General features: G+C 43.5%; 5 protein-coding genes across 15 annotated transcripts; 2 read left to right on the forward strand and 3 right to left on the reverse strand.

Moving 5' to 3' along the window:
• Positions 1-18,534: 18,534 nt before the first annotated feature.
• On the reverse strand, positions 18,535-41,086 carry LOC133380382 (fatty acid hydroxylase domain-containing protein 2-like). 2 transcript variants are annotated; one of them, XM_061617535.1, is made up of 9 exons: positions 40,964-41,086; positions 31,137-31,199; positions 29,139-29,230; positions 28,946-29,049; positions 27,846-27,967; positions 25,500-25,705; positions 25,052-25,157; positions 22,168-22,334; positions 18,535-20,769 (listed from the first exon to the last, which is right to left on the reverse strand). In XM_061617535.1, exons 2-9 carry the CDS (start codon positions 31,197-31,199, stop codon positions 20,613-20,615), a joined length of 1,017 nt encoding a protein of 338 aa, XP_061473519.1. In that variant the 5' UTR covers positions 40,964-41,086; the 3' UTR covers positions 18,535-20,612. The 2 variants fall into 2 exon arrangements, with proteins under 2 accessions (XP_061473519.1, XP_061473520.1); XM_061617536.1 differs by lacking the exon at positions 31,137-31,199 and having other exon boundaries at positions 40,964-41,085.
• Positions 41,087-48,022: 6,936 nt separating this feature from the next.
• Positions 48,023-76,530, forward strand: FAF2 (Fas associated factor family member 2). The gene is made up of 11 exons (XM_061617537.1): positions 48,023-48,148; positions 61,985-62,053; positions 64,726-64,860; positions 65,608-65,684; positions 66,156-66,294; positions 66,851-66,936; positions 67,027-67,118; positions 69,391-69,568; positions 72,007-72,178; positions 74,692-74,835; positions 75,751-76,530. Exons 1-11 carry the CDS (start codon positions 48,086-48,088, stop codon positions 75,931-75,933), a joined length of 1,338 nt encoding a protein of 445 aa, XP_061473521.1. The 5' UTR covers positions 48,023-48,085; the 3' UTR covers positions 75,934-76,530.
• Positions 76,531-82,525: 5,995 nt separating this feature from the next.
• On the reverse strand, positions 82,526-195,617 carry RNF44 (ring finger protein 44). Of its 7 annotated transcripts, XR_009761429.1 has the most exons (12): positions 143,127-143,433; positions 111,564-111,745; positions 110,165-110,387; positions 99,006-99,173; positions 98,223-98,396; positions 94,372-94,539; positions 92,737-92,855; positions 92,453-92,540; positions 91,961-92,082; positions 90,000-90,099; positions 87,208-87,377; positions 82,526-86,300 (listed from the first exon to the last, which is right to left on the reverse strand). XR_009761429.1 is itself a non-coding variant. In XM_061617546.1 (11 exons), the coding sequence occupies exons 2-11, from the start codon at positions 111,668-111,670 to the stop codon at positions 87,315-87,317; spliced, it is 1,332 nt and encodes a 443-aa protein (XP_061473530.1). In that variant the 5' UTR covers positions 111,671-111,745; positions 195,580-195,617; the 3' UTR covers positions 82,526-87,314. The 7 variants fall into 7 exon arrangements, 6 of the variants coding, with proteins under 6 accessions (XP_061473530.1, XP_061473531.1, XP_061473528.1 ...); XM_061617546.1 differs by lacking the exon at positions 143,127-143,433 and adding an exon at positions 195,580-195,617 and having other exon boundaries at positions 82,526-87,377; XM_061617547.1 differs by lacking the exon at positions 143,127-143,433 and adding an exon at positions 172,269-172,289 and having other exon boundaries at positions 82,526-87,377.
• On the forward strand, positions 187,550-229,837 carry CDHR2 (cadherin related family member 2). Of its 4 annotated transcripts, XM_061617539.1 has the most exons (32): positions 187,550-187,671; positions 193,481-193,545; positions 194,077-194,145; positions 196,817-196,956; positions 200,339-200,392; positions 200,923-201,012; positions 202,799-202,888; positions 203,852-203,977; positions 207,483-207,626; positions 208,600-208,675; positions 209,119-209,225; positions 209,318-209,548; positions 210,771-210,926; positions 211,408-211,575; positions 211,797-211,858; positions 211,968-212,208; positions 214,513-214,752; positions 215,090-215,159; positions 217,423-218,037; positions 219,108-219,179; positions 219,664-219,713; positions 220,577-220,728; positions 221,333-221,435; positions 221,528-221,616; positions 223,291-223,374; positions 223,852-223,929; positions 224,585-224,645; positions 224,929-225,053; positions 225,568-225,681; positions 226,374-226,448; positions 226,804-226,870; positions 228,638-229,837. In XM_061617539.1, the coding sequence occupies exons 1-32, from the start codon at positions 187,565-187,567 to the stop codon at positions 228,791-228,793; spliced, it is 4,077 nt and encodes a 1,358-aa protein (XP_061473523.1). In that variant the 5' UTR covers positions 187,550-187,564; the 3' UTR covers positions 228,794-229,837. The 4 variants fall into 4 exon arrangements, with proteins under 4 accessions (XP_061473523.1, XP_061473526.1, XP_061473524.1 ...); XM_061617542.1 differs by lacking the exon at positions 217,423-218,037; XM_061617540.1 differs by lacking the exon at positions 194,077-194,145.
• Positions 229,838-235,797: 5,960 nt separating this feature from the next.
• GPRIN1 (G protein regulated inducer of neurite outgrowth 1) lies at positions 235,798-237,589 on the reverse strand. Its single transcript, XM_061621961.1, has one exon. It carries the CDS (start codon positions 237,550-237,552, stop codon positions 235,798-235,800), a length of 1,755 nt encoding a protein of 584 aa, XP_061477945.1. The 5' UTR covers positions 237,553-237,589.
• Between the last annotated feature and the right edge of the window lie 50,769 nt (positions 237,590-288,358).

The raw sequence follows: 288,358 nt of genomic DNA on the forward strand, positions 1-288,358 counted from the left end.
CACCCTTGCCCTAGTGGATAACCTACATCAAGACAGAGGGTAAAATGTAAATGTACTGCTTTCAAGTCAATTCCGACTTATGGCGACCCTATGAATAGGGTTTTCATGAGGCTGAGAGGCAGTGACTGGCCCAAGGTCACCCAGTGAGCTTCATGGCTATGTGGGGATTCGAACCCTGGTCTCCCACACCTTAACCACTACACCACACTGGCTCTAAGAAAGAGGGAGTGTGGCCCTATTGATTTTTCTGGATCTTTAAGATGCTTGCTGTATTATTGCCCATGGTATCCGTTGGGATTGCCTGTCAGGAATTGGAGCTGAAGGGTACCACATTGTGGTAGTTTGCTCGTACCTGCCAGGTAAGGCTCAGAAAGTGGTGCTGGGGGCTGCTGCTGTGCCCCATGGGAGCTGTCATAGGAGTTTCCATCTCATTCCCTAAGCATTTAAGTTTATAACATTTACATAATATTGTCCAGTGGGAAGTATGCTGATGATACCCACCTCTAATTCTCCTTTTCAACAAAATGGTGGATGTACTAAACAAGACTGGGGTGACTGATAGGCTGGATGAGAATGAGTGAACCCATGCTAAATTCAGAGAGGACAGAGATTTTGATTTTGAAAAATCCATGTTAGGGATCATTAGGAAAGGAGTTGAAAAGAAAACTGCTAATGTTTCAACAGCCCTTATACTAATCTATAGTGTGACAATGCTTGGAATACTATGTGCAGTTCTGGTTACTACACCTCAGAAAATATATTGTAGAGTTGAAAAGCTGCAGGCAGGAAAAGAATAGACTAAAATGGAAAAGGCGCAGAAAAGGACAATCCAAACAACCCTATGAGGAAAGGTTACATACATTTGGCACTTAAGGAAAGTTAAGAAAATGGCACTAAGGAAACATAAAGAAATGGTGGGAGAGCAAAATAGAACAGAGGTGTGTAAAGTTATGCATGGTGTGGAGACAGCGGACAGGGAAACGTTTTTCTCCTTCTTGCCTCAGATGACAGCTTCCTTGATTGTGCTCATTAACCACACTGGTATCCTTCTGGACTTTGTGATACCTTTTCTGATCTGTGATTTTCATTCTTTCTGAGCTTCTGTTATCTATAGGTTGCATCCAGCTAAGTTCTACTCACAGCAGACAGCAAAATGATTACCTAGCCTCCATAGATCTCCAGGAGGCTTACTTACATGTGCCAATTCACCCACAGCACAAACAATACCTCCGTTTTGCCTACGACCGGCAGCACTACCAGTACCGCGCAATGCCTTTCGATCTCTCCTTGGCCCCCCTGGTGTTCAGAAAGATTATGGTTACTCTGGTGGCTTTTCTTCGCTGCCAGGGAGTTCACATCTATCTGTACATAGATGACTTATTGAGCCGCACGGAAACCCATCTTCAAGCAGAACCAGGGGTTCGCCTCACTCTAGAAACCACAGCTTCCTCATAAACTACACCAAGAGTCATCTGCTTCCCACATGTTGTCTACAGCACCTGGGGGCGATTCTAGACACCCAAGAGGCCACAATCCATCTGTCCCCAGAACGGGTACAGGCCTTACAGTCCACTGCAGTGTCTCTGATCGCCTTGTCCACGGTAGATCTTATCGTTCTGGCCAAGACCCTGGGCCTTTTCATCTCCGTGATTCAGAAAGTGCCTTGGGCAAGGTTCCACACTCGCCCATTGCAGTGGTTCCTGCTTCCTTTTCAGCAGGTCATCATGACCTGCAGACATCGTCAGCTGCGTATTCCCACTCATCTCCATAACTCATTCATATGGTTGGCAATCTCTTCCAACCTCAGGAGGGGTATACCCTTCCAGGATCCACCACGGGTCATCATCACAACCGATGCCAGCCTATCTGGGTGGGGCGCATACTGTTGCTCTCTTTGCATCCAGGGGCAGTGGTTGTCAGAGGAGTTCCGTCACAGCATCAATTAGCTGGAGCTCCGGGTGGCTCGGCTCTCCATTCAGTACTTCACTCCCAGACTCAACCTCTGTCACATCCTCCTTTGTACCGACAACATCGGTACAAAGGCTCATGTCAACAAACAAGGAGGAATGCACTCACAAACTCTTCACTGGGAAGCCACCCTTCTCCTCTCATGGGCCGTGTCACAGCTGGAGTCCATGCGCGCAGAACATCTCAGCAGAGACGCCAACGTGGAAGCGGACTGGCTCAGTCGTCATCGACTTCGGGAGGGGGAGTGGAGACTCCATCCAAGAGCATTTGCTCAGTTACAACGTCACTTTGGCAACATGGTGGTGGATCTCTTCACTTCTCCCAGCAACCATCACCTGCCTCGGTTCTTTGCTCAGTATCTGTCTCCTCAAGCAGAGAGAGTGGATGCACTGACAACCACCTGGCCTTGGGGTCTCCTCTACTCTTTCCCTCCAACTCCATTGTTAGCTCACACTCTACAGAAGCTGAGGAAGGAACATGCGGAAATAGTCCTGAGAGCGCCCTTCTGGCCTCGCCATCCGTGGTTTTCGGAGATCGTGCGTCTCTCAATCGAACCACCTCTGAGTCTTCTGCCCTACCAGAATCTTCTAACACAGGGACCAATCCAGCACCCAGACCCATCCTGGCTGCGTCTGACTGCTTGGAGACTGAGCACAGCTATCTAGGAAAAGCAGGTTTATCGCAGGAGGTCATAGCCACCATCTTGGCATCATGCTGTTCATCTACAATCAGAATCTATGGTTCAACATGGTGCAACTTCACTACTTGGAGTGCAGCCATAGACATATCCCTGACCCACGTGTCGGTCTCGGAGATTCTGGCCTTCCTTCAAGAAGGATTCAATAGGGGGCTTACGGCTAACACCTTGCAGCACCAGGTCTCCCCCCTGTCATCGGTTTTATCCCTCTGCCCTTCTGGGGTTACTTGTTGCAGTCCTCTCGTACAGAGTTTTCTCAGGGGGGCTACCACCCTTTGCCCACCTGTGGTTCATCGCTACCCTTCTTGGAGTCTCCAAACAGTTCTCACAGCACTCCAGAGACCACCTTTCGAACCCCTCAACAATGCTACTCTTCGCCTACTGTCGTTCAAGGTGCTTTTTCTTGTGGCCGTCACCTCCGCCAGACGCATCTCAGAGCTAAATGTGCTGTCTGTGGCTAAACATCTTTGCACTTTTCGTAAAGACTGTGTTGTTCTGCGACTAGATCCCTCTTTTGTGCCTAAGGTGAACTCGCTCTTTCATCAAAAACAGGAGATCTCTCTTCCTTTGTTCTGTCCAAATCCTACTGGGCCGTGTGAGAAATCCTGGCACTCTCTAGATGTTCGGAGGGCATTGAAGGTGTATCTCAACCGGACTAACGAGTTTAGACTGTCAGACTCAATCTTTATGTCTTTTCACACCACCTGCTTGGGGAAAACAGTTTCTACTTCAACCTTGTCATGTTGGCTACGAGCCTGTATTAAATTAGCATATGAGGTCCAAAAAGTGCCAGTTCCTAACAATATAACGGCACATTCTACTCGTTCAGCTTCTGCTTCAGCGGGCTTCTCGGTTAATGTTCCCCTAGAAGAAATCTACCGTGCGGCCACCTGGTCATCTACTTTTGCAGCACATTACAAAATGGAATCTCAGGCTTCAACCGAGGCTACCTTTGGCCAAAAGGTCCTGCAGCACGCTCTTAAACTTTGAGCCACATCACCCTCCCTAACTTAGGTGAGAACTGCTTTGGTATATCCCACTTGATGGACTATCATCCAGGGAGAAGAGGACTTTGGTCCTTACCTGAAATAAATTTATCCTGGATGATAGTCCATCAAGGCCCACCTCTATGTGGCTCTGCATGCCGTAGCTTTCAAGCTCCTTGGTTTTGTCTACTGCAAATCTAGAAGTCAAACTAAAGAATTTTACAATGAACAGGCACCAGCACATGCATGTTTCGTTTTCTTTTCTCCTTTACTGTATTGCTTATTACAAGTAACATAGTTTTCTACATATCGAGTTAGTCATGACAACTTATTGGTTTTTACTTCGCTGCATGTTTTGTAATGACTCCATGTTCGATGGCAGTTTTCTCCATTGTTCTGGTTCTTCTTCAATAATTCATTTGTTTTTTGAAGTCTTTTCTGTATTCTTTATTTATGGTTTATGTTTTTTCCATTTCAAGGGAGTAAGTCATCGCCGGTTACACTTCAGTTTTAGCTGGCAACCTGGTGTTTGTCTCATCATGAAAAGACTGGAGAGGTCAAGCGCTAGCTGACCTACTCCCAGCAATTCTGCTGTAATTTCCTGCCTACGGTCGCTAGGTGGAGCCAGAGCCCACTTGATGGACTATCATCCAGGAGAAATTTATTTCAGGTAAGGATCAAAGTCCTCATCTCAAAAAGTGCACATGCTTTTAATCAAGCATATGATCATAAAGTGCAAGTGCTTCCTGTTGATTGTTCAGTTAAGATAATATAAAATTAATACTATTTTCATAAATTCATTAGTCTTTAAAACAGAAAAAGTCTGTCAACAAACTTCACAAGATTTTAAAATATGCTTTCTGTTTCTTACTGATCGGAGATCAAATCCATCTTCTCAATAATAAATGATTATTCTGGATTTCTGAAAGCCTTTAAGTGTAATCAAATGCTAAAGTGCCAGTGTTAACAAGATTTTTAATGGAGCACTTCTTTTGTAGCCTTGACAAACTTCTCATAGGATCTTAAAGTGCAAATGTTTTTAATTTTTATATTTTTAATAGTTTTCCACCTATCTCTTATATTGATATAATCACCACCAATAGTTTATTGCAAGGAGGGAAGATAAGAAAAATCAAAAGATGCATGTCACTTATTTCCAGCACTTACTCCACTTTAAATTGTCCTCAGTCTGTTACTGCTCAATTATTCTATAGTTCATTCTCTTCATCTTCCATAAACACAAAAGTCGAACGTCACTCAGCTCCTGGTCTCTCACCATCTGGTGTGCCTTGTGCCCATGGTTTGGTTATAAGGAGCTGCTTGGTCCCACCCCTGGGCTGCGACCAGCAGGAGGCTAATCCTCACCAGCCAGCAACCCTCCTCACACATAAAAACAAAAAATGCAACCTTGTGAGCCCAAACACTTTTTTAAGAGCAGGATATTTCACTCTTGCTGCCCCTCCATGGAAAAATGTACATCTCTTTTGGTGACTGTCAGCTGAAATGTGAGCAGTAGAGATTTTTGACAGATCTTTCTGTTTTCAGTTTGTGTTAAATTCACATGTGTTATAAGGCTGCTCTGTCCCATTTTTGCATCATTCTGTAATTCCTCCCCAATCGTATTTTATCACAGAACAAGTAATAATGTTCACATTTCTAAACTTATTTTATCATAAAATATGGAGAAGTTAAAAATTTGAACAATAATTACATTCTGATCTGTGATTTGACTCAGTAGGTGTGAATTAGACGAGTTCTCTTTAAAATGGAACAGAATTCTCCATTTTGCTCCATCCCTTGTGAGCAGACAATTAAAAACATTGTGTTTGATATCTGTGATAGCTCATTCATACATGAAAGTTGTCACTTGATATTGTGGTCTTCAAGTGATTGTGCATCAATGAACAGTATTCAAGCTCTTCCATGTGGTGTTGCCTCAGAGGATATCTTTATATTGAAGGGGGACAAAGTACTGCTATTTCCTATCAGCCATTTCCTAGTTGCTATGTTGTCTTTACTGAGTCTCAGTTCAGAAGTTTTGCTTGGGACTTTTGCATCTGCTCCTCTCCCCTCGCATTCTCCACTTTCCTCTCTAGTCCACAATAGTAATAGTTTGCCCAGTTTGAACATCATGACAATCCTATGATTTGGACATAGTTCATCTCCAAACCAGAACTGAAAGCGGGTTAACGATTTTGGCTTGGAGGCAAACTAGTTTGTGCAGTTCAGACATCATAACAAAATATTTTTTAGTGCAAACTAATAAGTGAGGTAGAAAATCAGAGTGTGGAGACAGTGCACAAGTCCACAACACCATTCCCAAGGGTCAAACCATGACAGCTGAACCAGACCTAAATCTAGCCTGTGGTTGAAGTAGTTTGTCATAATACAGATCAACCGAAGTAAAATAAAGATGAAGTATCAGCAGCACCCTATATTAAGAGGCACAGTCCAATGCATTTAGGCCATCTTTCACTCATTCATAGACACATGTATATCTTCCTTCCTATAGCATCTTCACCTTTTCAATTGTGTATTCAACTGCTTTAACATCTCCAAAAAGGCTTCATCAGTAAAACAGGCAGGCCATCCTACAATCATACCCCAAAAGGAGTTTTTCAACTGACACAACTGGAGCTAATTGTATCTGGTGTTTTCCCTTGCTTATCTTTTCTTTGCCTTCCCTTTTATACCCTCCTTTCTCTCCTTATGCTAGAATCTTCCATCTCCTGTGCTTGCAAAAAAATGTCAGATGACTTTATGGTACTCCTGAATCATTTCTTTAGCTGCTACCTACATGATGTGATTGCTGCATAACATTTATTTGTAAGCATCTGGGATGAAAAAGGAAGTCTCCCCAAAAGATGGAATAATGCCATGGTCCTTACCCTACTTTCCTACTACTCTTGACCATCCTGTTTGAATATCTGCCCATTGTTTTCTTGACCTTTTCCCCCATCATACAGTGTACTTTTCTTTAGTCCTTCCAAATTCTGCCAACTCTGTATGGCCTTTCCTAATTTAGTTCAGATTCCTCCTTGCCACTTATCTCATCTTATGTTCTAGACTTTGTTATATATTCCACACATCTCTATATTTTTGCTAATTACTAGCAGAAGCATTAAATTTTCCATAGATTTAGAGCAAATGCTTTGCTCCAGTCAGGCCAGTTTGACCAGGCTGTCATGACAGTAATAGAGGGACTATCAATAACAGAACAGCTGCAGGAATCTGTTTCCTTTTAATAAAATCTCATCTGGGACCTTAAACTGTAGACTTTGAGGGAGGATAAAGAGTGGTTTTACAGGGCCATAGGGTTCCAGTTTGGAAGCATGGAAAGAGCTACAGGTACTGAAGGAAACTAGTTGATGCTAGGACACGTAGAACTCAGCACTGGTGTGTCCAGCTTCAGTTCTGTTGCTTCTATGCCAGCTATTTCCCCCAGCCTTTTCTAGACTCCTCCTCTGCTTGATCTGACAAAGAAACACAACGAGTTAGCTGCTACAGTAAACGCTAGTGTCTATGAGGCATAATTGCTGGTCTTTCTAGCAACTCAAAGGCATCCTTTGTGAACAAGCACGATTTGGAAAATTGGGGAAGCTTTACTTTAAATGAAGCATGCTTGAGAGGGATGCCCAAGTGCTACATAATTCAATATTTTTGTTTTCTGTTTCAGCCCCCTATCAGGGAAGAAGTGGTCACAAGAGGTACCCAGCGGCATTGGGTGTAGATGGAAGGAAGTGATACTCATCTCAGTCTTCCAGCAAACCAGTCAGCCAGACCACTTCCAGTCAAGTCTCTGTCTCATCCAGTCAAGTCCCCACCTCATCTAGCCAGACTGTGCAGGAGGATGCCAAAAACCTGAGCCAGCCACATGCAGTTTCTACAGCAACTGTGGAAACTCAAACAATGGGGAAGTAGACACACCAAAACTTCCAATGGAAAGGGGGCAGGGACACGCAAGGGAGTTAGAAGGTTGGTGTCGAAGACCAGGCTGCTTGCAGAAGGTGGGGACTACAACGCACACGATTTCTCTTGGTGGCTGGATGTCAGGCCCAGGATGTGACTCAGGAACCAGACCAACGGCTGTAGTTAATTCGTGTTTTATTAGGGTAATGTCCAAACAAAGACTGCGTTTTCTCATGAAGCAATACAGGGATACAGGTCCTGCGGCATTGGGAGAAAGTTGACAGAGGAAGGGACTTCTTCCCGCCTGTTCTTTAAGAAGGGGCCAAACAGGCGCGCAATCTTTCGATCCTCCTTAACTGCCCCTCAGGTACTGCCCGCCTTCCCCCCCTTCTCTCCTGTCTTTTCAGCTGTCTGCGTGTGCGTGGTGAGGGGGGAAGCATCACCCCCTCCTCTTCTGAAGTTTCCGATTCCAGGATGGGGGATAGGGGAGGGGCTGATGGTAAACTGCCTCCTCGCTTTTCGGCTGTGAGCAGCCCTCCCTCTTTCCCCTCTTGCTCTGAGCCTGAAAGAGGGGGAGGCGTGAGAATGTCCAGGGAGGGCTCAGGCTCCCCGTTGCTAAGCGACCTTATCACTGGCAGTTCCTCTGTTTCGTCTTCGCTCCAAAGGGGGGAAGTTCCTCCCCCTTCCCTCTGCCATCCATCCGAATACTCTTCTCCCAACTCTCCGGAATCCAGCTCCCCGGGATTGGGACCCCAGCTCTGCCTTCCGACACCATCCCCCTCCCAGGCTGTGCCCCCCTCCCCTTGTCTGGCTTGGGACGGTGGGGAAAACGTTGATGGAAAAGTTTTACCAATTCTGGAGCATGCACATCAGCTGCATCTTCCCATGATCTGTCAGCCACCCCATAGCCTTTCCAGTGAATCAAGTACTGCAGCTTGTGGCGTCTGATCCTGGAATCTAAGATCTCCTCAACTTCAAACTCAAGCTGCTCATTTACCAGGAGTGGAGCTCCGGGAGGTTCCTCCGGCCGTAACTCACTGGGAGGGGCGGCTTTCGTTAAGAGGGATCGATGGAACACAGGATGTATTTTAAATGTGTCAGGCAGCTTCAGTCAGTATGCCACGGGATTGATTTGAGTTTCTATTTCGAAAGGACCCACCCTCTTGTCTTGTAATTTTCTACATTTGCCCGGCATCTGGAGGAAGCGGGTGGACAGCCATACCTGGTCTCCCGGTTGAAGGGGGGGGCCCTCCTTCCTGTGCAGGTCAGCAACTCGCTTGTACTCCGTTTTGGCTTCGTTTAACTGCTGTTTCAGTGTCTGTTGCGCCGCTTGCAATTCCTTAAGGAAGTTCTCAGCTGCCGGTACCAGCATTCCTTCTGAGCTGCTTGGAAAGACTTTAGGATGGAATCCATAATTAGCGAAGAACGGGGTTTGTTGAGTGCTGGAGTGCAGAGAATTTTTGTAGGCGAACTCTGCAAAATGCAAATATGATACCCAGTCAGTCTGTTGATAGGACACATAACTTCGTAAATATCTTTCCAAAATGGCGTTCAAGCGTTCCGTCTGCCCATCTGTCTGGGGGTGATGGGCAGAGGAGAGTTTTAATTCCGTCTGCAACTGTTTCCACATTGCTCTCCAAAATTTGGCTGTGAACTGAGTTCTTCGGTCTGAGACTACGCTGTTTGGCAATCCATGCAGCCGGTAGACTTCTTTTATGAATAACTTGGCCGTTTCTTTAGCCTCTAAGGCCCCTGCACAAGGAAGAAAGTGTGCCATTTTGGTAAGTAGATCCACCACTACTAAGATGGCTGTCATTCCTTGGGACTTGGGTAGATCAGTTATAAAATCCATGGAGAGGTCCTTCCAGGGTTTGTGTGGGACAGGCAACGGTTGTAACAGTCCTGCTGGTGTCCCTGTTTGTGTTTTTGTCCGCAGACAGACAGAGCAGGACTTTACATAACTCTCAATATCCCGACGCATTTTAGGCCACCAGAAGTCCTTGGCCACGTTCTGAATGGTCTTGTAAATCCCAAAGTGTCCCGCTGTGATGGAATCATGACACTGGCGTAGGATTCTGAGCCTTAATTCCCCTTCTGGCACATATCTGGCAGTTTTGAACCATAACAGTCCATTTCTCCAGTGAAAGGTTACTTCTGAGTCTTGACCTTGTCCCGTCTCCTGCTGATATTTTAGCATGTCTGCATCTTCTTGTTGTGCCTTTTTGAGTTCCTCTTCCCATGAAGGCTGGCATACTCCCAACGTTAATTTCTCTGGCGGGATTACGTACTGAGGCTGGTCCTCGGATTCACTTTCTTTGTATTGTGGCTGTCTGGATAAGGCATCCGCTCTCTGGTTTTTGGCTTGGGCATGGTAAGTAATCTGGAAGTTAAACCTAGTGAAGAACTGGGGCCATCTTATCTGTCTCTGGTTCAGCTTTCTGGCTGTTTGGAGGCTTTCAAGATTCTTGTGGTCGGAGCGCACTTCAATTCGATGAGAGGTCCCCTCTAGGTATTGTCTCCAGTTTTCAAAAGAGTCCTTGATGGCCAGCAGCTCCTTCTCCCAAACTGTGTAGTTCTTCTCTGCAGGCTTTAACTTCCGAGAGAAGTACGCACAGGGGTGCAGCTCCTTCCCTTCTTGGTCTAATTGTAGCAGGACCCCCCCCCGATGGCAAAATCTGAAGCATCTGCTTCCACTACGAAAGGGCAGTTCGGATCAGCAAAGCGCAGAATGGGCTCAGTAGCAAACCTTCTCTTCAGCTCCTCAAAGGCCTCGGTGGCGTTCTCTGTCCATTGAAACTTCTTCTTCCCCCTTAAACAGTCAGTCAGAGCTGTTAATTTGGAAAACCCTGGAATGAACTTTCTGTAATAATTGGCAAACCCCAAAAACCGTTGTACATCCTTTTTGGTGACAGGTTGGCCCCAGTCCAATATGCAGCTTACTTTCCCTGGGTCCATCTCCACGCCTTCCGCTGAGATTCGATATCCAAGGAAGTCTAGAGACTTGAGGTCAAATCCACATTTCTCTAATTTAGCATGCAGGTGATTTTCTCTCAGGCTCTTCAACACCGTCTTCACATGCTGGTCGTGGTCTTCCTGGTTCTTTGAGAACACCAGGATATCATCTAAGTAACAGATTACATACGTGTCCAACAAGTCTCTAAACACGTCGTTCATGAATTTTTGAAAAATTCCTGGACTTCCACAAAGCCCGAACGGCATGACCAGGTATTCATACTGTCCGTAAGCGGTCAAGAATCCTGTTTTCCATTCATCTCCCTCCTTCATTCTGATCAGATTGTACGCTCCTCTCAAATCCAACTTCGTGAAGATTTTTGCAGAGCGCAGTCGGTCCAGCAACTCTGAGATCAGGGGCAGCGGGTAGCTGTTGGGGATGGTGATCTGGTTCAATGCGCGATAGTCGTTACAGGGTCTGAGTTCCCCCCCTTCTTTTTCACAAACAATAGTGGCGCTCCAGCAGGGGATTGTGAGGGGCGTATGAATCCTCGCCTCAGGTTTTTATCCAGGAATTCCTTCAGGGCCTCCCTCTCATTCTCTGTGAGAGAGTAGATTCTCCCTGATGGGATGCTGGCTCCTGGCACTAGGTCAATCGCACAGTCGTAAGGGCGGTGGGGGGGTAAAGTCTCTGCCTCTTTTTCATCAAACACATCTTTGAATTCTTCATACTTTGGCGGCAGGGTCACTTGCTCGATCTCTTGCACTGCCCCCGCTAAGGTGTTCTTGATTCCTTCAGGTTGACAGTTCTCCTGGCAATACTGTGAGGTGAACCACACCACCGCCTCCTTCCAACTTATTTTGGGTTCATGCTTTGCTAGCCAGGGCATTCCCAGAATCACCTCAAAGTTCGAGAGATCTGACACGTATAGCGAAATGAACTCTTCGTGCCCAGGGATTTGAAGTTTCACTTCCTCCGTGGCTTGTGTCACCCCTCCTGACTTCAGGGGTCTCCCATCGATAGTCTCCACAGCTAGGGGAGCATCCAGTTTCCACCGGGAAATTCCATGATGCTTGACTAACTTTGCATCAATAAAATTTGTGGAGGCTCCACTGTCAATTAAGGCAGTGGAATTAAACACCACTCCTCTGGAAGTTGTAATCCGAATAGGCAAGACCAACACCCCCTTTGAGGGAGGTTGGATCGTTGGGGGGCCTTTATACAACGCTGCCCCCAGTCCACCGGCCTGCACGTGGACTGGGTGTTCTAGTTTCCCGACGGCTCGGCTTTCCCCCCTTTCAGTCCACAGTCTCTGGCCACATGGCCCGGCTTTGAACAATAAAAGCATAAACGTTCCCGGCGTCGTCTTTCCTTTTCTTCTTCCGACAGTCTTGGCCTAGCCCCTCCCTGTCCCTCAGTTGCATTACCTGCCATCCCTGCAGTGGGAAGGGTCTTGTTGCGGGATGCCGAGGCTGAGTATCTCGGGACCTCCTGCTTCCTTTCCAGGCACCTTCCTTCCATCCGGTGATCTATCTGTAGGCATAGCCGGATGAGCCCTGGTAGGTCAGCGGGGGGGGAGGTCCTGGCCAACTCATCCAGGATTTCAGCATTTAATCCACTCCAGTACATAAACATCAGGGCGGCGTCATTGTAACCAGTTTCCTGGGACAGAATTTTAAAAGCGTTAGTGTACTCGGAAACAGTCCCTTTAGCTTGCTTCAGAGCGCCTAGTTGCCGCGCTACTGTTTCAGCCCTTTGCGGGTCTTGAAACATCTCGGTCATCTCCTGTATAAATCCTCTGTACCTTCCTAAGACAGTATCCTTTCTCACGAGATACGGAGTCACCCATTTTGCAGCTTCTCCCTCCAGGAGGCTAATCACGAAAGCTACTTTAGCCCCATCGTCTGGAAATTCCGTGTGCCTGACATCCAGATATAACTCACATTGAGCCACGAAGGTTGCCAACTGATCACTTTGTCCCGCATATTTTGGGGGCAATCCAATGGGAACCTTTACTACGGCAGCTGGAGGGGCTGTTCGCATCTGGTCTATCGTGGCCTTCAAGGTTTGATTATCCGTCTTCAGCTCCTTGACTGCTGCTAGCAGGGCTTGAACATCCGTCTGCAAATCAGCTACCTTAGTCCTCAGGAGTTCCACTTCTTCCGTCTCAGAAGTGGGGTTCGTCCCCCCCGCTGCTCCCTTTGACATCTTGTCCCAGTCAAGTGAAGAGAGCGTTGAGGGTGATTTAGGTGGCTCTGTCAAGCTGTCAGGCCCAGGATGTGACTCAGGAACCAGACCAACAGCTGTAGTTAATTCGTGTTTTATTAGGGTAATGTCCAAACAAAGACTGCGTTTTCTCATGAAGCAATACAGGGATACAGGTCCTGCGGCATTGGGAGAAGGTTGACAGAGCAAGGGACTTCTTCCCGCCTGTTCTTTAAGAAGGGGCCAAACGGGCGCGCAATCTTTCGCTCCTCCTTAACTGCCCCTCAGGTACTGCCGGCCTTCCCCCCCTTCTCTCCTGTCTTTTCAGCTGTCTGCGTGTGCGCGGTGAGGGGGGAAGCATCACCCCCTCCTCTTCTGAAGTTTCCGATTCCAGGATGGGGGATAGGGGAGGGGCTGATGGTAAACTGCCTCCCCGCTTTTCGGCTGTGAGCAGCCCTCCCACTTTCCCCTCTTGCTCTGAGCCTGAAAGAGGGGGAGGCGTGAGAATGTCCAGGGAGGGCTCAGGCTCCCCGTTGCTAAGCGACCTTATCACTGGCAGTTCCTCTGTTTCGTCTTCGCTCCAAAGGGGGGAAGTTCCTCCCCCTTCCCTCTGCCATCCATCCGAATACTCTTCTCCCAACTCTCCGGGATCCAGCTCCCCGGGATTGGGACCCCAGCTTTGCCTTCCAACACTGGAAAAACAAGATGATCCAAGCTAGAAGCATCTTTTTCTTTGGTGTGATTAAGTCACTGATTGGAGCCAGATCCTCACGTTTTTGTGTCTTAGCGCCTTTCTGGGGTAGGGTTGGGAAGGGGGAGATTTTTTTATATCTATATCTATATCAAGTTTTAAATTATTGATAGAAGTTTGTTTGGATAAACCAAAACAGTTCTGCATCATGCAGCCACTCGATCCAGCTCCCTTCCATCCCACTGATCAACTATGCAGCCCACTTGAAAAGCTGGAGGTGGTGGGCTGAACAATGTGGCTCCATTTGGAATTGGCATTTGGCTTTCCAAGCCCACTAAGCACCTCTTGTTCAGGATATGACAATGCACAAGGAGTCCCTTTGTCACCTTCGCAAGTATCACTTCTGTTATGGCTTCCTTCCATGCTGCTCACCTTCCAATGCTCCATCACTGACTGACTACTGGAAGTCAACCAAAGGACCCTAACTGAACGTGGGCCCACTTAGCATTGGGCTCGCCCAGTTCCTTTTGTGTGATGGGTAGAACATAAACTCGCACAGTGTCTCCCCTCACATAGGAATGCTATTCTCATGAGATGAGACTTTGCTAAAATAGGTTTCTTGTACAAAACAAAACAAAAATCACAAAAAACTTGTTTTAAAAAAAGTCTTTGTTGTTGTTTTGCTTCCTTCCTTGAAAATAATAAGTTGCCTTATTGTGGAGTTGGGAAATTGGAGGCATCCCTGACTTCTCTGAGCAAATTTGGAGCATGGCATCTGCTTGGGACTCAGCCAGACTATGATCATCTCTGCTGTTCCCTGTCCAGTGACTCTTGTCTGTAGTGGTTGGTGAACTCCCTGTGATTGGCATCAACTGGAACAGTACTGTTGATATGTAGGTGAATGTTGGTTGAAACCTCCTAGACAGTTTACCTCTGAAGCAAGGGGGTACTGGAGCACTTCAGCCTAAGACTTCTGCTATTGTGTAGTTGATGCTGATGTAAATGTGTCAACTTTTCCAGTGTCCTTCCTGCTACACCAACTACACATGCTATTGCCTCACTCAGACCTCCAGGTGCGCTGCCATTTTCCTCCCTCTCCCACCAGGGCATGCCAGGACAAGAACTGGCCTGTTGATCTCACAAATTCTTCCTATCCCAGGGTAGGCAGGCAGATGTGCCAGGAATAGGTAATGCACAGAGAAGATCTACAGGGACACTTCCTTACTCTTTAATATATTTGATTGAAGAATGTGTGTACAGAGAAATGAGCTTTAACGCAAACAAGGTGGGATTTGTGTGTGTGTGTGTTGGTTTCCAAATCTGAGGTGGCTTGCTAAGTGTTAACTTTCCTATGCAGACCTTCCCTTTCTGTAGACTCTTGATTACTGGTATGCTTGCCTGCCTGCCTGCCTTCCCTGGGTTGACCATGTAGCCACGGAGGACCCAGCTGTGTTTAGACTCTACTCTAGCTGCCGACACCTTGACTGTCTTGCATCATGAAATCACTTCATGTATTGGAACCATGTCCACTCATCCTGTGTCACACAACTTTATACAAAGCACCATGATTGACTTAGCTGCTCTTGGGTTAACTGCTGGAACTAAGTCTGAGACTATTCAGTGTATGCCGTCATGGTTCTTGATATCTAAAAGCAGCTGATACTGGAGCTATAGAAGTGAACTTCAGTGAAGATGGAAGCATATGCGTACAGAGAACTTGTTTCTGACAACATGCTTTGCTGCATTTTGTTATATCCCTAATGTACTATCCCTGTTCTGCAAGCCAGAGATTTTAATAGGGGAGATCTGAGATTACTTGGTCATTGTGCCACTCCATCTTCTCCTGTGACTCTGAAGAGAGATAAACGGTGGTGGCAGAAAAGGTACAAACCTTATTTTATGTGGTCTTCCACACCATGGCTTGGCTCCAAACAGCCCTCTCCCTCCCTCCCTGATAATGTATGAGCAGAAGGCGCTTCCATGATGCTGGAGGCTGATTCCTTCCCAACTGCAGCCCCCCAGATACCTAGCAAAATTGCTCTGGAGGATCCTGTTATCATTTTTTTGAGGTGTGAAGACTGCTGCCAGAAAGATGAGGAGGAGTAACCTTATACCACTTTGGATCCTAGACCGTTGCTGGGTGTGGGACAAGAAGAGTTGTCTTCAATACTCATGTTTTAGAGTTTATGTTCCAGACCTGTTTCTCACATACTTAACATGCTGCAAACAGTGTGGCCAAGAGGCTTGTGTTGGGGGGGGGATACTGTATCCCCTGCAGTACGGAGCAAATATTTATTTCTTTAAGGATGCAGGGGATGTGATGATAGGCAGTTGGTTGATTTTTATCACTCCTCTTCTAGGGTACTACAGGAGGAGACAGGGCTTACTATGTAAAAGAGCCTGTTTTGTCTAGCTAATGTTAATTCCTTTTAGCTGTGTCAAGCGTGCTAGTAATGAGCATGGAGCAGTCTTGGGTGACCATGCAGCTAACTCATGGCCTGCGGTTCTAGTTTTTGCTGCATCAGTTGTGATGCTGTATTATATCAAACCCTCAGCCTGTCATTGCGCTTACCATAAAAAGGCATGAGCATTGCACTGCTCCACTGGGTGTAGCAGAGTCTCCTCTGTGAGCTTTGCTAGGTGCATTGCAACAGCAGAAACATGCTAACATGGAATTGACAGAACTTCTGCAGTTGGCTTTCAATTCCTCTTGTACTACATGGTGAATTTGGGCTCCTTATGTTTGGCAGGATTTCAATTTGTAAGGACAGGAAAATGGATTGAGACCCTAACCTTGTTTCATCACCATTCAGTTATGAATAAGGCAAAAACATGTATTGAGGAACTGCTGCTTATGATACAGGAGTATGTGTTCAGGCTTAAGAAATAGTGAGATTAACCAGCATGTTTAAAGGCTTCCTCTTAGAAAGGAAATAGTCTTTGTACTTTTAACCCAGTGGTGGTTGGTGCTGAAGTATTGGGCTAGCAATAGTTTGTATTTCACCTGAGTGATAACAATGCTTTTCTCTGCTGATGAAGAACTGTAGGTGAACAAAACAGTTGATGGTGGTGCAGAAAAGCCTTTAATAAGTGGTTTAGGAGATCAGTTAAGGAAACGGTTAGCTTATGGGAATGAAAGGAGGTTGGCACAGGCATATAAGGATAGCATATTGATTCTTTTTTGGATGTCCCTGGATGTGCCATGAGCTTGAACCACAAAGTCCTTTTCTACTTTCAAGAGAAAAGTCAAAGATACTTGTTACCTGAAGGAAGTATAGCCTCTTGTAGGCTTGATTGGTCACTTTCCTGCATCACTTTGAGATGACGATGGCAGCATGTCTTTGTAGGCACTTAGCTGTTAATACATGCATACTGCCTAGGCTGCCCAGTGCTAGAAGGTCACTGGATCCTATAAAGATGGCATTCATTACCTTGCACTGTGAACAGGGAGTAATTCTGTAGCCGATGCTTTCTGCGTGGCTATTAGTACAGTCAGTTTTCTCTCATCCTGGCTCAAGTATTCCCAACGCTTTGGGGAAAGAACAGATGTTATAGGGATTCCCTACATAGTAACAATTGTTTCAATTTATGTCTTGGTTTTTAAAATGGACTGAGTTCAATGAATTTTGGTATCCTGTTCTGATATATGGAGTGGCAGGTTCCTCCTGAAAGAGTTTCAGTTGCATTGTGTTTGGGAAGCCACCGTTTCCCAGTGTATGAGGCTTCTGTTAAAGCAGAGATACTGGCTGTTTTCCACTGGGAACTGAGCCAGCATTCTTATTATAGGTAAGAGGTATCTAAAAAAAAAAGTTTTGTGTCATCTGGGGTCGCTGATGCCCTGACCTACTTTGGACAGGTCTTAATGGGGTGAGGGTCTGAAATCTGGTTTAGGATTAGCAGTGAAAGTAATCCTTTTTAAGTGTTGGTGCTCTGTCTGTCCTATCCCTCTTTGTCCCTTTCTGCTCCTTATCCCACCTTTGCAGCTGTTGTGTTGCTTTGGTTCTGTACTTGCTCATTTTGCTTCTGGTTGGCTAGTTGAATGTACTGTTAACACATGAGACAGTAACCTCAGTACTCTGCCATATATTTTTTTAATAGAGTAATGGGATGGGAACCATCATTCACACTTTCCTCATTATTTTTATTATTATTATTGATTCCACAAAAACAATCAAATCCGTTAATGCAGCAAACTCTGCCGTGCTATGTTATCTCTCCATGTGAATCCTCTTCTAAAACTTGGATTTGTCAATAACTTTTTAAAAATCAGCTAGGTTTTTTAAAGGGATGGGTAGCTACATTGTTAAATGCCTCCGTTGCTTTTTTTAAATCAAATTTCATATACGAGTGGTTTTATGGGGGTGGGTGGGAAATTTCATCTCAACAACACGGGTTTGGACAAAGTGGTTTTTAAAAAAATAAATTCTAACATTTCTTAGTTTACATTTTAACTTTCTGAAGACACTTGAACATAGGACCGATGTATCTGTGATGAGGACACCCTATGGTTGGAAACATTGAAAAGCTATGGGCTTAACCATTTCTGTGTGGTTTGACAGACTTTGTTCTTCCAAGTCTGGCCTTCTATTGCCCTCGTTTTTGTTAATTTCCTCAATTATATTGTTCCTGTATCTATTTGTCCTCCCTCCCAGAATATAGATCTTCGTACAACAGAGTGGTCTAGATCACTGATATCCTTTCGATAAGGGATATCAATGCCCTTGGCAGAAGCTCTTGCCCACCAAAGCCTTCCTGCTGTAGTATCATTGTGTGGCTGTGGAACAGGAATGGCTGAATCCTCCTCTCATCATTGGATTTGTCCCTGCAGTAGTGCACTATCATTATGGTTGAGATTTCCAGCCTGTGAAACTGTGACTCAGAAAACACTGAGCTTTAAATTATGAGGGTTGGAGTTTCATTAGTGTGAAGTCTGTATTAAGCTGCTAAAAAATTTAGGATGAGCAATCTGCAAAAGATGCAATGATTGTTTCGTGTAGATGTCTGATAACTTGATCACAGTAGAAAGCAACATCTGTTTGTTTGGTTTGCGTGCTCTCCCTGAGCAGGTTTGTGTGTATACGTACTCCAACCTTGCCCCTTCTGCTAAAGCAAAATCCCAGAAGTGTTTATAATCACTTTCAGCTGTATTTATTCATAAGAAAATTTTAAACCAACTGTTACCATATATCACCTTAGAGGAAAAGATCTTGTTAATATGGCCCACCATACACAATCCCATCTCCTGTTAATAGTATGTATATCTTAACCCATGTGCTAGGATCATCATCACATGGGGGGGGGAAAGAGGGGGGAAATGGTAAAATACTTGAATGAGAGCCTGTACTATAAACAGTAATATTATTCAGAGTATCTGCTTTCTAGGCTGATGTGACTCATTATTCTAGTAGTGCTTTAGTCCTTTGTAATTTGTGGTAATTACACTTTTTCCTTTTTAATACAAAAAATGTATAAAAATAAAAACCTCAAATGACCTTGTAGTTTGCATACTCTTTGTTTCTGTCATCAGACCATTTCTACTAATGGCACATGTGGACCAGAGGACTAGGAAATGTGATATGATGATGTAAAGACAGGGTAAGCATCCCTAAAATGTTATCAGCAAGATGGGGCTTGACATGCAGCAGACATTTTTTATGGAGCTCCCAAGTTGAATGTCCATTTATACCCTCAGCAAGATTTCCTCAGTTATTTCAACTGTTCTCCAAAAATGAAAAATTAGCCTAATAGGCAATCTATATCTGTGCTACTTCTAGTTGTAGAGTCACATAGCTAAATGGTCCTCCATACAAAAAATATTAACTTGCACATAGAAAACTAAATGTTGGAGAGAAAGGGTTATAGCCTGGCTTTGTCCTAGAATTAATAGTTGCTAGCTGTGCTTAGGAATATTTTATCATAGGGTGAGCCTTTTGTGTATGTTCTGCTTGGAGTAGTGCTTATATTTATCACCTCATCTATTGTTTTTTGACAACAAGGCAAGAATGGTTTCATGTTGCATTTGCCTCCTATTCCAAACAGCTACTTATACTAATTACAAGTTTACCTAGCATAAGATCATCATCATGCTCTTTGGCTATGCTAATTAGTTCTACTTTCTCAGAAATCTTCAGCAGTTACTTGGAGAGGCATGGCTTTCTAATGACTTCTCCCTTTTCCCATTTTTACCATTATGTTTTGCAACACAAGACAGTGAACAATATGATGCCTTGCAGCGTAGGACTTATCTTTCAGCTTGGTACTCTGAGTGATTTCAGTCCTCAGGAGTCACTGTGGGTTGTCCAAAGGCTAAAAGATGCCAACTAGTTGCTTTTCTCCAAGATTAGGGATACATTTATTTATTACATTTCTACCCCGCCTTTCTTTTCATGACTGAAACCCAAGGCGGCTTACATATGGTTCCCAGGCAGTCTCCCATCCAGGCACTGACCAGACCTGACCCTGCTTAGCTTCAGCTCCCAAATGCTCCCAGAGCACCTGCTCTTGGTTGTTTGTTGGGTCAGGCTGAATTTCTGGCTCATCATAACCTGGAATTCTGTGACAGTAACTGGTTTTTGGTATGCTTGAAAGTATATCCTGTCCTCTCCAGCAAATAATGTTATTATGCTTCCAGCTGTTTTGTTTCCATGATCAACCACAGCCATTTCTGCAGCAGTTGGCATCATTCCTCTTCTACCATGGAGCACTCCAAACATGAGTGTCATCCTTTGAGTGTTATCAAAGGCCACATTATATGTTGAGGGTTGTTGCAGAAACATTCCTCGTGGTAGAAAGGGGTTAACAATGTAAGGCCACACAGCTGCAGCTAATCAGTTGGCCGGGCATAAAGCCCACAAGCACTGAACACTTTGTGTGGGGGGTAATAGGAGATAAGCAATGTTTGTTGGAGCGTTGGATAAAGGTTTTGTGTTTAGCAAACAACTCTGGGTTCGTGTTTCTTTTGCTGAAGGGCTTGTAATTCTGCACTGTGTCCTGGGCAACAAAGGGCAGCTGGCTAGTTGGTCCAGGGCACCAGAACACAACATTATAGGCTTAGTTCTGTCTCTTACCAAAGGATACTTGAAACCTGCTACAATATTATCTTGGCAATTGTGTACCTCATTAGAAAATCTGATATAACCCATCTCCTGATTCTTGTGATTATCTGGATGATGGTGAAGAAACTAAGCTGCAATAAAGGATGGGTCATTCTAATTTTTTACAGGAATCGGGGATGCTTTCTGTAAGGGGCGTGAGGCTCAACAGGACAGTGTGTCTCTCGTAGGCCTTCGTTTGCTTGAACAATGTGTCTGTTCCATGTAGGTGGTCCAGCACCCCCAAGACTCCATAGCACTGATTGAATCTGATGAAAAATAAAGGAAAAGAATTATATACATTAATGGTAAACATGCTGTAATAGTGTAGACATTTCCCTTCGGTTAGCTATCTCCCCATCCCACCATGACCTAATCATTAAATTTTGATCCTCCATATTGTTCCATACCACTGATGCTTTGAAGCCCTCAGTCTGTCATCCAACAGAGGGATGTGACTTTGGGCAAAACTACACATTTAAGTGCATAGTCTGTACTTGCATGATTAATTTTTCTAGAAAGAGAGCCAGTGTGGTGTAGTGGTTAGTGTTAGACTACGACCTGGGAGACCAGGGTTTGAATCCCCACACAGCCATGAAGCTCACTGGGTGACCCTGGGCCTCTCAGCCTCAGAGGAAGGCAACGGTAAAACCACCTCTGAATACCATTTACCATGAAAACCCTATTCATAGGGTCGCCATAAGTCAGGATTGACTTGAAGGCAGTCCATGTTTGAGAAAGAGCGACTGTCAGGTTTGTGAATGTAGTGCAGGGAAGGTTTTTTTAAAAAAACACAACCTTGATAATTGACCCCCATCCCCCCACCAAACAAACAAAAGCTGCTATTTGCATTGGGAGAGAAGCTGCCAATTGCTGCTTTCCTGCCAACACAAATAACAAGATCACATTGTGGGACTGAAACATGGCTGCTATTTAATATAGATATTTTTGGCACGTAAGGCCAAATGATACATGTTCATTGTAATGTGTTCCACAGAGCAGGGATAGGAAATCACTGACCCGCTAGATGTTGTTGGACTACAACTCTCATCATCCCTGGCCATTGGCCATGCTGGCTGGGGGATGATGGGAACTGGGAGTCCCACATATGCAGGGCCACAGGTTGCACAAACAAACCTTAGAGATTATTTACATGAGTGCCTGTTGGGAACATTATCCCAAGGGTAACAGCATAGCTTGCCTATACCAAATTCATTTCTGGCAGCATGAGACCAGTAATGTAAAACTGCTTTGTATCTAAAGGTGCTCACTTAAAATCTTTTTTAAAAACCTTGATTATTGTTATTCACCCCACCTCTCCAAAGAGTACTTTTCCAGAAAATAGTATGCCTGAACATTTCGAGTACTTTCATCTGTTAGTATAATGGTGGGTTGGTGTGTGCGTGTTGAAAGCATGAGAATAGGTGTAATTGAGAGGTTGCATAGCTGTGGTTAAAAGTTAGAATTTGGTTGATGTGTTTTGCACTGAAAGTTTTAATCCTTCAGTTGAATTTTGTGGAATCCTGCAATTGAGTTTTATGAAATGATTTTAAGAATGATGGCTAATTAAGGGAAGTCTGTTCCAGAGCTGTATGTATCTCACACACACACCCCAATTTGTGAGCAAGTAAGAAGAAATGTAGCTTTTAAGAACACAGTAGAATTACTTGAGATGATGGAAGTCATGGAATTCTGGTGAAGGCAGGAAAGGTAAATGGTAGCCGCAGTGAGAGATTGAGGTAATCAGAAGGGCAAGAGAGAGCCACATCATGATTGATATAACATGCGATCCCATGAGGATTGGGCCAGTGATCACAGGCAGTGTATTGGAAACCTGGAATATAAACACAGACTCATAATGGTGAACATGTGTAAATCCCTAAGGGAGTCTCCGCCAAGGAAGACAGAGATGTTGGTGAGCTTCAAAGACTGACTGAAGTTCCACTGTTGAGAAGCTAACTGATGTTTTAAGCGCCTGGGAATAATATTATGTAAAACACAGCTTACACACAGTAGGCCTACTACTCTCCTGTTCTCACTTATTCAGGGAGCAGATAATGGGGATTTTTTAATTGCTCCACAGGATGTGTTAACAGCAAGTAACTATACTGCATATTGTATATAGGTTCAAATCTCCTTTCACCTGCTGCCCAACTTCAAAAATGCTTTAATGTTATCCCAGTTCTACCCTTCCTTTGCTGAAATGGCTGGACTCTCCTTGCTAACTGTCCACCACAATGCACTATTCTAGGTCCAGGTGAGGCTAGCTTTGGTGTAGTTTGGGAGGAGGCAAAGAAGCAATTTTGGAAAGAGGAAGCAGTGTGAAATTGATGAAGACCAGTAGGTCCAGTCTCCCTCACGCTTTGTTGATAAACTTTTTTTCTGGGGGGGGAGGAGGCAACCGAAGTCTATAAGTGGGAACAGGAGAGTAGTAGGCCTACTGTGTGTAAGCCGTGTTTTACATAACCTTATTCCCAGGACCGTTATTGGCTTATTTCCGTCTTCAAAAAGTTTAATACAAGTACAGAGAATCTCAGTGATATAGCCCTTGGGGTCATTCCCACAATGAATTACAAATTCCACTTTCTATATGGTATTGGCATACAATCTTGCCTTGAGATAACTTGCAGAAGCTGTGGAGAACAGACCTATTGATTTGTTTTGGTCTGAAATCTTGTGTGTCTATTTGTTAATACATCTCCAGGCATTCTCCCCATAGAAACGAGGTTGGTCTGTTGGGAGAGGTCCTTTCTGAGGAGCCTCATACTTTTTCACAGCCTACTGAAGAGAGAGACAGGCTCTTACAGAATTGTCTAAACTGCTCCCAACCCAACTAGTGTGAGATCAGTCATTTTAGAACACCTGACTCAATAGGGAAGGCTGTTTCAACTCAAATGGGCAGACCAGTACATTCACCTACTCCCTTCTTCACTATTGATACAGCCAGCAGTGGGGTGAGAGAGGTCCTTAAGAATACTCTTACCCCCAGGAAGCTATCACTTCAGCTCTCCCAACCCTCTTTTCATTATCCTTCCTCTGTTCCCCTCAAGGCCATTTGAGTTGGCTCTCCACGGGTCTTTGGCCCATCAGGTCCAGCCCTCCATTTCCCACCAACTTTGCTGAGATGCTCAAGCCCAGCTTCTAGTTTCTTGGCAGCCACTGTCAGATATGTGCTGCAGAGGGTTTTTATAAGATTAAGACTACTATTTTTGCTTGACTAAGCAGGGCCAGCTCCAGGAATGCCGGGCCCTTGGGCATCAGCTTGCCCTGGGCCCCAGTGTGTGTGTACGCGCACAAAGATGAAGGCCGCAGTTTCCCTAAGGGGATGACGCCTCCACCACCATATTTGTTGATGGCACACATGCATGCTACACACGCGCATCTCTGCCATCAACTAAGATGGCAGCAGGAGCTTCAGTACCTTAGGGAAACCGCGGCAATGGTAAAAGACAGCAGACAGGTAGGTAGGGGGATGTGGGGGGGCCACGGATCATGGAAGGGGAGTGGAGGGGCAGCTGAGGGGCCCCCTGTAGCTCCAGGCCATCGGGCCAGTGCCCCACCTGGCTGACCTTTAGAACCGGCCCTGACTAAGGGGTCCAGTTCCCCTCCCTGCAATTAACTGCCTTTTTAACATTCCCAAGCAGTCAACCATTGTCTCCAAGAGGAGGACTGGAACTGCAGTACTTAACCTCTTGGTATCTTTTCAGAAGCTAAATCATTCAGTCTGATTCAGCCTGTCTTAAAGTAGGGTCCTACGCCTAAAGGCTCTATTTCAGTTATAACGCAGAGAAGGCTTGACAGTCCATCTTCTGCTCTTTTCTGTGGACGCTTAGCTTCTGCACATCTCTCATTTAATTGTGGTCAGTGAATGGGAATTGTCTGACCTCCGCCTCGTAGGAACCTTCCTCAAGTATTGGAGGAGAGATTTACAGGAAAGGACAACATTCTTTGTGGTCTGTGCAGTCGCACAAATGGATTTTATGCCTGTGTAGGGCTACATTTGAACTTTGTAGAGCTAGGCTAGGGTTTGTCAGGAAGCACACCCACAGAGATTCGCAGAGAAGGGCAGCATTTTATTTTGTCAAGGCAACAACTGTAACAACTGATGTGCTCATTTATCTCTTTCTCCGTACTCCTTGAATTCCCCCACCCCAGAAAGAGACTACAATGAACCAGATCTACACAGGTAGATCTGCACAGGTTCAGAACTGTATAGGTTCGCAGTAGGGATGGCTAACTACAGGCCCTCCAGATTTTGTTGGGACTACAACTCCCATAATCTCTGACCATTGGTCATGCTGGCTGGAGCTGATGGGAGTTACATTCCAGCAACATCTGGAAGGCCACAGAGAGCCATCCCTGGGTCCTTTCTGCTCTAGCTGGACCAAATATTTCACAATTAGAAAATCTCCAATATTAAACTGCTACGGTTCTTTCCATTTCATGAGCTCCAGCTTTTTCAGTCTGAAGGGTGGAGGGTATTCCCCTGCCAGCAGAAAGGAGGAACAGAGTCTCCTCAAATGTCAGCTGGACCTTTTGCATACCACTTACCACATGCTCTACTGGATGAGCATAGACTGAGACTATGCCAACTGGAGCAGTCCATTCATGATGTTTTTTATGTATGTGTTTATAGAGGAGAGGGTGATGAACAAGCCTTCATGGGAAGAAGCAGAAACAAAAGGTAAGATGTGTCATATTTACAAGTGGGTAGAACTGTGGGTGTTGAGGCTCCATGGTATGAGGCCAAAATACAAGGTATGGAAAGGAACAGCAGCATTATAGGTACTTTGCACTGCTTGTGCATTTGTGGCAACTACGCTTCAGTCAAAAAATTACCACTGAGCATGCTATCATGTCTTGTTAGTTATATTTAGCTAGGGATGGGAATTGCAGGTTAAAAAGTGTGAATTTTAAACTAGCCAGTAAGCTGCAGAATATTATGAAGCCAATGCAGGAAAGAGCCCAATTTGTTACATTGGTGTAATGTGCACCTTACCGATGAGAGTAATAGAAGAGAATTTCCTCTAGCAGGGTAAAGGTGGCCAGCTCAAGAAGAAACCAGTGGAAGGTGGGCAGGTGCAAACTGCATGGCTCCCCACTCCATTTCATGATAGGCAACATGAGGATCAACATGGGCAGAGAAATGAAAAAATGATTGAACAAGGCTGTATGGATGGCACTGCGCAGTTTTTCTGTGTCAACCTGGGGGGAGAGGCAACATGAACCTGTGTCAAAATGTGCAACAGTATTTCCTATGCCTGAAAAGGGACCTATGCAAGACCCTTGACTACTCAGTAAGAGGCTCAAAATGGCCCCTCCCCTCTACCAGCCAAATAAAAAGGCATTTCGTTCTAAACATTTAGTCAAAGTCTCATCGGCCTTGGGCAACACTTCAGATATAAAGTCACCATAACCAACATTTATGCACTTCCTAGTTGAAGCAGTTGCCATATCCCTACTCAATGGAAATTTCTGCACTTTGGGTGGGTAGTGGGAGAGATTGGACCAAAACAAAGCTTCCCCCTCCCCAGCAGTTCTTCCAGCACTTCCCTTCTTCATAGTTGTAGGGTAGATCTATCATGCTGCTTGGCCTCTAGAACAGGAAGAACAGGCACTTTGAATGAAAGAAGGGAACTGTCTGTTTCCCAGTCCCACAGCTCTTAAAAGGAAGCTATGTGTTGGTTCTTTCTTATTTCCTCATCATATTTAAGAATATTAACATTTACACACACATGAACATAGGAAGCTGCCTTATACCAAATCAGACCATTGGTCAATCTAGCTCAGTATTGCCAACAGCGACTGGCAGGGTTTCAGGCAGAGATCTTTCCCAGCTCTAGCTGGAGATGTCAGGGACTGAACTTTCTGTGAGCAAAGCGTGTTGTGTACCACTGAGAGATAGCTCCTTCCCCTATTGAGCACACACTCCTGGTCTCCATGTAAAGAAGGCTACAACTAGTAAGAGACTGACATTCTTACAACACTGCAGCCAGGCAAAAAAGGCAGAGGGGAGCGAGTGAGAGAGAGAGAATTGTAAGCAATGGTTAACCCATAAACTTCGAGGTAAGTCTCCCTCATTGACTGTCCTAGAACTCTCCTGTCTTCCACCAAGCCCCTCAGAATCTCCATCCTTTTGGTTACAGGAACGGAGCAGAGGGGAGAGAACCCCAGCTGCTTTTTACCCTTGTTGGGTTCCAGGAATTCCTTTCAAAGCTTAGGAGACTTGAAAGGCCTGTGGTGACCCTGCATTTGTGGTCTGCTGCTCAACAATAAAACAATTAAAATCCCACTACCTACCATAACTCCTTGGATCCTGTACTGCCATTTTGTTTTTTAAAAGCCCTTTTAAACTAGTTTCATGGGCTCTGTGGGCTGGATAGCGAGTCATTTCATGAAGAAATGAATCCCGCCCTGGGCTCCTGCTGGGAGGAAGGGCAGGATATAAATCAAATAATAAATAAATAAATTAGAAATACTTGGGTTAAAATGGCTGCAAGGACTCAGGACAATGATTAGTACATGTTTCAATGAGAAATAAAATTTCTAGCCTCCATCTAGGGCTCAGTTATGAATTACTTGAGGACTACTGCATAACAGTTGCAATTCATCTCACCAGCAAGCATAGATGTGCTGATTGCTGAATCATGATTGCTCTGCCTCTACCAGCAAAAGGCAATTCTTGTTTCATTTATACTCTTTGGGAGTTGGCTCCCTCCACATCTTTTCTAAGAAAAGCTAACATCTAATTTCTACTTCATCTGTAGTAGTTTCACTGTTGGAGGTACAGAGACTAAACCGTGTTTCAATCACAACCACCTCCATTGCTGTGAATGGTGGGAAAATGCAGTTGCCATCACGGAAATGGTTGTCAGTTCTCTGTATGTACGGCCTCAGCCCCATTAGCTCCACAAAGTACATGACTGCTCGTATCTGGCAACAGGGCTCGCTCGAGTTCTACACACTTCTTTATTCCCATGAGATGGTTAAGTTGTGGATAGTGTGTCAGATCAGGAATAGGGCAACCTATGTTCATGACGAAGCAGAGAGTTGGAAGCTCACTGAGTCACCTTAGGCCAGTCACTGTCTCCTCAATCTAACCTACTTCACAGAGCTGAGGAAGGGAAGATGGATCTTCTATACCTCCCTGGAGGCATGTGAAACAGAAATAAAATAAAGAGAAGAATGAAGACAATCCAAATTCAATCTTTTTAAACTATCAAATGCATCCCCTGACAGTGGTGGAAATGCTATTTCTCGGGTGGGGAGGAATCACCACCTCCCTCTCAAAACAAACAAACAAAAACTGGGCTATATTCAATCCAACTGTGGAAAAAATACCTACAGGGTCATTCTTCCCCAACTGAATGCGGTATCGTGTAATGAAGCTTGGCTTCCCAGTCACATCGGCTACCATCAAGATTCCATTGAAGCTCCAGAAAACAAGGCCAGGGACTACAGCAGTGCCTGTGTTACAATATGAGTGGGTTAGTGAATGGATACAGGAGAAAGAGAAACCCCTGTGATTAGGTGAGATTTTGGCTCAGAGAGAGTTATGGTAACAGATAAGCAGAAGGGACTTACTATTGCCACCTATAGGGCAGATACTTCAGGTAGGTTTTGAGGACATTGAACTTGTCAAGGATTAACAATACCTTGGCACAGTCAATAACCAAAATGGAGACAATAGTCAAGAAATTAGAAGAAGGCTAGGACGGGGGAGGGCAGCTATGAGAGAACTAGAAAAGGTCCTCAAATGCAAAGATGTATCACTGAACACTAAAGTCAGGATCATTCAGACATGGTATTCCCGATCTCTATGTATGGATGTGAAAGTTGGACAGTGACAAAAGTGGGTAAGAGAAAAATCAACTCATTTGAAATGTGGTGTTGGAGGAGAGCTTTGTGGATATCATGGACTGCGAAAAAGACAAATAATTGGGTGTTAGAACAAATTAAACCAGAACTATCACTAGAAGCTAAAATGATGAAACTGAGGTTATCCTACTTAGGTAACAGAACCTGTCCCTACTGCTGGTGCGGGTGAGGGGCTTTAATTACTGTTCATCCTCTTCCCCCTTTTGCAACATATCTGGACTGTTATTGTCATTTAGTAATTGTGAAAATGCTGCAAGGCGACTAGGTACTCTACATACTGTAAATACAAATACAGAGGTCTTTGGCCACAGCCTCACACTCGTAAAAAAATAGTCACTTAACACAGCTCTGGATGTTGTGGGTGAGAGGAGGAATAGGGCAGCACATATTTGTCATTTAGGCAAGCTGGCCTAATTTTGTGCCCACCTTATATTAGCAGTAAACTGGGGTTTAATGGAGCAAATCCCCAACCTTTGGACTGAGATAATGCTTTTCTATTCTATTCACCTTCACAGATAGCGTAGAATTTTGCCTTATAGGATCTGACTTCATTTCACAGCAACTCACCTAATAAAAAAATCAGCCATTCATTTCCCCCTAGTAGGTGGTGCAGATTCTCCCACTGGGTCTGCCAGAAGAAGCCAGAGGCTCCCCAGAATTTCTGCAGGTGCCTGAAACACAAAGTGATCCAATGGCAATGTTGGTTGCCACTTTCCTAGAATCATTTGTTCAAACCATGATTAAGCTCCAGTGACCTTACCACGTGACTGAGTTCTTGAATGCAACAAACATGAGCAGGCCAGGGCCCAGTATAAAGGCAGCGATCTTGATTGAGTCCCAGAACTTCCATGCCTGAGAATAACAAATGGTAAACAAGAACATCTCCACCATCAATAAAAAAAATAGAGGGAATAAGCAGCACAGAATATAGGGATATAATAATACTCCTCAAAAGTTACATACTATTTTGAAAATGTTGACATAATTGACATTCTTCACTGGGAGGCCAGAGCACCTTGTTCTGTCAAAGCTGCAGTTTCATGCTCTGGAAAGAACAGCCTGAATTTCAGCACTATCTGTTTTCTTCCAAATGGCTTATGGGATGTACAGAGCTGCAACTAGGGCTGCTTCCTTTTTATTGGTCCTATTTGGGATGTTTTTATTTCAGCAGACACAAAGCTTTTCCTGGCATGGTAACAGTGATAAAAAAAACACTAGTATTGCTGGGATGAAGGGAAGTGATGCCTTGATTATTATTCAAGAGTATGCCTAGAATTCAGCATCTAATAAAGCAGGTGTGGGGAATTTTGTGATACAGTTTTCCAACCAACCAATGTTTACAAACATGCATGTATTAGGGGAAAGTGCGCATAAAATTAATATATTGGTGAAAATAATATAAAATACAAAAATGCATTATATTAACAAAAAAGGTCATAAAGGGATAAATTGAATTAAAATCCTCCAGCCCTACTTAACCCTTTCCTCCCTCTATGTGAGAGTTTTTACTTAGCTTTTTAAAAACATCATCCCCCCCCCTTGGAGGTGGGTAGGAAATGCTCTAGGTATGATGTGTTGTGATTGGCTGTGAAGTGCAGAAAGCAGATTGGCCACCACAGGAGACAAACAGAAACAACTGCAGGAAGTTTCTCAGACTTCAGTAAGTAGAAATGTAAGCATATGAACATGGGGCGCATGAGAGAGGTTCAGCTATGGCTTGGAGGTGATTTTAATCATTTTGGAGAACAGACACCTGGGAAGGTTGTACCCCCCAGCCCTAATTGAGAATCCGTTGCTGACTCCTATACGTACACACCTGGGAATAAATACCACGGAACTCAACGGAACTTACTTCTAAGCTGACCCGTACAGCTTAGTCACAGAAATTCAATTGGTGCCAAACAACATACAATATTAGATATGTGAATTTTGGAGAGGAAAACAAATTAAACCCTCATGTCTCCCCACTGCTGCATTTTAATTATGTGTGTCAATACGTAATGCAAGCAGTTTAACACCCATACCGCATGCTATGGCCATTTGACTAGCACTATCAATGACCTACAAACTTCCTTCTGAACTAAGCAGTAAACATCTGCTTTAACCATTATACTATTAACTTTGTGTTAGCTCGTCTCCCACTCAAGGCCAGGTTGTTCTTGTTGTATTATCAAGGACTTTATCCAGGTCAAAGGCAAATTTATTTATTTATTATTTGATTTATATTCCATCCTTCCTCCCAGCAGGAACCCAGGGTGACAAATAAATGTGCTAAAAACACTTTAAAACAGACCTTAAAATACATTAAAACAAAACAACTTTAAAAACATTTAAAAAAAAAGCTTTGAAAACATCTTTTAAAAAGGGTTAAAAACATATTGTTAAAAAAAATTAAAAAGCAATTCCAACACAGACTGGGATAGGTCTCAACTTAAAGGGCTTGTTGAAAGATAAAATTAACCAAGTAATATTGTAGATGCTCCTTGTCTTTAGTCTGGAATTTCACAAGCATCTGGGTGGGAACCTTTGGCCCACTAGACCTCCCCATTTGGTTTGTGAGGCTGTTTAGCCAAGCCATGCCCACCTGTCCATCACCTGATGTCATGTGACATCAGATGTGGGGCAGGTAAAGCACTGAATTCAAAAGGAAACAACAAATCTTCCTTTGCAGCTGTGGCTTGAATTCTGTGCTTTTTAAAATTTGGCACCTTTTTTGTGAACTGCAAAATTGTACCACGGGAGGTTGTGGGAGAGGTACCTTTATCTGTGTCTGGTGTCTGCTAGGATCAGGTTCACTGCATTTAGGATCTTCTTTCATCATCTGAAATGCAAACCAATTGCATATGCAAATTAAAGCTAAACAGAGATTGAAGGTGAAGATTCATGACATGTCATGTTTACTAGATTACATTAAAACTAGTAAACGCCTGGAAATAGCCTATACTCATTGAAACAGCCTCATCCTTTAAAAGGTACACAATATCATCATCATAAATAGAAAATTGTTAGAATTGCTTGTTAATATGTTTTCAACCCTTTTTAAAAGATGTTTTTAAAGCTTTTTTAAAAATCTTTTTAACGCTGTTTTGTTTTAATGTATTTTAAGGTCTGTTTTTATGATGTTTTAAAGTGTTTTTAGCACTTCTGTTTGCCACCCTGGGCTCCTGCTGGGAGGAAGGGCGGGATATAAATCAAATAATAAATAAATAAAAATGTCTTGAGGAAGTTCCCCTTCAAAGTCCCTTGTGATTAAGGAGTTAAGTTGTCCTTATATTTTAAAGTTAACATTTCTTACATAATACTGCATGGAGTCTGGTAATATTAGAAGTGAGCCTTTCCTGCTCCATTGCTACCATTCACATCCACTTTGTGTCAGTGAACCTGATGACTGAAAAGCTAACATCTGACAGCTTGCAATAGTCAACCATCCCTTACCTACCATTACCTTCTAGGCAAAACTATGGCAGCTTTCACAAAGAACACATTCATATCCATATTTATCCATTTCTATTACTAGACTCCATCTCAAACATTCATTATCAATTGATAGCCCCCCTTCCATCTCCCAAGGTTCCCCTTGGACATGGCTTTTCCTATACTAGAAGCTGATATAAATATAGAACATAGATTAGACAACACTGACACTTTGCAGAGCTTGGAAAAGTTACTTTTTTGAACTACAACTCCCATCAGTCCAATCCAGTGGCCATGCTGACTGGGGCTGATGGGAGTTGTAGTTCAAAAAAGTAACTTTTCCAAGCTCTGCATTTGAGCATATATGATGAGCACCAATGTCATGTCACTGCAGAGACATGAGAAATGTAAAGAACAATTTAAGGGTTAAGTAGTTGATTTTGTGGAAGTGCTTTATTCCATCTGTGAATCCTGAACATTTGGAGTCTCTTCTGTGTCAATGGAAAAGTAAGGATGGAGCAAATAACAAAATCAGGCATATTTTCAAAGAATCAAAGATATCATATTACTTTCAGAATTACTATTTCAGTGCATAACTGAAATACATTATTCTGTTCCTCCAGTCTTGAGTTTGGCAAATATCACCACAGAGATTGTGCAAGAGGTTATTTTCTTGGGATAAGATGCTGATTATTATCAAGGCTGTAGGAAAGCACTATAATATTTTGCCTTTGTTGTTCATGCATCCAGACTGAAACCTGACTAATGACTTGTACAATACTATCCAGAGATTCCCCCACCACCCAATAAACACCACTTCAAAGTAATCCAAGAAAGCTTTTAGGTTAGGCTTGTAGAAAACAGCAACCATTCATTAGACCTGTAGTCTTTAAACTTTTCAAACCCAAGAAGACCGACTTCCGGGAAGGGTTGCTTTGCCTGTGCTGCTCTGAGTCGAGCTCTCGTCTCAGAAGAAGCTTTTTCAGCTTAAAAATCAGTCACAACGCTCTTTTTGACTGGTAAAGATTTTCTCCCGGTCAGGGAGAAACGTAGAGATTAACCACAAAGCCTGTTTTTGTGGGGAGGACTGGATTTCATTTATTTATGAGAGAAGGTTCAAACTGCAATGCCGGACGGACTTCCATCAAGCTCTAGCTGATTACAGCGACACGTTTATCTTTTCTTTAAAGAAAAACGGACTTTAACAGGCAGATAAGCATCCTTCTTTCTATTTTCTTTTTTCACTTGGTTTAAACTGGTGCAGCAAAAAAGAGATTTGTCAATGAATCAGCTGTGAAGAACTTCTAGGTGAGTTATGGCTTTTCTCTTTCACTAACGAAATTAAGAAGAAATCGAAAAAGCTTATCTTTGTTTTTATCGCAAAAAGCTGTCCTGGAGGTGCATTCTAAAGATACCAACGGAAGAGGGATTTCTATTTCGAGGAGGGGGAAAAAAATTTTTTTTTTGGTCTATTTCATTTTGACGAATATGCTTGTTCAGGATGCCACTAATTGTTTTGATGTTGGGAACTAAGTTTGTTTTGTATTCCTGAACACATAGAGATAAGGCAGGCTGTACTGTCTACACTGATAAAAGCAAGCCTGGAATATTAACCCAATTGTGGCTGAAATAATTTTTGTTTTTGTGGTTTTAAGAATGACAACCAGAAAAGTGATTGAGACCATGGAAGAAATTATGTTTCAGAAAATAATGGGTGAAATTGAGATAACGAAACAAACCCTGAGACAGGGTAGACAGGAGATGAAAATTGAATTTAACAAAATGATGCAGGAGCTTAAAGAAATAGTGGATTCTGTGAGAGAGGAGTTTGATGGGATAGGGAAGCTACAAGCCCTGGAGATTGGAACAAATGTGAAACTGGAAAAAGATTTGGAGTTTATGGATGATAGAAATAAAGTTTACTGTTTGGAATTCAACGTTGTCTCTGAAGAAATTAATGAAGATTTTGGTGGTAAAGTTATCAATGTCTTGGATAATTTTCTGGACTGGAATGATGTGATGGAGCTTGACATAGAAAAAATCTATGGAGTTGGCTACAGATATGTGACAGTGGAGAAATTTAAGAGATGAGCCAGTGCATTTTGTAAAAAAGAAGAACAGAGATATGACTTTGCAGCAATATTTCAGCAACATATTCAGAATTCTTGACTGGAATGAATCTATGTAATTAACTACAAATATGTGACAGAGCAGAGATGCACCCAGAGCAGAGATGTGACTTTACAACAATATTTCAACAACATATTCAGAATTGATGGCAAGGACATATTTGTGATGGGGGAAATTCCCATCAGACTCTTGTTATATGACTATGGCTATGACAGCAAGATCATCATGGGATACTGATAATGGATGAATGGATACTGAAACCACTGGATTTAACAGGACTATTGAAGATGGAAGATGGAATTAATATTGATAATGGAAGAATGGTTATGGAAATTATTGGACTTAACAGATTTGACGAGAAGGATTAATTGATATGTTTACTTGGACTATAGCTATGACAACAAGATTATTATGGGATACTGATAACGGAAGAATGGCTACTGAAATTACTGGACTTAACAGGATTATTGAAGATGGAAGATGGAATTAATATAGATAATGGAAGAATGGTTATTGAAATTATTGGGCCTAACAGATTTGAATCAGATGGATTAAGCGATATGTTTATTTGGAGAAAAATTGAAAGATATATCTCTCAAGGAATTGAAACCTCTCTTTGACTTTTTGTGGAAAGAATAAAATAATGTTTATGAGATTTGATGATTAATTAAGATAACTACTGGAGGAAAGTGATTTTATAATATAATTTTAGAGATAGGATTGTTATATATTGTAGACCTATAACTGATCTGCGACAAATCGGAAGTCAACATCTTATTTTATTGTTTAATTGTTTTTGTTTTGTTTTGTTTCTTGTCTTTGAAAATTTGAATAAAAATTAATGATAAAAAAACAAACAAACCCAAGAAGACCAAGCTGCAGCTCAAACAACTGTTTGGGAAACCCACTTCTTAATTTTTACCATTTATATGCATAGTGACAATGCAACCACCTTGGGTCAATTTGCAGCCTACTAGTGGGTCCTGCTCCACCTATTGAAGGCTTAGCACTTTATAATACAACACTTTAGAACTGGGATTGCCATAGTTTGCTGTATCTTAATACTGAAGGAAATGAAGATTCTGTACTTTTCTGCAGTTTATCAGAGTAGCAGATCGAATTGCTTGGATTCCTAAGCTATCTGTCGGACACTTCTTCTTAGCTGATTGATGTCATTCATCTCTTCAGAAGTAGCAAATATCCTCACATCCACATGCTAGATGTCAGCTACCCAGCAACACAGCAGGCAGCACCAAGAAGCTTTGCTATCAGGAGGTAGAAAGTGCCCTGACATTAATTTTTGAAGAGAGTTATTGTTACCCTTGTGCTAATATCCTTCGCTAGTAGGGATTATTCTGCTCATGTGATAACTCCTGCCAGAGGAGGGGCAAGTGAGGTGATTCTGGCCAACTTCCCCTTCTCCCTGGTGTCCCCTGTAAATCTGCTCTGGAGAACTGAGAGACCCTCCAGAGCAGCACAAGAAGTAGCAGCGAGAGCTAGAAAAGGAAATTGGTGAAAGTTGCCTTCCGTTCTGCTGGCAGGACCCTTCACTGAATTTGTCTCATCTATGAACAGAAGGAGCCCTTTTATTAGAAATCGAATATGTTCTATATGTTCCCAATTTTAATCTCTAATTCAGAATTTCACCCAATCTGGACAACACGGGGTTAGTAGAGAAGCCATAGTTTTCTGATCTTTAATATAGTTTCAGATTACAGAACAGGGATTTTCAAAGTACTTCATCTGACATATCCCTAAATCAGGAAAAAGGCGTTGGCAAGCCTGACAGACATACAAGGTCAGGGAAAACTGCAACCGGCTTGGCCTATCTGCTGGACCAAAAACTATCTGAAAGAACCCTGAAGACACAGGAAGTGGCAATGTTAGGTTCTCCTGAGCAATGCTCTCTGCCTGCTGATAGTTCTTTTCTCAGCTGCAGGGTTTCTCACTTGCCTTCATCTTCTAGAACATAAACTTCAAAAAAAGAAAAGGGAAAACTAACCTGCTGTGGAAACATCTGCTAAAACATGCTAAATTAGGTGGATGAGGACCTAATCCTGTTGAACTCTTTTTCTTGATTAAAAAAAAGACCTATTTCCCAAAGTCCCTTTGCCCACTATGCTGCTTTTATCAATGCCAATTGCATAGTGTTGCTCCATGTTAACATACAGGCTGGATGTTAACATACAGTGGAGGATGGAGGTCCCACTTCATGAACTGCGCCAGGATTGGATCTTGGGGGCCAGCAACCCGATGCTGGCACAGATCGTGGAGCGGGACCTCTACCCTCCCAGGAAACATTCCCTCCTGCAGCCAGTGGCAGACTTAAATAGTCTGACAGCCATACCTACCTCCCACGTCACTGTGTCACCGCACTAGCTTGCTGTGTGTACATGTCCATCATCACTCAAGATGGCAGTGGGGGCATCCCTAAGTGGTTGACAACTGCTGTCGCCATCTTGTGTGCTGACACAATGACATAGGAGGTAGGTGGGGCAGGCAGGCCTATTTAAGCTTGTGCCGCCTGCATCAGGAAGGGGTGGAAGGGGAGCATGACAATGTGGCCCCAGGGCAGTTTAATGCCCAAGACTCCAGTCATGCCTGATGCTGGCCCTGTTAACATAGCCATGTTTCTCAGAAATACTAGCTACTCAGTTTGCTTCCAGAAAAGCAACATGCTTACTAAGCAAACAATAAAATAAACTTGGGAATGTTCATTCTTTGGACCCTTCACCTTGTCCCTTCATACATTTCTCTAAAAGTCAAGGATTGAAATCCTATTTTGGGATTATTCAAGTCAGGGGTAACTTGGCTGGCTCCTTTCAACCTATAACAGGAATATGAAACTATCCCATGCTAGCACACAGTAACAGATTAGACATATTACAAACTCTTCTTTATCAATTCCTCTGTCCAATACAGCTACTTGTTCTGCTGTTTTAATGTCATTTAACAAATGTATAAACCACTTCATTGCATGAAGCCGTAAAAGCAGTGTAAAAGATAAAATAAAACATAAAAATATATACACTAAAAATCATTTCAATAAACTCCAAATAAAACCATATCCACAAATTCTCAAAAAGAAAACCATTTCTGGAGATGTGCAATTCATCTACAAATGATTGGGTCACACCTCAGGGAAAGCCTTCTTAAACAAAAATGCATTAGTAGGTGCCTAACCATTATGATACTATAGGTGCCTGTCTTAATTTTGGCTGGTAATTCTCAATACATCTTCAGCCAGTATTGGCCTTCCCATTATTAGCTGCTTCCCTCCCCAAATCCCTGCCAACATCTGAAAGACCTTTCCAGTTGTCCCTGCACTTAAAATAATGCTTGTTGTTAGTCCTTTCTTACAGGAAATCCTTGCAACTTTCCTCAGGGAACTATTTCTGGGCTCTCGCATTTCCTCAAATTCAAACTGCAATATGTTGTTGCTTACAGTTTCCCCCATCCCTCTCTACCTGACACTTCCATTGTAATTGCTGTGCGGAATGTGATTGCAACTGAGTCAAGGGCATAGACTGAATGGTGCTTGACTCATCAACAATGATTAGAGGCAATTCCTCTCCTCCCTCTCCAGTAGGGTTGTGAACTGGATTTGTACAAATCACAAACCAAATCGAGCTAATATCTACCCCATCCTACAAAACTCTACAGAGCACACTGGCTAATCCCAAATCAATTTGTAGAGATCTGTACAGATCTGTAACGCAAAACAGCCTATAATGAATCCAGATAGAATGTGTCTGAAATGGAACAATCACAACATCATATCAGGAGAACACCAGGGTGGGAAGAGAGGGAGGAAAGCTAGAGTGCTATTAGCCCACCCAGCGTTCTCCAATTACAATGCTTGGAAGGGCTAACGTCTTAAAATGCAGAAATCTTGTGTAAGTTCTGTCTCTTAGAAATGTTTGATGGAAGTTGGCTGGCATTTGTTCAGCTTGTGTATATTTTCTATTCTTTCCCAATCAATTCCAGACCCATCCTTATTTACATTTTCTAAAAAGAAGTTTGTTGTCTGTATTCTTTATTTTATTCTATTCTTATTGCTAAGAATGTGGGCATATGTAGCCACAGCTTTCTGAATTTATTATCATTATTATCATTATTATTATCCAATTGCTACACACAAACAATAAACAGCCAGCTTGTGTGGTTACACATTTTTATTATTAGCCACCTAGCCAAACCTTGTGATATTAGCCAGCATTCTGGGTCAAGACTTATTATTTCCAATGGCTAATTACAGTGAATATTATTAATATTGAATACTATTTTTATTTTTCCCTCACTCACAACTGCTGTTGGCAGTCTGCCCCCTCTATAGGGTTTTTTAAAGCAACCTTTAAAGGTGGTTAATATGAAATCCCCTAGAGCTACCCACCTGAAAATTTGCAGTTAATCGCCTCTATAGGTGCTTTGTTGTTGTTATGTGCCTTCAAATTTCAAAGCCTTTTTATTGGTCAATGTCATATGATGGTGAAGACGGCCTTTTGTGTTTCAAATTGGAGGTTATGTTCTATTTCTATTTTGGGTGCATCAACAGTTGCTGGGAGACTCCTATTTTCCCTCACAGACCTTCAATCAGAGTGGCTGACTGTTAAACCAGTCTGGCCACTGGAGCTCTGTCAGTGGAATATGAGTCTCCTCTCAGCACCCTTCACAAATTACACTTCCCAGGATTCTTTGGGGGAAGCCATGACTGTCTGAAGTGAAATCAAAGTCTGGTGTGGGTGTGGCCCCTTGATTAGCCAAGCCCAGCAGCTGTGAGTCTGACTTTTAGAACACTGACAGTTGGTTCTTACTGAGCATGCCTGACACTATCATTAGGTCCAATGCAAAATTTCTTAAATTAATTAAAAATCAGCCAGTCATTTTTTTTAACTTTTAAACTACAAAAGATGAAGGTCAGAGTATGGGGAAAGGTCAGTAATAGGATTACAAGTCCGCTGTGAACATGGATAATTTTTAATGAATTTCAACAGATTATGAGAACTCTGTCAAAAAAGTCCAAAAGGGCTCTGAGGTTTTTCTCTCTTTTTAGACTTTGAACTCTCGATTCTCTCTGACTGTTTTGTGTATCGCCATGAAAATTTAGAGGGTTGTTAAGCAAGCATTTCTGAGTTCAGGAGTATAAGTTTTGTAAGGTTTTGTTTTGAAATGAGTTTATGGGAAGCATCAGAATGACATGGGGGTATTTTCAATTTAACATTGCAGAATGTGAAAAATCCATGCTGGCTATAGTATACAGTCACACTTCTGGCTGTATAATTATGTATAAATAAATTAAATATAAATAAATCAAGGGATAGAATTCCAGAAATGTGGTGCCACCACTGAAAATACACTTTCTAGTGTCTGCCTTTGGACATATATTGAGAAGATTCACTAGAAAAAACAATAATGCTGGGGAAAACAGAATGGAATAGAAAAAGAGGAAGGCTGGACAAGAGATGGATTGATTCCATAAAGGAAGCCACAGACCTGAATTTACAAGATCTGAACAGGGTGGCTTATAACAGATGCTATTGGAAATCTCTGATTTATAGGGTCGCCATAAATCGAAATCGACTTGAAGGCACATAACAACAGGTGTCTGCCAACCTAATGAACCTTGATGTGGGCTAAAAAGGAAATCTGAGACAATTTCTCAGGGACCAGGCAGATTTGTATGGGTGCAGCTTTGTCCTTAATGTAACACAATCAAAACTATTTGAGGCTTTAAAAGTGAAAATGAGGGTTTTAAATTGATCCCAGAAACAAGCTGGCAGCCAATGTAGCATGCACAGTATTGGGCATAGTATTATCAAAATGTTTGGCCCCTACAATAATCATGGCATGCTGATCCTAGAGGTAATATAAAGCTATCACAAATAGTAGCCATTGATATTCTTAACCCCCATGCATTTGTCTAATGACCTTTTAAAATATAAGTTGCGGCTGCCACCACATAATGTAGAAATTAATTCCACAGATTGCCAATCTGTGCATAGCAATCTTTCCAACCAACAACACTCCTTTCTTATCCAGATTATGCTTCAGATGTTTTAACCTCATTCATCTCAAAGTGCCTCCAGACACCTGTTCATGATTTCCACAACTTCCCTGGGACTAGCAGGTAGAAACGAGAGGGAGAGTTCTGTATCATCTGCATGCTAACATCAACTCAGCCCAAACCTCCTGATGACCTCTACCAGGGTGTCACATTGGTATTGGAAAGCATAGATGACAAGATTGAACCTGAAGGAAGTCTTCCAACACCACTTTCTGGGTTCATTCCTCTAGGAAGTACCAGAACAACCATATTACTTTGATAGTGACTGAATCGTTTTCGTTCGTCAAGCTTGGAGTAAATATTCTAACTTTCAAATTACAAATAAATATGCCAAACTGAGATTAAAAATATCCATTCGAACCTATGCCTCCTTTTTCTTCTGACTGGAACAGATCACCCACAGCTTAGCTATTAGAAGTTCTGAGAACATATTGATTTATAGGGAACTACCATGAGGATAACAGTTGCTCTTTGATACATTACACACTGTGGTTATTGACCATAATTCTGTCTTGTCTCCTGATACTGAAGAGAAAAAAATCAAAGCTATATGAATAATTGGGGAGAAAATACTTACATCCCAATCCCATAGGTTTTCTTGGAAGTGTCACTAAGGCTGCAGTCCTATACCTGTTTATCTGGGAGGATGCCCCACTGAAATTAATGGGGTTCTGAGTAGGCGTGTATGGGATTTGTACTATAAACCTAGGCAGGTTCACTCAAAAGCAACTCCAACTGGGTTCAATCTACTTACTTCCAAGTAAATGTGCATAGGACTGTAGCCGTAACATCAAAAACTATTTACAAATCTGTAGTAATATAACCACTATTTCACTGCAAAAGTTGGATAACCTAGCTTCTGTCTCAACACAATACAGCTACCTTTCTTCTTAAAATTAATGTAGGAAATCCAGAGTAAACAGCAGCTTTAATTGTTCTCTCCTTTCCAATTTCTTGCTCGCTAGTTCTTTACCTACCCAATCTTTTCTTGTCGACGGCACTGGCAAGTATTCTGTGTTCCCAGCGAGAGTAGTTTGCGTCTCCTCCGTCTTCTGTCGTTATCACGGCTGCTTTCTGTAAATTTATCACAACTGCCAGCAAAGTACGAAGGGCGAGTCTGTAAGCCATCAGCTGACTTGCGTAATTCCTCAAACAGCACGCATGAAGCAATAGTCAAGGCCATTATTAGTGCTGGCAAATATGTTGTGAGGGGAGGGGACTAGCCTCAGAGGAAGGCAATGGTAAACCCCCTCTGAATACCACTTACCATGAAATCCCTACTCATAGGGTAGCCATAAGTCGGGATCAACTTGAAGGCAGTCCATTTCCATTTTATATAAGTAAACAATGTAAGGGAAATATATGCAATTGTCTTTATATTTGTACAAGTGTTCCAATGAAAGTGTTGACATGATAGTATATAAACCATATTAAATGTGCTTTAATTTTTCCATCAAGTATTTCAGGTCAAATACTTGGGACAAAAAAAAAATAACATGGGGTACTTTTTAAAACCTTGTTTACTAAATGCAAGTAAAATAAACATGCTAAATTAGATCCCTTTCTAGGGAACATTTTCTGATGCAAATTACCCAATTTACCCCCCCCCAAAATGCCAATTTCATCTTCATCACGAGCTTTAGCTATGTGCAGGGGTGTAGTCGTCCAGGGTCTTGGGGAGTCTTAGAACCCTTACTTTTTTGGGAGCAGGGTCCCAATGTCTCCAGCATCCTACAAGCCCATCAACATGAAAGGGGAATGTGTTAGGCATTGAGAAGAGTCTTGTAACTTGCTTCCTTGTTCATTCCTGCTGATTGGGGCCAATCAGAATGAAAGAAGATGAATTAGCCAGTGAGAGGACTCTTCTCAGTAGCTAACACTCTCCTTTTTCATGCTTATTGGCTCCTAGGAATGTCTGTTGTTGTGGAAGAAGGCATTAACAAGGATCTCATTCTCAATCCCACAGCAAAAAAGGGGGAGAGGGTGTGGCCATGACTAACATGAAGGGACCCAGGACTTCTGAATTTGCCAGTACATTACTGGCTGTGTGCAAAGAGATATACATCTCATTTCTATCACAGGTAACAATGGCATAATTGAGCATAACAACTGATATTTCTCCAGCTGTGCTTAGAGAGCCTTGTGTGTTTGCACAGGAATTTCACAAAGGCTCCTGCATTTATCTCTAATCTGCTTCCTTTTTCAATCCCTCCTTCATGTCTTCTAGAGATTGTGAGCTGCACTGCCTGCCTATTTGTTTCGAAAAACAATTCAAGGAGCTGCTTGACAGGCTTTCACAATGAAATACAATTCCTTCTGATGCAGCTGAATGGGGGGAGAGGTAAATGGAAAGGGATAGTGTTGCTAAGGGGGTACTGTTACGATTGCATTATGCACCATATCACAGAGACATTGGTCAGGCAGGGCACAGATCTTCAAGGCTGATGAAGTGGAACTTTAATTGTGGACTTTGCTGTTTGCTTAGAAAAAGACCTTCACTGTTTTCTTCTGTTCTTTTAATTTTAATCTTGTGAACCAATCAGAAAGGTGTGGCAGATGACCACAAGTTCAGAATCATTGTCCTAATCTAGGGCACAGAGTAAGATGAGCTGGACTTGGGGAAAAAGATGAGAAATGTTTGAGATCTGCCTCCCTACGGACTCTGTGCCACATGCAGGCAACAGGTTGACATTAGTATCCCTTCTTCATCCCATCTCTTTGTTATTAATTTCATATATTTCTTAGCAACTCTGACAGTGCCTCAGTCTCAGATGCCAAATATTATAAGGAAATTTGACAGACATTACTACAGTTCTAGAAAGGAATGGAACAAACAGTGGCCCAAAGAAACACTGGAGACAGAGAAGGGCTTGATTTTGGTTCTTTAAAAATGGAAACGGACTGCCTTCAAGTCAATCCAGACCTATGGTGACCCTATGAATAGGGTTTTCATGGTAAGCAGTATTCAGAGAGGGTTTACCATTGCCTCCCTCTGAGGCTGAGAGGCAGTGACTGGCCCAAGGTCACCCAGTGAGCTTCATGACTGTGAGGGCATTCGAACCCTGGTCTCCCAGGTCGTAGTACAACACTCTAACCACATTTTATTTACTTTCATAAGGGAGTCAGTTCTCTCAAAGGTTTGGGGAAATAGATCTTTAACTGGTACTGAAAACTCATATAAGAATCGGCAACAGCCTTTTTGGGGAGGGAAGAAATTAGGAACATAAGAGCTCTGCTCATTCGGGCTAATGGCCATCTAGTCCAGCATGCTGTTTTCACCTTAGCCAACCAGATATCTTTGCAAACAGGACCTTCCACAATCAGGATGCCTGTACTGAGAATGTACTCTGCTGAGTTGCCACTTACTGAATTTCAGGATGATGCAGTACCACTAAAACAGCATTTCCCACAGATCTTAAAATACAGGCAGATCTATATGGGAGGCGGCACTCTGCCAGGTATCTAGGTCCTAAGGGCTTTGTGTGTCAATACAAATAGCTCGAACTTGGCTTGTTAGCATAGAGGTAGACAGTGCAGTTCTTTCTGTACAGGTGTAATGTGCTCTCGGCAGGCTTTCCCACACAACAGCCATGCCAAAGCATTCTGCACCAGCTGTAGCTTCCAGACCAACTTCCAAGGCAGCTCTGCATATAATGCATTGTATTAGTTCAGCTTTGAGGTTACCAACACATGAAATACTGTGGCCTAGCTATTGCTGTGCAGGAATAGTTGTAGGTAGCACACAAAATTAAGTTGTCAAAAGGTCCTCTTTGCCATGGAGGCCACTTGCCACCTCCAATGAAAACTCCCCAAACAAAACAATTGCTCCTTTAGAGAGAATTTGACCCTGTCCAGGATAGGCAGTTTGCCCACCCACACACAGTGCCTGCATCTCATTAAGTCTCAGCTTACTCACTCTCATCCAGCTCACCACCGTATTCTGTATTCCACTGTTACCTTTATAGAAGAAGAGTAGATTATAAATATTTTTATAAATAAATAATAGCAATCCCTTGGGAATGATTTATATTGACAGCTTCCCCACACCCAGAGCATCTTATCATGGAGCTGAGGAGTCAAAATGATAAATAATCCTGGAAAACTCTTCGTATTTGATGTCCCGACTTCCTGTATCACATATAACCACTAATGATTAACTTATCAATGTTAAACAAGTCAAGGGCATCGCAAGGGATCAACATAATAACAAATAATTTTTTTAATTAAAGAAGGAATTTTAATGTTGGTGAAGTAAGGCACAGGTGGGGATGTCAGCAGTAACTATTTCCCCCCATAAAATAATAATCTACACCTTCATTTATTGTCCAGTCCATCGGTCAAGAGACCTTGGATTTAAACCAGTAATTCCATGGAAACGTACACCTTGTTACCGCCTTATCTGTGTAGGGCTGTAATGAGTTAATTAGATAGAATGATTAAAACCTTTTGCTCTTTGAACATGACGGAGCCCCAGCCAATGAAGCATCCCAGAGAGAAAAATGTTTCACAGGGGCATTTAAAGATTTGTGATTAGATGAAGGAAGAAAGAGGTAAAGGTAAGTATCAGCTTAAAGGTTATACTGAAAGCCATGAAATGTTTCACCCAGGGACCAAGGATATTATCAACAATTTTGGAATACAATTGTGAGGGCAGAAGCTATATTGGAGGGAGTCAAATGCATAGTCAGAGAAGGAAAAAGTAAAAACAAGAGCAAGTTTCATACTCTGGGTCTTGGAGATAAAGGACAGAAGGGGAAATTGAGTGGAGCGAGGCAAAAACTTAAGGTGAGAGAAGACAATCCTCTCAGACAGAGAATTCCCCTGGCTCAATGGACTAACATAGTGGAAAGACCAGGAGGCAAAACATGAGGAGGGAGGACAAATAAGCATTGTTGAAGGGAGAGAAGATAATGATCTGTTGGCAGCGGTGTAATGAACTGCGTGTACCCAGAGGTCCAGTCCAACCCGGAGAGAGATCGCCCAAGAGAAGAGACCACACACTAGCCTTTAGTCTTAAGAGTCTTTTACTGACATTAACGGTAATACAGATGAGAATACTTTCCTGACACTACTAACACCCCCCGACACCAAGCAGTTTCGGTTTCAAGGTTTTATGGACGACAGAAGCTCTGTGCCAGCTGCACATCTGTCCTTGAGCTTTCTGAACACCTTAACCCTTGGCTTTCCTTGCTGTCTTTGTGGAAAACCAGACCACTAGTCTCTCCAGCAGCCTACATGATCAGACAGAGAAATTCCACAACACAAGAAGAGACAGAGCGGTTCTTGGTGAAGATGACATCAAGGAAGTGCTCAAGGCAGCATGTCGTGTGGAAGGAGGCGGTATGGGTGACCATCTTCCATCTGGAAACCTATATCCTCACTGTGGGAGGCTGTGTGGATCCAGAATTGGCCTCTACAGTCATTTACAGACCCACTGTTAAAGACTTTATCTTGGAAGACAATCTTACTCGGCCACGAGTGATCGCCAATGAATGAATAAACATGAAATACAATAAAGGTGAACTGTTCTGTCACATTTTAAATCCAGTATTTCCTTCTAAGCCTTTTCCTCTCTCAGCCCCATTTTCTTTCTTCAGCTTTTGCCTGGTCCCCCATCTCTATATGTATCTGCTGAGTTGAAAATCAACAGAACATAAGGCTTTCACTCTCCCAGAAAGTGACAGCGAGGGAGTTGACTCTCTCAGGTGGGCCATGTAGGGAATGGGTTGGCTGTAACAGGCTGGAAAAACTGGTACCAACTCCCCCACATGGCACTGAATCCAGGCAGAGGAACAATGCCATCCATACCCCTTGGTGGGACAGAGTATGTGGAATTCTACCAGAGGCCTATCGTTCAAACTCCTGAGCTCACATTTTGTAAGTAGTGACTTAGGACTCCAGAAACTGTTCCCAAGACTGAGACAAGTAAACTACTGTTCATATCACAGAACATGTGCTTGCAATAGCACATTGCAAGTGTTTGTGCCTTTTGGTATAGTGTGCCTTTCACTATAGTGTTTGGGAAAGCCCAGCTAAGGCAGAGAAGGGCAAGTCCTGGGGAGGTGGAAGCCTTCTATCTGTCTCTCTTTCTCTGTGTGTGTCATAGAAATAGCATTGTATCCAGTTGTATGAGTGGGACCACATATTGTCATTGTACAAGTGGACCAGACCTTTGCTCACACAAGAGGACTTCCGCTTACATGAGTGGAACTCAAATAATTTGCGTATTTCAGGGATCGGGAACCTGTGACCTTCCAGAGATGTTGCTGCACTACAACTCTCATTGTCCTTGAGATTTTGACCATTGTCCCTAATGGCCGAGGTTCATGGGAGTCCAGCAACATCTGGAAGGCCACAGGTTTCTCATCTCTGGCATAGTTTCTCTGCCATCACAAGTTAGATGAATAGCTACCAGTCCAGAAAGAGGGTGTTTTCTATTGTGGCACCCAGCCTGGAAACTCCTGCCGTTGGGTAGTTCTCCTAGCACCTGCATTCCTAGCACTGCTGACTTCCACATACCAGGCTAAGGATGTCTTTCCCCCTTCAAGCTTTTAACAGACATCATAGCTTTTATATCCTTTTATAAGTTGCTTGTTTTTATTTTTGTGTTGCCATTTTATCTGTTTATTAACTATGTTGTGTTGTTTTATTGTGGTTGTGCATTGTTATAACCTTATTATATGCCTCCTTGCAGATTCTAAGAATGGATACCCCCTACTTAAATTTAGCTAACAGTTCCCATGCTTACGTTATTTGAAATAAACATAGTGCCCCATTGAAAGCAGGCAGCATTGCATGATCCTTCTTTGCTGTTTCGTCTTTGAAAGGCATTTATGTTGCGTGCATGGCTTGGACTTACTCTTGGCTGAGGTTGAGCTCTTTGTGCTTGCCTTGTAATTCTTAGTGGTTGTTGAAATTAGAACAAGAAGATAATACTAATTAGAGATCACTCCATGATGTTTGGCATAGGAGGAGAAATATGAGGCTCACATGGAGAACTGCGGCCTCAGTGTAGAGCAGGTGCGGTGGCTCTGGGAGAAGTACAGAGCCAACGGAAAGAAACACCTGCAAAAGCCATATTGAAGCAAGCATTTCTTCTCCACCCCCACGCCTTTAACAGGAGGGTTGAGGTTGCAATTTTATCAACATGGCAAGTTCTCTGGAAGATGATGGGACTTGTCTGAGCTACCGTGCATAAAATGATGAATGTGGTGTATCGAGCTACCCCACTACCTCCGGCCTTTGGAGGGCTTGCAAGAAGTGGCTGCAGGAGTGAGAGACTGCGAGTAACATAATGGGTGGGTTATTTCTATGAGCAAAGCTGAAACTGTCTTAACTTCCTTTTATTTTTGCCATATTGCCAAGAGGTGTAACATGGCCTGCTAAAGAATGTAATGTTATATAGTATTGAAAAGGGTTTTGGGTTTGCTGTGACATTTGTTATTGTTTTATTAATGCAGTTGGATTTTATTATGAAATTGTTTTTGTAATTGTTGTTTGCTTTTGTTGTAAGCTACTTTGAGCACAATTTTTTTTGTAAATCGCTTTGAGTTCCATTTTGGAAAAAAGCGACTAATAATAATAATAATAATTTTCCATTAAAAACATTCCTCAAGTTGCATCAAAACATGGCTGCAATCCTATCCGTGGATCCCTCTTTGAACTCAGTGGGACTTATTTCTGAGTACAGTAGAGCCATATAAGATTGCGCTATCACCCTTCCCACGGAACGCAGATACCCCTCGTGTCCCGCTGATTCGTGTACAGCCACGTGGTACTTTTTCTTCTATAGTGTAAAATGGAGATTCCAAACTAAACCAGGCTAGCTAAGGGCGTGTGCAAAATGACGTATGAGTGCGATCATAGACTTGTAGAATTTGTTTTATTTTGCAACTATCCGTTCCGTCTCGGAAAAAAAGCATCAAGAGGAACATTAAGTTCCGTATTATAACTGAATTCTTTCCTATCTCTATAACTGGTTACTGTAACCGTGTTTTTACTTCTATGGTGGCATGCGCGTGTAGAACGTAGCCGGAAGTTTCGAGCTGTTATGTCATTTCCGTGGAGTGACGCACCTGCGGGTCAGAGGCAGCAGCAAAATGGCGGCTCCAGAGGAGCGGGAGTTGTCGGCGGAGCAGACCGAGAAGCTGCTTCAGTTCCAGGTGCTGACCTCGGGCATGGCGGGTGGGTGGAACTTGGTGGACTCAACCAGGACGGCCGCCCCGAGGGGAGCTTGAGCCCATTCATCCTGCAGGGTTTCTAGCGCGCAGGATGGCCAAGAAGAGCGGGGGCAGCCTGGCCCGAGGTTTCTGCTGGACGTGGGATGGCGGTGGGGATATATAGGGGGAGGATGTATTTCGAGGAAGCATTAAGAGTACAGCGGCAACGCCCGGACCTTAGGTGAGCTCATGACTACCAGCCTAGGGAAGTCGCCGTCTGGACCTGGATCCCATTATTGTGAGCCCCCTGTAACGTGGGTAGCCGCGGACTGGTGCGTTTCCGAGGGGAATTTAGGGGAAACCAGCAACGTATAGTCTGCGAGACCGATCTGTGGGCTGTTAAGCTCCTTGGAATATTGTCCTTCGTTGCATTGTGCCATCTAAATTCACTAACAGCTATATACGTTGTAATGGTTAAGGACAACAACAGGAAATGAATCGGTATACCTGTATGAGGGAGGGACTTCCTGATCCTTTCCAAGGTGATTATTAAGAGGGTGGTTTAAAAAAGGTTCCTCACCTGTTCTAGGAGAGGTAGAGAATCCAACTTAGTAGTTCATGTAGTGCCCAATCTTCTGCATGTATTCTTAGATGAAAGTTCCTGAGTTCAGCAGTTCCCTACTCCCAGGTACAAGCTCATCTTTATATTCTGCCCTGTCTTTAGAACATTGAGCAATATATACATATAATTTTAATGGTTTTGAAAAGAGTAAAAAAATCAAAAACCACAGTGCATTTTCCCCTATTCCATAAAAAGCCTTAAACCAGCACAATTTGGGAGTACCTGGCAGAGTGTTTGGCAATTGTGAGAGTCTATTTGGGGCTTTCCTAAAAGTGGAAAGCAACTTGTTGATGATACATTCCCATCATGTTTAATAACTTCCACTAGAATGAATGTTCTGATTGACATTTTGACCCCTCTTAAGTCATGGGCAAAGCTCCCTTCTGTACCCTTCAATTACTTCCTGCTCTTCTATACTTGACTGCAGTGGTGAACACCAGCACAGTTTTTGCATTTTTAGCATAGTTGCAACTTTAGTTCTCTTGTTGCTGACTGCTCTTCAGGAACAGAACTCAAGAGGAACACTTGGAAGTTGCAGTAAGAATTCTTGAGTAGGTGTTGAGCACTACATGAAAAATACATACTATTGCAAAGTACTGTGATAGAACTTGGGGAGTGGGGGGAAAGGACATCAGTATTCCTAAGGCCTCCAAAAGATGAACAACATAAAGTGCTGAAGAAATAGTACTGCTTACAAATTACTTTTCTCTTATTATCCGTAATACTTGACACAACATTTCTTTGTCAGTGTTTGTAGTCACCAGTGATGTGCTTTATTTTTTCAAGGAAGAAATCTGTTATGAAACAGTTACTACGTCAATTAGTAATAATGAATGGATGTCAGTTGCAAATGCAATATTAGGCAAGCTTGGCAGTTTCAATGTTTCTAGCTTTGTTTACTAATACAAGTAAAATACATGCTAAGTCAATATAGGAAACATACCTTTAGTGTGGCAGCATCTACCCTGTGGAATTCCCTCCCTTTGAATATTAGGCAGGCGCCATCTCTGCTATCTTTTTGGCGCCTTTTGAAGACTTTCCTCTTTCAACAAGCCTTTTAGGTTGAGACCTATCCCAGTCTGCGTCTGTATTAGAATTGCTTAATATGTTTTTTAATAATGTTTTTAACCCTTTTTTAAAGTTGTGTTTCTTTAAAATGTTTTTAATGCTGTTTTGTTTTAATGTATTTTAAGATCTGTTTTTATGATGTTTTAAAGTGTTTTTAGCGCTTTGTTTGCTGCCCTGGGCTCCTGCTGGGAGGAAGGGCGGGATACAAATTAAATAATAAATAAATAATAATAAATAAATAAATAAAATAACTCTGTGGAGGGGAACAGGCCTGGGGGCCAAGTGCAACCCCCAAGCCTCTCTTTCAGGCCCTCGGGATTGTCCCCAAGACTATGCTCCTCACCAGCCCTGCTTCCCACTGCCCTTGAATGTTTTTGCCTGGCTGCATATGCCCTTGAACTTCAGTAATGCCCTTTGTGTGCTTAGATGGAGTATAGAGAGGTGAGTGTGTGTAGAAACTAGCCTACTGTACAAAGGTAAGTTAACATTTGTTGCTCTGACCACTTTTTCCTCTGGCCCCATCCACCACTGGCATGTGGCCCCCAGAAGGGAATGTAGTTGTTGGGCTGAAAAAGCTTCCAATGTAAAGTGGAAAATTTCTCATGCAAATTACCCTAATTTTCCAATTCAAATTTCCAATTCAACTCACATCACTGCACTTCACTGTTTCAAGGAAACACAGCATGGCAGTTTGGAGTGATATAATAATGGGCTAGCTGCAATTACAGCTCTATTTGTTCTGGTCTGAAATAGTTAAAGGTCAGAAGATGGAGGGAGAACTGAAAGCATGGCTATTATATTACCGCTGTGTCCTTAGCCTAGAAAAAAAGATACTATGTCGTTATGATCGGAGATGGATAATAGACAAGCAGGTAAAATCTGCAGTTCAGCTGTTCACACAAGACAAGTGCTGAGTAGGCAATTATATTGCTGGCCTGGGCAGAAAGTGATTTGTGAATTACTATGCATTCCTTGTTTTGATAATGTATAATATCGCGGTGGTAACCCTCAGGCTTCTCCCTTTAGGCCACACACCACCACTCCCATGCCATACTCCTCACTAGTTCTGCTCTTTCCCTTCTCAAGTGTCTTTTACTGGCTAGACTGCATCCTTGAACTGTGATAATGCCTCTTGCTAGCCTGGGGGAGGTATGTGCGTATATTTTTACTTGGTTGCAATGCAACCTATTGTCCCAAGGTAAGAGTTGCATCCATTGCCCAACACATCTTTGTCTTTGGCCCTGCCCATCACTGGTATGCAGCCCCTAGAAGGCCCACAATGGGCTGAAAAAGATTGCTGTATTACACAATCTGTATAATCATTTTTATAAGATACAGTTTCATGCATAGCCACACTGTTCCAAATAAATGGAATTTCAGCAGGTACTACTCATGTTTCTGTGTATTGCCCCCATTGTTTAGAGTTGTATGATCAACACTAAACCAAGCAAGTGGCCAGGTTCATTCTGGTGGCTTGGAAAACATATAAGCCAGTAATTGAGTAAATACTTTTTAATGTAGAATTTGGGGGAGAATGCTGGCGGTTTTTTCTTCCGTTTTAGAGAAATCTTGGATTTTTAAAGTAATTTCTGAGAGCTGTTGGTGTTAGACTGCATTTGAATTAAAGGGCTGGAAATATTTTCTGTCAGCTTCCATTGTCCCACAGAAAAAAATTAACTGTGGGCCATATCTGTGCCTTCAAAGGTGAAATGCAGATTTGGGTCAGCTGCAAGACAGTCAGAACTGCATCTTTGAAAGTGTCCCTTCTCCGGTAGCATATTGCTTGGCACTGGACTGTCTCCCACCTGTAGAGAGCTTTGAAATGGTTGACAATCCAACTCAGTATGTGCTTTTTCACCTTTGAACACATGGAGCCCACCTATCCATACTTTCAAAAGCACCCCTCAGGCAGGAGCCAGCTCAGTACCGGGCGGTCTCCTGTCTCAGGAGAGCTTTGTAGATAAGGACAGCTTCACATTGAAAGATGTGGGCTGGATGAAATTAAGCAGTGGGTCAGATTTAGCCTCTGTTCTGTAGGTTCACCACCACCGAATTAAAAGATTTGGTGTCCCATAATAATTACTCCCATATTTCTTGGTAACTGAATATAGAAACTAGGAACTCTATTGATTTCACCATTTTATATCTATCCCATCTATAACTTCAACTGAATCTACTGCTAGTATCCAGAAAAGTTTATTTTCCTAACTTACTTTTTAATATTCATTTAAGTAATTAATTTATATCCCGTCCTTCCTCCACTTGGAGCCCAGGGCGGTAAACAAAAACACTAAAATATCATAAAAACAGACTTTAAAATATATTAGAACAAAACATCTTTAAAAACATATTTTTTTAAAAAAAGCTTTAAAAACATATTTTTTTAAAAAAAGCTTTAAATACATCTTAAATAGCAATTCCAACACAGACACAGACTGGGATAAGGGCTTTAATGAAAAGGTTTGTTGAAAGAGGAAGGTCTTCAGTAGGCACCGAAAAGATAACAGAGATGGCACCTGTCTAATATTTAAGAGAGACCTAACTATCCTTTATAATAAACAATGGTTTTGTGTGAGAAACCTACTCAAAATTTGTGCACTAACAGATGTCTTGGGGAAAAAGTTAAAGAGCATACAACACTGGATATTATGCTCTGTTCAAAAGACATAGAAGCATAGTAACTTATTTGTTTACAGACTTACAAGACACTTAAAACATAAACAAAACAAAACATGGGATAACAGTTGGGAATGTGCGAGGACTGATAAGAGGGAAAGTGTCTAGAAAATGAGCACCTACAGACTGTTCCAGGCACTCAGGAATTATAAAATAATGCCCAGAGACGAGAGACCTGCAGGAGCCTCATAGTGGAATAAAGAGTATTTCTAAGTGCTTAGAGTTACGGCTAGATAGAGAGAAAGCACTGAGAAAAATAACGTGCCTTTTCGTACTATTCATGCGCTCTTGCAGCAGCAAACATGCATCTAAAATTTATATTCTCTCAGGCCTGTCCTTAGTGTGAAGAAACTGGCGGTTAAACTTTGATAAGAATCGTTGTGAGCACTTGAACAACTGCAGTGCTGTTGCAGAATTTGTCAGTTTACATTCTGTATGTGTTTTCTAGCTGATTTTTGCATCTTTGTGTAAACCTTTGGTGGGTATGTGTAGAAGAGAGAGAAAGTAATGTTGATTAATACAGTTTTGGAGACAAAGCTTCAAGAGTGAGCATTGTCTTGCTACTCCTGTAGTCAGAAACTTTTAAGCTACTATAGGGAGAAATCTGGAACGTATCTTGACCAAAGTTGAGTACTTTCATTTCTCATTTATTTCAATGGACAGTTCAAGCATGTGTTTTAGTATCTTCCACTTAAACTATAACCATCTTCTTAACTTTGGTTGGATTTGGTTGGATTTCAGGGAGCAGTGGGGTTAAAAGAGGCATGGGATGCCATCCCTCCTTCCTCTCCTGTTTCTCTTTTCCCCGTCATATGCTGCCTGTCTGTTGGATTCATCTGTTCAAGTTGCTACAGCTGGGGTAGCCAACATGTTGCACTCCATATGATGTTGGGCTGTAACTCCTGTCATCCCTGACTATTGGCCATAATGGCTGGGGCTGATGGGAGGGGGCACCATGTTGACTGCAGGTTATGTCAGCACAACAGCAGAGGGAGCCCAGTTTACTCCAAAAGGAGCTTGGAAGCACCCCTGTCTGTTCCTGGCAAATTGCTTGTGCCTTTTTTCAGATGGCAAAACGTTCTGCCTTTATGCATTAAAATTTGTTATGTGGAGACAGCAATCTACTTTTTCAAACTATTGAAATGTCAAAAGAAAGCTTAACTTTCAGCGTAAGATGTGTGATCCTATGAGAAATATTACCAAATTATATCTGGCATCTATAGCATGTTCAGTCTTTGATCACTGCACGTGAGAGAGAACAAATTCCCAAACTTGGCAAAGGCTTTTGTTCTGCTAGAAGTCAGGTGCTTTTCACCTTGGAAACATAATTCTCTGGAATTTGGCAGTGGTTTGGGAATTAACAGCAGAGTTAGTCACAGGCTACATGGAAATGTATCTGTTGTATGACATAAGAGCAAAATTAGATCGGGCTGCAAACAGCAGTTTGGAAAAAACTTACTCGTTAAATGCATTCATGCACATGCTGAATACATTTAACGTGTATGAATGCATTTAGCATGTGTATGTTTTTTCTAATGTGCTGTTTGCAGCTCGATCAGCTTTGGGACAACGGCATGTGGGGAAGGGAGAATTCTACCAGGGAGGGGAAAAGGCACGTGGGGTTTTTTGCCTCTAACGCCAAAATAAATTGACTGTCCTTTCCTTTGCACCTTGGCTGGGGAGGGTGATTCAGTGCCATGTGCTGCTTTGTGTTAGGGATTCTCCTTTCTCTTTGGCTCAGTGGAATGTTGTGGGACAGCCACTGCACCCCTGGGCTTGAACCAGATAATGCCAAGCTGGGATAGAGGGGCTATGATAGAGATCTACCATGGGGATGGGATGGGGGAATTGATCTTGGAAGATATTCACCACAGGCATGCATCCTCTGTGGCCATTTCTCTCCCCTAGGATCTCTTCACCAGTGAGTGGAATGCCCTTTACGATGAAAAGAACCTGGATTGAAGGGAGAATTTGGTCTGGGAAGAGGCTAATTCCTTTATCACTTCCATTCTTTCTCCTCAGCATTCAGGCTGAATGGGATGAGCCAATTCTCTCATGGTGTTTGTGCTCCAAGGCTGCCAGGAAAGTAGCAGGCCATTGCTTCCCGTCAGCATAATGCCAAGCAAGAGCACTCTTCCCGCCTGTGCCTCCAGCAACTGGTATTCAGAAGCATACTACCTCCGTCTGTGGAGGGAGAGCATAGCCATCATGGTCAGTAGCCATTGATAGCTCTGCCCTCCATGAATTTGTCTAATCCTCTTGTAAAGCCATCCAGATTGGTGTCTATCACTTCCTCCTGTGGGAGGGAATTTAACTATGTGCTGCATTCTGCTGTAGAATGAACCCAGTGTGTGCATGCATGCTTCAGCTCTGAATGTTTTAGGGGAGAGGGGATTTGCCGCCCTGGGCACCTGCTGGGAGGAAGGGCGGAATATAAATAAAATAATAAATAAATAAAAAACAGGTTTTTGAAAACAACCCTGTGGCATACTCCCTCGGTCAGTTGACAGAGTGAAAGCAAACTGATGACCAGGTCCAGATGATAGCCATCCACGTTCTTAAAGAACTCAAACGTAAAAGACTGCTGGTCTTTTCAACAAAAATATGTAATGTGTTGCTAAAATCAGGCTCCATACTTGAGCCAATATAACAATCTTTAAAAAGGGATCCAGAAAATTACAGGGCGATTAGCTAAATGCCTGTTCCAGGTAAATTGGTGGAAAGCATTACAACTATGATGCATATAGAAAGACTGGTCTTGCTGAAAAAGAATGTGGTTTCTGCAAAAGTAAGTCCTGTCTGTCTAACTTTTTAGAATTCTTTGGGAGCGCTAATGAACATGTTTATCACCAAAGACTCCTGAGCAAATTTAGTAATCATGGGATAAGCAGGGAAGTTCTCTTTTAAACAGTTATCAAACCATAAGATTCTTTAATCAAAGAACAGAAAACAGAAATTATTTTAAGCATTATTTTAAGCATTTAAAATGCCTTTTTTCAGTCCTTAGAAAATATCTAATGAGATGACAGTAATTTTCCATGCTTGCTGTCTTGCAAGAGGCCCTTTAAGTCACTGGGGGAGGGGATGACAACAAGTGGAATCCCAGATGAGAATGCATCCATCAGATTGAGTGATCTGATTTTTATGGACATCTTTAAGCTGTGGAATATGTTAGCAGGCGTTAGCTAATAACAACACTCTGTGTTCTAGACTGCATCTTCACAAGCAGTTATGTGGGAAATGGTGCAGTGCTGCACAAACGCTGTGCAATTGCATGGTTGAAACACTAATGAGAACAGCATTAGCCAACAATTATGCGACTCTTCTTTCTGACCTTGATTAAAGCAGTTAGAGATAACTGTGAAAAATGTTACAGGCACAGAGATATCGACACAAAAGCTGAGATTCTCAGCATGCCAAATTCTGTAGAAGATATACCAGGTCTGGACTTGCATGGCAATCCAGTAGACATGGAATCGTGTAGGTTGTTGTTCTCATCTGTTATAATAGTAATTCTGAGAAATAAAGCTTGTAAGACCATGACTACTGCATTACATTATGCTGATTGGGAGAAAAGCATTTCAAAGTGTGATTCTTGATAGTATGTATTGTTTGAAGTGCCCAACTCCCCTGTAACCATTGAGCACTATATGAAAACACTGGTATATAATATTTGTTTTCTCACATAAAGCTGCTACAGTCTCTTCTTATTATGTGCCATTAAGTCGATTATGACTTATGGCAACCCTGTGAATGGGCAACCTCCAATAGCATCTGTCATAAACGACCCTGTTCAGATCTTGTAAGTTCAGGTCTGTGGCTTCTTTTATGCAATCAAGCCATCTCTTGTTTGGTCTTCCACTTTTTATATTCCCTTGTGTTTTCCCCAGCATTATTGTCTTTTCTAATGAATCATGTTCTGTCCAAGTTATGATAACCTCAGTTTCATCATTTTAGCTTCTAGTGATAGTTCTGGTTTAATTTGTTCTAACACCTAATTATTTGTCTTTTTCGCAGTCCATGGTACCCGCAAAGCTCTCCTCCAACACTATATTTCAAATGAGTTGATTTTTTTCTTATCCACTTTTTTCACTGTCCAACTTTCACATCCATACATAGAGACTGGGAATACCATGGTCTGAATGATCCTGACTTTAGTGTTCAGTGATACATCTTTGCATTTGAGGACCTTTTCTAGTTCTCTCAAGCTGCCCTCCCTAGTCCTAGCCTGGAAATTCCTGTTAAATCTCATTGATATAACTCGGTCAGGCCTTGTGTTATAGCTCCTACTTGTTTTTGCTACATCAATTCTTACTATTTAAGAATTTAAATACTTTATTTAAATTGTATTTTGGCATTTTCAATATTGCCAGTTCATGATCTGTACTGCAGTCTGCTCCTGGTCTAGTTTTTGTAGAAAGTATGGAACGTCTCCCATCTTCTGCTACCAATTATGTAATCAATTTGATTCCTATATTGACCATTTGGTGATGTCCATGTGTACAGTTGTCTTTTTGGTTGCTCAAAAAATGTGTTTGCTAGAAACAAATTATTGGCTTCACAGAATTCAATAAGTTTTTCTCTTGCTTCATTTCTATCTTGTAAGCCCCATTTCCCCACAGTTTCTAGTTCTTCTGTGTTCCCTGCTTTTGCATTCCAGTCCCCCATGATTATCAGCACATCTTGTTTTGGTGTGTGATCATTTTCTTCCTGTACTTCTGCATAAAATCTCTCCAATTCCTCCTCTTCTGCGTTTGCTGTTGAAGCATAGACTTGGGTGATGGTTATGTTAATAGGTTTCCTATTAAATCTCATTGATATAACTCACTCAGACCTTGCATTATAGCTCCTAATTGCTTTGCTACATCAATTCTTACTATTAAACCAACCCCGTTTCTTCTTAATTTCTCATTTCCTGCATAAAATATTTTGTAGTTGCCTTTTTGAAAATGTCCCATTCCTGTCCATTTTAATTCATTCATGCCAAGAATTGTAATGTTGATGCGTTCCATTTCATGCTTAACAATTTCTAACTTTTCCTGCTTCTCACATTCCATGTTCCTAGCATGTACGTTGTATAACTCCGGATTCTCCTTTCACATCTGTGTGCATCAGCCTCTGGGCTTCCATTCAGCTTTGACCCAGTAGTGTCATTAGTCACAGTGCTACTCGTACTTGTCTGTTGTTCTTCCCCAGTAGCTAGCTGAGTGGCATCTGACCTAGTGGTCTCATCTTCCAGCACTATCTCGTGTTGCATTTTGGATACTCTGTTCATAGGGTTTTCATGGTAAGAGATATTCAGAGATGGTTTACCATTGCCTTCCTCTGAGTTTGTATGCCTCTTAGTCTGGTGTTTCAGCTTTGACCATTTCACCATGGGTGCCCCTGCTAGGAGTCTAGCCTCTTGGTCTAGACTCCTGACGGCATTGATCTCAGCTTCTTCAACACTCTCAAACACTCTCAGACACTTCCCCTACCACATTAAGGTGTGCATCCTCGAGGAGGTACAGTCTCTTACATACATTAATATAGAGAACATTCTGAGAGCCAAGTTTACTGCACATTGCAGTAGTTCTAGATGTATGTCAGTACAAAATAAGCATTTGGACATAGTTAATTGGCAAACAGCAGCACCATTTTAAGTCTTAATCTAGAAATAGGAAGAAACAATAGGTGTACATGTCCATTCAAGCACATGATTCAGAAAGGCATCTAAATTTTGTTGATCTTATAGGGACTGAGTAGTTTAAATCCTATTTCAGGGTTTATTTGTAAGACTCACTCGGTCAGTGCTGCAGGGGAAAGATTTGGATTAAGCATTTAACTATGAGTGTTATAAGAAATTATCTTTAAAGAAATAATTGGGTGATTTCACCGGGTTGCAGAGCAAAGTGTGTTTCCTGGCATGTCCAGCATTATTGAATTGTTGAATAAACATGCAACAAGGCCAGGAATACCAGCTGAACTAGCCGAGTGGAATGCTAGAGCCTGAGGGCTTCTGTTGAATTATTTCTGTATGCCTGCATGTTTTCTGTCAGTGCACTGTGGCATTACATATAGTGGCAATATATCCTTGTAGAAAGCATACCTACTACTGTTGTTGTGTTCATGTGAACTCATGGCTGCAAAAAGCATATCGGAGATGATTCACAATTTGAGCAGAGAATGCTAAGACATGAAAAGCTGAAAACTAGAAAAAGAAGTGCTAATGAAAAAGCAGTAAAGGCATCTTAATCATAGTGCTGTAACTCAAGTGGGGATGCTCTTTATAAATAGGAGAGCTCACATAAGTGAAGGAAAATCCAAATAAATTTTTATTTTATTTATTTGAAATATTTCTATCCCGCCCTTCTACCCTTTAATAGAGTACTCAGGGCGACTTACAAAAATAAAATCAAAATGTATTGTGGAAAGAGAATCTCAAGACTGAACACCTGATGTGATTGCTATCCAGGGTATAGACGGGAACCCTGATTTTGGTGCAGTCTTAGGGTTGTAACACACGTCAGGCCAAAATCACGCTCATAATTTTATACAAATGTTCATGTCTCATATGAAAGATACAACATATAAAATATTTGCTTGCATGCCATATGGTGGCTTGTCCCCCATCCCCACCTCCGCTTACTTGTGTTGTTAAGCTTGGATTCCGTGCTCATGTCATGTTTCTCTAGTCTATTGTGTTGCTCTGCCTGGGGTAAAATCCAGTTCTTCTCTGGTCTGCAGTACATCTATTATATAGCTCCTCTTTGTCATACACTGTTCTGCTTGTCCAGTTCCCAAACTTCATCATGTGGTGTCATTTTTTATTTTTTATTTCATTTATATCCCACCCTTCCTCCCAGCAGGAGTCCAATTCCTTTCTGAATGAATTGCTTGCATCTGTAGATTTATACGTCATGCCTTCCATAGAGACAGATATATCTATTAGGCAGTCCTCTTTGCAATGATCAGGCTTTTCATCAGCCCAAACAACTCTCACCCTGAACTGAAGAAGGAACTTCTGTTTTCACATAAATGTTGGGTGTTTGATACCATTTAAAAGGTTCTTCCTTCTGATTGCTACAACATCTCTTCATTTTAATGTCTCTTTGAGGAGATGCAAGCTTCTAGCTACAGAACAATGCAATGAAAAAGCCAAGGTCTGGCAGTAAGGTTGATAGAAACAGCAGATGTGAACACAGGTGGTGTGCACAGCCCCACAACAGAATCTCATTGTTCTGTCGGTGACAAGGTCAAATGTATTGCCAACATCATGAAAACTCTCTATCACAAGGAAATGGTTTTTTAAAAAATATATATTTTATACTTACATTCTTGTTACTAATTTATTGCTGCTTTATGATTTGCACTTTGGCACATTTGGAAGTGTAATGATTGCTATGCTGCCATTAAAGCAAATAAGAAAAATTTGCCCTATACGTGAATGTTCCTCACACACACTGGAAGTGCAGGGTTGGAGTGAATTCCAGAGGTCACTGTGCAGCTGTGGGATTTCCTGGGAGGCAGAAGTAATCCCTAGCTCTTCCATGCTGTACAGCGATGATCAAATAGTACTTTGAAATAATGTGGGATCTGTTAAATAAGTGAGCATAAAACTGTAGGATTACAGGGTTAGGGTGGGGGAGTGGATTTAGATGGAACCATCCCAGCAAAGCATCAAATACAGTAGGGCCCTGCTTTATGGTGCTTCGCTAATGCAGCTGTCTCAGTTAGACGCAATTACACTAAAGCCCCACTCATATGGCACTTGTTCTGCTTTTATGGCAGTTTTCGGGTGTTGCGTGCCATTCTATTCAATGAGTTCCGCTTTTTGGCGGGTTTTGCTTTTGGGCGGGGGTCCAGAATGTAACCTGCCGTATGAGTGGGGCCCTACTGTAATGAAGTTTTATAAATACCTTCAAATACTGCAGGGGGTGGTATATGTGGGGGCAGAAGGGATAGCTAACTAATGCTTCATGCTGCATAACACTGATTTGCTATTGCTGTGCTGTCGCGAAACAGAATTATGCAAACACTTTTTTTTTCACTAAATGAAAATGTAAAGCCATTTACCATACATCTTACATGGGAGTCGTTGTGATCTCCCGTCTAGTTTGCTGATCAGGTCTGTGCAAGTAGCTTCAAGAAACTCATCATCAGATCCTCCCAGACAGATCCTTGGGCCCAGCATGAAATTATAGGTGAAAGTTGTATGAAGGGACTACTGGGAGGAAAACTGAATGAAGTAGGTGGCAACTGTGTACTGACACCACTGGCGTCACTATAGTGAAATTGTGCAGGGTGAGGGATATTAAGCATATGTTCTAACTCCCCCTCAAACTTATAAATAAAACCACTATTGGCATATGAATGGAACAACTGTAGTAAAACAATGCAAAGGCCATTTGTGCACACTTTTCCAATTCCTGAGATAAAGAATGAAACACCATTTTGAAGTCTGGTGATGGTTATTAAAACATTTTGATAAATGGGTATGTGGAATCATGTATTATGATTACATGCATGCATATTGCAGTGGCAAAGGAAGGGGATATGTTGGTAGTACATATGGGGAAGAACAGTTTTGGTAAGATTTTTTCCAGCTCATTGAAGTCATAATTTAACAAAAAAATGAATAAGTAGTGGAAAACATCGGTAATACAAATGTTGGGTCAGTACAAGACTTATGACCTGCAAAAGTAAAATATAAATATTGCGTTAATGCCTCTTCATGAAAGTTACTTTTTTTTTTTATAGAAAAGTAGTGGATGCCAATTCAGTTATGCCATTTACCATTATTTTGGTAGTAGAAGTAGGAAATGATGGGAAACCACCAAATGAGGAAATACCCCTGGAAAAAGAGGTTAATATTGGTATGGGTTCATATGACAAAGGAGGAAAAAACCCCAAAGTGTCACTGGGGAAGAGGAATTACCCTGAAGTATTTTGACCATTAGGGCACTTAGCCTCCTTCCAGAAAAGCTAAGCATCTCTCACCTAGTAATGTTAAAAGTAAAGTTCTCCCGGCCTTCACCAAGGTTTTGCAAAGTTCAAAGCAAAAATCTAGGGAAGTATTAAGTGTAAAATAAACTTATGCCATGTATTCAGATCCCTGAGAGCCAGTGTGGCATAGTGGTTAGAGTGTTGGACTACGACCTGGGAGACCAGGGTTCGAATCCCCACACAGCCATGAAGCTCACTGGGTGGCCTTGGGCCAGTCACTGCCTCTCAGCCTCGGAGGAAGGCAATGGTAAACCACCTCTGAATACCGCTCACCATGAAACCCTGTTCATAGGGTTGCCATTTCATTCAGGTTCCTGGATTATTTTAACTCTTTATTCCTTTTATGAGGTAATTTATTTACTAATGTCTTGTTGAAGTCTGATTTCTGAATGGAAGTGGCCTAAATGAAAAACAAAACGTTAGTTTTGATTCAAGGAAAGTCTTGTGTATTGTATTTTCTTAAGTTTCCCCACCCTTTTTCTGCGTAGGACCTGACTGGCATAGAGTCCATGGACCAATGCCGTCATACACTGGAACAGCACAACTGGAACATAGAGGTACTGTATCACTTGGGACTTGCTTTCTTATTGCACTGATTAAAATAGTGGGTTGTATCCAGAACTGTTCCTACCCCTCTTGAAAAAAGGCTCTTTAATCCAGCAGCCTCCTGTGCCACTTCCTCCATTCCTCTGGAGCAGGTATGTGTATGTGTTGGAGGCTGCGAGGGGAAAGGTGGATATGCAGAAATTGCCTTACTTCCCCATTCCACTGATGGAAGCCTCCACTGGATCAAAGATTCTGCCATTCAAGGGACACCAGTGGATACAGGACAGTGACTATGTGCATCTCCGAAGTCAGACCTTGTCCTGTGGAAGATATTGGCATGAAATCCTTCTCAAGGCAACATTAGTTATTATCAGGGCAAGGTATACCCTGTGCTAAAAAAGAAAATCAAGTTTTGTACCATGATACTAATATTAGTCAGAGTTTTGCACTAAGGTGTCTCAAATTGACATAGACAATGCAAACAAATAACAAAGGCATTAAAATCAGATTTCAAAAAAAGCAACAAACAAACTGAAATACTCATGTGAAAATATATTTAAAAAGAATAGTTCCTCTCTACACCATTTAAAGGGAAGAGAACAAAAAGGCCACTGACACAGTTAACTATCCTGCCAATTAAAAATGGACGGTCTGGGTTAAAAAAATGCTTTTCCTAGTGCCTAAAAATGCAGCAGTGGTACCAGGCATGCTTCCCTAGGGAGAGCATTCCACAAATGGGGACCCATCACTGAAAAAGCCTGTTCTTGTGTCTCCACCCTACACACCTCCCTCAGAGAGGGCACATGAACAAGGGCCTCTGATGAACGCAGATAATCTAAATTCTGCATGCAGAAAAACAGAATTCTGCAACCTCTATTTATATTGATTATACAAAATTAGCCTTTTCCCTTAACTAAATAATTCTGCAGTTTTGTGCTCTGCAGAATTCTGATGATCAGGGGAAGAGGCAAGGAGCTCAGCAAAGCACTAGTTCTGCTCTATTCCTGATCATTAGAAATCTTAATCATCCCTTTGGTTTCTGCCCATATACCTGCAATCATGCCTTCTCAGTTAGAAGAGTTAGAAATATGCATTGTTTAAATGAACCCTGATAGGATTCTTAGCATTTCATGCACTTTCTGCCATAATTGTTTTCATTTCTTTAAATTCAATGTTCAAGCTGTTTTATTGATGTTTTAAAAGTGCAGTGTTTTCTCATCCAGCAGATGTTGACAACTGTGGTGATTTCACTTTTTATTTCTCTTTTTTCTAAGAGTAAAAGAAACCTGTCTGGTTGCACTCTCCCCACCACAACCAGCGTACAGCCCAAAAGTGCCCTTGGCACTTCCTGTAAAGCTCGTGGTTTCTTGAATCATAAGAACCATCTCCACAGCCTGAACTTTTATCCTTGTTAGTTGTACTTTAAAATGTGCTAATCAAAAAAGAAACCCACAAGTAAGTAGAAAGCCCAAAGGATTTTTTGCAAGTTCTCACAATTAGTCCCCTGGCAATGATTCCATCATTTTAAGAAATTTAAATAAAAACATTGATTAAATTCAGTACGTTCAGCTGAAGTATCCAACGTTGACACTGAGCAGGCAGTGAGGCTCAGTGGAATTGGGAAGAAAGCCATTTTTGGTGATTTCCCTTCCTCTGCGCAACTTCCTCTGTCAGGTCCCCTGGCCCCCTGGAGGAGATTTAGGAGAGTGCGAGGGGCTGCAGTGGAAAGGGGAGCATATGAAGCTGCCTTATACCAACTCAGGCCATTGGTCTATCTAGTTCTACACTGACTGGCAACAGCTCTCCGGGTTTTCAGGCAGGAGTCTCTTCAGGGAAAAAACTGAAAATTGCTTTCCTCCTCATTCTGCTAGTCGAACCCTTGCCGTCAGCTTAACAGCACCGTTGGATACAACCCTGTAATAATAATTAATACAGAATTTCCCAGGATTTGTGTGGCTACTGAAATATTTCTAAAGTAGATCTCTGCATTGCATCAAATTGGCATACTGTACAGGTTTTGGAAGAATATTTGATTGAACTGAATTTATCCTGCATAACATAAGAACGTAGGAAGAGCCTGTTGGACTAGGCCAATGGCTCATCTAGTCTAGCATTCTGTTCTCACAGTGGCCAACTAGTTGTCCATGGGAAGCCCACATGCAGGACCTGAGTGCAAAGAGCACTCTCCTTCGTTTTCTAGGAACTGGTATTTGGAAGCATACTGCCTAAAGTTGCACACTGAGAAATTTTATTTATTTATTGACTGAATTTATTTAACAGCCCATAACATTACTTCTTTGGATGGTTCATACAACAAACAATTTTTCTCCAGTCTGTTTGTTGGTGTGTTTTCTAACAGAAGAGCCTATCTGAGGCACTCTGTTACTTGTATTGCTTATCTCTCCAAATCCAAACTATATTGTCTCTGGAGCTTTTTAACTATGCCACTTGCTTCAAAATTGCCTGAGTTTTCAAATTCTGCTGTAACTGCTTCTAGTCATGCCTTAGTCTTTTTACTTCCCGGAAGATATTAAGCAGAAACCTATTGTCACTTAAACTTTTGGAACTGTATCTTCTAGACTGCAGACTGGTAGCATGCCTGTGCCCTCTAGGTGTTCCAAGCTCCTCCTGACGTTCAGAGTAGTACAGGATATGTTGACCAGTCTTTTTTGTTCCTCAATAGGCAGCTGTTCAGGACCGATTGAATGAACAAGAGGGTGTCCCAAGTGTCTTCAATCCACCACCTTCTCGACCATTACAGGTCAACACTGCTGACCACAGGATCTACAGCTATGTTGTTTCAAGGCCACAACCAAGGGCAAGTTTTATCACTGAGACTGGCTGAAATATGGAAGAATGTGTTCTCTGTCATCAGTTCTATGAACCAATAAAGCACCTACAAGTTAAATATTTTCCTGCAAGTTTTTTAGATCATGGACAACTCAAATGTAAACTTTAATGGCATTTCTTAAGAGGTTGGGCTTGTGTAAAAGTCCTTTATCCTGTCCCCAACTTGTGAATCGTTTTGTTGTGCTATTTGTAAAAAGCAAAAGCAGGAACAGTTTCCCAATCTTTGCACTTGTTATAAAATAACCTATTGCACTGTACTTGAGAAGTGATGGTGTTCATGATTTTTCCTGCATAGTTTATCTATGTGTAAGTTGTTAAAACCTCTTTGGTTAACCAATAAACTGTATTTATTTCTGTGTAGGAAGGAAAAATGGTGTATGAAGTAGCCCTCAATTAACTTGCACTTCTCAGTGCATATAGGCAGAGAAAGTGGTCTCGCTTTCATTTTTAAATTATGGAAAGATGGTAATATACTTAAAAGCCAAACTTTTGGTAATTATTATAATGTTACAAGCTGAAAATTAGAGAAAAGCAGTTGTTACTCAACAGAACCAACATCTAGGAATTCTCTCTCAGGTTAAATGACAAGTCAGTAGCTTCCAGGTTTATGCTAAAATCTTGCACTAACATACCTACTTCTAGCTTAAAAAATATTTAAGCTGATACTTTAAAGAAATAGAGTGATAAGGACATCTTTCTCTCTCTGTCATTTCAGGGCTTGTTAGGTTGGGGTTACTATTTGATAATGCTTCCATTCCGATTTACATATTACACATTACTTGATATATTTAGGTAAGTCCACGTTTAGTTTGTATATGTTGAGTTTACTGCTTTATTCTGATGTTTGCCACCATTCTTTAGCTAAGGTAACAGTTCTGCAGTAGAGGTGGGTAGGAGGGTAGATACTGGTTCATTGGTAGATTAATGGTCAATTTCTGATGGCCAGTTAGATTTCCAGTGCCTGCTAACTACTTGCAGAAATTTTGGGCTGTGTAAACCTTTGTCTGATCTAAGCAAGGCATATCTTACGTTTTTAAGCAAAAATGTTTACTTGGGATATCGCAACACATAAGATATGACCAATCTGTCTGAAGAGGTCTCAAATATGGATTTTGCCTTTGTAAACTTCATCACAACAGTGGCCATAGTGACACTTCTTAAATACATAAATAAATAAACGTAAGACTGAAGTAATCCCAGTCACATTTTCAAGGTGCTAGAGTATCGAGTAAGCTGATACTTCAATTTTATATGCTTTTCTAGGTTTGCTTTGCGCTTCATACGCCCTGATCCTCGTAGTCGGGTCACTGATCCTGTGGGTGACATTGTTTCATTTATTCATATGTTTGAAGAAAAATATGGAAGAATACATCCTGTCTTCTACCAGGGAACATACAGCCAGGTTGGTACAAGAGGATGGCGCAGAGCTTTGTGATATTGTCCTGTTGGTGTTACCTGTCTTGAAGTGGAGATTCTTGAAAAAATAATTGTGAGTTTTCCCTTGAAGCAAAATGTCACAGGACTATATTGTAGGCATCTAACTTAAAAGATTCAACTGAAAGGTCTGTCATGTTACTTTTGCCTGTTTTAATAATGTATGGGAAATGGAAGCATTTAGCTAATAATTTCACATTTTCAAAGTGTGGTTCTGGTGGTATCTTGTAAAACAGCAGTCAGCCTTGGGTGACCATGGGGCACCTGAGTGAAAGCCATATCCTAGACATACTATTTGGTCTAGCTCAGCACTGCTGGAGAAGGACAGCAAGAGGAAAGCACTGCCTTAGCACTCCTTGCCCAAATGAGGAGGGTTTGCTATGCACGATGATGTGGCAAAATCTTTAGTGCAGTCTGTATGTATATGTTATAATCTTCTGATAACCTGACACTACTTTTTTCACTTGGGCATAAAATATCTGGATTTGGTCTCTCTAAAACATCCTTATATTTCTTCTCTCAAGGCACTGAATGATGCAAAGAGGGAGCTACGTTTCCTCCTCGTTTACCTCCATGGTGATGACCATCAAGACACTGATGAATTCTGTCGGTTGGTTACATTAGATTTTTCTTCATAAATAGTGGTGTATGAGAGTTTTGGATATGGTTTCAAGTGAATTCTCTTTTATCCTCCAAACAGCAACACACTTTGTGCACCTGAAGTGGTTACCCTCATAAATACAAGAATGCTTTTCTGGGCTTGTTCCACAAATAAACCAGAAGGATACAGAGGTACATGTTTTTGATGACAGCTTTGCTTAATGTAACATTTTATGGACAGTTACAGCCCAGTCCTAAGCACATTTACTCTATAATGTTTATGTGTTATTTGCATGTCGTTCACGTGTTGAAGCAGGAGCAGGGTCACGTTGCTGGACCTGCCCCCAATGTCTGCGCACACATTGGAGAAGGAGCTCTTTCTTTGGACAAGGTGAAAGTGCTGTTTTGTTATTAGGAGGTTGATTCGGGAGCAGAGAGACAACCTGCCTTTGGGGTTGCACTCCCTTTGAAGAATCGGGTTTGCAGTCTACAATTGTTCCCAAACGCTCAACTTGCAGCTGTGGCCAGGCATGCGTTATTCAGATCAGCTTGATGTGCCATCTGTGCTTATTCCTGGAGAAAGCTGATCTGGCCAGTTTTCACACATGATTTGTTTGGGTTACTCCAACGTGCCCTACTTGGAGCTGCCTTTGAGGAGTGCTTAGAAACATCAGCTGGTGCAGAATGTTTCAGTTAAAGTTCTGACGGGGGCAAATATCGGAGACCATGAACTCCACTGTTACTGCATTAGCTGCCAGTTTGTTTTCAAGCTCATTTCAAAGCGATGGTTGTTACCTTTTAAAGTCCTGCTGATCCTGCCTACTTGAATCTTCTGGGTTGGCCCTGCTCAGTGTTCCTCCACTGGTTGAAGTATAACTGGTTAGCATGAGGTACAGGGCCTTATCTGTCATGGCACCCAAACTCTGGAATTCCCTATTTGGGGAGACTTGTATGGCCCCTTGATATCTCAGCATTGATAAAGATCATACTGTTTTGTAGAGCTCTTGCATTATGACTGAATTACTTCCCTCCTAAAGTATCACGGCTGTGTTGTGTTTATTTTTGTACTGATTTTAATTATCATTGTTCTCATTGGAAAGGTTAGCAACCCTGAGCATTCCTTAAATGGAAGAGAAAGTATAGAATATACATACCTTAATTTGTATCCTCTTAGCAGTATACTGGATGCCTTCATTTGCTTTCTTATAGTGATGGGTGGGGAATAGAATCCTGCCAGCAGGACGAATCCTGAGCTTCCCCACCCCGGTGGGCCACCTGGTGATGTCAGGTGACCGATTTTTCCTATGCAGCATGGCTTGAGTTCAAGCCGTGCTGCAAAGAAAGATTCCAGCCATTCCCGTGGGCCTTGTAGCCTCCACTGATCAGCTGCAGGCCCTGCTTTTGCCAGGTATCAGCTCCACTTGGGAACTCTGTTTGGGAGTACCTGAGTGGAACCAATCCCAGCGGGGCTTGTGTTTGGCACCAAATTTAAAAGGCAACAAATACAACCCCCACTTGCCAAGGAACAGTCAGGAATGCATTTTAAGGTCCGTGATTGTTCCTTTGCAACTGTGTCTTTACCTGTCCCATATCTGATGTCAGGTACCCCATAAATGACATCAGGTGGGCATGGCTTGGAGAAAATGGCCTCATGGGCCAAATTAGGAGCCCTGCCAGGCCTAATTATGCCTATGGGCTGGAAGCTCTCTACTCCTGTTATCATGACTTTGAGTGTTAGCTTTATGAGGAACTGGACAGGGGCCCTGCTGTGGTGTGTGGTGTTTCATGGATTGAAAGCTGCTGAATTCTAGCTGTCCGCAGCCTGATTTCCCTAATTTCTCATTGGGATGATTCTCTACTACCTATTAGTGAATGCCTTTTCAGTTATTAAAGTCTCAAAACTGTTGACACCATTGCCTTAAAGTTCTGAAGGCTGTCTTAAATGATGGTCTCTTTGTCTAGTGTTTTCTCTAGTGCCTCCTCCCTGATCTTTAAAATTGGCTTTCCTTTTGTCTAATACTGCTGATCCTTTAAAACACCAGTTTCCTTGGACAGTTATTTATATGCCTTTAGATCTTTAATGTGAATTTACCATTGGATTGGAATCCAAGTATCAAGAACTGAAATCCACCTCATCTTAAATTGGCAAAACTGTGGAAGCTGAGAACTGGAAAAGTAGCCTTCATGTTTCATTAGGAAGGGGACTGTTGCTCAGTGGCAGAGCATGCGATTTCTATATGGCAGGCCCCAAATTGAATCCCTCACATCTTGAGTTACATAGATCTGACAGAAGGGATGGTAAGGACACTTCTACAAAACCATGGAAAATCATCCCAGTCAGGTTAGAAAGTAGTGAACTAGATAGATAAATGGTCTGACTTGGTTTAATTCAGCTTCATATGTTCATAAAAACCTTAGCACACAAGATTGCAAATGGTAACAGTATTTTCTGTATTTATCTTAGTGTCTCAGGCTCTGCGTGAGAACACCTACCCATTCCTGGCAATGATCATGCTGAAAGATCGTAGAATGACTGTAGTTGGAAGGTTAGAAGGCCTCATCCAACCTGATGACCTCAGTAATCAATTGACATTCATCATGGATGCCAACCAGACATACCTGGTATCTGAGCGCCTGGAAAGGTACCAGATCAAAAACAGAGATGCCATTTCTCATCACCCTCCACCTCAAAATACTTAATGTGTTTTTGTTATGTCAGCCTAAATTTACAAAATACAGTCTTCGTTTTTCGTTTATGACGTCTCTGGTGAGTTACCTCTTCTGTGGGAAGACTATCAAGCCTTAAGACAATGCTCAACCTGACCTAGTTATTTGGCATAAAGTAAAATATTCCAGATATGGAAAAAACACTCTGTTAAACTTCAGCTGTTTCATTACATGACTGATATTCATGTATGCTGCTGACAAATTGTGTTGCTATGGCAGAAGTTGTTAGTGTAGGAAATAACAGGTTGAGAGGTATTGCATGCTTTCAACATTATTTAGTGTTACTCTTGTATGGAGAGTGCCTCTAGTTTTTAACTCTAGCTGGCATGCTGCTGATCTCTAACACCAGGTTGTATTGTCACTAAGAAGAAATGGACAACTGATGATTGCCCTAGGGAAAGAGGACTGTATGCAAGGTGTTGGGAGCCATGGTTTTTTTCAGGTTCTTGCTTGGTTCTCCAAGCACCATATAATTCAAGCATCGTAGGTCAGCTCCAGTTAGGCTCCAGTAGAAGTCCAAGTGGAGTCCCCTGCTGCTGTTCTTTACTGTTGCCACCTACTTACTCATATGAGCTGCTCTTCACTTGCCTGCCCTCTGTGGAAGAGGGCAAGCAAAGAGCTCCTAGCAGTTGGTGCTACTACTCAGTATCAAGAAGGAAGAGGTGGAGCAAGCACTGCCCGCACCTTAATCCCTTTCCTCTAATCCAGGTGTGGGGATCAGGATCTGGCTTGTGGACATGATCCTTGGCTCCCTCACCCTCTATGGGCCACTTTTGACAGAAGGACATGGCTGCCTACTGTCATCACCTGTCACGTGATTCAACTTTGAAGGGAAAAAATTGGAGTGCACTGTAAATGTGAATGAATTCAAGCTAGGCTGCAAAGGAAGATCCTTACCAAAAGAGGCTTGCAGTCAGTGCCGACCAGCTGATGGGCACAAACTGCAGCCCCTGCTTTCACCACGGATTGGCTTCACTTGGGAACTCCCAAATGGAACCATTCCCAGCCAGGCTTGCATTTAGAACCAAATTTTAAAAGCACCAGATGCAAACCCTGCATGTCAAGTAACAGCTGGGAGCACATTTTAAGGCTCCCTGTTGTTCCTTTTCAGCTGCATCTTTGCCTGTCCAACATACGAGGTCAGGTATGGGGCAAGTGGCTATGGTTTGGGGAAAACAGCCTCATAGGCCATATTAAGTTCCCTGCCGGACCTAATTTGGCCCATAGGCCAGAGAGTTCCCGTGCTTGCTGTAGGCCACAGGTTGTTACACTTTGAGAGGGCCCAGCCCTCTTAAGGGGGCTTTCTTAAAGTCTCTTGGTACCCTGGAGCTAGCACTGATAAAATGTTACCTAGGTGACATTCATACCTATGTGGATTAATTGGTGTTAGTTAAAAGATCAGAATTTCAAGTAGATGGTGCACCATGGCTCAAATTTCATGTAAGCTGGCATGTCACCTTCTGTGCTGTAGCCATTTGCAGTCCAAGGAGAAGGCTTTATAGCCAAAATGCCTAAGCGTCAGGATTTGGACCCTAGGGATCACAAGACCCCTGTCATGAATGCCTAGATACTTCTACATTCTTCTTCTACCCATCCCCACTAATTCTGAAAGCAGAAAAAGTTAAAGGAAGGGGTTACTCAGCTCCTTCCATTCAGCGTGACCATTTGCCTGTGTGAAGGGGTTCCTTTACCTTCCCATCCACCACCCCAGAAAGTGGCCAGTGCCAACTCCTTCCCTTGCATTAATGTTGGTCCTGGCCCAGTTTCTCTCTTTATGTGGCTCCTAAACATGATCTCTTATCCAGCCCTTCACTGCAATGCTTGTTCAGCTGTCTACTAGTCTCTCTGTCCATACCTCAGAGAGACACCAAGCAGAGACACAGGGACAACCTCCATCCCTTAGAGAGACTTCTACAGGAAGCAGCCCTTAATCCCATCATCTGCTCCAAATGATGGATTCCAGAAACCAGGGCCAGTGAGATATTGGACTCTGCAATACCATCCAGTTCTAGGCTCAGTGAGTGAAAAACTGAGTGGGGTTGGATTTGAACAAGAACAGTTGAGGGGAAGGGGAAAACACCCTCCTGAAAGATTCTTCAGTAATCCTATTCCACAGCTATGTGGAATGAGCACGTAGGGTTTTCTTCACACACACCTACGGGGCAGATGGTTGGCACCAGGTGGGAGATGCTAATTAGAAAATGCAGCTGTGCTACAAGCTAGTCATAATCCAGAACAAGTTGGAAAACCTCTCCCCTGTTAAAAACCCTGACATTTCTGTTCTTCATCCTTCAGGCATTGTCATAACAGCCCTTATTTAATTGTCAATAATACATTTCCCCTTTTATATTAGAGAAGAGAGAAACCAAACTCAGGTCCTCAGACAGCAACAAGATGAGGCATACTTGGCTTCCTTACGGGCAGATCAGGAGAAAGACCGCAAGAAAAAGGAAGAGCGGGAGAAGAAGAAGAGAAAGGAGGAGGAGGTGCAGCAGCAGAAGCTGGCAGAGGAGAGGCGGCGACGGGTGAGAAGTGAATGTGTCAATAGCAGTGAATCACAGGCCCCACTTGCAGTTTTCATAATAAGAATAGATGCCACAGATAAGAGTGCAGGAGGGACTGACTGGCTCCTATAGACAGCCTTACATTACTGCCAATTAGGTACAAGGCATTTTGGAAATGGGGGCAGTTACTAATTTGTACAAGAACACTTCTAGTTGATCAGTTTACATTTCACAGTATAATATAAAATAATAAACATTTCCTTGTGCCTTGGGACAACAAACAATTCCCGTTCTTTAATCTAGATCTCAACTAAATACAAATGTGCACAATCTGAAGAGTTTTGCTGAGAAATTAAGAATAATTCTTAAAAATACTTGTTCATTCAGTGGTTCTAGGTAGTATGAGCCAGAATTCAGAGCTTGTAAATCAATCCATAAAAACCACAGCTAGCAGCAGCATATTATAGAAAATTCAAACCATGTTAGTTTCATATGTTTTATATTTAAACAATGAAAGCTGTAAACCTTTGCCTAGAACAGTGGTTCCCAACCTTTATGAGCACGGGACCCCCTTTATAAGCTGAAATGTTTTTGTGACCCCCTCCCCGCAGGGAGGCAGGCTGGCTGCCAGGAAGGAAGGGGGAAAGCAGCCTTTCTTTGCAGGCTTGCTTCTTTTTGCTTCACAAAAAGCCCTCTCCTCTCATTCTAAGCAAGGGCGTTACCAGTAGCGGCAGTGCAAGGAGACAGGAATCAGTGATAGTAATCCCCTCTTCTTCCTGGTAGCTCCACCCTCAGCCTCCTTTGGCATCTGCCATGTATTTTATAGGCAGATGTCTGCCCTTAGTGTGCCTGAAAGATGCTGTGGAGCTTCAGAAAAGGCCTCCGCTCTTGTTTGGAGCAAGGGGGAGGTGTCATCTGCAGCAGCAATGGAAAGCAGACAGTGTACAGGGAGTGAAGACTTTTTTAAAAAAATTAATAAACAATTCATTTCTTTACTTTCACAGCCCCCTCTGGATTACTTCGCGGCCCCCCTGGGGGTCCCGGCCCCCAGGTTGGGAACCACTGGCCTAGAAAGCATTCCTCTCTCTTCCCATTCATACAGTTGATGTATATTACAAGTAGCACAGCTACTTGCAGTATGAAGCAACAATGTTTTGTTGCCAGATCCATTTACTAGTTTCTATTCTCATGGTGGTTATAATCCAAATAACCTTTTCACTCTTATTGATAACTGTTAGAGCGTCTACATTACAATCTGAGATTTCAAGCAAGCCTCTTTCTCCTAGGAGTTACCAGCACTGCTTAATGTTGTCCGGAACACTGTATGGGGCTTGATTCATGGATGTATTATTACAGAGTTCTGTATGTGTCTTTTAGCATATCACTTTGGGATGAAGTGGAAGGGCCGGAAGGTGAAAGTGAGGCCCTTAAATTGTTGCAGGGGATGAAAGGGTGGTGACTAAACAGGACCCAAGAGGCTAAAATCTGATGGAAAGATTTATTTTAAATACTTAAGCAGGACCTCACTTTCAGAAGGCTTCACATGAAAGCTTGCTTTAAGTTTCTTAACTCTGCCACTGGTATATTAGATCATGGTATGGGTAATAGTTTCCCATTAACTTCTGTCATTTCATCTGAAGGACAGATTATCTTTTAGATTATATGCAAACATCTGTGCTTTAATTGGAATAATTAAATATGGGGCTGTCATTACCAATCCAAGGTAATTACAACTAACATTTGGCAGGAGCTCATCCTTTCTGTATATGCATTTAGTCCTAGGATCACATTCTTCAGAATTCCCTTCCTTTAGGCCAAAGAAGCAGAGACGAATGTACACGTTACACTTTCTGCTGGAAGACTGATAAAGCACTGGTACAGTCCAGTAATCCTTACAGAGAGCATAACCCAGCCAAAGTCCCAGTGAAAACCGTATGAGATATTTGAGTAAAGGTTTTTGACTCCCATTGTATTCAGTAGGGTGTATAAGAGCTGAACTCTGGCTGAGTTGTGCTTATAGGTTAGCACTCCTCACCTTCCTGCAACCTTACAGGGCTCTTGCTGGAATTCTGCGTTTTGTCTCTATAGGGAATGACTTGATAATATAATCTTGAGGCACATTTGAGATGAGGTGACTAACTTGTGATAAGCTTTCAACCAGCCTTTTCAGTTGAGACCTATCCCAGTCTACGTCTGTGTTAGAATTCCTTGTTAATGTTTTTAATTAATGTTTTTAACCCTTTTTTAAAGATGTTTTAGAGCTTTTTAAAAAAAATGTTTTTAACGTTTTGTTTTAATGTATTTTAAGATCTGTTTTCATGATGTTTTAAAGTGTTTTTAGCACTTCTGTTTGCTGCCCTGGGCTCCTGCTGGGAGGAAGGGCGGGATATAAATCTAATAATAATAATAATAATAATAATAATCTTAGTTCAATTGACTACTGCTGTGTTGACTTAATGGCTACAATTATATTTAGTTTTGTCAAAGTATTGGAGCTGCTGCCTGTTGTTCATTTTTCCATTTTATCCTTGCAGACTTTGCAGGAGGAAAAGGAACGGAAATCTGAATGCCTTCCACCAGAGCCACATCCTGATGACCCAGAAAGTGTCAAGATCATCTTCAAAATGCCCAATGACTCCAGGGTGGAGAGGCGATTCCATTTTACACAGTCTTTAACAGTAAGGAGAGGACAAAGACCCCTGATTTTGTGGTTGGGAGTTGTTTGGGTGATCAAAGAAGTTCCAGGACCACCTTACCAGCAGGATATTCATGCAGGGGAGAAAAGGGAGACCCAATATGCAGAGGTGAAGAAATGGTGGAGCTGAACAAAGCAGAATAACATCCTTACCATTTTTAATGCCTCTTGTTGTACAGGTCTTACTCTAACAAATAGGTTACATTTAGAAGAGATACATCCTGGGCTACTCACTTCACATTGTAACTTACTAGGGATTCAGATCTAGATCTCCCATGTAGCCCACCTCTCTCAATTGCATCATGCAGGCCCTTAGGAAGCAATAGGTTGGATCCAGAGGGTCCCTGTCACAAATGGAAGGACTCCTTCCATTTACGGACGACACTGAGATCTATCGGAGGCTCCCGCTGGAGGAAGTGGAATGGTAGAGATTTTTTATGATTCGTCCTTCCCCCTGCAGTCTGCAGTGCCATTTCCCAGTGAGGGGCCCCCAAACTCTCAAGACCAACTTTTCAGGCGGCATAAGAGCTGCCAGGGAAGAACGAGTAAAATTTTATCTGCCCCCACTTTTCCTCCAGTGACAATGTCCCATGAGAGGGAGTTCTGCTCATGGGAACAATGGATCGAAAGCAATGGAAAAATGAGAGAACTTAAGTGCTCATACAAAAGTTTTGCACACAGTGGGCATGTTGTGATTTGTGAAGGTTTCCACCTTGACTGTTAAGGTTTCTTGATCATTAAAAAATAGGCATCTTGCTGGATATTCTTTCTATAAACACAGAAGAGAGGCTTGTAATGTGAGGAGCTATGCCTTAATCTGCTTTCTGCCCACAGTTGCAAGGTATTCCTCTTAACAGGACAAATACTTTGGCGAATAATTGTCTTACTACTTCCCTAGGTGATCCATGACTTCCTGTTCTCTTTGAAAGAGAGCCCAGAAAAGTTCCAGATTGAGGCCAACTTCCCTCGCCGTGTCCTGCCCTGCCTTCCCACAGAGGAGTGGCCTAATCCACCTACACTGCAAGAAGCTGGACTCAGCCACACGGAAGTTCTCTTTGTGCAGGACCTCACGGACGATTGACATTTTTCCAAAATACAGAGATGGAAAGAGAAATTTGTATGATAATACAATATTTTTTTTAAAAGACTGCTGCATACAAATGAGGGATCAGAGACTTGTGTGGCCTGGGCCAGCCATGTCATATATCTGCACTGGCAGGAGAAACTGAACACTCACGCACACTCAATCCCTTTTACATTCAAAGGGCAGATGGGAGGAGCCACAGTTTGCCTTCCCAAGAGAGGGTCAGAAACTGCAGCTCTTGGTAAATATTGCTTTTATTGAAAATAATATACCCCAATATTCTGACATTGGAAAATCTGACATTTTGCCGCTTGTGACAGCTAGAGGACACCATACCTGTGGGCCAGGTTGAGATCTTCTGCCCAGTGGGGGGGGGGGGACGGGCAGAGGGTTTTTTCTTCCAGCTTCTCACTCTGTATGAATCTCTTAAATGTTTCTTTTGCTTTGTAATGACCAAAGGAGAATGGGGATAACAATGGTATTTTTTTTTTATAAGGAGCTGGTTGACATTCTTAAGTACAGGGGTTCTTCTCCTCCAGGGTTGTTAGCCTGCATAGTGTAATAAACTCTGCCTCTAGTGTGCCTGTGCTAACACCTCTGACTGTCAGTGTCTTACTGCCTACACAGACTGCACCTGGCCAGAAGTACTAAGTAGTTTGAAATGATGGCCTGACAACCTGTTGACGCGCAGCTGAAGTGGCTATAAATTCCCTTAGGTCACTACAGCAGCAATCTGGGCCCAGCCCTTCCTTCAGTGCAGCCTCTTCGGCTTGCCTTGGCTCACTCTGAAGGAGTATTTGACTATGTCCATGAATAATATTTCTATTCTAGCTAACTGAGGTATCTGCAGTAGTGACTGAAAGAAAAGCAAACAGGTTAAACTAACATAAGCAAGGATTTCAGGTGGGTTTTTTTTGCAGAGTCATTTTGTCAGTGTCAATGGGTATGCTGCCTGCCTAGAAAAGGCTACAAGTGTAAAATATGAGCTGTGTGTTATAGCCAGAGACCACAGAACTCTAGAAGGCAATCTTCAGCTTTCACAGATCATACAGCCCTCTCTAATAACTGCAGCTGTTGTCTGTGCTGGAGCAAATTCAGTCTTACTACCCTACCTTACAATGGGATGTTCATGAGGTCAGGAAGTCTGCCTTTTGATGTCTTTCCAGCTAAAAAGGACAGTCACTCAGTTGTATAATTTCTTTAGGCTTATGGAAGTTTAGAGCACAAACATGCTCTGCCAGTGGAACTCACTGGGTTCTTTTCTGTCTCCTTGAGGTAGAGGAGCCTCCACCCACTTGCTACTGTATATATTGGAGAAAAACTGACCTCCTGCGAATCAGCAACACTTGGAATCTGAGCTGGACTCAAGAAATACAGTATTACTATTATTTGCCAGACTTAGCTTCCCTTCTCTTCTTTGTTTGACTGGATCCAACGCACAAGAATACTAGTTTTTCTGTATGAATCAATACAAATTCTGAGCTAAGGATTATGAAGGGGAGGGGGAGAACACTATCTTCCTGTGAGAAAGGGTACAGACTCAAGGTGATCCTTGTGTATGTGCTTTCTCTTTCTCTGGGTCTTCATATTGTTCTGTATGTTTTGATTTATCTGATAGCGTTCAGTCTAAAGAAGTCTTCTAGCTATTCTCCAAAACTCAAATACTCAGTTTCTCAGCTGTTGTTTTTATGCCTTCAAGAGGTAAGCATATGGAGTTCTTGCATGAAACAGACTGAAGCATTGCACTGTGGGGTCCTCTTCTGTAGAATGTCCCTTCAGGCCTTTCCTTTATCATAAAGAGACAGCACAACAGGATACGTATATTGATGCCATTTTCTGTAGAAAGCAAAACTTGGGAATACTTTCACCCCATGATGAATAATGTGCATAACTCGGACTGCTGCAGTTGTGCAAGTTGCGTTATTTGGTAGAATAACATTAATTGGCAGAACTAAATGTCAAACTAGAAGTGATAGCAGACAGGCTATTTGATCCTGAGTATACTCTGTTCACGCACACTGTGTGTGTGTATGGAAAGTGTCTGTTTACTTTTTAACATCAAAAAGGGGTACAGGTGAGTAGCTCAGCCTTCCTCTTACCTCCCTGTACTCCAGGCACTTGACTCCCAACCTGGCTGTGATACTAGAAGTGAGCTGGGAGTATGCAAAGTGGACTAGATAAGGCTGGGGAGGGCCCACCCCCTCTCATTCTGTTGCCCCTAAAAAATAGACTCTCACCCACCCCCTACTTTATAGGTGAATGGGGCAGACGCATGAAAAAATGTCTGCTTCATTACATCCTAGTTAATAACAAAAAAAGGCTAAGTTGGTGAGCTGATTCACAAGCTGCTGCTGCTGTAAACAGCCACGTTTTCATCCAGCCTGCAAAGCATTAATGTTGCCTGTTTTTGAGATTGCCACAAAGTATTGTCTGCCAGTCTTTGTAGAAAGCAGTGATTCCCTGTGATCCAATCTTGTAGTTTGTTCCATTTTAAACATGCTGTGTTGTATATCTTAATACTTATTAGTTATCTAATTAGTGAAATTAGAGAATGAGCAAAAGTGATTGGGGGAAAAGGTAAGTCATCTGCCACGTCTTAGTCTTTATTTAAAGTGAGCACTAGATGCAGTTTACATTATGAAAACTATCGCTTTTAAAACTCTCACTATGGATTCTTTTTTAAGAGGTCATTGTTGGCCCAAAGGGTTCATGACCAAATCCTACCATAAAATACTGAAATTGGGCTTCCATTATTTCCAATAGGACTTTTGTCATAACTGACTATTGCTGGATTCTGCAAATAAGGGCCACAAGAATTTTTCAAAATGTTGTACCTATGGAGCTTAGTTATCCTATTTGGGTATTGTCCCTGGCTTGAGTATAAGGCAATTAAAAAAAAAAAAAGGTGGCTTTGGCCAGCTCCATTCTGCTGAAGCCAAGTGGCTATAAACTGAATGTTAGTGGCTTTGGAAGCTCTCCTCACCAGCCATTCTGTTAGTAAGGAGAGATTGCAAAAGATTGCAGTATCAGCACCTTGCAAGTGAGAGCAGTTGTCTTACTGCATTGTGATTGGTTGTTGCTGAAACTCAGGCTTACCTTGGCAGGAACATTTTTATTTCTGTACTCTTTTCACAAGGGAGAATTTGCACCTACCACCTACTCTCAAGAAGCAGTGAGTTACTTCACCTCTCACTGAAAATATTTTACTGCTGTTTTGAGAGTGTAGATGTGAATGCATCCCTAGTCTGTCTGGTGTGTTGCCTTTGGTGGCAGAATTCTATCTAACAAGCTCTGCTGATCTGTTCAACTATAAAAGCCTACATGATCTTCTCTAGCATGACAAGCAAAGGTAATAACCTCTGCTGTCCCTCCTCTCCTCAACTGGCTACTGGACTGCCCTCCCTTGAGGGGGGCAGCATCAGAATACAGCTAGAGCTCAGGTGCAGCAAGGCCACTACTACTCAGGAAAGGCATGCAGATGATTTCAACATCTAGGATTCTCTCCTTAAACATGGTAATTCTTCAGGAGGCTTGCACACAAACTTCCCCATTACAAGAGCCTCCTGTATCCTTGAAAACCTGGCCTTCTTGGAGCTAGTTAGAGAACTGAACTCAGGCATAAGTGTAGTTTGGTTCCTTAGGGAGCAGGGGGCTCAAACAGACATTAAGCATTTCAGTTCCTCTTCTAGTGATGATTGAGTATTGAGAGGAAAGCTTATAAGATTGGCTGGCTAAATTTACTGAATGTTTTCTGACCCTCTGTTCTTGGTTCAGGTCTTAGGGGAGAACAAGCTCTTAGACTACAACAGGTTCTTGAGAAGGACTCTCAAGGCATTTACTTTCCACATATTGATTGGGAGGGTGCAGGGTAGAGTAAGACAGACCTTGGTGCTAGAGTTACCAGATCATGGCCCAAGTTTCTAGCCTTCTAGCAATCCTTTGGTAGCCTCCACAACTGGTTAGAGCCAAACTTGGGGTGGTAGGAGGAAGGATTCAAGGTGTTGATAGCATCTGGCACACACTGGCACCTGATCCAGTGTTAAACATTCTAAAGGGGAAGTTAGTAATGTCTTCTTCCTAGGCATCCATGCTGAAAAGCAATACTGTGCCACTGGGGGTTATAAGGGGCTATACAGGTAATGAACATCACTGACCGTTCAGAATGGAGAGATGTTGCCCTCCATATTAGTCATACCAGGCTAAATAGCTTTTTAAAATGTCTAGTGCTTGAAGATGAGCTGTAAGGCTGTTTCACATTTTTTTACTTTGACAGACACCAATTTCACAACAAACTTGACTTTTTGCCACTCCTCATCCACCAGGCCCCTTGGTGGTTTTTGTAGCCTGAGCCAGAAGAGCATATATCTAATTAGCCTTCAATAATTTCCTGGTAAGGGAACCATTAAGCTAAACTATAAGAACATACAGCATCCTACTGAAATCATGGGTGCTTTGCTCCTCTCTCTTCCTCTGCCAGGAGTTAAGCTATGGTCTGGTTTAGCTCATGGTTTGCTTCCCCTAAACAGCCCTGAAGCTAAGAACAAACCTTCATTACAGCTTGTGGTTTGGAAAAAAACCCAACCATAAGCTTGGGTTTTGACATACATGACGCTAAGCCAAATCATAGTTTAGCTCAAGGCACCACAGTAGAAGTGGAGCAAAGTGGCTGTGATTTTAGTAATGTGTACCAGCATGCTGCATATTTACCTTGGTTTAAAATGATGTGTAAATGAGGTCACTGAGAGACTGGTAAATGCCCTACACTAGAATTGCTCTTTGCTGAACTAGAATGAGTTAATAGAATCAAGGCAGCACCGTTCAATTTGGAGTGACATAATCACTGGCTATTTCCTAATATGAAGGTAAAACTTCTAGCCCATATACACCAGACAAGGGAAGGAAATCAAATTGCAGATCAATAAAGACTCCAGTGCTATAGACCTTTTAGATTTCTTGTGTGTGTCAATAAGCAAGTGGATTGGAGTGATCCTGTAGACATTATTATTATTTGGGCTTCCAGAAAGATACAAGCAAGTGTAAAGCAATGCACATTGGAGCAAATCCTGCTGAACTATAGCAGTGACTGGTCAGGAAAAAGATATTGGGGTTATAGTGCATTGCTCAATGAAAATGTTGACCCAGCATGTGGCAGTTGTGAAAAAGGCAAATTCTGTGCTAGGGATCATTAGGAAAGGGACTGATATCAACCATGAGTGGTTTTCAGTTGGTCCAGGCAAAAAGATTGGGAACCACCGGCATAGCCCTTAACAGCTGTAATTTCCCAGCATTTTGGAGCATAAGAGAACATGGAAAGTCCTTAACACATGTTTTAAGGGGGGAGGGTTCCACCCCCCCCCCTCAATTGAATAGCAGCAGCAGATCATAAGGAACACTGCAGTCTGAGGTCAAAGGTCAATTTAGTTGCATCCTGTTTCCCAAAATGGCTAAGCAGATGTCTCCAGAAAGTCCACAAGCAGGAAATGAATGCAGCAGCCATTCCCGACTGTTGCTCTGAATGCAGAGGTCTATAACAGTCATCACAGCTAATAGCCACACATAGACCTATCCTACATGAATTTGTCCAAACTTCTAAAAAATGCTGGTTTATATCTATTACCAATTAAATTTATATCCAGCCCCGTCTCCCAGTAAGAGCCCTTATTCTTCATTTAGGCTACAGCCACTTTCTTTTAACTTTACACATCCCATCCTTGATATTGGACAAACCATTGATACATCACACGCAAATCTGCACTTTACCATGGGCTCTAGAAAAAGTTTTATTTGGTTTGTTTTTTTGAGAGCAAGTTGCTTCAGGCATGACTGGTGGCAGCAAACATGGCATATAAAGATGCTAAAATTCCACATCTTAGCTTGTGCTTGGGTTTTTTGTGCCATGGAGCTACAGCAAAACAGTTAGCAGATGCTATAACGTTACTTGAAAGCAAAAGGTGACACCGCCCCATTAATCACCCAGTGGCTGCTGGGATGCCCAAAGTGCTGTAACCTACAAGGTTGCTCCAGCGTTCCATAACCACAATGAAGGGTGAGGGTGCGATTAATGTTTCCTGGGCACTGTTATCTCCCTGAAGCCTGCAAAGGAAGATGCTAGCCTTCGTGGCACCCTATTTAAATAATATTTTGATGTAGGAGCAATAATAAAAGCAGCATAAAGTAAATTAACTCTAAGCACTTATTATTGTGACTACCTTTCAAGAATTTGGTTCTACTCAGAGTAGACCCACTGAAATTAATAAACCTAAGTAAGTCATGCTTATTAACTTCAATGGGTCTACTCTGAATAGCAATAGCATTGGATACGACCCATTGTGAACCAGTGTCACACCACAGCTATCTTGAATGTGGGAAATCCCATTTGAAACCATTAAGTCTGCCTCTCGTCCTAACAACTCAAGAGTTGGGAGTGAGCAAAAGTGCCATTCGTAGCTCCTTGGAGGAGGGCCAGGGATACATCTAATAATAAAATTTAGAAAAGCCCCTTCCTGAGAGCAATGCCTCCAGCAAGAGAAGAGACTGGCCTGTCCTCGTAGGTATACATCACAAGTTTATTAGTGAATATCCCTCTCAAAATCAGCCACAACATTAAAAAAAATAATGATTGCACTACTTGGTCAAGCAGAACTAGCAACTTTCATTTTAAAAAAAGTACAAATCTGTTAAAAATTTCAATCAGTATAATACACATATATATAATACAACATACTAGTTATGTTAAATGCTACAAACCAATATGATTCCAATGGAATGGAAAAAACAAACACTTTTTTTAGAGATTTAAGAACCTTTTTTCCTTCTCTATATATTAGCCTTTTTTTCAAATACATACATGGGAAAAATGAGGTAACTGTAAAATGTGCAAGTAACAGAGCAAAAAAAATTATATATATATATTTATAATATATATATAATATATATATATATATATATATAAACTTTCTAACACAGAACAAATGCCCTGGTGCCCTACAGGGAGGCCCCTCTCCTTGTAGGGGTGAAGCTGAGCTATCCCTCTGGAGGGCCCGGGACTGGTAAAACAGAACAGTAAACAGTCCACTATCCCATCACAGGAAATCAATGGTAAACAGGGGCATCTACAGCGCAATCAGCAATCACAAACATCCTAAATAAATGTCTTCGTCATTTTTTTTCGTTTTTTCTTTTTAAATGATCATTTTAGCTGCTCATTGGAATAAATTCTGCAGCACACGAGCTTGTGAGCCTTCAAGTCACCACCAGAAGAACCGTAAGGCTTTTCTACCCTCCCCAGCCCCAAATAATCTTTCTGGGCAGAAAAAAAAGATGGCAGGGAAGGAGAAGAGAGTGTTTGAAACAGATGGGCATCGGCACTACTCTTATTGGCTATAAATATACAGACACCTCCTTGGTGGTTTTTATATACAGTAAAGACCTTTGGTTATTTGTGTCATGTGAAATAAGTTATTATTAATCACTTTCATTTAAAAAGCTGGGAAACAAGGAGAAAGGCTGGGGAAGGAGGTGGGTCTGACAAGGCACTGGCTCAACATGTGAGGGAGAGGGGAGAACTGACTGGTCACAAGAGGACTGGAAAAAGAAGGGTTGCTGGTGTCTGTGCAGTTTTTATATGGCAAATGGCCCATTCCTCTGTGTGTGTGTGTGTGTGTGTGTGTGTGTGCGTGTGCATGGGCCAGGACCTGGCTTAGGTGTCCAACTGCAGCTATTCCAACCCTCTGAAAAATGGGCTGAGAAGGAAATGATTTAATTATTTAACCTTATCCAAATGACTGCACCATTTAACTAACCTACATCAGCCTAACCGCAAACAAAGGGGCAGGGGAGACTTTAAAAATGTCTTCATTCATCACAAATTCAGGCAATTTATTTATTTTAAGAAAGCAAGCTGGGGCCTGCCCAGAGTTCAACAGGTTCGGTTCCTAATTTGCTGGTCTGGCAGCTGGCTAGCCGCTTCTCGAAGAAGAAGGATTGCTATTCCGTTGTAATAAAACCTACCTTGCTGCTTCCTGCCTGCCCATCTGGATCTCTGACTAACCTAGCTCCAGAGCTAAAGGACTGAAGATCATTCCTGGACTATGACTGAAGAGAAGGGGGAAGGAAAAAAGTAATTTAAAAATTCCCAAACTCCACCCTCCTAGCACCTCTAAGGACTTCCTGACCTCAAGCAGATCAAGAACTCCAGCAAATACCAGGGGAAAATGGCTGTGAGCACCAGTGGCAAAAGGCCTGGCAGCTCCAGCCACACCCAAAAAGACTTTCCCCTGCTTCAGAGGTAAGTATTGCTGAGAGCCGGTGTGCTCAGAAGAAGAAAACGGGCGGTGGGGGGGAGAAATGCCGGCAGCTATGCTGCACTTGCCCACTGTTTTAAGAGAGGCCCCTTCCCCTCCCCAGCCACCATCAGAACTCGGAACACCCGACAGCAAAGAGCCACGTTGGAGGAAGCTCTCCTTTACAAGCCCCACTCCTAGGCAGACACAGACCAATCCAAATAAACAGCCCATTTATTTGTTCGTTCCACCAGCTCCACTCATCAGTGCCTCTTCTGCAGTCGCATGGTTCCTTTGAGTCTCAGAGCAAGCACCAGAGAATGGGTTGAGGAGCCAGAAGAGTGCACACGGCTGCTCCTAGCCCATCCATTCATCTGACCTGCTTGTCCTTCTAGAGTAGGTTTGTGGAGGAGCAGGAGGAAGATACCCCAATTTATCTGGAAAGGCCCAGGAATGGTTTCTGCTGCTGGGTGAGCAGGGAAGGCATGGCCCCATCAAAGGCTCTTGTGCTTTCATTTGCTGCCATCCATTTCAAAAGGTGAGGGGGAAAGAGAACTAGAAAGCCAGGTTGTGACTGCCAATTAAAGCTGCAGGAATCACTGAATCCATGGGGTGGGGAGGGAAAGAAGATAAGAGAATGGACAAAAAGAGAGCAGGGCTCCACCTTGTGGCTGGTGGAGGAATTTTGACGAGAGCCACACCACCAGACTTGCCCTGTCGAGTTAAGGCTCCCAATGCTGGTAATAGCTGTAAAGAGGCAAGGAGGAGGGGGTTTGGGGAGAGAGCAGAGCATGTCAGCAGGTGCAACTTCTCTCATCTCTGCAGCACCGTAAAACGGAAGCTGCACCTGACAACCGCCTCCCTCCTTTCAAGGTTGCTAATCACCTCTCCCCCCCCCCACGATTAATATACTGAACCTTGCAAGCCTACCTCAAGATTAAGTCCACCCATTGCCGCCTCCTGACCCAACCAGGTTTCAAACCCATCTCTAATTTGGAGGAGGGTGGCAGGGAGAGAAGGGGAGACAGAAATGCCCCGAAAAGCGTTAACGGTCCTTGTGAGGCGTTGCGGACATGTGCAGTACAGTGCATGGCAGTAATCAGCTGAGCACAAAGAACTCCCTCTTCCCACCACCCCCCATCACCCCACAGCTGGCTAGAGACTTAGCCAATACCAAGTTCCAAGCTGGTCATAACATGCATGCATAATTTGTGAACATTTACATTAGGTTTTTGTCGTCCTCTCAAGAGTCCTCCTGCCAGGCTTCAGAACACAAACCAACTACACAGCGAGGGCTTCTCTCTTGCTCCATGGTATAATCATGCAAAACAACTTTTTTTTTTTTTTTTTTTTAAACAGGTTTCTGTAAAACGGTGGCAGGTTGGTTGCTTTCTTGCTTCAAATCAGCAGGTGTTCTAGGTAGGATCATGTGTGCACACATGCACATATGTGCACAGAGAGACAGGAAGTCACACAACTCGTTGTATGCTCGTCATGGCAAAAAAAACCCCCACCCATGGCACCTGACCCAGAGCACAAGCATCAGGCCATGCAGAAAAAACTCACTGGGGTGGTAGTGGCAGGCCAAACTTGATATATATTTTTGGAGGGGGGGAGGGAGAGACAGAAGGGCAGGCACATGAGAAAGGAATGAAAATGTCTGCCTGGTCCCATCCAGAAGAGAAAGCTGATGCAGCACTGCATCGTGGAGGGAGGAGAGGTCGCCAGATGGGCTTTCCCCATGGCAGCTAGTGCAAGGGCAGACAACAAGAAGATTAATAAATAACTCCCCATCTGCTCTGTGCCCAGGATCCTGCTGCGAAGAGCCTCACAGCTGCCCAACAGCTTTCAGGGGCTTAGCCACAAAAGAGTGGGTGGGATCTACAGTAGGAGTGCTAAAAGCTTCGGCTTCAGTCTGCTGAGCATCTCCCCCTTCCCTGTAGGAGGAAGGGAAATAAACACAGGCACTCTTCCATGAATATTGAGGGAAACACCGGCACAAACCTGATTTTTGGGGGGAGGGGCGGCGTGGAGGTTTCATGGAGATGGGTGCCAAGATAGAAGAGGGATCCAAGGAAAAAACTGGGATGTAGGAAAAGGGAAAGGAAGAATCATCAGCTATAGGTATAACATGGTTGTCAATCCCAAAAGAAAGGCCTCAGAAAGATAGCCACCATCTCTATGCATGTATATATGCATGTTTGAAACAGAGCCAGCTGCTTCATTGCAAGGATTCTCACACACACACTGTCCCCCGCTCCAGCTTTTAAGGGAAATGGGTCTTCCCTTCCCCCCCAAATCATTGCTTCACAGCACAGAAGGAGAGCGAGGTGGGGTGGAATATTGGCGGACCCGCTCAGCCCTGTTTTGTTCCTCCACCACCTTGCTAAGTTTGTGAGAACAGACCTGGACTCCACTCAACATCTCCAGCATGCAGGAAGGGGAAGATGGTGCGTGCTTCTGAGTGCACGTAAGGAAAAAAAAAAGGGGGCAGTAGGTCATGATTTGTGTGGGGGCAACTCCCACCCCCAAAGGTTTTTGGGAAGGCCTCAGGCTGCTCACATCAGCGCTGCAACCAAGCACTCCCTGCTGCCTGCGGCGCAACACTGCTCTGGGCAAGCGGCTGGTGAGAATGAAGTGGGTGCTTCCTCACCCGTCTCCTCACGCACCCCCTCACCCTGATCATCACCACCTTTCAGCTGCTCTGCTTTGAAGGGCCTGATCTGGTGATGCCAGAAGGGGAAGAGTTCAGACTAAACATCTGGGTCAGACAGCCACAAAACCAAACAAGAAAGGAAAACAAACAAAAGGAATGCAAAAACACCTGGAGAGTAATGGCGCGAGGATGGAAAGTCTTTGGAGTGCGGAGCACACAGGGATGCCTCCCCCTAACAAAGCGTGACACTGCAGAGCTGGCTCTACCACCAGGCCCAGTCCATGCCACGGGGGGGGGAGGGGTAGGGGTGTCATACATTGCTTATATTCTCACCACATCCCAGGAGAGGCCCCAGAGGCTAAGCACAACAGGCTGGCCCGAGCCCCTGGTCCAAGGTCCGTATCCTGGAGTGAAGTTGTGCAGCAGTGTGTCGACGAGCCTCACTCGGCCTCCCGGTGCACTTCTGAGGCATCTGCCCGGCAGATGGGGCACGTGCGGTTTGCCTGCAATGACCAATGAGAATAAAACTCTGGGATGTGGCTGTCTGGCCAACCTCACCCACTAGACAACTGTGCTGCTTTCAGAGCTGCCTATTCTCAGTGGAACTACAGATTAAGATACAGCTACATTCAGTCAAATGAGCCCTGTTCTTTCCTGCTCACCCCACATAGATGAAGAAGCCACAGAATACTACATAAGTATCCTTCAAAGCCAACACGCTACCAGGATGCACATCTGCATATGTATCTCTGCAGCCAAGGACATAACGTAGCTTAAGAATGAGGCCTAAATGTGCTGACTGGAGATCTTTGAGAGTCAACAGGACCTACTGCCAGTTGACCCGAGACTCTCACTCATGGCAGGCTTGGTATTCTCTCCTGGCTACAGGATACAGAAATAACAAATCCATAAAGAGGTAGAAGGAATGGAACTCTCCAAAGATCAACCAGTGCTAAATAAGAACAGGGGACTGGGATCTTTTTCAGCCTGAGGGCCACATTCCCTCATGGGCAACCAGGGGCCACATGCCAGTGGTGGGCGGGGCCAAAGACAAACGTGGGCAGAGTAACAGATGCAACTGTTACTTTTGTACAGTTGGGTACATTCTAACCTCCCAAAAGTCAGAAGTCTCCACACATTTCTCACCATCCAGGTAAGCAAGAGGCATTATCACAATGCAAGGACATACTCCAGCCAGGCAAAGGCACTCAAGGAGAGTGAAAGGTGGCTTGGGGGCAGACGGTGTGGCCAAGAGGGAATCATGATGGCTGGACAGGCAGAGAGGCCTGGTGGGCTGAATTTTGTGTCGTTGCCCCCGCTGTATGGAACAAGGTAGTTAGGACTGAACTTCCTCCTCCAGACACCCTCAAACCTTTCCTTTCAACACCATTTCCTTTGGACCAAAAGCTAGGTAAGAAGCAGGGGGCAGAGAGAGGTGAGGAATAAACAAGTAGTTTTTACAGTAGAGAGAAGCCAGGGAGAGCTCTTAAGATTTGTACTGAGACCAATGTTATTCAACTTGTTCATAAATAATCTGGAATCAGGAAAAATAAGGTGGCCAAGTTTTTTATTATGATTAAATTAATATCCTGCCCTAGAAGCAGCCTAGAAGCAGCCCAGGACAGCAAACAGGCAATAGAACACTAAAAAGATCTATAAAACATCTTGAAAAACAAAATATCTTTAAAAACATCTTTAACATATTTTTAAAGACTTTATAAAAATATTTTCAAAAGATTTTATAAAAAACATTTTTAAAGATTCTATTAAAATATTTTTAAAATCTTAAAAAACAATTCCAACACTGATACAGAATGGGACAAGGTCTCTACTAAAAAGGCTTGTAGATGACACCTGATTATTCAAAGTGGTGGAAACCCAAATACTCCCCCCCCCAAAAAAATGACAATTGAGATTCGGTATAAACAGGGAAGTGCAGTGTGATGCATGCTGGGGCAAAACCCCCAGGGGTTCACAGACACACACCCACAATCAGAAAACCATTCTCAGAATGCAGCTGCAATACAAAAAGGCAAACTCACAGTTAGAAATTATTGGGAAAGAGATTGAAAATTGCCAGCATCATAATGTTTTTAAAAAATAAATCCACGGTGTGGCCACATTTGGAATACTCTGTACCATTTTGGTCACCTTATCTCAAAAGGGGTATCATAGAGCTGGGAAAAAGTGTGCCGTTAACACATGAAATTTACAGCATTTTACAGCTATGTGGCAACGGCCTAGATGACTTCAAAAGGGCATTAGAGAATATTAATGGAGAAGAGGCATATCAGTGGCTAATTAGGTGTGACAGTTAAATGGAGCTTCTAGGCATGCCTCTGAATACTAGCTCCTGGGGCTCAAAAAAACGGGGCAGAGCCTATTCTTACCTATACCCTCTTTGTCGGCTTCCTAGGGGTATCTGGCTGGCCCGTTGGGAACAGGACACTGAACTATATGGCCCAGACCAGTAGGGCTCCTCTTCAGTTCTTTTAAATAAGGATTTTCCTCACCCAACCATTTAAACTAAGATTCCAAATCACCTTATAGATGCTCCACCATCATTTAACAGCAACTGTATTTGCACAGAATCCTTGGTGTCCCTGTTTAGAAGGATGTACCAGTATTGCATCCACAACGTTGAATAGAGACCAGAGTTAATCCCAGACTTCACTCCTGCTGGCAAAAGGTGGAAGTGACCTTTTCCAAGTCCTCTTTCCCTTTGCTGACCCTTTTGCCCTCCAAAAATGTGCTCTGGAGGATTGGGAGACTCCTCTAGAACTGTGCAATGGATGGTGCCGAGGGCTGCATGGGCAAAGGGAAATCTGAAAACATGCCTCCCCTCATTCCACCAGCTGGATCCAACTCATACCCAGTCTCCTCACCCACATGATGCAGTTGCAGCCACCAGCCAGTAGAAGGAAATGTCAAGGCTGGTTCTAAAACTTTGGCTCAATCAAATTGTTTCCATGTGGCCCCTTCCCCCCCCTTCCCCCTCTCATTTCACAATTATGCACTTCCTAAGGCGCTTCTCGCTGATCAAGCCATAGCATTCAGCACAGGATAACTGTTTAATGCAATGGTTCCCTGACGACAGAGCCCTTGGTCAGAGCAGCAGATGTTACCTTTAACCATTTGTCGATGCACTTAGCATGGAACTCGTGGTTGCAGGGCAGAACTCGCAGCAGCTGCCTTACTTCGAAGTCACTGAAGCACACAACACACCTGGGGGAATGGGGGGGAAGGACCCCAGTCAGTAAGGTTGCAGGAGAGAAGGTACAGCTACACACATGCATCTGTAGTCATTAAGCGTCTTCCAAACATCAGATGGTCCAGTCTCTCCACAGTGACAGGATTCTCTCAAGGAACACAGGAAGTTGAATCATACAGAGTCAGACCATTGGTCCCTCTCGCTCAGCATTCCGTACACTGACTGGCAGCAGAGGCTCTCCAGGGTTTCAGGCAGTCCTACCTGGAGACACTGAGGAAAGGATCTAGGACGTTCAGCATGCAAAGCAGATGATCTTCCACTGAGCTATGGCCCTTCCCTCTTTGGTTGGTTTCCACTATATGCCTAATTCATACTCTCAGGTGACATTGTACAGCCTTTCTAAGAAAATTATTTTACTGCTCAGCTGGACTGTAAAAAGTAAAGGTGTCCCTGCACGTATAGTGTGAGTCATTTCCGACTCTTAGGGTGACGTCTTGCGACGTTTACTAGGCAGACCGTATATATGGGGTGGGATTGCCAGTTCCTTCCCCGGCCTTTCTTTACCCCCCAGCTTATGCCGGGTACTCATTTTACCAACCACGGATGGATGGAAGGCTGAGTGGACTTCAACCCCTTTTACCAGAGATTCAACTTCCTCCTTCCGTTGGAAGTACTGGACTGTACAGTATGTTTAAAAAACAACAATTGACTATCCACAAATCTGTTCAGCTACCATTTGTAGACACGCCCCAAGGAGCCCTTCTACTAAAGATGAAGAGAGATGCACCGCACTTCAGAAATGGATCTTTTTAATTATTTTCATTTTTGCTGGGTGGCAGTTCAGTTTTTCCACACCCTTAGTCAAATGTACCTGTTTCCATCATAAGATTTTTGCCAAACAACGCCCCCCTCCACCCCCTGCTTTAAGCAGGCCTTATCTCTCATGGTTATCCATTTAAATATTAATTTGGCACCTTGGGGGAAAAAATCTATTATTTTTTTCAAACTTCAAACACTACTGTTAATAAAATGGGGTGGGCTCTGTGATTGACAGAAGGGCAAATCAACGCTCAGCCAGACTGGAAAGTCACAAGGACCAGCCAATCAACACTCTGCACAGCTGGAAACAGGAAGAACCAACTGTTTATGAGTTCGATTCACTTTACAAGTCTGTACATATGTAAAGAAAGAAAATAAAAAGTGATGAGTGAAAAAAATAATCAATCTATACCATTGAAGTAAATAATAATTTAAAAAGGGGTAAATGCAGATAAACAGCAAGCTCACAACTCAAGCTATTTATTTCTAGCTTCACTGTATGTTCTGTAAGAGAGCCAAAATGAATTATTTTATCGATTATGATAATCTCCAACTCAGTCATACTCAGAGAAGACTAACTGAAATTAGTGGACTTAAGTCCTTTTATTTCAGTAGATCTCAGTAGTATGACTGAGTTGGAGATCGCCTGATATTTATGTATATCCCTCCTATCCGCTGCATTTGCAACACTCAGAGAAGCTTACAACAGTTCAAGAAAGGAAATCTGAGTGTGTGACAAATGCTGCATCCCCAATTGCTAGGAAATGGACCACTAACTATTCTGTGCCCCCCCCCCAAATCCTACCAGTCTCCATTTCAGAAGATAGCCAGGCCTTCGCAATGCCATTCACATGAAGTGGCACTGACCTATCTGTGTTCTAATCCTGTGCACCCAGTGCTAGTTGCAGCATCAAACACACACACCATCAGCAAACTGCAAGACCACACTCTTGGGAGATGGCCCAATTAATCCCTTCCAAAACCAACAGCACCGCCTTCTCTTCTCCATATGGGGATTCTACAGAAGTCATATGCGGACTTTCTTCCAACACTTACAAGGTTTGCTCTGACTGATGGCTTTCTGGGTTGAAGCGGTAAGATGGAAGGTGTTCGATGTCTGCTTTGGTGAGTCCCCGGGGCTTGGCCTCTCCTAGCCTCTCAGCCAGATTCAACAATGCCTAGAATGGGAGATGTGTTTAAAAGGGGGGGGGGAGATACAGCTCACTTAGGGGAATACCAGCTCCATCCACTGTGATCAACGTGGTCTATTAACATCATTCATGACAAGCATGGGCTGCACTGGGCTCTCACCTGTCTTATCCATACACTTTGAAGTTCTCTCTGTTGGTGTTAGATTCACACAGGATGGTCTCAGAAACATATTTTCACCCCCTCCTGTGGCAACTCATTCCCATCTTACAGCAGCCCAAAGCTCATTCTGAGAGAGCCATCTCAACCAAATTCAAACACAACCAAGAGTGGCCCCTGCTGCTTTAGAGCCTTTCCCCCATTCTGACACCCCATAACAAGGGGGGGCGATCAACCCACCTCGTAGTTTTCCATCTCTACATCATCCACATCCAAGTCCAAACTTATTGTGGGCCCCACCGCTGTTGGTGACACGGGAAGCATCGATCTGCGGTTAAAGCAGGGGGAGTGGTTAACAAGAGCAGAAAAATCACACATGCATACAAGCAAATGTGATGTTTTGAACAATGGGAAAAGAAGGTAGCCCATATTTCCACTGAGGGACCACTTTGAAACAAAGGCAAAGCCCTTGATCCTAGCCCCCTGGATCACTTCTCTCCTTCGCTTGACCAATAGATACTCACAGGAAGTATGGCAGGAAGCTTGGGTAGTATGGAGGTGGTGGGGGCGGTGGGGGTGGCAGTGGCTGCTGCAATCTGTATCGCTGGGTGTTCAGTCGCCGGGGCATCATGTGTGCATATGGCTGTTGGGAACACCAGGAGATGAGTCAATGCAGCCCACTGAGATGGTATTGCCTAATGCTGAGGCAGTATAAACCCCATGGCAAACTGGGGCGGAGGGGATTCTGCATCTAGGAAAATAAAAAGCTCCAAGCCAAGAAAAACTGAATTCTGCAACATAATCTGTAATGCAAACCAGGCAAGTTCGCATAGTCTAGCCTGCTTTTTGCTATGCTACATAACTTAGGCCCCATCTGCGTTACACATTTAAAGGAGACCCCTATTCCGCTCCCAGAGCTACAATTCCCAGAGTACCTGGGAAGAGGTGTTGATTGTTCAGCCACTCTGGGAGGGAAATAGGGGTCTCCTAACAATGCTCAGCAGCAGGGCCGGCTCCAGGAATGTCGGGGCCCTTGGGCATCAGCTTGCCCTGGGCCCCGGTGTGTGTGTGTGCGTGCGCGTACACACACACACGCACATGGCACCCCTGCCCCCCCACCTACTTGTCTGCTGTCTTTTACCATTGCCCTTAACGAAGATGGCGGCCGCGGTTTCCCTAAGGCGATGATGCCTCCGCCACCATCTTTGTTGATGGCACGCACATCTCTGCCATCAACTAAGATGGCGGCAGGGGCTTCAGTACCTTAGGGAAACCGTGGCCACCACCTTCGTTAACGGCAACAGTAAAAGACAGCAGACATGTAAGTGGGGAGAAGTGGGGGACCACAGATCATGGAAGGGGAGTGGAGGGGCAGCTGAGGGGCCCCCTGTAGCTCCAGGGGCCGTCAGGCCAGTGCCCAACCAGGCCGCCCTTTAGAACTGGCCCTGCTCAGCAGCCTTCACAAACTAGTTCCCAGGATTCTTTGGGAGAAACCACGGCTGTTTTAAGCGGTATAATTGTGCTTCAAATGAATAGTGCAGATGGGGCCTTATTCTGGCTGTGCTAGTAGTAGGGAAGGAGTTACACAGGGCACTGGCACGGCACTCTCAATCACTGCAAATCTTATTCAACCACCCCTCTGTCTTTTAAGATTTCAGCAGACACTGCCTGCATGCTTTCATATATATTTTTGCAGTCACAAGGTTAAAAAAAGGTGAAGAAAGTTGACAACATCCTACGTGCCGAAATACCCTCTTCTGCAAGTTGTCTGTATTCCCAATTCAGAGCATCCCCACACAGAAGCATTTCCCACATTTCTCAGAGTGGCAACACTAGTGGAGGAGTTAGAGCAGCAAGAGCAAAAGGACAGATCCCAAAACCAACCCAGCAGTTTGGCTCATCATTTCATAAAAGGGCATCTGTCTATCCACAGAGGCTGTCGAAAAGCAGCAGCACACTCTGGAAAAAGACCCTGCACCATAGCCGCTCATTCTCTCTTGCATGGTGTGCAATGGTCTCCAGACTGTCAACCCTACCAAGGTATAGAGACCATTTCTGAGCAGACAAAGGACCCTCTGGATGCCCTCTTCCATCAGGGCTCAGAGCCCCAAGACAGTACACTGCTTGAAGCCTTATCTTTTTGAACTCAGAATTCTTACCACGCCAAAGGGCAGTTCCTGGTGCAGCGGGTCATGGGTATGCGGAAGGTAATGTAGTGGCACAGAGGGAGACAGTGCAGGAGTATGGTGAGAAGCAGAGTATGAGAAGCCTCCAATAGAGTGCTGTTCACCCCGAAGCTCTACCTCATTTTCTATCCTTTGTAGTGGCTGTGGAGAGAGCAGACAACACACAATGCTAGCTAGCAACAGCTCCCAAGTACTTCACAGAGTTTGAAATGGTTCAGACATGCTGCACTGAACGGTACTGCAAGGCCACTGGAGCAGAAGGAGAATCCTAGCATTCCCTGAAGGGAGCCAATGGCACAGCTATGCTAACTCTGACATCACCATGCAGGATAGCCTGGTAGGTACCTTCCAGGCTTAACCTGATGGGAAACCACTTCCTTCCATTCCTCTTCCCAGCAATCTTTCCACAGACACAAGTGCACGTGACAACGGCAGGCCCATGTTTGCAGATGTTAAACAGCAATGGCGTGTGTGCACGCTCACAATGATTTCCAGAGAGAAAGCAGTAAGTGGGAGGGTGCTGAACCCTTCCCCTGCCCACTGCTGCTCTTTTTCTCTCAGACACACTCCAATATTGGAAAAACACACCCAGTGGGGGAGAAAAATGACAGGCAGAATAAGAGTCCAGCATCCCCTCTCACTTTGCTGTTGGAAATCCTCTGGCTTTACTGCTGTTTCATGGCAAGCTATGTTGAAAAGACACAAGCCTGCAGTCATCATCTGCAGCTCTTCCCTATAACTCTTACATGACGCACTGAAGACATACAAGTCCCCAGTCTCTGCCCTTCTTACGAGAAATCCCAAATTTATGGTATCATCTACCCATGCAACAGGGATTTTGCATTAAGCAGAACAAAAAGGACATTTCCCTGGCCACGATCCAGAAACGTGGTGGAGGACGGGGAGGGCATAGAATTAAGTTATAGCTCTTAGTTACAGATCTGAAGCAAGGCAGAAATCCATCTCTGGACTGATGGGTGCTTAAACACCATTCTTTTACAGGATGAACTGCATTAAACTATAACACATACACAAATGATGCTGATTACCTAACAATGACATCAAACGCCCCTCAATAGCTGGATGTTAAAACCGTCAGCCTCTGTGTAGAAGTGTTCCTTTCATTCTACAAGTCCCCTTTTTTCCACCTCTTCCTGATGTCCCGCCCCTGCTTCCCTCCCCGCTTTGGCTCTTCTCACCACAACTGCCCCAAATTGACTTCCACCTCCCCTTGACTTTCCCCACACCTTCCAGCCCCCTTCCTTGCCCCACATTCCATATTCGAACCGGAGTAAGTGTGAGACTGGCTGCTTTGCATCAGCCAGCTTAGCCATTCGTCTTACAGAGGAAACACTCGGTGATAGACAGTAAGATCCAACATTTGACAAGAGGATTCCACAAGCTGCAGGGACGCCACTGAACTGCTTTTCCCCCCAGTTTCAATCCTGATCTTTAAGGCTCCTCTTTACTGCTCCACCTATGCACAGATACCAAAGTATTATTGATGGCTTTTCCTCAGTTAATGAATCTCAAGGGGAAGGAGGCTTGACAAAGTTCAAAGGCATGTCAGATATTCCTTTTGGGACTGGGATTAGTTTATAACAACACTAACTCTGGCCTAGTATACTTCAGAGCATCCATTTATTTCAACAAGACTTCATTGGGTATGCTGTATCTCGAATGGCCATTGGGAGAAGGTCCATGGCTCAGGCAGAGCACATGCTTTGCATGCATAATGCAATCCCTAGCAGCTCCAGGCAGTGTGGGGGGAACAGCCCCGTCTGAAACCTGGGACATCTGTTGACAGTGATGAGTGTAGTCGACAACACTGAACTAAGAGGACCAATGGTCTGACTTGGTATAAGGCAGCATACCGTGGTATTTTTAAGAGGACTGTTGCCCCATCCCAAACCCTAAATAAAATCCATGCTTTTGTACTATACAACAAGCACACTGAAACCACTCAACCTTACCATTACTGCCACAGACACTCTTTCATAATGTTGGCTGCTCTTTTTGATGAACACTAAATCCTTGGCAACAGCTGGTATAGCACAGTGGGGAGGAGAACCTGGCTGGGAGTCCAGAGTCTGTGAGTTCAAATCCCCGCTCGTGTCTCCTGTGTGTTAAGGGCCAGCTAAAGATCACCCCCACAGTGAGTGGCTCAGGGGGTTACGTGCCCTACCACCTGTGCAGCCGTGGGCAAGCTGCATAGTCCCAAGGAGCCCAGTTGCCCCCCCAGCTGGCAGTTGCGGACAAGGAAGGGGCTGGCTTGTGCAGCTGTGGCAAGCTGAGCAGGCCCTAGCCAGCTGGGGAGGACTAGTCTCAGAGGGAGGCAATGGTAACCCCCCTCTGGATACCGCTTACCATGAAAACCCTATTCATAGCCATAAGTCGGGATCGACTTGAAGGCAGTCCATTTCCGTTTCATTTCCAAATCCTTGGCATCACTCCCTCTGACAGCAAGTCATTAATGGTGAACACAGTGCATGGGAATAAAACCCACTGCACAACATAGTAACACTCTTACTAACTAGTAGCATCACTGGGAACTGTTGCTCCAAATCTGTCATGTCCATTTCATTTAGTCACCCTTTACTCACTTCCCCTTCAAAGAGAAACCACTAAGGGTGGAACCTAAATTATACAAGCAGAAAATATAGGAAGGCTAGAGGAGGCACTGGAGGCCACAACGGGATAGATTTTTGCAGGCTATAGTAACACAAATCTATCCTAATACACATAAGCCTCATATAAGCTTGTCCAGACGAATCTGATCTGTGGAAAAATGCTAAACCTTTCAGAAGGCCAGACAGGCAATGGACCTTAAACTCCCATTGTCCTGAGGCACTTCTGCCCAGGCCAGATCATCTATGGGCTCACTGGTTAGTCCTGGGTATTACTGCTTCAGCTGCAGTTACCCACTTACAAAATGGGAACACTGATGGCCAACCTTACAGGACCATTGCCTTGCATGCTGGAGGAGGGAATCATGATGATGTCATCTTGGGTTCCTTCAGGAGGAAGGGCAGGATAGAAATAAAATTAACAGCAACAGTAAGTACTTTGGACACTGAATGTTCTATAGCAATGTATTATGTACATCATCTCAAGCACTCTTTTTTTAATAAAGTGGAAAAGCAATTCAAAAATACTGTAAGTAAGTAACATGTGCATACAAACAAGTTGCAGTGCCAAGATCCAAGCTGCCACAGGTGATCAATGGCAACAAGAGACTATGCCTTCCCCCAATCTCTCTCGTGTAGAAACTTGCCCCATTCCACCTAGGCACACCAGATGCGACACATGGATGGGACTGCTACCACAGAGGCATTTACCACAACGGGGATATTGATTCTCACTCCACATGGTGCTGCAGGGTACAGTGTACTTGCTGGGTCAGGTCACATCTTGTCTGCTGATGGTGTGTACATGGTCCAGGCCTGGCTTTGGATGTAGCCTGAGCCAGACAGGATTCTAGGGGGCAACTGATTATGGTATGCAGGACACCATGAAAAAATGGCCTATCTGTCATATGGATGACCTGCCTTTCTCATGACCATTAGAAACCTTACCTGGGTAGAGTTATGTTTTGACTCTTCGGCAGAGCCATGTGCAAACTTCTCTCTGGACCCCAGCAAAAAACTTCCTTTGACAACTAAAACCCAAGATTTCAAGGAGCTAGCAAACAATATGCTACACTAGAGGATCGTGACTATACCAGCTTCGAAACCCCTCACAACAGCGTGGGGGGGGCAGCGAGAAAAACAAGGCCCAGACATCCCTTCCAATCGAGCCACTCCATGCCACCCCAATAAACTTACCATGCGAGGATGCTGGGGCTGGAGCGGGACAAACTGGCTGAGGGGAGCCATGTGTGGAGGCTGGTGTGGTGGCACAGGCGGTGGAGGGTGCAGGATGTAATGGTCGCTGGAAATGAGCGGTGGGAACGTTTGGTAGGAGACAGGGAGCTGCTGCATGGCACAGGCCTGGATCAGCTACAAGAGTGGGGGAGGGGGAAGAGAGTCATCATGAGAAGGTTACATGCTTACAACCAGGGCACCCTGCCTGGCTGCAGAATTTTTTTGGGTGGGGGAAAATCCCACAAGCAGCAGGCTATCCTCTCCCAAGACTGGTAGGGGACCCAATGGCCATTAAACCAAATGGCCATAAACCCTAGCCTCCTTAAAAAGGTAAAGGTGTCCCCGCACTTGTAGTGCAAGTCGTTTCCGACTCTTAGGGTGACATCTTGCGACGTTTACTAGGCAGACCGTATGTATGGGGTGGGATTGCCAGTTCCTTCCCTGGCCTTTCTTTACCCCCCAGCATATGCCGGGTACTCATTTTACCAACCACAGATGGGTGGAAGGCTGAGTGGACCTCGACCCCTTTTACCGGAGATTCAACTTCCTCCTTCCGTTGGAATCGAACTCCGGCCGTGAGCAGAGCATTGGCTGCGTTACCGCCGCTTACCACTCCTCCTTAGGTATATGGAAAACAAAATGGACCCAGCTGATCTGGTGTCAAGCCCAAACAGTAAAGTGGTGCGCTACTCTCCTCGTCCCCAGTTCAGACTTCTGCTCTTCTCCCCACACCAATGGACTCACGGGGGGGGGGAGGCAACAGAGTGGGTAGTGCTGTCCGCTGAACATCACTGAGCATGCTGGGAGCTGCTGTGCACTGCAACCTGGGATGTGCTGGCCGGTGTGAATGGGGAAGCCTTGTGTTGTTACCGTGGTCACCGTGTAGGAGAGAGGGATGGCTCCCTGATGCACCTTGAGGAAAGATACATAGAAGAATCAAAGTCATACCTCCTCACTCACTCTCTCTCTCACTCTCTCTCTCTCTCTGCAAGCCCACCCCCCAAGCTGAGCCCCATAGAACAGACTTGAAGGTAAGCAGCATTTCAAAGAAGAGCACTCGTCTCAGGTCTGAGGCCAATGGCATTACAGGGAACATCTCAGATGCAAATACCTGATGGAACGCCTCTCCCGATACGAACCCACCCGTACACTACAGTCAAGATCAAAGGCCCTCCTCTGGGTGCCTACTCCAAGGGAAGCTCGGAGAGTGGCAACAAGGGAGAGGGCCTTCTCAGTGGTGGCCTCCAAATTATGGAATGATTTTGTTGACGAGGTGCGCCTGGCGCCAACACAGTTATCTTTTCAGCACCAGGTCAAGACTTTCCTCTTCTCCCAGGCATTTTAGCATGTGTTTTAAATTGCTTTTATATTGTTTTAAATTTTAAAATTGTGTTTTAAATTTTTAAAATATGTGTTTTAAATTGTATATTTGTTTTAATGTTTCTGATTGCTGTAAACCGCCCAGAAAGCTTCGGCTATGGGGCGGTATACAAGTGCAATAAATAAATAAATAAAAACACAAAAGGAGGTTATCCAAATATACCAACCAAAGATGTGAACCAGTAGCCACAGAGTACAGACAGTGCTTTTTAAATCATGCAAAGACCGAACGATAATAGTTTCAGATATGTACAAAGAACAAGCTGATGGAACACAATTCAAATATGAGCACTCAAAAGCTAAAAGCAAGTCCTAGAACTGAGAGCTCTAATGAAAAGGTCTCTGACAGAACACTCTTCCCAGACTGTCATGTAGAAGTTTCAGAGACTGAGGGTAATCAATAGCACTCGGCTTTCTCTAGGAACCAGCACTCTGGCCCACAGTCACAGTTCCAGGTGTGAAGAGGGTCCCTTGAAGAAGCTTTCCTCTTATAGCTCTTAGGGTGTGCTTGGTGGGGGGTTTTGCTTTTTTTTAAAGGCAAAACTTTTAAGTCACAGAATACATCTCTGAACTTCTGAATAATTCATTTTAGCTACCACTGGGAAGCTGCAGGACTTCATACAGCATATGAATTGCTGAAACTTTCCATCCAAATTGGTTTGTGCTGAAGACCTCCCAAAGCTAATCAAGTATACTTTGAAGTGTATTTCACTAACTATTGTCTTGTGCTTTGAAATGTGTACATCCTATTTATGATGTCACCCAAGTGGTTTATTTCTCCTGATTCCAGGTCTTTCGCTTTGGAGTATATGGTTTGTCCAGAAAATGGTTGCTCTGACATTTTTGACCCTCTGCTCAAAGGCTGTGGGAGTTCCCAAATCATATATAACTCCTGAACACCAGAGGACAGGTGTATCATTTGGTTTATTGCTTTAATAAAAAAGATATTCTTGAGTTTGATTTTCATTATATTTTGTATAGATGGTTAACAATGCAGTTTTATTTTATGCATGTATATTGCATAATCCTTCTCTAGGATGCATACTTTAACATGCAGGTCGGTCAGTCTGACTTCAATACCGGGAAAGATATTAGAACGGATAATAAAAGAGTCCATTGGCAACTATCTAGATGACAATGCTGTGATTAGTAGGAGACAGCATGGGTTTGTCAAGAAAAAATCCTGTCAAACTAATCTCATCTCTTTTTTTGCTCGGGTCACTAGCCTAGTAGATGGTGGAAATGCTGTAGATATCATCTATCTAGATTTCAGCAAAGCGTTTGACAAAGTCCCCCACGACCTTTCGATTAGCAAACTCGTCAAATGCGGACTACATGGAAATACTGTCAGGTGGATTCACAACTGGTTGGAAAACCATACTCAAAGAGTGGTCGTCGGTGGCTCTGCTTCGGACTGGAAGGAGGTTTCGAGTGGAGTGCCACAGGGTTCTGTCCTGGGGCCGATACTCTTCAACATTTTTATCAATGACTTAGATGATGGGGTGGAGGGAACCCTTATGAAGTTTGCGGATGATACGAAACTGGGATAGCTAACACAATGGAAGACAGGAATAAAATCCAAAAGGACCTGGATAGACTAGAAAATTGGGCTGAAATTAATAAAATGACATTCAATAAAGACAAATGCAGGATTCTGCATTTAGGCCACAAAAAAAAAATGCACGGGTACAGGATGGGAAATACCCGGCTTAGCAGTAGTACGTGTGAGAAGGACCTTGGAATTGTAGTGGATCGCAAGCTGAACATGACCCAGCAGTGTGATGCTGCGGCAAAAAAGGCAAATGCGGTTTTGGGATGCATAAACAGAGCTATAGTTTCCAGGTTGAGGGAAGTAATAGTCCCACTATATTCTGCATTAGTCAGGCCTCATCTGGAATACTGCGTTCAGTTCTGGGCGCCTCATTTTAAGAAAGATATAGACAAGTTACAGCGGGTTCAGAAGAGGGCGACAAGGATGATAGCCGGTATGGAGAACAAGTCTTATGAGGAAAGGTTGAAGAAACATGTTCAGTCTGGTGAAGAGAAGGCTGAGGGGTGACATGATTACACTCTTTAAGTACCTGAAGGGCTGTCACATAGAGGAGGGTACAGATTTGTTCACTGCTGCCCCAGAGGGTAGGACTAGGTCTAATGGTTTTAAGTTGCAGGAGCGTAGATTCAGATTGGACATTAGAAGGAACTTCTTGACAGTAAGGGCAGTTCGGCAATGGAACCAACTGCCTAGGGAGGTGGTGGGATCCCCTTCGCTGGATGTCTTCAAGCAGAGGCTGGACAGCTATCTGTGGGAGATGCTCTAGCTGTGGATTTCCAGCTGTGAGCAGGGGGTTGGACTCGATGGCCTACAAGGCCCCTTCCAACTCTATGATTCTATGATTCTATGGTGAGGGGGTTTGAGAGTGTTGAAGAAGCTGAGAGCAAACCCGTCAGGAGTGTAGACCAACGGGCTAGATTCCTAGCAGGGTCACCCAAGGTGGAATGGTCAAAGCTGAGACACAACACTAAGATGCATCCAAACTCAGTGGAAGGCAATGGTAAACCACCTCTGAATGCCTCTTCCCATGAAAACGCTATGAACAGAGTATCCAAAATGCAACACGAGATAGTGCTGGAAGATGAGACCACTAGGTCAGATGCCACTCAGCAAGCTACTGGGGAAGAACAACAGACAAGTATGAGTAGCGCTGTGACTAATGACGCAGCTGGGTCAAAGCCGAAAGGAAGCCCAGAGGCTGATGCGCACAGATGCGAAAGGAGAGTCCAGAGTTGTACGACGCACACAATAGGAACATGGAATGTGAGAAGCAGGAACCAGGAAAAGTTAGAAATTATCAAGCAAGAAATGAAACATATCAACATTACAATACTTGGCGTGAGTGAATTAAAATGGAAGGGAATGGAACATTTTCAATCAGGCAACTACAAAATATTTTATGCATGAAATGAGAAATTAAGAAGAAATGGGTTTGCTTTAATAGTGAGAAGTGATGTAGCAAAAGCAATGAGGAGCTACAACGCAAGGTCTGAGCAAGTAATATCAATAAGATTAAATGGGAAACCTATTAACATAACCATCATCCAAGTCTACGCTCCAACAACAAATGCAGAAGAGGAGGAATTGGAGAGATTTTTTGCAGAAGTACAGGAGGAAATTGATCACACACCAAAACAAGATGTGCTGATAATCATGGGGGACTGGAATGCAAAAGTAGGGAACAGAGAAGAACAAGAAATTGTGGGGAAATGGGGCTTAGGAGACAGAAATGAAGCACGAGAAAGACATTGAATTCTGTGAAGCCAATAATTTGTTTCTGGCAAACACACTTTTTGAGCAACTGAAAAGATAACTGTACACGTGGACATCACCAAAAGGTCAGTATAGAAATCAAATTGATTATATCATTGGTAGCAGAAGATGAAGAAGTTCCATACTTTCTGCAAAAACAAGACCAGGAGCAGACTGCGGTACTGATCAGGAACTGGTAATACTGAATATCACAGTAAAGCTAAAGAAGAACAACAAAGCAGTCATAGTGCCAAAATACAATTTAAATAACATTGCAGAAGAATATAAAGATCAAATAAGGAACAGATTTGAGACTTTAAACTTAGTTGATAGAAAACCAGAAGTACTATGGATTGAAGTCAGAGACATTATCAGAGAAGAATGCAAAAAGACAATACCTCTAGTTAAAGAGAGAGAAAGACCTCAATGGGTGACTGAAGAAACTCTTAAAATGGTTAAAGAAAGAAGGAAAGCTAAAGCAAAAGGAGATAGAAACAAGGTCAGAACCCTAAATGCAATAATACAGTGACAAAGAGAACTATTACAACAGTTATTGTATAGAAATAGAAGAGGACAACAAAGAAGTTAAGTTAGAACAAGAGCCCTATTCCAAAAGATTAGAGAAATGAAAGGGAAATTCAAACCAAGAGTAGGGATACTAAATAATCAACAGGGTAACACACTGACTGACCAAGATGAAATAAAAGGAAGATGGAAGCAATACACTGAAGAATGATATAAAAGAGATGACAGGATGACAGATTCATTCCAGAGGAACTGTATGATGAAGAACCAGAAATTTTAGAAAGTGAGGTGAAAGCTGCTCTTAAAATACTGGGAAGAAACAAATCACCAGGAACATATGGCATACCAATAGACTTCCTACAAGTCACTGAGAAAAAAAATTGTCAAGAAATATGGAAAACTAAACAATGGCCCACAGACTGGAAGCGTTCAATATATATTCCAATTCCAAAGAAAGGGGATCCCAGGGAATGCAGCAATTATCGAACTATTGCCTTAATATCCCATGCAAGTAAACTAACGCTCAAGATTCTACAAAGGCTCTTACCATATGTGGAGTGAGAAATGCCAATGCCAGATGTCCAAGCTGGATTTAGAAAAGGATGAGGTACCAGAGATCATATTGCAAACATACGTTGGATAATGGAACGGACCAAGGAATTTCAGAAGAAAATCACCTTGTGCTTTATAGATTACAGCAAAGCCTTTGATTGTGTAGATAATGAAAAACTATGGAATGCTTTAAAAGAAATGGGGGTGCCACAGCATCTGATTGTCCTGATGCACAACCTATACTCTGGACAAGATGCTACTGTAAGGACAGAATATGGAGAAACCGATTGGTTCCCAGTCGGAAAGGGTGTGAGACGGGCGTATTTTATCACCCTATTTGTTTAATCTATATGCAGAACATATCATATAGAAAGTGGGATTGGACCAAGATGAAGGAGGTATGAAAATTGGAGGGAGAAATATCAAAAATTTTAGATATTGGGTTTTAGACCAAATTAAACCAGAACTATCATTAGAAGTTAAAATGACAAAACTGAAGTTATTATAATTTGGACACTTAATGAGAAGACATAATTCACTAGAAAAGACAGTGCTGGGAAAAACAGAAGGGAGTAGAAAAAGAGGAAGGCCAAACAAGAGATGGATTGATTCCATAAAGGAAGCCACAGACATGAACTTACAAGATCTGAACAGGATGGTTTATAACAGATACTATTGGAGGTTGCTGATTCATAGGGTTGCCATAAGTTGTAATCAACCTGAAGGCACATAACAACAATATTGCATAGTGCCTTTGAAGGAGGATTCTCATTTGAAACGCACTGGGTTCAGTCAGCCTACTTCTGTGTACCCGGAGGTTTCCTTCCTTCTTCAACTAGAGCAGCCTTTCCCAACCTTTGGGTCCCCAGATGTTGCTGGACTACAGTTCCCAGAATTCCTGATCATTGGCCTGACTAGGGCTGATGGGGGCTGTAGTCCAGCAATATCTGAGGACCCAAAGGTTGGCAAAGGCTGGATTGCAAGACATGCCATCACATTATTTCACCCGTCTAAAAGGGTTCCAAGTGAGGGCATTAAATCCTTAGTCTAGAGATAGTGCTTGCGGTGGGTGGTTTTAGATATATAATAAGATATACAGATAGAGAGAGGGAGAAGGGGAGAACAACGCTATGGCACTTCCCCCCTCCCCTTGTGTAAATAGCCTGTAACAGTACTGCACAGCCACTGAAAGTGTGCTTTTCAGCAGCAGAAATCCCATTGCAGACACTCACCATCAATACTCACAAGACACCAACCCTACCTAAACTTTGGACCTTGCAGCCAAAGGAAGTACACGCTATAAAAACTGCCTCCATATAATATTCTGATACAATTTTCATGTCCTTGGGTTTGGATTACTTTATTAGACAGAAAATGGAACGTCTGTTGGAGAGCAAGTGGACATGTAAAGAAAGAGCAGCTAATCTGTGGCCCTCCCAACTCCCACCAGCTCTAGCCAGCATGGCCAATGATCAGGGATGATGGGAGTTTTAGTCCACCAATATACCTGGAAGGCCACAGGTAAGCCACCCGATGCAGAAAGATGCTGTCCTGTGCACAAGCTAACAAGGGAAGCTGCCAACCTTTTGTTGCTACTTGTGGCTGGAATGGGCACCTCCACTAGGCACTCTGCTGGCCTGGATACAAGGTCTCTAGCTGGGTTTAACTTTTGCTCAAGGCTGCTTGGAACACAGCTGAGCTAAACCAACACAGGTCACGAAGTGATGGGATGCCAGCTCTCTGGGGAACAATGCATGACACCAGAGTGGCAAAACCAATACTGCCAAGAGTCATTTCTGGCTGAGAGGCCAGAAGCAGTGCAGTGTGTATGGGCACACAAACGTGTGTGTGTTTTGTGTGAGTGTGCGTGAGAGAGAAGAATTAAGATGTCATGTCTCCTGACTTCCGGGAAGGGTGACTTAGCCTGTGCCTGCTTTTGAGACGGGCTCCTGCCTCAAAAGAAGCTTATTCAGATATATCAGTCAGTTTTTTCTTTTTTTTTTGACTGATTAAACTTCTCCCGGGTAGGGAGAAACGAAGAGATTAACCTCAAAGCCTATTTTTGTTGGGACGACCAGATCTCATTAATTTATGGGACGAGGTCCAGCCGACGAAGGTGGGACGGATTTTCAACAGCAAGCTCTATCTGATAAAGCGAACGTTCACCTTATCTTCTAAGAGAGAACGCACTAACAGGCAAGCACCCTTCTTTCTATATTTTTCTTTTACTTGACTTAAATTGTTGCTGTTTAAAAGAGATTTGCCAGATTGATCGGTTTTTGACATCTCACTGGGGAGCCATAACTTCTCTCTGCTACGCACTAATTAATAGCTTATCTCTGTTTTTGTTGCAAAAAGCTGTCCTGGATTTGCATTCTAAAGATATACACAGAAGAGGGATTTCTATTCCAGATTTTTATTTTGAAGAATATTATATTGTCTGAGACTACTCTCTTTTTGGTCTATTTTATTTTGACGAATCTGTTTTCTGACGACTGCCATTAATTGTTTCGATCCTGGGAACTGCATTTTGTTTACTTAACTATGGAGAGATAAGGCTGTCTGCTCTGTTTATACTGTGATGTCACCAAGTTTGGAGTATTAACCCAATTGTTGCTGAAATAAGAAGTGGTTTTCCTATATTTTTCTTTTAAAATGGCAATTAAGAAAGTGGCTGAGAATCTGGAAATAACTATGTTTCAGAAAATAATGGATGAGATTGAGATAACGAAACAAAACCTGCGACAGGGTTGTAAGGAGTTGAAAATTGAATTGAGTAAAATGACGCAGGAGATTAAAGATATAGGGGTCCCTGTGAGAGAGGTGACCCTGGAAGGGGTCCCTGTGAGAGAGGAGACCCCGGAGATTGGAACAAACGTGGAACAGGAAAAAGATTTGGAGTCTATGGACTTTAGAAATAAAACCTATTGTTTGGAGACACAGGAGATTAAAGACATAGGGGTCCTTGTGAGAGAGGAGACCCTGGAGACTGGAACAGGGGTCCCTGTGAGAGAGGAGACCCTGGAGACTGGAACAGGGGTCCCTGTGAGAGAGGAGACCCCGGAGATTGGAACAAACGTGGAACAGGAAAAAGATTTGGAGTCTATGGACTTTAGAAATAAAATCTATTGTTTGGAACTCAATGTTATCTCTGAAGAAATTAATGAAGATTCTAGAGATAAAGTTATCAATGGCATGGATAATCTTCTGGACTGGAATGACGTGATGGAGCCCAATATAGAGAAAATCTATGGAATTAACTGCAGCCATGTGACAATGGAAAAACTTTCAAGAGATGACCCAGTGTATTTTGAAAAAAAGAACAGAGATATGATTTTACAGCAGTATCTCAGCAACCTATTCAGAATGGATGGCAAGAAAATATTTGGGATAGAGGTAATTCCCATCAGACTCTTACTATATGACTATGGCTTTGACAGCAAGATTATTATGGAATACTGATAATGGAAGATTGGATATTACTGGACTTAACAAGACTACTGAAGATGGAAGATGGAAAATGGAACTAATAGGGATAATAGAACAATGGCTACTGAAATTACTGAACCTAACAGATTCTGATGTGATGGATTAATTGAAATGTTTATTTTGACTATGGTTATGACAATAAGATTATCATAATTAGTAATGAGATGGATTAATCGATATGCTTATCTGGAAAAAAAAATTGATAGATATATTTCTTAAAGAATTGAAACCTCTCTTTGACTTTTTGTGGAAAGAATAAAGTAATGTTTATGAGATTTGATGATTAAGTAGGATAACTATTGGAGGAAAGTGATTTTATAATATGACTTAAGAGACAGGATTGTTATATATTATAGATTTATAACTGATCTGATCTTTGACAAATGGGAAGTCAATATTTTACTCTTTATTTTTTATTTTTATTTTTATTTTTTTTTTTTTTTTTTTGTTTAACTATTTTTGATTTTGTTTTTTGTCTTTGAATGTTTTATGATTTCGTCTTGTATGTTTTATGAAAATTTGAATAAAAATTATTGAAAAAAAAAAAAAAAAAAAAAGATGTCATGTCTCCTAAAGTGTTAGATGCCTTCTTGGGAGGGAGGGAGGGAGGGAGGGAGAGGGAGATTGAGTGAGTGAGTGAGTGAGATTGAGTGAGTGAGTGAGTGAGTGAGTGAGTGAGAGAGAGAGTGAGAGAGAGAGAGAAAGTGTGTGTGTGTGTCTGTCTGTCTGTCTGTGTGTGTGTCTGTGTGTGTGTGTGTGTGTGTGTGTGTGTAAGGGGATCACCTTACTCAGAGTTTTCCGTCTGCCATGGAAGGACAAGTAAGGTTACCAAGACAGAGGCCCACCCTATGGGGAGTTAAATCCCATGCTGCTTGACCTCAAGAGAATTGTCCTTCAGAATCCCAGCTATTGCAATAGCTGTCTAAATGTTGCCATGGGAACAGAGCTCCCGCAACTATAGGGCCTGCGCAAGTATATGAGCTAATCAGAAGGGCTATGGGAAGGTTCTTCATACATTCTGTACACCATGACATTGGCAGGCTGGTGCATAGCTTGGTTTTCTGAGAATCTATGCTTTTGTTTTAAGAAATGCTTCTAGGCCTTGCAGTTATGAGAAAAAAGAATTTAAGATTCTTGAGCAGGTTCTCTTATATAAGGCTTACAGACCAGACACATATTATGCTGAACATCATGTCATCCACTGGACTTGGTCCCACCCTGTGTTCAGCAATAACCTGTGAAAGCAACCACGCATATTGATCTATACAAGCAACTGTGTACAACCGGTGTGCATATTGACTGTGTACAAGAAGTGGGGTTCAGTGGACACTCCCTTCTACACATGTTCAACATAACAGGCAATCAAGTCCTCAACATGTTGGGGTTCTAGTGGTCAGAGCTTGCTCTAAGCACAGTTTCCTGCTTCCTAAGCCACATTTCTTTCCCCTGGAGTCTGCAAAATCTCCAGTACTGCAAGCTAATCAAATATATGTGAACTGCATAAGTTATAGCCACTGGAAAGTGGGACAAGAATATAACCCTTTCTATAGGGGTGCCATAGACTTCTCACCGATGAATTCCCCATGACAATTCTGACTGCTGTAGTTGTTTCCACCCCACCCCGTCCCCAAATCCACTGTAAGAGCAAGTGGGGAGGGAGCCAGGCTTGGGCTTGTCACGTTCACCTCAGCTCTGACCAGAATCCTGTTCAGAAAGTACAGAGGCCTTTCTTTAGGGTTGCAGAGTGGGGAAGAGAGAGAAGAGATATGAGCAAGGTCTTGCCTTCTTGCTCCAGGGTTGCCTTTGGAACTACATCCATGCGAGGGGATGTGGTTCCACACCAGACAAAAGAGAAGGTTCTAGGTAAAGTAGGGAGAAAGCAGAAAGTGCTTCTTAGGGTTCTGTCCCCAAATCCAGGGAACACAGCCTGATCCTAACAAACAAGAACATGTGAAAGAGATTTATATTGTTAAACCATTGGCTGTTCTAGCCCCACATTATCCACCCTGACTGGCTATGGCCATCCAGGGCCTCAGACAGAGGTCTTTCCCTTGCTGGGTAACACCTTGCTACCCAAGAATCTCAATCCTACAACTGGAGATCCTAAGGACTAGAACTTAGACCTTGCACACGCACAAAAGTATGTGCTCTACCCACTGAGCTACAGGCCCCCTGATGCCTTGCAAACAGCACAGCCAGCCAACTGAACAGCCAGCATGCACTAACAGAATGACATTAGCAGATCAGCAACTATTTCAGCAAGTGCCAGTAGTTATATGTCCCCAGATGGGACTGAACTGCCATCCTTTTGGTCAACAGACAAATATGCTGGCTGATTGTACCACAGAGATGAGGCTTCAGGAAGGATTTCCATTTATAGCGGTACAGACCTCTGTTGACAAAAAAATATATATCTCTGGAGTGCCCAACACTAGGCACATCCAACATGGAACATCCTTCCATCATTTCAGTGGAGGAAATAGAGAGAACATGGAGGTGTTTATCCTGACTTGGTCTAGGGTTCTTGGCCAGCTCAGACCCTAAGCAAATCCCAGCCAGAGTGTCTTCATTGGTGGGACAAGATTCCAGCCTTTGGAATTCACTAAGTTCTGAACACATCGACCATACCCCCCCACCCAAACACAGTCCTTACCTGCTCATGGAGATCCACCATGAATGGATGCTGGTGGGGTGGATGTGCAGCCGGGTGAAGCATTCGTGGCGACGTATTAGCCAGAACGTATGCCGGGTGCTCATCTACAGGGACTTGTGGCTGTGGCTGCTGGAAAAAAGCCGGGTGCAAGGAGTTCTCATCCTGGACTAGGAGACTTTGCAGAGGTCGCTCGCGTCGGCCCCAGTGGTGCCGGGAAGAAGGGCTGTGGAGCCAGTTATGAGGAGAGAAATATAGAGGGGTGACCCCACGGGCCAGCCAGTTATCTGTGCTGAGCTCTCAGCTACAAATTCACCAATTTTTACAGCAGGGCTAGACCAGAAGAGCAACACAAGGGACCAACTGTCAATGCAACAAAAACTAGGGCCCAAGTTCAGTTCATAACATTAAATACACAGGCTATGGGGGGGCACTCTTTTGGAGGGAAAGGCAAGATATAAATGTAATAATGATGTAATAGTGAGGCGGCAGCATTGCCAAGACTTTGGTTCTGATCAAACCCGTCAGCATGCAAAGTGATTATGTTTTTCCCTATGTTTAGAGAGACTAGATGAAGAGCTTTGCCAACCTCTTCCAGAATCTCAGAGGGACTGAGAATCTGTGACCCTCCATGTGGTGTCCTTGACTATTGCTGAGGCTGATGGGAACTGAAGTTCAACAACATCTGGAGGGCCACAGGTTCCCCAGTCCTGATCTAAAGATGTCAAGTCTCACATATCCTTCCAGACTTGGTAGATTTCCAGCATCTGGAGCAATGCTCTAATATAACGCATATGAACAAATCCTAAGGTCGTTAAAACACAAGCTTGCTGTGCATGCCTTTCAACCCAGCCATCTGAGTAAGCACTTTTCCTCTGGTAATCATGCCCACTCCACACCTTTCCTTCTGCATCGTCTAGCCTGTACCTCGAACTTGCAGTGCAGCACAAAAGACTACCTGGACTCTGGGTGGGGGCACAGCTTTACTTTCCTCAGGCAGTGTCTGTATTAATTTTGTTCAGATACCTGTACAAACACATTGCTGCATATGTCAATGGCATAGCTCAGATGGACATTACAAAAAGTTTCTTCTCATGAAACTTCATATGAGAAGAAGATGGGAGCCAGTGTGTAAAGCATTACACCAGAAACTGGAAGTTTATTTTAATATGGATTACAGTTTTGTTGTTAACACTACATATGGGGCCTTTTGGAAACTACAGATGTTACCTTTGCTATCGGCATCATGCAGCACCACTCAATGCTGCAAGAGGCATTTTCTGTAGCACTGCACACATAACATTTATTTTAAGAAAGTATAGGGAGCCTCTAGATTTCCCGGTGCTTACCCAGATCTACCTTTGCACAGGTGATCTGCACAGTTAAAGAGGAAAGGTTGTACCTTCTCCTGAGGTGTGCTGGATTATCACAACTTCCCCCTGAGAATCGTCGCTGGTCAAAGTGGACAGAAGGAGGCCACCTATTCACTGCCAGTTCCCATGGTCGCATTGGGGATGTTGGCAAGGCAAAAGGGGACGCTGGATCTCAGACTTCAAACACGACAGTGCCCCAGTTCTTTGGGATCTATAGAAAGTGAAGAAACAACCATACTGAACCAGAGCGCCTTGAGGCAAAGAGGGGTGTCAAGCAGTTTCAGTTCATGGCAACAGTATCCAGATTAGTCATGCCGACACTAGCAGGCCACAGCACAGCAGCAGATGGTAGGGAAAAAAATGCTTCAAGTATTCAGTCATAGACCAAGCCCCTTCCCATATCACATCTCCTCTCGCCATGCAGATAAATTGCTCTCCCTGCACATCTAGTTCCTCTTTTCATTTCCATCATCCTTTTCCACCGCTATTTTCCTTCTACCTGTATCTACCCATTTATCATATTTCATCCTTGCCCTTCCTCCAGATCAATCCCCACAATAACTCTGTGTAGGTTAGTCTGAGAAAATAGTGAGTGGTCCATGGTCACCTAGTGAGCTTGTGGCTGAGTGGGGAAGGAGTCTGAACCACTATACTCCTCCTCCAGGAGCCAATAATTTGCAAATCACACTCTGACAGAGACATGAAAATGTATGGCAGCTAGAAGGGGTAATGCACAGAGGTTGCTTTCTTCCCCTCTGTGAGCAGAGGCCACTTCTGCCACCGAAGTGCCAATCTCTGCCTGTTTAATGGCTAAAAGCAGTCTCAGAAACCAACCTGCTCATGGCAAAGCCTGTTCCCAGAAGGTGGGAAAAGAGAGCAAGACAGAGCTGAGTACAAAGGCAGAGTGAGTACACTGACAAAACAGTGGTGCATGCACGCAGATAGCTGTGATAAAAGACTAACCCTCTCCTTCCAAGGGATCTGTTCCTCAGGGCAAGCTTTGTACTCTCCTGCTCCTATCTCATCAACAGTATCAATTTCATCACTATTAGCAGAAGGGCTGCAGGTCCTATTAAGCGCACAGGTGGCAAATGACCCAAACAGAGCAAGTAGATGCCCCCGACTGCAATGCTCCTGCAACCAGATGATTTGATAGCATGTCACTGGGATTAAACACAGTGGTGATTCTTTTTCACAGGATCTAGTCTTTGGCAAGGATGGACAGGGCAATAGAGTGTCTAGGGCGTCGTTGTAGCATTTGCCAGTCACCTTCTAAGTAGCTCCTAGTCTCTTCAGAGAAATAATGAAACAGGGGAGAGGTCTGCTCCCACAGCATCATTGATATTTAATTCATTCCCATGAAACACATGAGTAGAGAAGAGCAGGCCAGAACAATGGACAGTGGGAAACCAATCTTATTCTGAACTGTTGGCAGAAGTCAGTGATGGGCTGGATATGAGTGAGGAAGTTGGAACTCAGTCTGGATAATGAGACCTAGAGGCCCTGGGTTATAGTGTCAACTTTTTCTAGACAAGGCTGAACTCCCCTTGAAAAACTAGGTTTGCTGTTTGAGAGTGCTTCAGTCTCCAGCTTTGCTCCTGGATGGTCCAGGTGATGGCTTTGACCAGAACTTTTGCTCAGATTCAGCGGCTGCACCAACTGCACCCACCCCTGGAAAGGTGAGACTTGTCCACAGTCAAGCAGGCATTAGTAACATCAAGACTGGATTACTGTACATGCTGCATGTGGATCTGTCTTTGAAGGCCACTCAAAAACATTCCACTAGTACAGAATGCTGCTGCAAGAATCTTGAACAATGTCATGTTTCAGAGTCAGAGTATTCCGTTGTTGTATCAGCTGTACTAACCAACAGCCTGTTTTAGGGTGCAATTTAACTCTGCTGTTTAACACGAGCATGCACACCCCATTAGCACTGGGGGGGGGGAGAAAGGATCTTACAACTTTTGTGTCAGTCTTACTTAACTCCTCGTTCCAGACAACCCTTAAGCATGACAAGATGTGAACTGCCTGGTTTCAGGACACCCACTCCTTAATGTGGTGAAAAATCTATGTTTTTACTTTTGAGGTCAATTCTAACCCTATCAGAATGACTGAGAAATCTAAAACACACACACAAACACACAGGTTCTAGGGGTCAAGGTGACCTCACAAAGTTACTCATCATTTTATTTAGCCCAGAATCTGTTATGTCTGTTTCATGCAAGAAAGGAGCACAAAGGGTAAAAAAACAAGGGGCAATATGCAACTAAAGAGATCCGCTAGCACAAGAATTTTGACTTGCACAACTTCTCCCTCTCGTCTCCCCCCCCCCTCTAAATTTGTTCTGGGGGTTCCTCCAGGCCTCTGCAGCAGATATGGGGAGAGCATAGGGAGAGGGAGCAGATGTTCCACTATGCAAGCAGAAATCTTTGCATTAGCAGATCTGATTCATTGGATACAGCCCAATATTTTGTCCATTTTTATAATAGATAAATTATGACATAATAGACAGTTTATGTCATAAAAAGTATGACAGACAAGATCACTCCCTTCCCTTATCATCATCACAAACGGTAGCAGGGGTTAATAGTACCCTGAAGAAGGTGGGGAAATGGTAGCTCAGTAGTAGAGTGCTTGCTTTGCATGCAGAAGGTGACAAGTTTAATTCCTGGGGTCTGCATGAAATCCTGGAGAGCTGCTGCCAGTCAGTGTAGACAATACTGAGCTAGATGGACTAATGGTCTGACTCTATATAAGGCAGCGTTCTATGAAAGATACGGGGAGTAAGAAACTTGCAGAAAAAAAGGTAGATGAAGCTCAACTCATGCACCTGCAAACAGGCCTGAGAGCTAGAGCAGTTAGGGGGTTAACACAAGGACTTGGGAGACCCAGGTTCAAGTCCCTGCTTCGCCATGAAATTCATTGGATGATGTCCTTGGGCCAATCACAATATCTCAGCCTAACCTACTCCACCTAATTGTGCAAAGATAAAGGGGAAAAACAATACATGCTACCTTAAGCTCCTTAGCGAAGGTGTGTGTTTGCACGCACGCATGCACACACAGGATCACTCTAGTCTAAACTTCATGAGCAGGTCCCCTTCCCCAACACATGCATATAGACAGAGACACAAACACAGCTGCATGGGTGAGAGGGAAGGCAAATGGGAAAGGAGGAGAACAAAGAGCTTGTGTGATAAATGGCTGACAGTGGCTCTCAGCACTGTGAATGCAGCAAATATTCAACTCTTTCCCTGACACTGAATGCAGCTGCCATATTAACCAGCAAGGCAAGTCATGTTAGTCTTATCAGAACAAGCCTATCCTGATTCATCTCTGTTTCAGATGGTCTGCTTCAGACACTTGCACAAAGACCAAAGGGCAAAAAGCCTTCTTCCCCCAGCCACCCACCAAGACTGGTACATTTCAGTAGACCTTCACCCAGATGAACAACGTAGTGCCAGTGCCTCCCTCTGATTCATTTCTAATCAGCACATGGAGGAAGTCAGTGCCCTCAATCTTTCAGTGCTGCTGTCAGTGCCCTCAATCTCCCAATGTTCCTTAATTTTCTGCAATTTAAGCTCTGCAACCTTATCGTCTCCTTAATGAGTGCAGGCGTGACCCCCACCAAGTTCTGAAATTCAGAGTTTCATGTCCATACTGAGGGTCACCACACTCATTTGCTGAACACACACACACTGTACTGTAATTTCTTTCCAGCCCTGATCACCTCACAAATCTCAGTGTCCAAGGTTTACCAAGCATGTACAGGTTATTAAAAAAGCTGATTTCACTGGGTCTGCAACCCAAAAACTCCTACTGGAGTGACCTATGATCTCTGCTAATAATCATTACTTGCAAACACACACCTAAGAGTGGGATTAAAATGAAAACATCTCTCAAATGCTCCTGGCTGTGTGGCTTCACATGGCCACAAGTGTTAATTGCATCTCCAAACCAATTTTCACCAGGTTCTTAACGGGCCACCATCAATCCTTCTCTAATGCAGCAAACTACTCTTGCCTACTGCAGAATAATAATAATAATAATAATAATAATAATAATAATAATAATAATAATAATAATAATAGTTGTTATTGTTCTTATGTGCCTTCAAGTCAGCTACAATTTATGGCGATCCTATGAATCAGCGAGAGAGCCAGTGTGGTGTAGTGGTTAAGACTACAACCTGGGAGACCAGGGTTCAAATCCCCACACAGCCATGAAACTCACTGGGTAACCTTGGCCCAGTCACTGCCTCTCACCCTCAGAGGAAACCCTATTCATAGGGTTGCCAGTAAGTCGGAATCGACTTGAAGGCAGTCCATTTCCATTTCATGAATCAGTGATCTCCAACAGCATCTGTTGTGAACCGCCCTGTTCAGACCTTGTAAGTTCAGGTCTGTGGCTTCCTTTATGGAATCAATCCATCTCTTGTTTGGCCTTCCTCTTTTTCTAATCCCTTCTGTTTTCCCCAACATTAATGTCTTTTAGTGAATCATGTCTTCTCATGTGTCCAAAGTATGATAACCTCAGTTTCATCATTTTAGCTTCTAATGGTAGTTCTGGTTTAATTTGTTTTAATACCCAATTATTTGTCTTTTTTGCAGTCCATGGTATGCGCAAAGCTCTCCTCCAACACCACATTTTAAATGTTGATTTTTCTCTTATCCACTTTTTTCACTGTCCAACTTTCACATCCATACATAGAGATCAGGAATACCATGGTCTGGATGATTATACAGCCATGAGACTGGCTGTATACTATAGCCAGCGTGGGGTTTTCACATTCCGCAATGTTAACTTGAAGATACCCCCCATGCCATTCTGATGCTTCCCATAAGCTCATTTAAAAACAAAACTTTACAAAACTTATAGTCCTGAACTCAGAAACGCTTGCTTAACAACACTGTCAATTTTCATGGTGATACACAAAACAGTCAGAGAGAATCGAGAGTTCAAAGTCTAAAAAGAGAGAAAAAAGCCACAGAGCCCTTTTCGACTTTTTTCTGCGAGTTCTCATAATCTGTTGAAATTCATTAAAAATCAGCCATGTTCACAGAGTACCTGTAATCCTAATACTGACCTTGCCCCATACTCTGACCTTCATCTTCTGCATCTTTTTAAAAGTTAAAAAAAATGCCTGGCTGAGTTTTAATTAATTTAAGAAATTTTGGCTCACACCCTATGGTAATGCAGGGCATGCTCAGTAAGAAGCAACTGTCAGAGTTCTAAAAGCCAGACTCACATCTGCTTGGCTTGTCTAATTAGGGGACCACGCCCTCACCAGCCTTTGATTTCACTTAACACAGTCATGGCTGCCCTCAGAGAATCCTGGGAAGTGTAGTTTGTGAAGGGTGCTGAGAGGAGATTCCTATTCCACTGGCAGATGTGTAACAGTCAGCCACTCTGATTGAAGGTCTGTAAGGGGAACAGGGCATCTCCTAGCAACTCTTAGCACCCTTCACTAACTACACTTCCCAGGATTCTTTGAGAGAAGCCATGACTGTCCAAAGTGTAATAAAGGCCTGGTGTGGATGTGGCCAGGGACAGCTTTGGTTGAAATTTGGGTGGAAGGCTACATGTGCCTGCTGTAGAATAAAAAGGTGGGAGAAATGCTGAAAAGCAATGATACTGTTCACAATGTTTTCCTTTTGGAAAGGAAAAGGTCTTCTCTTCTGCCCAGTGCCCACCCACCCAATCTCCTCCCCTGCTTTTTAAAGTTTGATAGAAATATCTGTGGGCTATAGGTACGTTATTAAACCGCAAGGTTTTTTGCCTATTAGTGAATCCTGACTTTAGTGTACAGTGATACATCTTTGCATTTGAGGACCTTTTCTAGTTCTCTCACAGCTGCCCTCCCCAGTCCTAGCCTTCTTCTGATTTCTTGACTATTGTCTCCATTTTGGTTAATGACTGTGCCAAGATATTGATAATCCTTGACAAGTTCAATGTCCTCATTGTCAACTTTAAAGTTACATAAATCTTCTGTTGTCATTACTTTAGTCTTTTTGACATTCAGCTGTAGTCCTGCTTTTGTGCTTTCCTCTTTAACTTTCATCAGCATTTGTTTTAAATCATTACTGGTTTCTGCTAATAGTATGGTATCATCTGCATATCTTAAATTATTGATATTTCTCCCTCCAATTTTCATACCTCCTTCATCTTGGTCCAATCTTGCTTTCCATATGTTGTGTTCTGCATATAGATTAAATAAATAGGGTGATAAAATACACCCATCTCCCACCCTTTCCCATGGGGAACCAATCGGTTTCTCCATATTCTGTCCTTACAGTAGCCTCTTGTCCAGAGTATAGGTTGCGCCAGAGTTTGGAAAAGTTACTTTTTTGAACTACAACTCCCATCAGCCCCAGCCAGCATGGCCACTGGATTGGGCTGATGGGAGGTGTAGTTCAAAAAAGTAATTTTCCAAGCTCTGCGCATCAGGACAATCAGATGCTATGGCACCCCATTTCTTTTAAAGCATTCCATAGTTTTTCATGATCTACACAGTCAAAGGCTTTGCTGTAATCTATAAAGCACCGGGTTATTTCCTTCTGAAATTCCTTGGTCCGTTCCATTATCCAATGTATGTTTGCGATATGATCTCTGGTGCCTCTTCCCTTTCTAAATCCAGCTTGGACATCTGGCATTTCTTGCTGTATATATGATAAGAGCCTTTGCTGTAGAATCTTGAGCATTACTTTCCTTGCAAATAATACTAATGCTGCTGCTACCACCAATAATAATGAAGAAGACGAAGAAGAAGAAGAAGAAAAAGAAGACGAAGAAGAAGAAGAAAAAGAAGAAAAGAGAGCAAGCCCCATTTAGCAATAACTACAGGTAACTTGTTACAACATCTGGTTTTATTATACAATAAACTGCATGCAAAGTGAGTGCAAGCTAGGCTGCAGCACATGGAAGGCTCCCAAAGTGCAACTGTATGTCTCTGAGTGCATTCTGGCTCTAACACTGGCCCATCTCACTGTGGTAGGGAAAGAGCAATATGGCTCTCATGCAAGCCAACTGAACTGGTCAAATATTGGTCAACTGACCACCTCTTTACTTGACCACAGTAAATACTGTCAAATACACCATGAAGCCACGATACTAGTGATGTCTGCTTCTACACAGCACAACTACTTTTTACAATAGTTTGTTTTATTTTCCTTTTAACTATATTTTAAAAATACTTCAGGCTGAGCTTTATGTTCCAGGATAAAAACGAAAGCAGAACTGTTCAAAAAACCATTCGCATTTATGGAAATCTTGTCCACCTTTTTACAAACATTAAGAGGAGAAGCCAGTGAAGTGTAGCAATGTAGAGTGAAAGACTACGGCTGGGGAGCCTCAGGTTCCATCCCCACGCCACCCCCGTCAGTCATGAAGTTCCCTGGGTGAACTTGGGCTGGTCAATGGCTGCTAGCCATGATGGCTGTGCTCTGTCACCGTAGTCAGAGTCAGTATGCTTCTGAAAACCAGTTGCCAGAAGCTGCAGGAGGGGAGAGCGCTCTCGCACTCAGATCCTGCTTGCAGGCTTCCCTTGGACATCTAGCTGGCCACTCTGAGAACAGGATGCTGGACTAGATGGGCCACTGGCTGATCCAGCAGGCTCTTCTTACGCATAGGACCAATACTGAATACCACCCAAAGTCGATCCTTTAAAATGCTCGACCACTATTTTGCAACGTTTGACTGGCCAAGCTCCCAATCCTAGAGTGTTATCAACCCAAAGGAGCAGCTCCAAGGAGAAAGCAGCAGCATGTGCATGCACACTCTCAAATCCCTCAATGAGATGAACCCTAAGGGCTAAATTACATAAAGTATATAAAGGCCTCCTGCCCTTCAATGCAGATGCGCCTCAACCATGGTTAAGTAGGTGTGGCTTAATGTGCCAAAGGAGGGCACATAGGTGGTGCATAGAGACATGAAGGCCTGGGAAAAAAACAGAAAAGTGAGGGGTGGGACCCATGGTTTTTTTTCTGAATTTTTCCATTTTTTTTCTGGGCCTTGACATCTCCAGCATACAGGTGTGAAAGCGCAGGGGGGGAAACTAGAAAAATTGGGGAAAAGCCCACTTTTCTGTTCCTCCCCTAGAAAAATGGGTGGACTTCCCAGTTTTTAAACTAGGCCTTCACATCTCTACCACTGGCACATGCTGAACATTCCCTCTCTCCCCCGCCCCGCCCACACCGCTCTTACCTCCCTCCCAGGTGGGCTCCAGTTCCACAAGTATCTGAGCCCAGCTGAGAGGGAAAGTGCCTGGAAGAGGAGTCTGAGCAGGAAAAATAAAAATGGAAAGAGGGCAGGGAAGCAAGATGATCTCTAAAATGCAAAGTACAAGAAACACATTCCTAATGGTCTTGGGACTGCTTGTGCCTTTTCCGGATAAGAATGACACACGGGAAGAAAAGGGCTGGCTCAGAATCACTCTAACTTTTATTCTGTTGATGTACTCTTATTTTAATGTGTAAGCCACCTTGGAAGAACATTATTCAGAAAGCCAGCATATAATGGTGTTAAAATGAGGAAATAAATACAAGGTGATATTCTACTAACGAATCCTGTCAGCACAAGAATTTCCACCCTTTCCTTGCCCCACACCTGCTCTACAGGTTTGGGGAAAAGCCCTAGAAAATATTTAAGGGGAGAAGAGAGGGGGAGAATGTTCTATTGCACAAATAGAAATCCTTGTGCTGATGGAATGGTTGTCTTAGCAGTGCTATGATGGGTTCCACCAAACTTAGAAGTGTTTTTTGGTGGGGGTGGTTGTTTTTTGTTCAGGCAGCAGCCTGCCAAACAATTCAAGGAACATAGGGTAACTTTTTAGAAAAGTATACAGCAGAATAAGTCAAGCTCACACACACACACACACACGTTATCTCTTAGCCTATTTTAAAAGCACAAATTAAGGCAGTTGTGGTTACAGCTATGACAAGAGTCTCAAGTGTCATGCATGCATTTTATGGGTTGAATACCAAATTGATTTCTTAAAGCAAATATCACTTATTTAGAAAGACCAAGGGAACTTGAAGGATAAGCTTTTCAGAAAGGACTTAATCACCAATTGTATTTTTCCCTTGCTTTTTTTGTTCAAAAATGTCTCCTGAACACTGTAATTCTAGTTTGACCTTGGCAGTGCCTAAAGTCAGGGCCCAACTTTTTAAGCCTTGCTCTACAGCTTTTGGAATAAAATATGACCACTGGTAGAGAACCTTTTTTCTGTTGGGGGCTGTATTCCCCCAGAGGTGGACAGGACCAAAGCAGATGAGGCACCCTTTCTTCCTCCTTGCCACACATATTAAGTTAGGCCACAAGTCACATATGAGCCTTGGACCATAAGTTTTCTACCCCCAGTCTAAATTAATTAGCCACAAACAGCTTTTCCAATCATAACACATCCTGATAAAGCTAATTTCTTTTCCTTAGGGTAATTACCTGTGTTGATGCCAGAATATTGCTGCTTCTGTAATGAATTGATGTTGTAATGATCTGACAGTGGTGTCCACCCTGGGATGTGTTGTACTTTTTTGTTTTGGAGATATGCGTGGGATTGTTTGGTTGTTTATTGTTGTTTTAATGATATTTGAGTTTTTATATGCTGTAAAAGGTAAAGGTGTTCCCGCACTTATAGTGCGAGTTGTTTCCGACTCTTAGGGTGACATCTTGCGACGTTTACTAGGCAGACCGTATGTATGGGGTGGGATTGCCAGTTCCTTCCCTGGCCTTTCTTTACCCCCCAGCATATGCCAGGTACTCATTTTACCGACCATGGATGGATGGAAGGCTGAGTGGACCTCGACCCCTTTTACCTGAGATTCGACTTCCTCCTTCCGTTGGAATCAAACTCCGGCCGTGAGCAGAGCTTTGGCTGCGTTACCGCCGCTTACCACTCTGCGCCACGGAGGATCTTGCTGTAACCTGCCTATTATTGTTAGCAGCAGCTACTCTTCAGTCCATGATTGATCCCTGAACGAAGTATCATAGAATGCATTTACAAAACCTAGATGAAGAAAGAAGTGTGTTATGTATGCAAGATTCACAATGCCGTAGAATGGAGTAATATACTCAGTGCTACACTCCTCCATACTTTTGAGGCTGTGAATCATGTTACATGGGCCCTGAGCTTGGTCATTATTAATTTGGAATTGATATGTTGGCAGCAAAATGCCTTGACTACATTCTCCAGTAGGCACCTCAGGGCTGATAAGGCAACACCTCATTCAACTCCCATGTCCAAATCCTGCCTTTATTCTCAACATACTTGAAAGAGAACTCAATTAGCCTTACAAAAACTTGGACTACTTGTTTGACAGTGGCTCTCTAAGGTTTCCAAGCAGAGGGAGATCATTCCCATCACTAGTGACCTGACCATTTGTAGATGCCAAGGACTGGACTTAAGGCCTTCTGTATGCAAAGCATGAGCTCTACCACTATTTTATTATTTATTTATTATTTTATTTATATCCCATCCTTCCTCCCAGCCGGAGCCCAGAGCAGCAAACAAAAACACTAAAAACACTTTTAAACATCTTAAAAACAGACTTTGAAATATATTAAAAGAAAACATCTTTAAAAACATTTTTTTAAAGCTTTAAAACATCTTTTCAAAAAAAGGTTTAAAAACATTAAAAAGCAATTGCAACACAGAAGCAGACTGGGATAAGGTCTCTACTTAAAAGGCATGTTGAAAGATGAAGGTCTTCAGTAGGCACCGAAAAGATAACAGAGATGACACCTGTCCAATATTTAAGGGGAGGGAATTCCAAAGGGTAGGTGCCACCACACTAAAGGTCCGTTTTCTATGTTGTGTGGAAATGACCACCTGATAAGATGGTATCTGCAGGAGGCCCTCACCTGCAGAGAGCACTGATCGACTGGATACATAAGGGGTAAGATGGTCTTTCAGGTATCCTGGTCCCAAGCTGTACAGAGCTTTGTACACCAAAACTAGAACCTTGGACTTGGCCCAGTAGCTTAATGGGCAGCCAGTGCAATTCTTTCAGCAGCGGGGTGACATGTTGGCAATACCTTGCCCCAGTGAGCAGTCACACCGCCAGATTTTGCACCAGCTGCAGCATCCAGACCAACCTCAAGGGCAGCCCCACAAACAGTGCATTATAGTAATACAGCCTAGAGGTTACCAGTGCATGGACAACACTGGTCAGGCTATCCCGGTCCAGAAACAGCTGCAGCTGTCTTACCAGCCAAAGCTGATAAAAGGCACTCCTAGCCACTGAGGTCACCTGGGCCTCTTGTGACAAAGATGGATCCAGGAGCACCCCCAAACCATGGATCTGCTATTTCAGAGGGAGTACAACCCACCCAAAGCAGGCAACTGACCAATTATCTGAACTCAGGAATCACCAACCCATAGCGTCTCCATCTTGCTAGGATTCAGACTCAGTTTATTGGCCCTCATCCAGCCCACCACCAAGTCTAGGCAGCGGTCCAGGGCTTGCACGGCCTCTCCCAATTCAAATGTTACAGAGAAATAGAGCTGGTTATCATCAGCATACTGCTGACACCTCACCCCAAATCTCCTGATGACCGCTCCCAAGGGCTTCATATAGATGTTAAACAGAATGGGGAACAAGATGGTAGCCTGCGGCACCCCACAGCACAACTGCCAGGGGGCTGAATGACAATCACCCAATGCTATTCTCTGAAAACAACCTTGGAGATAGGATCGGAACCACTGTAGAACAGTACCTCCAATACCCATCTCACCAAGTCAGCCCAGAAGGATACCATGGTCAATGGTATCAATAGCCGCTGAGAGATCAAGTAAGAGTAACAGGGTTGCATTCCCCCGTCCTTCTCCCAATAAAGGTTATCCATCAGGATGACCAAGGCCGATTCAGTCCCATAACCAGGCCTGAACCCAGACTGGGATGGGTCAAGATAATCTGTTTCATCCAAGAGTACTTGAAGTTGCTGCACCACAACCCTCTCAATTACCTTCCCTAAGAAGGGGGTATTTGCAACCAGGCGGTAGTTGTCGCAAACCAATGGGCCCAGGGTAGGCTTCTTCAGGAGCAGTCGGATCACTGCCTCTTTCAGGAAGGCTGGAATCACTCTCTCCATCAACGATGCATTGACCACACCCTGGATCCACTTGGTCAAACCCCCTTGGCAAACTTTAATAAGCCATGAAGGGCAAGAATAGACAGGACATGTTGTTGGCCGCATCACTGCAAGCACCTTGTCTACGTCGTCAGGCTGCATCAACTGAAACCGTTCCCAAGGGTTGCAGCAGACGTTGCACTGGACACCTCACTGGGGACTACAGTAGATGTCGATGGGGCATGAAGATTGCTACGGAGGCGAGCATCTTTACCCTCAAAGTGCCCTGCAAACAATTCACAGTGGGCTTCTGAAGCATCTAAAACTCCATTTCCTGGAGTTGATATCAACAGACCCCTAACAATACAGAAAATCTCCACTGGACGGCTACTTGAGGATGCGATGATGGCAGAGAAGTGGGCCTTCTTTGCCTCCCTTACAGCTACACAGTAGGCACAGTTATGATGTTTTACTCGTGCTCAATCAGCCTCACAGCACATCTTTCACCACTTGCGCTCTAACCATCGTTCAGCCTGTTTCATATTCCTTAACTCACTGGTGTACCAAGGTGCAAACTAGGCACCACAATGCCAGAGAGGGTGATTAGGGGCAACCATATCAAGAGCCTGATGCGCCTCGCTGTTCCACAGCATGACAGGGCTTCAATAGGGTCACCTGCTCTATCTACTGGGAACTCACCCAGGGCATTCAGGAACCCAGTGGATTCCGTTTGTCTCTGGTGGCGGACCATGTTAATATGTCCACCATCCCTGCAGGGGACGATCAGAGCCATAAGTCTAAACTTCACCAGGAAGTGGTCTGACCATGACAATGGGGTGACATCCACTCCCCCATCTCCAGACCACCCCTTCCTCCATCTGGAGCAAAAACCAAGTCGAGGGTGTGGATGTGTTACCACTAAGTTCTGGTTCAGTACTTCTGGCTCAGGGGGCACTCCTGGACATACCTAGCTTAGGGGGCACACCTAGATGACTAAGTGGCAACTGTGGCAAGGAGTGCCTTTGGCCAGCTGAGGCTGGTGTGCCAACTGTGCCTATTCCCAAGGAGAGCAGTCCAGGTGCAGTAAAAAAAATTATATATTTATTATTTATATCCCGCTTAATGTATTAGTTTGTAAGTAGTGTACAACAGATACAGCACACATCACACAATTAACTGCAAGATCAGAAAAACTCACATAAAATGCCTGCTGAAATACAAAAAAAGTCTTAGTGCGCCATAGTTACATCTGTGTTGGATTACTGTCTGCAACATGGTCTACATGGGACTACCTTTAAAAAGTTTCCAGAAGCTCCAGCTGGTCCAGAATGCAGCTGCAAGGATATCAGCAGAGGCATGCCCATGGCATCATGTTACACCAATCTGCTTCTGGCCATAATTTTTTAAATATTATTTTTATTAACTCTGAAAACATGAAAAAATTGACAAATATAAAATGGAGACAAAGTTTTAGCTATATACACTTGCTTCTGGGCATAATTCAAAGTGTGGGCGATTACCTTTTAAATGGCTTAGGTCCAGAATACCTTGGATACCTCCTTCCATATCATCCTTCCCATTCCTAAGATCTGAAGGAAATGACCTTCTTCTCTATGTCCCACCAAGAACGTTTGAGTGGGAGAGAGGGGGCCTTCTTCATGGCTGCACTTAATAGAACATCTTGCCCTGTGAAGTATGGCCAGCCTATTTCCTTGGCAAATCTTAAGTGTATTAATTTAAAAAAGGAAAACTTTTTTTTTTAAATGCCTGATCAATTAGACCAAGAACAGCCCTGCTGGATCAGGCCAAAGGCCCACCTAGTCCTGCATCCTATTCTCGCAGTGGTCAACCAGATGCTGCAAGCAGACCTTGCGCAACAAAGCTCTCCCCACCTGTAATTCCCAGCAACTAGTATTCAGAGGAAGGTGCCCTTCTACAATTTGTCTGCTGCTTGTAAGCGTGTGGGTGGGGAACCTGACAAGCAGCTTAGAATGCCTCTGTTAATGCCCATCTCTTGTAGATTGTTTTTTCATCCCTTAAATGCTTAGGGCAGATATATCATACCAACAGCTATGTCAGCACAACATTACCAAAACAGGACAATACTTAAGTGTTGCGGCAACACCAGCATCACTGACAGATATGCCACTGCAAAACAAGGTAGCAGCCTTTTCAGTACCTCCCTAGAACAGGCTACATTATTACAGCTGAGAGTCTGTGATGTTAAAGGGTAACATGAATGATCTGTAATGGAACACTGAATTCAAGAAGGCCAACACAATTATAACAGTTTTGGGGAAAGTGATTCGAAATCATCTGGTATAATCACCTGCCTGAAATACAGAGGCTATAAAAGTTCACCCAGTCATCCTTCTATCCAGCCTGGACCTTCTGGCTCAGTAAGAACACACCAGCAGGACAGGTGGTTTACGGAGATGACGGTTGCCCTATCCATCTGTCTGCAGCCACCTGTTGTCTCTTGACTTACTGAATAAGAAAGTTTGTTTAGGGAGGGATCATCCTACACTGGTCTGTGCTGTCTCTAGGATGAAAGAACCACAGTCAACAACTAGAGATCTGAATAGTCAGAGGAAGAAATATATTTTGCTAACAAGCAGCCCCTGAGGGCACAATCCACGTTGCAAGTAGAACAGAGCTGCACATAAATGCCCTTGCAACAACACAATACAGTCAAACATTGCACTGCACTGATACAGGCAGAGCGCTCCAATGTTGGAGCAGAGCTAGGAAGTACAGCTGCAACACACATGACCAGGTCAGACAGGGCTGTACAAAGAGCATGGGAGCAATGATAGCAGTTAGCATCCTAGTCACCCTCCCAAGGCAAATCCCCCCACCTTGTTCTTGTATAGTTCTGTGTACATAAAACCCAAGTACCAACTTAGGCATTATCAGGTGACTCAGGGCACTCTGCTAATTGTGATCCTCCTAATTCTTCTGGCCTTTCAGTGCCTTTGGATTCAATCAGCCACGATATCTTTCTGGACCAGCTTTTGGGAGTAGAAATTGAGGCACACATTGGCCATGTTCAGACAATCATATTTCAGCTTAATAAGTCCAGTTATGAATATGCTTTTTGCCCATGCATGCAACTACTTCATTCATCACTTCGCGGCATGAGCAAACAAACCAGGCAGTCTTTCATTTACTTACTTTCTGTTTCCTCCAAACTGGGAAACTATAATTATTACCTTAGAAATAAGCTAACCCAAGATATTAAACTATGGTTTGAAGGTGGCTTAACATCTTGACTTGTTCTGAAGCTGTAACAATAGTTTCCCAGTTTGGATGAACAGAAAACTATGATTAATTAGAAGCTTTCTGGATTAATTGTGGATCAAGAGAAATGGTTGTGTGCACGGGCAGAAGACCTGGTCATATCTCAGCCTAATAATGCCACTGCCCAATTATTGTCTAAATGTAGCCAGCACGATACATCTCTTTTGAAACAACTGCGCTGACTGCTACTTTGTTTCCACACTCAATTCAAGGCACTGGTTTTGATCTTCAGAGCCTTAAATGGTTTGGGTCCTGGTTATCACAGGGAGTGCCTCTGCTTATATATGCTTCCCAAAAAAATTGGGATTAGCTAATGAGTCAGGTACCAACTTGCACAGAAATTAGTTTGTGTAGAAATAGGGCCTTTTTCTGTACTGTCCCTCAAGTTGCCCATGTCTCCTTCTCTGACACTGTGAAGGCAGTTCTATTTTGCTGTGTCTGTATCTTAATAAAATATTAATTTCAAGATGGCTTACAAATTAAAAACACATTCAACACTCAAGCCAAAAGCAATTCCCTTTGGGAGTTAACCTTGTCCTTGTTGTACTGCCTCTCAATTTTCAAATTATTTTTGATTGCTTTTCAATCAGAATTTTAATTGTTTTATCAGTTGGTTCTATTTATTTAAACATAATTATACAGACCGCTTAATCAAAAAAAGAAAAATCTCTAAGCAGTTTACATAAAATAGTGTAATTAAAAAAAAAGATTAAAATTACATAATTTAAAAACAAGTATAAATAATAAAATGATGCATCTAGGTGGGCTTTCTGAAGCAAAGTTTTTTTAGCAGGCATCTCAAACAGTACAGTGAGGACGTATACACGCACACACGCACTGGCTGCCCATTTGCTACCGGGCCAAGTTCAAGGTTCTGGTTTTGGTGTACAAAGCCCTATACAGCTTGGGACCAGGATACCTGAAAGACGGTCTTACCCCTTATATACCCAGCCGATCACTGTGCTCTGCAGGTGAGGGCCTCCTGCAGATACCATCTTATCAGGAGGTTCATTCTGCTGCACAATATAGGAAATGGACCTTTAGTGTGGCGGCACCTACCCTGTGGAATTCCCTCCCCTTGAATACTAGGCAGGCGCCATCTCTGCTATCTTTTCGGCACCTTTTGAAGACTTTCCTCGTTCAACAAGCCTTTTAAGTTGAGACCTATCCCAATCTGCATCTGTGTTAGAATTGCTTTTAATATGTTTTCTTTAATAGTATGTTTTTAAAGCTTTTTTAAAAAAAAAATTAATGTTTTGTTTTAATGTATTTTAAGGTCTTTTTATGATGTTTTAAAGTATTTTTAGCATTTCTGTTTGCCGCCCTGGCCTCCTGCTGGGAGGAAGGGCAGGATATAAATCAAATAATAAATAAAATAAATATATATATATCTGCATATTATATTTGTGTCACGAGACGCTAAAATGATGAAACTGAGGTTATCATACTTTGGACACATAATGAGAAGACATGATTCACTAGAAAATACCATAATGCTGGGGAAAACAGAAGGGAGTAGAAAAAGAGGAAGACCAAACAAGAGATGGATTGATTCCATAAAGGAAGCCACACACCTGAACTTACAAGATCTGAACAGTGTGGTCCATGACAGATGCTCTTGGAGGTCAATGATTCATAGGATCACCATAAGTCATAATCGACTTGAAGGCACATAACAACAAATATTATATTTGTATACAATATACTTAAACGTGTATCTTCCTATATAATAAAAATGTAAGATGTTACGCCATCTGAGCATAATGATGTCAGATAGTATGACATGGGGGCAGGGCAGGGTGACAAGCAAGGTAAGGGCACCAGGGAAACAAAGATGGCTGGTGTAGGAGCAGGGCAGGTAGATGGCTGTGGAGCAATCAGGTAAGCAGCTGGGAGGCAAGTGGGAGTGCTAGTGCCAGGCTAGGTGCAAGGCAGATAAGCAGGCTAATTGAGGAAATGTCCTAGGTGCACTGTGCAGCAGCAGTAGCGATGGCCTGGGTGGGAGGCTGATAAGCGGGGTACCTGGAGAGGCAGTCTGGAACAGTTTGTGAGTACCTGGGAGGAGGAGGAACCATTTCAGAGTGCCTGGGAGGGGGAGGGGGAAATGGTTTGAACGTGCCTGGGAGGAAGAGGGGTTGTTTGAGAGAGCCTGGGGGGAAGGTTTAAGAGGGCTTAGCAGTTGCAGAAGGTGAAAAGGGAAGGTCCAAGGGATTCCCATGGGGCAAGTGTGGGTTGGTGAGGAGTTGGGGGAGCTTAGTGAGTGGTGAGGGTGGGCAGAGCTGGCTAGCAAAGCAAATGGGGACACAGCCCCTAGTTGTACATGTATCACTACGGGACTGACTACCAGGATAAGTGTTATAGGACCACAGCCAGAATTTCCCAGCGCTCAAATCCACACTATGACAAATGAGGGTTGCAGCAACAGGGAACAGCAGCCTTGCCCCTTCTCTGACTTCAGACCATACAATGTAGGTTTGTAGTTCGAAGTGCTATATTATAAAGTGAAACATCCTGGTATGTTCTGCTTAATTGAGTTCTAATACCTGGTTGACTCCTCTCAGTAGTTATTTTCCTTTTCTGAGCTCAAACACATCTAGAATTGGGTAATTTTACACAATTCAAGATGGTCTTAAACATTTTTTGCACTGGAATGAAACACTGTGGGTTTGAGGGGGGGGGGAGAGATACCTCCTGCTTTGGAGCAGAATTCTAAATGGCCTACAGCAGGAAAGTGCTTTTCTGATGTTTGAAACAACTGCTTCAAGCACAGAAGCAACAGCAGAAAGCAGAATACCACCTTGCTTGCCCCAGAACATCTGAGGTAGACCACAGGATCAACACTACATTATTTCAGAATGGACATGAACACCACCAGTGATGGAGAATGGATCTCTTTGTTAACTGGCCTATCTATCATTTTCCTTCGCTTTTAACCGTTTGCACCTTTTATTCCCCATTCCATTTTTTTCAGCTTCAGTCACTCTTTCTCACTCTTGTCTTAAATTACAGGCTTGGACATTTAGAAAACATTTTCCCTAGAAGACATTTCTGCTATTGCTTGGGAAACGTCAGTTGAAACCATTCACAATTTAAAGGAGGTCCTTTACAAATGCAGCTGTGAAGGAATGATGTACACATCCCAGAGACATCTGATGTGCTTTCATGCGTCTCTCTCAAAAGTGAAACAAGTCACACACACTGCATTTTCTGCCTTACAGTCCTGAGGTTTCATGTTCCACTTGTCTTAGAGGTGCAATCAGGCCTGTATCCAGTGGGGGGGATGGGGGCACTACCCCAAAGCTGTGTTTTGTTCCCCCCCATTTTTTGGGGGGGGGAATTGGCTTCTTTGTAATGTGTGACATGTCAGACAATAACCTCCATTTAAAGAATGATAGCTTGTTTCAAGAACAGGAGCAATTTAAGAATAGGAGCCTCTGAAAATATCAGTAAGGCACAGCAAGCCCATAGAAAAAGCCTCATCTGGAAGAGCCCCCAAAAGTCTGCTCACTCAAGACTTTCCCCCACTGAAGGTGGATTTTTCATGATCACAATCACCCTATAATTACTTAAGCGATCCTGAAAAAAGTCTGTATAGTAACATAACCCTTGAAGAGTTAAATATCAGAATTTTGTATTATGGGCTAGAGTTAGACTCCACTCCTTTGACTTTCCTTTGGTCTGCTTTTCATTTTCATTTTCCGTTGTGCTGTCTACCCAACCAGCAAAAAAGAAGCATGTTTGTTTGTTTGCCTGCAGTAAGAAGTAAGTGTTTGTTTATTCTGCAGTTATTATGAGCAGAGCAGGATTGGGTGTTTACAGTATTGCTAAAAGGTGAAATAAATATATAACTTAAAGTGATCTGAAAAAATGGCTACCCTTTACTCTTTTAAAGCACTCACTATATTCACAATCATAATGTCTTTTCTTCTTCTTTTTCTTGATTTGATGGCAAAGGATGAAAACAGCCCTAGAGGGATACAAATATCGCTGTGTACACTACAGTAAGCTAGCTGGCTGGCTGGACACCTAAGCTGTAACTCAGGCTAATTTTGATTTTCCCAGTACGTGCAGCTCAGCATGAGGCCTTTTCAGGATTTCTGGATAGGAAAAAAAAAATCAACCCAGCAACCAGTAAACAAATTCCAATTGCTTCCCACAATTAGTTTCCAATTGCTTAGTTTGTCCTTTAAATATCAGCGTTAAATATTTTCCCTTGACTGTACAACAGGAAGGAAAATCTAAAGGTCAAGAACAGGACTAGAAGGAGGGACTCTCAAGGAGGAGTTAACACACCCTATAGTATTGGTTTTCTCTCTGCCCTTCCCTAAACTTGTACTATGGGCAAGTTTGTTTATCAGGTGGAATCTAAAACTGAGATACCTAATGCAGCATCAAAGCCAAACTCAGGAGCCAATGTCTTTACCAAAGTAGTTCAGTTCATTAAGAATCAGAACACAAGGTCAGACTACAGGTGACTGTAGCTATAGACAAAGTCAAGCTGTTGAGTATGGTATTCCTGGGGATTTCTCAAAAAAGGGGGAGATAATTCCACAGATTAAACTTCATTCATGTAAGCCAACATATTCTCTGGGTGGAGAAGGAGCAACCGGGATGATCAGTGACTTTCCTTTCCCCTGATCTGGCCCTGACATCCTCTCCACCATTGGGGGAGGGAGGAATGGCTGGCACTATGCGCCTCTCCTCCTCTAATGCCCCACCTAGAAATATAACTGCCCCACCCATAAAGGGAGGCTGGCTATAGGGCTGGGTACAATACAATAACTTTTGACAACTCTACACACTTATGTTGACTTTCCAGAAAACTTTGAACTGGGGACTTGGGTGACTCATTCTTGAGTAAGGAATTTCTCTGCTGGATACATGACTAAGGCTGCAATCCAATACACACTTACCTGGGAGTAAGCCCCATTGAACCCAGTGGAGCTTACTGCTGAGTAGACATGTACTGGATTGCAGCCTTAGGTAATTAGCATATTTTGCACAGGGTAATTTTCAATTTGTGTTCTAAAGTAGCATGTTTGTTTTACTCATATTTAGTAAACAAGGCTAAAAACACTGAAGCTGCCAAGCTTGCCTAACATCTATTTGCAAGTGGCATCCATTCATGCTTACTGATGAATTTATGAAATGGAAAATTTTCTGTGGAAAAATAAGGATTTGGAGAATTTTCTAGAAAATGTTCTATCCCATACAACTGGTTCTACATATTGTATTTTCAGCCTCTACAAGCTGGTCTGCACACATCCAAACACTATCTATTTTGTATGTAATCAAAACTTGGGCTTGCATGTACACCAAACTTGGAAGTAAGTTAACCATTGTTACTTGCCCACAATTATTTTTGAGTAGCCCAAATGCCTGGACAGCATTTCTAAGCTATCAACATCCTGAACAAAAAAGAACCAACTCTTGTCATTTTACAAAAGCTTTTCTACCTTGTAATCTGGAAGAGATTCTTAGTTGCAACAGGCAATCAAACAAGTGTCCATTTATAAGCTTGGCTTATATTGTTCATACTCTAGATAGGCTGTTTCTGCTCAACAAAAAAAGTTTAAATGTCCACTTAAACAAGAATGGATATCAACAATCCATGATGAAACCATTGCCTTGGTTCTTCTTTGAATGATATGAAACGAGACTTTGTTTAATGAAAATCAAGAAATAAAGTTCTAGAGCCTGGAAAGTCACATTTTCTAGATTTCAATACAAACAGAATCAATCGTCCAAATAATACATTCTGCACAAATGTAATTTGATTATCCAGTCTAACTTTCAGCATCAACTGAAATGGTAACAGGACGATACTCAGCCTTACCTGCAAAACAGCAATAGAGGAAAAACATAAGCTTTCTTCTAGTTCAAAATGTACAGGTGAGGAGATAGTAGGGAAAAAGCCATTTAGGACTTGGATTCATTGAGAAAGCTACAGAGATATGTGGGGAATTTTGCCCACCATGACATGCCACTTTTTCCCCACCAAAAAGTTTTTCACTATGTGCATCTCCCGAATGACAGCCTTCACTTTTATAAACATCTGTCCTCATGCGGAATACAACTGTTTCATGTTGGACACCCCCCCCCAGAAATCTGTTACACTTCTAGCCAAAAGAAAGACCAAAAAAAGCCACAACCAGCAAGGCCCTACCCTCATATGGCAGCAAATAATCAGCATCTTTCTCTTTGCTGCAAGTGAAGGTCAACAACTGGAATTCTATAGACAAAGCTGCTTGTAGCTGGTTTGAGGACTGGAAGCTACTACCAATACTAGCAGGCTTCTTTCTATAGTCAATGACTCACTAATAAGCAAGGGTATGAACTGTGGCAATGGGACACACTTAATGGAGGTTGCTGTTCAGCTCCTTCCCCTTTGCTGACAGCAGGGGCAGAAAGGAGATAGGCGAACAAAAACTGTAGGGCTGATGTTGTCACCAAAGACACATCTAGAGTTTAAGGTCATTCTTGTCTATCACACACAGTAATTCTTCTGTGCCTGGATTAAGGATCCCATTGGCTTGAGGCTGTGCAGCAGAACTGGAAGTAGGGAGCGGCGGCACTTTCACTATCACAACCATCCACTCTTCTGCTTCTACTGATAGCAAATCAAAAAGTACTTGATTCCACCATGGCTCTCTGCCACCTAACAATGTGCTAATTCATCTAAACATTCCTTGACTAGCCATTGCTATAAAAGCTTCCCAGCATTTCAAATGGAGTTAACTGACATAATAAAAACAGCATTTGCAATGATTAGCATTGTCCACAAAGACACAATCAACACTGTGTATAGTGAGATTCGTCACAATAATGTCATGGGGCAATTACATACAGTATTGCAGTAGCACACAGAAACATTTAGACCAAGACTGGTGGCTTCTTGAGTTAAAAGCAAGATGCCTGAAGAATGTCTCCCACTCTAGGTACACCTCTAAGTTGAACCAGTTAACTAAAATACTACTCTTCTAACCCATGGCCATGGACCTTCTGCGCTGCTCCACCATATTACTTCTCATCTAGTAAAGATATTGTCCAGCTTCAGATAGTCTACTGCCTTCACTGTGACCTCTTTGATTGTAACACATTGCTAACACCTTAACATCAATAATCAGAGAACACAGGGGGTGCATGCACACAGCTACAGTGATGGCAGGGTAAGATTGGTGCTCCATCACTCCCTGATCCATAAAGCGCATCTATCACCCCTCCGCGATACCTGTTAAATTTATGAGGCGCTGGAGGGTTATACTCCCTAGCACCTCAGGGAGTGGGACCTGTGGTTTAATTCACGTTTTCAGACTGGTTCCAGCCAACTATGGGAATAGCATGAGAGAGGCCCTAGTAACCAACATGGAAACCAAGACTCTTAAGAGCTGGAAATGATGCAGCCATACCCCCCCAACCTCTCAGAAGCAGTTGCCATGCAAATTTTCAGTTTACATGCAGAATTAGTTAAGAAATGGGTAACACTATTCAAGACTGTTGAAGATAAGATTGATGCTCTTACTTTTGTGTATGGCAGACACACAAAAAACAGCCACGGAAGCAATGGAGCTCAGAACTCACCACGCTCTTTATATTAAACAGCTGGTTCATGGGCATAAAAACTTTTTAACTAGGCTGGATGACCAGGAAAATTGTGGGCGTCAAAAGAATATTCACATCCACAGTCTGGCTGAGCAAGCAGGCCAAGGTGATTTAATTACATTCTTACTTAAATGATGCCAAGACCTGGCACCTGAGGTTGAGCTTACTAAAGTGGGACATAGAAAGGGCACATAGAAGTCTGAGCCCTTGTCTGAAAGAAAATGTGCCATTATGCATTATTATAGCCTTTTCTAACCACGTGAAAAAGGATGCCTAATCTAGAGCTCTTAGAGTGAAAGGTCAGGTAGCATATGATGGGAAACCCATCATATTTCTTCAGAATCTGAGTGCCAAAACACTTTGTCACCATAAAGCATTCAAGCTTGCAGCTGTTTTATCAAGAAAGGCGAATATCAAGTATAAATGGGGCTTCCCATTTGCCCTTATAACTGAAGTAGATGGCATTCCACACAGATCCTTCACCAAGAAAGATATGGCTCATGTTCTGTCCCTCTTTAATATTAACAACCCTTAGGATGAAGAGGAAATAGATGCTGAAGATCTACTCGACTCCACGGACTCCTGGGGTGAATGGCAGTAAGCCCCAGCATCGATAAGAGGAACCGTCCTAGGCCCCTTCAGCTTTATCTCCTCCTCGCATCCCTCGATTTACAAGATCTGCTACATCTAAAAAGAAGTGACATCCATGGATCCTCTACTTTAGTTTACTTGTAGCCTCCCATGCTCATAAAGACTGTATTTTAGTTTTGGTAACCTACTCTCAGCCATATCAGGAGGGATAGAGAATGTCATGATTGCTATAAAAGGAGAAAATGTGTTTTGGATCGAGGAGGGAGGGGAGATGGACCACAACTCCCATCAGCCTCAGCTAGCATTGCCAATGGACAGGAAAGATGGGAATTGTGGTCCAACAACATCTGGAGGCACACTGGTTGGGAAAGGGTGCATTAGTGTATTCTTTCCTGGAATCTCTGTGCACTTTTATTGCAGGAGCACCCAAGGTACAAACCGCAGGTTCCTCAGTAGTGTTGAGGACCTTATGTTGGGCACAGGAGAGATGTTGGGGTAGGGTGGGTTTAGGGGAGAGTTATGATTTTATTTTCTGGTTTCTGGGATGGATACACTTGCTATATTGGGTTTTTATATATTCTTATTGGCATTACCATATGAAGTAATATGGTATCAGGTTTTATGGCTGCTGTCTTCCTCCTCTTCTTTGATGTACCATATATGGTTAATTTGAAGCTTATTACTTGTAATGTTCATGGACTGGGGATACAGTAAATTGGCGGAGGGTCTCTGATTATCTTCGGAAGTGGGGAGCCTTCATTGCTTTCTTGCAAGAAACTCACCAGGATATTACTCATGGCAGACTCTTAACACACCCCTATTTTGGAAATCAATGCTTTGCACCAGGCAATAGACATTCTAGGAGAGTAGCCATTATCTTTGCTCATTCTGTGACCTTCAGGTGCAGAAAATTCAACAAGACCCCAGGGTCGCTATATTTTTATTACAGGCCTATTAGGTACACAGTTATTTACATTGGCCTCAGTGTATTCACCTAACGTAAACCAATTTTCTTTTCTAGCCAAGGTTTTTAGAAAACTGGACAGATTTGCTGAAGGATACATTATAATTGGTGGGGATCTTAGTAATGTTGTTAACAAAAAGCTTGACAGGTGCTCAGCTTCATCCTTAAAGACCTGCTTAGGTAATATAAATTTTCTTCCACTTCTTGATAAGTATAATCTGACCAATGCATGACATTATTTGAATCAGGGAGTCAGAAATGATACATTTTTCTCTGCAAGATTTGAAACACATTCACGACTGACTATGTCCTAATCTCTGACTCCCTGCTTCCAGTACCTAGTGCTGCCTCCATCAGTCCATTTTTTTTTATATCAGACCATGCCCTGGTTGATATCACTTTACACCCTCAACAGGGTGTCACCTCAACCACTCCTATCTGGAGACTTGACCCTATGTCATAACTTCAGCAAACCTTGGATGAAGCCACTACATCTGCTCTTTTAGAATACTTTGAAGTTAATTCCTCTTCCAAGATGTGGTCTGGCACGCCATGAAAGCCACTTTTAGGGGCAAATGTATTAAAAGAATTAAAAAATGAAATGTTGTGGTATTGCAAACAATACTTAAGAACATAAAATGAGTTGAAGACAAGCACAAAGTCACTGGGTCATGTACATATATGCCAGATAATTGGCCAAACATGCAGTATTGGATGCCATAGACTCACAGAAGATTGCTAAATATCTCATTTATGTAAAACAGAGATATTATTAATTAGGTAACCAAAGCTCTAAATTGTTGGACAATGCATTGAAGAAGAAAAGAATTAAAACCAATATTAAATTGCTTCAACTAGAAGATGGAAAGTTGACTCGGGACTCTAAACTTATTAATGAGACATTTCAAAACTATTACTCCGAACTATATACATCTAATACACCTGATGAGAATGAAATTGCACAATATTTACAGAAATTGTAACTGAAACCTATTATGGACACACAGAGGCATTATCTCTGAGGATGAAGTTGAAGCAGCTACACAGAAATTAAAAAATAACAGAGCCCCGGGACCAGATGGGTTTGGGACTTTGTTTTATAAAAAGTATAAAGGTACTTTGATCCCCCATTTGGTTGCTTTGTTCAATGAAATCTGGCAACAAGGCCCACTCCTTGAAACATGGTTAACATCATGCATTATGGTACTTCCAAAACCTGACAGAGACAGCAGGCCTTTGGGTTCTTATTAGACCTGTCACCCTGCTGAATCAAGACCAAAAATTGTTTAGCTTTATCCTGGCCGCCCATCTAAACTTGATAGTTCCTAATACATCTAGACCCAACAGGTTTTATACCCGGCAGACACACTGGTGATCCAATCTGTCGAGTACTAAATGTCATTCATGCTGACATTTCTAAAAAATCACCACTGGCTATCCTTTCTTTAGACATACATAAAGCCTTTGATTGATAGAATGGAGATTCCTGCTTAACGTATGGAAAATTTATGATATGGAAAATAATTTTATAAACAATGTGTCTAAACAATGTGTCTAAATTATACTGCAAAAACTTGCTCTGGCACACACAAATGGTTTGGATGTTACACCTATTCTAATTCAGTGAGGCACTAAACAGAGCTGCCTCCACCTCTACTGCTCTTCGCCCTTTCCCTGGAACCCCTGGCCACTGCTTTGAGGAATAATGAATCTGTGGAGGGCTACCAGGGAAGGGGTGAGAAGCATCTTATAAATCTACATACAGATATTATTTTGATGTTGCAAAATCCCAGGAGGGCAGTCCCAACTTTACAAAAGGAACTACAATTACTTGAGAAATCAGCAAGACTCTGTATTAATTCTGATAAATCTCATGTTTTTTAATATTAAACCAGCGGAACAATTGGAATCTCTAAAACTAGCCAAATCCCAATATGCCATAACGTGTTTAGATATCTTGGCGTACAAACACCCAGGAATCTTTCAAAATTATTTTATTTGAATTTTGGGCCTTTGGGCCAATGAATGAAAAAAGCTATCAAAGAGAAAATTATAACTTTCTATATTGGGCAGGATGACAGCAATACATACGAAAATGCTTCCATGCTTCTAATTTTTATTTCAGATTCTCCCCATCCATCCGGCAATCCTTAAACAATGGCAACAACACATTAACAAATTCATTTTTCAATCTAAGAAAACATATTTAGCAATGAAATTATATTATAGAAAACCGGATAGAGGGATATGGGGGCTACAGCATCTTGCAACATATTATAATGCTTTCCAATTGAAAAATGCTGTATGATACTATAACTGCATAAACTATGGAGGAAAGTGACCTGGGTCTAGGCCCTTTTTGGACTCTCCCTTTCAACCATATCTCAATGTCCTTTCTCAGAAATAATCTAACCCTTTCTCTTAATAATCCATTCACACTAAGTACTTTCCAAGTTTGGAAACAATGGCAATCTCAAATATGTCCAATCCAATCATCTCTAAGTCCATTACTGTCACATCCAGCTGTGACAGACCCTACAATGAAAGCCATACTGGCTAGTTGGGAAATGAAGGGATACTTTAGATTATGAGACTTTTACATAAATGACAACCCGGTCATACAACAGCTTCAGGGGGACTTGCACAGTTTGAATGTTAATTGGTTACAACTTAGACAAATTATACATTTATTATCAGATCCAACAATCAGTGCACATGCTACCAGACCCATCACATGGCTGGAATTCATCTTCTTGAATTCAGAGTCAGGGAAAGGATTGGTTGCTGACCTGCATAAAGAGTTAATACACTTAAATACAGGGCCCTTGACAGGTTTGAAAGCCTCATGGGAAGGGGATTTGGGACTTCAATTATATGGTGTACAATGGTCAAATGTATGGGCACAGAAACTAATTAAATCGATTTCAGCACAAACCAGGAAAACTACATTAAAAACATACCACATGTGATACATGACCTCTATACAGCTTTTACGGGTAATACCAGGTGACTCTCCAGCTTGCTGGAGAGGATGTGGTAACAGGGAACCTATTTCTACCTTTGGGAGGTTGCCCTCAGGTTCAATCTTTTTGGATAATAGTTTTTGAGGAAATCTCTAAGATTATTAAGTTCAATACTCGGATGTACTCCAATTAGTCCTTCTTTCAATCTTTGGTGATGCTGGCATAATGTCCAACGACTTGGTGGTATATTAGCTATTTGTGATACGGCTCTCTATTGCTCAAACATAGAAAACTCTGGATAAATTGGACTTCTCTTTGCAGTGTAAAAACATTTGGAATATTGCTATTATAGAAAAAAACACTCTTTACATTCACTTCAAGGAAGAGTGAAACCAGATACATTTTATATCGTTTGATAGGCCTTTATTTCATATGTTTTAGAATATCAGTTACAGCAGCAACTTCCATTGGTTACCCAAGAAATGTGGAACTCTTGATTTGAACTTAAACTGGGTTTTTTGTGATATATTGCCACTCCCTTTGTCTTCTTCTTGTAGGTTCCCCGCAGGAGGGGTTTGCATTATTTGTTTTATATTATATTAAAAAATCTCAATAAAAACAGTTTAAAAAAACAATCAGAGAACACTCACATCATCCCTATGCCTAAGGGCATGAATATTCATATCTCAGAATGCAGAGTCTGCTCCATGTGAAATGTTATTTTTTTTAAGTGTTACTAGATGTCATGATTGCAGAGACATGTTTGTATACACACAGATTTTTCAACAAATTCTAACAAACAATTTCCCAAGAAATTCAGTGGCTCTGTTCCTTGCACAATTCCCTGCCTCTCTGCATGGATCCCTAATGCACATCACCTGTGCTTCACTTGCCTATGCCTCAGTCCTAACAAAACAAAAATCCAAAGTAGCAAATGAAAAATATATTTAAAGTATGATTATGTAAGCTGATGTATACAAAATCCTGGACATTTATACCCTTTAATCTGAACTCAATAAACAGGTTTGACCTGTGCAGAATTGAGACCCTCATAGGTCAGAATTTTGTACACCCCCACCCCAAAAAATCCAAGCATTAACAATGCAGATAACTTTGCTTCCCCTCACAATCCCCTTTAGTTTCACATCACACTGCAAACAGACTCTTCCACAAGGAACCAAGATTCTTCTCTTCTGCAATCTGCAGGAACCTCCCACTTTTATATGAGCTATTGCCAAAACATAACCAGAGATGTCTTTGCTTCCCGAGTATATTTTCTATGCCATTGCTGCTTTCAACTCAATCCTCTTCTTTTTAGAAAAACAGGAGTGGGAAAAGCCACTGGCATGAAGTAGTTAGAGTGTTGACTAGGGCCTGAGAGGTGTGAGGTGATATTCAACAAAATAATAGTGCTAGAACAGGAATTAGCCCTAGCGCAACAGGACTTCCCTCCCTCTCCCCCCCCCACATGCCCCAAGCCATCTGGAGGGTTGGGGGGAAACTCAGAACAGGGTGAGGGGGCGCGCAGGGGAAGGAGACGGGGAGAATGTTCCATTGCGGAAGGAGAAATCCTTGTGTTGACTGAACGTTCGACTTAGCACTATACTAAATACAATCCCTGGGTTCAAGTCTCCTCTTAGCTGTGAAGCTCACTGAGTGACTTTCGGCCAGTCAGCTTCTCTCAGGCTAACCTACTTCACAGAGTTGTTGGGAGGATAGCATGAGGAGGAGGAGAACCATGTATGATACCCTGAGCTCCTTGCAGGAAAAGCAGGGTTATAAATGTTCTCTTGAGGAACAGAATGGCATATTGTTTCAGTGCTCACTGGTAACAGCAGACATGCACAAACTTGGAGGACAGTGTCAAGGGTGAGAGTTAAGAGGGCTCACTAACTTTTTCAAGAAGCAAAATTGTATAAAGGAGTAAATATGTTCAGAAGGAAGGCCTCACAAAACTGCCCTATCACTGCCACTGCCAGTGCACACAACACCAATAGGGACTGTGGCAGAAACGCTCTTTTAAACACCCTCAAGTAAAGAAGCCACAGGGTACAAATTCTTAGGTAAAAATACCAACAAAATTAGCCCACCACTGTGTACATGAGATAAACAGCAACAGCATCAGAATGCCAGATTGAGTTTTAAATTATTGCCCCCGAAGTAATACAAAGCTTATTCAGGCAAGCCTAGAAATAAGTAGTTCCTGCTCCTTTTGCACCACTTCCATTCCCCACTTCACCTACAGGAACTTGTTCTTAGAATACAGACACACACTAGATCATCATTAGCGGGGCCAGTGCCAGGTGTGACTGGGCCCTTGGGCGCCAGCCTGCCCTGGGCCCCCCGCTCCCAGTACCACCACCCCCAGACCGTGCAGGATTGCTCCACCTACCTCTTATCTCTTTCTGTGAATGCCCTGCGTGCTGGGCACGCAGGTCGTTGCCATCAACCAAGATGGCGGTGGAGGCTTCTCTAAGGGGTTGATACCCCCACTGCCATTTTCGTTGATGGCATACATGCACGCACCTGCCATCAATCAAGATGGCGGGAGGGGCATCAGTCCCTTAGAGAAGCCTCTGCTTGCCATCTTGGTTGATGGCAGCTGTGCACACAGCGTGCAGGGCATTCACAGAAAGGGAGGATAGGTGGAGCAGGCGGGCACCGCAGGCCCATATGGTCTGTAGTGGGGGCTGGGAGCTCCGTCTGTGTGATCTGTGGCAAGGTCAGAAGTCGACCTTGCCAAGGATTGCAGAAGGAAAGTGCTACCCCCACACCCTAAGGAGGGGCCCTTCATGGGCCCCTCTGGGCTGCAGGGGCCCTTCATGGGCCCCTCTGGGCTGCAGGGGCCCTTGGCCAGGGCCCAACCTAGCTGCCGCTTGGTGTCAGCCCTGATCATTAGAAGACAGGATGGGGCATCCAGAACAAACTCACCACTTTTCAGCCTGGAATACTGTCACTTCCCTGACAGCTGCCAACTCCTGTTTCAGAACAAATTCAGCACTTTAATTACTGCTCTGCTTTTACAATGCTTACTCTCTACACCACTGGACAGAACACAGGGGAGGCAACGCAGTCTATTTTAATCCACAGATATTGCACATTTTCTTCTCTCCCCCGTTACCCACCTATTGCTTTGCTCTGCTTTTGCAGAATTTTTTTTTCAAAAAAAAATTTTTTTTTAATGTGCGCTGACCTTTGTATTTCTTGGTATGGAGGCCCTAGAAAGGACATTATTCTTCCACCCCCAGACCGTGAAAGACCTAAAAATCAGGAATCGATCCGTTTGTGCCAAGGTTGGTGGATCTGTAACTTTAAGAGCAGCGAGATCACAGGCCATGTGCTCCGTGCGAAACAAAAGCAATAACAAAGAGAGCGGAGGCAGCCTCGTCCTCCTGCCTGCCCCAGCCAAAACGGAAAAGCAAAGGGAAGGAAAAAACAAGAAAAACAGAAAGAAGCGACTCCCCCCCCCTTCACCTCTTGCTAGCGGAACCTGAGTAGCCCCCAAGTCCGGCAGGAAGAAATTAACCTCCCTGTCGCTCCTAGACAAAGGCATCAACAACATCCAACAGGATCAGCACGTGTCACTTAAGCAGAAGAGGCTGCCCCTCTCCTCTCCTGTCTCAGCCAAGCTCCCAATCCTTTTCTCGGAGTCACAATCGCCTCTTTCTTAGCCACAAGGAAGAAGGGAGGAAACGTTGGCCCTTTCGCGGGTGTTCTGGATTAGGGGATATTTAGCTAAGAGAAACGAGGAAGAGGCCCCTCACATTTTGCAAAGGAGAGCAGACGAAAGCTGCACACACCCCTCGTTGCTGCAGGTGCAATCCACTATCAAAGATGAGGAAATGCCCCGGCTTCATGGGTGTCGGAAGGAAGCTGCAGTTTGCAATACCTATCCGGCCATCGTCCATCCTCCACCTCCAAAATGCATAATAGCCGAGCAGTACCCGGACTAGGTATTTATTTATTGTGATTTGAAACGGCCTTATCTACCGGCGGTTTGCAGCTCAACTGTCCAAAGCTGCACGACCCCCTCTCTCCTCCCACCCCAAGCACCGCCAGGTTGCGGCTGAATGCATACAATTACACCTCTCCACCCCCGGGACCTACCTGCTTTACTGACTGCTCTCGGTGCAATTGCACCTAAATAACACCCCCTTCCTCTCTCTCTTTTTTTTGTTCGTGGGCGCCCGCTCTGGGCCCTGTGCCCGCGCCCCCCACAGCTGTCGCGGCTGTTTCCGGTTGCTTCTTTGTTTTCTTCTACGCTCCGGGCGAGCTACGAGCCTCCCTGGGTACCCAGCTGAGCTGGGAGAAGTGAAGAGGGTGCCCGTGGCCCCAGGTCTCTGGCCCTTTAAGAACCGCCCGCGCCGCTGGGGTGTAACAAACGGCGCATTTTATTCACAACATTTGGAGAAGAGTGCGCGCACGCGCCCGAACCTAGAGCAGGGGGAGGGGGAAGCGCGGGCCCGAATAAGGACACGTGACAAGACGTTCCTGCTCTAGCCCCTGCCATAGCCATCTTGCGCAGTCGCGGGTGTTCTCGTCGGAATCAGCTGCACACGGCAACAGCGGGGCTATAGTTTGAGGAGGTGGTGTTAGGAAGGAGTCATGGCAACTGTAACCGGGGCGCGGATAACGGGACGGAGCCTGCAACTCGCAACATTGGGATACGGTGTCCCCACAGGGAAAGAGCCAAGCAAGCATATATACTGTGTAACTTTATATTTTAAGAAAGGGGAAAAGGGTGGGGGCAAGTGGAAAGTTTATGGATCCCGGGCAAATCCGACAAAAAAAAAATCAATTTTACTGCTCCGACCAAGAAATTTGACGGCCCTGCTGTACACTACAACGCTGTAAATGGTAGAACGACTTGAAGACATCACTATCTTGAGTGCAAATAAACGATTGCCCGCCCTCTCACTACTACCAGCCAGGCGGGGTGGCAAGATCACTCAGGGATACAGAGTGTTTTTTTCAACCGGAGGGCCATATTCCCTTCTGGGAAACCACATGACAATGATGGATGGGTCCAGAGGCAAAAGTGGGTGGAACAATAAATGTAAATATCACCTTTGTAACATAGGCTAGCTTCTATACTCTCTGGAAGCAAGAGGCATTCGCAGAGTTCAAGGACCATTCCAGCCTGGGAAAAACATCCGAGGAGGAAGCAAACCAGGATCAGTAAGGGGATGTGGGCTGGGAAGGGCCCTGATGGTCACATAGGCTTGGGAGGCCCACATTCAGTCGTCTCCACTTCAGCTTTAAAGGGTCAGGTCAGTGGACAGAGCAACACAGGGAGGGGGAAAGATAAAGTCAATGCTGGGAATTACTAGGGAAGGGGCTCAAGTAAAATAACAATTATCATAATGCCATTGTATCAATCTGTGGTGTGGCTACTATGATCACTCCACTGTAGAAAGGCTGTCAGAAAGCTGGGGAAAAGGCAGAAAAGGTTAGGCAATTAAAAACAGTTGGGTTTTTTTATTTATTTTAGGGGGGAAAGTGGGGGAGAGGACAGATGACCAATCCAGGCGTATGAAAGAGGCTTGAATAAGAAGGCATTTCTCTCAAAGCTAGGTCACCCAGTGACCCAGCCACATTATGCAGTAAAGATTACCAGTTTAGATGGCTTTAAAAGAAATTCGGCACATCCCCTAGCAAAAACCTTTAGGCCCTATTGATGAACCTCCATGAACCTCCATGAACAGAGATAGTATACCTCTGAATGCCAGGTATTGGAATCAGACCATAGGGGAGTGTCATCGCCACCTTCCTGCCTTATTCACAAGTTCCCAAAGGCAGCTGAAGCTGCTTCTTATTAAAAAAAAAAAATGCTGGAAAGTAAAGAGTAGCTCCATTTGCAGTTTTGCTCCTGAATGTTGTGGCCAGGGAACTTGCCTTATGTTAAAGCGTGTAGGTGTCTTTCACTGAGGATGAGCTGCTCAGAAGGGAGTTTCTAGAGCAGTGTGGCTATATAGCAGTTTTATGGCATGGGCATTTATTTACAATGTTGCTGATGTGAAGGGCATCTTTACATGGGGCTATTTAGAGTGACATATTTCCACTCCTTTCCAGAAGGATGTTAGCAAAAAACACAAGAGTCCTGTGGCACCTTAAAGGCTTCTAAGTTTACTATTGTATACACATCTGATGAAGTGGACTGCAGCCCACAAAAGCTTATGCCATAATAAATTTGCTAGTCTTTTTAAGGTGTCACAAGACTGTTATATTTCCGTAAGGGGCCCAGTGCTCACTCATCCACCTAATAAAGCACTAAAAACAAAAGGAGCTCCTAAGGATCACTGCATTGGCATCCTGCTACCTCATCCTAAAAACAAAAGGTAGCAGCAGCAGCAATACCTGTAGTTGGCCAAGGTAAAGTGTTACAAGGTGGGGCAGTCTCAGAGATACGTCAGATTGCTAATATGAAGCACTAAGGAGCAAATCATGCCTCTGAGCATGCACAGTAAGCTTCCCTCCAAATAAAGATCAACTGCTGGTCATCCTTGCAGGCCAGAAGGCATGATTTCCCCGTGGCAGCAGGCTTGCTTCTTTTTGCTAGCAGCAAGAATCCACTTCTGCCCATGATTGGCACCCTTTGAGTTTTGTCACCTTAGTCAACTGCTTGTATCACCTAATAAGTTAAGCTGACCCTGACTGACAGAGCAATATAATCTACACTTGAAGTGGGGGGAGAGAAGATGCAGGGTAAAGATAAGACAATGCCCAGAGTAGCCATGGTAGTCTGCTGCAGCAAAAAAAAAAAATATTGTGGCCCCTTAAAAATTTATTTTTTTTGTTGTTGTTATGGCATATCCTTTCATGGACTGGAGTCTACTTCATCAGATACATAAAGTGTAATCTTCAGTTGCAGGTATACACACAAATTGTTGTAAGGAGGAAGAGTTGTAAGCAGTGGGGTCAGAAAAAGATGAAATGCAAGAATTATAGATAGTGCCGATTCAATTAGAACAAGAATTGATGCAAAATAAGCACATTGGTCCATTACAACAGATGTGACAGGTGATAAAATAAACAGCTTGACAATGCTGTCGGGAGACATAGGTACATTACACAGTAGGTGAAATCCAACATTAGTAATACTTAAGAGCAGGCCCAGTGATTTCTGAGTACAATTTCACCCAGTGTAACCACATGATTGTTGCCTAGAGGTACCCCAGTAGGATGCTCTTCCTTTACATGAGAAATAGAGGAAAGAAGCACCCCAGATTTCTTTTGTTGCTGGAAGGAAAGCAATTGGAGGCTGCAAGCTATGCACACACACTTAGTAGGCAGCACACATATTTGCATAGTTGGGAGTAAGCCGAATGAATTCACCAAGATGTATTTTTTAGTAAACGTAGGATTTGACTGAAGAAAATTTAAGAAGGGTTAAAACAAAACGTTAGACTAAAGTAATGACAACAGAAGATTTATGTAACTTTAACCTTGACAATGAGGACATTGAACATGTCAAGGATTATCAATACCTTGGCACAGTCATTAACCAAAATGGAGACAATAGTCAAGAACAGAAGAAGGCTAGGACTGGGTAGGGCAGCCATGAGAGAACTAGAAAAGGCCCTCAAATGCAAAGATGTATCACTGAACACTAAAGTCAGGATCATTCAGACCATGGTATTCCTGATCTCTATGTATGGATGTGAAAGTTAGACAGTGAAAAAAGCGGGTAAGAGAAAAATCAACTCATTTGAAATGTGGTGTTGGAGGAGAGCTTTGTGCATACCATGGACTGCGAAAAAGACAAATAATTGGGTGTTAGAACAAATTAAACCACAACTGTCACTAGAAACTAAAATGATGAAAATGTGGTTGTCATACTTTGGACACATCATGAGAAGACATGATTCACTGGAAAAGACCATAATGCTGGGAAAAACAGCAGGGAGTAGAAAAAGAAGAAGGCCAAACGAGATGGATTGATTCCATAAAGGAAGCCACAGACCTGAACTTACAAGATCTGAGCAGGGTGGTTCATGACAGATGCTCTTGGAGGTCACTGATTCATAGGGTCGCTATCAGTCATAACTGACTTGAAGGCACATAACAAAAACAAAACCTTATTCAAGAAATCAGATTTACAAGCTGACTAACCGCAGAGTGGTAAGCAGTGGTAACGCAGCCGAAGCTCTGCTCACAACCGGAGTTCCATTCCAACGAAAGGAGGAAGTCGAATCTCCGGTAAAAAGGGTCGAGGTCCACTCAGCCTTCCATCCATCTGTGGTCGGTAAAATGAGTACCTGGCATATGCTGGGGGGCAAAGAAAGGCCGGGGAAGGAACTGGCAATCCCACCCCATAGTAAACATCGCAAGACGTCACCCTAAGAGTCGGAAACAACTTGCACTATAAGTGCGGGGACACCTTTACTTTTTTTAAACACTTTATCATTTCCTCATAGTATAATACCCATAGGAAATGGCCTTATACCGAGTCAGATCATTGGTCCATCTAGCTCAGTATTGTCTACATTGACTAGCAGTGATTCTCTAGAATTTCAGGCAGGATTCTCTCCTAGCCCTACCTGAAGAAGCCGGGGATTGAACCTGGGACCTTCTGCGTGTAAGGCAGATGCTCTACCACTGAGCTATGGCCCTTCTCACTTTGCTAGGGAGTAAAACTTAGCATATCTGAGGTAGGAGTGTGGTTGAAGAGTTCTACAAGGGTTGATAACGCAGCACCATGGGTGGGGAACAACTGGTGTGCCTCTTAAAAATGTAGTGCAAATATGGCACAATGGATATATCTCGTATGCCATGCACTGGTTGCAAGTTCACTTCCAGGCTCAATTCAAGGGGCTCACTTTAGTGTTTTAAGGCCTAAATAACTTAGGCCCAAACATCTAAAAGACTGCCTCCTTCCCAATAGACCTTAGCCTTGAGAAGAGGAGGGGAGATATGATAGCACTCTTCAAGTACTTGAAAGACTGTCACATAGAGGAGGACCAGGATTTCTTCCCGATCATCCCACAGTGCAAGACACAGAATAATGGGCTCAAGTTACAGGAAGTCAGATTTCGATTGAACATCAGGAAAAACTTCCTGTTAGCGTGGTACGACAATGGAACCAATTACCTAAGGAAGTGGTGGGCTCTCCAACACTGGAGGCATTCAAGAGGCAGCTGGACAGCCACCTGTCAGATATGCTTTAAGCTGGATCCCTGCAATGGACTCGATGACTTTACAGGCCCCTTTCAACTCTACTATTCTATGACTCTCTTGAGTGTTAAGATCAGCAGAGGAGGCCATCTAAGTAGATCTCCTGCCTTCAGAAGTCCATTGTGTGATGGCCTGGGAAAGGGCATTCTCTGCGATGACCCCTTTGTGGAACTCCCTCACCACAGAGATGTATCTGGCAACTTCACTATACAGTTTTTGGTGAATGCTGAAGATTTATCCTGGCTTTTGACACCTAATGTGTACTTTACCATTTTTGTGATTGTAAGTTGTTTTAAATTGTTTTTAAGGGTGTATTTTAAACTGTTGTAACCTGTCCTGGGATCTCATGGTGAAGGGCATGTAATTAATTAATTAATTAATTAAGAATGCACAGACAGGGTAGCAAACACACAATTGCTGCCATACCGAATAAAGTAGATCTGAGATAGGATGCTTGCATTCTAGACACTAGCATTATTCCAGACACTGGCATTATTCATCACACATTAGAATAACCTGCATACTTACTAAAGTTAAAGAGACTGAGCACTTGGATAAATTGTATTGCAACCCTAGTCCCTACTGGTTCTTTATAAGAACAATCTGAATGGCTTACCAAAGAGTAATAAATATGGTGTCATTTTACTTTGCAAGCCAATCTAATGATGTATGTTTTCTGCAGTGAGGAATCCTACACAATTATTTATTAACTTAATATAGTATAAAGCTTGTTGCTGTTGTGAGGGCGACGCATTTTATGTATTATACTTTTTCTTACTGGCATAGTCAGAAGATGGAAAACCGTGTTTTGGATCGAGCAGAGATGTTAACATGGGATCATTATATAATATAAAGTGGTCAGTGTAATAAGGCTTTTAAAAAGCTCTATGTTAGTATAAAAAGGCTTTCTGCCATAACAAAACCATCTTTATTAGTTATGAAACCATGAAACATTAATTTTATACTAGACAGAGCTATACTCTTGTTGAGACAGGCAGTAGGATCACATTCTCCTCAATGCCCCCCAAAACAAACAGCATGCATTTTGGAAACTACTCAGTACCAAATATTTCTGGCAACTTACCTCTGTAACTTGTCTTTAATGGTGTAACTCAGGACCAAACTAGACATAATGTTAAATGTATGGAGACTGAGTTTTGTTCTTTATAGTGTAGTCATAAGGTGGGGTGTCAATCAGGATTGGGACTGCAGTGAAGGGTGGAAAGTCTTTAGCCCTCCCCCGCTTCTACTGAAAGTTGCACCTCCCCAGTCCTTCAGTCTGCTATTAGCCTGGGAGGAAGCTAGCAATGAAAGGTCCCACCCCAAGGGCAAATAGCAATTTCAGGGCCTTGACATTGGGGGAAGCAGCATTTCACTCTCCTCCCTGTATGCCACACTCCCAACTCTGACCAGGGCCACTTACCTGCTATTAAAAAAACAAAAATCAGACACATTAAATGCTTACACGCATTCAACGTAACGGCCACCTTGGGCCTCAAAAATTTCCAGCCAGCAATAGAGCATTCTGACTGTTTAACAAGTGCCAGTTTGCACTCTTTTTTAAAAAGTTCCTAACCCTACCACATCTTTTTATGTAACTGTTAGTAATAGCCCAGGAAGGAAAAGGCCTGGCAAGAGAGAGGTCATGATATGTTTCAGAGTTTGTGGTCATGTTCTCCTCATTAATTTCCTCATAATGATATGTGAATGCTGGTATGCAGCAGCAAGATTTATAAGCGCAACAGGAGTTTTCAGTGTTGTTTAGTATTTACAAATTAAAAGTAAGATCGGTACAATATGCCTGGAGCGATTCATGTGTACCTCTCTTGTCTATCCAGGAACCTTCCCCACTATTATTACCAAATTTACTGGAGAATATGCAGGAGAGGGGAAGAGAAAGCCTGTGGCCAGGGCCATCTCCACAATTACCCAGGGTGAGCATCCCAGCTCAGGCACAAGATTTGGGAGGTAATAAAAAAGGGAAGCAAATTGTCAATTATGTAGGGTTGTATCCAACAAAAATGTCCTGCTTGCGCAAGGACTTCTAGTTGCACAGTGGAACTTCCCCTTCATCTCATCCCCCCATGCAGCCCCAATATCTATTCTGGGGTTTCTCCCAACTCTCTAGAGCAGATTTGGGGGCATAGGGAGAGGGAGGGAGTTCCACTGTACAAGTGGAAGCCTTCCACAAATTAACCTGGATGGCTACAACTCATCATATTTTTACAACCTTGAGACATGCCATTCGAGATTTTCTACCTCAGGTATCAAAATGTCTTGGGCTGCCTCCAGCTGTGCTGCTTCTAGTACAGTCTAGCAACCTCCCACTACACCCACAGCAGGCTGTAAGCCATACAATAATAATTCAGTTAACAAAACAGATGCGTTCCTTGACATTATTTCTTTAACGGAAACTTGGATACCAGAGGTATGAATAACATGAAAATAGCAGGGATAGGTTCCTACACCCACTCACAGATTGTGGGGCAGCTTCGACAGGGGTCTTAAAGGCTGCCTACCTGGCACCCATCCCTTCCCCCTCCCCTCCTTCTCTGAATTGTGTTGGAACCTTCCCTCCCCAGCCCTGGGAGAAAGCAAGAGATCTCTTTAATGCAAAGCAAACACACAGGCTTGACAGTTTCACCTTAAAGCAAAGGCACAGGCTCCAAAGTTTATCCATAGCAAAGCAAAGACACAGACTGCTCAGTTTCACCTTAAAGGAAAGGCACAGGTTTGAAAGTTTATCCATAGCAAAGCAAAACAAGTTAGTTTCATCTTTTAAAAAGCCTTCATTAAAAGGAACTTCTTCCTGGAAGATACATTAACTGAGGTATTACTAATCCTCCTCTGCTGCCCCAGAGCCAGAGACTGTACCACTGCTTTTTTTTTCTTTTTTTGCAGTTTCAAAGATAGCCTTGATCTGCACCATCAACACCAAAGAGTAGTGGTAGTGTTGGCTGTTACAGTCTGACCCTCTAAACGAGTCTGGAGAACCCTTTGCAGTCTAAGGGCAGCATTCCCTCATGGGGAACCTTCTGGGGACCACATGCCAGTGTGGGTAAGGCCAGAGACACAAGAAGGCAGAGCAACGTTGCAGCCACACAAAATTCACGGGTTTCATCTACATACACACAGAGGTCAAATCCTTCATCTAGGCAAGCAAGAGGAATTATCAAGAGTTCAAAGACACATTCTAGCCAGGGAAAAGCATTCCAGGATGACGCAGAGCTGGTGATGGGTGTGGGCTAGGGAGAGTCCCAAGGGCCAGATACAGATGTCTGGAGGGCCACATTCAGCTCCCAGACCTAAGGCTCCTCATCCCACATTAGAATAAGCTGGCAGCACATCCACATGAATTCTCTGTCTGTTGCTGTAGCAAAACTGCTCATCAGTGTCAGTGTGGTGCAGGGCTTAAGGACTTGGACCTGGGAGACCAGGATTCAAATCTTCACTCAGCCATGAAGCTTAGATGGTTACCTTGGCCCAGTCACTCTCTCTTACTGCATTGTTGTGAGAAAGAAATAGAGGGCTGGGGGAGAACCATGTATGCCACACTGAGCTCTTTGGAGGAAAGGTAGGATATTAAAATATAATCATCACCAGGAGCTGTAAAAATAGGAGATTGTTTTCTTTCCCCTGACAAAACAAACTTTGTACTGAAGTGTCTTAGCAACTCATTTTGTTTAACTGAAAAGTATTCTTCTTAGCAGAAGGAGAGAAGAAAAAGTCAAACCTAAAAAACCATCTCATTGTCACTGATGTGGTCAACCTATGTGGGGTGTCCCACTTCAGATTGCAGGCTGGATGAATACTCCCTAAGAGGGTGGGAAGATCCTTGCATATAAAAAACTAGTTATCAAGAAGATGTCTCATTGATATCTAGTTTTCCATGTGCAGCCCTCAACCGGTAATCTGAAATTGTACATACCACGCAGGTTTAACACCTCTGTGAGAAATACAACAGTGTTGTAACTAGGGTTGAAGCTCAATTTTTAAGCATATATTCTGCATTCTTGTCTTCCGCTATGTGAACTGAACACAACAGGAAATCTCCAAAAGGGGTGTTACCACCCTAAAACTGCCTCAAAATAGGAACAAATCCCCCTCTCATATGACCAAACAGAAATATTGAGAGAGAGACCTCTCCCAATCATTGTTGTTGTCCTTGATACATTTTTCACAGATTAAAAAGGCAAGATCTGTTAGGGGTGGGAGTGGTTTATATGTTATGCAACTGAGTGAATTCACAAATTCACTAGACCACAGAAGCCGTGGTTGTCTTTGAACAGGAAATATAACTGAAAATGCAAGAGACACTTTTTGAAAAGACAAGTAAGGTGCCAATTTTGCATGGAGAAGAAGAAGTGAAAGAAGGTACAGGAATATATTTTAGATGTCAGTGTCAGCTTCTGTCAGCCTCTTAAGAGCAATCTAATTTTACCAGAACAATCTAACACACGTAGACAGCATGTATCCTTCTACACTATGAGCTCTGGAAAAAGGAGACAGACAATTACTACTACTAAAAATCTATATAGCACTTTTCATAATGATTCAAACTGTTTCACATTATTTTATTAATCCTTGTAGTAGCTGTGTGAGACAGGCCAGTGTTACCGTCCCTATCTTACAGCGTGTGGCTAAGAACAGTGACTTCCCTCTTATACACGAAGATGCACTTAGTTAAAACAGCAAGTTTCTGGTTATAGTAGCAGTGAGGAGCACTTAATCTCCAACACCACTCGTAGTGTGTGTGTGTTTTTAAAGTAGATATTTCCATTTGTTTGATGAGCAATTCTACAGAGAATTCCTTAGTTTTATTTTTAGAACCCTTATCAGCTTATGTTCTCAGAGAACAAGGAACAGGTTGCCACACCACATAGAATGGGCTCAACTATGAATGTGGCCCAGTTCAGACTTAACCCTAAACAGTGATTTAGTATTATGAAGATAACAGAAGCCTTACATACTTGTCTCCTCCAGTGTGGATGCAAACTGATCAGAATCCTTTCCTTCCAGTTTCAAATTAACCAATTTGACAAATCTTGAACTGTGGTTAATCTTCACTGTTAGTTGGAACAAGCTTGCTTCTTAAACCATGGTTTGAAGGTGGCTTATTTCATAGATAAGATTAACCCTAGTTGATCAGGTTCAGATGACACAGAAAACTGTGGTTAATTTGAACTGGAAATGGAAGCTTCTGAACTCCTCCTTGCAACAGAAGGAAGAATGTGCAAGCCTGAGGCTCACCTAGACTCATTATTGAATGCTAAACTATGATTTAATGCAGAGATGGGCAATCTTTTTTCTATAATAGGACACATTCCCTCAGGGGTAATCTGTTGGGGCCTCCATGCCAGAGGTGGGCAGAGCTGGAAACAAAGTGTTCTAGGTTAACTAACCCAGAATAAAGACCACCCAATTTATTCTTCACCACAGCTACCTCATTAGAATTCCCTATACAGGTCTACACAGAAGTAAGCTATACTTCAGGGGTGGGGAAACTTTGGCCTTCCAGATGTTATTGAACTACAACTCCCTTCATCCTTAGCTGTTGGCCATGCTTGCTGGGGCTAATGGAAGGTATAGTTCAGCAACATCTGGAGGGCCAAAGGTTCTGCACTCCTTGGGTTTGATGGAGATTACTCTCAAGTATACAGATGGGGTTTTTTTCCAGTAACACACCAATACAGCTTTTGTTTGAAAAAGTAAAAGGTAATTTGTGTGTGTCTGTGTGTGATGTCATGGCAGAAGCCTACCAATTTGTTCTCTTCAATTTATTTTTATCAAATAAAACGCTGCCTCATTTAGGAGCAAGGAAAAATAAGGAAACAAACAGGAAGGAAGGCACTTCAAAGGAATAGAAGAACGGGAATTTCAGGAGGCACCAGGGGCCACATGAACAGAAGGCAAAAGCTGCAGGTTCAGGTTGCCACCTGTGGTCTGAACCCATCCTCTGTCTTTTATAAACCTACCATTTGGATGGTCTGAAGCTGAGAAACCGTAGATTCACGAAGACTATACAGGATTTACCAACTGACTTAAGTACCACTAGTTATCCTTTGGAAGTTAAACAACATTTTCATAAGTTACAGGAGTAATCCCATCTAATTTTACGAATTCAGACACAGCTCAGCAGAAAAAAAACAGACCAGTTGGGAGAAGGAATCTCCTCCTCTATTACAAAACCTATTAAAGAAACAGGTATGTAGCTTGGGTATACTCCTGGATAATATTTGTCATAATCATAATTAATGAATCACTTCCCATAAGGCACCCTGAAACCATTTAAAATAAAACCGTACCCCAAGTGGTTAGAAGTACCTTCTACCAGCTTCAGCTGGTGCACCAGCTATGGCTATATCTGGAGTGGGATCAGTTGGCCACTTTAGTCCATGCACTGATAACCTCTAGACTTGGTTACTGCAATGCACTCTATGTGGGGCTGCCCTTGGGTCTGATCCAGAAATGCCAGCTGGTGGAAAATGCAGTGGCTAGACTGCTCCTAGGGTCAGATGGCCAACAGAATGTGACATCACTGCTAGAACATCTGTACTAGCTGGCCATATACTGCCAGGTCAAGTTCAAGGTTCTTGTGTCGATATACAAATCCCCAAACAACTTGAGTCCAGGATACCTTATGGACTGCCTGAACCTTTATATACCAATTTGATCACTGTGATAATCCTGAAGTATGCCATTAGCTGTCCCTTGTGTTACAGAGGTGTGACTGGCCTCAACTAAAAGTCAGGCATTTAGTACTGGCCCCTGCTGTGGAACACTCTTCTAGCAAAGATTGGGCAGGCATCCTCACTACTGACTTTCAGACATCTCTTGCAGACCTTTCTATGCAGACAGGCCTTTGCAGCTGTTTCATTAGCCAGTCACTTTAATGATTCTTTGCATTGTTTTTAATGGTGGTTTATATTTCATTGTTGTACACCACCATGATATTTTATGATATACTGGTATAGAAATACTTTTATAAATAGACCCCAATTGCAGAAGGCCCTCACTACTAAGTGGAACTATCTAATTCCTACTAAAATAAAAGCAGCAACTAATTCACACCAGACAATTTCCCAGCTGTAGCCAAATTGCAAGAGTCTCAAAGGTAAGATCTCAGTGTCACAATGCTACTTGGAACCAATAGTCCTTAACTTGCTTATGACAATGCTCAGATGCGTTAAACTGATAAAAGGTAGTATGTTATGGCCCCTATTCATCCCTGAACTATTAAGTTTGAGATAGCACATGATGGCATGTGCTAGGTGATGTGTACTCAGTTCTATCTACAAAACAGAACAAATGTGAAACAGGAAAGGGAAGAATGAGACCTGTCCCAGCCATAGAGTGCCTACAAGATCCTCATTCCTCTTGGATGTCATTGGGAGTGTCTGCAAGATCCCCATTCCTCTTAGGGCCTTCAGCAGACAGCTCTCACCTCCTTAAGCTTCTCCCTACAACAGTTGTTGGTGTATAATGGATAAGAGTTTTAGCCAGAAATCTGGGGATTCACTGCAGCCATGAATGTATGGCTTTAAGCAAGGCACAGTCTCTCACCTCGGCCATCCCATCCCTGCAATATGGTGCATCTCAGCCTAAACCATATTCCTTCAGGAAGAAGGGTGGGATGTAAATACTATCACCATCATCATCACCACCACCACTCTGCATCAGCAAAATGTGAGGACAGCAATACACATTGGTGTAGTGCTAAACTGTGAAATAAAGGAGCTCCTCATGACAGCCCCTATGACCATGCCCCCAAGGAGAATCCAAAAATGCAGGCAGATGTGTTGATCTACATAGCATAGCACAAGACCCAGTATATTAGGATAAGCTGACAGTTACAGAATAAAGAACTGGCAAAGAGAGTAGTACAGTGGTGGGGATTCTGTGCTTCTCCAGATGTTGCTGGATTATAACTCCCATAAACCTCAGTCCACGGATGGCAGATAGTCAGGGATGATGGGAGTTGTAGCCCAATAACATCTGGAGGGCCACAAGTTCTCCACCTCTGGTGTAGTGGTTAGCATGCTGGAATTTGGCGGTGGAGATGTGGTTCACATCCCTGATCAACCATGTGGCATGACTGCAATCCTGTGCATAGTTATCTTGGACTACAGTCCACTGAACTCAGTGGTCCTTACTGCATAAATTCGGATTGTAAAACACATTGAATTTTACACAAAAGATCCTTAGCCAGCTGAAATGCAACCTTTATTTGTATTTCTAGTTAAAAACTAATATTGCAAAGAAATGTTACCATTTAAACTTTAGAATGAAGTGAGAACCTAGCAAAGGAAAGAAGTATCCAGGCTTTGCTCTATTATATTTCCTTCTAGTCTGACTTTCTCTGTGCCAGCCTCTGCTGCTGTGCTGGCTGGGACTGTTAGGAGTTATAGCCCAAAACAACTGGGGGGCAGAAAGTTAGCAAAGGCTGCTCTATACTATCTCTCACAAGCAGCAGTAAATTTGAAAGCCCAGTTATAACCTCATTTACTTGTGAAAGCAAGGTAAATCTGTCAGTTACCTTGGCTCTCCAGCAGATTATCACCACACCCACACCCCACACCCCACACACCCCCACACCCCCCCCACACACACACACCCACACACACACCCACACACACACCCACACACACACACACACACACACCCACCCACCCACACACCCACAGATAATACAGATCTGTGGGGACATGGTTGTTGTGAAGGTTATTGAGATAATGTGTGTGGAGCACTCTGAAAACTCTAAAGAGACTGTTAATCTATAGCAGCAAAAACAAGGAAGAGACTTGTAGCACCTTGAAATCAAAGCAGATTTATTATAGCATAAAGTTTTGTGGACTGAAGTAGCACAAGCCTTTGTTGTTTTTTGAAGCTTTTAAAACACTAAGCATTATGATTACTACAACAGGGACCTGCAACAACATGTGGAATTGTACAGTAAAGACTTTCAACAAGTCTTTTCCCAGTCTGCATCTGTGTTGGAATTGTTTTTAAAGTGTTTTTAAGATGTTTTGTTTTTATGATATTTTTAAGATTATTATTATTATTATTATTATCATCATCATCTTTATTATCTTTATTTATACCCCACCATTTTTCCAAAACTGGAACTCATGGCGGCTTCCAGATAAAAAATACATATAATTAAAAACATACAAAGTCTACATTAAAATAAGATTAAACTAAGATGTTTTATTTTAAAGATTTTAAAAGATTTTTTAGTGTTTTATCATTTGTTTGCCATCCTGGGCTCCTTCTGGGAGAAAGGGTGGGATATAAATGTAATAAATAATACCTGCCGCAGACACAGAGGTAATACTAAGGTGTATGAACCACAGAACTAACCATCTTAATAATTAATGTTTTTAAAAATATAAATACCAATCCATTAGGACATAACTTAAGAAAATGCTTCACTACCAAGAGTCAACTCACAAAGCTATTAATAACCTATTAATGACCTTTCAGTCATTATCATCTTTGCAGGAGCTGTAATACTCCATTTTTACGGGCATCTTTTCAAACATGGTTCACTTCCAGTTCCGACAAAAAAGAATCTAACTCACTTTTTTGAGCCCCAATATGTTTGAAGATGCAGTCACATTTCTACGCCGCTATTCTACAAAAAAGTATCCTAAGCAGCTTACAAAATTGAAGATTTTGTAAAATAACCCTTAAAAACACCAAAGTACAAAATCAGGCATGAAAACCGTTAAGGCATTAAAGAAGAAGAAGAAAGAAAGAAAGCACGAAATTCCAAACTAACAGCTACTGTTTCAACCAAATTATACCTTAAAAGCTGACTGGAGCAAGGTCTTCTTCAGTAATCATCTAAAAACAATGGGGCAACATGGCACATCTCCACCAGCAGGGAGTTTCATGGGTACCACACTGAAAAAGCCGCCTGACCCCGCAATCTCATGGATGGATAGGTGTCTGTGTTTGTGCTCACACACATGCATGCACAACAGAAACACATATAATCACTCATATAAGGCCTTCCAATACAGGAACATGCCAAATTCAATCTTGCATAGTGTACTTTTTAAAAAATTAGCATTCACATCGTCTACTAAAATGTTTTCAGGATTTTTTTTTAAAAAGAACTTGTCTAAATTGCTTCATATTTTTTTTAAAAGCTTGCATAAAATACAATAAAAGTAAGTCCAAAAATTACACAGTGATCAGTTTACAAAGCAAGAATGCATACAGGATCTCTTAACATAAAAGCATAACTAGTCTGTATACAGTAATATGGCCCCTCTAGACATACTTTTCATTGTGCATTCATCCTCATTCATGCTCAAGATAGTATTGAAGTGGTTAAATGTGATCCCACTTTGAATACTCTTTGTACCTGTATAAGTTTTGGGTTGGAGATATTGCTTCGTTTCCAACTGGTGCATGTCCCATAGCTTCCTGCTGAAAACCTGTAACTTTTCATACCATAAATGTTTCAGGGTTGTTGTTGTTTTGTCCTGCTTTCGTTGCACTAAAGCTCAAGAACACCCCTCCAGATGGCAACAATGTGATAACATTGAGGAAGCATTGCAGAATGATGTGTGGATTACTGTGAATACTGTGTACAGTTCTGGTCGCCTCATCTCAAAAAGGATATTATAGAGTTGGAAAAGGTTCAGAAGAGGGCAACCAGAATGATCAAGGGGATGGAGCGACTCCCTTACGAGGAAAGGTTGCAGCATTTGGGGCTTTTTAGTTTAGAGAAAAGGCGGGTCAGAGGAGACATGATAGAAATGTATAAAATTATGCATGGCATTGAGAAAGTGGATAGAGAAAAGTTCTTCTCCCTCTCTCATAATACTAGAACTCGTGGACATTCAAAGAAGCTGAATGTTGGAAGATTCAGGACAGACAAAAGGAAGTACTTCTTTACTCAGCGCATAGTTAAACTATGGAATTTGCTCCCACAAGATGCAGTAATGGCCACCAGCTTGGACGGCTTTAAAAGAAGATTAGACAAATTCATGGAGGACAGGGCTATCAATGGCTACTAGCCATGATGGCTGTGCTCTGCCACCCTAGTCAGAGGCAGCATGCTTCTGAAAACCAGTTGCCGGAAGCCTCAGGAGGGGAGAGTGTTCTTGCACTCGGGTCCTGCTTGCGGGCTTCCCCCAGGCACCTGGTTGGCCACTGTGAGAACAGGATGCTGGACTAGATGGGCCACTGGCCTGATCCAGCAGGCTCTTCTTATGTTCTTATGTTTGTCCAGTATAAATCTTCCACTAATGTACTATTGTTGCCTCTTTACAATCACTTACTGGACATTCTGCAAAACAAGAACATGTATCTCAATTTCCTCAGCAGCTTAGAAAGAGGTTATTCAGTTCCAACCTTCCCTGAAAACAACCTCCGTAGGAGACCATCTGCTGCTGCAGACATGAGTCTCTTCCCATGACCCAGATATAAGGCCAGTTCAGCAGAAGGATTAGACTGGGTGGGTTCTATCAGCGTTCCTTAAGAATTCTCTGGTCTAACTTGGTTCGCATTTCTGCTCTGGGTTCAGCCCCATTTCTCCCCTGCCTCCCTTTAGCAAAAACCAATATATGCCATACAAGTCCCTGGTCAAAATATATATTATTCATCCTAACTGTAAATGGAAGAAAAATCTTGGGTCCCTGGTAAACTTTGTAAAGGGCCCTGGGTCTCAGCTTTCATGCACTTAAAGGTGCAGGTAATCAGCTTCCACTGTTCATTTGAGTAAGTCTTATGAAGTCAACATTTATTCAAAGCATTCATTGCTTGAAGTCTTAGCAAGTCACTTCAGAGTATGGGAGCAATCACTTCTATGCAACTCAGTCTCAGAGGAGACAGTGATGGCCACCAATATGGATGGCTTTAAAAGAGGATTAGACAAATTCATGGAAGAGAACGGTATCAGCAGCTACGAGCCATGATGGCTATGCTTTGCCTCCACAGTCAGAGGCAGAATGCTTCTGAGTATCAGTTGCTAGGAACCATGGAGAGGGGGAGAGTGCTCTTGAGCTCACGTTCTGCTTACAGGCTTCCCATGGGCCTCTGGTTGGCCACTGTGAGAACAAGATGCTGGACTAGATGGGCCACCAGTCTGAGCCAGCAAGCCTCTTCTTATGGAAAAGCCAATCCTCAGTTTTTTCTGCCAGAAGGACCTCCCAATAATGAATGTTCCCAGAAAAGCAAAGTTCTTACAGAAGAGCCACTGTAAATTGAGTTGCATATATTATGTGCAAGCATAGAAAAGGCAAGATGGTATAGAGCAGGGGTGGCCACTCCATGACTCTCCAGATGCTGCTGAACTACAGCTCCCATCAGTCTCAGCCAACACAGCTCATGGTCAGGGATGATGGGAGCTGTAGTCCTGCAGCATCTGGAGAGCCACGGAGTGGCCACCCCGGTATAGAGCAAAGAATTCATCTTCCTGAGAATTTCAGCTTTTTAAAAAAGACAAATCACGTTTCTGGCCTTGTTGACTACAGGGACAGAGTTGAAAAGAAGGAGGGAAAAGCCAACCCAAGGACAATGATGATGTTAGTTGCTACTTCCCAGCTCCTTATTTGTATGAAAGTTGAAAACAGACCTCAATCACTAAACAAAACAAGAACTAAAGTTTATATGCCCCTGTACCCTGGGGGTTGCTAACCTTTTTGGGCCAGAGGGCACATTTTAAATGTTGAGAGAGTGCTGGGGGCACCAGGCACAAAATGGCTGCCATGGGGCATGGCATAACAAAATTAGAGAGTAGTCATAGTGAAGCTTTTCCCATAATTGTATTTTCATATTAGAAAAGGCTTGATCTGTTAAATTTCTGCCTGCCATACAGCTGTCAAAGGCACAGAACCCTGTTTTTCCCCAATGCCAACCCCAAACCAGAGCCTAGGCTGCCATCCTATACCCGCTTACCTGGAAGTAAGCGCATTAAACACAAAGCGACTTACTTCTGAGTAGACATGTATACTATTGCACTGCAAATTAACTGTACGGTTCATTCTTAATGAGTTCTGGTCTTCAGTTCCTTCAAAGTAGGAAACATGCCTCAGCCTCTGTGCAAAGTTTTCACATTTGCCTTTGGAAGGTGGGAAGGGGATTCTTTAACATTCACCAACACTTACAGTATTGTGTAGTAGTATTTGTGGAAACTAATTTCTAGGCACTACCTGATCTCAGGCAAACCCAGCACAGGGTTTCCCTGCTTGCTAGGGAAAAAAGAAGGGAACACTGTGGAGATCCCAAGGACTAGGAAAAGAAACAGAAGCAGGAAAGGTGCATTAAAAGAGCAAACCAGCAGCTCTTTAGGATCCCAGGGATTCCTACTGCCTGGTTTCCAAACAACTCCCTTATCAATCACAGCTCTGACTTCACTAATTGTTTAACAACATTGACAGACTGGCTCATTTCACAGAAATCGCTCAGAAGGGTACCTGCACATTTTGCTCCAAAATGTTCTTTTTAGGAGGGCTAGAAACTTACTTTTTAAAAAATATGAAAACTCAGACTCTGGGCTACCGGCTGGAGCCAACACTGAAGGCCTCTGAGGGTGCCATGGAGCCTGCCAGCAATGGGTCGGCAACCCCTGATATATCTCTCAGATTGACAGACTATACTCTTCAGGATCTCCAATAATTCTCTCCAATCAAGAATATTGTTTTAATACAACACTAATTAATACATGATGACCCCAGACAACGATTACAAATAAGGAACTGAGGGGTGGATCCCATAATAAACCTTGGGCCACTCGAAAGGATTCTCCTGGATATGTGGGTGTATGTCCTCAATTACACTCCTGCATTTCTCTTTAGCCTCCCATGAATAGGAGAAACAAGATAAATTAAGCCAAACGTAATGTCAATCTTCCAAACACTGACTTCCTTATGTAGCTTGTAGAGTTTGGCTTTTCTTTGCACAAAAGCTGGGAGACGTCGTTGAAGATGTTTAAAAAATAAAAAAAGTGCACACAGCCTTAACGTTTAAAAATGAGAAAGAATAAACATTTATTCTAGAATGACTGCAGTTTACTAGTCTTACAGTGACTTATTTATTTATTTATTTATTATTTTATTTATATCCCGCCCTTCCTCCCAGCAGGAGCCCAGGACGGCAAACAGAAGCGCTAAAAACACATCAAAACATCATAAAAACAGACCCTAAAATACACCAAAAGAAAACAACTTTAAAAACACTTTTTTTAAAAGCTTTTAAAACATATTTTAAAAAGGGATAAAAAACATATTGTTGTAAAAAAAATTAAAAGTAACTCCAACACAGATGCAGATTGGGATAGGTCTCAACTTAAAAGGCTTGTTGAAAGAGGAAAGTCTTCAAAAGGCGCTGAAAAGATAACAGAGATTACACCTGCCTAATATTTAATGGGAGAGAATTCCACAGAGTAGGTGCCGCCACACTAAAGATCCGTTTCCTATGTTGTGCGGAACGGACCTCCTGATAAGATGGTATCTGCAGGAGGCCCTCACCTGCAGAGTGCAGAGATCGACTGGGTATATAAGGAGTAAGATGCTCTTTCAGGTATCCTGGTCCCAAGCAGTATAAGGCTTTGTACACCAAAACTAGAACCTTGAACTTGGCCCGATAGCAAATGGGCAGCCAGTGCAATTCTTTCAGTAGCGGGGTGACATGTTGGCGATACCCTGCTCCAGTGAGCAGTCTCGCCGCCGCATTTTGCGCCAGCTGCAGCTTCCAGACCAACCTCAAGGGCAGCCCCACATACAGCGCATTACAGTAATCCAGCCTGGAGGTTACCAGTGTGTGGACAACAGTGGTCAGGCTATCCCAGTCCAGAAACGGCCACAGCTGTCTTACCAACTGAAGCTGGTAAAAGGCACTCGTAGCCATTGAGGTCACATGGACCTCTAGCGACAAAGATGGATCCAGGAGGACCGCCAGACTATGGACCTGCTCTTTCAGAGGGAGTACGACCCCATCCAAAGCAGACAATCGACCAATTATCTGAACTCGGGAACCATCAGCCCACAGCGCCTCCATCTTGCTAGGATTCAGGCTCAGTTTATTGCCCTCATCCAGCCCACCACCAAGTCTAGGCAGCGGTAAAGGGCTTGCACAGCCTCTCCCGATTCAGATGTTATGGAGAAATAGAGCTGGGTATCGTCAGCATGCTGCTGACACCTCGCCCCAAAGCTCCTGAGGACCACTCCAAGGGCTTCATATAGATGTTAAATAGCATGGGGGACCTTGCAGCACTCCACAACTGTCAGGGGGCTGAAAGACAGTCACCCAATGTTATTCTCTGACAGTGACCCTGGAAATAGGATCAGAACCACTGTAAAACAATGCCTCCAATACCCATCTCACCAAGTCAGCCCAGAAGGTTACCATGGTCAATGGTATCAAAAGCCGCAGAGAGATCAAGTAAGAATAATAGGGTCACACTCCCCCCGTCCTTCTCCCGATAAAGGTCATCCATCAGGGTGACCAAGGCGAATTCAGTTCCATAACCAGGGCTGAACCCAGACTGGGATGGGTCAAGATAATCTGTTCCAACCAGGAGTACCTGAAACTGCTGCGCCACAACCCTCTCAATCACCTTCCTTCCTTGTTTAATAGAGGATCTTGCCAATACCAACTAGTTCTTGTTCCAGCAAAGCCGTGGGATCTGTCAGAATAACTAAGGAAACCAGCAAACTGGCCTTCATTAGTCAAGAAGCCAGAGCAAACAGAGCAGCATCTGCTGGAGCTATTTGCCGAACGCACTGTTCACAGCAGCCCAGCATATCTTGCAACCCGTGCCCAGGTTCTCCCAGCTCCTTCAATCCTCCCATACCCCTCACTATGTCATCCTTCCAGCAGGTTCATAAAATGGGGCTAATTGAAACTCTCTTAAAACTCCCTTCCACTTATACCGAGAACCCATAGTCCCATTTCCCCTCCTACCACCCATTCATTAGCAAGGCTCTGGGTTTTACTGCCCAATCAATTCCTTGCATCAGGCCAGCATGTGACACAGGCAAAGCAAACATGTAGTCCTAAGTAGCAAGGATTGCCCCTTCACAAGCCTCGATCTTTCTCTCTCCCACCCCTCTTGTTTGTTATAGCATGTTGTCTGCAAATGGGAGCCATAAACAATGTCGTTTAGCAGCAGCTGCTAAAGGGAATGTCACTTCCACTACCATTTTTTACAAGCCAGATTTAGTGCCCAATGAAAGGGGAGACCATGCTATTCATGTTTTTATCAGACTTCAGCACCAAGACAATTGTTGACTATCTTCGCATGCTCACAAACTGCCAGAAAACCAAATGTAGAGGGACAAAATCAATACAACTGAGGAACAGGTTGTGTCTAACTCTAAGAAAGAAGAGCCAATGAAGTTGCCATTGTGCTATATTGCAACTAGCACTATATTGGGAGAGAGAAGAGAGGCACAACTTGGGGAACATTTTCCTTGTACTTAATTAGAAGTCACTATTACAGCATTACTGTGGCCATGCAAATAGGGTTAGGACTAATCCCATGAGGGCTAGGACCACATCCTGTACAGGATGTGCTACGTGCATGCAGTACTGATGCATATGAACTGTAGGGGAGGAAAGCAAGATGAAGGCACACCCATCTGCCACCAAACCAGCCCCTAGAGAAGCAGGCCCTAGGAAAATACAGTGCATTTGCACACTCTGTATCTGAAATATGGAGTGTTTTACAAAGTGCTGATATGAAGAGTGTGGCGGCTTCTCTTCATACCTGCATTATACTACATTTATTATGTTTGATTTGTATGGTGGTGTTCAAAAGGGGCACAGTTTCCATAAGGACAGGGATATTTTGGACTCTCATCAGCTTCAGCCTGAAGTACAGTGGTTAAGGATGATGGGAACTCGAGTCCAAAACCTCTGGAGGGCCACAGGTTGGCCATCCCTGTGCTAATGACCACAGCAAATATAAAGCACATCCCCATTGTGGCTCAAGGCTGAGGGTGGCATGGAAGGGGCCCACATTGATGCAAACACTGACAGAATGCTGTGCACCATGAGAATAAAGTCATGACCATGCCATTAAAAAAGGAGCATTTCCAAAAGACCTCTATTGAGCTAGAGAGCACAAACGGCAGATGCAACAGTAGGCTCAGCTCAGTTGGTCATTTGCTCAGATGTCCCCCACTAGGGGGCACTGTAAAGCTCTCACAGCCCTTTCTATTCACTGACTCTCCATTCGGGACTAGAATTATGGGCATTTCTATCAAGTGTTATCTGAGAGCTAGGTAACCTGCTACCTTACACCAGGCTAAAGCAAATAACTCCCCATTCAGTTACTGCACCAGCAACTGCCCCACAATTATAAATCACAACTGGTATTTCTCTGTCCATCCCACAAAAATTGTATTTCATATCTGTTTCTTCCAACAACAACTGTGTGAAGGCTTTTCACAATTTCAGAAGACAGCCTTGCATAAGCACACGTGCACACACACACAAGACAAAAAGAGGCCCATGACACTTTCCAAGACTAGCAACTTTATTGTAGCATACACTTTTCTGAGCTAGAATCCACTTTGTCAGATACACAAAGTTAAGGAGAGAGTGTGTTATTTCTCAAGCCAAGAATGAGAACCAAACCAAACTACAGCAGAGGGTCCAGCACCACCCCTTCAGGGAGGCCACCTTGAAAGCAAACACTCAATGGTGACAGACAAAAACCTCAGTGACAGGCTCTGGCATTATTCATATTTTAGTTGCTGCTATAAAGCTAGACTTATTAGTTTCACTGCAATGTGCATAATTATCCATACAGCACTACAAAGGTATCAAAACTCAGAATGCTCACCCTCCGAGTACAGCAGACAAGGTGCAGGATTGCAGCTTCTTTCATTCATTTGCTTGACTGGCAGTGGGGAAGATGACAGAAAGGGCAACAAAACACTGTGTCATAACCTCACTGTTACAGCAGCATGAAGTGCATTCACACAAGGTGCTTCAGAGCTATAGGCACCTATACACACCCCATCACCAGCCAGAGAGCAATGAAGGAATTGTTTGCTACTAGTCAGTTCTTTCTGGGATGGATCTAGGGCTGGGGCCAAGCATTTGTTCCATGGCACATGGAGGTAACTGACTGTTCCAGTACCCCACGGCAATGTACAAAGGCAGCACTTTGCTCCTATGTCATTTGACTGCTAGTCTGGAGAAAATGGCTTCTCTGTTGATCAAAGGCAATTACCACATTGATGTGGGGCAACAGATTCCCACTGTGCTGTACAATGGAGCAACACAGTCAGTCTCAGAGGGAAAATAATCCCCCAGTCCTTTTACCTTTGTGGACTGTCCTGCAAGCATGATCCCCCATGTTACATAGGCCTGAATGACTTCAACCAGAAGTTGGGCATTTAGTGTCACTGGTCCTATGCTGTGGAATATGCTTCTAGCACAGATTCAGAACACATCCTCACTTTTGACTTTCAGACGTCTCTTGAAGACTTTTTTGTGCTAACAGGCCTACACAGCTGTTTAAAAAATATATATATTTTTAGTGGCCAGTCATTTTAATGATGGTTCGTAATGCTTTTAAATGTTTTGTGTTGCTCTATGCTGCCCTGATGTTTTGCAAGGGATGTTATATACATTCATTTATAAATAAATAAAGTTTGTGAATGAGCAAAACCTTAAGCTAGTATGGTGGGAGTGGAAAGTCATTCAGCACATGGGGGGCGTGGGGTAGACTGAGAAAAAGTCACACAGACTGGTATAAACAATGAGTTGGTCAACGGAAGGGATGGCACGGCCATCAGTCAACAGTCAAGTGACTCCTGTTCCAGAATACAGGCCATGGGCTAATCACTGTCTCTCAGCCTAACCTACCTTGCAGGGTTGTTGTGAGGATAACATGGAGAGGGCAGAACCAAGTATGCCACCTTGAGCGCCTGGGAGAGAAAAAGTGGCATGTAAATGTAATAATATAAATAATATGATTTAACCGCTCAGGTATCTTCAATGAAATAAAAGTTGAACAAGTACTTCAAACTCTAACAGCCTACAACACATGTCTCTCTGAAGAGTTATGATGAAGGTTGTAGGGCTTGACATATAAACCAGAGATGGAGAACCTATGGCCCTTCAGGTGCTTTGGACTGCAATTCCCTTCAGCCTCAGCCAGGATGACCAATGACATAAAGGAGGTACAAGGTAGGAAACCTTTTAAAACTTTATTATTATCTGTATCATTATCACAGAGTGGATGGGAGAGGGTGGAAAGGACTGAATTCAACACTTTCTGATGCTTGCAAACCTCTTCCAATGTATAAGTTAAAGCTAAGAGAGTTTGTGTAGAAAATCTATTTGTCGGCCTGTCTTTTGCTCTGTATGTGGTCACTAAGGAAACTTACAAGATCAGGTCAGCCTAGAAATAGAGACTTGGTCTTTTGAATGTGCGAGCAAGACCACAGAGCTGGCCCTCGGATAAATAGCACCTTCTGTGAGGAGTGCTTCCTGTGGTCAGCTTCGCAGCCACCCAAACGGTTTATGGAGCCTGGTGCAGGTGTGATGTTGGGGGCCCTGCTGCTGTCCCTTACATGGACCCATGCACATGTGTACAAAGCTGGGTGCCACATGCATGAATTATTGCATGCATGGACTACATGTGAACAGTCTCACCAGCAGCTCCTCCTGGCCCGGGGATCATGCAGAATGACAGCCATGCCTCATTATTTCTTATATGGGGATGTCTCAGCCACTGTGCTACAGTTTGCACAAGCCAAAGCTCAAAAAGCCACATTCTGAGCAGTAGCAGCGCACTATGCAACGCAGCAGAACTATCACAGGTTTTACTTTTAATATTTTTTATTTTGTAGTAGTTCCTATATTTTGGTAAGCATTCTCTATTTTAGAATATATATTATTTTTATCTTTAAGAATAAATAAAAATAATGAATAAAAAGGCATCCAGCTGACTGCTTATAACTTATGGCTTTATTTTGTTATTTCTACAGTGCTTGTAGTATGGAAATGCTAAGTGCTTGGTAACATTACCTCAAAGTAAAGCCGTGTTCCACTGATATTTACCTAGCACAAATGATATCAAAGTGGAAATTGAAAAAGAAAAGTAATTGAAGGAAGGTCATTTTTGCAGTTAGCACCCAAACAAACTGTAGAACCCTGGGGGGGGGGATTACAGACACTTATTTTTTGCCATCCTAGCAGACAGCACATTAAAAAAACACAGCCACAGAGCACTGCTTGGCGCTCCCTCAGCTTGATACCCAGGCCTACCCAGCTCACCCACTCCTAAGACCAGCTCTGACCACAGTAATTAATTTGTCAAGACAGCACTATCATACAACCAGTTTTAGAACCAGAAGTTATATACAACAATTCAGAACTGCCCTCTATGGAGTCATTTCAACCAAGAATCACTTATTTTTAAAATTGATTGGAAAAATAATTTTTGAAAAGCAGCAAAAGACTTATTTCCAGACCACTTCTCAGCCTATAGTTCTCAAAGCTGTTAATACATATAAATATAAAATACTACCCTGTTAAACCATAATCATTAAATAATAAAATCCAAGAAAACAGCTAGTACTAAATTTCTCATTTCAGAAACGTAACACCTGATACTAACTCAGGATGGGACTTGGCAGGGCAAATATCTGATAAAGACCAATTTTAACCAAACCAAATGCACCACACATATAGCGATATTTTGTGTTTTTTTCTTTTATTTAAAGAATTATATTCTGCCTCTCTTTCAAAGAACAAAAAATACATCAACCTGGACTGCTTACAGACACAAAACAATGACTTAAAACCCCACACTATAAGGCCCACAAATCAAATTTGCCAAATCCCCAAGTCTTGACAGAAAAGGCTCGTTTTCACTATATGCCAAAAGCAGCATAATTAAGAAGCCAGACAGGCCTCCTTCCTAGAGAGAACATTTCCCAACAAGGGTGTCACTACAAAAAAGACACTGCCAAACTGAGTGGAGGGAGAATCATACATTCAGCTAAACATGTGGGGAGATGAACACAGGAGGTACCAGTCCTTAGCTCAGGCACCATTTTGTGAAAAGCAGAGCACAAAGACCATTTTTATTCTCTTCTGTACTCAGGGCTTACGTTCCTACTCATTTGTTCATATTACACTTCATGTATCAGAGTGATAAAGTGGGTTCTGACCCACAAAAGTCTGTGTCACAAGGAGTTTGTTAGACCACATCCTCACCATACATTTAAAGTAGTATCATACCACTTTAAACAGGCATGGCTTCCCCCAAATAATCCTGGGATCTGTAGTTTGTTAAGAGGGCTGAGAGTTGTTAGAAGACCCCTATTTCTCTCACAGAACAATTCCCAGAGTTCTCTAGAAAGAGGGACTGAGTGTTGAACTACTCTGGGAATTAGTCTTTATGATGTCACAAGATTTATTAATTTTGCTGCAACAGATTAACACAGCTAGTCCTCTGAAATTTCTTGTAAAATATGGCAAGGCTTCACTGCCGCCAAATGATGCACAATCAAAATGTGGAGGAACCTTGAACAAACCACCAACCATCATGAGGGGAATTTCATCTAGCATGGTTTAAGCATTTCCATACTATGCTCAACTTTGCATCTAGGACAGGAATGGGGAGTCTGTGACCCTCAGGATGTCCCTAGACCACAGCTACCATCACCAGTGAACCTTGGCCATGCTGGCTAGGATGATGATAGTTAGTCCACCAACATCTGGAGGGCCACAGGTTAACTACCTTAATCTAGGAAGTCCAAAGGGCAGGAATATATTACTTCATTAGCATATTACCACTCATCATCTTGTGTTGTCCCAAAACTTATGCTATTAAACCAGGCTTCAAATCCCCACTCAGCCATGAAGCTCACTTGGGCTGCAATCCAATACATGTCTAGTCAGAAGTAAACTCCATTGGGTTCAATGGGACTGACTCCCAGGTAAATGTGTATTGGATTACAGCCTTGGTGACCTTGGGCCGGTCACTATCTCTCAGCCTAAACTAAGAGAACTGCAGAGCTCATTTAACTCCCTCTTTTTTGGTATGCAGTTTTAAGGATTTTATTTTTAAATCATGACAATAGCCATTCCCATTTTCACATAAAATAAAATGAGAGGTTTTTATATAGTCCTTCTTATGCACCTGAGCAGCTCTCTTCCATTTTCCCATAATCTTCAGCATACAAGTGAAGAGCTAGGATGCTTATTTAAGGAGAGGGCTCTGCCAAAGCTGTTTCCACACTGGGCATCAGAGGGATAAAGAGCCGAACACCTGATATGGAAGTGAATCAGTGGGCACAGCCAATGTTGCTGAAAACTTCACTCCTTGCTCAGTTGAAAATATGGCCCTCATTAAAAAAAATAGTTGTCAACCAGGGATTTATAACATATTGCTGCTGCCAATATGAACTACAAATCCCGTCATGCAACAGCGTGCCCTCTTTACCCCAAGAGTTGAACGTGGGGTTCTATTAACTTGTGCCTCCAAAAAGCTACACGTATATGATGCATCACGAAAGGAAGACAAAGCATTTGCTGTTTTGCCAGCATCCAAACAGTTCTCTGTACCAGGCGGAAAAGGCACAAAAGCCAAACGTTTCTCAAATTCCAGAAGAGGTTTCATTGCATCAGTATTGGTGTAAAGAATGCTACCAAATACGCACAGCACTGAGCTCATAAGCCACTCCAAGAACGTATAAATTCAAGACGCTTCTGTAAGAGAGTGTTTCCCTGCGGTGTTTTACAATCTGCACACGCGCGCACACAAGCATGCACACGCCTGCAGGGTACTGGTGTGCAAAAACTTCACAGGCACTGACTCCCGAAGCTGTGCAATCTGCTGTTTTAACAAAGGGACAGCAAAGGTCCGGGCAAGGCATTGTGTTAGATCAGTAAGGAGAGGAGGGCATTTCATACTGGCGGTCCGTGCCACGCCCAACACAACAGGCCCCCTGTTGTGTGCTTGCTGTTACTGAAGCGCCCAACACAACACAGGTGCGATCAACCATTCCTCCTCTCCCGCTACCAAGGCTCCGGCGCCCCAATAGCAAACTCAGGTTCCCGCCGTCACTCCTGGCCCTAGTGCAACTTCGGCTGGTCCCTACCCTACCTAAACACAGCAGCCCTTCCACCGGGTAGCGACAGCGTTAACGCTACTCCTCGGCCTACGCCGCACAGGCGACAGCCTCTCCAGCCCTCTAGCAACCAGGGGATCTGCAAAGGACGACATCTCCAGGGATCTTAAACTGTCAACCAATGTACGCGTTCGGAAGCTGCAGAGGAACGACACAGCCCCCTAATTCTATCCCTACAAGCCCCAATCCCTCCCATCAGAACAAAGAGCCGGCCGCCCCAGCTCCATCGCAGTCACCGCTGCACAAAGCTCAAGCGCCAGAGACGAGACGAGGCACGGGAATAGGGAACGCCCTCCTCCTTTCTTCCCACCCCCCAAGCAAGGCGCAGGGGCTGGGAAGAACCGCTGCTCCTACAAGCCTGCAGGGGAGATCCGTCCTTCACGGCCCGATCGCCCAACAAGGTTCAGTGCGAGACCAGCCTCGGCTCCAGACCCGGTTCTGCCTACGACTCCTCTCCTCTCACACCCCCGGGTAGAGCGCTTTCTCTCAGATACACAAATACAGGCTTCGTCCGCTCTCCGGTGGTAAAGGCTCCCGCAGCTACTTCCAATTCCTTACGCAGCCTCCGCCTCCTGGCGCGAGGAGCTGCCTCATCCCCAGTCGCTTCTCCCAGCGGGGACTGCGAACGACGACTGCAAATCACCACCAGCCCCCGCAGGTGCAGAGAGCGCGCCCAGCAGCCGCCTTACCTGACGGCACCCGGCCCCTCGACTCAGCCAGCTCGCATAGCCCGGCGCTGAGAGCCCCGCGGGCTGACTCCTCCTCAGAGGTCCCGGCTCGGGCCCTTCCTCTTGGATCCGCCTCCTGTTCGCTACAGCTGCTCTGGTTCCCAGCCCCTTCCCCCCAGCTTGTTCCCCGATGGAATCGGCCGCTCTGCTCAGCTCGTGGAAGAGCAGCAGCAGCAGCAACCTCCCCTGCCGAGGAAGTGGGCCCGTCCGCAGCAAGTTCCATCAGTACCTACGGGCAGGGAGAGAGGCTCGGGTAGAAGACCGTATTGCTCCTAAGGACTTGGTCCCTCCGGAGGGCTTCCCACGGCTGCGCCCGTAATACGCCAAAAGCACGCGCCTTTAGATCTCGGAGTTGGGGGACTGTTCGCCGGACACCGACCGGCCTGGAATGCGCACACGTGAAAAGAAGCACGGAGGAGAAGTACCAAAAGCACCCGGCGGGAGACATCGCATATCAAGAGTTGCCTTATTCTCAAGACCAAGCTTGTGAAATTGCTCTCAGTTCAACATTCCTCAGCTCCCAGTTAAAAGTCTAAGGCTTTTAACGGGAGTGTTGCAGGCAGGACATAATCAGGCGCAAAAGCAGGGATGAAAAATGCATCGCAGGCTTGTTACACAGCTGTTAAAGGCACAAAAGCCCTTTCAGGAAAAAATAGAATGTTGGCAGCCCTCTCCTGAGGGGGACAGAATTCAAGGCTAATTGTGAAAAACATCTGAAGGGAACACAATTCCACCCACCCCAGCATTACAAAAATCCTGTGAGGAGAACACAACCCCCCCCCCACACACACACAGTTCCAGGCCTTTGGGACGTTATGACATCAGGTGTGGAGGTGACTTCTGCCTGCCCCACATTTCCAAATTGCTACTTTCTTTCTCTTATTCCGAATCTGTGAATGGAGCATAATTCCTTTCACTTCAATAATAATCTTTGACAAGTTCAATGTCCTCATTGTCAACTTAATAGTTACATAAATCTTCTGTTGTCATTACTTTAGTCTTTTTGACATTCAACTGTAGTCCTGCTTTTGTGCTTTCCTCTTTAACTTTCATCAGCATTCGTTTCAAATCAGTACTGGTTTCTGCTAGTAGTATGGTATCGTCTGCATATCTTAAATTATTGATATTTCTCCCTCCAATTTTCACACCTCCTTCATCTTGGTCCAATCCAGCTTTCCGTATGATGTTCTGCATATAGACTAAACAAACAAGGTGATAAAATGCACCCCTGTCTCACACCCTTTCCAATTGGGAACCAATCGGTTTCTCCATATTCTGTCCTTACAGTAGCCTCTTGTCAGGACAATCAGATGCTGTGGCACCCCCATTTCTTTTAAAGCATTCCATAGTTTTTCATGATCTACACAGTCAAAGGCTTTGCTGTAATCTATAAAGCACAGGGTGATTTCCTTCTGAAATTCCTTGGTCTGTTCCATTATCCAACGTATGTTTGCGATATGATCTCTGGTGCCTCTTCCCTTTCTAAATCCAGCTTGGACATCTGGCATTTCTGACATCTGATAAGAGCCTTTGTAGAATCTTGAGCATTACTTTCCTTGCATGGGATATTAAAGTAATAGTTTGATAATTACTGCATTCCCTGGGATCCCCTTTCTTTGGAATTGGAATGTATATTGAACACTTCCAGTCTGTGGACCATTGTTTAGTTTTCCATACTTATTGAAACATTTTTGTCAACATTTGTACAGATTCAGTCTCAGTAGCTTGTAGCACGTCTATTGGTATGCCATCTGTTCCTGGTGATATGTTTCTTCCAAGTATTTTAAGAGCAGCTTTCACCTCGCATTCTAAAATTTCTGGTTCTTCATCATACGGTTCCTCCATGAATGAATCTGTCATCTTGGCATCTCTTTTATAGATTTCTTCAGTGTATTGCTTCCATCTTCCTTTTATTTCATCTTGGTTAGTCAGTGTGTTCCCCTGTTGATTCTTCAACATCCCTATTCTTGGTTTAAATTTCCCTTTCATTTCTCTAATCTTTTGGAATAGGGCTCTTGTTCTACCCTTTTTGTTGTCCCCTTCTATTTCTATACAATAACTATTGTAACGGTTCTCTTTGTTCCTACTGTACATACTAGTTGCTGTATTATTGTTCCATTTAGGGTTCTGACTGTGTTTCTATCTCCTTTTGCTTTTGCTTCTCTCTTTATCCATTTTAAGAGTTTCTTCAGTCATCCATTGAGGTCTTTCTCTCATTTTAACTAGAGGTATTGTCTTTTTCCATTCTTCCCTTATAACGTCTCTTCTGGTTCTTCTGGTTCTTTGTCAGCTAAGTTTAAAGCCTCAAATTTGATCTTTATATTCTTCTGGGATGTTATTTAAATTGTATTTTGGCATTATGATTGCTTTGTTGTTCTTCTTTAGCTTTACTCTGATTTTCGATACAACTAGTTCATGATCTGTACCGCAGTCTGCTCCTGGTCTTGTTTTCAAAGAAAGTGTGGAACTTCTCCATCTTCTGCTACCAATTATATAATCAATTTGATTCCTATATTGACCATTTGGTGATGTTCACGTGTACAGTCATCTTTTCAATTGCTAAAAAAATGTGTTCACAAGAAACAAATTACTGGCTTCACAGAATTCAATGAGTCTTTCTCTTGCTTCATTTCTGTCTCCTAAGCCCCATTTCCCCACAATTCCTAGTTCTTCTCTGTTCCCTCCTTTTGCATTCCAGTCCCCCATGATTATCAGCAGATCTTGTTTTGGTGTGTGATCAATTCTTCCTGTACTTCTGCGTAAAATCTCTCCAATTCCTCTTTTTCTGTGTTTGCCGTAGCATAGACTTGGATGATGGTTATGTTAATAGGTTTCCCATTTAATCTCATTGGTATCACTCACTCAGACCTTGCATTGTAGTTCCTAATTGCTTTTGCTACATCACTTCTCACTATTAAAGTAACCCATTTCTTCTTAAGTTCTCGTTTTCTGCATAAAATATTTTGTAGTTGCCTCATTGAAAATGTCCCATTTCCGTCCCTTTTAATTCACTCGCACCAAGTATTGTCATGGTGATATGTTCAATTTCTTTCTTGACAATTTCTAACTTTCCCTGGTTCATGCTTCTCGCATTCCATGCTCCTGTTTTGTGCATCGTACAACTCCAGACTCTCCTCTCGCATCTGTGCACATCATCCTCTGGGCTTCCGGCTTTGACCCAGCTGCATCATTAGTCACAGCTCTACTCGTATTTGTCTTTTGTTCTTCCTCAGTCGCTTGGTGAGTGCCTTCTGACCTGGGGGTCTCATCTTCCAGCACTATCTCGTATTCAGAGGTCGTTTGCCATTGCCTTCCTCTGACTTTGGATGCATCTTAGTCTGGTGTCTCAGCTTTGACCATTCCGCCTTTGGTGCCCTGCTAGGAGTCTAGCCTCTTGGTCTAGACTCCGGATGGCATTGCTCTCAGCTTCTTCAACACTCTCAAACCCCCTGACCACGTTAAGGTGTGCATCCTAAAGGGGGAGTCTTTATTTTTAGGCCCTTAAAATTGTGAGCATCTGTACATCTGAGTCTAGTAGCCTCCTGAAGATGGAATCTCACTGCTTATATATAATGTGATTAAGTGTGGAGCACTGTTGGCATGAGATGAATATTTGTCACTCCCAATCTGAGCAATGGGGGGAAAGAACTGTATGTACCTCCTTTAATCCTGCTTACGTGTTCTAATGACTGTCTCTGCCCTGCATCTGTTTCAACATGTTTTGGTTACAATTGCACGTTTGGGCTGCCTGTGCTGAGATTGTCATATGAACAAATTCCACTCCCATCTTATTCAGCCTTATAGGAGGCTTGTTTATTATGGAGCTGGAAGCTATGTGCTTTCTGGCAAGAAAGCTGCTGCTGCCTCAAAGAATCCACTCAGAGCACCTGGCCAAATGTAATGGGCTGCCCAGTGGGCGTGCTATCCACTGCCACCTTGTGTCACTGAAGGGACATCGCAACACAGTTTTCCATCCCCAAGCAGAGGTTGCTTTGAACAGGGGTGAGTGTATTAGGAAAATTTGAACAAGATAAGATCAGAGGCTTTAACTGGTCCAAGACTGAATAAACCATGTAGCCGCTAGTATAAGATACCTTATGTCACAATCAGGGGTGTAGTAATCCAAGGTTTTAGACCCTTAACTTTTTGGGGAGCCAGGTCCCAGCAGAGTCTCTATGTCTCCAGCGTCCTATGAGCCAACCAGCATGAAAGGGAAGTGCGTTAGCCACTAGGAAGAAGCCCAATGAGTTTCAATTGCAAGCAAGCCTTTATTAGTTCTTACTTCAAAAAGCCAAGGCAAATTGTGGAGAGTGTGAATTCTGTAACTGCAGAAGAAGAGACAGTGAATTCTAAGGATAGCATCCCATCTACATCATCAAGCAGTTTGGTAGTAGCAAGAGAGAAACATAGACACTAAATTCAGTAATTCAAGCAATATCTCTGACAGTGAGAAACGACAGTCAAATGGTGACAGTGACAGAGAAGCAGAAAGCAAGCCTGGCCAGATTATTCTATAATCTTAAAAGGTTGTATAATCTTAGAAGGGGGTGTGGCTGTGATTATCACAAAAGGATCCTGCACTTCTGAATTTGCTACTACACTGTTGGTCACAATAGAGAAGAACCATGTAAAAACAATAAAAGCCAGATCCTGAAAGCTACATTGAGGTAAATAGCTACAATTCCTAAACAGTATTACTTTAATTTACAAGTAGTGCATCTACACCGCAATCCTATACACCCCTACATAGCAGTAATGACTGAGAGCACAGTCGTTCATGCATTCATTTACTGCTTTTAGAAGTATATTACCTGCCCTTCACCATAAGATCCCAGTGTGAGTTACAACCATATAATCTCATAAAATTAGAATCCAGTAAAACAGTTCAAAATAAACCAAAGGAATGTATATCAAACAATAAAGGTGGGCCCACAAAAATAACACAAACCTTAACTATGAAAGGTATATGTTCCACTGCTATCTATCATTTCTTTATTGCTTAATGAAGATTTACTGCAATTATAGGCAGGCATGCCTAATTAAAAAGGTATTAATTAATTCCTCCTGAGTGATTTTTATTCTGATTTTACTGATATTTTAATCTTTTTGTAAATTTCCCTGGGTATTGGTTGACTGAAAGGTGGTGTCTAAATGTATGAAATAAATAAATATATGTCTGGGCAGGCATTTCCAATCAAACATCAGAGAAGAGCTACATAGCTTAGTTGCAGAACACATGCTTTACATACAGGTGGCCTTGGGTTCTATTACTGCCATCACCAATTGAAGTGATTTTAGGTGACAGACTGAGAAAGTCCTATGCTGGAGATCATGATTGCTGCTGCTTGGTGAAGTATTGATACCAGTAATATAGGGCAGCTGCAGCATGAACAGTGGATATTTGTACTGTTCAATGGGATTGAAAATACTCTATGCTACAGAGCAGAAATTCTGTGACCTGTATATATTAAGAACATTTAAATTACACGTGTGTTTATTTTTGGCATACAAGCAAATTTTGCCAGGTTATCTCCAGTGATGGTGCCTGTGTCTATGAATATTCTAAAGCACAACAGCACACAAAAGAAAGAAAGAATACCGGTACATAAGAAGAGCCTTTTGGATCAGGCCAATGGCCCATTTGGTCCAGCATCCTGTTCACATAGTAGCCAACCAGACAGAGCCTATGGGAAGTCTGCAAGCAGAACCTGAGTGCAAGAGCACTCTCCCCTCCCCTCCTGCAACCACCATAGCTAGCAGCCACTGATAGCCTTATCTTCCATGTATGTCTATTCCCTCTTTTAACGCCATCCACATTAGTGGCCATCACTGCCTTTGAAGATTGCTGGTACTATTTGCAATGAATACAGAGAGGGAGTTTAATTGATTCTTTATAGGTTTGAGGCAGAATGAGACAAAACAGTTAAGACAACTAACGACTTAACAAAAAACATATTTTGGTCTCCCAGGTGGGTTGACTGCAGGGGACAATTAAAGAATAGTTTAACTGTGAAAGACCAATCCAAACTGTGTTTGCATTTTTACAGATTTGTAGGGCAGGGAGAGAGGGAGGGCTGGAGAGGGGAGGAAAGGGAAAGGGGCGGGAGGGGATAACAGGTTTGATCATTTGCATGCTTATTGAGTTCAGCTCTGTCAGGAGAATAGGAGTTTCATCACCCTTCATAAACTCAACTTCCCAGGATTCTTTCAGTGAAGTCATGACTGTCTACAGTGGAATAAATGTCTGGCATAGGTGTGGCCCCCTGATTAGCCAAGTCAAACAGTTGTTAGTCTGGCTTTTAGAATACTGACAGTTAGTTCTTAACGAACATGCCTCTGCTATCATAGACTCCAACGTTAATTTTCTTTAATTAAAAATTAATCACTCATGTTTTAACTGTAGAAGATGAAGGTCAGAATATGATGCAAGGTCAGTAACAGGATTACAGGTACACTGTGAAGATGGCTGATTTTTAATTAATTTCAACAAATTATGAGACCACTGACAAAAAAAAGTCCAACGGGTCTGGATTATTTTACTCTTGTTTTAGACTTTGACGTCTGGATTTTCTCTGAGTCATCGACGTATCACCATGAACATTTCGAGGGTTGTTAAGCAAGCATTTCTGAGTTCAGGACTATAAATTTTGTAAGATTTTGTTTTGAAATGAGCTTATGGGAAGCAGCAGAATGGCATGGGGGGTATTTTCAGTTTAACTTAGTCGAATGTGAAAAATCCATGCTGGCCACACTATACAGCCACTCTTGAGGCTGTATAATATAGTCTTGTGTTTTACTAGAGATGGCATAGTCTGTGTTTCATTTCTATATTACACTTATGCAAAGGACAGCCATCTTTTCAGATTGTGTTACTTTTTTTCTAACTCACTTTAAGATCAAAGGTTTTACCTTTCAAAAATATGATTGTGACACCTCCAAATTACTTTCATACTTGCCAGATAATGGCCCACATAGTGTAATAAATTACCCATTTGCACTTAAGTAAATGTAGATATTGTTGCTGAGTTTGTACCAGGCAAAATTCCTTACTAGGAGAAAACTTGCATGGGTTTGATCATAATAATGTAATCAGGGTTATTTCTATTATTTCAGTAGCACTCTTTGGAACCACCAAGATCAATTAATTGCAGCAATCCCATATAGATGTTTACATGACATACCATTGGGTAGCACAAACCATGACAATGATCACATGGCAGGAATTCAGCAGCGAGCTCTTTGAGATTTCAGTGGAAAAATTCCTGTGACAAAGGCAGATTTCCTCCTGGAATTGGGTACATAATAGCTTTGCCATATCACAGTTGAGATACAACACAATAGTAACATACATAACATATATCTCTGCCACACACACATGCATAAACATTGGTGACAAAATGCAGTAGGGCCCCACTCATACGGCGGGTTACATTCCAGACCCCCGCCTAAAAGCAAAACCTGCTGAAAAGCAGAACTCCATTAATAAAATGGTGCCCGACGCCCAAAAAACACCGCAAAAGCAGAACAAGCGCAGTATGGGTGGGGCCTTACTCTAATTGAAAGCTGCCTTATTAGCGGGCTGCCAACAAGCAGGGCCCTACTGTAGTGGTAACACAGGCCCTCTACTGATTACCTTGCCACTAGAAAGTTATACTCAGCTCTGTTCCTACCAGAGTTGACATTGCTGCTGCAGCATGCTGCATAGGAGAGAAGAGGAGGAGAAAGAGGACATGCAGACCACTCCATCATTTTGGGTTCCTGTCTTGTTTTGATAAGGAAAGGAATGTAGGGGAAGTTGCTACCAGTAACTGTGATGTTCACAAGATACAGAATGGCTTTAAGGAGAGTAGTGAATAGTTACTCATTTGGAACAACAGTGGTATCTTCTGCTTAAAAAGTAATCCAAAGGCACAGTAGCACATAGCCCTCAAGAGTCAAATGTCTCCCATGGTTGACTGTGCTTCTGCCTCTGTCATTTTTTCAAAAGGTTTTTTTAAACAACAACAAAACAGCTTTCTACCAGAATGATTCTCTTAAAGATATACCAACATTCTAAAATGAGGTAAAAGTAGTTTGAACGCATATTGGTTGTCTTAGTTATTTGTTTAACAAAATTTATATACCACTTACTAGAACAAAAGACCTCTAAGACAGTTTACAAGACAGTTTAAAATATTCATTTAAAATGCCAGTAAAAAACAAACTTTAAAAACAAGTTACATAAGTTAATATATATATAGTTGAGGCAATTGTTTCCATGGCAGTGAATATGTGTTGGAAAACTGTTCCTACCACACTTAGCATGTCTGTCTTCATCCTTACGCTTAATTTTCTAAAACTAGGGCCAAAAAGGATGTTGTTGCTGCTGTTTCAGTGTTAGTCAAACCCTGTCTTATTAATCAGGTTCAGCCCTTAAACTCCCATTTGCTGATAGCTGATACACTAATCTTAAACAAGCAGTAGTACATCCACCCCTGAAGAAGCCCACCATGGACCCTACAGTTTGCACCAACTACCACCCACTCACAAATATCTTCTTTTTGGGTGAGGTGGTGGAGAGAGTCATTGCGGACCAATTGCAGGAGTTCCTGGAGGATGTGGACTGCCTGGATCTGTTTCCATTTTGGCTCAGACATGGTTTTGGGATTGAGTCAGTCTTGGTCACCCTGATGGATGACCTGTATCAAGAACACAGCAAGAGGAATGTGTCTCTTCTCCTGCTTCTTGGTATTTCTTTGGCTTTTGATGCCAACAGCCATGGCATCTTGCTGGACCAGCTCTGTGGGGTGAGTATTGGAAGCAAGGTGTTATGGTGATTCCATTCCTACCTCCAGGGGTCCAGAGAATAAAACTGGGGGGATTGTGTCTTGACCCCACAGTCTTTGTGCTATATGTTACCAGTGCTGTTTAGCATCTATATATAGTTGTTGGGAGCAGTCATTAGGAGTTTTGGGGCAAAGTGTAATCAGTATGCTGATGATATGCAGCTCTATATCTCCATAAGATCTGAGTCAGGAAATCCTGAACATGGTCTGGAACATAAGAACATAAGAACGTAAGAAGAGACTGCTGGATCAGGCCAGTGGCCCATCTAGTCCAGCATCCTGTTCTCACAGTGGCCAACCAGGTGCCTGGGGGAAGCCCGCAAGCAGGACCTGAGTGCAAGAACACTCTCCCCTCCTGAGGCTTCCGGCAACTGGTTTTCAGAAGCATGCTGCCTCTGACTAGGGTGGCACAGCACAGCCATCATGGCTAGTAGCCATTGATAGCCCTGTCCTCCATGAATTTGTCTAATCTTCTTTTAAAGCCGTCCAAGCTGGTGGCCATTACTGCATCTTGTGGGAGCAAATTCCATAGTTTAACTATGCGCTGAGTAAAGAAGTACTTCCTTTTGTCTGTCCTGAATCTTCCAACATTCAGCTTCTTTGAATGTCCACGAGTTCTAGTATTATGAGAGAGGGAGAAGAACTTTTCTCTATCCACTTTCTCAATGCCATGCATAATTTTATACACTTCTATCATGTCTCCTCTGACCCGCCTTTTCTCTAAACTAAAAAGCCCCAAATGCTGCAACCTTTCCTCGTAAGGGAGTCGCTCATCCCCTTGATCATTCTGGTTGCCCTCTTCTGAACCTTTTCCAACTCTATAATATCCTTTTTGAGATGAGGCGACCAGAACTGTACACAGTATTCCAAATGCGGCCGCACCATAGATTTATACAACGGCATTATGATATCGGCTGTTTTATTTTCAATACCTTTCCTAATTATCGCTAGCATGGAATTTGCCTTTTTCACAGCTGCCGCACACTGGGTCGACATTTTCATCGTGCTGTCCACTACAACCTCGAGGTCTCTCTCCTGGTCGGTCACCGCCAGTTCAGACCCCATGAGCGTATATGTGAAATTAAGATTTTTTGCTCCAATATGCATAATTTTACACTTGTTTATATTGAATTGCATTTGCCATTTTTCTGCCCATTCACTCAGTTTGGAGAGGTCTTTTTGGAGCTCTTCGCAATCCCTTTTTGTTTTAACAACCCTGAACAATTTAGTGTCGTCAGCAAACTTGGCCACTTCACTGCTCACTCCTAATTCTAGGTCATTAATGAACAAGTTGAAAAGTACAGGTCCCAATACCGATCCTTGAGGGACTCCACTTTCTACAGCCCTCCATTGGGAGAACTGTCCGTTTATTCCTACTCTCTGCTTTCTGCTTCTTAACCAATTTCTTATCCACAAGAGGACCTCTCCTCTTATTCCATGACTGCTAAGCTTCCTCAGAAGCCTTTGGTGAGGTACCTTGTCAAACGCTTTTTGAAAGTCTAAGTACACTATGTCCACTGGATCACCTCTATCTATATGCTTGTTGACACTCTCAAAGAATTCTAATAGGTTACTGAGACAGGACTTTCCCTTGCAGAAGCCATGCTGGCTCTGCTTCAGCAAGGCTTGTTCTTCTATGTGCTTAGTTAATCTAGCTTTAATAATACTTTCTACCAGTTTTCCAGGGACAGAAGTTAAGCTAACCGGCCTGTAATTTCCAGGATCCCCTCTGGATCCCTTTTTGAAGATTGGCATTACATTTGCCACTTTCCAGTCCTCAGGCACGGAGGAGGACCCGAGGGACAAGTTACATATTTTAGTTAGCAGATCAGCAATTTCACCTTTGAGTTCTTTGAGAACTCTCGGGTGGATGCCATCCGGGCCCGGTGATTTGTCAGTTTTTATATTGTCCATTAAGCTTAGAACTTCCTCTCTCGTTACCACTATTTGTCTCAGTTCCTCAGAATCCCTTCCTGCAAATGTTAGTTCAAGTTCAGGGATCTGCCCTATATCTTCCACTGTGAAGACAGATGCAAAGAATTCATTTAGCTTCTCTGCAATCTCCTTATCGTTCTTTAGTACACCTTTGACTCCCTTATCATCCAAGGGTCCAATTGTCTCCCTAGATGGTCTCCTGCTTTGAATGTATTTATAGAATTTTTTGTTGTTGGTTTTTATGTTCTTAGCAATGTGCTCCTCAAATTCTTTTTTAGCATCCCTTATTGTCTTCTTGCATTTCTTTTGCCAGAGTTTGTGTTCTTTTTTATTTTCTTCATTTGGACAAGACTTCCATTTTTTGAAGGAAGACTTTTTGCCTCTAAGAGCTTCCTTGACTTTGCTTGTTAAGCATGCTGGCATCTTCTTGGCCCTGGCGGTACCTTTTCTGATCTGCGGTATGCACTCCAGTTGAGCTTCTAATATAGTGTTTTTAAACAACTTCCAAGCATTTTCGAGTGATGTGACCCTCTGGACTTTGTTTTTCAGCTTTCTTTTTACCAATCCCCTCATTTTTGTGAAGTTTCCTCTTTTGAAGTCAAATGTGACCGTGTTGGATTTTCTTGGCAATTGGCCATTTACATGTATGTTTAATTTAATAGCACTATGGTCACTGCTCCCAATCGGTTCAACAACACTTACATCTTGCACCAGGTCCCGGTCCCCACTGAGGATTAAGTCCAGGGTTGCCGTCCCTCTGGTCGGTTCCATGACCAACTGGTCTAGGGAATAGTCATTTAGAATATCTAGAAACTTTGCTTCTTTGTCATGACTGGAACACATATGCAGCCAGTCTATGTCCGGGTAGTTGAAGTCACCCATTACTACCACATTTCCTAGTTTGTATGCTTCCTCAATTTCATATCTCATCTCAAGGTCTCCCTGAGCATTTTGATCAGGGGGACGATAGATCGTTCCCAGTATTAAGTCCCTCCTGGGGCACGGTATCACCACCCACAACGATTCTGTGGAGGAGTCTGCCTCTTTTGGGGTTTCGAGCTTGGAACGTTGTCTAGATACAGTTGTGAAATGGATGAGGGCTAACAAACTGGGCTTAAACCATGGCAAGACAGAGGCACTGTGGGTGGGTGGTTCCAGGGTCTAAGATATTGGCCATTTACCTGTTCTGGATGGGGTTACTCTCCCTACAAAATAACAAGTGCATAATTTGGAGGTGCTTCTAGATCCATCTTTGTCACTTGAGGCTCAAGTAGCCTAGATGGCTATGAGTGATTTTACCAGCTATGGCTAGTGCAGCTGGCCTTCTTCTGGGAGGAAGGGCAGGATAATAATAATAACCACCACCGTTATTTTTGGGCAACGATAGCCTGGCTGCAGTGATTCATGCATTGGTAGCCTCAAGACTTTATTACCGCAATACCTCCTATGTTGAGCTACCCTTGCATCTGACTGAGAAGCTCCAGCTGGTGCAAAATGCCATGGCTAGACTGTTGATGCAGACAGACTGCCAGCAGATAACGCCAGTGCTTAAAAGCTTGCACTAACTGCCCATATGTCACTGGGCTAGGTTCAAGGCTCTTGTATTAACTTACAAGGCAATTAACAACTTGGGTCCATGATATCTTAACTACTGCCTGATCCCTTATATCTCAGCCCAATCACTGAGATCTTTGGGGAAGTCTCTGTTGGTGGTTCCTGTCAGCTCTGCACTGAGACAGCAGTGCCGGTGGGGACTGGAAATTCCTGGGTAGTTATCAGGGCGGGAAAGTCCTTAGCTGGCAGTCCGGTCATAAATCTGCCAGGCTAACGAGGATGAAGCATGATAAGGGCAAGGCCCGTCCTAAGCTTACGTGCCAAGCCAGAAGTCCAGAAGCGAGGTCAGTAGAGGTCCGGGTTCAATTGCCAAGGGGTCAGTCCAAGATAAGATTCAGGGAAACTAGAAACACACAAAGCCACACCTGATGTTGTAGTCAGCAACAAGCTGAAGCCAAGGTTTGACTTTTAAGGAGCAGGTTTGTCAGCAGGTGTGAGCCCTCAGCATTTTGGCCTTAAGTGGACAGACCTGCCCCTCTTCTGCCTGACCTTCTGTTGTCTACGTTCTGCAGGTGAGGGGGGAGTATCCTGTTGACTGTCTGCATCTGGCTGAAGGGCTTCAGCTGTGTCTGGGGTGCTCTGCAGCTGAGGGGGAGAAGGAGCTGGGTTCTCAAGAGTTTCCTCCGTTTCTCCTTCTGGGTCTGCTGCTGTTACTCCTGAGTCATCCTCGTCTGATGAGTCCTCTGACGGGGCCATGACAGTTCCCCAGGGTCTGGATGTACAGCTCGTAATGACTAAGGACCATGCTTTCAGTATAGCCGAAGCCTGTGGAACTGCCTCCCAGCTGAGAGTAGACAGACACCCTCCTTGTAGAACTTCAGGTGTATGACTAAAACTTTCTTGTTTCAGCAGGCATTTTACAGTAGTGTTTGGTTTTATGTTGATTTTATTGTTTATTGTGTGTATGACTTGCTTTTATGTACACTGCTTAGAAATGCAAATAATTAAACGGTATATAAATGTTTTTAATAAATGAAATAAATAAAAAATGTAAAGATAACTAACAGCACAATCATATGGATGTGTAGTCATAAGCAAGTTCTACTGAGTTCAATGGGCTTACTATCAGGAAAGCATATACGGTTGCAGCCTAAGTCATTACATAGCTTATTTTTTCTTGTTTATTTAAGATCAATCAAGTTATGTTGGCAGAAACTTCCTTTTATGTAAGAAATCATTGTGCCTTCAATTCTTATTTTTGTTACTATTATTAATGTTTGGTATTTTAGTACAATTACTAAATCTAGTAACATTATTAAAGTCTAGATTTTATTTGATTGGTCTATTGAATAAGAAAGATGCTGGGATCCTACAGACTGAGAAGTGTGAACACTCTCTGCACCTGGAAACCAGGAAGCTATGAGAGGCCCAAAGCACCCATGCACCAGCAGTAAATATTTTCTCCTGAAGCTCAGCACTCCCCCACCATTGCTAAGAATGCCCCTGTTGTGTTCTTGCTGGTCACAGCGCTAGGAGTGACAGCACACTCACTAGCCCAAATGACACATCACCAGGCTGACACAATTTTCTTCACTTCCTTCAGCCTAACCCATCTTCTGCTTCAACAGAGATCGCACAATCCTCATTTGTTCCTGTAAGTAGGTCATTGGGGAGGTTGCAGCCACTCTCTCCCACATATACACACATAGCTGCTGGGACCCTGCCTGTTGAATCCTCTTGCTTGTCAGTTACTCAAAGCTGAAGTCAAAGGCATAAACCACCAGCACAAGGAAAGGGCTTCATCTGCCCTGCCAGAGAGCAGGCATCCCTGGCCCATGCAGGGCTCCCAAATATAAGACCTGAGTGTAGAAGAGACCATGAGGCAGAATCGAACTCAAGAGTCTGGGGAAAGATGGTAGCTTTCTCCCCTGCCTATCCCATGGGCAGAGCTGTCACCTTGATCTGCCTTGAACGTGACCGACCAGCAGAAATTTAGCAGCTGTACTGTATTGCCACCTGCAGATGCAACCATGAGGAAAGCAGGGCCTTTTGATTTTCTCTCTGTCAAGCAGCTGTGAAAAGGGACAGGAGCCCTACTAGGAAACCAAACCAAGCTGGTGACCTGAGCTATGATGCCCCAGCAGAAATACCACTTATGAGCCTTTACAATATCATTCTGATCCAGCAGCCTTTTCTTTCATCCTTTGCCTGGGAGGTTTCATGTGATGTAGGGGAGGGGAGGGGAGGGGCACAAAGGTGGCTGAGTGATTCAAGAAAATAGGAGTCTCTCTAGGAAGTCTTACCTGACAGGGTTGTGCTTTCATGGGTCATCTATAAATCTAAAGCTCCTGGGGTGCCATATTTTCTGTAGTGCACAGAAAAGTGGTTCACCTCTTTGTGGTCCATCCCACCCTTGGCCCTTCATTGCTGCTGCAGCAGCAGCACCCTAGACTGATACATTTCCCTAAGTGTCCCCCATCCCAGTAGATCTTTCTATATTCACCTGGTAGTGGTGACTGGATGACACAAATCATCCAACAAAACAGATACTCCAACTGCTGACGAGTCCCGTCAGAGCCTGGCCCATAAACTGTAGGCTGGACTAGTGACTAATACAGAAGGTGAAGTGGCAAGAACTGAGAAGCAAGCTGGTGCTTTATTTATCTATTTAAGGCAGTAGTGGGGGACACAGTGCCCTCCAGATGTTGTAGGATTTCAACTCCCATCAGCCCCAGCCAGCATGGCCAATGGTCAGGGATAATGGGAACTGTAGTCCAATAGCATCTGGGGAAGGCACAGCTTCCCCACCCGTGGTTTAAGCTATTTATATACCATTTTTCAGGCAATTCTCACAAAGTAGTTCATAAAAGATTATTACAAACATTTATTTTATATATATAAAACAATATATATAAAACAATTATGCATATGTACGTTACAATAAAATTGAGAGACGTATTTGTTGAAAAGATCCTGTAAGTACTTCTTCTCCACGCCCCTTTGTGTAAGATGTTGGGAGTGGCACCCTCATGGTGCCAAACTGTGAGTCATGTTGGATATGTCCAGTGGGTTGAAGTTTTCCCTTCCAAAATAGCCAGGAAAAATTACAGCATGGATGCTTTTTGGGACTGACAGCCAAGTCTCAGGCAAGAAGGAAGACCATCAAGGAGCTTCAAGGAAGTTGGGCTGAACACCTGATCCACTAATTTCAGTTAATGATTGATCAGCTAATTTACAGCAGGAGCCAAAGTCTGAACGGACTCAGTCATCTGTTGCCTGCAACAGAATCGAGCCACTTTCTCAGGATCCCGCATGATACAAGGTAAGGGGGGGTCCACATACTGCTGGTTGTTCATCCGTGCTGTGACCAGATAAGGTGGGATGAGAATGGCATTAGGTAACTCTGTAACCACATCTGAGAATATCTCTGCTTCATCTGAAAGCAAGTGCTCTGCGTAAGCGGCAAGTGCCAGGCCCTGTAAGCTCCCATATATATGGATATGGACTGCCTTTAAGTCAATTCTGACTTATGGCGACCCTATGAATAGGGTTTTCATGGTAAGCGGTATTCAGAGGGGGTTTACCATTGCCTTCCTCTGAGGCTGAGAGGCAGTGACTGGCCCAAGGCCACCCAGTGAGCTTCATGGCTGTGTGGGGATTCGAACCCTGGTCTCCCAGGTCGTAGTCCAGCACCTTAACTACTACACCACACTGGCTCTCGTAAGCTCCCATGGAGCCCGTGAAATCCTTCTGTGTTAACAGCATTGGGGTAACAAGCAAGGAAAGCCAGAACTGGACATGAAAGGCCTGGATGGATTATTGCAGGCACCAGCATAGATCATTACCCACTGAAGGACTGTGTATCCAGGCCACTGTGATGGGAGCCTTACAACGCAATTCTGCAGTAAGATTCATTTACAGAAAGTGTAATATCCATAGAATTCGTGTGATTTAACTCCTGGAATCCTACCACTTGTCGCTTTTGGCCTCCTGTGTGTTGATCTGCTGCTTTTCCTCTCCAAGGCAGCTCTCTAAATCAGAGATCTCTGAAGGAGACTTCTAAAGTCACTCTTAAAGTTCAAAACTTGGGCTTGGACCATCTCTCAGCTTCCATATGAGTACCTGACCATTAACATCTTCCTCTGAGGTTCTGCTCAAAGTGTTGTGTCCTGAGATGTACTGGGTGGCAAAGTGGAGCAAGTCCTTGTCAGTTGTGTCTCACCTTTGGAATTTCCTACCCCTGTCCATATGTCAGGCTAGGCTGGTACAAAACATTTTGCTGGCTGAGGCTGAGATGCTGTCCTCACCCCTTCCATGAACAGAAGCTGATCAGGCTGGCAGTTAAATCTTACTTCAATAGTGGCAATAGGATAGCATCCTCCACTGCACTGGAGGGCATCAGGCTAGTTTAGAGGGCACAGGGCAGGCTGTATGGCATGCACAGCTCTGTCTTTCAGCACCTTGCTGCTGCTACTGCTCCCACCACTCAGCATCTGTTACCTGAGCAGTCACCCCACTCTGCCTAATGATAGGGCCAGCCCTGTTGTTAGGCACTCTCCCTGACTGCATGTAACAATAGGTATTCTCACTTTAGCCCATAGTGTTTAATGGAATATGGTTTTATTGCTGGTGTTGATTGACTCTGCTTTACTGTTTGTTTTTGTTCTGTCTTAAATAGTTACGAACTTACTGTGCTTATTTTTTTAATTGTGTCTTCAGAATTGTTGACCAAGAGGTGGAATATAGCTTGGGGAGAGTCTTGAGGCCCAGAAAGAGAGTCCTGGAGAGCCACATTAATCTCCAGGCCTGAGGTTCCCCACCCCTTCCCTAGAATGATGGCAAAGCCTATCATTGATGCAATAATAGTGCATGAATGGTGGATTTATACTGGATTGTCCACACATCCTTCCACTTTATTAGTTGTTCTGGGATGTTTCCCCAGCGTTACGACATTATTGCCACCTGGAGTGGCACTCTTGTGCTATAGCAGCACAAAAGAGAGACAAAAACAAACCAGAACATTTGAGATATGTAAAAGTTCAGCAGGAAGTTACACTGTTTGGAAACCAAGCTTTATGCCCACCCTGAAACTTTTGCAGACACAAAAGTGGGATTCATATAACCATTCTGATGCCATTATGTGTGCAAATCGTAACGAATGCCCAACAAAAAGGATGCCTGAAGGATCTCTCTAGCATAAGGCAACACCGTGGAAAGCTTCAACTAAGCAACTTAATTTGGTAATGTTTGAGACCTGACTGTTGTAGAAAGTGTTGGCTTCTTGAGGGATGTAGGCTTTGAGGGTATGGATCCTTAATTCAAGGGCCCCTCATCAAATGGGTTTGAGCTCTGGCTCAGGCCCAGTCATGATGCTGGGGCCTAGGTTGGTTTTCAGCATCTCTGTCTTCAGTACCACTGATCCAGTGGATCTATACAGCCTCTCCTCATCCAGGTTGGAGTCTGAGCCCAGGCTGTTGTGGGAGGAGGGGGAACTTCTGACACAATATGTCACAGGTGACGTAACACAGGTATATGAGGGCGAGCAGGCAAGTAAAAAGCTTCAACTCAGGGATCTTGCAAGCCCCAAAACACTCCGAGGCAACTCAGTTCAACTTGTGGTTCATACAAAACAACCACACACCTATAGTACGTTTGTGGTTGCCGATGACAGCAGTGTGTGCCATCAGAAATTATTATGCACAGTAATAAATAATAATAATAAATTGGTGCATAAATGTTTGGAAGGATGAGGTAGATGTAAGGCTGTGTAGAATTCAGGTTCAGCATCTCTCCCACTATACAGTCAGTAAAGGAAGTAGATTCCTGCAGGAATCAGAAGTTGGCATCCACATCCCTGTGGGAGAATGACGTTGGTCAAAGGACCATCCATATATTGTTATAAATACAAGTCTGTGACAGTTTCGATGTAGGCCAGAGTCCAAGCCTAGATGGGAGTGGTTTTTTATCATCTCATTCCTCAGCCTAGCCTAATTGAATTGGGTGGGTGGGGAAGGAATGTGGCCTTGTGGGAGGCACTGTTATGGCTCAAAGTATAACAAGGCAGAGATGAAGAACCTATGGCCTTCCAGTTGTTTTTGGATTACAATTCCCATCATCGCTGACCACGGAACTTGCTGGGTGGGGATGGTGAAACAACTGTGGGTGCTCTGATTCTGTGCTGGCAATTAATCCTAAAAACTGCTGAAAGGGTCTGGCAACAGCGCTGAAGCCCTAGGATTGGCTACAAAAGTCTCAGGGTATGTTTGCTGCAAGGGAGTGGAACTATGGAGCCTTCAAGGTTATTCTAGACCCTTTGCTGAATATTTGCTTTCATTCATGAAACAGTACTTTTCTCTAGCCCTATTATTTATGGAGATTTAAAGAAATATGCAGGCCTCATTCTGCCGAGTTGCTCAGAAAACAGTGACCCTACTCCCAGCTGCCACTGTTTGGGCCAATGGGTACAAAGGCACCTGGCACATTTAAACATTCTATTACAATTTCATTTTATGAAAGATATTGATTGAATAACTTTAAAGAAGCAAAACCTCTTGTATTTATTTTTTATATTTTGAATTGACTTATTCTACTTCACCACACCCCAGAGGCTCATGTACTTAGCCCTGCAGTACACTGGCCCTCTCTTCAGCTTGCATGACACACAATGTCTGTCATTGATTTCCCCTGGTTATGCCATGCAATTTGATAAGAGGAGAAACTGAAGTCATAGGATCAATATAGACTCTCCCACTTGTTATTACATACTAAGATAACAAGAGATATGAGGTTTTTGTTTCCGCTTCATGGAACTGTAGAAAGTACTCAATCAATACCACATGCAGGACCAAGTCTCTTATGAAACCTAAACAAGCTTATAAAATGTTGTAAGTAAGCAAGTCAACAATGTGGAGGGTACTCTGGTGGATCTGTCCTTCCAGGCATGCTTTTCCCCATGACGGGTGTTTGCAGTAAGCACAACACCATGCTTTCTAAGAGAAGCCAAACTCAACAGCCTTGTGGAATCCTACAGGCCACTGGAACTGCTTATACATGGTTACAACTATGGAATTTTCTCCCCCAAAGATGTAATGACAGCCACCAACTTGGATGGTGTTACATTAGAATTAGACAAATTCATGGAGGATAAGGCTATAAATGGCTACTAGGCATGATGACTATGTTCTGCCTCCACTGTTGGAGGCAGTATGCCCCTGAATACCAATTGCTGGAATCACAAATGGGGAGAATTCTGTTGTGTTCAAGTCCTCCTTGCAGGCTTCCCAAAGGCATCTGGATGACCACAGTGAGAATAGGATGCTGGACTAGATGGGCCACTGGCCTGATCTAGGAGGGCTCTTTTTACATTCACTGATGGGGTGAGAGAAGGAATGACATCACTGCCATCATTACCACTGATTGTGGTATCATTCTGGCTGCCCATTAGCTACCAGTCTACGTTCAAGGTTCTGGATTTGGTGTACAAGACCCTATACAGCTTGGGACCAAAATATCTGAAAGATCATCTTACTCTTTATATACCGACTTGATCACTGTGCTCTGCAGGTGAGGGCCTCCTTCAGATACCATCTTATCAAGAGGTCCAGTCCACACAACATAGGAAGTGGACCTTTCATGTAGTGGCTCTGACTATTTGGAATTCCCTCCCCTTAAATATTAGATGCCATCTTTGTTATCTTTTTGGCACCTACTGAAGACCTTCCTTTTTCCACAAGTCTTTTAAGGAGACCCCAGTCTGCGTCTGTGTTAGAACTGCTTTTTAGGATATTTTAAAGCTTTTTAAAAACATGTTTTGTTTTAATATATTTCAAAGTCTGTTTTTATGATGTTTTAGAGTGTTTTTAGTGTTTTGTTTGCCACCCTGGGCTCCTTCTGGGAGGAAGGACGGGATATAAATGTAATAAATAACTAAATACATATATACATTTTTGTTGTTTATGTCTTCAAGTCGATTATGACTTATGGCGATCCTATGAATCATCGACCTGCAATAGCATCTGTTATAAACCACCCTGTTCAGATCTTGTAAGTTCAGGTCTGTGGCTTCCTTTACGGAATCAATCCATCTCTTGTTTGGTCTTCCTCTTTTTCTACTCCCATGTTCCGTGATACATCTCTGCATTTGAGGACCTTTTCTAGTTCTCTCATAGCTGCCCTCCCCAGTCCTAGCCTTCTTCTGATTTCTTGACTATTGTCTCTATTTTGGTTAATGACTGTGCCGAGGTATTGATAATCCTTGACAAGTTCAGTGTCCTCGTTGTCAACTTTAAAGTTACATAAATCTTCTGTTGTTATTACTTTAGTCTTCTTGAGGTTCAGCTGTAGTCCTGCTTTTGTGCTTTCCTCTTTAACTTTCATCAGCATTCATTTCAAATCATTACTGGTTTCTGCTAGTAGTATGGTATCATCTGCATATCTTAAATTATTGATATTTCTCCCTCCAATTTTCACACTTCCTTCATCTTGGTCCAATCCCGCTTTCCATATGATATGTTCTGTGTATAGACTGAACAAATAAGGTGATAAAATATACCCCTGTCTCACACCCTTTCCGACAGAGAACCTATTGGTTTCTCCATATTCTGTCCTTACAGTAGACTCTTGTCCAGAGTATAGGTTGCGCATCAGGACAATCAGATGCTGTGGCACCCCCACTTATTTTAAAGCATTCCATAGTTTTTCATGATCTACGCAGTCAAAGGCTTTGCTGTAATCTATAAAGCACAGGGTGATTTCCTTCTGTAATTCCTTGGTCCGTTTCATTATCCAACGTATGTTTGCGATATGATCTCTGGTGCCTCTTCCTGTTCTAAATCTAGCTTGGACGTCTGGCATTTCTCACTCCATATATGGTAAGAGCCTTGGTTGTAGAATCTTGAGCATTACTTTACTTGCATGGGATATTAAGGCCATAGTTCGATATTTACTGCATTCCCTGGGATCCCCTTTCTTTGGAACTGAAATGTATATTGAATGCTTCCAATCTGTGGGCCATTGTTTTGTTTTCCATATTTGTTGACAAATATTTGTCAAAATTTGGACAGATTCAGTCTCAATAGCTACATACATAAATAATCACTGATAGTTGACCATTCCCTATGCTCTGTTTACAGGTCCTTTTTCCCTAGCAGGATGCTTTGGCTATCATGGACAATACTCTCCATATTTCTGGCAGTAGGTAAGTTTTTCCATGATGAGGGCTAGCCATTTCTTCTAAAGGCTCCCTTGACATCTGTGTGTAGTCTTGTGCCTAGTCATAAAGGTCCCAATTTGGCATTGGGTGGGATGACTGCCCCATAAGGCTAGGGCTGCAAATTTGTGCACTACAATTTAAATCAGTGGCATCTGAGTAAGAATTAATAGGATTGGATTGCGGAAGTCTAGAATGGTGCCTTTGTTGTGTACCCCTCCTTTGAAGGGTGGGGGTGGAGATTCAGTGGGAGAGTACATTTTCTAAAGTCTTACTAGTTAGGATTGGAGCATTCCTACTTGGGCTTCCTGCGTTAAAGGAAATATTTTCCCACATTGAAGTAATTGGTACTCCAAATGGTAATCTTTCCTGTAGTGTGGGGAAAAGTCAGCACTTCTGGCAGGAGACACCCTGCAGAGGTTGAGATGGAAACAATGAAAGGATCAGAAGACCGGGGCAGGGGGAGTGTCTTTGGCTCCATAGAGAAATAATAATCCCAGCCAATTGTTTCCCTTGCAGCATCAGGGAACACATCCCCACAATTTCACATGAACAGCTCCTTCACCTTGCCAGAGGACACTCCTATAAGTGAGTAGAGGAGAGAACCTTGACCCAGACAGCAAGAAGTAAAGGCAAATGATTCATTTGTGGAAATGGTAGTCCTTGCATATACCCTGGTCTTACTTGAGAAGAAAGAGATGGATCCATGCATCCTCTTTTACCGGGGTAGCAATCAGGTGTTTCAGTTGAGATCTTGGCCTGGTTTGGGCACTGAGACCACCTGGGTCACCCTGTGGGATGAACTATACTGGAAGAGAGGCAGGGGGCAACCCTCTTGGTTCCCCTGGACCTCTGAATGGCTTTAATTACCACTGACTGTGGTATCCTTCTGGGATGCCCATCCGAAGTTGGGAGCAGGCAGCACTGCTTTGCAGAATTCCAATCTTGTCTGTATGGTTGATCCCAGAAGGTGGTGTTGGGACATTTGTGTCTGGCCACATGGAACCTCCATTACAAGATTCCTCAGGGTTTGATCTTATCCCCTGTGCTATATAACGTCTACATGAAATTGCTGAGTGGGATCATCTAGAGTTTGGGACTGTGTTGTCATCAGTATGTAGATGACACATAACTCTGTTTCACCTTTTCATCTTCATCAGTTGCGGCAGTAGGCATGACTGTGCAGGTGCCTTACAGTGGTACTGGACAGGATGACAGCTAATAAACTGAAGCTAAATCCAGACAAGACAGAGATGCTGTTTGTGGGTGCTTCTTCTGTCTGGATATGTGGTGCTATATTAATTCTGGAGGAGGCTTTAGAATCTGGAGGAAGAATTGGTTTTGGAGCATGGGAGTATTCCTGAATCCACTACTGTCACAGGAGACACAGGTGGTCTCTGTGGTGCAGAGTGCTTTTTACCAGCTTAGTCTGGTAACCCAGCCCCATACTTATGTGGATATAGATACTAGCCTGGCATCAGTGATCTATGACAAGATAAAAAGTGTGAAGCATTCACTGGAAAAATAAAAAGGAGGTCAAAAACCAGAATGCTGGAAAGATATGGCTTTATTCTGTGCACAAAGGCATCTAATAATTTCTTGTATATAAAAAAAGATGAATTTCTGTATAAAATATATCAAAGCCCAACGTGTTTCAGCCTGTGTAGTCAAGCCTTCATCAGGGGCTACAATACAAAATAATGAATATTCTTTAAAAAAACATACTAACAACTTAAACACACATATTCATTTTTAGAAGGACACAGTTACAATTACAAAAATTGCTTTCATAATTCTCAAAATATAATTACAAAACTCTAACAACTTAAATACATACTGACAACTTAAACACACTCATTTTCATTTCTAGGAGGATACAGTTACAGCCAAATGTTGCTTTCATTATATATCAAAATATGGTTGCAAAACTTTAACAACTTAAAAACATATCTTATTCTGAAAGACAAATCACAGAATAATATTGCAGTCAATATTGCTTCAATATTTTCAAAATATACTTACAAAATAAATTCTTCTGTGAAGTATTATGACAACCTGGTATTTTCCTTATTGCTGTTGTCATGTAAAGCAAACTGAAACCCAAATTCAAAGAAATATAGAACTCTATAGCATGTAATGAGTTGAACCTGCTTGATAATTACTTCACCACACCTGACTTGAGTTGACTATGTTTGTTCTGAATTAGAGTAGATGTAACAGATTGAATTCCTCATTTAACCCATTAGGAATCATAGTGTCTAGTTCCAAAATCCAATATAATTCTCTATGCAATAAATTATCTATGTTTCTTCCAAAAACCTTTTCCAAAATGGTCTGGAAAGTCCAGCTGGCACAGAACGTAGCAGTGAGATTGCTAAATGGGATCAAGCATTCAGAACATATTAGGTTGGCCATCGCTCATTTGCATTGGTTGCCATTGTGAGTATGTTGCCTGACCCAGTTCAAGGTGCTGATTTTAACCTATAAAAGCCTTATGTGGCTTTGGACCCTAGTACCTGAAGGAACGCCTCTTCCCATATGAGCCTCCCCAGGCTTTAAGATAATCTATGGAAGTCTTCCTCAGATTACTCTCATCTGCTAAAATGTGAATGGCGGCAACAAGAGAGAAAGTCCACCTTCTTTGGTCTTCTGCTTTGGGAATACTGTTCCCGGAGGGAAGTCACCTGCTGTTGCTCACTTTAGGTGCCTGGCAAGGACTTTCGTTTCTCTCCCAGGCTTTGAGTAGCTTTAGCAGTTTAGTAGCATTTACAGTGTTAATAGTTTTTTCGGGTCCTTAGAGTTTGCCATCTTTTCTCTGCCGGTGGTTTAATATGGTTAATTGGGCATATTATTTTCTGAATGGGGATTCTGTGAGTATTTAGTCTTCTGTCTAAAGTGGGACTTTGACATTGGTGTCTGCTTCATGATGTTGATTTATGTATTAAATAATATTGTATCTGGCATTGCATATTTTTGTTTTCATTGCTAGCTGTATACAGGCACCTTGCATTTGGTGACACAAAATTTGAATACTAATGATAATGATAATAATACCCAGGCTATGGGATGCAATAGGATGAGGGGTTAAGAAAGCTCAAAAACATTCTGGACTGCTTCTCCTTTGAAAAGTGTGTCCCTGTAGGGACGATGAATCAGAGAAAAGAGGTGACTGTTGTAATTATGTCATTCCAACGTGGCTGGTCTGATTAAATCCTCCTGACCATCACTCGCTACTTCTGGTCCTCATTTCTCATTGCAGAAGCCTGGGTTTTTCAGCTGGTGGCTGTGGATGCTGAAGGGGATACCTTGACCTATAGCTTAGAGGGTGTCTATGCCTACTACTTCTCTGTCAACAGTGAATCAGGCAATGTGACATTGGAGCAAACAGTGGATTATGAGGTAAGGATGACAAAGAGAATTAAGGAATTTAACAGGGGAGAGATAGAACGCCCAGGCAAAGCCAGTAAACTCTCTTCCGTCTGAACATTTTGCAAGTGAATTCTTGTAAAGATTTGTACTGATGTCAACTGATCATTGTGAACTGGAACAAGAAGACATGAACATATAACACTGGGTCTGGCCCAACTGCACTGGCTACCAATTTGTTTCCAGGCCCAGCTCAGATTTTGACCTCTAAAGCCTTATACAGCTTTGGATCCCTATACTTAAAGGACCACCTTTCTTAATATGAACTTCCCTGGTCCACAAGATTGTCATCTGAGGCCCTTCTCTGTGTGCCATCTCTGGGGGAGGTCCAGAGGGTGGCAACGAGAAAACTGGTCTTTTCTGTAATAGCTTCCCATTTATGAATGCTCTCCCCAATGAGGCCCACTTGGCACCAATCCTGTCATCATTTTGGTAATAGCCATTATTTGTTTTTGTTTTCCTGTGCATTTTGCCAGTGCCAGTGCTATGATACTGTATCTATTTTTATTATGTTTATGTGATTTTATTTAATAAAATTTTATTATTATTATTATCATTTATTTATTTACTTTGGTTTGGGACTTTTTTAGTGGGAAGCGATATATAAATTTAATAAACCTAAACCTAAATCTCATTGTAGACTAGAGAAACCATTTCTTGTGTAATAAGTCCTGCTCCTTTTTCTAATATTCACATATCCGAGTAGTTTCCTTCCACTTTGCTCCCTCCCTGTGTGAATGCTATTACATTTTCTGTAAATTCTCAGCACCTCTGATTGGATGACAGTTTGTGGAGAGGGGTTTAATAGGGATGGCATCCCATCAGGTATGGATTTTCATATAAAACAGACGTATATGCATGTGTGTCAGTGTCAAACTAGTGTGCTTGTCTGGATCAATACTGGATGACGCTTTAATATAATCAGACCAGAGCATTAGGCAAAGCCTCTTCGGCTAGTCCCCCATGAGGACAAAGAATGCACCAGGGTCATCCGTGGAACTAGACTGCCAGGAACATGTCTGCAGAAGAAAGTGGCAGAGCTAAGATTCAAACATGGAATAGAAAGGAAGACAAGGGTGGCAGACTGGTGTTAGAAGAATCATGAGGAATGCTGAGACTGTATCAAGAGGGTATGGATGAAATGGACATACGTTGTCCGGTATATTTACACTGATATTTCCTAGGCTGAAGAGCTGCCATGTTTCCTGAATGCAAGCCATTTTTTGTAAGAGGAGACCTGCAACAACAAAAGTTTATGTTGTACTTGGAGTCCAGAGAAATGTTGCTCTGGAACGTATAAGTGAGACATTCACAGCTGGCTTTTAAAAGATCATTCTTCTGTTCGGTTTGGTATTTCCTTGCAGACAGGACTGTGGGGATCTTGTGGAGTTCATCTATTGTGCTTTTACCTGCTGCCAGCTGGGCTCACATCTACATGTTAAAATAAAGTTGTTGCTATAATCTGAAATAAATGTAACCAAGGTGCTTTTGGTATATTCTCAGAAACACCTGGCTCATGAGATCACTATGCCTGAAAATAGAAGCTTCCCTCCCACCTACAAAGGACAACATGGTTTTATCTTGGGAATAAGCTGTACATTGGATGATACCAGTTTTAGATTTCAGGGAACTGGATGCTAGACAGATATATTTGGTTTGTTCTCTAGCTAGCTCTGAACAAAATGCCTTGATAATTTATTTGAACCCTGGGAAACAATTGAATCTTGTCCCAATAGAACAGTGATTTTAATTTCTAACTAAGGACGATTTATTAGGTTTATTTTCACATATGCCTTTTTAAATCTTCTCTTTTTTTTACTCTCAATAAATCTTTCCAATGGTTCGAAGTTATCCATTTTGTTATGGAATGTTCACACACTCTAGCAAAAACCTATATATTGTATATGGGTATGCGTATGTGTATTTGCATATGTATTAGGGTATGCATTAGATTTGGATAAATTCTGAATCCTGAGGTCAGAGAGAATACCCAGAGACATTTGGGGCTTGTATGGGGAAAGCAGAATCTGTACAAGGCTACATAAGTCAAAGCAGGGCCCCATAAACATGGTATGATGTTTTGGTATAACGCCTCACACATCCAGACATGAAAAAAATTGTTTTGACAGACAAGCATCTCCGAAAATTGAAATGCCTCTAAGCTTACCATAAGACAGGGTAGCAAATGTGGTGCCCTCCTGATCCTGCAGGCTACAACTCCCATCAGCTCCAGTTAGTATGGGCTATAGCCAGGAACGATGGGAGTTGTAGGACATCACATTGGCTATCCCTGGAATAAGGAATAATGCAGGATAGGATGATAGGGAAAGGAAGAACAAACTTCAGCATGGGGAGAGGGCAGAAGGAGAGCTCCCTTGTGATTGACAGGTCAAGCTTGTAAGTAGAGGCAATTATTTTACTTAGAAAGTAAATCCCTTTCAGTTCACCTCCCACAAAAATAAATCAAATTTAAAGATGCCTAGTGGTAATCGGCGGTAACACGGCCGAAGCTCTGCTCACAACCGGAGTTCAATTCCAACGAAAGGAGGAAGTCGAATCTCCGGTAAAAGGGGTCGAGGTCCACTCAGCCTTCCATCCATCCGTGGTCGGTAAAATGAGTACCCGGCATACACTGGGAGGTAAAGAAAGGCCGGGGAAGGAACTGGCAATCCCACCCCATATATACGGTCTGCCTTGTAAACGTCACAAGACGTCACCCTAAGAGTCAGAAACGACTTGCACTATAAGTGCGGGGACACCTTTACCTTTAGTGCCAAAGTCATTGGACCTATTTATCTGCAGTTTGGTGGCTTTGTTACCCATATCGGCAATTGCCCACAAAACACAAGTTAGAGATTAAGTAATTCATTTTGTTAACCACCTCAAAACAGTAAGTAATGGCTGCCCTTGCATTGCAAGAAAACTACTGCCACTATTCTTCTAAAATTTGACAGGATTCACGACCAACAAAGGGGTGACCTTGCCTGCAAATTGTATCCAATTCTGCACCAAAATTAAAAAGTTATACATTTTGAAAAAGTCCCTCGACCTATTTGCCTCTAAATTAGCAGACTCTTGAGGGGCTACCATGCCTGCAAATGTCATCTATTTTTGTCAGAAAGAAAAAAAATCTGAGCTCAGGAGTAGCAGACAATTACTGAATGAGTTGAAGAAATGTTACCCAATTCCCATTTGTCCCACATGCTTGCTCTAAGAATTCCCTGCCTCTTTCAGACATGCAAGAAAAGAGGCACCCCAAACTAATCTGGCTTTGGGAAAGAGGTCTTTTGATAGGACAGGTGGTGTTGCCATGCCTCTTTATCAAAGTACTTCTGCTTTATATTTTGCCTTCTAGCAAAGAAAAGTTATTATCCTTGATGCTGGAGTGACAGATGGTAAAAGTGTAAAGGTAAGTGAGGAAACATGCTGGGGAATTGATAAGACTGATGCTGTGCATGCGGCAGAGATCCATCAGGGGAACCTGTCTGTGGAAGGGATATGGAAGGTGGCAGCCGCTCCAGTTCTCAGTGGTGAGGAGCAGCATCTTCTGGAGTAAACAGGGGCTGACTAAGTAATTCTCACTACACCTATGTTTGCTGAGATCTAAAGCACCTAATCATGAAATGAGACAAAGTTCAGCACAACCAGAGAAGGTGGCTGTAAGGTGACCAGATGCAAAGGAAGACAGGGCTTCTGAACCATTAATAGCTGTGTAGAAGAATAAATGTTTGCTTGTGTGGCCTTTCTCAGCCTTCCATGATAAGCAGTACCTGCTGAAGTTCCCCTTCTACCTAGCTATAAAGGCCCAGAAGCCTTTTAAATCTGGTAACCATATCCCTAAAGCTCAGGCTTTCTCCATCCTTGTATGGAATCCTGGGGTGTTGAAACCCCTCTGTCTTGTCTGTCAACATCACTGTGCATCTCTTCTTTCCTCAACAGATCTATAAAAAAATCACCATCATTATAGAAGACCGGAATGACAATAAGCCAATATTCCAGAAGGAGCCCTATTTTACTGATGTCCTTGAGGTACCTGTGCCTACTTGATCTCATGCCCTGAGTTATTCTACAGACTTCTCTTCTTTGTGGGAATGTGTCCACTCCTCTCCATTCCATTCCCCAGTTTGGGAAGTTTACAATGGAAGCAATGCAGTATCCTAGCCATGCTGTAATTTAAGGAACCTGTCCTTTCTGGTTAGATGTGCAGGGCAGCCATCTCTGAGGAATAATTCACAAAGTGGCCCATTGTAACTGTGTGCCTTGTGCCACATGGGAAGCTACTTGGGAGAAGCATCTTCCTACCCAATTTGGCTAATTTCAGCCAATCTTATTGTAACTCCACTACTTGCTTTCCAAGCATACACTGTGTGAACCGTCCCCAACATGGTACCCTCCAGATGTTCCGGACCACAACTCTCATCATCCCTTAATAATAATAATAATAATAATAATAATAATAATAATAATAATAATAATAATATATTTTATTTCTGTGTCGCCTATCTGTCCGAGTTAAGGACACTCTAGGCGACGTACAACAATATAAATACACAATATACATATTAAAACAGCAATCAGAACAAACTAAAACCAACCTTCCGTTTAACATCATAAAACTAATCCACCCCAATCCCATAGGCCTGCCTGAATAGCCAGGTCTTTAAGGCTCAGCGGAACCCCATCAGGTAGGGATGCGCCGAAGGTCAAAGGGAAGGGAATTCCAGAGGGTGGGGGCCACAATCGAAAATGCCCTCTCTCTGGTCCGCACCAGCCTAGCTGTTTTAACCGGTGGGACCGAGAGAAGGTCTTGTATGGCTGATCTTGTCAGGCGGCATACTTGGTGATTCTGGAGGCGCTCCTTCAGATAAACTGGGCCGAAACCGTATAGGGTTTTAAAGGTCAACACCAACACCTTGAATTGGGCCCGGTAGACAACTGGTAGCCAGTGAAGATCTATTAGCACTGGAGTGATATGATCACAGCGACGGCTATGCTTAATCAAGCGCGCCGCCGCATTCTGTACCAGCTGTAACTTCCGGACCGTTTTCAAGGGTAACCCCATGTAGAGCGCATTACAGTAGTCTAAGCGAGAGGAGACCAGGGCATGTATCATGCGAGGGAGTAGATGAACAGGAAGGTAGGGTCACAGTCTCTGTATCAGATGCAATTGATACCAAGCTGCCCTGCTCACTGCCGAAATCTGAGCCTCCAAGGACAGTTGGGAGTCAAGCATGACCCCGAGGCTTGGTCTTTCAGGGGCCATGCTGGCTAGGGCTGATGGGAGTTGTAGTCCAAAACATCTGGAGGGCAGCAGGTTGAGGAGGGCTGCCCTATAGTATTGCCATGACTGTTGAGACTGTGTAGTGAATTTAAATGATTTGTATTTTTCCATATGATCCCTTCCCAATGGAAATTAGAAAGAACTGCTACCTGTTTTAAGTAAGTGGGGTTCTAGGAACTTCCAGGAACTGAAGCACCAATAACTCATCTCACCTCAAGGTATGTCCAGAGCAAAAGAAGGGATAGGTTAGAGACGTTTGCTTTGCTCAATATCTAGGCTTGGTTGGATGAATCAAAATCAGAGCTCCTGCATAATGTCTGCTACTTTTACTAGTGCCCTTCAACAAGTAGACTAAAACGATATCCAATCCCCAGTAATGACAATAGTCTTGGGTAAACAACTGAAAGACCTCTCTGGTCAGGATGAACTAAGTATCAGGGAGTCATTGAAATTTGTGTACCAGGATGATAGCTCCTGTTCTCCTCCCTCACCTCCATCTCTCCAAACTGGCTTGCCATATCTTCTCTGTTTCAGAATACAAGAATTGGTTCCCCAATCTATACGGTCTTGGCTATGGACATGGACACTGGAAATGCTGGACGGGTATCTTACACAATTGAAGAAGTGAGTGTCATATTATAAAGGGGAGGGAGAATTCCATGAATACCAGATATAGATGAAAGGTACAAGGAGCTGATTCACACAGAGTGAGCTGGTCCAGTGCTATCTAGCCTGCCTAACAGTGTCTCTCCAGTGGCTCAGACAGGAATTTTTTCCTCAGCTGGATGCCTGAGATCTTTGAAATGGGAATGGCCAGGGCTGAACCTGAGACTCTATACATACCGTTACACTCATCCCATTTCTCTGAGCATGTCTAATCCCTTTTAAAACCATCCAAGTTGGGGCCATCACTACTCTTGAATGGCTTAATTCATGGAGCCTAATGCTGTCAGTGTCTACTAGTCATGATGGCTGTATACTATTTCTAGTATCAGGGGCAATATGCTTCTGAAAACCAGTTGCTGGAGACCACAAATGGGAGAAGAGAAGGCTATTGCATGTCTTGCTTGTAGGCTTCCCATAAGCATCTGGTTGACCATTGTGGGGAAAAAGATGCCAGACTTGAACAGGTCTGTAATCTGACCCAGCAAGGCTCTTCTTAAGTAATGGAATTTCTGAGTATAATGCTCCTAAGCATCTCCATCCCAGGGAAGGAAGTAGCTTAGGAAGTCCCATCTTTAAGCAGAATGAGGCAGTCTGCCGCAGGTGACAGTTCTTAGGCTACCATCAAAAGATAGCAAGTCATTGATTTATTCAGGTTCTTACTACATTTTTACCATAATAGGGGAAAACAGTTTGGATTGTCTTCTGAGCTGTCATCCAACCACTCTCAGGACATTTTTGTGTGTTGAAGATATAGGATGTAAAATATACCAAATAAATAAAATCTTCATCATCTGATTTATAACATCTGCAGGAAGTGGCCACCAAGTCATTCTTGGGAGAGCGTTTGCTCTTTTGTTCCAGGCCAAACCCTTGTTTGCTTTGTCACTGCTCATAACTATACTGTATGCAAAACATCCACAGGTCAACCCAAACGATGCGGAGAATCACTGGCTCTTCTACATCCTCTACAATGGGACTGTTGTGCTGAACGGTTCACTCAGCTACAATAACAAGAGCACTTTCTACCGAATCAAGATCTTAGCTACGGTGAGGCTCAGTCAATGACAAGCTGAGAAGAAGAAGAGGAAGCACCTTGACTCTGTGGGGCATTTATAAGAAAAATGAGCAGCGTAGTTGAGTGCGGTGACCTCCAGTGGAACTGATTAACCATGTGTTTGAATTACAGAAGTGGGCCAGGTGGGCCCTACCATTAGGCAGGATGAGGTGCCTGCCTCAGGTGGAAGATGCTAGGGAGTGGGGAGTGGCAGCAAAATATTGGAGGACAGATCTGTGACCTGCTCTGTGTCTCCCTAAGCCAACTTGCTGCTTTCAGGTGCAGTGGAGGACAATGACCCATCACCAGGGCTAAAGTCTGATTTTGCTGACAGTCCACTAGGCAGTACATGGAATGCTAGAGGTGGTAGGGGAATCTTGTCTGTGAAATGAATGGACATGGCTAACTTAGCTCCACTTATTGCAATGGGCCTGATCTGAGTAGAACTTTGTTGTAGACAACCCTTTAATTCTTGTTATTGTAAACCGCTTTGAGATTCTTTATAGTAAGCAGTTTAGAAATTGATCAAATAAACAAATAAATGTATTAATGGTGGTACCCACCACTGGCAGGTTTAGCTGCTCTTATTTTATTTTTACAAATAATGCCTGTTTTTAAAGTAATTTTATGAAATCTGTATTTTGCACCCCCGCTGAGATGGGTGGGTTATAAATGCTTGTAATAATAATTGAAAAAATGATTTGGCTAACATTAGGACATGTCAGTTGTGGGTCTTGAGTATTTTATGGGAGTTGTTATATGCCTTCAAGTCAATTACGACTTATGGCGACCCTATGAATCAGCGACCTCCAATAGCATCTGTTGCAAACCACCCTGTTCAGATCTTGTAAGTTCAGGTCTGTGGCTTCCTTTATGGAATCAATCCATCTCTTGTTTGGTCTTCCTCTTTTTCTACTCCCTTCTGTTTTTCCCAGCGTCATTGTCTTTTCTAGTGAATCATGTCTTCTCAATATGTGTCCAACATATGATAAACTCAGTTTCATCATTTTAGCTTCTAATTATAGTTCTGGTTTAATTTGTTCTAACACTCAATTATTTGTCTTTTTCGGAGTCCATGGTTTGCACAAAGGTCTTCTCCAACACCACATTTCAAATTAGTTGATTTTTCTCTTATCCACTTTTTTCACTGTCCAACTTTCACATCCATACAGTATTCATTTAAAATCATTACTGGTTTCTGCTAGTAGTATGGTATCGTCTGCATATCTTAAATTATTGACATTTCTCCCTCCAGTTTTCACACCTCTTTCATCTTGGTCCTGTCAGCTCTACACTGCATCAGCAGTGTCAGGGGGGGGGCGGAAATTCCTGGGTCTTTGGCAGGGAAGGAAAGTCCTTAGCCAGCAGTCGGGTTGTAAATCTGCCAGGCCTATCCGAAGCGTACTTGCCGAGTCAGAAGTCCAGAAGCGAGGTCAGTGGAGGTCCGGGATCAATTGCCAAGGAGGTCAGTCAAAGAGATGCTGCAGGGAAACTAGGTCTACACAAAGCCACGCCTGACGTTGCAGTCAGCAACAAGCTGCAGCCAAGGTGTGCCTTATAAAGAGCAGGATGGACAGCAGGTGTGAGCCCTCAGCGTTTGGGCCTTAAGGGGGCAGGCCTGCCTCTCTTCTGCCTGACCTTCTGCTGTCTACGTTCTGCAGGTGAGGGGGGAGTATCCTGTTCACTGTCTGTGTCTGGCTGCAGGGCCTCTGCTGTCCCTGGGGTGCTCTGCAGCTGAGGGGCAGAAGGAGCTGGATTCTCAGGAGGCTCCTCCGTGTCTCCTGCTGCTTCTGGGTCTGCTGCTGTTACTCCCGAGTCGTCCTCATCTGAGGAGTCCTCTGACGGGGCCATGACAGGTCCAATCCCACTTTCCGTATGATATGTACTGCGTATAGATTGAACAAAAAGGGTGATAAAACACACCCTGTCTCACACCTTTTTCAATTGGGAACCAATCGGTTTCTCCATATTCTGTCCTTAGTATAGGTTGTGTCCAGAGTATAGGTTGTGCATCAGGACAATCAGATGCTGCGGCACCCCCATTTGTTTTAAAGCATTCCATAGTTTTTCATGATCTACGCAGTCAAAGGCTTTGCTGTAATCTATAAAGCACAGGGTGATTTTCTTCTGAAATTCCTTGGTCCGTTCCATTATCCAACGTATGTTTGCGATATGATCTCTGGTACCTCTTCCGTTTCTAAATCCAGCTTAGACATCTGGCACTTCTCACTCCATATATAGTATGAGCCTTTGTTGTAGAATCTTGAGTATTATTTTCCTTGCATGGGATATTAAGGCAATGGTTTGATAATTACTACATTCCCTGGGATCCCCTTTCTTTGGAATTGGAATGCATATTGAACACTTCCTGTCTGTGGGCCATTGTTTTCTTATCCACATTTGTTGATAACTTTTTGTCAAAATTTGTACAGATTCAGTCTCAGTAGGCTGTAGTAAGTCTATTGGTATGCCATCTGTTCCTGATGTTTTGTTTCTTCCAAGTGGTTTAAGAGCAGCTTTCACCTCATTCTAAAATTTCTGGTTCTTCATCATATGGTTCCTCCATGAATGAATCTGTCATCCTGGCATCTCTTTTATAGAGTTCTTCAGTGTATTGCTTCCATCTTCCTTTTATTTCATCTCGGTCAGTCAGTGTGTTCCCCTGTTGATTCTTCAACATCCCTACTCTTGGTTTAAATTTCCCTTTCATTTCTCTAATCTTTTTGAATAGGGCTCTTGTTCTACCCTTTTTGTTGTCCTCTTCTATTTCTATATAATAATCATTCTCTTTGTCCCTACGTACTAGTCGCTGTATTGTTGCATTTAGGGTTCTGATCATGTTTCTATCTCTTCTTGCTTTTGCTTTTCTTCTCTCTTGAACCATTTTAAGAGTTTCTTCAGTCATCCATTGAGGTCTTTCTCTTTTTAACTAGAGGTATTGTCTTTTTGCTTTCTTCCCTGATAATGTATCTGACTTCACTCCATAGTTCTTCTGGTTCTCTGTCAACTAAGTTTAAAGCCTCAAATCTGTTCCTTGTTTGATCTTTGGATACTCTGTTCATAGGGTTTTTGTGGTAGAGGTAAGAGATTATGGAAGTATTTCTCCCATAATCTGAGCACTGGATTAGCCCAACTAGTTTTCAAGAAATGTGAGATGATACTAACATTGTAGGTAGCCACTCCTACATCAGTACTATGCTTTTATCCATGCCTTTTTGCTTCTTCCTTTTCATTTCTTACCTTTTAAGATGCATTAGATTACTTGGGTATTTGTATTCAGCAGCAGCAGGACATCATTACAAAAGAAAAAGAAAAAAGTCAAAAGAAATAAAAAGATGCCTGTCAGGCAGGGGCCATATCTGCATTGTGTGGGAAAACATTCAGCAAGGAGGGCTTTACTAGGGACAAACCAGAATGTGTTCCTGTTGAGAAGAAGTTCTTTTTGGGTAGGTAGAAAGACGAGAGTTCAAGTGATCATGGTGTCTCTGTATTCTCTAGGATCATGGAGGACAGCTGAATGGCAAATTAGTCTATCAGAACAACACAGCCTATCTGTCTGTGACAGTTGTTGATGTGGCTGACCTGGACCCCATATTCCTGGGAGCACCATACACAAGCTCAGTACCAGAGAACTGCACTCTGGTAAGGGACATCTTGTTCAGCTGTCTGTGTCCTCCTAACCCTCAAGTAGTAACATTCTGCAGCTTCTGACATGGTCTCTTTTGACATGGAAAAGTTGCAATATCACCTTTTGTGCAAGGTTCTTTTCGTGGCTTTCCATCAAATTGTACCTTGTTGTCTCTGTCTGTCTGTGTGTCTGTGAACATGTACAAAGGTATGAGTGTGGATATGTGGGCTTAACCCTATTGCCTCAGTGGGAAACCATGTCCTTCAAGGTAGCAGTTCTCAGCAAACCTACTTTGCAACTTGGCCAGAGCAAGCAAAAAAGGAATATGATGGCACTCATGCAATGACCACAAGTCATTGTTGTGGCATGTACCGATTGTCTCAGGGATCAGTAGGCAGAGTGAGGCAACTGCCTCAGATGTTGGTTCTTGGGTGGGGTATGGGTGTGTGCAGGCAACAGTGGCAGCCCATTGGCCTGTTCCTGCTGTGTCTCCACTGGCCATTGGAGGACAGTGTTGTGTGTGTGCCACATAGGTTGCCCTGCACCCCTTAAGCCAGGTGTAGAGAAACTTTGGCCCTCCAGATATTGCTGAACTACAGCTAAAATACTATTGACCATGCTTGCTGAAACTGATAGGAGTTGTAGTTCAGCAACATCTGGAGGGCTAAAGGTTCCCCAGACCTGCCCTAAGCCAACGTGCTACCCTCAGGTGCAGTAGAGAGTGCTGTCCCATCACTAGTGTGAAGTAGGGTTCAAATGCTGATCCAGTTGACTTTTGTTCATGGTAACTGGAAGGGAGGAGCATCTTGTCCTTTTCTTCAGGCAAATGTCTTGGGCTTCCCTGAGTCGTTTGCATGGGTTGGAAGCAGAGTTGCGAACTAGTCCAAGTTAGCAACTGGCAGCCTTAGGTGGAGATGTGACCTTTCTCTGCTTAATGTATGTGGTACAGAGTGGGCCCTGCACTCACTGACTCTTTCCTCAATCTAGGGTACATCAGTGGTGAAGGTGTTGGCCATCGACCAGGATAGTAACGTGAATGACATAATCTATTACAACATTACCAGTGAGTGACAGAACGGTGGGTTGCGGAGGGAGGGATAATGAAGTGTGCAAACAGGACTAAGAATTAGGGTTCTTGAGATCTGGTGAGTGTGTGTTTGTGGTGTTGTGTGTGTTGGTGTAATTGGAGGACAGGAGTTTGCCTGGATGAGACACTAACAACAGGGAAGGGAAAGCTCGAACTGAGGGGCTGACATTGGGAGTCAGAGTAGTGAATGGTGAAAGGACTGCACATCAATTGAGGTGCTCTCTTTATCCCAGGGGATCACTCATGCTCTTCTCACCAATGGCATAATCAGCCATAATGGGTTACATATGCATACATTCCTCGTGTCTACCCATCAGGCTGTACTAGTCATCTAAAGTTGTGTTCGTCTAGTGGTAAGTAGTATTACTGTCCCTCCAAAGTGGCTGATGAGATGTTTTTCTCTCCTTGCTCTACACAAGGTGCCACTAGCTTGTTTACAATTGACACTATCACAGGAGTCATCACTGTGAGTGGTCCCTTGGACAGAGAGGGTGTCCCAGGTGAAGAGGTGCAGCTCCAAGTTGTGGTGAGTAGCAGAGCAGTCCTGGGAGGTGGGAGATTTCTGTCTCCCTCCTCCTGTCCAAGGCCTCACTTTGTCTCTCTTGCTTCAATGCTCAGGCTCAAGAGAAAAACCTCAATGTTTACCAGGAGGTGGCACAAGTGATCACCACCGTAACCATCCAGGTCACTGACATAAACGACAACAAACCTCAGTTCTATATGTGCTCCACATATCCTACCTGCAACATCACAGATCCACAGGGCAACTTTTTTGGTGATATTGAGGAACATGCTTCTGCCAGAACACCTGTGGCTGGCCTCAACATTGTGGCCTATGATTCTGACAAGGTGAGCATGTGAAGAGAGAGTTTGCAGAATTTTGTGTGCATGGTATGCAAAACTAGAATGACAAGAATGTCTAGATTTGGAATGAGGGTTGATGTCAGTACTATCCTGGGGCACTGAGACTCCTGCTTCCTGCTTCCTCCCCTCCCCACTTTTATCCATATTTAGAGGGTTGGCTTTTGGTACCAACCAATGGGAAGGAGGCTCGTTATGATTTTTGCCAAGCTCTGTATCCTTACAGAGGGAAACTAGACAACTACAATGCGTAACTCAAAACCTAAGCTAAAAATTAATCAAAACATTTTATAACAATAATAAAAATATCCTGACCTTCTTCCCAAAGGAGCCTAGGGTGGCAAACCCATAAGTGACAAAACAATTAAAACATCTAAACGGCTGACTGTTAAACCACTCTGGCCCCTGGAGCTCTGTCAGGGGAATAGGAGTCTCAGCACCCTTCACAAACTACACTTCCCAAGAGTCTTTGGGGAAAGCCATGACTGTCTAAAGTGAAATAAAGGTCTGGTGTGAGTTTGGCCCCCTGATTAGCCAAACCCAGCAGCTGTGAGTCTGGCTTTTAGAACACTGACAGTTGGTTCTTACTGAGCATGCCCAGCTTTATCATTGAGTTCAATGCTAAATTTCTTAAATTAACTAAAAATCAGCTAGGCATTTTTTTAACTTTTAAACTGCAGAAGATGAAGGTCAGAGTATGGGGCAAGGTCAGTAATAGGATTGCAGGTACTCTATGAATATGGATGATTTTTAATTAATTTCAGAATTAAAAAAGTCCAAAAGGGGTCTGGTTTTTCTCTCTCTCTCTTTTAACACTTTGAAATCTCTATTCTCTCTGACTGTTTTGTGTATTGCCGTGAAAATTTAGAGGTTTGTTAAGCAAGTGTTTCTGAGTTCAGTACTATAAGTTTTGTAAGATTTTATTTTTAAATGAGCTTATGGGAAGCATCAGAATGGCATGGAGGTATTTTCAATTTAACATTGCGGAATACAAAAAATCTATGCTGCCTATAGTATACAGCCACTCTTGTGGCTGTATAATTTGTGTGTGGTCTGTCTGTCTGTCTATATGTGTATGTGCGCGAGAGTGACTGTGGGATGGCCACACTCACTTTTGCTTTGGCCACACCTACTGCTGGCTATGACTCTTGGAAGGCTGGCTCCTCCTGCTCTGGTATCCAAGTTCTCCCCTGACTTCTTTCCTGAACAGGGTTCCAATGGCACCTTCCAGCTGTCCCTGCAGGGTCCAGATTCATTTGCATTCTCAGTGTTACCCATGAAGATTGTGAATGAAGGAACTGTGCAGGTGCTCGTGAGCAATTCTAGTCTTGTGGATTATGAAAAGACACCTCATATGACTGTGCAGGTGAGAGAAACAGTGGCAACTGGCGGGGGGGGAAGGCCCATCCCCTTCCTGCCAAGAACTTGGTTCTATACTAAGGAGTTTAACACTCTTTCTCTATAATTAACTGAGAATCTCCTTCTGGGCAATTTCACTATAGAAGGCCTAAGTGGGGAGCATGACACCCAAAGCCTATCTTTAAGAGGACTTTATTCTCCTGTCTGCTCAGAGTGTCAAGTTGTATTGTTAGCACTTGTGAGACTGACCATCTACTTGTAGAACCAAAGCTTCCCCATCAGGTCTGGATTGACATCAAGTATGGGCATCCTGTTATAGCTAGCTAGCTGCCTGTCAAGGAAATGGGTCTGCAACTTTAGCCCAGAAGATCCTTCCCAATAAGAGCAGCAGCACAAAGTTAGTAAGAGTCAGCCTGAAGGTAGTTCTGCCCCAATGACCATGAACATGCATGGGTGGAGGTTTACTTGGTTCCTTCTCATCCTGGCAGATTGTAGCAAATGACACTGGAAGGGCAACTGATTGCTGCTCCTTTGCCACAGTCACCATCACTCTAACTGATATCAATGACCACAGGCCTGAGTTCAACCAAAGCGAGTACAAACTCTATGTTCTGGAGGAGAGCCCACCTGGCACCATTGTCTCTTCCAACATCACAGTAAGAAAGCTCCACAGCTGACATGGGCCTGCGAGGGGAGGGGGAGAGCTCTCTATGGGTCAAGAATGATGAGAGCAGAAGTACCTACTTCCTATGATGTGGCCAAGTGCTTCATGACCACTTTATGGAGGATGCATCATGGGCTGCTTCCACAACTCCAACAGCCAGCCTAGCTAGTCACTTAACTATGAATAATAATCAATTTGTTCCTTCTGACCCAGGCTACTGATCCAGACAGTGGAAAGTATGGAGAGATCACCTACTATCTGCTTCCTCAGAGCATGTATGTTGTCAGTGAAACAGGGGGAGGGATTGTGATGCAAGCCTTCTTTTGCTTGGAGGGAATTTCCACACATCAAGCCTAAGGCTGTGTCTGTTTGTCTGTCATGCAGCCAGTCCACTTTCACGGTGAATGCAACAAGTGGTGTAGTGCTAGTGGTGAATGGCACTAATCTGGATTGGGGAGTCCGTCCTGTCTATTATGCCACCCTGCAGGCCGTGGATGGGGGTGGCCTGTCTGGCTCCACACAGCTGGAGATCACGGTAGTTGATATCAACAACAAACCTCCAGTTGTGACAGGCTCCTACAATGTCTTTGTCACTGAGGGTGAAAACAGTACTGTCCATATCCAGGTACGTCCAAAGCAACATCTTCCCCATTTTTGGACCTGAGCATGGGGGCACTTTTTAAACTAGACTGCAGAGCACTTTCCAGAAGTAATCTTGGTATAATTTATACTTAGGACAACAGGTATTCAATTACTCATAGTGCACATACCTGAAAGCTTATTCTTGGGGTATTGGGGACACCTTCACACTAAGTGCTGTCTGACTGGTTTTGCTCCAAAACCTCTAAAATCCCTGATGCCATCTCAATATTGGGTTAAGGCTGTGATGCTTCTCAACTTGCTATTGTGCGCTAAAGACTAAATCATACATTTGTGTCCACACATTCATAGCCCTGCTGCTGAAGGGCAGAATGTCATGGAACACAGACAGCTGCCTTAGACCATTGGTCAATCTAGCTCCATTCTGTCAACATTGACTGGCAGCAGCTTTCCATGGTTTCAGACAGAGGTCTTTCGCAGCCCTGCCTGGAGATGCCAGGGATGGAATCTGGGACCATGCAAAGTGCAGACTCTGCCACTGAGCTGCGGCCCCTCCCCGTGTTTGGGCAGAACATGATTTCTTTCAGAACTGGACCTTTTATGTTTCACAGAGCTGGTTTTAAAGCAAAATACATTTCCAAATCTTCCAGTCTTTGAGGAAAGATTGAGAATTTCAGTGTCTAGTCAAATCTCAGAAAGCCAACAGAAGGGCTTGCATGTCCCTTTCTGCCCCTTCTCGAATGGTTAAATACTGTTCTTTGGTCCTAGTCCCTATAGCCCATTGAGCCTAAGCCATCATACTCTTTGCAAGTAAAATAAAATATACACCCATCTGTGCAAATGAGATCCCATAGCAGAAGTGTGAAATGTTTCTGTGAATTGGTGCTATATTTCTTAACCACTGCACTATCTATTTGCTTTTTAAGGAAGATTTTGAGTGTCTTCTCACCTTAGAGGTGTATCTTTGATTTTGAACCACTGCCTTAATGGTGTGTGGAAAACATTCTGGACTCACATCTAGGCCTAGCTTTGTACAATGGCCTCTTCAATCCAGTCTCCTGTTATAGCTCCACAAGCAGTAACTCTGAGATTTGGTCCACTCCCATGAGCTAACAAGTGGTCTTGCCATTTCCATCTGGCCCACTGCAATTGCCCCCATTTTTTTAAATGAGCCCCAATTGTGTCTCATAAGCTGTTGTCATACAGGAATGGGACTTGAGGAAGGCCAGGATCAAGATGGCTTCCTGGGGAAGAAGCATGTCGGTGAGAGGGCCCTCCAGTTACAGAAGGGGTGGGGAGCCTCCAGGCCTCTCTAGCTGACCCTTGAGACTCTGTAGGTCCCTTGCAGGCCTATGCCCCTGTCCCTAGGCAACATCCCTCAATGCCCCTCCTCAAGTGTTGAAATGTGTCCTTGAACTGTGATAATGCCTCTTACTCTCCTGAATGGAGGATGAAGAGAACTGTGGTGTGCATGTGTGTGTGTGTAGAGAAATCTCTGACTTTTGCATAGCTAGAATGTAAACTACTGTGCAAAGGTAAGATTCACATCTGTTGCTCCACCCACTTTTGCCTTTGACAGACACTGACATGCAGCCCATGGAAGGTTGCCCATGAGGGAACATGGCCCTTGGACTGAAAAAGATTCCCCATCCCCATGGGACAGAAATAGAGATAGATGGCTGAGATGCTGCACACAATATTTATTTGTTTGTTTATTGAATTTATATCCCCCCCTTTCCTGAAGGAGCCCGGGGCAGCAAGCATAAATCTGCTCTGCTAGCTTTCCCAGTGTTACATAGAATCCACTGGATCTCTGTTTGGAAGGTCTTGGGTGCCTTCAAATGACTCCAGGTTAGAAGCTTCTGTTACTGAGTCATGGAAGAACTGAGAAGGAACTTCTCTATACTGTTTTTGCCTACCTGGGGGGGAGAGAGGGATAAAAGCATTTCTTCTAAAAGAGAATTCCCAAGTGGATGTGAGAGCGAATGAGGTTTTCTCCTATCTTGTATCTGTATGAATGAGGGAATGTATCTACTTGTGCTTGTGTCTGCATAATGTTTGTGCAAGGGACAGTGTATGTCATTTTTGTGTGCATCTTGGTGAAGCTATCACATATGAGTGAGAGAAATAACATGCATTTTTGGTGTGCAGTTCCCAAGGCCAAAAAACAGGCTTCCCAAAACTGGTGCAGGAGAAGAAGGGAGATCGCCACACAAGACAAATATTGAGTAATCTAGCCTGATCTCACCCAATCCCCTAATAACGGCTGAAGCAAGAAGGATTTTATTCCTTTTCATTGTTTACTGACAACTCCCTGCTCTCCTCCCAGGCCACTGACCAGGATGATCCAGAGACCAATAACAGTCGCTTGCTCTTTGAGATCGTGCCTGGTGACTTCAGCAGCTACTTCACCATCGACCCAGTCACAGGAGTGCTGAGCAGCAAAAGTCCCTTGGACCGAGAGGCCATCCCTGTGGAGCTGAAGGGCAAGATGGAGGTGACAGTACTGGTTCATGACTTGGGCATCCCCCAGTTGAATGCCACCGTCAATGTCACCTTCATTGTGGAGGTAATTGTGCTCCAAACGAGGGGTTTGGGAAAGGGATCCTTAGAGGAGGTATCAGGGGCTAATGCATAAAAAGGGATCTTAGCCCTGCCCGGGTAAGATCCATCTTTCAGAGTGTCTAGCGGTGATGAGAACATGCACAACATACACACCCAAAGAGTGTGTGTTTTGTGGCAAATGATATGGGGTCTCAAAATCTGCACCATCCCTGCCTCTTTGAGACAACCCCACTATATATTCCTGTAGTTTTGCCATTCCTGCCAGAATGCTCTCTGTTACCTCGAGTATGAATGCTTGGGCATGGAATTGCCCCATAACTAGTTTTCCCCTTTCTCTTTAGGACATAAATGACAACGCACCCAGATTCAACAGCTCCTTCTATGACTTTTTTGTTCAAGAGGGCTTCCAAGGTATGGTGTGCCATTGATTGTTAGTCCAGAGTGGAAAAGAAAGATGGATTAACCTGGGATGGCAGCATGATGCAAAGATAAAAATGCACTCTGTGAGAGTCTGGTAATAATAGTATGCACAACACATAGAGAGAACTTACATAATATCTGTATTGCACTAACATGTTTTCAACCATATACAAAAATAACACAATAAATTCTACGGATCACCAATAAAACATCCATTTTGTCAAATAGTCTTTTTAAAGTTTCTACAGATGAATGATAACTTCTAATTCGTTGGAGAGGGTAGGGACTTTCCCAAGGTATTAGAAGTTATCATTCAACTGTAGGAACTGTAAAAGACTATTTGTCAAAACAGATGTTTTACTGGTGATCCATAGTGTTGATTGTTGTTGTTTTTGTATGTGGTTGAAAACTTATATTAGTGCAATACAGGTACTATTTACATATAATTTGGGTCTGTTTGTTGTCCATAGCATAATGCAAAAGCCATGGCCAATGCAGAGTATTTTTCATGTGTTTTTCCATTACTTTTCTCAAGAATGAACATAGCTCTAATAATAATAATAATAATAATATTAATAATAATAAGGTGGGGGAATCCAATTAAATAAAGCATTGTAACAGTTAAAGTAATAAATTCTAATCCAGGTAGTTTGATATAAAGCAGCTGGTATAGCACAGTGGGGAGGAGAGCCTGTCTGGGAGTCCAGAGTCTGTGAGTTCAAATCCCCACTCATGTCTCCAGGGTGTAAAGGGCCAGCTAAAGATCACCCCACAGTGAGTGGCTCAGAGGTTACGTGCCCTGCCACCTGTGCAGCCGTGGGCAAGCGGCATAGTCCCAAGGAGCCCGGTTGCCCCCCAGCTGGCAGTTGTGGACAAGGAAGGGGCTGGCTTATGCAGCTGTGGCAAGCTGAGCAGGCTCTAGCCATCTGAGGAAGACTAGCCTCAGAGGGAGGCAATGGTAAACCCCCTCTGAATACCTCTTACCATGAAATCCCTATTCATAGGGTAGCCATAAGTTGGGATCGACTTGAAGGCAGTCCATTTCCATTTCATTTTCATATAAAGCCTTCTGGAAAAGCAGCATATTGCAGACTTTCCTAAAGTAAGCATAATGTCCTCAGGCAAGCCTCTTTATGGAGGGTATTCCAGAACAAAGGCCCCACTCTCAAAAAGGCTCTGCTTCATATACCTATCCAAACTTTTGATGTATGAACAGGACAAAATTTCTCACTTATATCTTAAGGGGTAACAAGATTAATATAGGGAGAGATGCTGCCTCATATATGCTGGACTTTGGCTGTTTATAGGTTATAAAATTATGACCAGCACCTTGAATTAATTAAACTCAGAAAGAATAGGCAAGAACAGACAGTGTGGCAGAGAGACAGTCTTACCCCTTATTTATTATTTATTTATTACATTTATATCCCATCTTTCCTCCAAGGAGCTCAAGGTGGCGCATATGGTTCTCCTCCCTCTCCATTTTATTCTCACAACAATCCTGTGAGGTAGATTAGGCTGAGAGGCTGTGACTGGCCCAAGGTCACCCAGCAAGCTTCATGGCGGAGTGGGGATTTGAACCCTGGTCTCCCAGGTCCTAGTCCAGCACTCTGACCACTACACTACGCTGGCTCATACCTAATTGATCACTGTGCTTTGCAGGTAAGGGCTTCCTGCAGATACCACCTTACAGGAGGCCCGTTCCATATAACATAGGAAGTGGACCTTTACTGTTGTTGGAATTCCCTCCCCTTAAATATCAGACAGGCATCATCTCTGTTACCCTTTTGGTGCCTATTGAAGACCTTCCTCTTTCAACAAGGCTTTTAAGTAAAGACCTTTTTCCAGTCTGCTTTTGTGCTGGACTTGCTTTTTAAGAGATTTTAAAGTTGTTTTTTAAAAGATGTTTGTAAGATGTTCTGTTATAATATGTTTTAAAGTCTTTTGTTTTTAACATGTTTTAAAGTGCTTTTAATGTTTTTGTTTGCCACCCTGGCTCCTTTTGGGAGGGTGGGATATAAATCAAATAAATAAATAGGCTAGCTAGCTGGATGAGAGTAGGATGAGATCTACTGACAATGGGGAACAGGAAGGGGTGGCAAGGCAGGAAAGAGGAAGCATGTGTTTGTATTTTCTAGTTTGGAGCATTGCTTTTCATGAGTATCAGAAGTGTAGAGGAGAAGTTGCATTGCCTTTTAAGATCTGTGGGATTGAGGCAGTGTGGTTGATAGTGTTGTGGTTCTTCCATCTCCAGGAAGCTTTGTGGGGATTGTGGAGGCCACAGATGCTGATCAGACAGTGATGAACAACCGTATCTCATTCCATATCGAAAGCAGTGCAGGTTCAAACAACTTTCTGATACGTTCAAAGTACCTGGGGCCTGGCTGGTACCAGGGAAATTTGACTCTAGACCCAGATGTTCATCTTGACTATGACCAGATGCAGCAGAAGTTCTTCAATCTGACTGTGCAGGCTGAAAATTCAGACTTTGGGGGGACTATGGATGTTGCCACTGCTGTGGTGAAGGTGAATGTGCTGGATGTCAATGATGAATCCCCAACTATTGTGCCATCACCACCACATGACATTAATGTTTTTGAGAACTCCACCCTGCATGAGTTAGTAGCCATGCTGAATGCCACTGACATGGACACTAACCACTCACTGGTATTCCAGGAGTTAGGTGTAGCATGCTTCAAAGACTCAGACATCACAGGCAATGTGTGCCAGAAGTGGTTCCACCTAGAGCCCAATGGCTCACTTTTTGTGAATAGTTCAGAATTAAACTATGAGGTCTGTGACCTAGTGAAGCTCACGTTGCGTGTTAAGGATGAGTTCACTGAGAAGGGATACCCCTACAGTACAAATGGTAAGACATCAAGATGAATAGTTGGCTATGCACCTCCTCCACACCTTGACCTTTGCAGCTTTCTCTCTTTCCTCCCTCTCTCCTACTTTCTTTCTACTGCTAGGACTTACTTTTAGTCCTAGCTTGAGATGCTTCAGGGGGCCGTGCAGGACCTGCTGCTGAATGGTGATGGAAATACCATATGCTCCAGCCCCAGCCTCCCCTGGGAGGCAGTGTCTGTTGTACAGAAAAGCTGCTGAAGGAAATGAGTAGGTGGAATAGAAGCTGTCACTAGAAGCTGGACAAGCTTTCCATAACCTCATCTACCTCAGGGTGCAGTTGACCAAAAAAGTAGTTGTTCCTGCAGGAGGATGCAACTAGGTATAATGGGAGCACAACCCAACCTGTGTTCTGCTGGTTTCCTATAAAGCACAGGGTCCGAGATTGGGGAGACTGGGGAGGGGGAGGAGCTGAACTCTCAACACCTGCACTTCTCCTGACCCCACAAATAATACATCTACAGCCATTTTCCCCCAAGCAACGATTATTTCTGGTTAGGGAGTCCCACTGGGAGAACATGGCTGTAGAGAATGTGTTTCAGGATCCCATTCACCTTTTCTGCACATAAGCTATCTTTTGAAGTATATGCCCTCATCCCCATGCTTTTATATGGATTTAGTGGTGAAATGGTTGAACACACAGTTCTGCTGATGGATGGACTGAATTGCTATAGGCTTACTTTCTTATACCTATGGTTCTGCTGCCAATGCATCCCCTTAGGCTCTTGGAATGCTGGAAAAGTTACTTTTTTGAACTACAACTCCCATCAGCCCAATCCAGTGGCCATGCTGGCTGGGGCTGACGGGAGTTGTAGTTCAAAAAAGTAACTTTTCCAAGCTCTGATTGTCTCAGTATCTTCATCTCTGGAGGTTCCTTACCATTCTAGAATGAAGATATCAGCACTGCCGACAACAAAACCTTTAACTATGTAGTAAGCTATGTGGAAATGCTATGACTCCACCTGTAGGGGCACAGAGCGAGCCTGAAGACCCACTTCAGAAAGTGATTGGAGCCTCTCTTTTTTTCCCCAGAGACCCTGAGAATCTTAATTGTTGATGTGAATGACAATCCACCAGTGTTTCTTCAAAGTACCAACACCTTTGGTGAGAACAATATATGTGAGAGAAATGTGCCACTACTGCCCCCAATGGAAAAATGGATGGGGAGTGGTGTATGAGAGACTTCTTGAAGGATTCTGCACAAGCTCTGCCTTCTTTTGACAGAAATTCGTCTTGCCTGCTGTTTGGGGCTGAGGCAATTGGAAGTCCCCATTGTGAATTTTTAATGAACCATAAGCAATTGCAGTTCTCAGAAAGCTCCTCCTTCCATCAGAAGGGTGTCAGGTATCAGATTTCCCCTTTTCCCTAGCCAATAGCTAAGGAAGGAGTCATCAGTCAGCTTCCTGTCTCACATTCTTTAGCCAGGACAAAGGAAGACCCTACTGGAGGGACAGTCATTGACCACCGGTGCTTGGGAGCAGATGACTGCTCCTTACAAGTTACAAGTTGCAATTAAGAGAGACCAACTCCCAGTGTGCCCTGCTCATTGGCACACATTTTCTGATCTGTATTTGGTGTTTTGTTGCAGTGATAATCCCAGAGATCTCTCCTATGGACCTGCAAGTGGCTGTGGTCAAGGTAAGAGAGTGCAGTATTGGGGTACATGTGGGTATATTTATTTGGATATCTGGCTCCTGCCTGTGCTGGAAACTGGCCCCTGGTTCTCAGAAACTATTGAATTGAATTGAACTGGAACTTTATTTTTACCCTGCCCTTTTTCCAAACTGGAACTCAGGGCGGCTTACAAATAAAACTACATGTAGTTAAAAACATAGAAAAACATACAATTAAAATACAATTAAACTATGCACAACCTTAAAACCGTAAAAGGCACTTAAAAATCTAAAAACAATTTAAAATAATACAGATAATAATATAAAACAATAAAACAAGCCTTGTAAAGCCCAATCCTAAACACCTTCTATCCCAAAAGCCTGTCGGAATAAAAAAGTCTTTACTTGCCGATGGAAGGATGACAAGGAGGGGGCCATTCATGCCTCCCTAGGAAGGGAGTTCCAGAACCTAGGAGTTCCAGAACCAAGAAGGCCCTATCTTGTGTCCCCACCAATCGCACTTGCAAGGGTGTTGGGACTGAGAGAAGGGCCTCTTCTGAAGATCTCAGGACCCAGGCAGACTCGTATAGGGAGATACTGTCTGACAGATAGCCTGGACCTGGGCCGTATAGGGCTTTAAAGGTCAAAAACAGCACTTTGAATTGTGACTGGAAACAAACTGGCAGCCAGTGGAGCTGTTGTAACAAGGGAGTTGTATGGTCCCTGTAACCAGCCCCTGTTAATACTCTGGCTGCAGCTCTTTGTACCAGTTTAAGTTTCCGAACAGTCTTCAAAGGCAGCCCCACGTAGAGCGCGTTACAGTAGTCTATGCAACAAGAGGAGGCAGCAGTTCAAAGAAGTGCTGACATTGGTGTTTCCCTTTTCCAGGCTACAGATGATGATACTGGTGCAAACGGCGTGATAACATTTGCCATCTCTAGGGTACTTTTCATCCCAGACACTGGACCACATCAGACCCTTGAAAATCTTTTCAAAGTGGTGACGACAGCAGACAAGAACGTCTACACTGGGAGCATTCAGTAATTGATGGGGTTTTATTGTCTGGAAGCTTTGTGGAGACCACAGCGGTGGTCACCACTTGGACAGGGAAAGACAATCCAGAAAGAATGGAAAACAATAGGAAAGTGAAGCATTGCCAGTCATTTGATCTTGGGGAAATTCTGATAATGCCTGAGCATGAGCAATGCAGTTATGCCCTCGGCACCCTTCCTAGAAAGAGAGCATTGGTTCTCAGCATAGACAATAATAGCAAAATACGAGCAAAGCTTTAAGAATCACTCATCTGATTCGGGCTTAGAGTTTTGGGTGAACTACCAAGCTTCAGTCTCATAGAGACCTGAGTGCCTTTTATGTAGCTTCAATGTTGACACTACAAAGAGCTCACCAGGGTAGTATCTAGCTCTCTCCCATGCAGGCTGTGACATTCCAGTATAGATTCCAGTTCAGCACATGTTTTCTCCAGTCTCCTTATGAGCTACCCCCCAAGCTTGGAGCAGGGACATAGAAAGTCATATGCAAGGACACTTCATGGTGGGACTGGGAATTGGTCTGTCCCTGTGTGGGTACAAACTCTGGGATAAGGAACCCTCAATACTTCTGATGCTAATACCTCTGTTTCTGCAGAGTTGCAAGCAACCTTGACAGTTCATTGAAGGGTCGCTATCAGGTGATGGTGGAAGCCAAGGACCACGGGGTACCTCTCCTGAATTCCTCAGTATCGCTAGATGTAAGACTGCTTTCTTGTCTCCCCAGAGTTCTTTTGCAATGCAGACATTCATCAGGCCTTTCATCTGCAAATGATTGTCTCTTTTTCTCTAGATCTACACTGTGGACCAAAGCTACCGTGTCAGGCTGGTGTTTACTTCCTCCTTGCAGACTGTGCAAGCCAAGTCAGATGAAATCAAAGCGTATGGCACATTTTGCTCTTGTTCAGTGGGTTGATCCAGGCACAGGCTCTGGTGCTGGACCAGTGGCATAATACATGGAGAGGTCATATTGTAGGTGGAGCCAACTGCAGCATTGGCGGATCATTTTGTGTATTGTGCATGTAAAATCTGAGATCTGATCCAGAAATTGCCTTCTTGAGAACTTCTTGTTTTCATTTAAAAAAAACAAAAAACAAAGCTGCTTTCCATATCATTTTTTTTTTTGGAAGGGGGAGATGTTAAAATGTACAAGAAAATACCTGTGATAAGCCAAAGGAGGCTATGGCTCCAGTTACTAAGGACTTGTATCAATGTCATGCAACATTTCTTTTACTTCATGAACTGTTGTCCTGGTACTCCTTAATAATCTATTCAGATTCTGATAAATTCATTTGAGCACTGCAAGCAGAATACATTAGACTAATGTGAATTCCTTTGCCTAATGCAATCTGAACAAAGAATGTGGCTTTCCTAAAGCAGAATTTTAGATTCTTTTAAACTGTAGACTGGCAGGGCAATCCAACCCCCTTTAGCACTATGCTGGAGGGCCTTGGATTGGCCTCCATCGACCTTCCACAAGTGGCCACCTATGGAGTGACCCCAGTCTCATTCCACTGCTGCAGTGCTCCCCCTTCCACTTGCTGAATGTGCAGGGCTTTCTGCAAATGGAAAGGGGGCAAGGCTGAGCCAGCTTGGAATACACTGGATCCTAAGCCGGCCCCAGTTCTGCCACATGACTTCATTGTGTCCAATTCAGGCCTTATACACAGCATGGAAAGTTTTGAATGAATCCTTACACACAAAGTTGAGCCTGTTTAAAACATTTCTGTGGGTGGTGTTTAATGCTAGTCCTACTCAAGTTAGACCCACTGAAGTTAATAGACACTACTAACTTAGGTTCAGGCATTTCAATGGGTCTACTCTGAGTAGGTCTTAGATGAATACAACCCTATGTGACTCTTCCCCCTACCCATGCAATATGGCTGTTCAGACCATGTTATTATGCAAACAGATGCAAAACTGCATTAAATTAACACAAAGTTAATTTAAAAAGTGAATGTGCAAACACAGTATTTTGTAGTTAGGGGAGGGATGCTAATAGGTTCTCAGTAAACATGTTCTCAATAAGCAGGGAGGAGCCATTGTGCATTGGGGAAGTCATTCTTAAAAGCAACATTTCAAAGCAAGCTGTTAACAACTACAGCAGTTACAATTAATTAAGGTATTAAAACAATTGACTGGATCAATGCCAAAGGCACTTTGTGCAGTCTATGGCCAAGGCTTGCTGTTCAAAACTAACTTCTTGTTTTCTTTTTGGAATGTGGGTTTAATTTTCAAATGTTGGATGCTAAAGAAAGCTGCCTCCCTAATGGCTGGAGGGCCTTGTGGGTGCTCTACAATTCCTATGCCACCAATGCTTTCAGATCAAAAGTGATTCTAAAAATTATTATCTTATGCCTGAGGGTACAGAACAGGTCATGCACTACAGAGGAGCAGACTAAGAACATGTAGTGAGGTCCTAGAGAGCTGTTTTCATGATGCCCGGAACATTACAGTGGTAACCTCTAGTGAGACCAAAACATCGACCCTTGATCTTGTGGCTTATTCAGCCAAGTATCTGGGGATAATAGGTCTCTTCTTTTGTGCTTCTTCCAGGTCTCTGAGTACAGCAACCCAAACAACTGTCTACATAGCAAACATCAAGTTGATAGAGGGCTCAGAAACTTCCAGATCTGACAGGTGACTGGCACAGAGGAAGGTGACAAGGAAATGGGTGAAATTACAGAGAAGGCAGTACTGCCTGGGGAGCATGAATGAAGGAGGAGAAAAGTATTTATGGTGCCTGTGGCATCTACAGCTGGCACAGGCATCAGCCAATGTTGTTATATGGTGCTGGCAGGGAGTGTGTTTAAAATCTTGTAGAGTGAATGGAGAGGGGCAAAGAGTATTTGAGGATGCATGACCTCTTTGAGGTTCCAAGCATTGAGTTTGCATCAGGATGGTGTCTGTGTAGCAGATGATGCTGACTCTGTAATGCCGATTCATCAGGAGTTGGCAATGTTTGCAGAGAAAGGTGACCAGTTGGGCTACCAAGTCATTTCCTGGGGGATGGCTTCGATCAGTAAATGGTCTTGGGAGGTGCTCATGTGAATACCCCTTCCTCTCCCCCCCCCGTGTGCATATCCATCTGACACATAATAATCTCAAATTCTGTAGGGCCATGTCGAAGACGGCAATGGAGGCCTATTTTGTCTACAGCAATGGCACCGCTCTAATGGCTGGACAAGTACGGGTGTAAGTGACATTGCTATGGGGCTGATGGGCAGAGGCAAAGGGTAGAGCAGCCTCCCCCAGACTGGTGCTTTCCAGATTAAAACACAGTCCCCAGATTTAAACACAGTCTAGAACAACTCCCATCATTTCTGACTGTTGGCCATGCTGGCTGGGGCTGATGGGAGTTGAAGTCCAACACATCTGGTAGGGGAAGGCTTAGCTGTGTGGGCAGAGGGAGGAAAGAGGCAGTAGCAGAATGCAGAAATGAACAGAGTAGGGTGGAGGGTCATAGTGAAAAGGATTTGGGCAGAACCTCCGTCTGAGCCTCTTGTAATTTGAGACCTGGGGGAAGGTTCCCCACAAGATGTTGTGATGGCCACCAAGGTGTATGGCTTTAAATGAGGATTAGTCAAATTCATGGAGGATAAGGCTATGTTCTATCTCCACTGTCAGAGGTGGTATGCCTCTGAATACCAGTTGCTGGGAATCAAAAGCCTGGAGAGTGCTATTGCAGTTGAGTCCTGCTTGAAGCCTTCTCATGGGTATCTGGTTGGCCAGTGAGGACAGGATGCTGGATTAGATGGGCCTTTGGCTTGATCCAGCAGGGCTGTTTTTATATCCCAAGGAGCCTGTTGAGAACACTTCCTTAATACTCTCCAAACTGTCTTCCTTCCAGGCTCATCCAGAGAAACCCTGAGGAAATGTCTCGGTTGATCAACCTTGGCTTATCAATCATTGTGAGTGCACATTTGCTGCTATTATACTCAAACACAGAGGAAGAGCTCTGGAATCTCTCCAAAGTAAGGTGGTGGCAGGTTTCTCCAAGCTCACGGAGGGCAGCTCCATTGCAATGGCTACATCTGAGGCAGGCTCTGTTCCCTTGGAAGGACAGCAGAGTTCTGTCTCACCAACAGCGAACGGGACAGCTAAGGAAGAGACCATTTGGCTGGAGCCAATGCTTGTGGAAATACAGGCACTTGCTAAACCAGTGGAGTGACACTTCTTGCTTGTATATTCCAGGGCCCTGTAGAGGTGACGGAGTCCAACAAGGTGCTGGAGCTGTTGGGCATCATTGCAGGGCTGGCTGGGGCTGTGGTTCTTATCCTCATCGTCATGATCCTGATAATAACAGGCATGAGGAAAAGGTACAAACGTGTCACCCACCAAAACTTATCATGGCATGTACATGTTACCTCCCATTCCTGTACTGATCACACCCTGTCCAGTGTTGCCTCTGTTTTTGTCTGTGCATGCAATAGCCTTTGTGTTGCGTTGCACAACATCTACATTGTGTAAAAGCCAGCGTAGCCTGCATCCCACGCGTAGCGCCACCTTTCTTCCATTAAACATTCCATTCCACGTGCTTCTAATTTTGTGGCATTCTTAAAATAGGGAAGCACTTTCTCTGGCATGACTAACAGCCAGGATGGCTAAGTGCATCTCCAATGTCAGAGGCAAGGATGCCTTTGAATACCTGTTGCTGGGGTCCACAAGCGGAGAGTGTTGTTTGTGTTCAGCACCCTGCTTGCAGGTTGCCCAAGGCATCTGGTTGGCCACAGTGGAAACAGCATACTGGATCCAGTAGGCCTTTGGTCTGCTCCAGCAGAGCTCTTCTTATGTTCCCCACCGTTCTCCCCATCTGCCCTTTCCTTTCTGCAGTTATGTGAGGAAGCTGAAGGCCTTACAAGCCCTGAAGGTGGCTTCAAAATTCTCACCGGCTGAAGTGAAACAGGGACCTGCCATCCCTGGGACCAACAAATACAACACAGAAGGGTATGCTTTTGAGGTGGGGAAGAGGGACAGTTTGCTGTGCTAGAGAAAGTGGCGTGATTTGCACTGACCTGTAGAGGAGCAAAATCAGGAAGAAATGTAAGCCAATGCCAGCCTCCTGGTAGCCACCTTGCCCTTCTGTTACTCACATTTGTATTATAAAAGTTCATGTGCTGGGTTCATCCTGTGTTGACTTAGCAATGTGACAGATGTACACAGTGTCTTCAGACAAAACTGGGAAAGGATTGATCTGTGACCCGAATCTGAGACTTTTGAAATCATAGCAGGGCTATGGAGTTGAAAGGATGTGGTCTGATGCCCAAGGGGGTATGCAGATTTTTAGCCAGCCACTGGTGAAGCATCACTAAATTTCCCTCTTGGAAGCTTCAGGTTCTGCTGTATGTGGGCGAGCAAAATGAAGATGAAAGGTGCTGGTTGCCTTCACTAAAGGTGATATACTTTGTGCAACACCACAAGCCTGTTGGCGTGCTGTGTGCATCATGTTGACAGTTGTAATCAGTGATGCATTGCGTGTGCTTTTGTTGGATTCACGAGTGGCCTTGTGGTGTGTGTGTGTGTTGGCTGTCAGGTGCTATAATATGGCATTCTATGCTGGCTAGTTGATTGCGTAATAAAGAGTCTGATGGACTGAATTTGCAGCAATTAAAACTCACCTGTGGACTATTCTTTCTTAGGGCTAATCCTGTGCTTGGTCTCTCCTTGTACCCCTCCCTGGACCTGGAGGAAAACACCAGCTTTGAAGTGGCCAGGTACTACTCTGATTCCTGCCTGTCATCTAACCTCCTGTGCAGAACCAGGCTGTGATTAAATGAATGCTGTTGATACGCCTTCCAAAGGCCGTATTTCATACATAGTGCCTGAAACCCCCAAAGGTTGCATTTGCCATGGAACGGCCAGAGAACCAAATTCTCCACACACCTATTGCAATGTTTGATATTATGAACAATGTAGGGCAGTGCTATCATGCTGTGAACATCAGTGCCCTCTGCTTTACATCCTTGATACCTGTCTGCTGTGTGTGGGGGAGCATGGGGACTTGCAACTAGGGATGAGAAAGAGCTCCCAGATCAGCCAGATCAGCCCAAGCTGCTTTCTCTTTTACAGCCTGAACTCCTTGGATGAGAATATGGTTGATGCTCCAGAGAATGCTCCAGTCGCTCCTGCACCGAAGGTGAGGACACCCAAACCTGACACTGTTCCATTGCACATTTTCCTGGCCAGTGTGGGTTCCTGCCATTTGATGTTGATGATGATAATTAATAATAATAGTAACCAGGCAGGATGTTGAGACAGCTCTTTCCCTGATGGGAATTTGGGTGTCAACATTTCCTGCCATGCTGTAGAACAGGAAGGTTGGGGAGCCGCTGGTATCTGTCAATGCTGTTGAATGAAATTGATTAGGGAAAGCAAAGATGGATATAGAGTCAGATCTCCAATTGCATTACCTGTGGAATAATCAAAGGGAATAAACTGGTCACAGGGGAGCTGTTAGAATGAATAATACAAGTGTGTATCAGTTTGTCAAGCCTCCATTTGTGTATGGCCTCCGTCTCCTTTCATGAATAATAGTAATACAGGTGCAGGCTTTACTTTTGACTTTTTCTTGGAGGTTGCAGAACAGCAGCTGCCAGCAGTGTGGAGCAACCAGTCCACAGGAATTAGCAGAGACTGTCTTGCACTCTAATCCCTGGAGGGGTCACTTGCTGGAAGTCTGCTCAAGACATTGCATAGACTGCTTCAAGGTTAAGGAGGACATTTTCCCAAACATCTGAGGCCTAATCTACACATGCAGCAGAATGAGTGGTTAAACCTGAAGGTGATAGGAGGGACTGTTCCATTTCAGGTTGCAGGCAGGATATGCAATTTATATCACTGCAAGTAAAAACTAGCACAGCAGGGAGCATGGTAGGCCAGAACCTTGCTCTCTGTTTGTTTATAGTTGTCTCTGCATTTTTACTACAGATAGTTTTTATGGAGGGAGAGCACTAAAATGTGATCCCCCCCACAGTCTGAAGTGGTATAGTCCACTCTGCCATCTCAGGGTTCTACCACCTTATTCTGATGCATATGTTGACCAGGCCTTAGCACAGTAAACGGGGGAACAGTTTGTGGTCTGCTGTCCCATCCTTGTCTGTCAGGGCCTCCCTTTATCTCCTTTTTTGTTTTGGAGAGAGCCTCTGGCCTGCCCGTCCAAATGCCAGGCAGTGGGCCTTATGACCATGACTAGAGGCCACACCCAGTGTGCTGAGCTGACACAGATAAGCCAGTGCGACTTATTCCAATGCTAATGCAGGTCAGTTGGCCTACTACAGGTGTGAACCAGCTATACTTATGTATTCTCGCTCAGTCAGGCATACCCCACAAGGTGTCCAGCCTTACAATATCACTGTTTGCAGGCCTCAAAGGGGCCCTTCCGATCCACAGCAAGGATCAGTAACAGGCATTGCAGGGTACCATGTACACCTTTGGCAAGCACCTTCTGTACCACATGTCAAATGTTTGCAGCATTGTGCTTGGCTTTCTTCAAAGGCCTGTGTGAGTGCAGGGCCTGGAAAGTCTCATAGCCATCCGCTTTGCTGTGCTATAGTCAACTAGCTGCAACGGAGCTAAAGAAATTGGGTTTTTGAGCACCATGAAAACTCCAACCTTCTATGGTGAACAGGAGTTATGTCAGCCACACCACACTAGGCCTCCTCTTCCCAGTCTTCCCCAAAGGATCATCTCTGTTTAGACCTACTTTCCAGCTTTCACATGTACGGATTCAGGTACTACAGCACAGGAAACAGGTGCTTATGGGGGGTGGCTCCTCTTTCTCTCTCAATATCACGGCTCTTGGAGTGACAAGAATCCACCCAATAATCCAAGGATATGATGACATCTACTGCTCACTACATAGTGGAGCCAGATTCTAAATGTGTGTGCTCTTTTTCCCCACCAGCACAAAGCAGATGCTCGATACCAAGCAAATGGCTGGAAGGAGCCCTTGAAAGCTGCCTTAGAAAGCCATAACAAAGACAAGCCAGAGCAACTGGGGCATCTCAAGAACAAGAGTTTGACCTTCGAGAACCCCTCCTTGGACACCACCGATCTCTGATTGCACTGTCTCCTCCTGGCAGAGGAACAGCCACTCATGAGCAGGACTTGCATACAGCCTGGAGACATTGCAACTGTTAATGAACTCATGGGGAATGCTTTTTAATCCATGGCTTGTGATTGTCTGAATTAACTCCAGGCCTGCATCCGAAGCAGGAATGAGCCTGGCTCAAACTAAAATGAGATACCACATCCATCAAGAAGATGGAAGAGGTTGTAAGTGCCTACCAAGCTAGGTAGTGTCAGCCAAATGTATCTACTATCACATGTTCAAAAACTAGGATGCAAAATACCACTTCTCATTGGAGACAGGGCAGGAAATGGCAGTTCTGAATAGTTTCCAGCCTCTAGGCACAGAACCTGTACTGTGCAGCTCTGTGCTATCTCATGCCACCACTAACCCTGCTAAGGGCAGGGGCCTCTTACCACGTTTGCCCAGACATCATGCAACACTAGTGACCAGATAGCACATTCAGCTTCCTGTGCACCACCTGTGATAAAAGCATATCCTGGGCTCACCTTTTCTTTTTCCAAGACAATAACCCAGGCTTGTGTATTCCTCTGGAAATCCTCGCAGAAAAGCTTATTGTGGGGTTCTAGGGATGAAGCCTATCTAGGCCCAGATGTCCTCCCTGAGCACCAACCACTGTGGGGCTGCTTTGCTGGTTATTGCAACATCTTTGATGTGTGGTTGGGTCGAGAAGCATATGAGGGGGAAACGTTGCCAGTGGGTACCATCTCTTCGTTGTGGCAAGGAAGATGTGCCACTACAAAGAACCTGGTGCTCAGTGTTGGGCTATGATAAAGGTATCTTGCTTCACAACATTCATCAAATGGTAATGTTAATGATTGCAAAACTGGAAAAACTAGGAATGGGTTCAGGTTGTGGGGCAAACATGTGCCTTGTGCCTCTCTGTATTTTGCTTGATGGTTGTCGGAACTCAACTTTCCCCCAAATCCCATTGTCGGTCCTTTCGGCAGTATGCTTTGAACTGGTTTCCAATGTGCATGGTTGTGTGAAGCATGCCTACCTTCAAAATAAATATTCAGCAAACAACAAACCAGATTCTGCCTTGTTTTGTCCGTGGCACGGCAGGAGCAGAGCGAAAACTTTTCAGCAGCATGCACCAGTACACTGTGCGTTCATAGTTTGTTTTTAACTGTGGTTTAATGTGATGTGTGACACCATATGACTTGTAGCCCACATTCATGCACAATCAGTGCTGAGTACTTCCACTTTGAGCTCATCATGGATAGTGGCTTGAGGCCGCCTAAGCCATACTGATCTCCAAATTAGTTTTCTAAGAAAGGCAAACAGAGTAAGTATTTTCCTCAGTCAAATGGCTGTAAAACACATTGGACAGAACTGGAAATCGAACTCTGGACTTTAAGAGGTGGCTGCCTTTTTGTCAGGGACAGCTCAAGCCCTCCTGCTGCCTGAGGTGGAACCCTGTTCCCATCAAGGTACAAAATAATGAAAGCCAGCCAAGGAATTTTGGCACCTGAGGGGAAAATCCCACAAGCAGTTCTCTGTAGGTATAAAAATAAAGCCTTACTAAATTAAATACTTAACATTTTGCTGCCCTTTCATAATACAGTAGGGCCCCACTTATACGGCGGGTTCCATTCCGGACCCCCGCCATAAATCAGAAAATGTCATAAAGTGGAACCCCATTGACTTTAATGGGCTGCGTTGCGCAAAAATGACTTGAAAACGGCGCAAAACGTCGCAAAAGGGAGAAAAAATCCTTTAAAATTGAAAATGAAAGGCGCTGCATCAGCGGAATGCCTTAAAGTGGAACGCTGTAATGCGGGGCCCTACTGTAACTGGAAGTTACCTGAATGGCTGCCTTGCAAATGGTGCCCGTAACATGTAAGCCTGTTGGCACAGCTTATGCCCTGGCAGCTTAGATCAAGAGACGGAATCACCATATTTGGAGATTAGTTCACAAAGCTTGTATGCATCCATTGGAAATGCTAGAGAAACCTGGAGCATGTTAAAAATGCAGAGCTTTGGGCCTAGTCCCTTAATTCTGTAGGATCAAACTTGAAACTCAAGCAAACCCTCCTTATGAAAGAACTAGCAATCCTAGCTAGTGCAAGGGCCACTAATCTGAGCCCCAAGATATAGCTTTGCGACAGCCCTGCCATGTTGCATTACAGTGTACTTTCCCCATCCACCACCATCCCAGGCAAAGTGGACCTATTCTGAGCTGGCAACAGCGTGTGAAGAAAACCACCCTCCTCTCCTTCAAAGCGCTTGACAAACACAAAGAAAGCCCTCCTGGGCAGGGGCATATTGGGGTGGTTGCATTTTTTGGAGAAACTTTTATTATCCAACAGCCAGGTTTACAAGATGTATCCTAAACAAATAAAGAAGTTGGTGATGGGGGAAGAAACCAGGAGGCAAAGTTACTGTTAACAACTCATCACTGCTTGGTACTATAGATCCATATGGCACGTGAACACCATACTGAGAACAGCACACAAGGCAGGGCACAGGAACAGGAAGGATCCTCGGCAGTTTTGTGGATTCCCCCAGTAACTGGGGGGGCGGCGGCACTGGACACATGCTCAGCATCCTATATCCCAGTGATGCTGCCAGCTATTGGGAGTTGTGGTCTGACATGTCCCAGAGGGATGCCTCTCCCCATCTCCTCACTCGCATGGTTCTAGATGTGCCTCTTGCAGCATAGCTCTGCAGAGTTATACGAGTCACTCTTAGAAGAATGCTGGTGCCAGAAACTGAGTTTTTTGTGTGTAGACTTATTAGCATGATTACAGATCTCCAAGGCACCTAAACTGTTACAGGGCTTGGTCCATGTCATGCAATTGGAAGGCTACTTGTGAGCACTGGGCACTGTAGGGATTCCTATACCATCAGCTGGCTGCAACAAATGCCTCCCGTACATATTAACTTATTCCCAAAGGAGAACTATACTGGCTATCTGAACTAGACACAGTTTATGCAGGCAGAGCTTTTGCTAATACAGTGACAGTATCTGACCAGTTCTTTCCCTTTCCACATTTGGAGTTGCTGAACCAAATTTGGCATTGACGCTTGCACTCGGTGTCAGCTGAATGTCTCAGCACAAACTGGCAAGAGCATAGACCCTATTCACCATCACCTGGTTAGGGTGGAGATTGTGCAGTACATCCTCAGAGAACAGATTTGAGTCCTACCTCTTCTTCTGGTGGACAACAGACAGGCACACTCGCTCTCTTCCCTGTCTGCATTGGTACTCGTGGGTCTTTCTAAAGAGCCGACGGTGTGGTTCCTTGTTTGTGGAGAAGTCTCCTCTCCCTAGATCTGCCCATGATGCTGCTGGCCTGTGCTATCCAGGGGCAATCCAGCTTTAAGGCAAGCCTTTCCCAGCTTAATGGGATGGCATGAGAAGGAAAAGCCCCACAGTCACCAACTCCATCAGAACTTCTTAGCACATTAGTTGGGTTTGTCATTGGCCAACCTGCATTGTGAGCGCAGTACACAAATCCTGGGTGCTGGTGGCTTTTGCTGGTCTGGAGAACTTCATCCCACCCTCAAGGAACTCTGCATCCCAAGCAGTTGCTTGTGAAGCCACTTATGGTGTCACTTGTACTTTCTGCTATCAGCCAAGTAACATCGCAGCTCAAAGCAATTTTCTGCTCCGCCTCCCTTGATTGGGATTAGCACACTGTAAAAGTGATGCAAGTTCCTCCTAAGACAGGGCTAGGGAACTTGTCTCTTCAGATGTTATTGGACTCTGACTCCCATCAGACCCAGCCATCATAGCTAGAGGTCTAAGATGATGGGGCATGGATATGGAGCATTGCCCCTGATCTAAGAGAGCTCTGGGGAAAAGAGAGATTCTTCGGGTGTAGCTGCTTTCCTCACAGTGTTTCAGTGTGACAGCTAGGGATACACCAGCTGAATGTTGTCATCCTTAAAGGGACAGAAATGCTGCCCCCTTGTGGACAAAAGCCCCATACTTCCTGGCGTCTACATACTGTATAGAGTAGGGCTGCCAGCATTGGGGGCAGGGAGGACAGGACTCCATGAAAGAAAGAAATTCAGCTGGAAACTCCATCCCACTTCCTTTATTTGCAGTCTGGGAAAAGCTGGATCTGAATGTCCTCCTTTGGGCAACAGTTAAATACACAGGAGTCCAGCCAGATAAAAATGTTGGCAACTATAATTCAAAGAAAGATGAGAAGATTTGTAAACAGAAATCAACATGAAGTCTTCTGGCAAAATTGGGATAGTACTACAAACAGCAGAGACACTCCGACTCTACCAAAAGTGTGTAGGTGTATCAGTTTTTGGCACTCTACATTTCACAACTGGAAGCATCCTTGAAACAAGTATACCTAGTGCACTTACTCTGGAGGAAGGAACTCATCTCCAAAAAAGGAATCTTTGTTTTAACTATGAAAGAGTCCCCTGCTCTCCTTTTATTCACAGTATCAAATAATCTGTCCCATCAAACCCTTCTCAAATTCCATTGCTTAGGGGGAAAGCCACAAAATCCCAAATCCCAAAGCATAAAATATGGAGGGCAAGGGTGGGGAACAGGGGAGGCAGAAAAAAAGGAAATAGCATCTTCAAGACACTTTAAGAGAAACAAGAACCTGATTCAGAGTAAACACAACAGAGTAAAGAGAGTTTTTAAAAAGCCCCCATATTACAACACATACGAATAAAATACCCCAACCCACCCAGATCTCTTGAAAAAGTCAGGAACATAAAAATTAGCCATGTTTCTCATGGAAACAGACCTCTTTGCTCCCTGGGGAAAAAAAAAAGCATCAACTGCAAAGAGGCAAAGACACGCACGCTCACACGCACACACACCAGAGCACGCATCTAACCACACTCTCTCACACAAGACATGGATCCTTCCAAATGAGTCGTTTCTCAGGCAAGTTGGTTGTATGGTGGCATCAGCATCTTGGCCTGTAATCCAAGATGCCACCACTGGAACTCAGCAGAGCTCTTTGGCCAATCAAGCTGTTACTGAGAATCCAGCATGACCATGAACTGACTTCAAAATCTATGCAAAGATTCCATACAAAATCTATGCAAAGGGGAATCTGAGTGGCCAGGCTTGAATAGACTTGCAAGGATGCAGGCAAAGCTCAAGAGTATAGTAAGGAAGAGAGTAAATAGTTCTTCTAAATTCTCTTCTGCACTTGGATGAACCCAGTTACTCTTAAGCTAATGTCCCACATGCAAAGTAGTAATTTATTTCCACAGCAAGAAAATTCATCAAAATTATGCAACAGTATTTGCAAACTTGCTTACTTTGTTTAAATTTGTACAGTTGAATGACTTTTTCAAGATCTGATATATGATCATTCTTTCTGTATCCAAAAATGCCCATCAGAATGCTTCCATGCTGCCCCTAAATTAAAGCCTAGACTTCTAGAAATCATTGTGGAGGCTTCTGCTGCTTCCAGAGCATTGTGGATATAGAATGAAAGATACCGGCAGAGAGCTGTGCTAGAACCTCTCATTTTTCAAGTCCAGGACAGTTTTGGTTTTTAAATATATAGACACACATGGCATCTGAAATGGTATAGTCCCAGTTAGCCTTAATGTGTAGATCAGCTTTAGCTAAGGTTGTCAGGTTGCAACCTAGAGGACATAAGATAAAGAAACCTGTCTTATTCCAGGTCACACTATAAGTCCCATCTAGCAGCCTAGTATTGTCTATTTCAGCCTTTTCCAACCTGGTATCCTCCAGACATTTTGGACCTGTGGTGGCTGGGGCTTATGGGGAGTTGCAATCCAAATACTAGGAGGGCACCAGGTTGGCAAAGGAGTGCAGTGCCTCTCTAGGCTCTCAGGCAGGGAAGGGTCTTCACCATCTGCCACAGGAAATAGAGAGATAGAACTTGGGACCCTCCATATGTCAAGCATGTGCTCTTCCTCTCAGTTGTAGTCCCTTCTCCGAAAGCATGTAGCTTCACATTTGGAAGACAGCCATAGCTTCTTCTGCCCATCCTTGCCTGATCTTGTCAGGTTCACCTTCTCCCACACTTGCTGTGTGGCCCACCTGAAGTCCTATCAATTGTAGGAAGTGGGGTGGGTGGGGGCAGACAACAGGACCGAGGAAGAATGTGGAGAAGAAACTATCATGGCTGCTTCACCTACTGCATTGGGGCTATACATATGTTCTCTAAGCTGTGACCTGGCAGCCCCTAGGACTAACCAGTGGGTCCCAAACCTTTTTCCTCCATGGGCCACTTGAAAATTTCTAATGGTCTTGGTGGACCACTTAATTATTTTTCTGCCTGTTGTAGCAATTGTAATGCACTCTCCCAGATGCTGTATGATTTTTAATTCTATGTTTACAGACATGCTACAGATGAGTTGAATGAAGCTCATGGACTATTGGTGGTCCGTGGACCGCAGTTTGGAAGCCTCTGGACTAACCCATTGTAGACCCAGGGTAAGATGCTGTCAGTACAGTGATCTCCATTTACACTACACATATTTATGACAGACAGTTGCTTGTGCCAGACTACCCACCCCCTCAAAAAAGAAAAAGGAACCCATCCCTGATTGTTGTTTGTTCAGGTGACAATGCACATTTTCTGAATTAAGTTCAGGGAAGAGATCTGTTGCAGGGGCAATCCTGCCTTGGGTCAGGGGGTTAAACTTCATAACTTCCTGTGAATTTAGAACTAAGGCTGCTGCTTTTCTTTATGTGTTTCAGCCCTTTAACAGCTGGACTGGAAAAAACCTCATGGCTGAGGGCTGGTGTAGAAGTGGTTTTGAGACATGCTGACAATCGGATGGACAGCACTGAAAATAAGCCACTTTATGCCTGACCTTCCAAATGGTGCCCAGCAGAACTTTGCAAGGTGCTCTTTCTGCTACCCCTGCAATATAGTACTTGGCCAGCATTTTCAGGAGACGTCCTGGGGCCAAGCATCCTAATGCTGGGGATTGAAAAAGGGACCATCCCACACATTGCCTGAGAAACTACGTAACAAAACCCAAGAGTTGGCCACAGGCCATCTTCACTCCACAGCTGGGCCTCCTCGGGAGCAGCAGCGAGGCCGTCGCATGTTCTGTAGGAGTGCCCTGAACACACTAGGCTGCCTCTTGATCTCACCCTTGTGGGGAGCCCCCTTGATGGAGCTGGCACGGGTGCTCTGAGGAGTCATCACCATTTGCCGGCCATGCTCTTCAATCTGCTTCTCCAGGTGCTTTTGGATGGCCATGCCCAGCACCTCCACCTCCATGGAGGCACCGTACACTTCCCATGTCATCCCCTTCTCATCCCAACTGACTTCCCTCACAGGCTCTGGTGTCTCTTCTTGGGCCCCTTTAACGTGCACCTCAGGATAGGATGCTTGTGGGGATTTGGTCACAGGAGTCATGGGGCCAGTGGCCACTGACCTGGTCTCCACTGGGATGGACACTTGCATTTCCACATCTTTCTTAGCTGGTTTCTGCTCTGGGCCAGGGCTTTTCAGAGAGGAGGCCCCCAAGCCTCTGGCATGGAAAGTGAAGGCTGCAGAACCATCAGGTGGGTTGATGGGGCTGACGGCCACTGACACCAAAGACACACGATTGTCAGCTTGAGTCCCAGCATCTTGCTGGGGAGGAGTGACCTCAAAGGAGCAGGTCTTGGCAACAAGTTCCCCAGACCTCATCTTGACATCCAGTATGCACTCCTCATTCATAGCTGTGCTGGCTGCTCCTGGTTTTTGTTGTTCCTGAGCTCTGTTTTGATCCTTGAGACTGGAGGGTGTTGCTTCTCTGAGCGCTGCTGTCTCGTTGGCGACTTCACCTGGAGTTGTCTGTGACTCACCTGATACCCCCTGGTGTTTGACTTCATGAGGAACAGTAGCAGCAAGGATTCCTGGCACTATATTGGAGCCCCCACCCATGTTAGTTTCCAGAGCAGGGAACCTCGCTTCCCCGCTATGACCCAACTGGTCCATTTCTGTAACCAGTCTGCCCGACTTCCCTGGCGTGGCTTTAGCTCCCACGTGAATAGATGCCTTGGTAGCTGCTGATGCAAGGAGATCTCCACACCCTTCACTCAAGAGGTTCCCTGCTTCACAGACATCACTGCCAAAGTGTGACGTATCTCCCTTAGAGGCATCCAGCTGTCCTTGGCTTACGTTTTGCAGGCACGATGGAAGTGTTAGACCAGCCTTGGAATGTACTGTTCCTGCTCTGATGCTCTCTGACTCAACTTTTTTTTTGGTTGGTTCAAGAAAAGCAACATGTTTCAGGGAGGCTGGTGCACTGGATGGATCCTTATTGGCTCCCTTTAGGCAAGGCTCTGCCGGGAGATGACTACATGTTGCTTCTCCAGCAACAGGGCTGGCTTTACTTTCCAGAGGGTTGCAGGTACTGGGAAGATCCTTCAAGCTCATGCCCTGCTTGCTGTTGTGCCGCAAATCATGATGGGCTGCTATTTCTCCTTCCCCTTCCAATGTGGTCCCTCCAGTACCTGCATCTTTTAGTACCACAATATCTGTGGCAGCAGCTAGTTCCATAGAAGGCTTTGCTTCTACAGTAGGCGCCTTCTCCTTCTGGTTTGGGTTGTCCACCATGGTGTCGTCTTGGCTGCCGACGTTAGTACCAAGATCATTCACACAGCAGTTCCTCATGGTGAGATCTCTGTCACATCTGATGTTTTGGAGGCAGCTGTCTTTCTCCTGACTGCAAGGTGAGCTGGGGCTGGGCTGGGCAGCATCTTCTGGAACTGCTTCTTGGTTCAATAACTGCAGCGTCTCTGGCTCTTTAGCACTGCCCATTTCGAGATGAAGCTTCTGCCATACTATTTCAGGCACCTCTCTTGGAGGACTCTACATGGAGAGATAAAAGTGGGGGGGAGGCAGATGAAAGTTATGCCTATGCTGGAAACACACTGGAAAAACCATCAGCTCAAAACTATTTGCACCTTCTGAGTCTTGGTTCCCTGGTGTAATCTAAGTTTATCTGGCACATTGTAGACTTACCGCACAAGCACAGAATCTACTAGCTGAAACAGAACTTGGCATGCTGAACAGTCTCAGAAGGTTGCTTTCTTCCTTTTTTTAAAAAGCAAGTTTTTGGTCTTCATATTTGCAAAGAAAAAGCTTGGAAAACATGCCAAACGTGTGTTATAATGTAAAGGTTCAGCAACCAGAAAGTGGTCAGACAGGGCTTTTAAAGGATTAGGATATGGGGACACAGGGTGCTTTCAGACACCCTGCTTATTGAGCATCCATCCTAATTCATTTGCAGGGAGATTAGATGAAGTTGGCTATTTAATGAATATTCATTCTGATTTGTTTGTGGGGAGGTTAGCTGGTGTTGCATCAAAGTAAGCATTATCGCACACTTTCAAGTTCATTTTCGTTATAGTAAACACTTTGATCTTTTGAGAAAGCGGGTTTGTTGCACAAGACCTCCCAATGAACTGTGAACGTGCAGCCTGAATCTGCCAGTATGTGACTGAATCTCATCTGAAAATGACAACAGTCTGGATGTGCCCATGGGGAGGTATTCACTAAAAAATGAACTACTGCAAGGGCTAGTGCTAATGCAATGGGATTTAACCCCCTCCCCTCCCCCATGTGGAACCCACACCATCCTCAAATCTGCTCTGGAGGGGTGGGAAAAAAACCAGAACAGATTTAGGGTGTGTGTAGTAGAAATCTGAAGGCCGGGGGGGGGGAAATCAGATCCCCCCCCGAATGTTTCTGGTTTCCCCCCCCCAAATTGGGGGGAAAACAGGGGGAAAACATTTTCCCTTGAAATTTTCCAGGTTCCCCCCCCCCGGCCTTCATATCTCTAGCGTGCAGGGAGAGGATAGGATATTGTTCTGGTGCATAAGGAGAAATCCTTGCACTGACAGAACAACCTGCACAGCACCATCTCCTATGGCTACTGCTCCTTGTCCACAGATTTTCCTTGTTATCGAATACCATTCTCCACATCCCTTTCCTCGTCCCTGGGTTCCTTCTTTGCCTTCCTCATTCCTTGGCACCATTGGGCTATATCCAGGCAGTGCACCCTGCTTATTTGGTCAATTTGTTATATACACCTTCCAATAACAGCTGAACCATTCTACATCTTCTGAAAGGTTTAGAGAAGTGCATCAATAACAAACAGAAAGCTCATTTTTGCTTTCTAATGTGTTGCTTCTTAAATGTAAGATGTGACCTTTATAGGGACCCAAAGAGCCTAACACACTAATCAGAATTCACATGTATTATTTCATAAATCCTTACAACAATCCAATAAGGTAAATCAGTATTGTTGGCATAGTGGTTAAGGTGTTGGACTACGACCTGGGAGACCAGGATTTGAATCCCCACACAGCCATGAAACTCACTGGGTGACCATGGGCCAGTCACTGCCTCTCAGCCTCATGAAAACCCTATTCACAGGGTCGCCGTAAGTCAGAATCGACTTGAAGGCAGTACAAGCAGAGAGATCCCCATTTTGTAGATGGGAGGCTGAGCCTAAGAGACCCTTAGTTTGCCTAAGGCCATATACAAAATACATGGTAGAGGCAGGATTTTAACCAATGACTTCCTGATTCACACCTCAGCCTTACTTTCACGATACTGCATTAGTCCCCAGAAAACAAGCACCTTTACCTGAACGGTACAGGAAACATCACATAACATTCAGATAATCATATATTCAGATAAACTTCTGAGGATGGCAGCTGATTCATTCAATTAATTAGTTGGGAGATTTGGAACAAGGATAATGGTGGAGGCAGCTAGTCTTATGAAGTTAAGAGGTTTGCTATTTGCTCAGCTCTGCCACAGTTCAAGGAATCTGATTTTCCCCCAAAAGTTATGCCTAGAAATGAACAAACAAGATCAGGTCTATAGTTGTTTCAATGTCACCAAAAATTGCACACACTTTTGACTAAACAGCTGGCTGCTGCAATAATCTCCTGCAACATTTGCACACACAAGCTGGCAGCACAATTTGTGCACATATATTTTGGTGCCGAAGCCTTCAGAGATTCCATGGTGACAACGGAGAAGAGACATTTGGTCTGGAGGTGGTGTGTTAACAGTGAGCAAATAGCAGAAATCCCATTGTAACACTGTATTATCAGCTCCAGCACCATCCCATTTGAACATGCCACAAACTCTGTGGAAATGTTTTTGATATGAACTGTGTGGGGATTCGAACCCTGGTCTCTCAGGACGTAGTCCAGCACCTTAAACACTACACCACACTGGCTCTCGGTTTAAGCAGAAGATACTGCTTAGTTGGTCAGCTGCCTTTTACTTATACCGGGCTAGAGGCTCATACTGCCCACTAGTCACAGGTGTCAATGATGCGCACTTACAGTCCCTTTTGTGCCAGAAGAGGGCTCTAAAGCCCAAGTACACACACTCCTAGATAGCTTGCTCAACTATTCCAGCCCCAGCCCATGTTACTGATTCAAGCTCTGAAGTCCTTGAGAGCAAACCAGGTTTCAAACTGGGATCAAGCAGAGGTTGGAGGGTTGATAAGAGGGGAGGTGAACTTCAGGGAACTTTAGGAAGAGACTGTAGGTGGACAGCACATGCTTTGCATGAAAAAGGCCCCCAGTTCCACTGCTGGCATCTCTTTTCAAAAGGATTAGGCAGCAGATGACATGGGAAAGATCCTTCTCTGCCTGAGACTCAGGAGATTCACCGCCACTCAGAGAAGACAATACTAGGCTAGAGGTGCTTGGTGCAAAGTAGCTGCTTATGTCCCCAAGAGAGCTGTTAGGAGCACCTTAAATTAATGTACAAAACACTATATGACATACATTGTCGTTCTTTGCATCTAAAAGGTTCCCCCTCTAGATGTGGCACGTTGTAAAACAGATGTAGTCCTGCATACATTTTCAACATGCAACCTGACCCTTAGCAATTGCGCTCAGGTTCTGCTTTTTGGGCTTCCCACGGGCATTTGGTTGGCCGCTGTGAGAACAGGATGCTGGACTAGATGGACCATTGGACTGATCCAGCAAGACTCTTCTTATGTTTTATATTCTTTGAGGAATGCCAGTGCCCTCCAGAGAAACCAAACTATAGCAAGATACCCTTTTTTGAAACCCTCAAAGCAGATGTCTTCATATCAGTTATGCAGACCAGAGCAAGATCACAGGTAAGAGTTTTATAGTCTAGAATACCAAAAGACTTTAATCAGACTACTCCACATCTTTCTACAGTCAGCAGAAAAGAAAGCAGTGCATGCCACAAATGAAGATAGACTTCAAACAACATTTGAAGCAACTACTGAGCCATTGTGAAATCTAGCCCTATTCATTCTTTTCCTTCAAACCACATTCATATAATAAAGCAAAATACATGATCATTGCCTACAATTATGAAGATTTAGAGAAAGAATAAAAATCAAACTTTTACGTGAAGGCAGCTTAAACTCTCCAGAACCAAATTCTGCACAAAGAGATGCTTAGTTCTGCAACTGACATTGCTGATACATGCTTAATTCAATATCACTAATTCTGTCTCTCATGGGAAAGAGAAAAGTGCTCTCAGGCTACTGAATCATTGTCCTACGAACACTAAAAATAAACTTTGACAGCTTCCTCTTCTGAGATCTCAGCAGGCATTCCCCACATACCCTCAAGCTTCTCTTTGAGATCTTAAGGACTAGAAACTTGCTTTAAAAAAAGAAACAAAATACTTTGCTCAGTTACAAATTCCAAATTTGTGCAGTACAATCACAGAACACACACATTTTTGTCTATGCATGATATGTCTTATGTCTTACATAAACAGAATATAAACTGATTATTATTATGGCTTTTAACATGCTGAGACTAAGACCTTGTGTGCAGTCATTTTAACACCATTTAAAATGGCTCCATATGGAGGTTGTTACCATGTAGAGGTATTCTCATGCTCCCACTCAGAAAAATATTCACAACAAATGGCAAAAACAAAAAGGTTTGCCATGTGAAAAGGATCTTAGTACAATGCCCATACCTTGTCATCTGGTTCTCAGAGCACCAGATTTGAGCTGAAAGTTCCCTGTTTCAGAGCTAGCTACATATTACATGTAAAGTGGGGGGGGCTGCTTGCAAGAAGGATGTAGTAGAGAAACAATTTTCACTGCTTCTCACCCCAAAACTCCTCCCTTTCAAAGTGGGATTTCAGTTTTCAAAACAGCATTGGGAGTGGCTCCGTTAAAATATAGCTAGTCCATCAGAGAACATTAGCAAAACTGTACATTTCCTGGCTGAATGGTTTCAAGAAGAAATGGATTCTTGGGACAGAGGTTTTCAGGGGACAGGCACATTGCCTTACAACTGAGCGTCTTCTACACGTAGAGAGACACACAGCACACCACAGCCTCCGTGCTGATGAAGCAAAACAGAACTCTCCATCCCTGAAAGCAGGTGTCCGCCTGGGACTCCCACAGGGAAAGCTTCATGGCCTTGTCTGCTGATCCAGCAGTTACCTACAGCTGAAAGTCTCATCTCCAGCTCAGTGAATTAACCTGCCTCTCTTATCACTTTATTAACATCATGCTCCGTCCGTACACTCTGGCAAGCTCTATTCCCCAGAGCAAGGAGTTTGGAAGTTGGAGATAAAGCTCATGCATTGCTGTTTTGTCACACATTCATTCCTTCTCCACACCCCACTCCAAGGGAGTCACGTATTTAGTTTTGTATCCCAAACTTTCTATGAGAGGATCCTTGTGCTACTTTTGTTTTTCCATGGGAGGGTACCATGAAGACTACAATATCTAATTGCAAAACCATGTGAATTAAGCACTCTGACACAGCATTTATCATACGTATTATTCTGCATACATTCCTCCACACAAGAAAAATATTTTGTGGCAAGATCTACCTCAGCCTTCGCTAACCTGATGCCCTCCAGATATTTGCGACTACAGTTCTCATCAACTGCGCTGGCTGGGGCTGATGGGAGTTGCAGTCCAAAACACATGGAGGGTAGCAGGTTGGCAAAGGATGATCTACCTGATATCTCTAGCTCAATGTTTCTCAACCAGTGTGCCTCCAGATGTTGTTGGACCACAACTCCCATCAGCCTCAGCCAGCATTGCCAATGGTCAGGAAAGCTGGGAATTGTGGTCCAACAACATCTGGAGGCACACCAGTTGAGAAACACTGCTCTAGCTAATGGTGGTGAATGTTCACAGTTAAGGCCCAATGTATCCAAAATATCATATATGGCATATTAGAGACTGAGAATGTCTATGCATATAACAACCACACACTCATGGATATAATGCACACAACTTTCTCCTAGTTATGTATGCCATACAACCTGGTCTTCCTCAGAGGAAAAGTTCATGTGCAGCTATCAAGATCCTTTCTGCCAAAGCATTTAGCATACTGAATATGAAACAAGTCTATCAATATCTAAACCAGTGGTCCCCCAACGTTTTTCTTCATGAACCACTCAAAAATTGTGGAGGGCCTTGGTGAACCACATAATGATTTTTCTGCCTGTTGTAGCAATTGTAATTGTGCTAGGTGCTATATGATTTTCAATTCTATTTTTACAGATATACTGTGGACCACCTGAGTGAAGCCCGTGGACCACTGGTGACCTGTGGACCACAGTGTGGGAATCTAAACTCTCTTCTATTGGTGGATATGTTTGTGACCCTCCCTTCATCTCTCTTTGCATTACCTCCTTTCCTTTCCATCTATGTTTACTACAGGAAGTAAACAGGGCTGGTATGCACTCTGCAAACTAATAATAACAATTTGGTGCTGCATTCTAGCAGTAAGTACTAAGACTTTGGACATGTCTCTTTTTTGCACACCTGCGTTTTTCCAGTAGCACTATCTATAGAGGAGTTGAATATAACCTAAATAGATGGAAGTGCAACTCAAGTATACACAATCGCAACCCAGAGAGTTGAGTCAGCTGGACATCCTTGCCTAAGACAAATAGAGGCAGAAGCTGCAATCCACCTATGGAGGCTGCCAGTGCAAGGGCAAAAGTCTGCCAATAAATGAAGTTCTCCAAAGGCATATTGCTAGAATTTGGGTTACACTGGAATAGCACTTAATATTTAATTGCACTTCAAAAACATGGATGGAAGGAAAGTGATGTAATCCAAATATATGTGTCTGCTTCATTTGCATATTCTGATGCAAAGTGTAGATGCATGCATACATTTTCTTAGTAATGTATTCTACTGGTCATAAGAAGGGACAAGGAACTATGCAGGATAATGAAAATCCACTTCTGGCCCACTGGGAATCCCACTGATCTCCTTTCTGGTTTCACCAGGCATTGCTCATGCACTTCCAAGACTATGTTTGCAGCAGCGAGGGCTAAAAACTCGAAGTATATTTCCAGGAATGTTGCAACCAATACCATATTCCAATCACAAGGAATAAGTACACAGCTCTGAATATGGGAGTGGTACTGGAAATGGGATTGTGAGATTGTAGTAAAACACTGCAGCATATATCTAGATTTTTCTCCAGCAGATGCAAAGATGGCAAGAGGAAGACTTAGTGCCTTCACTTCCTCTTGCAAAAGGGAGAACTGCTTGTTATCTTCCAGTTACCTTTCAGTATCTCACACCACATCTATCTCCTGCTGGGAGGAAGGGTGGGATATAAATCAAATAATAAATAAATAAATAAAATATCCACAGTCATGCCACCTGTATGTACAGATGTGCTTAATTTGCATAAGTGGATTCCCTTGGTATGTAAACATAAAGCATGATGTAAGTACTGATCCTAGCCTGAAAGACAAAGGCTGTGTACAAATATACATAATAATTTCATAATTTGAGCTGTAGGGATGCTGTGTTTTGTTCAAATAAACCATCCTCTGTGTTGGATCGAGCTCTGAGAAAAGAGGCTCCTTGTGTCTGCAGCAGGCAACAGCTATGTGCAAGGTTGAATGGCTTGTAAAGTATATCTGCTGAGCTCACCTTGCAGGAATGTTGTTGATGATGATGATGATGCATCCAGTTGTGTTTTTAAGTTGCATTTGTTATGAACCCAAACAGTTCAGTGGCTTCTCAAAAGAATAACTGCTTTACTGTAATATGATCTTCCATGTTCAGGCTAGCAAGTGCGGGCCACTGGATTTGCCTGCAGGCTATTTGGTAAGGTTTCACTCTGGGAATCAGAATAGATAAGAGGCTTTCACATCACATGCACAAAGGGGACTGAGAAAGCTGGTGTGTCTATATATATATATATACACACACACACACACACACACAAGCTGAAGTACAGTAGAGGGGTGGAGAAGGAATAAATTATCAGAGTTAAGATTTAAATGTAGCATAAATACACAGAACATACTGTTACAGGGGGGCAACCCACTCTCTTTCAGCCAATGACTCTGTGGGAAGGCTGCCCTCCAGAAGAATAGCTAAGCAAGCAGGCTGCCCAAAAGAGGTTGGCTTGCCAATGGAGTGTGGAGTAAGCAGAGTAGTTCAGACAATCCTGGATCTCAAACAAAACAAAACAAGAAACCAGTTCACGAAAACATGAGCCTCCTAAAAGAACTACTCTCCTCCCTCCCTCTGGTCACATAGTAAACGGAAGCTGAACCCATGCAGTGCAGGCCTTCACCCGGGGGACAGGGTTGTAGCAAAGGAGCTCAACTGGAGCTTTTCATTGCATTTCACTACATTTCCCAGGTCTGCAATCTTGCAGCAACTAGATGCTCCTGCAAATCCCCTGTGAACAGTCATCAGGCAATCTATGCTGAGGCAGACAAGTGAAGGTCATTGGCTTTGTAAGTGCCTAGGGGCCATTTGGTAAGGCTTTGATTTGGGAATCAGAATCTGGCCCCTTGGTGTCCTTGCCTAAGACAATATGCCTGTTCATACAAAAGGAGGCAGGGACTCTAACTCACCTAAAGCAGAAGTGGGCAGAATTCAGGCTTCTTGGATGTCCTTGTTTGTTTGTTTGTTTGTTTGTTTACTAGATCCCCAAAATCAATCAATCACAGCCAGTTGCAAAAACATACAGACAGAATTATAGGATGCCTCTGAGCACATTCTGGGCATAGGAATTTGTTCTGAATACCAGGCCTGAACAGAGCTCATAGTACTTTTCCACAAAAGTCCACTCCTAGTTAGTTTTCCTCTTTTCAGCAGCCTAATTTAGGAAGGGAAAGTCATTTGTTGTTGTTGTTAAACAACTGGGAGTCAGAAACGCTATGATCTACTGAAAAACACCCAAAGATCTACAGTAGATCCCAGTCTGCCTTCTATCCACTTCAGATCTAGAGAGACTGCAGGGGCAAAGACATGGTTCTGGCAGCAAGGGAGCTGTCCAAACGATAGTGCTGATTGCTAGACCAAAATGTTTGCTGTTAGGTGGAAAAGCAGCAGTGGCATATGCAAGCATAGAAGACGGTAGCAAAATCAGGTGGTGAGCCACAATTATTGTGGCAATGCATTTTGGGACCTGTATGAAATAACAATAAACTCCATATTATGGGTCTTTTCTTGGCAATGGGTATGGGCATGGGTCAAGGAGATTAGTGCATTTAGGCAACAGCCTCAACATATGTAGCAAAATGCACTGGAAATGAAATTCATGAATGTAAAATTATATAGTACATAAACTACATAATTTATGAACTACTTAAATTATCACAGGTTCTGTACTTTCATTTTTTCTGTAATACCAATAACCCATTCCACAATTAACGTAGATGTTTGGATTGAGTAGCAAAGGGGTGAGTGAGGAATGGGAATTAGGATTTGTAGGATGTTTTAGGCAACTATTGCAAGTTCTCTGGTTTTCAAAACAAGCTTAATTCCAGGTATATGTATCTGGAATGCCAACTGCATGCATGAAGAGAAATTACAGAATGTAATTAATTTGCTTGATATATTCAAGAATTTGCAGAATCTAATTTTTTTGAGAGGACGGATGCATACTATGGGAATTTTAGTGTAGATTTTCAGATACTTTCCCACAAAATCAGTGCAACTCATTGTGGCAGCACAAGTTCTCCTATCAGAGCAGACAGCTTCTATTATGTCTGAGCAGTGACATGTTGTGCCATGTGTTCTCCATCAGTGTCCATTCATGTTTTAATCATCTCTGTCACTTCCAACAACAGCTGATGTTGCCATCTCAGCAACAGCAGCTGCCTGTCCATCTCAACCACCCACTCTCCACACAACACCAAATTATGCTTAACCTTCTACATTGTTTCAGCTCCAGCACCACAGCACCACAAGACTAGAAGTTTCCCAAAGATTCCCTTCAATCCCTACCCTATGGTGGGAGTTTCTAACAAGCATGGATCAATTCACATGAAGCACAATGGACATGCAAGCAGAGAGCAACAGTTATTAAAATACCCCACACCAAAGGTATCTGCTGAACAGCCCTAGATGGCTTGCATCTGTCTCATCACACAAGGAAAGGTAATAAGCCTTCAGGATTATTGATTGATTTATATTAATTGACTTTTTTTTACATTTTTGTGTATTTTCTCTAGCCTGTATTAATATACACTCTTTTGTGCATTCATTCATTTAACCCTATGTATTTGTGGTCTGATGAGTGTAAAGGAAATGGATGTATTGACTACTAGTGTATTCTGCTCAGTCTGTATCCACCGCCCATGTTCTGGTCCATGACTAGGGGCTTCTGGATTTCACAGTCCTGCCCCCATCGCCATTTGCTGATTGCCATGGGACTTTTGGTTTGGTTTGGTCTCAGAGGATGTCCTCCCTGAATCTCAAAATGGTTTCCACCCTTCCAGGGGGACAGTGGACGTGATCTTCACTGCACGACAGCTTCAAGAAAAATGCCAGGAGCAGAATCGACCTTTATATATGGTGTTTATTGATCTGACTAAGGCCTTTGATACTGTGAATTGAACCGCTCTCTGGACCACCTTTCTGAAAACTGGGTGCCCTGATAAATTTGTGAATATTTTGCGACTCCTTCATGACAACATGACAGTGACAGTTTTGGATAACAATGGCTTTCAGAGCAATCCATTCAGAGTCAGATCAGGTGTAAAACAGGGATGTGTCATTGCCCCTACCTTATTTGCTATCTTCATTGCTATGATTCTATACCTCATTGAGGGGAAACTTCCTACTGGTGTGGAAATCATATATCGAACAGATGGAAAGCTTTTTATCTCAGTAGGCTGAAAGCAAAAAGTAAGGTAATGTCAACCTCTGTCACAGAACTTCAATATGCCAACGATAATGTAGTCTCTGCACATTCAGAGAAAGATCTTCAAACTATCCTAAATGTCTTTGCAGAAGCATATGGAAAGCTTGGGCTCTCACTTAATATTAAAAAAAACAAAGTGCTTCATCAACAGGTGCGAACTTGTCCCTCTACCACCATCAATCCAGCTTAATGGTGTGACGGTGGAGAAAGTTGATCACTTCCCCTATCTTGGCAGCCATCTCTCTGTAAAAGCTGACATCAATGCTGAAATTCAACATCGTCTGAGCTCTGCAAGTGCTGCACTCTCCCAAATGAAGCGTGGACTGTTTCAGGATCGGAATATTCGCAGGGAGACCAAAATGCTTATTTACAAAGCCATTGTACTGCCAACCTTACTGTACACCTGTGAAACATGGACCATTTATAAACACCACTCCCAACTTCTTGAAAGATTCCACCAACGCTGCCTCTGGAAAATTCTGCAAATTACTTGGGAAGACAGATGGACTAATGTTAGCATTTTGGAAGAAGCAAAGACTACCAATGTTGAAACAATGATCCTTCAACATCAACTTCACTGGACTGGCCATGTTGTTTGAATGCCTGATCACCGTCTTCCAAAGCAGCTACTTTACTCCCAACTTAAGGATGGAAAATGGAATATTGGTGGACAGCAAAACAGGTTTAAAGATGTTCTTAAAGTGAATTTTAAAAAATGTAACATGAGCATCGAGAACTCGGAAGTCTTGGCCCATGAATGTCCCAAATGGCGGTCGGCTATTATCAAAGGTGCTGTGGACTTCAAAGAAGCACGAATACCGGGTGAACAGGACAAGCAAGCTAAGTAGAAGGCACGTCAAACAAATCCTCACTGTGACCATCTTCCATCTGGAAACATATGTCCTCATTGTGGGAGGCTGTGTGGATCCAGAATTGGCCTCCACAGTCACTTACGGACCCACCGTTAAATACCTTATCTTGGAAGACAATCTTACTCAGCCACGAGTGATCACCAATGAATGAATGATTCTGCTAACACCTCTCCTGTAGCTATGATATATGGGAATATCTGATACTATAGAGCAGCCTTTCCTAACCAGTGTGCCTCCAGATGTTGTTGGACCACAACTCCCATCAGCCTCAGCCAGCATTGCCAATGGTCAAGAAAGATGGGAATTGTGGTCCAACAACATCTGGAGGCACACTGGTTGGGAAAGGCTGCTATAGAGGATGGCTGGGAGGAAGCCTTATGAATGGAGCAGATTAAGAGTTGCCTTCTTGATCTTACTGGGCCATCACTGAAGTATCAAATTAAAAGACATTCTTCATGCATTTAGATAGCTCCTTCCTGAACCCAAAGAAGTTCTTGAATTCCACACCTTAACAGATAAAAAACCTTCTCTTGCTCTCCAGTGTAAGTTTATTAAATGTCAATTTCTATCCATTAGATCTCGTATCTTAGACCTTCTTTTAAACTTAGTAAGTCTTTCCCCCTCTGTTGGGCTACTTCCAGCACAATCCTATGCAATTTTACTTGGAAGTAAATCCTACTGTGCTTAGTGAGGGCTTACTCTCTAGTAAGTATTTTAGAATTGTAGCTTTACACTGATGCACATGGTGACTATCTCTCTGCTCTGTGTCAACAATTCAGGTTCCCCTTTCAGGAGAAGGTACTTTGGGTCAATCTGGGTTAAACTGGTAATGAGCTTCTACAGCTTCCAATGTGAGCAGCAGCATTTTCCTTTCTGGGATGTGCTTGGCTGCAATCAAACCTGATTCCTGAATGGAGTGAGGAAGAATTTACAAGTAATCCAACCATCTACTTCCCACACAGAAAGGAAATAGGCCAGCAACTAGGACCCACTGGCAACTAAACTGATTGTGCAGTACCATGGGTGAAGCCATTACCAGGGACACAAAATGGAACACATCCCATGCAGTCTAGCTAGCACAATTAACAGAATACTTAAGTTTCCACTATACAAGGATGTGCTAGAGTAGGGATGGAGAACTTGTGACTCTCCAGATGCTATTGGACTCCAACTTCCATCAGCCCCAGCCCATGGTCAAAAAATGATGGGAGTTGTAGTCCAACAATTTGTGGAGGGCCACAGTTTCCCAGATGGATTAATTCCATAAGGGAAGACACAGACCTGAACTTACAAGATCTGAACAGGGTGGTTCATGACAGATGCTATTGAAGGTCACTGATTCATAGGGTCGCCATAAATCGTAATTGACTTGAAGGCACATAACAACAACAAAACAGTTTCCCAATCGCTGCACTACAGGATTGCAAGAGATGCTCCATATAAAACAACTGCAATATGGCAACCTTGTAAACAAGGCCCCAAAAGTTATTAGCCTGCAGTTTTTGGTCTTACCAGCATAGAAATGCAGGATACTAGCCTCTTGGCAGGCTAGTAAAAGATTTCCTTCAACCAAGAGGGCTGACAGAAAAAGGATGGAGCTGAGGGATGGGCTTCCTTTCAACCCAGCCTGCACAAAACCCAAGCAGACTGGCAAGGAAGGGGCAGAGAGATTGTTCCCTCCTCCGCCAGCCTGCTTACTCTCCTGCATGGGATTCCTTGTTGCTTATGGCTATTATTATTGTTGTTGTTGTTGTTGCCTATAAACAAACCCAACAGACAAACCCAACCTCAACAGCTGCAAAAGCTTCAGCAGCAAAGATGCCATCAACAGACAGCAAAATTATCACAATCTGTCAAATAAGTCTCAATATGAATTGCCCCCCACCTGCTATTTACTAAAAAAAAAAACCTCACACCCTTTGTGTCCAGTTTTGGTATAGACCTTTCTTTCTGCCTTCTCTGGCACATTATAAACTATTCCAATGTGCCATAACATGGCTTGAAGATATTTACTTGCTGAAGCCACGGAAATGCCATTGGATGCCTTCAGATCATCGGGGGGGCAATCTTCAGATACATCCATTTATTATATATAGCCCCGGATCCAAATCCATATGCACTATAACACAATGGCTATGTCAACCACATGCAGGTGTTGATGAAGAAAAATGTGTGAAGCCCATATGGATGAAGACAGCTGCCTTGGCTATTTTCTTTGAAAAAGTAGTGTATAGATGCTAGACAGAATAGATAAAGAAATCCTGGAGCCTAATGGAATCCACTGGATTCCTGAATGCCCTGGGGAAGTTCCCAGTAGATAGAGCAAGTGACACTGTTGGAGCCCTTGTCACGCTGTGGAATAGCAAGGTGCACTGGGCTCTTAACACGGTTGCCCTCGAGCGCCCTCTCCAGCATTCTGGAGCCTGGTTTGCACCTTGGTACTAAGGGCAGTGAAACAGGCTGGATGATGGTTAGAGTGCAAGTGGCAAAAGACATGCTGTGAGGCTGACTGGACATGAGTAAAACATCATAACCGTGCCTACTGTGTGGCGGTGAGGGCAGCAAAGAAGGCCCACTTCTCTGCCACCATCACATCCTCAAGTAGCCATCCAGTGGAGCTTTTCTGTATTGTCAGGAGTCTGTTGACATCAACTCCAGGAAATGGAGTTTTAGACCCTTCAGAGGCCCACTGTGAATTGCTTGCAGGGTACTTTGAGGGTAAAGGTGCTCGCCTACGTAGCAATCTTCATGCCCCATCCACATCTACTGTAGTCCCCAGTGAGGTGTCCAGTGCAATGTCTGAGGCAACTTCTTGGGATCAGTTTCAGTTGATGCAGCCTGATGACATGGACAAGGTGCTTGCAACGATGTGGCCAGCAATGTGTCCTCTTGACCCTTGCCCTTCATGGCTTATTAAAGCTTGCAGAGGGGGTTTCACCGAATGGATCCAGGGTGTGGTCAATGTGTCATTGCTGGAGGGAGTGGTTCCTGCTGCCCTGAAAGAGGCGGTGATCTGACTGCTCCTGAAAAAGCCTACCCTGGACCCTTTGGGTTATGACAACTACTGCCCGGTTGCAAATACCTCTTGTTAGGGAAGATGACTGAGAGGGATGTGGCGCAGCAATTGCAAGTACTCTTGGATAAAACAGATTATTTTGACCCATTCCAACCTGGGTTCAGGCCTGGTAATGGAACTGGATTGGCCTTGGTCGTCCTGATGGATGACCTTTATCAAGAGAAGGACAGGGGTAGTGGGACCCTGTTATTCTTACTTGATCTCTTGGCTGCTTTTGATACCGTTGACCATGGTATCTTTCTGGGCCGACTTGGTGAGATGGGTATCAGAGGAACTGTTTTACAGTGGTTCCAATCCTATCTCCAGGGCTGTTTTCAGAGAATAGCATTGGGTGATTGTCCTTCAGCCCCCTGGCAGTTGTGCTGTGGGGTACCACAGAGTATCATCTTGTCCCCCATGCTGTTTAACATCTATATGAAGCCTTTGGGAGTGGTCATCAGGAGACTGTGTCAGCAAGGGGCTGGCAGTACACTGATGATACCCAGCTCTATTTCTCTGTAACATCTGAATCAGGAGAGGCTGTGCGAGCCCTGGACTGCTCCCTGGACTCAGTGGGGGGCTGGATGAGGACCAATAAACTGAGTCAGAATCCTAGCAAGATGGAGGTGCTGTGGGTTGGTGGTTCCCTAGTTTGGATAATTGGTCAGTTGCCTGCTTTGGATAGGCTCTCAAATCTCTCAAAGAGCAGGTCTGTAGTCTGGGGGTGCTCCTGGATCCATCTTTGTCGCTAGAGGCCCAGGTGACCTCAGTGGCTAAGAATGCCTTTTACCAGCTTCAACTGATAAGACAGCTGAGGCCATTTCTGGACTGGGATAGACTGGCCACTGTTGTCCATGCACTGGTAACCTCTGGCCTAGATTACTCTAATGTGCTCTATGTGGGGCTGCCCTTGAGGTTGGTCCGGAAGCTACAGCTGGTGCAAATGCGGCGGCAAGATTGCTCACTAGGGCTCACATATTGCCAACATGTCACTCCACTGCTGAAAGAATTGCACTAGCTACCTATTAGCTACTAGACTAAGTTCAAGGTTCTGGTTTTGGTGTACAAAGCCCTATACAGCTTGGGACCAAGATACCTGAAAGACCATCTTACCCCTTATATACCCAGTCAATCATTGCGCTCTGCAGGTGAGGGCCTCTTGCAGATACCATCTTATCAGGACATCTGCTCTGCACAACACAGGAAGCGGACAACACAGGAAGCGGACCTTCCCTTTGGAATTTCCTCCCTTTAAATATTAGACAGGCGCCATCTCTGTTATCTTTTCAGTGCCTTTCTGTTTCAACAAGCCTTTTAAGTTGAGACCTTATCCCAGTTTGCATCTGTGTTGGAACTGCTTTTTAATATGCTTTTAAAGCTTTTTTTTTTTTTTAAAGATGTTTTTAAAGCTGTTTTGTTTTAATACGTTTTTAAGGATGTTTTGTTGTAATATATTTTAAAGTCTGTTTTTATGATGTTTTAGAGACAGACTGGGAATCTTGTTGGTGTACCGACCACACTGCTGCCCAACAGCTTCCCTAACTGAGCTGACAGAGGTAGTCTCAGAGGTTTTGTTGAAGTCCCCCAGACTATTGGTACTGGGGGACTTCAACATCCATGCCGTGGCTGCTTTATCTGGGTCGGCTCAGGACTTCATGGCCTCCATGGCAACCATGGGGCTGTCTCAATTTGCTACTGGCCCAACGCATGTGTCGGGACATACTCTTGATTTGATCTTTGCCACTGGACACGGAGATGGTGATCTGGAGGTGGGGAGTTTTTCATCGACCCTATTGTCATGGACAGATCACCGCTTGCTGAAGTTTAGGCTTACAGCCACCCTTTCCCTCCGCAAGGGTGGGGGACCTATTAAGTTGGTCCGACCTCGGAGACTAATGGATCCTCAGGGTTTTCAAATGGCTCTGGGGGATTTTCCGGCTGATAAGACAGGCGGTCCTGTCAAAGCCTTGGTCGCACTGTGGAATGCGGAAATGACCCGGGCTGTGGACACGATCGCTCCTGCGCGCCCTATCCCATGCAGAGCTCATGCAGCCCTGTGGTATACCCCGGAACTGAGAGCGATGAACCAAGAGAGGAGAAGGCTCGAGTGCAGATGGAGGCGTACTCCTGACGGATGCAATTATGCCTTGGTAAGTGCCTCCACTAAGTTGTATACAGAAGCGGTGAGGGCAGCGAAAAAGCGACACTTCGCTGCCACCATTAAATCATCCCTCAACCGTCCAGTGGAGCTTTCTAAAATTGTCCGAGGGCTTTTACACTCTAGTCCTCAGGATATTATAGAATCTTCGGAAACCCGCTGTAACGAGTTCGCTGGGCACTTCCAAGACAAAATCTCATGCATCCGCCGGGACTTAGACTCCAATATTATGGCAGTTGAACCTAATGAGGTATCCGGAGCACGGTCTTGTCCTCATTTATTGGATGAGTTTCAGTTGGTACAGCTCGAGGATGTTGACAAGGTGCTTGGACTGGTGCGTGCAACCACTTCTGTACTGGATCCTTGCCCCTCTTGGCTAGTGAAAGCTGGCAGGACTGGAACAGCCGGCTGGGCCAGGGAAGTGATAAATGCCTCCTTGAGAGAGGGAGTGGTCCCTAGTTGTTTGAAAGAGGCGGCAGTGAGACCACTCCTGAAGAAACCTTCCCTGGATCCAGATAATTTGAACAACTATAGACCGGTAGCGAATGTTCCATTCCTGGGCAAGATCTTAGAACATGTGGTGGCCAGCCAGCTCCAGGTGCTCTTGGATGAAACCGATTATCTAGATCCATTTCAATCTGGTTTTAGGCCCGGTTTTGGCACCGAAACAGCCTTGGTCGCCCTGTATGATGACCTATGTTGGGAGAGGGACAGGGGGAGTGTAACTCTGTTGATTCTCCTTGATCTCTCAGCTGCTTTTGATACCATCGACCATGGTATCCTTCTGGGCAGACTCACGGAGTTGGGAGTTGGAGGTACTGCTTGGCAGTGGCTCCGCTCCTACTTGGTGGACCGCCTCCAGAAGGTAGGGCTTGGGAAGCATTGTTCGATACCCTGGACTCTCCATTGTGGAGTCCCGCAGGGATCGGTTCTGTCCCCTATGCTTTTTAACATCTACATGAAGCCACTGGGTGCGGTCATCAGGAGTTTTGGAGTGCGTTGTCACCAGTATGCTGATGACACGCAACTCTATTTCTCCTTTTCATCTTCATCAGGTGAGGCTGTTAATGTGCTGAACCGTTGCCTGGCCGCGATAATGGACTGGATGAGAGCTAATAAACTGAGGCTCAATCCTGACAAACTGAGACGCTGTTGGTGAGTGCCTTCTCCACCCAGATGGTGGATGTTCAACCTGTTCTGGATGAGGTTACACTCCCCCTGAAGGAACAGGTTCATAGCTTGGGGGTTCTTTTCGATCCATTCCTGTCTCTCGAGGCTCAGGTGGCCTCGGTGGCACGGAATGTGTTCTACCACCTTCGTTTGGTAGCCCAGCTACGCCCCTATCTGGAAAGTGATGACCTCACTTCAGTCGTGCGTGCTCTGGTAACCTCTAGATTGGATTACTGCAATGCGCTCTACGTGGGGCTGCCTTTGAAGACAGTTCGGAAACTACAGCTAGTGCAAAACGCAGCTGCTAGACTGTTGACAAGGACCAGGCGGTCCGCACATGTAACACCTGTCCTGGCTCGTTTGCACTGGCTACCTATTTGTTTCCAGGCTAAATTCAAAGTGCTAGTTTTGACTTATAAAGCCTTACACGGCGCGGGACCACAATACCTAGCGGAACGCCTCTCCCGATATGAACCTACCTGCTCACTACGTTCAACATCAAAGGCCCTCCTCCGAATCCCGACCCACAGAGAGGCTCGGAGGGTTGTAACAAGATCCAGGGCCTTTTCAGTAGTGGCCCCCGAATTATGGAACAGTCTCCCCGATGAGGTACGCCTGGCACCTACACTTTTATCTTTTCGGCGCCAGGTTAAAACCTTTTTATTCTCCCAGGCATTTTAACTTAATTTATTTTTTAGCTTTCAATTTATACCAGGCTGTTTTACTGTTTAATATGTATGCTTTTTACTGACCTTTGTAATTTTATTGTATTTTACTGTATGTTGTGCACCGCCCTGAGAGCCTTTTGGCTGTGGGCGGTATAGAAATTGAAATAAATAAATAAATAGAGTGTTTTGTGCTTTTGTTTGTTGCCCTGAGCTCCTACTGGGAAGAAGAACATGATATAAATCTAATAAACAAACAATCATATAAATAAATAATCGTGCACACTGCACACTACTTTTGCAGACCTGCATGAACGTGTGTTTTTGTGTATGACACGTTAGTAACTTGGTAGTGTGGCTCTCAGACAAAACAACAGCAAAGATTCCTTAGCTCTTCCATAATGCTTAATGAGAGCGATTCTCAGCCTTTAATGCAAGAGAGGTTGATGATTGTAGATTATTAGCTTCTACTCACACAATCTACAAGCCAAATAGCATTAAAAAGCCAGGGTACCATTTCAGAGTTTCCTAAGGTTGCTCTACCTGTAATGGCAAAAGACAAAGTGAGGAAGCATGGTCCTATCTCTGAACAGAAGAGATCAGCAGTACTTATAAATGTGGCCCACACTTTCATACAAGCACCCACACATGTACCAGTTTGCATCACCTCACTGTAACTCGTCAACCGTGCTGCAGATCCTTTGCTTTGAACATGACTTCCTGCTGCCTAGATCCATCCTTTTTTTCCATGCCCCAAACGTGTAATTCTTACCTATATGCTTCTCTGTTCCTCATACCATAGGATTTTCCATAGGCTGGCAATGAAATACTCCTGTTGCTGCATCTAGTTCTTGACAGATCCTCCCCTTTCTAGAACAACGGTACCATACAGTGCACCAGGGTGGAGGGAAAGGTTCTTTTCCTGTCTCAGCGTCTCACAGAAAGGGAAGTGTGTGTGAGACTGTTAGCTTGTAACTGTGCAGTGTAAATACAGTTTTCAAGCCAATTGCCACGTCAGTTGATGATGAGGTGGGATGCAAGAAAAGGCCATACTGAGAAGGAGACAAAATGTACCTGCTTTGCTTCAGATCTGCCTGATTGCAAGCATTTCCTAGTAGCATACTTCTTTAGTATTTGACATGTATGTTACACATACTCACTTTCTGCAGATTCTCAGTGAGGGGTGGGGAGCCCGTGATCCTCCAAATGTTGCTGGACTACAATTGCCTTCATACCCAACCATTAGCCATGCTGAATGGGGCTCAGGCAAGTTGTAGTCCAACATCTCCTGGAGAACCATAGGTTCCTCACCCCTGTGCTAAACACTGGGGTCTCGATCAATATTCATTCCAGTTACTGCTTTCAGCCAAACAACCATCATTTACTCTGAGTTCCACTGCCAAGTTCCTAACCAATGTATTTCGGCACAAACATGTTGCCCGCATTCATCATCAGCCAAACCCGTGAGCGAGACAGCCGTTTCACACTCAGAATGCTGAGCACTGTTGGTACAACCAGGCCAGCAGACTTGCTGCTTGTATTTTAGCACAAATAGAAGAGTGTTGAACGCAACATTTACCAGGAAGCTTCATTTTAAATAGGTCCCAAATGCTACCCAGCTGTGTGCCAATACATCTCTTTTCTCTGTGCATCCCTGAGCTGCAACAGTCCCTGCCTGCTTAAGCAGAATGTCATTCTGGTTAGGGCCTTTGGAAAGAGGTTGCTAAAGCCTCTCGTTGTCCTTGTGAATAGTCAGCTGTATGAGGCGAAAATGTCTGAGGCTGCTTGTAGAGAGAAGGCTTTAATACGGTTGGCTCTGTATTAGTTTCTTCCGTCTTGCAAAACATTTGAGCAACCACAGCAACAGTAAAAGCTTATTAGATACTTATGTTTTCAGCATGTCTTCCCTCCCTCCCTCCCTCCCTCCTTCCTTCCTTCCTTCCTTCCTTCCTTCTTTCAGTCATTCAAATGTAGTAATCTAGAGCAGGCTTGTAAACAGCTTGTTCACCTATGATGAGTTAAGAATTGCCTTCCTGTTTTTCTTTCCTTTTAGGTGGCTACCAACTAACACAGATATGCGTGGGCAGGTGGGCTAGTGGCTTTTGTGAATTTATTTTCAAAGCTGAGTTACAACTAAATTTTTCATAGATTGAGCTGCACTGTCTCTTATTTGAGAAAGCAACCGTGAGTTGTGCATGAGTTCCTCTTTAAACAGATGCTGCTTTTGGATGAACAAAAGTATGCAAGGCAGCTGAGCTAACCCAAGCACCTATTTAGTTTCACAGTTCACAGGCAATGAAATTATTTCCCTGCATTAGCCACAGCCTATCCCCAATCCTTATTCCAGTCTCTTGAAGAAAGCTTTTTAATAGCACGTCTGTAACAACTACCCCACAGCTATCTCAGCTGCACAGCACAGTTATAAGGAGACTGGGATCATACCAGGAGCACAAGTGAATCCAAGAACTCAAGTTTAGCAGTTCTTATTCTGCCTTAGCTTTAAATTTCATATTTATATTTAATTTCTTCTCCACCAAGGCAGAGCTGACAATGCAGGGGCTCCGCACAACCTTCAGACTAGTTCCTTCTAGTTTATGCTTAGGAAAAAGTAACTCATTCAGCCAGAGCTGGCATGAGGCCTTTTTTGCTGCACTAACACGGGCAGTGCCAGGGGCATTCTGAGAGCTGGACCCAGAAATCCCTGGCCTATTGGTGTGCCCGAGGAACCAGCCACATTAGAAGCAGGAGTTGAATGCTGCTTCCAGCATGGAAAGGACCCTTCAGTTCTGCTACTCTGATGAGCTGCCTAGCGTGCCTGTACTGCAGGCAAGCCAGCGATCATTATGGGAAAGCATCTGTCTGAGGAAAATCACATAGGCCAAAAGCAGGGGCACTTAAAGTAGTAAGCTCTAGGAGTCCTTGGTTCAAATCTCATTTTATCCATGAATTTATTAGGTGGTCTTAGGCAAACCATTAGGAAACTACTTTATACCTAGTTGGTCCACTGAGCTCATTATTGTCTATACTAGGGGATGGAACCCTTGTTGATCCCGAGAGCCACCTCTCCTTGTGGCCAACATCCTGGGGGCCACATTCCAGTTGTGGGTGGGGCCAGAGGCAAAAGTGGGCGGATCTAGATGGACAAAAGGTTCAGAAGAGGGCAACCAGAATGATCAAGGGGATGGAGCGACTCCCTTACGAGGAAAGGTTGCAGCATTTGGGGCTTTTTAGTTGAGAGAAAAGGCGGGTCAGAGGAGACATGATAGAAGTGTATAAAATTATGCATGGCATTGAGAAAGTGGATAGAGAAAAGTTCTTCTCCCTCTCTCATAATACTAGCACTCGTGGACATCCAAAGAAGCTGAATGTTGGAAGATTCAGGACAGACAAAAGGAAGTACTTCTTTACTCAGCGCATAGTTAAACTATGGAATTTGCTCCCACAAGATGCAGTAATGGCCACCAGCTTGGATGGCTTTAAAAGAAGATTAGACAAATTCATGGAGGACAGGGCTATCAATGGCTACTAGCCATGATGGCTGTGCTCTGCCACCCTAGTCAGAGGCAGCATGCTTCTGAAAACCAGTTGCCGGAAGCCTCAGGAGGGGAGAGTGTTCTTGTACTCGGGTCCTGCTTGTGGGCTTCCCCCAGGCACCTGGTTGGCCACTGTGAGAACAGGATGCTGGACTAGATGGGCCACTGGCCTGATCCAGCAGGCTCTTCTTATGTTCTTATGTTCTTATAACTCTTACTTTTGTACAACAGGCTACATTTTAGCCAGGCAAAAGTCAGATGTTACTGTTCATACACATACACACCCCTCCATCCAGGCATACAAGAGGCATGGTCACAGTGCAAGAACACATTCTAGCCAGGCAAAAGCAGGGCCAGTTAGAGGCATGGTCTAAAAGATGGCCTACGAAGAGTCCTGGAGGGCCACATTTGGTCCCTGGGCTCAAGATTCTCCAGTCTTGGTCTACACACTTTCTCGCAGCAGTTCTCAAGGTTTCAGAAAAGCATTTCCCAGCCCTACCTAGAGATGCCTGGAAGGAACCTGGGACAGTCTGCATGCAAAGCATGCTCTCTACCACTCAGCTAGGGACCATTCTCAGGCTCAGCTCCCCACCTATGGAGATAAACATACTGGCCTACCTTACAAGGTTGTTCTAAAGATTGCTGAGATAACATCCCTGCTGCATTTCAAGCACTCAAAGAGCACTAAAAAAATGCTGAATATTTGCTCCAGCTATTATCACAACCTTAAAATGGGAGTAGATTCCCCACATCCACATTTAATATGCAACTCCACACAAATACACAAATACAAATACAAGACAAATACACAACCAGAAAAACAAAGTCAGGCAAGTGAAAGAACCAGAGTTTGGTGAAGCGAAAGAACTGGGAGTCAACTAAATCCCTGCCTAGTCAATTCTAGATCCAGAGCTGAGAAGCAAAAGAATCCCTAATAATGTGTAGCCCCGGGAGGGCAGAAGGGCTCTATTGTAGCAAACGGGCTGCTAGCTGGAGAGAGGATCTTGTCATAATGGCTTGTGCGGTAGAAAAGCAACCATGATTCATTGGAGAAGGGAAAGGCGGCGGGGAGGGAGGAGGTTGTCAGCAGAGACCAGTCGCCTCGGAAACCGAACTGGCGCCGTGGCTGCAAACTGATGAATGGATCCCGCGCCCTGGAGGTGGCAAAAATACGCTGGCCTGAACACACGGGAAAACGCACTTCTCCACAACCCAGCAGGTGGCGTGCACGGGCACACGCTGTATCCTCATACACACACACACAAAGAGCGACGGCATGCATGCATACAAACAGGCAAAGCACACAAACGCGGCGCCCAGCCCACACGCGTGCTTAACCGCGGCGGCATGTGTGGAAAACACAGACACATACATACATAGCCAAATGCGCGCGCACCCACCCAAGACCACAACATGTTTTACCCAGTGCGCGTGGTCGCACACAATGGAGAAAGTGGGAGAGGGAACCAAATTCAAGACATCGGGGTCAACATTCCATCTTTCAGAGGTAGGCGCGCGTGCACCTCAACCCCCGAGAAAGCAGGCTGCTGGTACTAGTGGACATCCAAACCGTTCTCCCAGGGTGGTGGTGAGCGGCTGGTGAGGGTGGTGGTGAGCGGCTTTGCACAAACGCGCTGAACCCATCCTCCATTCCACGAGGGAACACAGCGCCCACGACTACTCCAGTAGCATACAAAGGCAGGGAGAATTCAACCAGCCGCTTCTCTGCCACAGTCAGGGCAGATGCCCACCCCATGATCTCAGCCACTTCCCCAAGATAACCTGTAGGCGCGACCCCCTGGAGCGGAGACCCGAGATGGCCCACCTCCCTGAGCCCGCCGATTAGGGCGCCGGGTGGCGTCGGATCGGCCTCCGAACAAAGCCAGCTCCGGCTCCAAATCGCACGTGCTCCGCCAGTGCCGCCTCTTCCCTGGCGGGCAAAGCGCGCCAGATTCTCCCGAGGGTCAAAGGCTGGGACCCCGGCAGAGGGGATTTCCTCCTCCCCCGAGTCTCCATCGGGCCTGGGCTCCAGCCTTGCGCCGAGAGGCTCCCCAAACCTGTCGGGGAGTGGGGTGCCTTTACCTGCTTGAGTCACGAGCTGGCCCCGGGTACAGGAGACGCGCTGGTGCTTGCCCCGCGCCGCTGCTCCGGGCGCTGCTGGCGACGAGAGAGTGCAGCTAGGAGCATGCGTGGGGGAGCCAGCCAGGCATCTGATGTCGGAGAGAGAGGGGGAGGAAGCCAGCCACCCAGCCTGCCTGCCTGCCTGCCCAGGCACTTGGAGATGGAGAGAGATGGGAGGGAGACGCAATGCTCCCAGCAACGGGGGAGGAGAGTCTGGGCTCTGTCAGGGCTGGAGCTCTTCGGGAACCTGCACAGGAGCGGGGGTGGGTGGGGGCGCGGACAGAGTGGATCTCCTCCCCGAGCTGCCTTTCTCGTGCCGAACTGTCAGGGCCCTAGCAGAGCGGGTAGCTTGAGAATAGATTTCCCTCCTCCCTCTTCTCCCCCACCACGTCTCCCCGCGAACTGGCGAAAATACACAGATGCAAAAGGGCGTCTTCTAGGGACCCCCCTCTTGTTCTCCAGTGGGGCAGCCCCGTCAGTTTGTTGCAGTAAACAACAAGAGGCTTGCGGGCACCTTTAAGAACGCTGAGGCTGCAATCCCATGCATGTTCCTTGGAAATGTCAATGTAGCTGCTGACTGCCTGCCAGGAAAACGTTTATAGTAGGGCTCGGGAACCTGTGGGTCTTCACGTACTGTTGGACTACAGCTCCCATCGTACCTGACCGTTGGCCGTGCTGGCTGAGACTGATGGGAGCTGGAGGTCAACAACACCTAGAGGGCCACAGGTTCCTCATCCCTGGTTTATAACAGTGAATGGAACACAGTTGCACTTACTTTCAAGTAAATGTGCATAGGCTTGAGGATTGGTGGCAGCCAACATCAAGATAGATGTTTCTCTTCCTCCTTCTCTGTTTTCCTTATCATCCAGGAGGGTGAGGACAGGAGTTCTGTGAACGGAAAACTTACTCCGTATTCTAGGTCAGTCATTTTGGTTGGTTTTAATAAAGATATTGGCCAACTGCAAATTCTGATTAATTTTTTTCAACAGACCAGCATGACTTCCTCTGTTTTTTGCTGTACGACAGTTAATCTTTATTCTTTTTTCTCTTCTATTCCATGTATCTTTGCTTTGGCTGCTTAGATTGTTTACTTTCCAGACTCACACTTCTATGTTCTATATACAGTGCCTAGCACATGGCTACTCCTACGTAAAAACGATCCAGCAGCTGCAGGCAGCAAGGTGATTTCATTCCTGTTTGTGATTTATTTATTTTTGAAAGCCTGGTCCTCCAATCAATAAGATATATATAGCTGAGAGCAGAAGCTTTCAGATTTCACCTGTGTGCTGCTTTGGAGTCCTGAAAGACTAGTTGTGCCAGCTTGCTAATATCAACACTATTTATTTTTTTAAAAAATTGCTAATATAACAAAAAACCTAAAAAACAATGCCAGCTGACATTAACAATAATAATATTCTGTCAATCCTAACTTAAAAGTACACATTACTACAAGCAGTCTATAAGCCCAAATAGGTATCTAAATAAGATTGACAGTTATAAGCCATGTGTTCAAATATAGAAAAGGTGGTAAGATTTTCAGGCCACCAAATAATGGATGGTGGATAATTATCCTTCAGCCTTGCAATATGAGGCTGCATACATATCACACATTTAAAACACATTAAAAGCACATTATTTCCCCTAAAGAATCCTGGGAACTGTAGTTTACCCTTCACAGAGCTACAATTCCCAGCATCCTTAACAAACTCTTTGCAACAATAAGAGCTCACAGGACCATTATTGTTGCCGATCAGTTAGTCTCCACACCACAGGAATATAATTTAAGACAGCAGGAACATCCAAAATTTCCAGCATCTTTCCAAAACAAAATTAATATGAACAATAATTTCTGACTAGAAAGATGACACTACAAGGCATGCCCACATCATATGCCACAAAAGAGGTGCTTTCAGCATGACAGCACCAGCATCTATCTGAACTAGCCAACTCCTTTGTATGAAAGCATTGTGGAGTCCAATATATCAAGAACACCAGTTTTTGCTGAATCAGTCTCAGTTTTAAATTTAAGAAACACCTTATATAGATGCTAAAGAAACTTTCCATTTATTGAGCTGAATGGAATACTCTAAATCTCTATTTCATTTGTCTCTAAGATCCTGAACATCCAATTTACAACACTCCAATACACATTTATAAACAACTATTATGAGTTTAGCTTTCTGCAAACATTCAATTATTTCCTCCAGCGATACAGGAGATGCTAAGGCACTCAAAGCTGACAGTCCATAAATAGGCACTAAAAGGTGCTGTAGTCAAAGATATTGCCATTCAGCACTAAGTGGTATCTAAACCACAATACTGAAAATGAGAAAAAATCTCCACTCACTCCTATTAACTGATCTAATATAAATCCCATTATCAGCTCACTTCTTCCACAAAAAGGACTGCGTCTCTCAATCTGAATTACCCTAGAGAGTTAGTTTAGCATGACCGTATAGATCAAAGTGTAACTGATGAGACTCCCTCACCCCAACCAAATCAGTGGCTGGAAAAGTAAATGAAATTGCAAGGCCAATGTTAGACACCTTGGTTAAGTCATTACGGTTGTTGCTAAAGAGTTAGAACAAGGATAGCCAATATGGTGCTCTCCAGATATTGTTAGACTCCAGTACCCATCAGCCCTAGCCAGAATGACCATTGGTCAGAGATGGTGGAAGCTGGAGTCTACCTACATCCAGAGGGCATCATGTTGGCTATCCCTGAGTTATAAGAATAATCCCGCACTGGAATATTATACAGCCACGAGAGTTAAATGGAAAATATCCCCCCATGCCATTCTGAGGCTTCCTATAAGCTCATTTCAAAACAAAACCTTACAAAACATAGTTCTGAACTCAGAAACACTTGCTTAACAAACCTCTAAATTTTCATGGCGATACACAAAACAGTCAGAGAGAATCGAGAGTTCAAAGTCTAAAAAGAGAGAAAAAAACTCTGAGCCCTTTTGGCCTTTTTTCTCTCAGAGTTCTCATAATCTGTTGAAATTCATTAAACATCAGCCATGTTCACAGAGTACCTGTAATCCTAATACTGACCTTGCCCCATACTCTGACCTTCATCTACTGCAGTTTAAAAGTTAAAAAAATGCCTGGCTGATTTTTAATTAATTTAAGAAATTTTGGCTGGAAGCCTATTATAACGCAGGGCATGCTCAGTAAGGACCAACTGTCAGTGTTCTAAAAGCCTCACACCTGCTGGGCTTGGCTAATCAGAGGGCCACACCCACACCAGACTTGATTTCACTTGAGACAGTCACGGCTTCCCCCAAAGAATCCTGGGAAGTGTAGTTTGTGAAGGGTGCTGAGAGGAGACTCCTATTCCCCTGAGAGAACAGTTAACAGTCAGCCACTTAAAGGTCTGTGAGAGAAACAGGGCGTCTCCTAGCAACTCTCAGCACCCTTCACTAACTACACTTCCCAGGATTCTTTGAGAGAAGCCATGATTGGCTTTGAGCCATGGCTTTGAGAGAAGCCATGATAAATTGTTTTAAATTGTTTTTAAAAGATGTGTTTTTAAATTTGTATATTTGTTTTTAATGTTTTTAGTTATTGTAAACCGCCCAGAGAGCTTTGGCTATGGGGCAGTATATAAATACACTAAATAAATAGATAAATAAATAATGATTGTCCAAAGTGTAATAGAGGCCTGGTGTGGATGTGTCCAGGGACAGCTTTGTTTTAAATTTGGGTGGGAGGTAGGGTTGCCAGGTTCAGGGCCTGAGACTGATCCTGTATCTTTAGGAGAAGAGAAAGTCAGCCAAGTGCCGGTGTTCTTGCAACATTGTAATGGGAAAAACCACAAGGTAGAATTGTCCCTTCCCCCTGCCCAACTGTGAAAGATACAGATGACGTCTTGGTTGGCAGGCCCAGCCTGGTCAGTTTTACCTATCCTAATCATGATTGCATAGGAGTATATCCGATTCAACTCAATAATCATACAAATGATCAGACCTGCCTTTTCCCTCCTTCCCCTTTCCTCTCCCTTTCTCCTCCCCTCTTCTTTCTTCCGCCTTCCCTGCCCACTCCAGCCCTCCGTCCCTCCCCCCCCAGTCAGTTTTACCTATCCTAAGCATGATTGCATGGGAGTAAATGCCACTGAACTCAATAAACATGCAAAAGACCACATCTGTCCTTCTCCCCTCCCCCTCCTGCCTGCTCCCATCCCCGTCCTCCCCTCTGCCTTTCCACCCTTCCCTCCTCCCCCTCCTCCCTTCCCCATCCCCTGTGGTCAGTTTCACCTATCCTAAGCATGATTGCCTGGTGTGTGTGTGTAAATCCCACTGAACTCAGTAAGCATGCAAATGATCAATCCATTCTCAGCAAACTTGCACAGAATCCCATTTCTTACCTCCTGGATTAAAAAGCAGGGAAATTCACTAATAGGCAAAAATGTTGGGCTGTTGACCCATAGGCATTACTGTCTCTAGTTGTTTTCCATAAAGCCTGCAAGTTTGGAGAAGTAACTGTTATCTCCTGGCCTGAGAGAGAGCAGACATCCAAGGCCAGCGGTTGTCATGGTAACGTGAGATAGCAACTGGGAAAGTTCTAACAGAGTCTGTAAGTTGTGTCTTCTGTATATTGCCTCTGAACTGAGAGGTTGTCTTCTGTGTTTACCTTTGGAGAGAGATGTACCAGAAGGGGGGGGTGACTGAAGAAACTCTACATGTATTTACTCTTAAGCCTGTTGGCCCTAATGTCTTAATAAAGACTCTTAACCTGATCTAATGCATCTGAGAAGTTTCTTGCTCAACTTAACTCCAAAGTAACGTATGCTGTGTCACGCAAGAACCGCCACCATCAACAAAAAAACCTTGCGGTTTAAGAATGTACCTATAGCCCACAGATATTTCTACCAAACTTTAAAAAGCAGGGAAATTGGGCAGCTATAGTGAATGCACCAGGGGAGCAGGAGACCTGAACTCCTCTCTGAGATATTGTACTGCCCTACAAAGTTGTCAAAATGCAAACACCATTTGGGTTGGTCTTTCACAGTCCAATCCACTTGCTGTGTAGCTTGGAAGAATTTGGTAACATGTTCCTCTGAGCATATGGTGAGTGGTGGCAACACCTGTAATCAGCCCAAATAATAGAAAGAAGATATGTCCTATGCTGATCTTGTTTTAGCAGGGAGGAAGCAACATTATTAAGACAATTGATATAGTTGAGATGGTCACTTTAAATATGTCTGATTTACTTTGCAATTTTAGTGAAGGCTTCTATAGGAAATCATTTTCTTTTGCTTTTGTTTCTATGAATATATGAAGTACAGCAACACTTTGCAAAATTTATACTAAAAAAACTCCAAACATAATTGTGGAATAATGGCACTGACTTCTGCAAAATAGTCTCCAGTGGACCTCAGAAGTGTCTCAATTTGCACAAGATAAAACAGTGGGAGGTGAAATATATTCTAGCAAAATTCTAGGTGTGCTCTATGTTTTTAATTGATCATGAACACCTTGCCTTAAATAAAGTGGTTTAAACATAGCAGGCTGAAAACATGCATCCTCTTTTTTCCAACAACTAGAGTCATTGCTAAAGTAGCAGCATATTGTAATCAGTCTGATTTTACATTAAACTGCAGTTTCAGGTCCAACTGTTAATGCACCCAAAATAGAAATAGACCATAACCTCCAGTTTGAAACAAAAAAGGCTGTCTTCACCATCATACGACATTGACCAATAAAAAGGCTTTGAAATTAAATAAATAAATAATAAATAAATTAATAAAAATAAATTTGACACAGATTTCTAGGATGAATAATGAGGTTTCTAGTTTAGATTCTCTGTAGAAACATTAGTAACACAGGAAAGAAGCAAAGTAAGAAGAACACCAACAAACATACAAAAATATAATTCTCCATCTTTGGAGATGGCAGGTGTTGCCACCACTCACCATATGCTCAGAGGAACATGTTACCAAATTCTTCCAAGCTACACAGCAAGTGGATTGGACTGTGAAAGACCAACCCAAATGGTGTTTGCATTTTGACCAATTTGTAGGGCAGTCCAATATCTCAGAGAGGAGGTCAGGTCTCCTGCTCCCCTGGTGCATTCACTATAGCTGCCCAATTTCCCTGCTTTTTAAAGTTTGGTAGAAATATCTGTGGGCTATAGGTACATTCTTAAACCACAAGGTTTTTTGCCTGTTAGTGATTATAACAAAGGAGAACACAAACTCTAACAATTTTTAAAACGTGATGATGATAATTAATAAACAAACAAGCAATCAAATAAAATAGCATAAGATCTATGACTTGTTAGTTGTATAATCACATCCTGTACAGCACTAAATGCACCATTTGGATGAGAAAGGGGGAGAGATTGCATTTTGAACAGTGATAAAAATGGTACTTTGTGTGATACAACAATGAAATAGTTTGCAATAGAAATATCTGGATCTTTTGATCTTGATCTAACAATTGTGCAATTGTTGTACAAAAGTCATCTGGAAAGATGTGGTCAACCATAAAGGCCTAGGGGAAGAGATGTTTGCTTTTGCATTTTTCGCTTTATCAGAGTCAATAAAGTTGTTTATAGACCACACATTCCTGCTAGGGTCCTCTCCACAAGATCTCCCTTCCCCTCCCTCTTCTGGGTAGTGGGTTCTATGAAAAGCCATAAAGTACTGTTCAGTGTATGTGGGCAGGGCACAAACAGGCCTCACTATTCTCCTCTCTCATCCACTTCTTCACTACCTACATCCCATACAACTGCCATCCTCTGCCCTACCTAGATTAGTAATATTGCTTTGGAGAGAGAAAAAATTAAAACCCACGAAGTGCAAATCCGCCCACACCCTGAATCTACAATTGATGCCACCCACTCTGCCAATTCCATCAGAGAAGCCAACATATGCTGCAGCCACCAAGAAGACGAGAGCCTGGATTCTTTGAGAGGGGAAGGAAGGTGAAGCACCCACTGTATGTTCACCCCCTCCTGTTTGCTTCATGGCCCCCCTTCTGTACTAAATGAAAAAGGCCTCCTTCTTAAGGGTTTGCAAATGGAAGGGGGGGGAGAACACAGTGTGGAAGGCTGAATTTTGATGCTACCTGAGAGAGAGAGGAGAGAAAAGGAAAGCACTCCACACACACAGAGCCCAGAAGCTATGCTGCTGCTTCTCGGCTCAGGCTTTGTCTAACGACATCCTACGCACACACATCTTCAGCAGAGATGAGGAAACCACTTATACTCATCAGTGGCAGGTTCTTTATCTCTTCCCACCCTGCCAACTGCCCCCCCCAGTCCTGAAGGACTCTCTGCTCCTGATGTTTCCAGCTCAATGCTCAAACAGGTTAGCATTCCACAGTCCCAGAGGTCCCTTTGGTTTGCAAAGGGTCACTTCAGCTTCAGAAGAACAAGACAGCAGATTCAGGACCATCGCCCGCACGGCTAGAAAACCATGCAGGGCAGCCTTTCCCAGGCTGGTGCCTTCCAGGTGTTTTGGACTACAACTCCCCATTAGGGCTTTTTCAGAGGGAAATTTAGAACTGCCCAGTGGTATGTGATTATAATTCACTTGCAAAGCACACACTGCTACAGCACACCTGTGAATTTTCCCCAAGTGCACATACATGTTTTCTTGCTTAGAGTCACATGCCATGACATTTAGAAGCCTGTGCAGAGTGGGAGAAAATCCTCAGAACTGGGAATTTGACTGCACTAATGTAGAGGAGTGTTGTATTTCCTTCATATTAGAAACATTGGTGAATGTGGAGAGTTGTAAGGAGTTTGCAAAGAGTGACTTTGGCAGGAAAAAGAGAAATGGGTATGTTTGATCAGAGTCTGGGGGTGTAGGGAAACTTGGACTACTTAATTTACTTTTCATACTGTTAACAATCACATCACTTAATATAATTCACTAATAGGCAAAAATTGAGTCTTTCACAGTCCAATCCACTTCCTGTGTAGCTTAGAAGAATTTGGTAACTTGTGCATCTGAGGATATGGTGAGTAGTGGCGACATCTGCCATCTCCAAAGATGGAGAATTACATTTTTGTATGTTTGTTGGTGTTCTTCTTACTTTGCTTCTTTTCTGTGTTCATCCTAGAAATCTGTGTTAAATTTATTTTTATTAATTTCAAAGCCTTTTTATTGGTCAATGTCATATGATGGTGAAGACAGCCTTTTGTGTTTCAAATTGGAGGTTATTTCTATTTTGGGTGCATTGTTGACTGAGAAACTGCAGTCTGATCTAAAATCAGACTGATTACAATATGTTGCTACTTCAATAATGACTCTAGCTGTTGGAAAAAAGAGGATGCATGTTTTCAGCCTGTTATATTTAAACCACTTCATTTAAGGCAAGGTGGACATGGTCAATTAAAAACATAAAGCACACCTAGAATTTTGCTAGAATATATTTCACCTCCCACTGTTTTATCTTGTGCAAACTGAGACACTCCTGATGTCCACTGGAGACTATTCTGCAGAATAATCAGTGCCATTAATCCACAATTATTTTTAGAGCTTTTGTTTAGTGTTACAAAGAGTTTTTTTAGTGTAAATTTTGCAAAGTGTTGCTGTACTTCACAGATTCACAGAAATAGAAGCAAAAGAAAATAATTTCCTATTGGAAACTTCACTAAAATTGCAAAGTAAATCAGACATATTTAAAGTGACCATCTGAACTATATCAACTGTCTTAATAATGTTGCTTCCTCCCTGCTAAAACAAGATCAGCACAGCAAATGTCTGCTTTCTATTATCTGGGCTGATCGAAATTCTTCCAAGCTCCACAGGCAGTGGATTGGACTGTGAAACACCAACCCAAATTGTCTTTGCATTTTGACAAATTTGTGGGGCAGTCCAATATGTCAGAGAGGAGTTCAGGACTCCTGCTCCCCTAGTGCATTCACTATAGCTGCCCAATTTCCCTGCTTTTTAAAGTTTGGTAGAAATATCTGATGGCTATAGGTACATTCTTAAACTGCAAGGGTTTTTTTTGCCTATTAGTGAATTTCTCTGCGTTTTAATCCGGGAGGTAAGAAATGGGATCCTGTGCAAGTTTGCTGAGAAAGGATTGATCATTTGCATGCTTATTGAGTTCAGTGGGATTGTCTCCCCTGCAATCATGCTTAGGATAGGTGAAACTGACCACAGGGGATGGGGAGGAGTGGAGGAGGAGGAGGAGGAGGGAGGGGATGAAGGGCAGAGGGCAGGAGGGGGATGGCAGCAGGTAGGAGAGGAAGGGGAGGAGAAGGACAGGTTTGATAATTTGCATGTTTATTGTGTTCAGTGGGATTTACTCCCATGCAATCATACTTAGGATAGGTAAAACTAACTGGGGGGGGAGGGAGGGGTGGAGTGGGCAGGAGAGGAGGAAGAAGGAAGAGGGGAGGGGAGGAGGAAGGGAGAGGAGAAGGGAAGGAGGGGAAAGGCAGGTTTGATCATTTGCGTGCTTACTGAGTTCAATGGTATTTACTCCCATGGAATCATGCTTAAGATAGGTAAAACTGACCATGGGGGGGAGGAGGAAGGGAAGGGGGGATTGGAAGGAGATGGGGAGGGAGGGGAGGGGAGGGGAGGGGCAAGATGGAGGGGATAGGAGGGAGGAGATGGGAGGGTGGGTTTGATCATTTGCATACTTTTTGAGTTCAGTGGGATTTATTTCTGTGCAATCGTGTTTGAAAATGGAAATGGACTACCTTCAAGTTGATCCCGACTTATGGCGACCCTATGAATAGGGTTTTCATGGTAAACGGTATTCAGAAGTGGTTTTACCATTGCCTTCCTCTGAGGCTGAGAGGCAGTGACTGGCCCAAGGTCACCCAGTCAGCTTCATAGCTGTGTGGGAATTCAAACCCTGGTCTCCCAGGTCGTAGTCAAACGCTGACCGGGGGCAGGGGCAGAGAGAGTAGGAGGAGGGGGAAGGGAGGAGATTGGGTGGATGGGCACTGGGTAGAGTGGAAGCCCCTTTCTTTTCCAAAAGGAAAACATTGTGAACAGTATCATTGCTTTTCAGCGTTTCCCCCACCTTTTTATTCTACAGCAGGCACATGTAGCCTCCCACCCAAATTTCAACCAAAGCTGTCCCTGGCCACATCCACACCCGGCCTTTATTTCACTTTGGGGATGGCTTCTCTCAAAGAAGTGTAGTTAGTGAAGAGTGCTGAGAGTTGCTAGGAGATGCCCTGTTCCCCTCACAGACCTTCAATCAGAGTGGTTGACTGTTAAACCACTCTGGCCACTGGAGCTCTGTGAGGGGAATAGAAGCCTCGTCTCATCACTCTTCACAAACTACCCTTCCCAGGATTCTCTGGGGGAAGCCATGACTGTCTGAAGTGAAATCAAAGTCTGGTGTGGGTGTGGCCTCCTGATTAGCCAAGCCCAGCATCTGTGAGTCTGGCTTTAGAACACTAACAGTTGGTTCTTATTGAGCATGCCCAGCTTTATCATTGAGTTCAATGCAAAATTTCTTAAATTAATTTAAAATCAGTCAGGCATTTTTTAAACTTTTAAACTGCAGAAGATGAAGGTCAGAGTATGGGGCAAGGTCAGTAATAGGATTACAGGTACTCTGTGAATATGGCTGATTTTTAATTAATTTCCACAGATTATGAGAACTCTGAGAGAAAAAGTCCAAAAGGGATCTGTTTCCCCCCCTCTTTTTAGACTTTGACCTCTCTATTCTCTCTGACTGTTTTGTGTATTGCCATGAAAATTTAGAGGGTTGTTAAGTAAGCGTTTCTGAGTTCAGGACTATTTGTTTTGTAAGGTTTGCTTTGAAATGAGCTTATGGGAAGCATCAGAATGGCATGGGGGGTATTTTCAATTTAACATTGCAGAATGTGAAAAATCCATGCTGGCTATAGCATACAGCCACTCTTGTGGCTGTATAATACATGTCTTGAATTTTCTAACTACCCAAATGTTTTCTTTTTGAACAGCCCGTTTTTTCCTGGAACTGCCCATTTGGCTGCCATTTTTTTAAAAAAGAGCCTTGACTCCCATCAGCCCTGCTGGAGCCCAAATCATCTGGAGGGCACCAGGTTGGAGAAGGCCAGCATAGCATTCTTACTGTGTATGCACTAAATCATACTAAAAGGTAACTCCCATTCTTAAATAGTTGGGGCTCAGTGGAATCTGCAGCTAAGCAATCACAGATAATTCACAGATGACTTCCTGCCAGAGGCGAAAGCAGGAGGGGAAAAGGCAGGAGCAGCCATGAAAGCTAAACCTGTTTTTAAAAACCATTTTAAGCATGTAGTGTAAACATCCTTTTAGCTGTTAAAGAGCTGAGGCCAGTTCCAGCCAAGGAAGCATTTACCACCTGTCCATTTTCACCTGAATACTATGGGAATCAAAGATTTACATGTGGGCTGTGGTGTTCAATATCCAGGAATGGTTCAGTTTAAGCAAGGGGAGTTTCCCCCTTTTTTGGTACTGCCCTCCTCAGCTGTCACTGACCCAAGGGGTGACACTCATGCAGCTCAGCTCTGCACAGGAGTCTGGAATAAGATAGAAGGTGGATTGGATTAAGGCAGGGCTTTCCCCTGTCTGCCTCTGCTTCCATTGCCATGCTGCTCACCCAGGGTAAGGAGGCATGGAATCTCAGTCATGCTCATTGGGTGTTGTTTTTTAAAGGGTGCTTGCCCTGATCCAACTCTATTTGTACTTGACAAATTACACCAAAATGTGACTTGGGAATGTGCATGAGAATGCATACAGAAATCTGTTGGGAGGTGCTGTGGCCCAGTGGTAGAGTATCTGCCTTGCGTGCAGAAGGTCCTAAGTTCAGTCCTTGGCATCTGCAAGTAGGGCTAGGAGAGACCCCTTTCTTAAATCCTGGAGAGCCGCTGCCAGTCAGTGCAGAGAATACTGAACTAGATGGATCAATGATCTGCCTCAGTATAAATCACCTTCCTATATTCCTAGGTTCCTACTTGTGCTTGTGGATACCTTGAGGCAGATGCCAAGAAAAACCTGGAGCAGTAGAAGAAGTAGAAGAAGAGCTTTGCTGGATCAGACCCAAGGTCTATCTAGTTCAGTATGCTGCTTCACAAACTGGGGCAAGCAAGATGCCTCTGGGAAAGCAGCACACAGGGCAAGAAGGCTTCATTCCAACCTAATTTCAGTGGGGACGGGGACTGGACATGAAACCATGGGTGTCAGAGAAGGCCTCTGTGGGCACATGTGTGCCCATGGGCACCATGCTGGTGACTCATGCATTAAGCCTTGGGGCAGCAGAGGTGAAGGAGGCAGATCTAACCTATGGGACACAGTTCACTGGGGATTTCACCAATGCAAACTTCATTGACAGGAATTATAGAGTTTTTGTACCAATGAGGCTTGCTTAAGAGGACCTGGCTGGTAGATTATTGACTGTGTTAGTTACAGGAAAGGAGGGTTTGCCTTTTGGCTTTTCTGCCCCAGGCATCCAAATGCCTTGGGCCAGCCCAGGTCACCCAGTACCAAAATCTCATTTTCTCATAGGTCAAAGACATATTGGAACATGCAGTTGGACAAAACAGCTAAGTAATTATGCACTTTCTCTGTTGGAGATGGGCTCTAGTGATTAATAAGTCAATAGGGGTTACTCTGATTGTTAAGAGTCCATTTACCAGTCAAGAAAAGCTATTGCAACATATGGAAACCCTCTTATCACAAAGTCCTTTGATGCAATGAAGATATTATACTTCAAAGAAAGGAAATGAGCTTAGATCCTAGTGTGCTTGAAAAAGACAACAGAAATGAAAGACAATTTGATTGAATCCCTTATTGAACCCTAGTCAATTAAGGTAGAATACCTTTGCAGTAGCTAACATAGGTACAAATCTTAGTGATACCATCATCATAAATCTCTTTCCAGCACAGTTTCCAAGCCGTTACTCTATTTCCTAGTCTACAATGCTTTATAGGGGGGGAAATCTGACATCATCTTTCTGGTCAGTGTTATCCCTGCCATGAAACACAACACCCTGGCTGACTTTGCTGGATCATAGACAACTCTCTGGTCATTGACAAATAATGTGCTCCCATATGGGCAAGTATGTTAATGTTTGCATACATGCACACACCCACACCCATTGTTTTGGTTTGCTTCCTCTTAACCTTTCTTAATTTCTTGTTCTAGTGGGTAAAATACTGATATCAAAAGGACCTTTGCCCAAAGGAGTGTCATGTGATTGGGTGCTCTCCATAGCCAACTATGTGCATGTAAGTAAGGAGGGCTATTTTCACATTTCAGTATGCTTGCTTGCAGACCCTATATCAGCCTTTCCCAACCAGTGTGCCTCCAGATGTTGTTGGACTACAACTCCCATCTTCCTGACCATTGGCAACGCTACCTGAGGCTGATGGGAGTTGTGGTCCAACAACATCTAGAGGCACACTGGTTGGGAAAGGCCTGCCCTATATGGTCATTCGTTCTGCTTCAAATTTGTATACATACCCAAATATGCCGTGATTTATTATTTATTTATTTATTGTATTTATATACTGCCGCATAGCCGAAGCTCTCTGGGCGGTTTACAGTAACAAAAAACATTAAAAACAAATATACAAACTTAAAACACATTTTAAAAACAATTTAAAACACAATTTAAAAATTTAAAACAATTTAAAATGTAATGTATTATACCCATTCTAGACTCACAATCAACTCAAGAGCTCCAAAACTCTACTTGCCGATTCTCTTGCCTATTGGTGAGCTAGAACTGTATATGGCAAATTCATAATACAGTGCTTTTAAACATTGTGGATAATATCAACATAAAATTTGTGCTCCATTACTCCGAAATAGCAGTAATCTGGGTCAAGCATGTGAGTTTGAGTCAGCATATCCCAGAGCATTCAACGTGCCAAAACTGGGTGTATAAAGTATGGACTTCTCACCGTAACTTGCATCAAGTACAGAGCACTGTACAGAGCTACATTGAGAGGGGTCAGTGTAGCCATGGTATGTTGGTTAGAAGCTTGCAAGGCATGTAATGATACATGTACACACAGATACAGAGAGACAAAAGCAAACACACAGACACACTCACATCTCTCATTAGAAAAACCCAACAGTCTAGGATAGGATTAATTGTTGTGCTACATATGCAGAAGAGTACACTTGTTCCAATATCCTTCCCCCCTTACAGTCTAAGTACCTTTATGTGTAAAGAGTGTCCATCCTGTTAATTTTGAAATTGCCTATGTGCGATAGCTTTGCTCCTGCTTCATGGCAAGGGAGCAATGATCATTTTCCATTTACAAGAGAGAAAGTAAAATACTGGCAGACTGCCTAGCACCTTGAGTGCCTCCCGAAGTTGTTAGACTACATCTCCCATCAGCTCCAGCTAAGATGGCCAATGATCAGAAATGATGCAACATCTGGAGGGCCACAGGTTCCCCAATCCTGGCCTAGCGTGACAAGCAAAATTAGCACATTCTGTCATCCATGGTAAACTTCAAGAAAGGGATCTACAGGACAAGGTGTACCTTTCCCTTTCTACAGGGTCTCTCTGGGTGCCTCTGTTTTCCTGTGTGTGATGGCAGAACTCGGTGTTATGGGAGGTATGTAGCTGCTGTCAAAAACAGCAGCACCACTTCTCCCTGTCTTCCCTCCCCCAGTAATGTCTGCTGTGATGTCATCATGTGCCTGGTTTCCCTGCCTCCACTCTACTACAGCCAACAAAGGTAGACAGAGAAAATAGTGTGGCACACAGGCCAGAAGGGTACAGCTCACCTTTAATCTAGCACTGGGCTATGTAGGATGAGGCATTGCCTCTCAACAGGGAACATAGAAATAGCTATTCACAATTTACAAGCTATTTGCAGCTTGTCAGCTCATAGGAGCATTCAAGTGCCCTACCTGAGGTGCACTTGTGTTCCTCTCTTGGTCTCTGCTGAACAGAGTTCTGCTTCCTTCCTAATAGCTCTGTATTGCTGGGGTCCTCTTTGGCTTCCCTTCTGGGTCTAGTTTTGCTCTTCTGGAGCCCAGAAATGCCACTGACTGCAATTTACTGGTGAACGGAAACCAATCCGAATCCTGTAGAATTCAAGGAGCCCTTCACCACATTTACCCAGGGTGAACAATACCAGAAAGGCACAATACAATGGAGAGGCATCTCAACTAGTCTGGAACGTGTGATAATCTAATAGCATGAATTTTAGATCTTCCAGCCTGGTTATTGTGTTGATTGGGTGGGGAAAGCAGATGAAGGATGCAAGGAGAGGGAACAGGACCCTCAGTATATAAAGGGAACAAATTGGCAGCTGCATCCTGGCATTTGAAAGAGGCTAGTCCTGGGTGGGTGCCCTATAATTTGCCTGATGCCACCTGTGCTTTGTGCTGTGACTCACACATGAATCACTCTCCAGTTGCTAATTCCCACCATCACAATCACTGTTCCTTTCTGCTGGGTGGGTGGAAGAGAAGAGGCCAGGATGCTTGGGAAGAAGGCTAACCAGGATGCCCTTTCCCTGGGGAATGGAAGCCAAAGAAACGCTTGCACTGTGTCCTTCTGACAAATTAAAACTACGCTGGCATGGCAATTCATCACCTCCCGTTACATGGTACTGCTGTGCCTTGGAATTCTTTTGTCCATTACTTTGAAGAATGGCAATACCAGGGGTCTCTTGAAGACACCAAGGCTAAAGCTAAAAAACTGCTGTTGCTCCTTCAATGGGGTTTGTAATGCAAATGCAAAATCTGTATCAGATAGAATGCTTATCAGCACGACTAATGTCTCTTTTCTGCTTTCTTTTCCACAAGAATAGTGTTCAGATGATAATACTCCATCCGTCTCCACAAGCACTCATTCCACAGTCTAATGATGTGTACTGTGCAGCATCCCACCCCCAATTTGCTCCATCTTACCCCTTATATACCCAGCTGATCACTGCACTCTGCAGACGAGGGCCTCCTGCAGATACCATCTTATCAGGAGGTTCGTTCTGCATAATATAGGAAACGGCACCTACCCTGAGGAATTCCCTCCCCTTAAATATTAGGCAGGTGCCATCTCTGCAATCTTTTCGGTGCCTTTTGAAGACTTTCCTCTTTCAACAAGCCTTTTAAGCTGAGGCCTATCCTAGTCTGCGCCTGTGTTAGAATTGCTTTTAATATGTTTTCTTTAATAATGTTTTTAACCCTTATTTTTTAAAAAATATGCTTTTAATGTTGTTTTGTTTTAATGTATTTTACGGTCTTTTATGATGTTTTAAAGTGTTTTTAGCGTTTCTGTTTGCCGCCCTGGGCTCCTGCTGGGAGGAAGGGCGGGAAATAAATAAATAAATAAATAAATAAATAAGAAAAGCACACCTTTGCATCCCCATCTGACTTCAGCAGGTTTGGGCAGGACACAGTATATAAATAAAGGTAGAATTTTTTGCCCTGCTGTGTATCACTTTACATATGAGTTCATTGAACCAAATTTGTCATTTTAATGTCTACTCACCCATTTGGAAAGTTCCCTCCCACCACTGACATTGCTGGATAGTTAAACTGTTGACTATGACCTGGGAGATCAGAGTTTGAATCCCCTGTCAGCTATGAAGTTCATTGGATGACCTTGAGCTAGTCTCTGCCTCTTAGCCTAATCTACCTCACAGGGTTGTTGTGAGGATCAAATGAGGAAGGGGGGAATCATGTATGTCATCTTGAGCTCTTTGGAGGAAAGATGGGATATAAATGTAAGACATAAATAAAATAATAATGAAGGGACCAGGTTGTGAGGAGATGGAGATGAGAAGGTTGGTGGGAGGTAGTATTTGACTTCTTTTGTGGCTTAGATTAAAATCCAACCCAGAGAAGGAACTTTCAGGGTTATAATGCTTACTTCATATTTGAGCCAGCAAGATTCATAAAGCTGAGTCAGGAAATATGGAATCCAATGACATCACTATCACTAACCCAAACATTTCTCACTCTCTTTATGCCCATAAACTTTCCTGTATCTTATCTATCGTTGAACTTCAGAGGGTAACTTTTAAACCTGAAAACGTAAATTGGGAAAGGGAACCTCAGGCCCAGAGGTCAAATGCAGCCCTCCAGACCTCTCTGGCCCTTAGCACTCTCGCCATGCCATGCTCCTCAACCTTCTCAAGCGCTTTTGCATGGCTGGAGTGTACTGTATTGAACTATAATAATGTCTCTTAAAGGCCTAGATGAAGAGGTGGGGGGTACAAACCTCTGGGTTTTGTGTGGCTAGACCATAGCCTACTATACAGAGTCACAGCTATTGCTCCATCCACTTTTGCTTCTGTGCCCACCCTCATTTTGCTCTGGCCCTGCCCTCCACTAGCATGCAGCCCCAGGGAGGTTATCCAAGAGGGAATGCAATCCTCAGCCTGAAAAAGTTCTCCGTCCCGATGTAAATGATATGCTGCAGGAAATGCATATTTAGGGGGGCATCTTTTAGAAATTAATAGAAAAATACTTGACATGGAAAACCAGGATAACAACTGAAGTAGTCCAGTCCAAGAAAATGTATGCCATAAATGCATTAGTCTTTCACATGCCACTGTTGCACGTCAGCATTGGCCTTGCTGGGCCAGATGGACCTAAAATCTAAGGCAGCTCCTGTTCAAAAATCATCTTGTTGATGGTCTTCTACTTTGAAAGCAATTACAACACATCCCCGCCTTTGCTGGAGTGGGTACAGAGCTTGGCTCATTGTGAGTGCTTCTAGAAATAAATATGAAGTATAAATAAATTCATAGAACTGCTGGACTCTATCGCAGCACTATGTTTTCAAATGATTCTTATAGACGGGGGGGGGAATGAACTCATTTTGATTCACTCACTAAAGCCAAACAGGAGGCTTCCTGGGTGGAAGTGATGAGCCCACTCCATAGAAGGAGCTTGTTTATCTGTCAGGAGCTTGCTTATTTGGCAGAGTCAACTTTCTGTCCCAGGGTGCCATCATTCTCCAGCCTCAGGCAAGCATTTCTCCCCAAATCCTTAATTTCAGCAGCTGAATCAGTATGAAAAAGGTGATATTGGTGGCTAATTGAAAATTTTAGAGTCAGGAAGGAATACTCCCTACATCACCTAATGCTATATCCACACTACAAGACTTAAAATGGTTTTATGTCAGTTAACTGCATGTGTTTTAAATTGTGTTTTAAATTGTTTTTAGAAGATGTGTTTTTAAATTTGTATATTTGTTTTTAATGTTTTTAGTTATTGTAAACCGCCCAGAGAGCTTCAGCTATGGCGTGGTATATAAATACAATAAATAAATAAATAAATAACTGTCAGGGCTTCCCCTATAGAATCATAGGAACTGTAGTTTGGTGAGGTGCTGAGACTTCTGCTAAAGGTGCTCAGCCCTGATAATAGGACTACAATTCCAGATTATTTAGGGAGAAAGAGAATGACTACTAACTCACTTTAAGTCTATATATAGTATAACCATATCCTTGTTATTTGGTTTCTCCTGTAGTGTGTGATGGCAGTCTTTGAGCTGTCTGGATATATTTAGTACATACATGTACCTGTTCTGTATTTACTGACCTATAGACCCTGCAGGCAGAACTGAGTTGCAACAACCCAATATTGTATAGGAAGACGTTAGTAAAACAAACAAAAAAGTGTGCCAAAAATTGGGGGAAGGTCCATGGCTCACTGGTATATCTGCTTTGCATGTATAAGGGCCCAGGTTCAGTTGCCACCATCTCCTGGTAGGGTTAGGAAAGAACTGTCTGAAATCCTTGAGAGCTGCTGCCAGTTATTGTAGCCAGTACTGAGCTAGATAAACCTATGGTCTGCCTCAGTATACACCAGCTTCCTATGTTCCAAATCTATAGCTTGCTTTATTTTATTTATTTATTAGACTTATATCATGTCCTTCCTCCCAGTAGGAGCCCAGTGTATCAGTGTTGTGAGAAACCTGCAGTGGTACCTCCTTTCTTTGTGAAGATGGGTTCCTTCTGGTTTTAAGGTAATAATAAGCCAAAACCTTATTAATTTAAAACCAGAAGGCAACTAGGCACCAGGCATTTGGATTGTTGCACGCTGTTCGTTTTCTTGTCCTGTAGCTGTATGTTTTCTAAAATTATAAATGTTCTTCATGATAGTTATTTCAAATTGTGTTTATGATATTTTACTGGTATTTTATCTTTTTGTAAGTTGCCTTTGGGGGTCCTCTGGGTGGAAAGGTGGGATAAAAACAGAAACAATGGTCATCATCTCCAGAATGAGCCCAGGACCCTACAATAATAACAGGATGGGAACACTAGGGTGAAAGCTGAGAGAGAAACATTTGCCCTGTATGGGGAGAGAATGAGCTGCCCCTGAGATGGGCTGAAGTGGTGAAGTAGCAAAGGATGGAAGATCTAAAGCATGGCTACAGCAGATCATGGTACACTTGGCAGAGAGTAGGTAATTGCTTCCAAGGACATGCTTGGTTTGAGTGAATCGTGAGCCCAGAGAAGTACCAATGTCTCCTGACTGAGTGTTCTGTCACACTTTCTTCCACAGTCATCCCTTTGCCCACCCACACTCCCCTTTCTATCTAGAATTATATGGTGGCTCTCTTATTATGAAGGTGGGGGGAGGTACAATGCTTCCAGTGCTGGCTGAATCTGCCTCAGCCAATTGGCATCCATGGTGCACCTGGTTGCTAGGCAACTCAGAGGATGCAGAGAGAGAAAATGCTCCTTCCAGTAAACAGTGAGGTAGGAACGGGGGGGGGGGGGAGGGAAGAAGCCTAAAAATAGAGAAGGAATAAAAATGAAGTTGATTAAAGCACGAGGATAGTGGGGTATCTATAGGGTAAGGAGGGATGGGGGGAGACAAAGAACCCTAGTTTGCAGGACGGATGTGTGTGTGGATACTAACGTGCTGGGCTCTCAGTCTGTCAACATGATAAGCAGTCAGTCCAACAGCTTTCACACGACTGGATATTCCACTTCCTCCTCTCTCCAACACACTGACTTTTAGCACACCGTCGTGTTTATCTGAATATCAGCGTGTGATTCTCGTCATATATTTGTGTGCATGCAGGCTTTGACCTTGTGTGTGCTGGCACGCTATATTCTTCAGACTGCTGTTCCACTGCTGAGGATGGTTTATTGCACTGGACAAGAGACAGAAACCACCCATTCCCTTAGCTTCCAAACAATAGTTTCTATCTTTCTTCAAAACTACCTGTCACTGCCAAAGCACTTTCTTCACCTCTGACATTTCATTTCAAAATGGATTATCCACCAAAATGTGCTCCCAATTTAGTCCTTACTTTGAGAATTCCCACTCTAATCCCAGTTACCTCTCACCTGGCCTTGGCTACCTCTCAGCTTCGTGTTACCTAGCCCAGGCTTGCAAATAGCCATCACCTAGTTGCCTGTCATTTTGTCTCACAAGCAACCAGATAATGGAAACTTTTAAAAAAATGGAATAATGGGGTGCTTTTACAAATGACTAGTATAGCCATGTATATATGGGCTTGTGTATTATAAAGGGCCCCTCCAGACTGGTGTGCATATGTGTGTTTTGTTTGTTTGTTTGACGGGTATATTTTGCAGCATGTCATTGATACATACGATAATAGTGCATTAGTGGTGGCTGCTTCCCCAGCGTCACCACATTATTGCTGTCTGGAAGGGCACTCTTGATCTATAGTGCAACAAAAGTAGGACAATACCCTCCCCGCATTTGTGGTATGAAAAGTTAAAGGATTTTAGCAGGAAGCTACGATACATGCAATAACTGGAAATGAAGCAGAATGACTGCCTGGAAACTTTTGCAGGCACAAACAGTACTGAAAGCAGGGTCACATATAACCACTCCAGCACCATCATGAGCACAAATCATCATGAATGCACAATAAAAAGGACATCAGAAGGACCCTAAAAATGTTTCCACATTGGTGACTTAAGCACACATACTTAAAAGGCTGTTCTAACCCATTTCTATCTTATCACCCCTAACTTGCTTTTCTCAGATTGGAGCTCTTAACGGTGTAGCACTTTTTTCTTATGCTAGTCCCACAAAACCAGTATTATATGTCTTACTCTCCATTGTCAAAAATATGTACATGTACATGTGCAAAACTATGGATATGCTGAATACATGTCCAGGTGTGTGCAGCAATGTATATATGATAATGTGCTATAGTCTGTGCATGGCTGTTCATATGTTTGCTGAGGTGTGTGTGTATATGCTGGAACATTTAACATGTTTCTTAGAGTGTATCAGTGATGGGAGTGCATTTGAATGCTGGGAGCATGTCATATTGCGTATAATACGAGCACATTATGTGTTAATGGCATGGTTATCTTAGATTTATTTTTGGAATGAATAGCATATGTGCAACTGAGTACTGTGTGTCTATGTACACAGAGCCTCAGTGACACACTGATATTTTCATTAGCTGCAGCATCACAGGTGTTTTCCAAAACACAGCTGGAATTCTCCAGGTAGCTTGCTGTTTCATTTGTATGTTCATCTGCCAGAGCTCTAAAACTCTCTTTATTGACATTCCCTTCTCTGTCCTACTAAGTCCACAGCATTGGTTTTGAGAGTGCCATGTGCATGAATTTAAAGGCATGGCCTCTGGCTACCAGATGACATAATCTATAATAACAATAATGTACATATAAGCCCTGGGGTCCGTGTCAAAAGCCCCATAAAATCCATAGCAATCTATACCTCCTTTACTGTGCCCTTCATTGCTAGGAATAAGGGTTGGCTTGACAGAAGCTGGCTCTGAGTATGGCATGCATCCCAGAGGTATAGAATATAGGCATGATGCACCCTGCTTGCACTCACGGGCTTATAATTAGACAGTGGTAGCATACAGCGTACAGAATGGGTAGCGGTATGTACACAACCAATGGAGTGCCCATAGGACTAGTGTTCTTAAAATGAAAATATTAGCACCTCACCCCAAAAATTCCAGTGTACACACTTTTTCCTGTGCTGAAATTTATCTCTGTAGAAGCAGCCCTCACTCACTTCAACCCTCTTTGTGTACCTATCTGAATTCTGTTCTCCCCCCCCCCCCGTTTTTATCTCTTGTCCATGACCAACACGCTGTGTGGAAGCTGGAACTCAATGAGCTCAAAAGGGAGCTGAAAACCCAGCAAAGGGCCAGAGGAGACCTACACTTCTGTCGCATAGTCACTGCCAGCTCCTCCTATACCTGGCCCTCTGGCTGAGTCATTGTTTGCAGCTGGGTCTTCTCCCTTTTCCTGAGTGGACCCTTTCTCCTGAGTGTACCCCTGGTGAAAGAGCCTTATGGCAGCCAAAGGAGGGGTGGTCTGGTGACTCTGAGCTTCCCATGGCTTCTGCCCCAAGGCCTGGTGGAGGTGGTGGTGTTAGGGGAGAACCATGGCTCAGGGTAGGGATTGGGATTGGGTCAAACGGATGATGAGACTCTTCAGGCTACCTTTGCACTGTGACAGGTTCCTCCAGGTCTTCCTTTGGGACAGGATTCTCTGCAGGACCCCAAGCCTCTTCCTCCCATGAGATCTCTCGAGGATCTAGATGGGATGGGACCCTGGCATCTCTAAATAACCATTATTTTCTTACTTTGTGTGAATCCAGTCTAAAAGATACTCTTTCCTTGTCTGAATGGTGACAAAGAAGGATGTTTTAGCTTTCCAGCAGCCAATAAGAGCAAGCTACAGAAGAAAGCAGGTAGAGCCCAAACTGCAAGACTTAGCATCGATCAGTGTGTTCGGATGTCACTTTATTAGTCAAAGGCAGTGATGATCATAATAGGATAAACCAGCTCATATACTGTACAAACTGCCATTCCCATCACTCCTCATTCCTCCCCTTCGTATTTTCCTCCCCTATCTAAATCTAGCTCTACCGCTCTGAAAGAGCTTCACATATACCTAAAACAAGCCCATCTAAGTTAAGATAATTCAGCAACAGGTGCCATGAGCCCACAGTCACCATGACAACTATGTGTTACACAAGAAAGATGTGAGATTATAAACTGCCATGCACCTCCTGGAGCCAGGAATACCATCAAGAGAGAGACTGGGTTCTGGATAGCGCTCCCAATCCATGACCTTAACCGTCCCTGCAGAAAAGTATGTGTGTGGGCATGTGTGTATGTGCATGCACATGTGTGGTGGTGATGAAGAAGGAAGGTATTTGGAAAGAACTTCCTCAACAAAACTATGAAATCATTGCTTCTCTTTTTTACTACTTGCTCTTTGTATGATAAGCCTTAAAGACAAAAAGTGATGCCATTCAGTCATCATCTTTGAGTAGCTGTTTAGGGAGAGATGAGCAGATTTATTTGTGAAAGCATACATCCTTTGAGAACAAGTGAGCCTTGAATTACATAAACAGCATGCTTTTCTATATAGTTCCAATACAGAATCACATACAGGACACGCTTTTCTAGACAAGTGTCTTCTTGCTTTTTGAAGAGTAACCAACTGTCCCCACTGGAGCAGTGAAACGATCCATACAATAATAGATGAGGTGCTAAAATGGGTCCTGGACTGTTAACATTTCATAGATGAATTCTCCCCCAAGGAAAAAAAAGTTCCCTACTATGGTATATAGATCCTTTGAAAAAGAGTTAGTCTTGAAACACAGCAGAGAGAAAATTAGGCTGGAACTCTTTCCCTTGATAGCCCATTGCTTATGTGCATATATGACCCCAGTCCAGGATTGTTGTGGTACAGTCTAGACTAGAGTGCTTTAGTGCTGCTGAGGCATTGCTTTATAGTAAATTAGCTGGATGTGAAGTAAAAACAGGTTCCTCACAGAACTTAATATAACATTATAGGATCCAGCAATGCCTTTCCCTATTATCAAGTTTTTATTCACAAGTAAATCCCATTTAGCAAAGGTCCTTTCCAGCATTAATTAGAATATTCTGTTTACAGATATTTTTTTTAACGCATTGAGCTCAGTTGTAGGATTAGTGATGAAACTGCTCCCTAACTGCCGCTTTTTTACTGTCCTCTCAATCGCCCCGATGTCAGTTCAGGTTCCTACAAAAGGGGGGGCACACTTAATTACTGGTTTCTGTGCATTTCTTTATTTGCGTTTTTAAAACAATGAGATAGCCTCAGCTAATGCAAACCCCTTCAGCCCTGTTAAGAATCTTGTCATTTCTGTACAGAAGGTCTCATTCCTCACAGTTGCATGAGGAAAAACAGCTTTAACTAGAGGTGTGTGTCCCCCCCCCTTGAAGCTGCATGAAGCCTTGTACCAACAGCTGATCCATCCTCCTTTCCTAGCTAAAAGAAGTGAGATTGGCAGGATAACAATAAGAGAAAGGGATGAGTAAGATGTTACTGATTGCCTTGGAAACGCATGCTCCAAGTCCCTGTGCCAGAGAAGGCTGGCAGCTCAGGCAGAATTGTATCCATCCCCCGCCCCCAGCCTCTCCTCACCCTTGCACTGAAAGCAGCATGCAAACTTATGGCCCCCACAAACCAAAATTCTTCATTTATAGACATATGCCAGAGATCACACAAAGTGCAACAGTTACATAGATTTTGTACACATGCCTTGCTCTAATTTACCCACAAATGCGGGGCTGCCAACCTCAACTATTCAAACATATGAGTGAGGACCTTCAAATACATACATAGTGTACTAAGCTGAAATAACTGAATTATGGGGGGGAAACAATTAGGATATCTTTTGAAGTATGTGGTTGTGTGTGTGTGTGTGTGTGTATGAGAGAGAGAGAGAGAGAGAGAGAGCGTTTTGGATGTCTAGGGAATGCTACATTGAAATATACCTGCCTTTGCTGTGGTAAGATTGTTAGGTTTATTTTAAAAAATATATCTTAGTATGATTTCAAAATGTGAGGCTTCAGAATATTTCAAAACCATAACTCCAGAAATGCATTTTTCATCTTCCCTGAAGGCTGCTTTATTTCCACACAGAGAACAGCTTAGATCCAATACAACATCCTGTATCTTCCATCTTTTACACATCACTCACATTACCAGGCCCAATATGTATATACCTCCTAATGTTCTGCTAGTTTAATCATCTGCTCTTTTATTGTATTTTATACTTTCTATTGTTATGTGGTTTTAATTTGTTCTTCTTAGCTGTCGTGTATCTGCTTTGCAAAGAAAGGGGCACCATTTTGTCTTTTTCTAGTTCTCCCTCGGCCTTCAAGTTCACCATCTGATGACCCAACAGGGGGCTTTCTTAGTAATGGCACCCCATTTCTGGAATGCCCTCCCAGTGCTTGCCTGGCACCATCTTTGTTATTTTTTTTTCAGTGTTAGGTATAGATCATTTACTCCCCGCTTGCCCAGACCTTTCAGCTGCTGTTACAATTGTGTTCTTTTTTATCTTAGTGGTTCTAGTTTTATGCTATTTAAACATCCATCTCTGTTTAACGTTCTGCTGTTTTAATAGATTTCATATTGATGACTGGTTGGAGGAGTTAATTGTCTTGTTAGCATTGTGAGAACTCTTTGGGGCTGAAGAGCAGATTGTAAATATTATAAATAAATAAATAAAGTATGTGGGTTGCTCATCCATTTGTTGTTGTTGTTGTTATGTGCTTTCAAGTCAATTACAACTTATGGCATCCCTATGAAACAGTGACCTCCAACAGCATCAGTTGTGAACCACCCTGTTCAGATCTTGTAAGTTCACATCTGTGGCTTCCTTTATGGAATCAATCCATCTTTTGTTTGGCCTTCCTCTTTTTCTACTCCCTGCTGTTTTTCCCAGCATTATTGTCTTTTCTAGAGAATCAGGTCTTCTCATTACGTGTCCAAAGTATGATAACCTCAGTTTCAAAATTTTAGCTTCTAGTGACAGTTCTGGTTTCATTTGTTCTAACACCCAATTATTTGTCTTTTTCGCAGTCCATGATATGTGCAAAGCTCTCCTCCAACACATTTCAAATGCGTTGATTTTTCTTTTATCCACTTTTTTCACTGTCCAACTTTCTCATCCATACATAGAAATCGGGAATACCATGGTCTGAATGATCCTTACTTTGGTGTTCAGTGATACATCTTTGCATTTGGGGACCTTTTCTAGTTCTCTCATAGCTGCCCTACCCAGTCCTAGCCTTCTTCTGATTTCTTGACTATTGTCTCCAGTTTGGTTAATGACTGTGCCGAGGTATTGATAATCCTTGACAAGTGCAGTGTCCTCATTGTCAACTGTAAAGTTACATAAATCTTCTGTTGTCATTACTTTAGTCTTTTTGATGTTGAGCTGTAGTCCTGCTTTTGTGCTTTCCTCTTTAACTTTCATCAGCATTTGTTTCAAATCATCACTGGTTTCTGCTAATAGTATAGTATCGTCTGCATATCTTAAATAGTTGATATTTCTCCCTCCAATTTTCACACCTCCTTCATCTTGGTCCAATCTCACTTTCTGTATGGTATGTTCTGCGTACAGATTAAATAAATAGGGTGATAAAATACACCCCTGTCTCACACCCTTTCTGACTGGGAACCAATTGGTTTCTCCATATTCTGTCCTTACAGTAGCCTCTTGTCCAGAGTATAGGTTGCGCATCAGGACAATCAGATGCTGTGGCACCCCCATTTCTTTTAAAGCATTCCATAGTTTTTCATAATCTACGCAGTCAAAGACTTTGCTGTAATCTATAAAGCACAAGGTGATTTTCTTCTGAAATTTCTTGGTCCGTTCCATTATCCAACGTATGTTTGCGATATGATCTCTGGTGTCTCTTCCCTTTCTAAATCCATCTTGGACATCTGGCATTTCTCGCTCCATATACGGTAAGAGCCTTTGTTGTAGAATCTTGAGCATTACTTTACTTGCATAGGATATTAAGGCAATAGTTCGATATTTACTGCTTTCCCTGGGATCCCCTTTCTTTGCAATTGGGATATATATTGAACGCTTCCAGTCTATGGGCCATTTTTTAGTTTTCCGTATTTCTTGACAAATTTTTCTCACAATCTGGACAGTGTCGTGGAATTTACGAC

The sequence above is a fragment of the Rhineura floridana genome, chromosome 3 (assembly GCF_030035675.1).
Source record: "Rhineura floridana isolate rRhiFlo1 chromosome 3, rRhiFlo1.hap2, whole genome shotgun sequence".
Lineage (NCBI taxonomy): Eukaryota > Metazoa > Chordata > Lepidosauria > Squamata > Rhineuridae > Rhineura > Rhineura floridana.

What these genes read in the sequence shown, in the direction of transcription:
- LOC133380382 (XM_061617535.1), bottom strand. Translation starts at nt 31,199, where the DNA reads ATGATGAAAGAAGATCCTAAATGCAGTGAACCTGATCCTAGCAGACAC. An exon ending in CTCTTCTATTACTCTCATCG is followed by an intron (nt 25,158 to 25,499) that starts GTAAGGTGCACA and finishes CTTCCCATGAAG; the next exon opens with GCTTGTTCATCACCCTCTCC. An exon ending in CATGACTTCCATCATCTCAA is followed by an intron (nt 20,770 to 22,167) that starts GTAATTCTACTG and finishes ATTTTTCATCAG; the next exon opens with ATTCAATCAGTGCTATGGAG.
- FAF2 (XM_061617537.1), top strand. Translation starts at nt 48,086, where the DNA reads ATGGCGGCTCCAGAGGAGCGGGAGTTGTCGGCGGAGCAGACCGAGAAG. An exon ending in AGCACAACTGGAACATAGAG is followed by an intron (nt 62,054 to 64,725) that starts GTACTGTATCAC and finishes GTTCCTCAATAG; the next exon opens with GCAGCTGTTCAGGACCGATT. An exon ending in ATTTTACACAGTCTTTAACA is followed by an intron (nt 74,836 to 75,750) that starts GTAAGGAGAGGA and finishes CTACTTCCCTAG; the next exon opens with GTGATCCATGACTTCCTGTT.
- RNF44 (XM_061617546.1), bottom strand. Translation starts at nt 111,670, where the DNA reads ATGCGACCATGGGAACTGGCAGTGAATAGGTGGCCTCCTTCTGTCCAC. An exon ending in TGGTGGATCTCCATGAGCAG is followed by an intron (nt 99,174 to 110,164) that starts GTAAGGACTGTG and finishes TCTTTCCTCAAG; the next exon opens with GTGCATCAGGGAGCCATCCC. An exon ending in TAGAGATGGAAAACTACGAG is followed by an intron (nt 92,083 to 92,452) that starts GTGGGTTGATCG and finishes CTCCCATTCTAG; the next exon opens with GCATTGTTGAATCTGGCTGA.
- CDHR2 (XM_061617539.1), top strand. Translation starts at nt 187,565, where the DNA reads ATGATTGATCAGCTAATTTACAGCAGGAGCCAAAGTCTGAACGGACTC. An exon ending in AGGTGCAGCTCCAAGTTGTG is followed by an intron (nt 209,226 to 209,317) that starts GTGAGTAGCAGA and finishes TTCAATGCTCAG; the next exon opens with GCTCAAGAGAAAAACCTCAA. An exon ending in TATCTGCTTCCTCAGAGCAT is followed by an intron (nt 211,859 to 211,967) that starts GTATGTTGTCAG and finishes TCTGTCATGCAG; the next exon opens with CCAGTCCACTTTCACGGTGA.
- GPRIN1 (XM_061621961.1), bottom strand. Translation starts at nt 237,552, where the DNA reads ATGGGCAGTGCTAAAGAGCCAGAGACGCTGCAGTTATTGAACCAAGAA.